We start from the raw sequence: 288,358 nt of genomic DNA on the forward strand, positions 1-288,358 counted from the left end.
TCGGCCCGTGGCTTTGTTCAGTTTTACATTTTGGCCCACTCAGTATTTGAGTTTGACAACCCTGCTCTATCAGGTGACTTTTCAAATAATGCTACTTTTTTTAGCAACGCTTTTGCCCCAGGCTTGACAAATTACGGTGGTCTGTTCGACATATTCCCGCTTGAAGCCAAACCACCGACGGACGATGAACCCCCTGCTGTTTTTCTTGGGAATTAATTCTTCCTTCATTTGTTACCGGATTCACACCTTCTTTCTCTCGTATTACCACTAGCATCACAGCTAACGTTACTCATGCCGCTATCTCTCTGCTCCGCGAGGCCGTATACCAGGGGTGTCAAACTCAAATACAGAGTGGGCTAAAATTTTAAACGGAACAAAGCTGGGGGCCAAGGTTGAACTAATTAACCTTTTAATAGGGACCCAAACAAGTTTTGCATTAAATATTGAACAAGCAAGGCTTATATAACTTAAGTGACATGCAGAATCCAGTTTCAAATAATAATAATGATAATTAAAAGAATATCAATGGTATATCAAATAAAATTTAAATAAAAATGTTATGTCTGATAGACGCGTGCGTGCTAAACATGCTAACTAGCATGGGAATACGTCGGCGGCTACATCCAGCGGCCTGTGAAGCAGGGGAGTATAGTAGCAGCGCGGGCCGTCTACGGAGCAGACGCCAGCGGTGTGATCGGAAACGCGGATGTCGAGCGGGGCTAAAAACAAAGCAGAAGGCTAATCCCCACAGAACACCACTTCCCTCCATCCTGAAGACGGATTTAAATGGAAAATGCGAGACTACTGGTCTGGGTAAGGAGTCTGTTAAATTAGAACAAGTTTTTTCTGCTTTGAGTGTTTCAGAGTTGGACATGTGTTTTACCGAGGTGGCTAACTATGATGCGTGCAGTTTATCAAAGCAACAAACAAACAATCGGAAAATCCCCGTTACTGAGGTGGCTAACCATGATGCGTGCAGTTTATCAAAGCAACAATCAAACAATCGGAAAATTCCTGTCGTATCAATTCCTAGATATGGTCGTAACTATACTAAATGCACTGGGCATAATAAACACAACATTATTAATATTGCTACTACGGATAATTTGATCAAAAACTCCCTAAAACAGCCCACTACCTATAATATAGGTTTTTTAAACATAAGATCATTGTCTCCCAAAACGTTATTAGTTAATGATATTATCAGAGACAAAAATCTTAAAGTCATCGGTTTCAGCGAAACCTGGCTTAAACCAAACGACTTTTTTGCGCTAAATGAGGCATGTCCTCCTAACTTTACACATGCACATATTGCCCGTCCGCTTAAAAGGGGTGGGGGGGTCGCACTAATATACAACGAAAACTTTAACCTTAGTCCTAACATAAATAATAAATATAAATCGTTTGAGGTGCTTACTATGAAGTCTGCCACACCGCTGCCTCTACACCTGGCTGTTATCTACCGCCCCCCAGGGCCCTATTCGGACTTTATCAATGAATTCTCAGAGTTTGTTGCTGATCTAGTGACACACGCCGATAATATAATCATAATGGGGGACTTTAATATCCATATGAATACCCCATCGGACCCACCGTGCGTAGCGCTCCAGACTGTAATTGATAGCTGTGGTCTCACACAAATAATAAATGAACCCACGCATCGCAACGGTAATACGATAGACCTAGTGCTTGTCAGGGGTATCACCGTCTCCAAAGTTACGATACTCCCGTATACTAAAGTATTGTCCGATCATTACCTTATAAAATTCGAGGTTCAGACGCATGTTCGTCAAACTAATAATAATAATAACTGCTATAGCAGCTGCAACATTAATACAGCCACAACGACAACTCTTGCTGACCTACTGCCCTCGGTAATGGCACCATTCCCAAAGTATGTGGGCTCTATTGATAACCTCACTAACACCTTTAACGACACCCTGCGCGAAACCATTGATAACATAGCACCGCTAAAGTTAAAAAAGGCTCCAAAAAAGCGCACCCCGTGGTTTACAGAAGAAACTAGAGCTCAGAAATTATTATGTAGAAAGCTGGAACGCAAATGGCGCACGACTAAACTTGAGGTGCACCATCAAGCATGGAGTGATGGTTTAATAACTTATAAACGCATGCTTACCTTAGCTAAAGCTAAATATTACTCAAATCTCATCCACCGTAATAAAAACAATCCTAAATTTTTGTTTAGTACGGTAGCATCGCTAACCCAACAAGGGACCCCTTCCAGTAGCTCAACCCACTCAGCTGATGAATATATGCAATTCTTTAGTAAGAAAATTGAAGTCATTAGAAAGGAGATTAAAGACAATGCGTCCCAGCTACAACGGAGTTCTATTAACACTGATACGATGGTATATACGGCGGATACTGCCCTCCAAAATAGTTTCTCTCGTTTTGAGGAAATAACATTAGAGGAATTGTTACAACGTGTAAATGGAATAAAACAGACAACATGTTTACTTGACCCTCTTCCTGGGAAACTGATCAAGGAGCTTTTTGTATTATTAGGTCCATCAGTGCTAAATATTATAAACTTATCACTCTCCTCGGGCACTGTTCCCCTTGCATTCAAAAAAGCGGTTATTCAACCTCTTCTTAAAAGACCTAACCTCGATCCTGACCTCATGGTAAGCTACCGACCGGTGTCTCACCTTCCCTTTATTTCAAAAATCCTTGAAAAAATTGTTGCGGAGCAGTTAAATGAACACTTAGCGTCTAACAATCTATGTGAAACCTTTCAATCCGGTTTCAGGGCAAATCACTCCACGGAGACAGCCCTCGCAAAAATGACTAATGATCTATTGCTAACGATGGATTCTGATGCGTCATCTATGTTGCTGCTCCTCGATCTTAGCGCTGCTTTCGATACCGTCGATCATAATATTTTATTAGAAAGTATCAAAACACGAATTGGTATGTCAGACTTAGCCCTGTCTTGGTTTAAGTCTTATCTTACTGATAGGATGCAGTGTGTCTCCCATAACAATGTGACCTCGGACTACGTTAAGGTAACGTGTGGAGTTCCCCAGGGTTCGGTCCTTGGCCCTGCACTCTTCAGCATCGAAATGCTGCCGCTAGGTGACATCATACGCAAATACGGTGTTAGCTTTCACTGTTATGCTGATGACACCCAACTCTACATGCCCCTAAAGCTGACCAACACGCCGGATTGTAGTCAGCTGGAGGCGTGTCTTAATGAAATTAAACAATGGATGTCCGCTAACTTTTTGCAACTCAACGCCAAAAAAACGGAAATGCTGATTATCGGTCCTGCTAGACACCGAACTCTATTTAATAATACAACTCTAACATTTGACAACCAAACAATTAAACAAGGCGACACGGTAAAGAATCTGGGTATTATCTTCGACCCAACTCTCTCCTTTGAGGCACACATTAAAAGCGTTACTAAAACGGCCTTCTTTCATCTCCGTAATATCGCTAAAATTCGCTCCATTCTGTCCACTAAAGACGCTGAGATCATTATCCATGCGTTTGTTACGTCTCGCCTCGACTACTGTAACGTATTATTTTCGGGTCTCCCCATGTCTAGCATTAAAAGATTACAGTTGGTACAAAATGCGGCTGCTAGACTTTTGACAAGAACAAGAAAGTTTGATCACATTACGCCTGTACTGGCTCACCTGCACTGGCTTCCTGTGCACTTAAGATGTGACTTTAAGGTTTTACTACTTACGTATAAAATACTACACGGTCTAGCTCCATCCTATCTTGCCGATTGTATTGTACCATATGTCCCGGCAAGGAATCTGCGTTCAAAGGACTCCGGCTTGTTAGTGATTCCCAAAGCCCAAAAAAAGTCTGCGGGCTATAGAGCGTTTTCCGTTCGGGCTCCAGTACTCTGGAATGCCCTCCCGGTAACAGTTCGAGATGCCACCTCAGTAGAAGCATTTAAGTCTCACCTTAAAACTCATTTGTATACTCTAGCCTTTAAATAGACTCCCTTTTTAGACCAGTTGATCTGCCATTTCTTTTCTTTTTCTTCTATGTCCCACTCTCCCTTGTGGAGGGGGTCCGGTCCGATCCGGTGGCCATGTACTGCTTGCCTGTGTATCGGCTGGGGACATCTCTGCGCTGCTGATCCACCTCCGCTTGGGATGGTTTTCTGCTGGCTCCGCTGTGAACGGGACTCTCGCTGCTGTGTTGGATCCGCTTTGGACTGGACTCTCGCGACTGTGTTGGATCCATTGTGGATTGAACTTTCACAGTATCATGTTAGACCCGCTCGACATCCATTGCTTTCCTCCTCTCTAAGGTTCTCATAGTCATTATTGTCACCGACGTCCCACTGGGTCATTATTGTCACCGACGTCCCACTGGGTGTGAGTTTTCCTTGCCCTTATGTGGGCCTACTGAGGATGTCGTGGTGGTTTGTGCAGCCCTATGAGACACTAGTGATTTAGGGCTATATAAGTAAACATTGATTGATTGATTGATTGATTGATGTCTATTTTTGTATTTCCAATCTTCTGAGGTAAATATCATTTTTTTTCCGCAGGCTAATAATACATTTGAAAATAAAATAACAATAATGAATGAACCAAACATTCAAGCCTTGAAGTAGCAAGAGAAAATGCATGAATAAATCGTTAATTATTGGTCAGTTTGCTGGAAGTTTCCCGAAAGAGTTAGTGCTGCAAGGGATTCAGGGTATTTGTTTTGTTGTGTTACGGTGCGGATGTTCACCCGAAATGTGTTTGTCATTCTTGTTTGATGTGGGTTCACAGTTTGGTGCATATTTGTAACAGTGCTAAAGTTGTTTATACGGCCACCCTCAGTGTGACCTGTATGGCTGTTGACCAAGTATGCCTTGCATTCACTTGTGCGTGTGTGTGTGTGTGTGTTTAAAAGCCACAAATATTATGTGACACGCTGTTAGTATGGAGGAAAAGCGGACGTGACGACACTTTGTAGAGAACGCTAAAGGCAGTGCCTTAAATGCACGCCCCCAATATTGTTGTCCAGGTGGAAATCGGTAGAAATTCGGGAACATGGTTGCCCCGGGAGATTTTCGGGAGGGGCACTGAACTTCGGGAGTCAACCGGGAAAATTAGGAGGGTTGGCAAGTATGAGTATTAGCGGTGAATGCGGTGTTACAGCAGCACCGACGCTGTATAACACCGGCGGGCCAGCTCTAATGCTAAATTGATATTGCCTCAAGGGCCAAATTAAATTACACTGCGGGCCAGATTTGGCCCACGGGCCAGAGTTTGACACCCATGGCGTACACGTATGTGACGTATGTAAGAAGGCGCGCTTGTTTTATCTCTCTGAGAGGAGAGACAAGAAAGAGTCAGAGGAGCCTGTAGTGTAATGCTCGCAGCTAAATGCAACTGCGTGAGAACGTATACTCGAATATTACGATATAGTCATTTTCTATATCGCGATGTATCGAGTATATAGATATATCGCCCAGCCGTAGGTGTGGGTATGAGCTAAGACATATTATCTGGCATTTTGTTTCATAATATAATGCAAAAACAACCTTTCTTCCCATCTGGTACCTGCTGATCTGTATTTGGGATCTGCATAAGTCCTGAAAATTTGAGAACGTCCGCCTTTGTAGTCCGTGGGGACACCGTAGTCCATAAGCTTCTTCTTATTCTCAATCTTCTTGTCCTGGGACATTCATGCTCCGCTATTGCCATTTCTAATGTAAAGTAGTATTATTATGGTGTGTTTAAGGACCACAAAATGGCACCTATTAGCAGACATCTTATCTGGCGTTTTGTTTCAGAATATTATGCTTCCTAGCAGCTCCACTGTGGACATGGCACAGTTTTAATGTGTTTTACAAGATTGTGGAGAGGCGGGGCCGGCAGTTCCGACAGCGAGGCAGGGCAAAGATGGCGGCGAGGGCGGCGAGGAGGCGAGGGCGGCGAGCGAGCGGCGAGGCGGGGCGCGCCGCAAGCAACGCCGCAATCGACGCTGTAATCGTGATCAGGTGCGCGGGGCGCCAAGGTGGGCACAATTAAATAATCCTCCTGCAGTCTCTAAAAGGGCGACAGCCGGAAACATGGGGGAGAGAGGCAGAGACCAGAGACGAAGCCAGAGAAAAGTGGATGTGGAGCAAGCGCGGAAGAGGAAGAGAGCCGGAGGAACACGCAGAAGCGGCCGGATGAAAAGCGAAAGCTGAAAGGTTTTATTGAAAAAATAAAACAAAAGTCCCAAACTGCTCGACGTAATGTCTATCTTTGGTGGTCCATGGAACCCGGACGATGAGAGTCGGTCACAAAAGTATTTTCCGGCATGTTGTGACGTTGCCGTCACTCCCAATCCTCTCTCTCGCTACGCTTCCGACCGCTTACTGTTAAGACAACAGATGATTAGATTAACACGTGCCACATGTGAAATCTAAACACCTGCCTCTGTGTCTCGCCGTCAGCACATGTCCCGCCCCTGCCCGCTGGTGCCCGTTCTCAGTGCCATGGACAGCGGCGGTGACTTTTCCTCCTACAAAACCAACTTTTCCTGCCTTCTGTTACCTGCTGATGTGTATTTGGGATCTGCATAAGTCCTGAAAATGTCCGCGTCTCCGCCATTGTAGTCTGTGTGGGCACCGTAGTCATAAGCTTCTTCGTTTTCTCTATCTTCTTGTTATGGGACGATTTGACAGATTTTTAAGCACCGTGTGTAATGTTCTATATTCTCAATGGAACATTTAAAGTTTTGGTGTTGTTTACTGGCGACATGTTGCAGTTTACACATATATCTTATTTATTACTGTCATCTTCTGGTCACACTTATCATGACAACATGTACCAAATAAAATTGCTTCGAGGTCAGTAAGTACAACCAGAATTATGCTGTACATTAAGTCATAAGGCGCACTGTCTATTTTTGAGAAAATGAAAGGATTTTAAGTGCGTCTTATAATCCAAAAAATATGGTAAGCTCTTAGACGCATCACAACGTTTTCTTTTCCTTCAACAACGATTTTAATTAATTGTGCAGACTTAATCAAAGCCAAAAAAACGACTCCTCCGAGACGAATGAGGATCCAGAACTATTTCTTTTTTAACCTGAAAACATGAAGGTCTAGTTCAAGTTAAACACCATGCATCACGTGGCACTATTTATTGCTAAGTGCTAAACAGTACATGCAAACTACGAAAATGATTGGACAATTACTTACTGTACTGTGTGTGCTCTCACTGGGATGCCGACTGATAGGATGTCTACGTTCAAATGAAGATTTGTTTAGATGAAGAATAATCATAACCCTCATGAAAGATTAAAAAAGGGGCCACAAACAAGCATTTCTTTGTGTCTTTCTCGCCATCTCGGGTCTAATTTGAATGTCAAAGTTGACCAACTACTCGGTTTATGTCTATTTTCTTCTAATAGATAGCTAGATAGTACTTTATTGATTCCTTCAGGAGAGTTCCTTCAGCAAAATTAAAATTCTAGCAGCAGTGTGCTGAGTTGAGATCAATTTAAAAAAGTAAATAATGGGGGTTTAAATGGAAAAAAAATAGAGAATAAATAAATAGGGGTCCAATTATGCAAAAATATATTAGCAAAAATATATTACTCCGGCTTATTAGTGATTCCCAGAGCCCAAAAAATGTCTGCGGGCTATAGAGCGTTTTCTATTCGGGCTCCAGTACTCTGGAATGCCCTCCCGGTAACAGTTAGAGATGCTACCTCAGTAGAAGCATTTAAGTCCCATCTTAAATTTAATTTGTATACTCTAGCCTTTAAATAGACCCCTTTTTAGACCAGTTGATCTGCCGTTTCTTTTCTTTTCTGCTATGCTCCCCTCTCTCTTGTTGAAGGGGGGGCACAGGTCCGGTGACCATGGATGAAGTGCTGGCTGCCCAAAGTCGGGATGATCTACGCTGCTGACCCGCAGATCCACTATGGACTGGACTTTAACAATATTATGTTAGTTGCACTCAACGTCTATTGGATCCGGTCCCCCCTAGAGCAGGGGGGGGGGGGGGGGGGTGTCACCGACATCTGCGGTCCTCTCCGAGGTTTCTCATATTCATTCACATTGACGTCCCACTGGGTTGTGAGTTTTTCCTTGGCCTTATGTGGGATCTGAACCGAGGATGCCGTCGTGGCTTGTGCCGCCCTTTGAGACACTTGTGATTTAGGGCAACATAAATAAACATCGATGATGATGTCCAAAATTTTAACCATTTTTTAAAAATAGAAATAAATACTAATAATAATGATTTCAAAGCAAGTGACCCATCAAATTGTGCAGTGTAAATGTAGCAATACATTCAATAAAATTGTGAAATTTACCATGGTTTTTACAGCATTTTTCTCTAAATGAAAAAGTATTTACTTTTTTTTTTTTTTTTTTTACTGTAATTTGCAGTAATACACCAAAAATTCTACAGTTGTTGATTTGTGGTTAAAAAAGTCCGAGTCCATGGTTCTCGCCCCGAAAAGGGTGGAGTGCCATCTCCGGGTTGGGGAGGAGACCCTGCCCCAAGAGGAGGAGTTCGAGTACCTAGGAGTCTTGTTCACGAGTGAGGTAAGAGTGGAACGTGAGATCGACAGGTGGATCGGTGCGGCGTCTTCAGTAATGCGGACGCTGTATGGATCAGTTTTGGTGAAGAAAGAGCGCCACACTGTGAACCCACACCAAAAAAGAATGACAAACACATTTCGGGAGAACATCCGCACCGTAACACAACGTAAACACAACATAACAAATACCCAGCACCCCATGCAGCACTAAGTCTTCCGGGACGCTACAATATGCATACCCCCCAGCCCCCTCCACCCCGCTACCATCAAACCCTGCCCCCACCACCACACCTCAACCCCGCCCATCTCCTGAATTTGGAGGTCTCAAGGTTGGGAAGTATGGTGTGAATGTTGTCTGTCTATCTGTGTTGGCCCCATGTGATGAGGGAGCGACTTGTCCAGGGTGTACCCAGCCTACCGTCCAAATGCAGCTGGGATAAACTCCAGCGACCCTGAACGGGACAAGCGGTAGAAAATGGATGGATGGATGGGTTGAGTGACCCCATGGTAGGCTTTCTTGGTAGAAGGGTCATTGGGTGTTGTTCTGGCTTCATGAGAATCGTGCTGATTTTGTGTTTGGATTTGTGTGTCTTTGTTTAGATTTGTTGGGTGCTTGGTTGTTTTGCTTTTGGCATCGCACGAGTTTGTTTCCTTTCGGGCGGGGTCTGTGTCCGTCTGTTTTGGCTTGGCGCTGTGGCGTTTCTATAAATGGCTTTGTGCGGGGGCACCGTAGCCTTTTCGTTTGGTGTGGGTCCTGGGTGGTGTGTTTGTTCGTATTTGGATTAGGGAGTGACATTTCTTGGTAGGGGGTGGCTTTGCTGTCTCTGTTTTGCATGTTGGCATTTAAGCTGGATAGCAGACCGGCGCTGGTTGGTCCACAATATTTTTGTTGGAGTGTGGTTGTCGGTCAAAGTTTTTCGGTCGTTTGGTGGTGCTAGCTGTCGGGGTTTTTGCAACGGTTGTCTTTGCTGCCATTTGTTTGTGCCACGTGGCTGTTTAGTCCGGTGTGAGGAAGTGGCCACCGTTGTGGTCCATGGTGGCACATGGGCTGGCAGACTTGTTTTTGTTTGTCATCAGGTTGGTTGGCTTCACGGGTGCTGTGCTCTGAGTGCCGGCTTGTCGGGGATTGACAAGCATGCGGCCATTTGTAGGGGGGTGTATTAGCCGATTCTCAGAGGATGGAGGGTTCCGAGGCTTTTTTTCTTTAAAAATAATTAGATCTATTCATTTGTATTGATTTTGGGGCGTTGCGGACTGGTGTGCTCCTAAGGGTGTTTTTGCCCCACAGGGGTCGGCGCTGCGGCTTGGCTGCACGTGTGAGGCCCCTGGGTCCCGCCGTCCACCCCTTCTGAATACCTGGCCCGGTGGGGTCTTGCTGGTCCTAGTCCTTGCATGCGGTCTCTCATGGCGCCTTGGTGTTCCACGTTGCATGGTGGCCAGCTATTGGGGTAATAACCTTGTTGTTGGTGTGTCTGTGATCTCCTTTCTTTCTTGTTCTTTTTTTTTTATTCCATCTCCATCGTTGGAGTCCCTGTGTGTGTGGGGTGGGTGGTTTTCCTGGCTCCATGCTGGGCGGTCCTGCTGCACCAGATTTAAGTGAGGCTCTCCTGGGTTGGGGTTGTGGAGAGGGGGAGTTGGGCAGATGGGAGACATGGGCAAGAATGTCTTCCCATCCCCCGTGGGGTATGGTTCCCTCGCTGTTTGTCTCCTGCTTCTCCCATGCCTTGTCTACGACCGGGAGTGTGTGTCTTCGACCTGCTGCTTCCTGCCCAGCAGCACGGTGGGCTCGGTTCTGGGGGTTCCTGTCCCTGGCCGGCCTGCTTGCGTGGGGCCAGTGGTCCCTTGTTCCCTGGGCACCGCACCTGTGCTTTTAGGTGGCTGGGGCCATACTTTTCCTCACCCATATACTGCGAGACAAATATGTTGTACATGCAAACATACATACACACATACATAGGTGCATGCACACCCATAAATACACAAATACATACACACACACACACACATTCACTGTACAAACATACATACTCACTGTACATATACAAGCACGTATACATTGTATACACTCATGCAAATAATCATGTCAACAATCACATTTATAATAACATTTAAACTATAAAAATGGGACCAATTACCTTCCTGCTTGGCACTCAGCATCAAAGTTTGGAATTTTGGGTTCAATCACCAACATAATTCCCGAGCGCGGCCACCGCTGCTTCTCACTGCTCCCCTCACCTCCCAGGGGATGGGTCAATTGCAGAGGGTAATTTCACCACACCTAGTGTGCGTGTGTGTGACTATCAGTGGTACTTTAACTTTAACTTTCAATCCAATCCAATCCACTTTAATTATTTAGCCCTGTGGGGGGGCGTGGCCTGCGGAGAAGCGGGGTGTGCCTCGAGATTAGCGACAGGTTAGTAGCTGACACAGCTGTGAGTGTTTGCCTAAATCACCTGTCACTCTGTTAAAGGCAGCAGTCGGGAAGGAGAAAAGGGTTCGTTGATGGTGGTTGGAGAGCAAGATAGAATGAGAATGGAGAAAAAACATTAATTGAAATATAAATCGCTGTTCAGAACCATGAACAAAGCTGTCCTGTCCGTCCTTGGTGGTCTGAAGGACCCGGATGAGCAAGACCTCCACAAGCACATTTAAAAACAACAAAAATGTTTCCAAAGGGCTGTGCAACAATATTAAAAACGATAATCAAATACAGTGGGGCAAAAAAGTATTTAGTCAGCCACTGATTGTACAAGTTCTCCCAAAATCGTCCTGTCCCCTTAGCAGAAAAACAGCCCCAAAGCATGATGCTTTCACCCCCATGCTTCACAGTAGGTGTGGTGTTCTTGGGATGCAACTCAGTATTCTTCTTCCTCCAAACACGACGAGTTGAGTTTATACCAAAATGGATACATGGATGATACAGCAGAGGATTGGGAGAATGTCATGTGGTCAGATGAAACCAAAATAGAACTTTTTGGTATAAACTCAACTCGTCGTGTTTGGAGGAAAAAGAATACTGAGTTGCATCCCAAGAACACCATAACTACTGTGAACCATGGGGGTGGAAACATCATGCTTTGGGGCTGTTTTTCTGCTAAGGGGACAGGACGATTGATCCATGTTAAGGAAAGAATGAATGTGGCCATGTATCATGAGATTTTGAGACAAAACCCCCTTCCATTCTGTCTCTCACAGTTGAAGTGTACCTATGATGAAAATTACAGACCTCTGTCAGCATTTTAAGTGGGAGAACTTGCACAATCGGTGGCTGACTAAATACTTTTTTGCCCCACTGTATTACCCTTAGCTCCACCTATGACTGAATAAAAAAACAAAAAAAATGTATATAAAACCAATATAAAAATACATAAGATAAAAAAAAATATTTTAAAGGGTAAAACCAATTAAAACAACAAAATAGAAATCAAAATTTAAAAACACAGAGGACCACACAACTCACGTAGTGTTAAAAGCCAGAGACCCCTAAGGGAATAAGCGGTAGTAAATGGATGGATGGATGGTTAAGACTAGACTTAAAACAGTCCACTGTGAGAGCAGTTGGAACATGGAGGGGCAGAGTGTTCCAGAGCTTAGGGCCGACCACAGAGAAGGCCCTGTCTCCCTTGGTCTTAAGTCTGGATTTGGGCACCACGAGCTGGAGCAGGCTCTCAGACCTCAGAGCACGCACAGGAGTGTAAATTTGGCTGAGGTCCGAGATATAATGAGGTGCCAGTCCATGCAAAGCTTTAAAAAGCAAACAGCGAGATTTTAAAATCAATTCTAAAATGAACAAGAATTGGGATTATATGCTCGCGTTTTCTGTTAAAAGTCTTTAACTTTAATATTTATGTATATTATGATACAAGGCGCACTAATTTCAAAAAACGTATCAAAACTTTTGCTTTTATTTTTTCTTCATCATTGATTTCTGCTCACTGCAGACTTTATGAGAGCCAACAAACATAATAAAACATCACTTACTGTACAATGTCTGCTGTCATTAGGATGCAGACTGCTGGGATGTTCATATATTCCCATTTACAGTTTGTAGATGAAAAATGTCTCTTAATCCTCACAAAGAAACAGGACAGGGAGGGGAGAGGCCCTTTTCATGTCGTTCTCGACAGTTCCAGGTCTACTCAGTGGCCTAGTGGTTTGAGTGTCCGCCCTGAGATCGGTAGGTTGTGCGTTCAAACCCCGGCCGAGTCATACCAAAGACTATTAAAATGGGACCCATTGCCTCCCTGCTTGGCACTCAGCATCAAGGCTTGACATTTGGGGTTAAATCACCATAAATGATTCCCGGGCGCGGCACTACTGCTGCCCACTGCTCCCCTCACTTCCCAGGGGGAGATCAAAGGGATAAGTCAAATGCAGATGACAAATTTCACCACACCTTGTGTGTGTGTGACAATCATTGGTACCTTAACTTTAACTTAACTTTAACTATATGGCGATCAAAGTGTCCCAATTTGTCAGATTATATTCTCGGCCATCTGCTTTCCAGGTGAGAGACATGATTTATGATCTAAAATAAAATTCCAAGGAGCAAAGAAGCAAGGAAACACCTTTACCAGTCGAGTGTTTACGGCGCCGCTAAAAATAGTTTGTCTGCGTTAGCGCTTATAATAAAAATATCACTAATACTTGGTTAATATTCAATTCACAAAATATAAATTGAGTATTGTTGTCGCTTTTTTGAATGGTTATTTGTTGGATTTTATGGGCGATATATTGGATCTACCATTGGCTCCACTGTAAGCAGAATTTTACTCACATGTATTTGATATTTAGAATGCATTTTAAAAAATCCATCAATCGTCATCTCTTTCATAATGAAAATCCCCAAAATTGCTGTTGCCTTTAAGGTTCAGATTTAACATAAATACTTAGGGGGTTGTGAGGGTTGTTAATATCAGTGAGGGTTGGACTCTGCCAGGGCTGCCCTTCGTCACCGATTCTGTTCATAACTTTTATGAACAGAATTTCTAGGCGCAGTCAGGGCATTGAGGGGATCTGGTTTGGTGGCTGCAGGATTAGGTCTCTGCTTTTTGCAGATAACGTGGTCCTGATGGCTTCATCTGGCCAGGATCTTAAGCGCTCACTGGATCGGTTCGCAGCCGAGTGTGAAGCGACTGGGATGAGGATCAGCATCTCCAAGTCCAAGTCCATGGTTCTCGCCTGGGAAAGGGTGGAGTGCCATCTCTGGGTTGGGGAGGAGATACTGCCCCAAGTGGAGGAGTTCAAGTACCTCCGAGTCTTGTTCACGAGTGAGGAAAGAGTGGATCGTGAGATCGACAGGCGGATCGGTGCGGCGTCTTCAGTAAGGCGAACGCTGTATCGATCCGTTGTTTTGAAGAAGGAGCTGAGCCAGAGCAAAGCTCTCAATTTACCGGTCGATCTATGTTCCCATCCTCACCTATGGTCATGAGCTTTGGGTTATGACCGAAAGAACAAGATCACAGGTACAAGCGGCCGAATTCAGTTTTCTCCGCCGGGTGGCGGGTCTCTCCCTTAGAGATAACGTGAGAACAAGTAAAGCCGCTACTCCTCCACATCGAAAGGAGCCAGATGAGGTGGTTCGGGCATCTGGTCAGGATGCCACTCGAACGACTTCCTAGGGAGGTGTTTAGGGCATGTCCGGCCAGCAGGAGGCCACGGGGAAGACCCAGGACTTGTAGGAAGGACTATGTCTCCCGGCTGGCCTGGGAACATCTCGTGGTCCCCTGGGAGGAGCTGGACGAATTGGCTGGGGATAGGGAAGTCTGGGCTTCTCTGCTTTGGCTGCTGCCCCCGCGACCCGACCTCGGATAAGCGGAAGAAGATGGATGGATGGATGGATCCATCCACTGTCATTTGTTTTATAATGATTGCGAATGATAGGCAAAATTCCCCGAAAAATGCAGTTCTCCTTTAAGTCTGAAATATATTCTCTCGCCCCACATTGCTTGTATTCCCTCTGATGGCGTCTTCATTTGTTGTAGCTGTTTCATGATGGGTGACTTTTAAATTGACTCTTCCAAAACACTAGGAGCAGCTGTCTTTGACTTTTTAGGGCTGTCCAAACTTTTTGACTAGAAGGGTGGCGTTGGGCTAAAAACGTGGGTTAATATCACTCCTACGTTGTTTACTTCTATGACCACCTCTTTAAAGGTGCCACATGTAATAATTTAATGTCGAGTCACCATTACCTGATATGTTAAAAGTCATTAATAAATCATTCCAATACCTCTATAACTGACAACAGTAGTTCAGCCATGATATGCTCATTTCACAATTAGATTTACAACCTCGAAATCATGTTAATGTTTTCATTTCGATACCTACCCCTCCACCGTTTGACCAATTAGAAATTCCGTGAGTATGTCACATCCAGGTTACCAGTTACACACCATAGTTATCTGTGTCTAGCTACTGCCACTGGTAAAGTTACTAAACATTTCAGACCTTAGTCAATCTAAATGGCTTCATTACAATTCTTAACTTATTCATGACAAAATTCCGTGAGTGTGTCACATCCAGGTTACCAGTTACACACCATAGTTATCTGTGTCTAGCTACTGCCACTGGTAAAGTTACTAAACATTTCAGACCTTAGTCAATTTAAAAGGCTTCGTTACAATTCTTAACTTATTCATGACAAAGCCAGGAACCGAACCAGGATATGTATCGGGGATGCCTTTGAAAGATGAAGACAATTGAAGGCGGAGAATATTTTTTCATCTGACGCATAACTTGCTAATTTCCTCCTTGATTGGTAAGTCAGGCATTTACCTTTTCTTATTACTTGTAATAAATGGAAATGGACATGTATCTAAATCATACTTTGATCTTGTCCAACAAAGATGGTATTTTCGTGCAAAGAATGCTTAGCATGCTAGCCCGGTCAATGACAAATCGACACACAGGCTAATGGGGGAACTATATGCCCGTTAGCCTGTATGAGCTAAATATATTTTCGACAAATAAAACTGATGTGGATATAGGTAGTGTCAGTGCCTATTTTGTTCTCAAAATACTGATACACCATACTTGCCAACCCTACTGATTTTCCTGGGAGATTCAGTGTCCCTCCTGAAAATCTCCCGGGGCAACAATTTTCCAGAATTTCTCCTGACAACAATATTGGGGGCATACCTTAAAATCACCATACATATATATATATATGTGTCTTAATTAGACTATCCAGAGAATCCAGAGAATAGTGCTTGATACCGTGGTAAAGCGCAATATATGTATGCGTGGGAAAAAAATCACAAGACTGTTTCATCTCTACAGAACTGTTTCATGAGGTGTTCCCTCATAAATCTGGGGATCAGGAGAAATCTCCTGATGATTGAGGGAACCCCTCATGAAACAGTTCTGTAGAGATGAAATAATCTTGTGATTTTGTCCCACACATACATATATATATATATATTTAAGAAATTGGTGACTTTCAGTGATTTCTAACTATAAATATACTCCTCCCCCCTTAACCCCGCCCCCCGGCCTTAACCCCGCCAACAGCCCCTTAACCCCACCCACCTCACCCCTCCAATCTCCCGAATTCGGAGGTCTCAAGGGTTGGCAAGTATGTCTTAGACCTGTGTCCCGGGAACCAGCATGTGCGAATGCGGCTAATGGATAACGTATGGAGACAAATTACATGATGAAAACATTTCCTCATTCATGTTTGAATATTGTGGACTACATGTACTAAATTATATGGCAATCTGAAATGTTTGAAACAGTAGTCTATAAGCATACCTTGGTAAAATGTCTCCTATTTGGTTTTGGGCGTACATTGGGTTGCTAAGCAGAAAGTAAGCAGTTATAAAGAGGAAATTAACAAAGTAAAAAAGTCTTAGAGCAGCGCCCATTAGTGTGTCGGCATCATCACAGCCAGAAGTACACGACACTTAAGGGGTGGGCGGATGGATCCATAATTTGGTGGTGTCGATATTAAGGGTGATATCAGTAAATGAGCGATACTAGACTCAGCTTAACAATATTTTATTTTCTCAGTATATTTTTTTTCGTTGTTTTTATTCATGTTTACAAATTCTGAGATTAAATCCCTAGACACAGGAAGACTTTGAGGGCGAAAAAGGGACTCAAATGTGCAATAGTTCTTTCCAATTTAGTTTTCCTATGTACATGAGTTTAGTTACTATCTATTCCGTCCTACGTGTCTGTGTCTGTGACGTAAACAAGTTGACAGATAGTTAACATGAAGATTCCAAGGAAATGGAAGAAAGAGTCCAGGCCTTTTATCTTTAAGAAGCTTTAGTGATTTTCCTTTCTGTCACGCCTATGGTTCATGTTTTGTTTTGGTCATGCTATGTTTAGTTTTTTGGACATTTTAGTTCTGTTTTGCATGTCCTTGTTTGTCTTACCGTGCCAACTGATTTAGTTTTCTGTCATGTCTGATCATGAGTTTTGTATGGCCATACTACCCTGAGCATCCCCAATCTCATCTGTTCTCAAAGCTAAGCAGTGTTTGGCCTGGTTAGTACTTGGTTGGGATACTACCTAGGAATACCAGGTGCTTTTGACCCTTTGGACTCTAAATTCCTTTTTTTTTTTCACTCCCTGTTTTTTTACCATGACAACCAATCAGTTCACCTGTCTTGTCTCACACCTGTTTTCACTTATCATGTTCATTATTTAAGCCACAGTTACCAGTTAGTCAGTCTGGCAACATCACCTCCTTCACGCCCTCGATTATCTGCTTCATGCCTTGCAATGCTGTCCATTTTGTACACGTAAGTTTTTGTTATTCATGCCACTGCGCAAGTGTTTTTGTTTCATGTTTATAGTTTATAGCCTTTGTGCCAGTCTTTTGTTTCACAGCCCAAGTTTTGTACCTCCATTGTGAGCGCTTTTTGTTTGTTCCTGTTTTTAGTTTATTAGTGTTAAAATAAAGATGTCTTTACCTTCACGCCGTTTCCACTCCATTCGCTTTGCACCTCGGGAAAACAAACCAAGACCAAGTCCTAATCTGACACTTTCTTCTTGTCTAATTGGTCATTTCTTTCTTTGTTTTCTCTTTTCCTTGTATTGATTTGTTTTGTTTTTGTTTCTTTTTTTGTAAAACTGTATAAAGAGACACAAAATATATGTGAAATAAACACTACTAAGTAACAACATGTCCATACAGTTTTGCTGCGTAACATGTTTTCACACATACACACACAGCCTAACAATAGCATGTAAACAGTGCTCATAAATGTATGTAAATAGTCCTAACACTCAAAGCCAATCATGAATGAGATTTACATGTGGAATGCTCGTAAACAACACAGGATAATATACATTATATACTCAGGAGGAGAGACGCAAACATTGCGCCCTCCTTTAGAGGAGTGAGCTAGCGAGCAAAGAAGCTACATGCTAAGTAGCAACAAGCTAAAACATGAGAACTAGCTATCTTCACACAGTACTATTTTTTACATTTACACGCACACACAACGCTTTCATGTTACTCATAAAACAGACACAAGACTTACGGACAATGTTTCCAAGGCACTTCGTGGGAAGAAACAACAAACTTTGAGCGCTGAAACACGTAAATAGGTCTCGTGTGTAAACAAGTGAGCGTCAGACTGTCACGAGCAGACTACCGGAAACCAGAGGAAGGAGCAACTTCAAAATAAAAGTCCCTTCTTAATACCAAATAATGTTACAACACACTTTCAGTGCTCCTTCCTCTCAGCTTCTCTACTTCCTGTGCACTTATCCCCTGCCTTGTTACTGTACGGATGGTGATTGGGACACTCACCTGCTGCTAGGTCAATGTGCAGCCACCTTCTACTCCTAAGGAAGACAAGTATGGTAATCTAATTGCACACTTTGCTAAACTTCATGGCCTTCGCTGCTAGCCTGCTGACACAGCATCGCCGGCCCACAAGCGCACTCAAATTCACGGGCGTAAACACGTTTTCTACCACACCTGTTCAAGAAGTTGTGTTAATGGTAAGAAGTTATTTATTTATTATTGGTTAGTGTGGGGCTTGCCCTCCTCGGGGTTCTTCAGACCACCAATCACTGACATGAGAGCCTGTTTCAGGGTACAATATTGTTTTATTTTTCAATAAGTCTCTCAGTTGCTTTCCAGCAATTGTATTTTTCTCTTTCGTTCTCGCTCGCGCTCTGGCTCCAGACCCAACCCCGTCTCTCCTCCTGGCTGCTGCTAATAACAGAGTGAATGGTGATTAGATAACAAGGCCCAGGTGGGCCATCTACGCACCTGTCGCTGATTTCGAGGCCGGTCATGGCACACCCCAGTTTGCTGCAGGCCCACAGGCCACACCCCCTCCACAGTTATCTTCAGAATAACAATGTTATTATGAAGAATAAGACACCTATTATACTCTAGAAATGTTGGTCTTACTTAAAAATGCACGTGTTTAGTTGTGTGCAGTGTTAAAAAATATGTTATATGGCTCTTACGGAAATACATTTTAAAATATTTGGCTTTTTGGCTCCCTCAGCCAAAAAGGTTCCCGACCCTTGCTCTAAAGCATAAGTAAGCATGTATCACCATATAGCTCTTGTCTCAAGTCGATGTACTGTCACCACCTGTCACATCACACCCTGATGTATTTTGTATTTTTTGCGGTTTTCCTGTGTGTAGTGTTTTACTTCTTATCTTACGCTCCTATTTTTTGGGCATTTTCCTGCGGCAGTTTAATGTCTTCCTTTGAGTGATATTTCCCGCATCTACTCTGTTTTAGCAATTAATAATATTTCAGTTGTTTTTACCCTGTGATGAGGTGGCGACTTGTCCAGGTTGTACGCCACCTTCCGCCTGATTGTAGCTGAGATAGGCTCCAGCGCCCCCCGTGACCCCGAAGGGAATAACCGGTAAATAAAATGGATAGATTATAATTCTTTGTGGGGTCATTGTTGATTGTCATGTACGGATGTACTTTGTGGACCCGTCTTTGCTCCGCAGTAAGTCTTTGCTGTCGTCCAGCATTCTGGTTTGTTTACTTTGTAGTTCAGTTTTAGCCTTCCCTAAGCTTCAATGCCTTCTCTTAGGGGCACTCACCTTTTGTTCATTGTTTTGTTTAAGCATTAAATACCTTTTTTACCTTCACACTGGCTCCTGCTGTTTCCAACATCTACAAAGCAATTAGCTACCGGCTGCCACCTACTGATATGGGAAATTATTACACGGTTGTTCTAGACAACACCGAGTCTCAACAACAACACATTTGCAGACTACAATTAATGGTTTGCGAAAAAAACATTTTTTACCCCAAATCGGTGAAATTAGATCATCTCCCACGGCACACCAGATCGTATCTCACGGCACAGTAGTGTGCCGCCGCACAGTGGTTGAAAAACACTGCTCTAGCTAAGGCAGCCAAGCCAGCTTCTCTCAAGCCCAGGTACTGGCTCTCCGGCTTCCCACAGCCCAGGTTCCGCCAACACCGGCACCCTCGCTTCCTAAAGCCTGCAACCCATAAACCCCCACTCCCCACCCCCCGCCCCTGTGCCCATGCCTTTGTCATCTCGAGGCTTCACGTCACCTGTTCCTGTTCCAGGCCAACGTTTTATGGTAACTTCACTGGTTGGAGCACCCTCCTCCAAGCCTCCCTCTGCCCATTCCTTGTTTTGCTTAGGCAGCTGCAGCTGACGCCGGCAGTTTAAAGCTTTCTCTGGGAGCCTGGACTCTGAGGGGGGTGGGGGGGTACATCTATTTGTGTTTTTCTGCCTGGAAACCTAACAAAAGAAACCGTCTATCTTCATTCGCCTGTTGCCGCCTGCATCTTGGTATCACTACCGCAAACTATGCCACGACACAATATTTGATAATAGTGTGTACTATTGACTTTGTATTGATCAAAGGCCTGAATGATATCCATTTTTATCAATATATTCAAGTTTTTTTGCTGAAAATATGAACAAATAAAAATAAATTCTCCTCCCGCTCCGGCATACTTTTTGCCCCAGGAGCTTCTGTAGGTTGTGCCATCCCCTTTACTTCTTTAGCTGCACACATAGCAAAACATGGTGTGAGGAGGCGTGGCCTGCGGACCTGCAGAGAGGCAGGGTGCGCCGGGGCAGGGTGCGCCGGGGCCGGCTCCGAGATCGGCGACACCTGGCCCTCCTGTGCACATTTTGCTAATCGCCTGTCACTGTGTAGAAGGGCATCAGCTGAAAAGGACAGGGCTGGAGAAGTTGGTGTTGAGGGGAGAGAGTCATTGGTGGATGACGAGCATGCGCGACCGCCACGACAGGCGAGAGCTGCTGAAAAGCAACCAGAGCAAGCTGAGGTTTATTGAAAAATAAACAGAATCTCAAAACTACCACGCCTGTCATGTCTCACATTGGTGGTCCGAGGAACCCGGAGATGCAGGATCATCATCACATGGCTAATGCTAATGCTAATTGGAGTGAAATGTTTCTTCCAAAGAAAATAAAAAATGTAGTCAGTACTTTGGTTTTGCGGCAACAGGCGTGGAACAAATGACTGCAGAGGCAAAGTCTTTAAAAAAAGGCAGCAGCACAACAAACATATTCCTGCACATGAAACCAGAGCCTCCAGCCGAGTGCAAGAAATGCAACTACTTTGGGAGGCGAACGAGACCGCAACGCCAAACAAACCCTCGCCAAAAAGCAGCCTTGTTAGGATCCTGTACGGTGCGCCACGCAAGATGTAGAAAAGGAGGTCAACGTGCAATTTACAGTCTTTAATCTAGGAAGGGATGGTGGCTAGGGAGGAAGCAAACCATGGTAAAATAGCAAAACAACTTAACTGGTGGTCACACCAGGTAATAGCTGGTCCAATCATACAGGAGTCTAACAGAAGCTTTCTGGCGGCTTACCTGGCTTTCCTAGAAAACGGGGATAAAACTTAGAGAAGAGACGTTGGTCAACGATAAAGAGCCTAACGACCGACGGACGCTCCTCAGGGCCGTACCCCTCCCAGTCGACCAAGAACTGGAAACTCTTGCCCCTTTATTTCACAACCAAGATGGCCTTGACTGTGAATGCAGGGGGGGTGTCGACCAGCCTAGGAGGAGGGGGCGACGCCTCCGGAGTGCTGAGGGGACTAGAGGCTACTGCCTTGATATGAGAGACATGAAAGACCGAGTTTCACTTGAGGAAGTCCAGGAGGCAAAAATTGAGTGTGGCACGGTAAATTATCCCTATGATGAGGTATTGGCTGATGAATCTGGGAGTCAGCTTCCTGAAATCTGTAGCAGCAGGCAGGTCATGGGAAGACAGCCATACTTTTTGACCAACTTGGTAACATGGTGCAGGAATGCGATGTCATTTAGCCTGATGTTGGTTAATTTCTGAGGTCAATGCAGCTCTTGAGTTGCGCCATGCCAGGCGTGCTCGGCGCAGGTGAGCCAACACAAATAGGACCAGGACCTCTAACTCGAGGGAGAGGAATGCCGGTGGCTGGTATCCGTAAGCCGCATGGAAAGGCTACAATCCTGTGGCTGAGCTAATGAGGAAAATTCTGCGTGTACTCAATCCAGGAAGGGTCAGCTGACCAAGTTATGGACTGCTGATGGCAGGTGAATCGGATGGCCGCCTCAAAGTCCTGGTTGGAGCATTCCAATGTCCCCGTTACACTCGGGGTGGTAGACGGAGGACAGACATGGTGATGCACCCAAGAACCTGCAGAATTCCCCCCAGACTAAACAAGAAAACTGAGGGCCTCTATCGGAGATCTCTTCCTTGGGAATGCCATTTAGCCGGAACAGCTTTTCCACCAGCAGCTGTGCTGTCTCCAAAGCCAATGGTAACTTGGGGAGTGCAACAAAATGAGCCATATTAAAGAACCGGTCGACCATGGTCAGGATTGTGGTGTTAACATTGGGGAAAGGCAGTCCGGTAACAAAGTTCAGGATGATGTGTGACCAGGGTCAAGCCGGAATGGATAGAGGAAGGAGAAATCCAGATGGAACTTGATGGGACACTTTGTTTCGGGACCGACTGGACAGGCCGTCACAAATCTCTTTGAACTTACAAATTACGCCGGAATGCAGCACGGGGATGACAAAGAGGCGTCTGGATGGACACCCCTATGGGAACGCAGCAGACTTGAGGGCGTCCATGACCTGTTTGCAATGTCCCATTGCAGGCCCTTAAGGATGTTGGATGATTGACTCCGGTAGAGTCTTATCAGTGGGGCGGGAGAAGATGCGGGACAGCGCATCCGGCTTAGTATTCTGAGAGCCAGGGTTTAAAGTGATGGTAAAGTTGAAACGTGTGATGAATAATGCCTAGCTTGACATAGGTTGAGTCTTTGAGCAGCGCGGAGATAAGCCAGTCTTGTGATCCGTGTGAACGATGAACAGGAGCTCAGCCCCGTCTAGCCAGTGCCTTCACTCCTGAAGGGCCAGGACAACAGCCAGTACTTACTTGTTGCCAATTCCAAGATGGCGGCGCCCGGACGGGCTGCGACTTCGAGGAGCTCTTGCTAAAGATGGAACATTTGGCATAAATACCGGACAATTCTGCAAACTTTATGGCTGGCTCACATCGTGGTCACTCCGTGATCACGTACGACCGCCAGACACTTCTGGATGTGGACAAACCGGGCCGTTTTGGACTGATAGACGCGTGCTTGCTAAACCTGCTAACTAGCATGGGAATAGTTCGGCGGCTACATCCAGCGGCCTGTGAAGCAGCGGAGTATAGTAGCAGCGGGGACCGTCCACGGAGCAGACGCCAGCGGTGTGATCGGAAACGCGGATGCCGAGCGGGGCTAAAAACAAAGCAGAAAGCTAATCCCCACAGAACACCACTTCCCTCCATCCTGAAGACGGATTTAAATGGAAGATGCGAGACTACTGGTCTGGGTAAGGAGTCAGTTAAATTAGAACAAGTTTTTTCTGCTTTGATTGTTTCAGAGTTGGACACGTGTTCTACTGAGGTGGCTAACTATGATGCATGCAGTTTATCAAAGCAACAAACAAACAATCGGAAAATTCCCTTCGTATCAATTCCTAGATATGGTCGTAATCATACTAAATGCACTGGGCATAATAAACACAACATTATTAATATTGCTACTACGGATAATTTGATCAAAAATTCCCTAAAACAGCCCACTACCTATAATATAGGTTTTTTAAACATAAGATCTTTGTCTCCCAAAACATTGTTAGTTAATGATATCATTAGAGACAACAATCTTAACGTCATCGGTCTCAGCGAAACCTGGCTTAAACCAAACAACTTTTTTGCGCTAAATGAGGCATGTCCTCCTAACTTTACACACGCGCACATTGCCCGTCCCTTTAAAAGGGGTGGGGGGGTCGCACTAATATACAACGAAAACTTTAACCTTAGTCCTAACATAAATAATACATATAAATCGTTTGAGATGCTTACTATGAGGTCTGTCACACCGCTGCCTCTACACCTGGCTGTTATCTACCGCCCCCCAGGGCCCTATTTGGACTTTATAAATGAATTCTCAGAGTTCGTTGCTGATCTAGTGACGCACGCCGATAATATAATCATAATGGGGGACTTTAATATCCATATGAATACCCCATCGGACCCACCGTGCGTAGCGCTCCAGACTATAATTGATAGCTGTGGTCTTACACAAATAATAAATGAACCCACGCATTGCAACGGTAATACGATAGACCTAGTGCTTGTCAGGGGTATCACCGTTTCTAAAGTTACGATACTCTCGTATACTAAAGTATTGTCCGATCATTACCTTATAAAATTCGAGGTTCAGACGCATGTTCGTCAAACTAATAATAATAATAACTGCTATAGCAGCCGCACCATTAATACGGCCACAACGACAACTCTTGCTGACCTACTGCCCTCGGTAATGGCACCATTCCCAAAGTATGTGGGCTCTATTGATAACCTCACTAACAACTTTAACAACGCCCTGCGCGAAACCATTGATAACATAGCATCGCTAAAGTTAAAAAAGGTTCCAAAAAAGGGTACCCCGTGGTTTACAGAAGAAACTAGAGCTCAGAAATTATTATGTAGAAAGCTGGAACGCAAATGGCGCACGACTAAACTTGAGGTGCACCATCAAGCATGGAGTGATAGTTTAATAACTTATAAACGCATGCTTACCTTAGCTAAAGCTAAATATTACTCAAATCTCATCTACAGTAATAAAAACGATCCCAAATTTTTGTTTAGTACGGTAGCATCGCTAACCCAACAAGGGACCCCGTCCAGTAGCTCCACCCACTCAGCTGATGACTTTATGCAATTCTTTAACAAGAAAATTGAAGTCATTAGAAAGGAGATTAAAGACAATGCGTCCCAGCTACAACGGGGTTCTATTAACACTGATACGACTGTATATACGGCGGATACTGCCCTCCAAAATAGTTTCTCTCATTTTGAGGAAATAACATTAGAGGATTTGGTACAACGTGTAAATGGAATAAAACAAACAACATATTTACTTGACCCTCTTCCTGGGAAACTGATCAAGGAGCTCTTTGTATTATTAGGTCCATCAGTGCTAAATATTATAAACTTATCACTCTCCTCGGGCACTGTTCCCCTAGCATTCAAAAAAGCGGTTATTCATCCTCTCCTTAAAAGACCTAACCTCGATCCTGACCTCATGGTAAACTACCGACCGATGTCTCACCTTCCATTTATTTCAAAAATCCTCGAAAAAAAATTGTTGCGGAGCAGTTAAATGAACACTTAGCGTCTAACAATTTTTGTGAAATCTTTCAATCCGGTTTCAGGGCAAATCACTCTACGGAGACAGCCCTCGCAAAAATGACTAATGATCTATTGCTAACGATGGATTCTGATGCGTCATCTATGTTGCTGCTCCTCGATCTTAGCGCTGCTTTCGATACCGTCGATCATAATATTTTATTAGAACGTATCAAAACACGAATTGGTATGTCAGACTTAGCCCTGTCTTGGTTTAACTCTAATCTTACTGACAGGATGCAGTGTGTCTCCCATAACAATGTGACCTCGGACTACGTTAAGGTAACATGTGGAGTTCCCCAGGGTTCGGTCCTTGGCCCTGCACTCTTCAGCATCTACATGCTGCCGCTAGGTGACATCATACGCAAATACGGTATTAGCTTTCACTGTTATGCTGATGACACCCAACTCTACATGCCCTTAAAGCTGACCAACACCCCGGATTGTAGTCAGCTGGAGGCGTGTCTCAATGAAATTAAACAACGGATGTCCGCTAACGTTTTGCAACTCAACGCCAAAAAAAACGGAAATGCTGATTATTGGTCCTGCTAGACACCGACCTCTATTTAATAATACAACTCTAACATTTGACAACCAAACAATTAAACAAGGCGACACGGTAAAGAATCTGGGTATTATCTTCGACCCAACTCTCTCCTTTGAGTCACACATTAAAAGCGTTACTAAAACGGCCTTCTTTCATCTCCGTAATATCGCTAAAATTCGCTCCATTCTGTCCACTAAAGACGCTGAGATCATTATCCATGCGTTTGTTACGTCTCGCCTCGACTACTGTAACGTATTATTTTCGGGTCTCCCCATGTCTAGCATTAAAAGATTACAGTTGGTACAAAATGCGGCTGCTAGACTTTTGACAAGAACAAGAAAGTTTGATCACATTACGCCTGTACTGGCTCACCTGCACTGGCTTCCTGTGCACTTAAGATGTGACTTTAAGGTTTTACTACTTACATATAAAATACTACACGGTCTAGCTCCATCCTATCTTGCCGATTTTATTGTACCATATGTCCCGGCAAGAAATCTGCGTTCAAAGGACTCCGGCTTATTAGTGATTCCCAAAGCCCAAAAAAAGTCAGCGGGCTGTAGAGCGCTTTCATTTCGTGCTCCAGTACTCTGGAATGCCCTCCCGGTAACAATGCGAGATGCCACCTCAGTAGAAGCATTTAAGTCTCACCTTAAAACTCATTTGTATACTGTAGCCTTTAAATAGACTCCCTTTTTAGACCAGTTGATCTGCCGTTTCTTTTATTTTCCTCCTATGTCCCACTCTCACTTGTGGAGGGGGTCCGGTCCAATCCGGTGGCCATGTACTGCTTGCCTGTGTATCGGCTGGGGACATCTCTGTGCTGCTGATCCGCCTCCGCTTGGGATGTTTTCCTGCTGGCTCCGCTGTGAACGGGACTCTCGCTGCTGTGTTGGATCCACTTTGGACTGGACTCTCGCGACTGTGTGGATCCATTATGGATTGAACTTTCACAGTGTCATGTTAGACCCGCTCAACATCCATTGCTTTCGTCCTCTCCAAGGTTCTCATAGTCATCATTGTCACCGACGTCCCACTGGGTGTGAGTTTTCCTTGCCCTTATGTGGGCCTACCGAGGATGTCGTAGTGGTTTGTGTTGTGGTTTGTGCAGCCCTTTGAGACATTAGTGATTTTGGGCTATATAAGTGAACATTGATTGATTGATTGAATGTCGTAGTTACGTTCTGCAGCAGCCAGGCGATGAGAGAAGAAGGCACAGGGGTGTAGCCTCTGGTCGACGGCCTAATGCTGGGAGAAGACGGCCCCTAGCCTGTATCGGACGCATTTACCTAAAAAAATAATTAAAGAGACGGGTTAGCATGGATCAGCACAGGTTCAGTGGTAAATAATGACTTGAGTCTACAAAACTTTGCACTTGCAAGTGGACTCCAGACAAACGGTACCTTGGTGGATGTGAGCCTAGTCCAGGGGTTGGCAACCCATGGCTCTAGAGCCTCTTTAGTGCCACCCTAGTGGCTCGCTGGAGCTTTTTCAAAAATGTATGAAAATGAAAAAATATGAGGATAAAATATATTTTTTGTTTTAATATGGTTTCTGTAGGACAAACATGACAAAAAAACCTTCCTAAAAAAAGCCCACTGTTTATTATATTAGTGTAATGAGAGTACTTGGCGAGCGCCGTTGTTGTCTTACTAATTTCAGCGGTCCAGGAACGCACCATAGGTGTTCGGCCTGTGTTTAGATCAGGGGTGCCCATTAGATCGATTGTGAGCTACCGATCGACCGGTGAGGGGGTGCCACTCGATTGTGAGGCATTAAAAAAAAAAGTAGACACAGGTGCACCACTCTGTCTACTGCCACCCAGAGGCAGTGAAGCGTGGTTCATGATGCTTATTTGAAATGTAATAACTCATAAATAATAGCAACACAATTGATAGTTTCAATGGCACAAACAAGCAAAAACATAGCACAACTTAATTAAGTTAATACGGTTTTACTACTTACGTATAAGATACTACACGGTCTAGCTCCATCCTATCTTGCTGATTGTACTATATCACATGTCGTGGTAGGAAATTTGGGTTCTAAGAACTTTTTTTCGCACTGGTGATTCCCAGAGCCTTAAATAAATAAATAAATGGGTTGTACTTGTATAGCGCTTTTCTACCTTCAAGGTACTCAAAGCGCTTTGACACTACTTCCACATTTACCCATTCACACACACAGTCACACACTGATGGAGGGAGTTGCCATGCAAGGCGCCAACCAGCACCCATCAGGAGCAAGGGTGAAGTGTCTTGCTCAGGACACAACGGACGTGACGATGTTGGTTCCAGGTGGGATTTGAACCAGTGACCCTCGGGTTGCGCACGGCCACTCTCCCACTGCGCCATCCTAAAAAAGTCTGCAGGCTCTAGAGCGTTTTCTATTCGGGTTTCAGTACTCTGGGATGTCCTACCAGTAACAGTTAGAGATGATACCTCCGTAGAAGCATTTAAGTCCCTTCTTAAAACTCATTTATACATCCTAGCATTTTTGATCTATTGTCTGTTATGTACCAGGCAGAGGGAAGGAGGCGACACCAAGGCAGATCTGCGGTTTACCAGGTTTATTGAAAACCTTGATGAGTGTGTGACGATGTGTAGAATTAACAATGTAAGTTTTACCAGGGGTTGTTGTCGGTGCGTGTTGTGTGAATCTTTCGTCGAATCCAAGGGGCAAGACGAAGAGGTAGTCAGCAGGGATGCGAGCAGTCGGGGGTTGGAGAGAGGTAACAATGTTCGAGTCCAAGCTGTGGTCGAGGGTAGAGGGAGGCAAGCAGAGATCCGGGTGGAAGTCGTGAGGCAAGGCACGATCACAGGCAACAGGGAAGACACTGCGGAAGACACAAGGGACATCAAACACGGAAACCAGGAGGAGCACAGAGAAGGCGAGCAAGGAACGAGGTAGGGGTGCCAGACGTGATGCTTACTGTGAAAGATTGGCTACGTTCTAGCAAAGGTCTCCTGGTTCCGCTGGCTTTTATGCCGCTCCCTCTCGTCAGGTTCAGGTGTGATGATTTGTAATTGTCTGAAGCTTTGTCGCTGCGTGGGCGTGCTGCGCCCAGCACGAGCAGGGGCGTGTCTGGGCACGCAGCAAGAGGACAAACTGGGAAACTCAGCTCATGCAGAAAAGCTGAGACCATTTCCCCTCCGAGGTTTCTCATTACTCCTAATGGGTTGAGTTTTTTCTTGCCCTGACGTAGGATCTGAGCCGAGGATGACATTGTGGCTTGTACAACCCTTTGAAACATTTTGAATAAAGGCTAAATAAGTACATTTTGATTGACTGATGTTAATAACGTAAATGCCATTAACGTTAATCCCTTAAAAACTGTAATAGCGAGACCAAACATGATTTTCAGCACAGAACTATAAAATAATAATTCACAACTAGGACACAAAAGCAGCACCAACAATCCTTTCAACCGCATAAAGGCAGCACAAACAAATGAGCCTTTTTCAACAATGGATTTGCGGGTTGCGGGTGGCTAACTTCAATGTGGGTGCAGTTCACTTGCTACTCATAAGCCACAAGCTAGTAGAAATGGACAAATAAAAGGCTACTTTATGGAGGTATCAGGCTCAAAGCCGTGGCAAGTTGTTCTCCTGAGAAGAAAGGACTATTTTTTGCCGTGAGACAAGGCGACATCCCTGGCGCAAACTCCTGCTTTGCGCGTCGTTCAGGGGTGGGTGGTGCTTCACTTCCGTGTTCAGGGTTCCATGGTTTGACAATATTATTGCAGTGAAAGTTGCCAAGGTACATGTAACCAACTATTAACATTGCAGTATGTATACTTTTGACCCGGCAGATTTGGTCACATATTCAGTAGACCCCTAATAAATTCATAAAAGAACCAAACTTTATGAATGTTTTTTGTGACCAACAAGTATGTGCTCCAATCACTCTATCCCAGAAAAATAAGAGTTGCAGTAATGATTGAAAACTCAAGATAGCCATGACATTATGTTCTTTACAAGTGTATGTAAACTTTTGACTACGACTGGATATATATATATATATATATATATGTATATATATATATATATATATATATATATATATATATATATATATATATATATATATATATATATATATATATGAATATAATTTTGTATTGGATTTTTTTAAATGGAGTAACAGGTAAAGGTGAAACTTTAAAAAAAGATGGGGGGAAAAGTATATTTTTTGTTTTAATAAAGTTTCTGTCGGAGGACAAATATGACACAAACCTCCCAGATAATTGGAAATATCACTGTTTAACTTGTCAGGCTTGCCCCTGAAAGTTTGTCTATGTTTTAGTTTTTTTCTCTGCATTTGTCTGTTTCCTGTGTTTAGTATTTCCTGTCTTTTAGTTCCTGTCAAGTGCTCTTAATTTGTCAGCTTCCTGTCCTGTTCCCTGAGTGCTGTGTTCCTCCTCAGTGTTAGTATTTCCTGTCCTTAGTTCCTGTCTAGTGCTCTTATTTTGTCAGCTTCCTGTCTTGTTCCCTGAGTGCTGTGTTCCCCTTCAGCTGCGGCTGACTGGCAGCTGCCAATCAGCCGGCTCCTATTCGTACCTCCTTTGTCTTGTGTCAGTTGCTGGATCATTGTATTGTCGTTGCCACATGTCACTCTTGTCGTGCTACCTGTCGTGTAGTTTTGTTGCAGCTACTACCTGTCATGCTACATTTTGTCCTGGTCTTCGTAGCGGCAAGCTGTTTCTGTTAGCATTAGTTATTTCCACTTTTTCTGTTTGCTATCCAGTAGCTTCCATGCTAAAGTTCCTTTTTGTTTTCTATCTTACAGTGCTAGCTCCTTTAGTTTGTTATTCCGCCCACATGCATGCTTTTTGTTTATTCTTGTTTAGTTTTAATTAAATCATGTTTTCATATTCTATACCTGCCTCCGTCTCTGCATCTTGGGGTTCATCAACAAATAAGTCTGACGTAACTCATTCAATTGGCAAGCGCCGTTTCACCCTACTAATTACGGGAGACCTGGAATGCACCGCCGTTTGTTTACGTGTTTAACTTCCTCCGACGCTGCCAGAGAAAAACCTGTTTAATGCCACGCCGTCTTTATATCGTTTTGTCCACCAAACGTTTTATGCTGAGTGTGAATGCACAGAGGTGAGCTTTGTTGATGTAATTGACTTGTTCAGAGTGCTAACCAGGCATATTTGGTCAGTGCATGACTGCAAGCTAATCCATGCTAACATGCTATTTAGGCTAGCTTTACTGTTTGTCGATATTGCACTATTATGCCTCCTTTGTAGGTATATTTGAGCTCATTTAATTTCATTCATTTATGTCCTTGGAGTATTTCATTTATATTTGCATGTCTCATGACATTTCTTATTTGTTTGTAATATTGGCTGTGGTTGTTGTGTGCCAAGTTGTTCCAGACCACAGCAAACATTACCCAGCTTGCAAATATTGTAAGAAAATCCACTCCAAAAAGACAGCCTGTTGTTTCCTTTAACTTGGACACACACATTTATACCTTTGTCATTTCTGAGATGGTAATTTCCAGGAGTTATCGCACCCTCTGAGAAGTTTTACTAATGTTTTCCAATGTTTAAAAAATGTGTAGAATAAATATTACATATCAACATTTATGTCAACAAAGATTTGCGTCAACCTGCGAGACATAATCATTTAGATAGTAGGCTATTACAACTAATAAAGACACTTACATCATGCCTTGCCTTCATTATAACACTAAAATACAACTTTTAAAGTAATTTTGATAGTAGGCTGTTATAGCTGATACAAACACAGCATGTGTTGCTTTCATGATAACACTTATACAAGACTATTAAAGTCATTTTGATAGTTGGCTATTATAGCTAATATAGACACTTACATCATGTGTTGCCTTCATTATAACACTTATATAAGACTTTTAAAGTCATTTTGATAGTAGGCTATTATTGCTAATACGGACACTTACATCATGTGTTGCCTTCATTATAACACTTGTGTAGGATTTAAAAATCATTTTGATAATAGGCTATTATAGCTAATATAAACACATCATGTGTTGCCTTCATCATAACACTTATATAAGACTATTAAAGTAATTTTGATAGGAGGCTATTTTAACTAAAATAGACACTTACATCATGAATTGCCTTCATTATAACAATAATGTACGACTTTTAAGGTCATTTTGATAGTAGGCTATTATAGCTAATATATATATATATACATATAGTAGGCAATATATATATATATATATATATATATATATATATATATATATATATATATATACATATGTTCTCTTCATTATAGCACTTATATACGACTTTTCAAATAATTTTGATAATAGGCTACTTTAACTAATATAGAGCCTTAGGTCATGTGTTGCCTTCATTATAACACTTATATAAGAATTTTAAAGTCATTTTGATAGTAGGCTATTACAACTAATATAAACACTCAGATCATGTGTTGCCTTTATTTTACGACTTATATAAGACTTTTAAAGTCATTTTCATAGTAGGCTATTATAGACACTCACATAAGGTGTTGTCTTCATTATACCACTTATATAATAGTTTTTAAGTCATTTTGATAGTGGGCTGTTACAACTAATAAAGGCACGTACATCATGTAGTGCCTTCATTATAACAATTATATAAGACTTTTAAGGTCATTTTAATAGTAGGCTATTATAGCTAATATAGACACTTACATCATGTGTTGCCTTTATTATAACACATATACAAGACTATTAAAGTCATTTTGATAGTAGGCTATTATAGCTAATATAGACACTTACACCATGTGTTGCCTTCATTATAACACTTATATAAGACTTTTAAAGTCATTTTGATAGTAGGCTACATTAAATAATATAGACACTTACATCATGTGTAGTCTTTATTATAACACTTATATAAGACTTTTAAAGTCATTTTGATAGTAGGCTATTATAGACACTCACATAAGGTGTTGTCTTCATTATAACACTTATATAATAGTTTTTAAGTCATTTTGATAGTAGGCTATTACAGATATTATACACACTTACATCATATGTTGCCTTCATTAAAAGACTTATATAAAACTTTTAAAGTAATTTTGATAGTAGGCTATTACAACTAATATAGACACTTACATCATGTAATGCCTTCACTTTTAACGTCATTTTCATAGTAGTTTATTATAGACACTCACATATGGTGTTGTCTTCATTATAACACTTATATAATAGTTTTTAAGTCATTTTGATAGTAGGCTATTATAGCTAATGTAGACACTTACATCATGTGTTGCCTTCATTATAACACTTACATAAGACTTTTAAGGTCTTTTTGATAGTAGGCTATTATAGCTAATATAGACACATAATTATTGCCTTCATTATAACACTTATATAAGACGTTTAAGGTAATTTTGATAGTAGGCTATTATAGTTAATATAGACACTTATATATATTCTCTTCATTATAACACTTATATTAGACTTTTAAAGTCATTTTGATAGTAGGCTACTTTAACTAATATAGACACTTACATCATGTGTTGCCTTCATTATAACACTTATATAAGACGTTTATAGTCATTTTGATAGTAGGCTATTACAACTAATATAGACACTTACATCATATAATGCCTTCACTTTTAACGTCATTTTCATAGTAGTTTATTATAGACACTCACATATGGTGTTGTCTTCATTATAACACTTATATAATAGTTTTTAAGTCATTTTGATAGTAGGGTGTTATAGCTAATATAGACACTTACATCATGTGTTGCCTTCATTTTAACACTTATATCAGACTTTTAAAGCAAGTTTGATAGTAGTTTGTTATAGACACTCACATAAGGTGTTGTCTTCATTATAACACTTATATAATAGTTTTTAAGTCATTTTGATAGTAGGCTATTACAGATATTATACACACTTACATCATATGTTGCCTTCATTATAAGACTTATATAAGACTTTTAAAGTCATTTTGATAGTAGGCTATTACAACTAATATGGGCACTTACATCTTGTATTGCCTTCATTATAACAATTATATAAGACGTTTAAGGTCATTTTGATAGTAGGCTATTATAGTTAATATAGACACTTACATATGTTCTCTTCATTATAGCACTTATATTAGACTTTTAAAGTCATTTGGATAGTAGGCTATTATAGCTAATATAGACACTTACATCATGTGTTGCCTTCATTATAACACTTACATAAGACTTTTAAGGTCTTTTTGATAGTAGGCTATTATAGCTAATATAGACACTTACATCATTATTGCCTTCGTTATAACACTTACATAAGACTTTTATAGTCATTTTGATAGTAGGCTATTACAACTAATATAGACACTTACATCATGTAATGCCTTCACTTTTAACGTCATTTTCATAGTAGTTTATTATAGACACTCACATAAGGTGTTGTCTTCATTATAACACTTATATAATAGTTTTTAAGTCATTTTGATAGTAGGCTATTATAGCTAATATAGACACTTCCATCATGTGTTGCCTTCATTATAACACTTACATAAGACTTTTAAGGTCTTTTTGATAGTAGGCTATTATAGCTAATGTAGACACTTACATCATGTGTTGCCTTCATTATAACACTTACATAAGACTTTTAAGGTCTTTTTGATAGTAGGCTATTATAGCTAATATAGACACATAATTATTGCCTTCATTATAACACTTATATAAGACGTTTAAGGTAATTTTGATAGTAGGCTATTATAGTTAATATAGACACTTATATATATTCTCTTCATTATAACACTTATATTAGACTTTTAAAGTCATTTTGATAGTAGGCTACTTTAACTAATATAGACACTTACATCATGTGTTGCCTTCATTATAACACTTATATAAGACTTTTATAGTCATTTTGATAGTAGGCTATTACAACTAATATAGACACTTACATCATATAATGCCTTCACTTTTAACGTCATTTTCATAGTAGTTTATTATAGACACTCACATATGGTGTTGTCTTCATTATAACACTTATATAATAGTTTTTAAGTCATTTTGATAGTAGGCTGTTATAGCTAATATAGACACTTACATCATGTGTTGCCTTCATTTTAACACTTATATCAGACTTTTATAGCAAGTTTGATAGTAGTTTGTTATAGACACTCACATAAGGTGTTGTCTTCATTATAACACTTATATAATAGTTTTTAAGTCATTTTGATAGTAGGCTATTACAGATATTATACACACTTACATCATATGTTGCCTTCATTATAAGACTTATATAAGACTTTTAAAGTCATTTTGATAGTAGGCTATTACAACTAATATGGGCACTTACATCTTGTATTGCCTTCATTATAACAATTATATAAGACGTTTAAGGTCATTTTGATAGTAGGCTATTATAGTTAATATAGACACTTACATATGTTCTCTTCATTATAGCACTTATATTAGACTTTTAAAGTCATTTGGATAGTAGGCTATTATAGCTAATATAGACACTTACATCATGTGTTGCCTTCATTATAACACTTACGTAAGACTTTTAAGGTCTTTTTGATAGTAGGCTATTATAGCTAATATAGACACTTACATCATTATTGCCTTCATTATAACACTTACATAAGACTTTTATAGTCATTTTGATAGTAGGCTATTACAACTAATATAGACACTTACATCATGTAATGCCTTCACTTTTAACGTCATTTTCATAGTAGTTTATTATAGACACTCACATAAGGTGTTGTCTTCATTATAACACTTATATAATAGTTTTTAAGTCATTTTGATAGTAGGCTATTATAGCTAATATAGACACTTCCATCATGTGTTGCCTTCATTATAACACTTACATAAGACTTTTAAGGTCTTTTTGATAGTAGGCTATTATAGCTAATATAGACACTTACATCATTATTGCCTTCATTATAACACTTATATAAGACGTTTAAGGTAATTTTGATAGTAGGTTATTATAGTTAATATAGACACTTATATATGTTCTCTTTATTATAACACTTATATTAGACTTTCAAAGTCATTTTGATAGTAGGCTATTACAACTAATATAGACACTTACATCATGTAATGCCTTCACTTTTAACGTCATTTTCATAGTAGTTTATTATAACACTTATATAATAGTTTTTAAGTCATTTTGATAGTAGGCTGTTATAGCTAATATAGACACTTACATCATGTGTTGCCTTCATTTTAACACTTATATCAGACTTTTAAAGCAATTTTGATAGTAGTTTGTTATAGACACTCACATAAGGTGTTGTCTTCATTATAACACTTATATAATAGTTTTTAAGGCATTTTGATAGTAGGCTGTTATAGCTAATGTAGACACTTACATCCTGTGTTGCCTTCATTATAACATCATAACTTTTATTTTTTTGCGGCTCCAGACAGATTTTGTTGTTGTATTTTTGGTCCAACATGGTCTTTCAACATTTTGGGTTGCCAACCCCTGGCTTAATCTTTAACACGCTTTCAGTCCCTCAAGATCTCTTTGAGTGTTTTGCATCTTTGTCCATCCACATAACAAATCTTGAGACATTTGCAAAAGCATTGTTGTCAAATAGCAATCAACTCCATCCCAAACTGTCAGTGAGTGCTTGTACAAATTATATTCATCTGGGATTTGGCTTTGAACAATGCTTTATTTATGTATTTGTTTCTAGAATTAATTGCCGAAAACCAAGAACAAACAGCTTCTTATGCTTCTCTTTCAGTCTCAAACCCCAGCGAGCTTGCGGTATGCGACGAGATGAAAAGTAGAGACCATCCCTTTGAACTTCTCCTTAAATCAAAATTACCATTTTATTTCAACTCCAGCCAGGAAACAGAGAGCAGAGACACTGTTAACTTCTCGAGGCGTTTGGTTATTTGTTGTGTGGAGGAAGATTATTGCCTGGGAAAATGTGTTGTGTGGGTGGGAGGGTGTTGGACGTGAGCACTTGGCACAATCACAAAGGGAGAGATCAGGCTTATTTTCTCCATAGGAGGAACGCATACAAGCACGTATTATGTCCATTATTACAAAAAACAACATGCTGTCTAACAGACAAGGAGTTGCTCGCAGCTCGACAACCGACCGGTTGACCTTACTCGGGTAACTGGATTTTTTTCCTCCCCTCAAGCATTAATTAGTCAATTTTAAGCGTTCAATGGGCTAACTGCTGAACAAAATGCTTTTTCCACTGTGGTCACATTAAAGCATCGTTTTGTTTTATTTACTTGGCTTCATACCGCTTAGCTGCAAAGATTGATATGACAGAATAGGTACTTCCCAAAAACCTGCCACATTTAATTACATATTTAAAGAGGAACATTATCAGCAGACCTATGTAAGCGTCAATATATACCTTGATGTTGCAGAAAAAAGACCATATATTTTTTTAACTGATTTCCGAACTCTAAATGTGAAGTGAAGTGAATTATTTTTCTCAAGTGACTCAAAGTGCTTTACATAGTGAAACCCAATATCTAAGTTATATTTAAACCAGTGTGGGTGGCACTGGGAGCAGGTGGGTAAAGTGTCTTGCCCAAGGACACAACGGCAGTAACTAGGATGGCACAAGCGGGAATCGAACCTGCAACCCTCAAGTTGCTGGCACGGCTACTCTACCAACCGAGCTATGCCGCCCCAAATGGGTGAATTTTGGCGAATTAAACGCCTTTCTGTTTATCGCTCTCTCAGCGGCGACGTCAGAACGTGACGTCACATCGGTCGTCAACGCCATGTTTCCCTACAACATCGAGTCTAATCAGCTCTGTTATTTTCCGTTTTTACGACTGTTAGCCGGTACCTTAGAGACGTCATGCCTCGTCGGTGTGTTGTCGGAGGGTGTAACAACACTATCAGGGACGGATTCAAGTTGATTTACGTAGAATGTGCATCGATTAGCACGGCATGCTAATCGATGCTAACATGCTATTTAGGCTAGCTGTGTGCATTTAGCCTCATTTGTAGCTATATTTACATCCAGCCTTTTCCTCCATCCACATTTAATGCCAAACAAATGCTTACCAATCGACGGAATTAAAGGGGAACATCATCACAATTTCAAAAGGGTTAAAAACAATAAAAATCAGTTCCCAGTGGCTTGTTTTATTTTTCAAAGTGTTTTTCAACATTTTACACCTCCCGAATATCCCTAAAAAAAGCTTTAAAGTGCCTTATTTTCACTATCTTCGAAACCACTATCCATTTCCCTGTGACGTCATACAGGGCTGCCAATACGAACAGCAAGATATAGCGACATTAGCTCGGATTCAGACTCGGATTTCAGCGGCTTAAGCGATTCAACGGATTACACATGTATTGAAACAGATGGTCGCAGTATGGAGGCGGATAGCGAAAACGAAATTGAAGAAGAAATTGAAGCTATTGAGCGAATAGCTATTGACGCTATTCGGCCATAGTATGGGTGTACCTAATGAAGTGGCCCATAACATGGCATCACCGGTAAAATGTGCTAACCAAACGATCAGGACTTTCGCATCTTGTGACACTGGAGCAACTTAAATCCGTCGATTGGTAAGTGTTTGTTTTGCATTAAATGTGGGTATCTAGTTTCAAATGTACATACAGCTAGCGTAAATAGCATGTTAGCATCGATTAGCGTAGCATGTTAGCATTGATTAGCTAGTAGTCATACCGTGACCAAATATGTCTGATTAGCACATAAGTCAACAACATCAACAAAACTCACCTTTGTGATTTCGTTGACTTAGTCGTTGGAAATGCATCTGCAGGTTATCCATACATCTCTGTGCCATGTCTGTCTTAGCATCGCCGGTCAAAGGTGAAGACACTCTGTTACATTCAATGGGGGTCTGGCGGCAGACACTTTCGCATCTTCGGGCCATTGGTGCAACTTGAATCCCTCCCTGTTAGTGTTGTTACACCCTCCGACAACACACCAACTAGGCATGATGTTTCCAAGGTTCCAAAAAATAGTCGAAAAAACGGAAAATAAAAGAGCTGAGACCCGGTGTTTGTAATGTTTTGAAAATGAAAATGGCGGGTGTGTTACCTCGGTGACGTCACGTTCTGACGTCATCGCTAAAAGACCGATAAATAGAAAGGCATTTAATTTGCCATAATTCACCCATTTAGAGTTCGGAAATCGATTAAAAAAATACATGGTCTTTTTTCTGCAACACCAAGCTATATATTGACGCTTGCATAGGTTTGGTGATAATGTTCCCCTTTAAGTTGCTCCAGTTTCAAGAGATGCGAAAGTCCCTCGTTTGGTTTTTACCAGCGATGCTACGACATAGATGGCAAGAATGTCTGGATATCCTGCGACACTCAAAGCAGATGCATTCCCAACGATAAAAGTCAATGAAGTCACAAAGGTGAGTGTTGTTGTTATTGACTTATTGATCCAGTGACAATGCGAAAGTCCTGATCGGTTGTTCTGCACATTTTACCGGCGATGCTAACGCAGAATAGCGTTAGCATGGCAAAATAGTGTCAATAGCTATTCGCTTCAGTTTCTTCTTCAATTTCGGTTTTGCTATCTGCCTCCATACTCCGACCATCTGTTTCAATACATGCGTAATCTGTTGGATCGCTTAAGCCGCTGAAATCCGAGTCTGAATCCGAGCTAATGTCGCTATATCTTGCTGTGCTATTCGCCATTGTTTGTATTGGAATCGCTATGTGACGTCACAGGAAAATGGACAGTGGCCTCGCAAATAATGAAAATCAAGCACTTTAAAGCTTTTTTTAGGGATATTCTGAAATTGTGATAATGTTCTTCTTTAAAGGGGAACATTATCACAATGTCAGAATGGTTGAAGCCAATAAAAATCAGTTCCCAGTGGCTTATCTTATTTTTCGAAGTTTTTTTCTGAATTTTACCCATAAGTCATATGCCAAAAAATGATTATAGCTATCTGTGATGCCAATATGGCGGAGAGCACAGCAAGATATAGCGACATTATCTCGGATTCAGACTCGGATTTCAGCAGTTTAAGCGATTCAACAGATTACGCATGTATTGAAACGGATGGTTGGAGTATGGAGGCACATAGCGAAAACGAAATTGAAGAAGAAACTGAAGCTATTGAGCGAATAGCTATTGACGCTATTCGGCGATTGTCTGCCTTAACATTGCCGGTAAAATGTGCAGACCAAACGATCGGGACTTTGGCATCTTGTGACACTGGAGCAACTTAAATCTGTCGATTGGTGTTTGTTTGGCATTAAATGTGGGTGGAGAGACAGGCTGGATGCAAATATAGCTACACATGTACAAAAAGCTTTTAGCATCGATTAGCTGGCAGTCATGCCGTGACCCAGTATGTCTGATTAGCACATAAGTCAACAACATCAACAAACTTCACCTTTGTGATTTTGTTGACTTTATCGTTAAAAATGCATCTCCAGGATATCCATACATCTCTGTGCCGTGTCTGCCTTAGCATCGCTGGTAAAATGTGCAGACCAAATGATCGGGACTTTCGCATCTTGTGACACTGGAGCAACTTAAATCTGTCGATTGGTAAGTGTTTGTTTGGCATTAAATGTGGGTGGAGGGAAAGGCTGGATGCAAATATAGCTACAAATGTGCATACAGCTAGCCTAAATAGGATTTTAGCATCGATTAGCTGGCAGTCATGCCGTGACCAAATATGTCTGATTAGCACATAAGTCAATAACATCAAAACAACTCACCTTTGTGATTTCGTTGACTTTATCGTTAGAAATGCATCTGCAGGATATCCATACATCTCTGTGCCATGTCTGCCTTAGCATCGCCGGTAAAATGTGCAGACCAAACGATCGGGACTTTCGCATCTTGTGACACTGGAGCAACTTAAATCTGTCGATTGGTAAGTGTTTGTTTGGCATTAAATGTGGGTGGAGGGAAAGGCTGGATGCAAATATAGCTACAAATGTGCATACAGCTAGCCTAAATAGGATTTTAGCATCGATTAGCTGGCAGTCATGCCGTGACCAAATATGTCTGATTAGCACATAAGTCAATAACATCAAAACAACTCACCTTTGTGATTTCGTTGACTTTATCGTTAGAAATGCATCTGCAGGATATCCATACATCTCTGTGCCATGTCTGCCTTAGCATCACCGGTAAAATGTGCAGACCAAACGATCGGGACTTTCGCATCTTGTGACACTGGAGCAACTTAAATCTGTTGATTGGTAAGTGTTTGTTTGGCATTAAATGTGGGTGGAGGGAAAGGTTGGATGCAAATATAGCTAAAAATGTACATACAGCTAGCCTAAATAGCATGTTAGCATCGATTAGCATGCCGTGCTAATCGATGTACACTCCACGTAAATCAACTTGAATCCGTCCCTGATCGTGTTGTCACACCCTCCGACAACACACCGACGAGGCGTGATGTCTCCAAGGTACGGAAAACAGTCGAAAAAACGGAAAATAACAGAGCTGATTAGACTCGATGTTTGTAATGTGTTTGAGAAAATGGCGGGTTGACTACCTGAGAGCGAATAAATAGAAAGGCGTTTAATTAACCAAAATTCACCCATTTAGAGTGTGGAAATCGGTTAAAAAAATATATGCTCTTTTTTCTGCATTATCAAGGTATATATTGACGCTTACATAAGTCTGGTGATAATAAAAACCCAAAACCAGTGAAGTTGTAGCGTTGTGTAAATGGTAAATAAAAACAGAATACAATGATTTGCAAAACCTTCTCAACTTATATTCAATTAAATAGACTGCAAAACACAAGATATTTAATGTTCCAACTGAGAAACTAATTTATTTTTTGCCAATAATCATTAACTTTGAATTTAATGGCAGCAACACATTGCAAAAAAGTTGGCACAGGGGCATTTTTACCACTGTGTTACATGGCCTTTCCTTTTAACAACACTCAGTAAACGTTTGAGAACTGAGAAAAACTATTTCTGAAGCTTTTCAGGTGGAATTCTTTCCCATTCTTGCTTGAAGTACAGCTTAAGATGTTCAACAGTCCGGGGTCTCCTTTGTGGTATTTTAGGGTTCATAATGTAGTCACATATAGAATTGAGAAATGGTATTACGGGATTTCGGGAAAACCGAGAACTTTTCCCGTTTAAAAATCAACTTTGTTTTTTTTTGTCTTTGTGGTGGGTGTGGCCTGCGGACCTGCAGCAAAGCGGGGTATGGCAGAGCAGAACCGGCTTCGAAATTAGCAAGAGGTTATTAGACAAACACTCTCAGCTGTGTCATCTACGCACCTGTCGCTAATCTCGAAGCCGGTTCTGCCACACCCCTTTTTGCTGCAGGTCCGCAGGCCACGCCCGCCACAGTCCTGATTAAGAGGAATGTTTTGACGGGAGAACGGTTGACATGGGTTGAAAAATATTCCCATATAGGCTAACAGTTTGAAGTTGGAACGGTTTGAACCGGGTAAAAAATGTGGACAGTAGAGTGCGGCAAAATCTGAAGAAGGAGAAGAAGTTTACTAAATAGATACATTTTTGTGTAGAAAACCATGCTTTGGAGCATTCACACAATAAACTAATGACTTAGTTAAATGCTAAAACACACCGCTATACAATATCCTACCCGAATACCCTACTGTGCAATATTACCCTTCGAGTGCAATACATCCGACACTGATTGTTATTTAGTACTCCTTTACTCTTGTCTTGTTCTGTATATTGTACAATATTTTGTATTTTGTATCGTGTTTTGTATGTAATTGGAGAGTAGTCTATTTATTTCAATACTTAGTTTTATCTTTATCACCTCTTGTGTGATTTATTTTTATCCCATACTTGTTGCCATTACCGCACCTTAAATTGGCGTCCTTAATCTCATTATATGCAAACATAATGACAATAAAGTCCATTTTATTCTATTCTATTCTAGTCAGTGAAACACAATTGGTTCATCAATTAGCCTCAACCTCTAACAGGTTAACACAAATTATTCAGATAAGCACCGCCATTGATTCTTTTCGTACTGCTATTTACCGATGAAATGCACCACAAGGACTCGCCCGCCCCTCATTAATGAACGTACAATCCGACATATATGAACTCTGATTACAACATGTATTTTAAATTTGACAAAAATAGTTCACCTGATTAGAGCTGAACCAAAAGTCAATGCACAGTCCTTACTCACGCTTTCCTCCATACAGACCGCAGGAGTCAAACCTAATCCGGCCCAACACATTATTTTTTTGTGGCCCGCGAAATCCTGGAAATAATATGAGTTAATAAAATTGTGAGGGGGAGTGTAATCCACGCTGCTTGCAGGAGGAAATGGCACCGCCGCTGTCCATGTAACTGAGGAAGAGCACCATTGTCACCTGCCAGCATGTGCTGACGGCGAGATACGGCTGGCAGGTGTTTAGATTTCACAGGTGGTACGTGGTAATGTAATCATCTGTTGTCTTTAACAGTAAGCAGCCAGGAGCAGAGAGAGGAAGAAGGATTGGTCAGACTGAAAAGTCTTGGAGAAAACTATGCCTAAAAAAACATAACATCATTAAAAAGCCTGTTAACCCTGCACGCTGGACTCCTGTGCCGTGGCTGCCAGTGGGAAGCGACTTTCACATTTTCTTACTAAATATTTTTATTTCCCTTTTGACATTAAAAATCACGTACTGCATGCAATTTTCTAAATAAATATCATCAAAATCTAAGTATTATATTATCTGGAATACCAACAATATTTGTTGTTAAAATAAAGATAAATACTGTTCTTAAATATCTGCTTGATTTATGATTTCAAAACAAATTACCAATCAATTTGTAGATCTAAAATTTGACAATAAGTTTTACTGTTAAATTACGTCGACTGAGTTTTTGTTTTTGTTTTTTTACCGTAGAATCAACTTCGGTACTGTTTTTTTTTCATATACATTAAGACACTAAAATATTAAAAAACTAACAAAATTATTTTACGGTAAAAACAAAAAAATAGCAGCTCTATTGCATGAATTTTACCACATAAAAAGAGTGGTATTGTTTCTCCATTCCTTTTTTTATAAACACTCCTTTTACTGTATTGGGGCAGTATAGCTCGATTGGTAGAGTGGCCGTGCCAGCAACTTGAGGGTTCCAGGTTCGAGCCCTGCTTCCGCCATCCTAGTTACTGCCGTTGTGTCCTTGGGCAGGACACTTTACCCACCTGCTCCCAGTGCCACCCACATTGGTTTAAATGTAAGTTAGATATTGGGTTTCACAATGGAAAGCGCTTTGAGTCACTAGAGAAAAGCGCTATATAAATATAATTTACTTCACTTCACTAAAATTGACTGAGCTGCCAGTTATTAAAGTAAAATGCAACGATTTTTTTCGCAACTTATGTAAAAAATACATATTGTTATGGTATCATATATATAGATTTTTATATATATATATATATATATATATATATATATATATATATATATATATATATATATATATATATATATATATATATAGATGTATTTATATATTAGGGTTGTACTGTTTGAAAAGTACAGGGGGTGACGGTGCGTCATCACGTCGTGACATCGCTGGTTTTACTAGCAAAGGAGCATGTTCGGCAGCCCACAATCAACGAGTACCTACAAGCAGACACAGTGTGTAGTCAGAAAAGGGACAACTAACTTATTTTGGCTTTAAAAACTAACAAAAAAAGTTTACATTATACGACACGAAAACACCCCCAAGAAGAGGTCCTTTAAGACATAACATAATATAAAAATGTGTCACACAATTCCAGTTGTTTCTTTGCAGCAGGTCCGAAAAGGAGTAAGGAGAAGCAGAGCTTATTCAATCCTACCCTTTTTCACACCAGAGCAATGTTATCCAATTTCCTTGTTCTCTGTAACAGAACAGTGAACAAACAAATAATAAATAAATAACATACCATAGTAAGCAAACATATATTAAATAAATAAATCATTTTTTTCTCAAGAAAAAAAGAAAAGAAAAAGGCTTCCAATTTTTTCATCATCATTCTAGTTTGTTGCACACAGTGGCTCACTTTCAAAATTGGAAAAGGGTAAGGATGGAAAGGATAATGCAGGTTTTAAGTAGACTAAAAATGTACCATAGTAGCAATATAACATATATATAATATTGACGTATTATATATATAATACAATAGCGTATTTAGAATAATAAGTGATTATTACATTATAACAGAAGTGTAGATAGAACATGTTTAAACAGAAAGTCAGCAGATATTAACAGTAAATGAACAAGTAGAATAATAATACATTTTACAGCTTGTCCCTCATAATTTTGACAAAATAAAATGATAAATGGCACAATACTGCATATGTCAGCAGACTACTTAGGACCCGTTGTTTGTTTACTTACTACTAAAAGACATGTTGTCATGCATGTTCACTATTTTACAAAGTATTTAAGGACAAACTTGGATTAATAAAAATATGTTTATACCCTCAGATTTTTTGTTAAAATAAAGCCAATAATGCTATTTTTTGCGGTCCCCTTTATTTAGAAAATGTATCAAAATACATTTTGGTACCAATACCAGTACTAAAATATTGGCATCTGGACGTGTACCCCGCCTTCCGCCCGATTGTAGCTGAGATAGGCGCCAGCGCCCCCGCGACCCCAAAAGGGAATAAGCGGTAGAAATTGGATGGATATATATATATATACACAGAGATAGAGAGACAGGGATACAGTAGATAGATAGATAGATAGATAGATAGATAGATAGATAGATAGATAGATAGATAGATAGATAGATAGATAGATAGATAGATAGATAGATAGATAGATAGATAGATAGATAGATAGATGGATAGATGGATGGATAGATAGATAGATAGATAGATAGATAGATAGATAGATAGATAGATAGATAGATAGATAGATAGATAGATAGATAGATAGATAGATAGATAGATAGATAGATAGATAGATAGATAGACAGATGGATAGATCCTTATTGGTTCCTTCAGGAAAATTAAAAATTCCAGCAGCAGTGTACAGAGTTGAGATCAATCAATCAATCAATCAATGTATTTTATTTCGGCAATGTTCACATAAAACAAAGAACAACGACAAGAAAAGAAAAAAAAAACACTCATTTGAGCAATGATTGAGCCGAAAGGGTGTAGGTTGAAGCAACGCTTATATAAACCTACCCCATCACAACAAGAACAAGGTTCAAAATATATAAAATCTAAAACATGCTTCACTTATATTACTTTTTTTTTTTAAACAATATATAAGCAACATATATGTAGCACACGTCTCATATACACAGTTTAACATTTAAATCAAACATATACTTTGTACACTTATATATATATATATATATTATATATACACAATTAATTTAAATTCCATATAAAGTGGTAATATATACATTTTAATATAACCTATATGTATAATATATAATATTACTCATTGTTAAAACGGCCTCTGAGGGTATCCATAACTGCAATGTGGCCCTCAATGCCATCCCTGTCCTCGGCTTGTGACCTTGAAGACACACACCTCAGATTTCCATCTTTAAGTCTTATTCTCTCTCTCACTCTCTCACCCACTCTTCCCCCTTCTGTCTCGCTCCTCCCTTTGTTGTTTTCCACGTCTTAAAAATATCCCACCCTGATTGTGTTCGGCACATTGTGTTACCATGGCGATGGCCACGTCGCGCAAAGGAGGCATTATCACAAAGTTTAACATAAATATATATATATATATATATATAAACTAAAAAGAGAAAGACCATCCAGCCAGTCTGTTTAAGCCCCTTGATGCTTTGTCCTATCTTTCTCAATTCCTTCCCTGACTCTTTTTCATCCTTATCATTAGCCACTAAACAACAATATGACTCTGAGAGGACCACGATTACCACTTTTAGTCACACGTTGGGTGACGGCGTGCGAGCGTTCTTCAAAGACCCTTTTCCAAAGTCCTTTGTTTCCTCGGTTCCTAATTACCACTCCTGGTTGACGGACAAGGATAAGAAACGAATCTAAACATGTGTGGGCTGAAAAATGTGGAGATTAAGATAGCTGAAGATGTTTTCTAATGAAGGTCGCACACACACATACACACACACACACACACACACACACACACACACACACACACACACACACACACACAGTGTGGGGATTTCAGACGGAAGCTGTCTTCTCAGCAACCTGATAAACTTTAGGTCTTTGCTAAATCCAGTTGCCACACCAACACCACTTTCCTTCAGCAACAAATCCCTTCAAACAAACTTTTTTTTTAAATGAAAATACATTGCTGAGTTTGGCAGATTTAGCAGATTTCTTCTTTGCACACTGTGTGAGCTTCTGTAAATCTTTGTGTTTGCGTGCGGGGGTGAGCAGGAACTGTTAGTGGTCCATTTTAGAAATGCTGACACCGGCGCTCTGAACGTTCGTGGATGAGGTATAAAATCGGCAAACAGCTTAAAGAAAAAATTGAGTTAGACAGAAAAAAGGGTATAGGCGAGGCAACAGTAGGACAGAAATGGAGTTTGCATGTTCTCCCTCTGCTTATTTGCTCTGGATTTACTCCTGTTGTCTCAATTAGTCTAAAAACATAAACGTTAAATTAACTGAAGACACTAAATCGCCCATCAATGTACCATATTTTTCGGACCATAGGGCGGATTATAAGGCTCACTGGTCTACCCAGGTTTATTTTCATACAAAAGGCACATTAAAGTGGTGATATTAGGATTTTTTTCTACGTATAAAACACTTCCTTGTGGTCTACATAACATGTCATGGTGTTTCTTTGGTCAAAATGTTGCATATATTATGTGTGGAGGGAGCAAAGGTCACTGCCTCTGTCCATGGTGCTGAGGACAGAGCACCATCAGATGGGGGCGTGGCAGTGCTGACGGCGAGACACAGCTGGCAGGTGATTACATTTCACAGGTGGTACGTGTTAATCGAATCATCTGTTGTCTTAAACAGTAAGCGGCCGGGAGCAGGAGGGGAGAGAGGATACGGACGTGGCGGAAAAGTCGCGTCCTGCTGGAGAGAGAACTTACATATTTTATATAAGAGCGGTATAGCTCGGTTGGTAGAGTGGCCGTTCCAGGAATATGAGGGTTCCAGGTTCGATCCCCGCTTCTGCCATTCTAGTTACTGCCGTTGTGTCCTTGGGCAAGACAATCCACCCACCTGCTCCCAGTGCCACCCACACTGGTTTAAATGTAACTTAGATATTGGGTTTCACAATTTAAAGCGCTTTGAGTCACTAGAGAAAAGCGCTGTATAAATGTAATTCAATCATTCACTTTGTTAAAACATATGGTCGTTAAAACCTTGCTGGGCTCTTGTGCCGTGTCTGAAAGTGGGACTGCAAGGAAGCAACTCCCGCATTATGTTTTACAGATCATCTTCAAGTCGCTTTCTGACAGTCGCTTCAGGATGTGCCGTTTTGTGGGCGGTCTTATTACATGGCTCACCTTCGACAGCGTCTTCTCCCCGTCATCTTTGTTGTAGCGGTGTAGCGTGCAAGGACGGGTGTGGAAGAAATGTCGAATGATGTTTTAATGACACGCAGACTTTACTTCAATCAATAACGGAGCAGCGTCTCCTCATCCGTGGCTCACTAGTGCAACAAAGATGTGTCCGGAACCCTCTAATAACTAAAGTTCCGTGGGTGAATAGTGTAAACCCACTACAGTTTTTAGCTAGTCTACCTACAGGTATAAGTAAGAGTAATTTAAGTAAGTAAGAGTTTCCTGGGCATGACCTTAAAGTACATCCGGTAGTGGAGGCTCCTCTATGGGGACACTAAAAGGTTAACCCCTTTACTACTGTTACCCCAGGTGGCCCTTAGCAAAGGCCTAGTACCTGACTGCCCCCTAGCCAGGGATACGGTGAAGACCTCAACAGCGGAATATGGTAGATTTAAGAACTACCACAATGGCTGCGATGGCAGAGAAGGCTGCAGCAGGAAAGGGTCCCCAGTCGTCTTGGACCCTATGCCACTGGTCCCTGACCCGGATCTGTCAAGGATCATGTGGTTAAACTAAGTCACGCACAGGCATCCTCCATAAAGGGATAACCCCTACCAGGAGGATTGTCATACTCGTTCGAGTGACCGCCGATGATGATGATGATAAGTAAAAACTTTACGCTGATAAATGCCGCATAAGAAGGTAGAGGAAAAGAGGAATCTTATGACTACGGCGTCAGACCTGCACACATTTTCAGGACTTATGCAGATCCCAAATACACATCAGCAGGTACCAGAAGGTAAGAAAAGTTGGTTTTGCATGAAATTGTTACAGCTCAGACTCCTGCCACCGCCGCTCATCCATCTGTGCGCTCCAGTGAGAACACCGTGGGCCGCGCCCACGGGCGTTTCCACTCCGCTGCAAGCACACCTCCGCACACCTCCTGCCTTCATAAGCCTGCACAATTTGCAATGTCGGGCCGGAATATACTGTTATGGTTAGGAGGGAGAGATGACGTCTGTTAATAGGTGCCATTTTGCGGTCCTCATTCAGACACCATAATACTCGTATCTTCTTTGAACAAGGTAATGTTGATGCACGGTTCATTTTGTGCACCAGTAAAAAAACATACATTTGTCTTGAATTAAAAAATAACCCAAGCATTTTATTTTTCACTGAAGAAGGGTTTGGTGAACGCGCATATGAAACTGGCGGGGTTCGGTATCTCAAACAATGTTAAGAACCACTGCTCTAATCAGAGGCAAGTGAAAATAATCAGCACCCATGGCAACTAACATACACAAACCCAGGGGTGCAGAAAACAGATCTAAGGGAGTCAAACTAAAACCATACATGATCCAGCCAACGGATCATCTTTGGATTGTCAATATAACGTTCTCCCAATGTGTTGACAGTGGTCTGAATTCCTCTTTAGCTATTAGCCACAAAAATGTTTGTCTCCTAGGTTTTGACCGGGAAAGGGTGGAGTGCCATCTCCGGGTTGGGGAGGAGACCCTGCCCCAATTAGAGGAGTTCAAGTACTTAAGCGTCTTTTTTTACGAGTCAGGGAAGAGTGGATTGTGAAATTGACAGGTGGATCGGTGCGGCGTCTTCAGTAATGCGGACACTGTATCGATCCGTTGTGGTGAAGAAGGAGCTGAGCCGGAAGGCAAAGCTCTCAATTTACCAGTCCATCTACGTTCCCATCCTCATCTATAGTCATGAGCTTTGGGTTATGACCGAAATGACAAGATGACGGGTACAAGCGGCCGAAATGAGTTCCCTACGCCGGGCGGCGGGGCTCTCCCTTAGAGAGAGGGTGAGAAGCTCTGCCATCCGGGAGGAGCTCAAAGTAAAGCCGCTGCTCCTCCACATCAAGAGGACCCAGATGAGGTGGTTCGGGCATCTGGTCAGGATGCCACCCGAAGTGTTTAGGGCACGGGGAAGACCCAGGACACGTTGGAAAGACCATATCTCCCGGCTGGCTTGGGAACGCCTCGAGATTCCCCGGGAAGAGCTGGACAAAGTGGCTGGGGAGAGGGAAGATGGGCTTCCCTGCATAAGCTGCTACCCCCGCGACCAGACCTCGGATAAGCGGAGGAAGATGGATGGATCCTAGGTTTTGAATCGAACTCAGGGGCCGCCACTTGAACACTGCTCTTTTCTGTTTATTATGCCTGCTCACAAGCTTTGTTTGAAACTGAAGTCACGAGCTTGTTTATGACATCATACAAATCTAACCATGCGTCTCATTACTGAACAATCAGCATCATGTGTCTCACTGTTGACTGTAGTCCACCGTCTACGGTCTCCTCCAGCTGTTCTTTGTCATCCTTCAGTCCTCTTCAAACATTTCTGTTTCCTCAAGGGAGATCGCAGCACCGCCAGCTGGCTTCCCGTGTTGGGCCATCGCCACCTTTCCCGCGACCTGTAACCAACGGGAGAACCACATTACTCCTTAAGGGATACATAATTATTAATGTAGGTGCCAACAATGGCCAGAAATAGGCAAATGTAGTCTAGAATTCACAGCAACAAAAGAATATCAGAAATCCCAGGTGACATCAAAAAGCCAAGGTTCCGGCCCATGAATATGCCGACATTGAAGCAATCCCCAGGTGTGAAGGCGACGGCCCCTTCTCCGCACGCTCCAATGGGATCAGAAAAGGTCCCTTGGCAACATAGGTCAAAGCTTTGATCCAATCAGAGGAAAATCCAGGGACGGGGAGGCTTTTATGTTTGCAGGAAATGGTTGGCTATCATTTTATGTTTCAGAGGAGACACACTGAGCTGACGGCAATGAAGGATTTGAATATTTTTAATGCTAACTAACTACATTGATAGCATACATGTACACTTATAAAAAATAGTATATTGCTCTTCCTATCCTACAAAATCCAAAACCAATGAAGTTGGCATGTTGTGGAAATAGTAAATAAAAACAGAATGGAATGATTTGCAAATCCTTTTCAACCTATATTCAATTGAAGAGACTGAAAAGACAAGATACTTAATGTCCAAACTAGAAAACTTGTGTTATTTTTTGCAAATATGAGCTCATTCGGACTTTGATGCCGTTTCCAAAAAGCTGGCACAAAAAAGACTGAGAAAGTTTGGGAATGCGCACCAAACACTTATTGGAACAAAATTGGGAACAAGTGTGTGCAATGATTGGGTATAAAAACAGCTTCCATAAAATGCTCAGTCAGTCATAAACAAGGACCACCACTTTGTGAACAAATGTCTGAGCAAATTGTCCAACAGTTTAAGAACAACATTTCTCAGCAAGCTATTGCAAGGAATTTAGGGATTTCAGCATCTACGGTCCGTAATATCATCAAGAGGTTCAGAGGATCTGAAGAAATCACTGCACGTAAGCAATGATATTACAGACCTTCAATCCCTCATTAAAAAGCGTCATCGGTGTGTAAAGAATATCACCACATGTGCTCAGGAACACTTTAGAAAACCACTGTCTGTAATTACAGTTCGTCGCTACATCTGTAAGTGCAAGTTAAAACTCTACTATGCAAAGCGAAAGCCATTTATCAAGAACACCCAGAAACGCCACCGGCTTCGCTAGGCCCGAGCTCATCTAAGATGGGCTGATACAAAGTGAAAAAGTGTTTCAAATTGTTTCTGGAAACTGTGGACGTCGGGTCCTCCGGACCAAAGAGGAAAATAATCATGCGGATTGTTATTGGTTCAAAGTTCAAAAGCCAGCATTTGTGATGGTATGGGGGTGTATTAGTGCCCAAGGCATGGGTAACTTACACATCTGTGAAGGCACCATTAATGCTGAAAGGCATATACAGGTTTTGGAGCAACATATGTTGCCATCAGTACATCGTTATCATGGACGCCCCTGCTTATTTCAGCAAGACAACGCCAAGCCTCCTTTTAAATTCTAACTTAATGATTAATTGCCCAAAAAATATTAGGTTTCTCAGTTACAACATTAAATATCTTGTCTTTGCAGTCTACTCAATTGAATATAAGTTCAAAAGGATTTGTAAATCATTGTATTCTGTTTTTATTTACTATTTACTGCGTTTGCGAGCGGCAACAATCATCAAGAAAGAAAGAGCAGTTACCATGGAAACCGGAGTAAAAACATGACATAGACAACCCAACCCTCCTTTGGAAAAGACTAGATCTTGGGAAGAAGGAGATTTTGCGGGTAGCCGGAGTCTCTCTTACCCTACTTGTGCTTTTAAACAATCACACAACAAAATACATTTAAAGATGGCGAATCTAAAAATTGAAAATTTGGTGAGCGATATTAGAGATTAAATGAACACACGTCAGAGAAAAAGTTATTGTGCCTCCAGCAACCAAGTACAACAAAGGCGTCCAAAATACGGCCTGTAGGCCAAGTGTGGCCCGCCGATGTCTTCAAAGTGGCCAGCGAGACACCATGAGTTGGATTATGAATCTTGACCACATTAAGATTGCATTCATTTAAAAAGGGTGCAAATTTTGATGATATTGTGTCGACATTTAGTGTACTTGACTTGGACTTAGACAAACTTAAATTATCCACAAAGAAAACTGTTCCACACAGTAGTTAAGTTACAAAGGATGCAAAGGATCATTCACACAAGGGCACAAAAAGAGGGAGAAAACAAAAGTCGTTTTTCCCAGTCAAAAATCTTTAGTTGAGAACTGCAAAAGTCAACCTCAGATTTTATCTGTATGACCCAATGCAAACAATCTTCTCAAGGTCATGGTACTAAAAAAAAAAAAAAGAAAAAAAAAAGAAATACATTTAAAAAATTCCGATCGACACAAAATGTCAACAGACATGCTCACTGAATGTTGAAAGGTTATGTTATTAGTTAATATATATATATATATATATATATATATATATATATATATATATATATATATATATATATATATATATATATATATATATCCATCCATCCATTTTCTACCGCTTTCTCCCTCACGGGGTCGCGGGGGGCGCTGGCGCCTATATATATATATATATATATATATATATATATATATATATATAAGTAAAAGTATGTAAGGGACAAGCGGTAGAAAATGGATGGATATATATACATGGGACAAGCGGTAGAAAATGGTATATATTATATATGTGTATATATATATATATTCTATATATACGATTGTAGCTGAGATAGGCGCCAGCGCCCCCCGCGACCCCAAAAGGGAATAAGCGGGAGGAAATGGATGGATGGATATATTATATATAATATAAAATAAATACAGACTATTTTACACACACATATATATATATATATGGGTGTGAGTTTTCCTTGCCCTTATGTGGGCCTACCGAGGATGTCGTAGTGGTTTGTGTTGTGGTTTGTGCAGCCCTTTGAGACACTAGTGATTTAGGGCTATATAAATGAACATTGATTGATTGATTGATATATATATATATATATATATATATATATAAAATGGTATATATATAATATAAAATAAATACAGAATATATATATATATATGTATATATATATATATATATATACATATATATACATATATATATATCTAATAATAATAATAATAATGTTCTATATGATATTAATTTAGAAATAATATCAAGGATATTATACTAAACTTTGCCATAAAAAACATCCAAATTAAACCCATTTTCACCCATTACATTTATATATATATATGTATATATATATATATATATATATATATATATATAAATATATATATATATATATATATATATATATATATAATATAAAATTAATACAAACTATATATCTATATAATATAAAATAAATACAGAATATATATATATATATATATATATATATATATATATATAATATAAAATAAATACAGAATATTTATATATATATATATATATATATATATATATATATATATATATATATATATATATAAAATAATAATCTTATATATGATATTGATTTAGAAATAATATCAAAGATGTTATAATAAACTTTGCCATAAAAAACATCCAAATTAAACCCATTTTTCCCATCACAAAGCATGATGGGTAAAATGCTAAACACCCTCCACACAATCCATGTTTGGTGCATTTTAGCTGCTTGATATTGTCAGGATCCACTACTTGGGTCATGGCATGTTTTATGTTTGGTAGTTTTTTTGTGTTAGTCTGTTTCCTGGTTGCACCCTCTTTCCTTGTTTACTTTTGGTTTCCATGGGCACCGATTCTCCTCACCTGTTTTAGTTTTGCAATTAGTGTTCCCACCTGGTGTTTTGGTTAATCACTCTCCTTTATAGTTTCCCGTCACCCGGCAATAGTTCCTGAGTCAATGTTTGCTGTAAGCAACAGTTATGTTCTCCCGGTTTTCCTCCTTGCTGTAGTTGTTTTTGTAAAGTCTAGTTTTCCTCGTTTTTTTACCCTTGGTGACATTTTGGTTTTGTTCAGCTCCACGCTTGCTAGCGTCCTCAGTTTGTATTTTTGATTCTGCCTTAATTTATTAAAATACTTCATCCTACCTTCAAGCTACTCTTGCTTGTCTTCTGTATTGGAAGTAACGCTACCAGCGCAGCCAGCCATGCGCCTCCGAAGACATAACAGATATTTCTGATTGGTTTCAAATCTTTAATGAGATCGTCATGAATTGATTAACGTGGACCGCCACTTAAACAAGTTGAAAAACTTATTGGGGTGTTACCATTTAGTGGTCAATTGTACGGAATATGTACTCTACTGTGCAATCTACTAATAAGATAATAAGATTCAATCAATTCAAACAATCAATCAAAGTCACGAAAGTAAACAAAGCAGAAGTCAAACTTTTACAGTTAAAAAATAACTTCAAATGATTTATTAACTCAACTTCTTCATATCAATATTTCAATTTGAAAATCAATACCAGAACCTAAAGACCTGGTATCGGTGGTTGTCGATATTTTAGTATCGATCCCTGTATATTACATATATGTTATATTTTATATTCAGTGACGTGCGGGTGAGGTTCATGGCTGGTGAGGCACTGACTTCATCATAGTCAGATTTATAACCATATGAACCCTAAATAGTATCTTATTCACCATTTGATTGGCAGCAGTTAACGGGTTATGTTTAAAAGCTCATACCAGCATTCTTCCCTGCTTGGCACTCAGCATCAAGGGTTGGAATTGGGGGTTAAATCACCAAAAATGATTTCCGGCTGCTGCTGCTCACTGCTCCCCTCACTTCCAGGGGGTGAACAAGGGAATGGGTCAAATGCAGAGGACAAATATCACCACACCTAGTGTGTGTGTGACAATCATTGGTACTTTAACTTAATGTAGCAGGTACTTTGGCTAGTATAGTATAGTATAAATAAATTACACTTATTATTATCATTATTAACGATAATACTGCTAACATTAACAATATTAAATAATCACATGTATGTACAAAATAACAAACACGACAGTACACAGTGTTGTCACTATGACAGGTGTAACCGCGCTCCAGCGGCAGTGTTCATTCATTGTCTTTACTGTAACATAAAAGATGCAGATGGCCTTAAAAGGCCTACTGAAATGAGATTTTCTTATTTAAACGGGGATAGCAGGTCCATTCTATGTGTCATACTTGATCATTTTGCGATATTGCCATATTTTTTCTGAAAGGATTTAGTAGAAAACATCCACGATAAATTTTGCAACTTTCGGTGCTAAGAGAAAAGCTCTGCCTCTATTGGAAGTCGCAGACGATGACGTCACATGTTTGATGGCTCCTCACATATTCACATTGTTTTTAATGGGAGCCTCCAACAAAAAGTGCTATTCGGAACGAGAAAACGACAATTTCCCCATTAATTTGAGCGAGGATGAAAGATTTGTGTTTGAGGACATTGATAGCGACGGATAAGAAAAAAAAAAAAAAAGTAAAAAAAAAAAAACGCGATTGCATTGGGACGGATTACGATGTTTTTAGACACATTTACTAGGATAATTCTGGGAAATCCCTTACCTTTCTATTGTGTTGCTAGTGTTTTAGTGAGTTTAATAGTACCTGATAGTCGGAAGGGTGTATCCACGGGTGTCTTGACTCAGGGGTGTCGACGGCAGCTACAGACGGCACAAGCTCAGCTTTTCTCCGGTAAGAAGCGACTTTTTAACCACAATTTTCTCACCGAAACCTGCTGGTTGACATGTGGTCGGGAACCATGTTCTCTTGACCGCGCTCTGATCCATAGGAAAGTTTCACCTCCAGGAATTTTAAACAAGGAATCACCGTGTGTTTGTGTGGCTAGGCTAAAGCTTCCCAACTCCATCTTTCTACTGTGACTCCTCCAATATTAATTGAACAAATTGCAAAAGATTCAGCGACACAGATGTCCAAAAAACTGTATAATTATGCCGTTAAAGCAGACGACATTTAGCTGTGTGCGTGCGCAGCGCTCATACTTCCTTAAAACCCGTGACGTCTTGCGTACACGTCATCATAACACGACATTTCGAAGACAAAACTCCTGGGAAATTTTAAATTTAGTAAACTAAAAAGGCCGTATTGGCATGTGTTGCAATGTTAATATGTCATCATTGATATATAAACTATTAGACTGCGTGGTGTGTAGAAGTGGGTTTCAGTAGGCCCTTAAAACGCCACAATACTCAGTCACCATATTTAAGTACCCAAAATAAAGACTTGACATAAATATAAATTTAATCAGATCAGAAACATTGGATGAAAGGGGATTAAAACCCGATGCTAACTGCCCATTGAAAATACATGGGTACGGCTAGTAGCTACTATTAGCAAACAGATAGACTTACCAACTATGCGTAATATCTCGACATCGACACACTCTTTCGTCGCAACTCGGCCCTGATGGTCGGCACCTATACGTTTACAATTAGTTGTAAAATGTTGGACGGTTGTTTTTACGATATGCAGGCAAACGACAACTTTAAAACATACCGGCTTCGCATGTCCCCAGGCCAAGCCGAGTAGTGCAAGAATGATCTCTGGGATCACTAGCGCCCTCTACCACCAGGAGGCCGGAGAACAGGTGCCTCACATTGTACGTGTTTTGCAGCAGTTTTATGATTGCCGATCACAAGAAATACGTTACACACATACAGTTGTTGACAAAATACACTGTACATTATATACTTCAGCTAACTAAACTATGGAAATGTATAATATAATTCATATAGCAATACGGTCTCACCGCACAGCAGGCCAGCAGTTAGCCGAGTCATTGGGCAATCCATGGGGAGGCTCAACTGGCTGTGACTCACCGCAAGTAATTCTCAGTATTTCAACGGTTAATGTGAAAATTAAGCGATTTTAAATAAAAAAATATTTAAAACTGGTGAAGTTAAATGGAAAATAACTTTATAGGACCGCCCCTGACTGCACGTCACTGTTTATATTGCTACTATGGTACATTTTTAGTCTACTTTATACTTTTTGTTTTTCGTCCTCTTTTTGTGCTCTTGTGTGCATTATCCTTTCCATTCTTACCCTTTCCATCCTTTTTAACTGAGGTATTGTGTGGAACAATTTCCTTAAAGTTTATCTAAGTCTTTTGTGGTGCATTGGTACTGTACCTGGGTCTTCAGTGGGGATGGAACCACCTCTTAACGCCAACACTATCATGTTGTAATTAAATAATGAAATTAAATGAATTATATTTATATAGCGCTTTTTCTCGAGTGACTCAAAGCGCTTTACATAGTGAAACCCAATATCTAAGTTACATTTAAACCAATGTGGGTGGCACTGGGAGCAGGTGGGTAAAGTGCCTTGCCCAAGGACACAACGGCAGTGACTAGGAAGGCGGGAAGCGGGAATCGAACCTGCAACCCTCAATTTGCTGGCAGAGCCACTCTACCAATCGAGCTATGCCGCCCCAGCCACAAAAAGGTAATCACAAGGCAATAGGTATGTTGCATAGTATGAATGGATGAATATCACTATCACCAAAATAGGAACATCTTTAACCATTCCTTCCGTATATATATCGTCTCTAAACCGCTTTAAATATTAACATTGCAAAATCATCATCATACATCAACGTTTGTCACGTACAATACAACGTCTGCATTACTGAAGACGCCGCACCGATCCGCCTGTCGATCTCATGATCCACTCTTCCCTCACTCTCGAACAAGACTCTGAGGTACTCGAACTCCTCCACTTGGGGCAGGGTCTCCTCCCCAACCCGGAGATGGCATTCCACCCTTTTCTGTGTGAGAACCATGACTCGGACTTGGAGGTGCTGATTCTCATCCCAGTCGATTCACACTCGGCTGCGAACTGATCTAGTGAGAGCTGAAGATCCTGGCCAGATGAAGCCATCAGGACCACATCATCTGCAAAAAGCAGAAACCTAATCCTGCAGCCACCAAACCGGATCCCCTCAATGCCTGGACTGCACCTAGAAATTATGTCCATAAAAGTTATGAACAGAATCGGTGACAAAGGACAGCCTTGGCGGAGTCCAACCCTCACTGGAAATGTGTCCGACTTACTGCTAGCAATGCGGACCAAGCTCTGACACTGATCATACAGGGAGCGGACCGGCACAATGAGAAAGTCCAATACCCCATACTCTCTGACCACTCCCCACAAGACTTCCCGAGGGATACGGTCAAATGCCTTCTCCAAGTCCACAAAGCACATGTAGACTGGTCGGGCAAACTACCATGCACCCTGAAGGACCCTGCCGAGAATATAGAGCTGGTCCACAGTTCCACGACCAGGACGAAAACCACACTGTTGCACCTGAATCCGAGGTTCGACTATCCAGCGTAGCCTCCTCTCCAGTACACCTGAATAAACCTTACCGGGAAGGCTGAGGAGTGTGATCCACGATAGTTGGAACCCACCCTCTGTTTCCCCTTCTTAAAGAGAGGAACCACCACCCCGGTCTGCCAATTCAGAGGTACCGCCCCCGATGTCCACGCGATGCTGCAGAGTCTTGTCAACCAAGACAGCCCCACAGCACTCCCGTCCAAAGGCAAAACATAGTAACTCACTCCTAGCTGATTTTGAGAAAACAAAAGAAAACCAATCTATCTTGATTGCTGTCTTACAAATATCTACAAAGTCATCAAACGTATAGATGTTTTCTTGAGCTTTCATTTTCTTGCCGACTGAGCCATGGATTGAATCTGCTCTCATGAACGTGTGCCCTTTTTCCAGATATTTTTTTTCACAATCTCGCGTGGGCCCCATTCTGCATTTGCACATTGGGCAAGAGCCGTGTACAGTGTCCAGTTTTTATTTTGACCTCCACAGTTATCTGCCCAAAAGAGTATGCAAGGGAAAGAATCAAGAACAATACATTTAATGAAGGTGCTTCCACATATCCCCTTGTGCCATAATATCACATAATCAGGTCGACCGTCTGCCCCAATTCGTGCAAATGTCTCATTAAAGACAATGAGGCGACTGACAAAGAAGCTCCGATTGGTCCCTTGAGATACTAGGTTTTTCTGTTGCATCCACGCGGTTATGTGGTAGTTGCTAGGTCCTGCCATGCGCGTAACAGCTTACTTACGGAACAAATTACAATATCGCATACACTAATGTAAAGCATATCACCTAGGAACTCCAAAATTATTATCAGCTCAGTTTGAACCAAAATTGAGTTACTGGGTTTTGCCTTTGGACGGGAGAGCATCCAGAGCCATAAGGATCTCATCCACCCCTGGGGCCTTAACACCGAGGAGCTTTTTAAACTACCTCAGCAACCTCAGCCCCAGAAATAGGAGAGCCCGCCACAGATTCCCCAGGCACTGCTTCCTCATAGGAAACCGTGTTGTTGGGATTGAGGTGGTCTTCGAAGACCTTCCTCATATGAAGAAGTATCATAAAAAGGAAGTGGATGATCAACAATCGCTTTATTGAGAAAAAATGTTTTAAAGTCAAACGGTAAACACACCAAAACAGCATTGGTAATAAAACTGGCTGTTCTTTTAACAAGCAGCTGTCCTTTGCAACTCACACACACACACACACACACTGGTTATCATTTGAAATGGGGACCAAGTTGTTGTTCACGACTTGCGGGGACCACCCTTTCTACAGGTTGTGGAGGCATATAAAAAATAAGGAGACATGGCCACTGCCCAGTTAGCTCATACACGTCTTTAAATCTATGGATTGATAAAGTAATGTGCTGATCAGTCTTATATATATATATATATATATATATATATATATATATATATATATATATATATATATATATATATATATATCCATCCATCCATCCATTTTCTACCGCTTATTCCCTTTCGGGGTCGCGGGGGGCGCTGGCGCCTATCTCAGTTACAATCGGGCGGAAGGCAGGGTACACCCTGGACAAGTCGCCACCTCATCGCAGGGCCAACACAGATAGACAGACAACATTCACACTCACATTCACACACTAGGGCCAATTTAGTGTTGCCAATCAACCTATCCCCAGGTGCATGTCTTTGGAAGTGGGAGGAAGCCGGAGTACCCGGAGGGAACCCACGCATTCACGGGGAGAACATGCAAACTCCACATATATATATATATATATATATATATATATATATATATATATATATATATATATATATATATATATATATATATAAAGTTTTGATTGATTGATTGATTGATTGATTGATTGATACTTTTATTAGTGGATTGCACAGTTCAGTACATATTCCGTACAATTGACCACTAAATGGTAACACCCCAATAAGTTTTTCAACTTGTTTAAGTCGGGGTCCAGGTTAATCAATTCATGGTGAAAGTGGGACTCATCTTTCATTCACACCTGGTGGTGGTAAACTACATCAGTAGCCACAGCTGCCGTGGGGTAGACTGACGGAAGCGTGGCTGCTAGTTTGCGCCTACGGCCCCTCCGACCACCACCTGTCATTCATTCATCATTCATTCACCAGTGTGAGCGGCACCGGGGGCAAAGGGTGAAGTGTCCTGCCCAAGGACACAACGGCAGCGATTTTTGGATGTCAATAGGTGGGAAGCGAACCTGCAACCCTCAGGTTTCTGGCCGGCCGCTCTACCTATAGGCCAGTGGTCCCCAACCACCGGGCAGCGGCGGGCCGTGGCTCCATTGGTACCGGGCCGAGGATTTTTTTTAAATTAATTTAAATTATTTCTTAATAAAAAAAAAAAAATAAAATATTTTTTATTTTTTTTATTAAAACAACATAAAACACACAAGATACACTTACAATTAGTGCACCCACCCAAAAAAAACCAACATTTTTCCTGACAAAAACCTCCCTTTTTCATGACAAAGGGAACCCCCCCCCAAAAAAAAAATAAAATAAAATAAAATAAATCCCCCCCCCCCCCCGCCGGGCCACGGGAAAAATTATCAAGCGTTGACCGGTCCGCAGCTACAAAAAGGTTGGAGACCACTGCACTACGCCATGCCGTCCCCCAAAAAAAGACTTAATATGGTTCCTGGGGAACAAATTTAAATATTTTTGCAAGATTCACACAAATGTGCACGTGACTACTGAGGACCATTTAAAATAAATAAATAAATAAATATGACATGATCCTCAGAATTCAGCACTACAGCTGTCCTCTTATAGGAAGTTTCACCACTTAAATGTTCAAGCAAATCCTGCATCTTCTGTGACATGACTGAAAACTACCATATATAGAAGGATGTAAAAATTCGGAATGTGAATCATACTTTAAAGTAATAATGTTTTATAATCATGCTGTATGAAAATGTCATTCTAAAAAACACTAAACCAGATTTTGTTTTTGGAAAAATATATTACTTTTAACTCAGGATGGATTCCACACAGATCCATCATCTATCATATAAAAAGGTTTCCCTTTAGGGGACCTGTTTTTTTGTCCCCATACTGTCAGAAGTCCCCTAAAGGGGACTGTGTAAACAGAGTGATCTCCCCATTAAGTCAGCATTGCCAGAACACGAACACACACACACACACACACACACGCACACACACACACACACACACACACACACACAATGTTTTCATAGGACCTTTGAAAAACACTTACAAGTTTCACAAAGTGTATAGCAGTTCAAAGTCAAAAGGATAAATACATTAAACAAAATAGAAGACAGAGATGACACAAATCTCATGCTGCAGAGACTTGACAAAAACAACAAAAATAAACACATTACACTTTTAATCATTGCAGTATGTGTACTATATTTTTCCGGACCATAGGGCGCATTATAGGGGTCATGTTTTATTTATTTTTTTCTTGTTTATGCGGCTCACCTTCGACGGCGTCTTCTCCCCGTCATCGTTGTTGCAGCGGTGTAGCGTGCAAGGACGGGAGTGGAAGAATTGTCAAAAGATGGAGCTAACTGTTTTAATGACATTTAAACTTTGCTTCAATCAATACAGGAGCAGCATCTCCTCATCCGTGGCGCGCTCGTGCAACAACAGCACCGGAAATGTGTCCCGTGAAAAACCATCCAACCGTCCATCCATCCATCCATCTCCCGCTTATCCGAGGTCGGGTCGCGGGGGCAGCAGCCTAAGCAGGGAAGCCCAGACTTCCCTATCTCCAGCCACTTCGTCTAGCTCTTCCCGGGGGATCCCGAGGCGTTCCCAGGCCAGCCGGGAGACATAGTCTTCCCAACGTGTCCTGGGTCTTCCCCGTGGCCTCCTACCAGCTGGACGTGCCCTAAACACATCCCTAGGGAGGCGTTCGGGTGGCATCCTGACCAGATGCCCGAACCACTTCATCTGGCTCCTCTCGATGTGGAGGAGCAGCGGCTTTACGTTGAGCTCCTCCCGGATGGCAGAGCTTCTCACCCTATCTCTAAGGGAGAGCCCCGCCACCCGGCGGAGGAAACTCATTTCGGCCGCTTGTACCCGTGATCTTATCCTTTCGGTCATGACCCAAAGCTCATGACCATAGGTGAGGATGGGAACGTAGATCGACCGGTAAATTGAGAGCTTTGCCTTCCGGCTCAGCTCCTTCTTCACCACAACGGATCGATACAACGTCCGCATTACTGAAGACGCCGCACCGATCCGCCTGTCGATCTCACGATCCACTCTTCCCCCACTCGTGAACAAGACTCCTAGGTACTTGAACTCCTCCACTTGGGGCAGGGTCTCCTCCCCAACCCGGAGATGGCACTCCACCCTTTTCCGGGCGAGAACCATGGACTCGGAACTCTTTAATAAGTTAAGTTCCTAGGGTGGATAATGTAAGCTCACTACGCCGGTATGTTTTAGCGCTTTCATAGCGAGTTTACTGACAAATATAAGTAAGAACTTTACACTACTTTATATTAGAAATGGCAACAGCAGAGGATGAATGTCCATTAACAAGAAAATTGATAAAAAGAAGAAGCTTATGACTATGGTGTCGCACGGACTACAATGGTGGATGCGAGCAAATTTTATGCAGATCCCAAATACAGATCAGAAGGTATGAAAAGTAAGTAATATTGTGAAACAAAACGCCAGATAATGTCTGCTAATAGGTGCCATTTTGCGGTCCTTTAACACACAATAATAATACTCGTATGTTTAATGCACCGACAATCCATCAAGCGGTGCGGCTTCATAGCTTAGCGAAGTCATCCTAAAACATTTTGACAGATTTTTGAGCGCCGTGTGTAACGTTGTATGTTCTCAATGGAACATATAACATTCTAGTGTTGTTTACTGCCATCATTTTTCTTATGTATGACTGACATTTTCTGGTCACACTTATCATTACACCATGTACCAAATAAAATAGTTTCGAGGTCGGTAAGCACAACCAGAATAATGCGCACTGTCGATTTTGGAAAAAATTAAAGCTTTTTAAGTGCGCCTTATAGTCCGAAAAATACGGTTTTTACAACCATCTGTATAGGGTTATTAACAGCACATGAATTTAAGTATTTTATTTCAAACCTGCACAGTACAACAACACATTATTTTCTTTTACATTTTGGCAGAGACATTTATGCGAGGCTTGAAAAGGGGTTGGATGAAGCAGATGCTTATAATATCCCAACCCCTCTCACTCATCATAAACACTATAATACAAAAACAATACCATACAAACAAAAACAAGAAAAACTACATGACTTTATTCTAAGAAAGACATGATTGTAGACATGAAATAACTCTTTAGTTATCTTTTACGTTCATGGAATAGACTGCAAAGAAAAGATGTTTAGTGTTAGAACTGAGAAGCTTATTTTTTAGCAAATAATTATAAACTTAGAATTTAATGGCAGCAACACATTGCAAAAAAGTTGGCACAGGGGCATTTTTACCACTGTGTTACATGGCCTTTCCTTTTAACAACACTCAGTCAAAATAAGTGTTTGATGAGCATTCCTCAACTTTCTCAGTCTTTTTTCTTGTGCCAGCTTTTTTGGAAACATGTTGCGGGCATCAAATTCCAAATGAGCTAATATTTGCAAAAAATAACGTTTCTCAGTTCGAAAATTAAATATATTTTCTTTGCAGCCTATTCAATTGACAATTGTCAAAATGTGGACTATGAGGCAGGTTACTGCGTGAATTGTTTTCCGGGGATGCAAAATAACAGGACCGGACATGGGGTGAGGGCTTCACGGTGGCAGAGGGGTTAGTGCGTCTGCCTCACAATACGAAGGTCCTGCAGTCCTGGGTTCAAATCCAGGTTCGGGATCTTTCTGTGTGGAGTTTGCATGTTCTCCCCGTGAATGCGTGGGTTCCCTCCGGGTACTCCGGCTTCCTCCCACCTCCAAAGACATGCACCTGGGGATAGGTTGATTGGCAACACTAAATTGGCCCTAGTGTGTGAATGTGAGTGTGAATGTTGTCTGTCTATCTGTGTTGGCCCTGCGATGAGGTGGCGACTTGTCCAGGGTGTACCCCGCCTTCCGCCCGATTGTAGCTGAGATAGGCACCAGCGCCCCCCGCGACCCCAAAAGGCAATAAGCGGTAGAAAAATGGACATGGGGTGAAGGTAAGTACATGATTTAATTATTACTATAAAGAGTTTAAACAAAAGGCGCGCACAAGGCAAATACAAAAAACTTGGCTAGGGAGCAAAACTTACACTTAACGTAGACCATGGGCAAGAAACAAAAGACTCGCTAAACTTGACATGAATAAACCAAAACTTACTTGGAAGAGCACGGAACGAGCATGGAACTATGGCAGGGAATGAGCATGGAACGAGTGATGACGCCAGGCCGACTACCTGGCAACTACAGGCTTAAATAGTCATGTGATGATTGAAAACAGGTGCAAGAGTCCAACACGTGAGACAGGTGAAACTAATGGTCGTCATGGTGACAAAACAAACGTAAAAACAGGAACTAATGGAGTTTTAACCAAACAAAACATAAGTAAACAAAACGTGATCACAAAACACCACAAATATAGGTTGATAGGGATTTGCAAATTGTTGAATTCTGTTTTTATTTACCATTTATATAACGTGACAACTTCACTGGTTTTGTGTTTTATATGTGGGTTGACAACGAACTAAAAATGATCAATTAAAAAGTTTATGGTAAAACAATTCTACCTCCTGCTTGCAACCTAAATTCAAATTAATGGACTTTAATTGTAAATTTAAATCTGATTGATGAAAGAAATAGTCCCATTGCTTATATTTTTTAGGTCGGTGTTTTTCAACCTCTGTGCCGTGAGATACCTGGGGCATTATGTAATTTCACCTATTTGGGTTAATAATATTTTATGCAAACCAGTACTTTTAATCTGCAAATAAAGTGCCTTTGTTGAGTGCCGGTGCTGTCTAGATTTCGGCAGAGTAACCGTGTAATACTCTTCTATATCAGTAGGTGGCAGCAGGTAGCTAATTGCTTTGGAAACGTCGTATCTAATTCTTGAATCGAGAGTGCCCCTAAAAAAGACTGTCATGTCCTGTGATCATGTTTTGTTTTGTTATGTTATGTTACTTCAAGACTCCATTAGTTCCTGTTTTTTCACTCCCTTGTTTTGTCACCAGGGCGACCAATTAGTTTCACCTGTCTCACGTGTTGGACTCACGCACCTGTTTTTAATCACAGAGACTATTTAAGCCTGTCACTTTCTGTTGGTCGTTCTGGAGTCATCACTCTGGTTATGTATCACTCTGCTTCTGTCAGGGTTATTTGTTGACGAACCCCAAGATGCAGAGATGGGGGCAGGCATGGAGTGAGAAAACATGTTTTAATAAAGATACTAAGACAAAATCTAACAAAAGGGTACTAACACAAAGCGCGCACGAGGTGGATAACAAACTAAGGGTCTTTAGCGTAGAAGCTAGCAAGAAACAAAAAAGGGCCTAGCGTGGAAGCTACCGGGTAGCAAACAGGAAAACAGAAGTCGTTACTTGTAGAGTGAAAACAAAACAGAAGCAGGGAACAAAAGACAGTAAGCTACAAACAAACGAATGTAGCTTACTGTTACGCTGCAATAAAATGACACGACACGATAGCAACGACAAGACAATACAATGATGCAGCAACTGACACAAGACAAAGGAGGTACAAATAGGAGCCGGCTGATTGGTGTGGCCAGATGCCAATCAGCCGCAGCTAAAGGGGAACACAGCACTCAGGGAACAAGACAGGAAGCTGACAAAATAAGGGCACTAGACAGGAACTAAGGACAGGAAATACTAAACACACTAAGGAGGAACACAGCACTCAGGGAACAAGACAGGAAGCTGACAAATTAAGAGCACTTGACAGGAACTAAAAGTTAAGAGCACTTGACAGGAACTAAAAGACAGGAAATACTAAACACAGGAAACAGACAAATGCAGAGGAAAAAACAAAAACATAGACACACTGTCAGGGGCAAGCCTGACAGCTTCATGCCATTTCATAGTTCATGCTGCTCTGCTATTTTCTTTCCAACTAAGTTTTGTTTATGCATGTCACATTTAGCAAGTCTTTTGTTTCATGTCCATAGTTTTGCCTTTGTGCTAGTTTTTGTTTATTCGCCGAGTTTGTTCTCCGCCTTGTGTGCGCCTTTTGTTTGCACTTTTTATAGATAAATCCAAATATGTAGTTACCCTTACGCCATGTCCGGTCCAGTTCTGTTGCATTTCGGGAAAACAATCCATGGAGTTTACTGCACCATAGTCCACAGTTTGACACATTGCCACTTAGGGATGGCCATGGACAACAAAACTAAATGTGAACTGGCTACAAAGTCAACAAAAACAGAATGCTGGATGGGGGCAAAGACTTACAGTGTGGAGCAGACAGCGTCCACAAAGTACATCCGTACATGACATGACATGATGCATGGTTGGTTATGGTTTGAATTCATATCCAACATTTGCAACAAGTACTTTGTACTGTCAATTTACATTTTTAATGTTTTCTGCTGGTGGTGGCATTTTTTTTTAAAAACATCCAACATTCATGGACTGAGAGCAACCAAGAGACATGATAATAAACGTCGGAATAAACTGTTATTATTTCACGGAAAAAATACTAGATTTTAAATTTGCAAATGTAGGTCAGTGCTTCTCCTGGTGGTGTCTAGGCTTAGCTGGACCTGACCTCCTTCCTATAAAACCTTTGCAAAGTCACTTATGTATGCATGCAGACACTGTGAAGCCACAGAGATGGGCCCTCGGGAGCCAGAGTGAAATGAACGCATGTGCAGACCTGTGCGTAAGTAAGTAATCACGACCAATGTTCCCTCTAATTTTTCATGTGTGTGAGCAAACGCGAAAACTCCTCGAGCATTCAGTGGAGCACATGTGAGCAACATCAGACGTGCACATTAAGTAGCACACCTGTCCCAAACCTGACTGAATAACGAGTTAAATTTCTTATTATTCTAATCAAATGACAGCAGTCACTTCCATGTGATCATTTTCTAATATAAGTGTTTAAATAGCCTTTAAATAGACCTCCTTTTTAGACCAGTTGATCTGCCGCTTCTTTTCTTTTTCTCCAATGTCCCCCCCCTCCCTTGTGGAGGGGGTCCGGTCCGATGACCATGGATGAAGTACTGGCTGTCCAGAGTCGAGACCCAGGATGGACTGCTCTTCGGGACCCAGGATGGACCGCTCACTTGTGTATCGGTTGGAGACATCTCTACGCTGCTGATCCGCCTCCGCTTGAGATGGTTTCCTGTGGACGGGACTCTCGCTGCTGTCTTGGATCCGCTTTGAACTGAACTCTCGCGGCTGTGTTGGAGCCACTATGGATTGAACGTTCACAGTATCATGTTAGACCCGCTCGACATCCATTGCTTTCGGTCCCCTAGAGGGTGGGGGGGGGCCCACTTCTGAGGTCCTCTCCGAGGTTTCTCATAGTCAGCATTGTCACTGGCGTCCCACTGGGTGTGAATTCTCCCTGCCCACTGGGTGTGAGTTTTCCTTGCTCTTTTGTGGGTTCATCCGAGGATGTCGTAGTCGTAATGGTTTGTACAGTCCTTTGAGACATTTGTGATTTAGGGCTATATAAATAAACATTGATTGATTGACATTGAGTGTTTTGGCCCACTTATAATGATAATAACAAAAAATATTGTTTTTCAATGAGCTGTGTACTATATTGTGTGTCTGAATGGGGCTCCTGCTTTGGAAATAATGTGTACCCCTTTTCAGATATCGCATTTAGTGCACGTTAAAATATTCACATGTTGCACAATGTGATGTAAGCACTGGATCATGTGAACATTCGTGTAACTTTCCGTTTGTAAAATATATATCTTTTTATTAGTATTTCTTTAAAGGGGAACATTATCACCAGACCTATGTAAGCGTCAATATATACCTTGATGGTGCAGAAAAAAGACCATGTATTTTTTTAACCGATTTCCAAACTCTAGATGGGTGAATTTTGGCGAATTAAACGCCTTTCCGTTTATCGAGCTAGAGGCAATGACGTAAGAATGTGACGTCGCCGAGGTAATACAGCCGCCATTTTCATTTTAAACACATTACAAACACCGGGTCTCAGCTCTGTTATTTTCCGTTTTTTTACCATTTTATGGAACCTTGGAGACATCATGCCTCGTCGGTGTGTTGTCGGAGGGTGTAACAACACTAACAGGGAGGGATTCGAGTTGCACCACTGGCCCGAAGATGCGAAAATGTCTGCCGCCAGACCCCCATTGAATGTGCCAGAGTGTCTCCACATTTTACCGGCGATGCTAAGGCAGACATGGCACAGAGATGTATGGATAACCTGCAGATGCATTTGCAACGATAGTCATCGAAATCACAAAGGCGAGTTTTGTTGATGTTGACTGCCAGCTAATCGATGCTAACATGCTACGCTAATCGATGCTAACCTGCTATTTACCGGCGGTGCTAAAGCAGACATGGCATCTTAGACATGTCTGCCATGGATAACCTGCAGATGCATTTGCAACTATATTACCTTTCCTTCCACCCACATTTAATGCGAAAAAAACACTTACCAATCGACGGATTTAAGTTGCTCCAGTGTCAAAAGATGCGAAAGTCCTGATCGTTTGGTCCGCACATTTTACAGGCGATGCTAACGCAGCTATTTGGCCATGCTATGGCTATGAATAGCGTCAATAGCTATTCGCTCAATAGCTTCAGTTTCTTCTTCAATATTTTCATACTCCAACCATCTGTTTCAATACATGCGTAATCTGTTGAATCGCTTAAGTCGCTGAAATCCGAGTTTGAATCCGAGCTAATGTCGCTATATCTTGCTGTGGTATTCCCATTGTTTGTTTACATTGGCAGCACTGTGTGACGTCACAGGGAAATGGATAGTGGTTTCGAAGATAGTGAAAATAAGGCACTTTAAAGCTTTATTTAGGGATATTCCGAGACCGGTAAAATTAAAAAAAAAACTTCAAAAAATACAACAAGCCACTGGAAACTGATTTTTATTGTTTTTAACCCTTTTGAAATTGTGATAATGTTCCCCTTTAATATAATAACAGCATTTCATGATTTATATTTATAAATTAAGATTGTTAATAAATGACAGTAGAATGAGCACATATATGATTGGTAACTCGGAGTGTAACGACCTGGAATTACACATAATGTGCGGTGTTGGAAATGTCTGACTTTTTGTGTGGCTGTAAACGCATCACTGGTTCTGTGCCATATGTGCATGTGTTGGCAAAAGTGAGAGAGCGATCGCGGCTGCTGTTGATATGACAGATGGCAAAGTTGGTTTTGGTCTGCTTTGTACGGCAGAAAATGACCAGCTTTGCTAGATAGAAATTGTTTAGCAATGTTTTTGGTCATGTGTTTATGAAGAGTTTTGCACAATTTCATGGATAACTTGCTGTGAAATCGTTTAATATTTATTTCTATTTAAGAAAATGGTTTGAATGTTTGATGATATATTTTTGCATGGTTAGATATTTATTCAGGTTAACATAATTTGCGATTACATGGAGTACATATATTTTTTTTCTCCCAAAATAGAAAGAAAGAATACATTTAGTAAGAAAAATGTACTTTATTGATACATATTTGCGCAACACTAAATGGTCCCTAGTGTGTTAATGTGAGCGTGAATGTTGTCTGTCTATCTGTGTTGGCCCTGCAATGAGGTGGCGACTTGTCCAGGGTGTACCCCGCCTTCTGCCCGATTGTAGCTGAGATACTCTCCAATGCCCCTTGCAACCCAGAAGGAAATAGGCGGTAGGAAATGGATGGATGGATGGTGTAGTCAGTGCCGCTTGTAGGAGCAAATGTCACCGCCGCTGTCCGGGGTGCTGAGGACGAGCACCATCGGGCAGGGGCATGTGCTGACGGCGAGACACAGCTGGCAGGTGATTAGATTTCACAGGTGGGACATATTAATCTAATCATCTCTTGTCTTTAACAGCAAGCGGGCGGGAGCAGAGGGTGAGAGATGATACGGACATGACTAAAAAGTTACATTCTGGCAGAAAAATCTGTTGTTGGAAGAAAACATCATTAATAAAACCTTGTTGAACCTGCACGTCTGGCTCTTGTGTCGTGTCTTCGATGGATCTGCTAGGAAGCCACTTCCACAATATTATTTCCAGGTTTTCGAGGGCCAAATAAAGTTAAGTGTCAGGCCACATCTGGCCCCCAGGCCTTGAATTTGATTCCTGTGCTCTACCACAAAGGCATGCATACAATGACACAAAGTCAAGATCCTCTATGGACTGGACTCTCACACTATTATATTCGATCCACTTTGGACTAAACTCTCACACTACTATGTTAGATCCACTATGGACTGGACTCTCACAATATTATGTTAGATCCACTATGGACTGGACTTTCACACTATTATGTTAGATCCACTATGGACTGGACTATTACACTATTATGTTAGATCCACTATGGACTGGACTCTCACACTAATATATTAAATCCACTATGGACTGGACTCTCACACTAATATGTTATATCCACTATGGGCTGGACTCTCACACTATTATGTTAGATCCACTATGCACTGGACTCTCACACTATTATGTTAGATCCACTATGGATTGGACTCTCACAATATTATGTCAGATTCACTATGGACTGTACTCTCACACTATTATGTTAGATCCACTATGGACCGGACTCTCACACTACTATGTTAGATCCACTATGGACTGGACTCACACAATATTGTGCTAGATCCACTATGGACTGGACTCTTACACTATTATTTTAGATCCACTATGGACCGGACTCTCACACTACTATGTTAGATCCACTATGGACTGGACTCACATAATATTGTGCTAGATCCACTATGGACTGGACTGTCACACTACTATGTTAGATCCACTATGGACTGGACTCTCACACTATCATTAAAACCTTGTTGAACCTGCGCTCTTGGCTCTGTTCCGTGTCTTCAGTGGATCTGCTAGGAAGCCACTTCCACAATATTATTTCCAGGCTCTCAAAATAACCACACCATTACCTTGCACACAAACACCCCCAAAAGTTAGACGTAAATAACTACGTGTCATGTGATCTCTTCCCTGCTTTTTCCCCAAAATATTAGTGACAAGACACAAAACACATTTCAACAAAGAATGACTTTAGTGAGGAGGAGATTGGGCAAAAATAATTAATGACGAGCATGCAGCACAAAGATGCTCTCCAAAGACCAGCATTCGGTGCCCCAGGGGACAGAATGGAGCTTCAATTAACTGACAGGCGAATGTATTAGAATTTCGATCATGGTCCTGGGTGGGATAGTGGACCACGATGCTTTGAACAGCTGTGTGGTTTTTCCCATCAAACACGTCCTCCGGGTCCTTTGATGTGTTGGGTGGTATGTGTCCTTGGAGACACATCTCTACTTGCTCAAAGCTCTTTGTCGCCTGCGCCTCGTTTGGCGAGCTCAGTTGTGTTTGAAACAAATAATGGTGTGCGTGCACGAACACGAGTGATAGGATCGTGTAGGAAGTCGACTGTAATACATCCCTCCATCCATTTTCCATACTGTTTATCCTGTTCAGGATCACAGCAAAGCTGGAATGTGTTACTGCTCATGTTGGGAAAGAGTTGATGCACCACCTGGTCTACAGCTGTCAATCACAGGGTTTGCAATCATTCACACTCACCTTCACTCCAGAAAGTGTCAGTCCTGTTTCAACCCTTAGGATCTTGTACATATTCTGCTTCTGTTTTTTGATTGTTGCCACCTTTATAGCTGGGGATATTTCAGCTGATATTTGAGCTAACCACACGATACTGTAGACCTAATATAAAAGGGGGCATAGATTCGGTGACCACATATGAGGCGCTAGCTGTCCAAAGTCGGAAACCAGGGTGGACCACTAATCTGTACATCAGTTGGGGACATCTCTGCGCTGCTGACCTGTCTCCACTCATGATGATCTACTGCTGGCCCCACTATGGACTGGACTCTCACACTATTATGGTAGATCCACTATGGAATGGACTCTCACACTACTATGCTAGATCCACTATGGAATGGACTCTGACACTATTATGTTAGATCCACTATGGACTGGACTCTCACACTATTATGTTAGATCCACTATGGACTAGACTCTAACACTATTATGTTAGATCCACTATGGACTGGACTCTCACACTAATATGTTAGATCCAATATGGACTGGACTCTCAGAATATTATGCTAGATCAACTATGGACTGGACACTCACAATATTATGTTAGATCCACTATGGACTGGACTCTCAGAATATTATGCTAGATCTATTATGGACTGGACTCTCACACTATTATGTTAGATCCACTATGGAATGGACTCTCACACTATTATGTTAGATCTACTATGTACTGGACTCTCTTGATATTATGCTAGATCTACTGTGGACTGGACTCTCACAATATTATGTTAGATCCACTATGGACTGGACTCTCAGAATATTATGCTAGATCTACCATGGACTGGACTCTCACAAAATTATGTTAGATCCACTATGGACTGGACTCTCACACTATTATGTTAGATCCACTATGGACTGGACTCTCACACTATTATGTTAGATCCACTATGGACTGGACTCTCACAATATTATTTAGATCCACTATGAGCTGGACTCTCACACTATTATGCTAGATCCACTATAGACTGGACCCTCACAATATTAAGCTATATCCACTATGGACTGGACTCTCACACTATTGTGTTAGATCCACTCTGGACTGGAATTTCACAATATTATGTTAGATCCACAATGGACTGGACACTCACACTCTTATGTTAAATCCAGTATGGACTGGACTCTCACACTACTATGCTAGATCCACTATGGACTAGACTCTCACTATTGTGTTGGATCTACTGTGTACTGGACTCTAACACTATTATGTTAGATTCACTATGGACTGGACTATCACAATATTATGTTAGATCCACTATGGACTGGACTCTCACACAATTATGTTAGATTCACTATGGACTGGACTATCACAATATTATGTTGGATCCACTATGGACTGGACTCTCACTATTATGTTGGATCTACTGTATACTGGACTCTCACACTATTATCTAAGATTCACTATGGACTGGACTATAACAATATTATGTTAGATCCACTATGGACTGGACTCTCACACTATTATGTTAGATTCACTATGGACAGGACTTTCACAATATTATTTTAGATCCACTATGGACTGGACAATCTCAATATTATGTTAGATCCACTATGGACTGGACTCTCACACTCTTATGTTAAATCCACTATGGACTGGACTCTCACACTATTATGCTAGATCCATTATGGACTGGACATTAACTATTATGTTAGATCTACAATGTACTGGACTCCCACACTATTATGTTAGATTCACTATGGACTGGACTATCTCAATATAATGTTAGATCCACTATGGACTGGACAATCACAATAGTATGTTAGACCCACTATGGACTGGACTCTCACACAATTATGTTCGATGCACTATGGACTGGACTCTCACACTATTATGTTAGATCCACTATGAACTGGACTCTTACACTATTATGTTAGGTCCACTATGGACTGGACTATCACAATATTATGCTAGATCTACTATAGACTGGACTCTCACTCTCTTATATTAGATCCACTATGGACTCTCACACTATTATGTTGGATCCACTATGGACTGGACTGTCACACTATTATGTTGGACCCACTATGGACTAGACTCTCACACTATTATGCTAGATCCACTACAAATTGGACTCTCAGAATATTATGCTAGATCAACCATGGACTGGACTCTCACAGTATTATGTTAGCTCCACTATGAACTGGACTCTCAGAATATTATGCCAGATCAACTATTGACTGGACTCTCACACGATTATGTTAGATCCACTATGAACTGGACTCTCACAATATTGTGTTAGATCCACTATGGACTGAACTCTCACACTATTATGTTAGATATACTATGGACTGGACTCTCAGAATACTATGCTGGATCAACTATGGACTGGACTCTCACACTGTTATGTTAGATCCACTATGGACTGGACTCTCAGAATATTATGTTAGATCCACTATGGACTAGACTCTCACACTATTATGTTAGATCCACTATGGACTGGACTCTCACACTCTTATCACACTATTATGCTAGATCCACTATGGACTGGACTCTCAGAATATTATGTTATATCCACTATGGTCTGGACTCTCAAACTCTTATGTTAGATCCACTGAGGACTGGACTCTCACACTATTATGTTGGATCCACAATGCACTGGACTCTCACACTCTTATGTTAGATCCACTATGGACTGGACTCTCACAATATTATGTTATATCCACTATGGTCTGGACTCTCAAACTCTTATGTTAGATCCACTGAGGACTGGACTCTCACACTATTATGTTGGATCCACAATGGACTGGACTCTCACACTCTTATGTTAAATCCAGTATGGACTGGACTCTCACACTACTATGCTGGATCCACTATGGACTAGACTCTCACTATTTTGTTGGATCTACTGTGTACTGGACTCTAACACTATAGCTCGGGGCGGTATAGCTCGGTTTGTAGAGTGGCCGTGCCAGCAACTTGAGGGTTGCAGGTTCGATTCCGGCTTGTGCCATCCTAGTTATGGCCGTTGTGTCCTTGGGCAAGACACTTTACCCACCTGCTCCCAGTGCCACCCACACTGGTTTAAATGTAACTTAGATATTGGGTTTCACTATGTAAAGCGCTTTGAGTCACTAGAGAAAAGCGCTATATAAATATAATTCACTTCACTTCACTATTATTTTAGATTCACTATGGACTGGACTATCACAATATTATATTAGATCCATTATGGACTGGAGTCTCACACAATTATGTTAGATTCACTATGGACTGGACTATCAAAATATTATGTTGGATCCACTATGGACTGGACTGTCACAATATTATGTTAGATCCTCTATGGACTGGATTCTCACAATATTATGTTAGATCCACTATGGGCTGGACTATCAAAATATTATGTTGGATCCACTATAGACTGGACTCTCACAATATTATACTAGATCCACTATGGACTGGACTCTCACTATTATGTTGGATCTACTATGTACTGGACTCTCACACTATTATCTAAGATTCACTATGGACTGGATTATCACAATATTATGTTAGATCCACTATGGACTGGACTCTCACACCATTATGTTAGATTCACTATGGACAGGACTTTCACAATATTATTTTAGATCCACTATGGACTGGACAATCTCAATAATATGTTAGATCCACTGTGGACTGGACTCTCACATTCTTATGTTAAATCCACTATGGACTGGACTCTCACACTATTATGTTAGATTCACTATGGACTGGACTATCACAATATAATGTGAGATCCACTTTGGACTGGACTATCACAATAGTATGTTATATCCACTATGGACTGGACTCTCACACAATTATGTTCGATCCACTAGGGACTGGACTCTCACACTAATATGTTAGATCCACTATGAACTGGACTCTCACACTATTATGTTAGATCCACTATGGACTGGACTCTCACTATTATATTGGATCTACTGTGTACTGGACTCTCACACTATTATCTAAGATTCACTATGGACTGGACTATCACCATATTATGTTAGATCCACTATGGACTGGACTCACACTATAATGTTAGATTCACTATGGACAGGACTTTCACAATATTATTTTAGATCCACTATGGACTGGACAATCTCAATATTATGTTAGATCCACTATGGACTGGACTCTCACACTCTTATATTAAATCCACTATGGACTGGACTCTCACACTATTATGCTAGATCCATTATGGACTGGACTTTCACTATTATGTTAGGTCTACTATGTACTGGACTCCCACACTATTATGTTAGATTCACTATGGACTGGACTATCACAATATAATGTTAGATCCACTATGGACTGGACTATCACAATAGTATGTTAGATCCACTATGGACTGGACTCTCACACAATTATGTTCGATCCACGATGGACTGGACTCTCACACTAATATGTTAGATCCACTATGAACTGGACTCTCACACTATTATGCTAGATCCACTATAGACTGGACTCTCACTCTCTTATATTAAATCCACAATGGACTGGACTCTCAAACTAGTATGTTAGATCAACCATTGACTGGACTCTCACACTATTATAATAGATCCACTATAGACTGGACTGTCACACTATTATACCAGATCCACTATGGAATGGACTCTCACACTATTATGTTAGATCCACTATGGACTAGACTCTCACACTATTATGCTAGATCCACTACGAATTGGACTCTCAGAATATTATGCTGGATCAACCATGGACTGGACTCTCACACTATTATGTTAGCTCCACTATGGACTGGACTCTCAGAATATTATGTTAGATGCACTATGGACTAGACTCTCACACTATTATGTTAGATCCACTATGGACTGGACTCTCACCATATTATATTAGATCCACTATGGACTGGACTCTCACACGATTATGTTAGATCCACTATGGACTGAACTCTCACACTATTATGTTAGATATACTATGGACTGGACTCTCAGAATATTATGCTAGATCAACTATGGACTGGACTCTCACACTGTTATGTTAGATCCACTATGGACTGGACTCTCAGAATATTATGTTAGATGCACTATGGACTTGACTCTCACACTATTATGTTAGATCCACTATGGACTGGACTCTCACCATATTATTTTAGATCCACTATGGACTGGACTCTCACAATATTATGTTAGATCCACTATGGACTGGACTCTCAGAATATTATGCGAGATCCACTATGGACTGGGCTTTCACACTTTTATGCTAGATCCGCTATGGACTGGACTCTCACACTAATATGTTAGATCCACTATGGAATGGACTCTCACACTATTATGTTAGATCCACTATGGACTAGACTCTCACACTATTATGCTAGATCCACTACGAACTGGACTCTCAGAATATTATGCTAGATCAACCTTGGCATGGACTCTCACACGATTATGTTAGATCCACTATGAACTGGACTCTCCCACTATTATGTTAGCTCCACTATGGACTGGACTCTCAGAATATTATGCTAGATCAACTATGGACTAGACTTTCACACTATTATGTTAGATCCACTATGGACTCGACTCTCAGAGTATTATGCGAGATCCACTATGGACTGGGCTCTCACACTTTTATGCTAGATCCGCTATGGACTGGACTCTCACACTAATATGTTGGATCCACTATGGACTGGACTCTCAGAATATTATGCTAGATCAACTATCGACAGGACTCTCACACTCTTATGTTAGATCCACTATGGACTGAACTCTCCCATTTTTATGTTAGATCCACTATGGACTGGACTCTCACACTATTATGTTAGATCCACTATGGACTCGACTCTCAGAATATTATGCGAGATCCATTATGGACTGGGCTCTCACACTTTTATGCTAGATCCGCTATGGACTGGACTTTCACACTAATATGTTAGATCCACTATGGACTGGACTCTCAGAATATTATGCTAGATCAACTATCGACAGGACTCTCACACGCTTATGTTAGATCCACTATGGACTGGACTCCCCCATTTTTATGTTAGATTCACTATGGACTGGACTATCACAATATTATGTTGGATCCACTATGGATTGGACTATCACAATATTATGTTAGATCCACTATGGACTGGATTCTCACAATATTATGTTAGATCAATATAGACTGGACTCTCACAATATTATACTGTATCCACTATGGGCTGGACTCTCACACTTTTATGCTAGATCCACTATGGACTGGACTCTCACTATTATGTTGGATCTACTGTGTACTGGACTCTCACACTAATATCTAAGATTCACTATGGACTGGACTCTCACACCATTATGTTAGATTCACTATGGACAGGACTTTCACAATATTATTTTAGATCCACTATAGACTGGACAATCTCAATATAATGTTAGATCCACTATGGACTGGACTATCACAATAGTATGTTATATCCACTATGGACTGGACTCTCACACAATTATGTTCGATCCACTATGGACTGGACTCTCACACTAATATGTTAGATCCACTATGAACTGGACTCTCACACTAATATGTTAGATCCACTATGGACTGGACTCTCACTATTATTATGGATCTACTGTGTACTGGAATTCCACACTATTATCTAAGATTCACTATGGACTGGACTATCACAATATTATGTTAGATCCACTATGGACTGGACTCACACTACTATGTTAGATTCACTATGGACAGGACTTTCACAATATTATTTTAGATCCACTATGGACTGGACAATCTCAATATTATGTTAGATCCACTATGGACTGGACTCTCACACTCTTATGTTAAATCCACTATGGTCTGGACTCTCACACTATTATGCTAGATCCATTATGGACTGGACTTTCACTATTATGTTAGATCTACTATGTACTGGACTCCCACACTGTTATGTTAGATTCACTATGGACTGGACTATCACAATATAATGTTAGATCCACTATGGACTGGACTATCACAATAGTATGTTAGATCCACTATGGACTGGACTCTCACACAATTATGTTCGATCCACTATGGACTGGACTTTCACACTAATATGTTATATCCACTATGAACTGGACTCTCACACTATTATGTTAGATCCACTATGGACTGAACTATCACAATATTATGCTAGATCAACTATACACTGGATTCTCACAGTATAATGCTAGATCAACTATAGACTGGACTCTCACTCTCTTATATTAGATCCACAATGGACTGGACTCTCACACTATTATGTTAGATTAACCATTGACTGGACTCTCACACTATTATGCTAGATCGACTATAGACTGGACTGTTACACTATTATACCAGATCCACTATGGAATGGACTCTCACACTATTATGTTAGATCCACTACGAATTGGACTCTCAGAATATTATGCTAGATCAACCATGGACTGGACTCTCACACTATTATGTTAGCTCCACTATGGACTGGACTCTCAGAATATTATGCTGGATCCACTATTGACTGGACTCTCACACTCTTATCACACTATTATGCTAGATCGACTATGGACTGGACTCTCACACGCTTATGTTAGATCCACTATGGACTGGACTCTCACACTATTATGTTAGATCCACTATGGAATGGACTCTCACACTATTTATGCTGGATCCACTATGGACTGGACTCTCACACTCTTATCACACTATTATGCTAGATCGACTATGGACTGGACTCTCACAGTATTATGTTATATCCACTATGGACTGGACTCTCAAACTCTTATGTTAGATCCACTGGGGACTGGACTCTCACACTATTATGTTGGATCCACAATGGACTGGACTCTCAAAATACTATGCTAGATCAACTATGGACTGGACTCTCACACTGTTATGTTAGATCCACTATGGACTGGACTCTCAGAATATTATGTTAGATCCACTATGGACTAGACTCTCACACTATTATGTTAGATCCACTATGGACTGGACTCTCACACTCTTATCACACTATTATGCTAGATCCACTATGGACTGGACTCTCAGAATATTATGTTATATCCACTATGGACTGGACTCTCAAACTCTTATGTTAGATCCACTGAGGACTGGACTCTCACACTATTATGTTGGATCCACAATGCACTGGACTCTCACACTCTTATGTTAGATCCACTATGGACTGGACTCTCACAATATTATGTTAGATCCACAATGGACTGGACTCTCACACTCTTATGTTAAATCCAGTATGGACTGGACTCTCACACTACTATGCTGGATCCACTATGGACTGGACTATCACAATATTATATTAGATCCATTATGGACTGGACTCTCACACAATTATGTTAGATTCACTATGGACTGGACTATCAAAATATTATGTTGGATCCACTATGGACTGGACTGTCACAATATTATGTTAGATCCACTCTGGACTGGATTCTCACAATATTATGTTAGATCCACTATGGGCTGGACTATCAAAACATTATGTTGGATCCACTATAGACTGGACTCTCACAATATTATACTAGATCCACTATGGACTGGACTCTCACTATTATGTTGGATCTACTATGTACTGGACTCTCACACTATTATCTAAGATTCACTATGGACTGGATTATCACAATATTATGTTAGATCCACTATGGACTGGACTCTCACACCATTATGTTAGATTCACTATGGACAGGACTTTCACAATATTATTTTAGATCCACTATGGACTGGACAATCTCAATATTATGTTAGATCCACTATGGACTGGACTCTCACACTCTTATGTTAAATCCACTATGGACTGGACTCTCACACTATTATGTTAGATTCACTATGGACTGGACTATCACAATATAATGTTAGATCCACTATGGACTGGACAATCACACTATTATGTTAGATCCACTATGGACTAGACTCTCACACTATTATGCTAGATCCACTACGAACTGGACTCTCAGAATATTATGCTAGATCAACCTTGGCATGGACTCTCACACGATTATGTTAGATCCACTATGAACTGGACTCTCCCACTATTATGTTAGATCCACTATGGACTGAACTCTCACACTATTATGTTTGATATACTATGGACTGGACTCTCAGAATATTATGCTAGATCAACTATGGACTGGACTCTCACACTATTATGTTAGATCCACTTTGGACTGGACTCTCAGAATATTATGTTAGATCCACTATGGACTAGACTTTCACACTATTATGTTAGATCCACTATGGACTCGACTCTCAGAATATTATGCGAGATCCACTATGGACTGGGCTCTCACACTTTTATGCTAGATCCGCTATGGACTGGACTCTCACACTAATATGTTGGATCCACTATGGACTAAACTCTCAGAATATTATGCTAGATCAACTATCGACAGGACTCTCACACTCTTATGTTAGATCCACTATTGACTGGACTCTCCCATTTTTATGTTAGATCCACTATGGACTGGACTCTCACACTATTATGTTAGATCCACTATGGACTCGACTCTCAGAATATTATGCGAGATCCATTATGGACTGGGCTCTCACACTTTTATGCTAGATCCGCTATGGACTGGACTTTCACACTAATATGTTAGATCCACTATGGACTGGACTCTCAGAATATTATGCTAGATCAACTATCGACAGGACTCTCACACGCTTATGTTAGATCCACTATGGACTGGACTCCCCCATTTTTATGTTAGATTCACTATGGACTGGACTATCACAATATTATGTTGGATCCACTATGGACTGGACTATCACAATATTATGTTAGATCCACTATGGACTGGATTCTCACAATATTATGTTAGATCAATATAGACTGGACTCTCACAATATTATACTAGATCCACTATGGGCTGGACTCTCACACTTTTATGCTAGATCCACTATGGACTGGACTCTCACTATTATGTTGGATCTACTGTGTACTGGACTCTCACACTATTATCTAAGATTCACTATGGACTGGACTCTCACACCATTATGTTAGATTCACTATGGACAGGACTTTCAGAATATTATTTTAGATCCACTATAGACTGGACAATCTCAATATAATGTTATATCCACTATGGACTGGACTCTCACACAATTATGTTCGATCCACTATGGACTGGACTCTCACACTAATATGTTAGATCCACTATGAACTGGACTCTCACACTAATATGTTAGATCCACTATGGACTGGACTCTCACTATTATTATGGATCTACTGTGTACTGGACTCTCACACTATTATCTAAGATTCACTATGGACTGGACTATCACAATATTATGTTAGATCCACTATGGACTGGACTCACACTACTATGTTAGATTCACTATGGACAGGACTTTCACAATATTATTTTAGATCCACTATGGACTGGACTCTCAAACTCTTATGTTAAATCCACTATGGTCTGGACTCTCACACTATTATGCTAGATCCATTATGGACTGGACTTTCACTATTATGTTAGATCTACTATGTACTGGACTCCCACACTATTATGTTAGATTCACTATCGACTGGACTATCACAATATAATGTTAGATCCACTATGGACTGGACTATCACAATAGTATGTTAGATCCACTATGGACTGGACTCTCACACAATTATGTTCGATCCACTATGGACTGGACTTTCACACTAATATGTTAGATCCACTATGAACTGGACTCTCACACTATTATGTTAGATCCACTATGGACCGAACTATCACAATATTATGCTAGATCAACTATAGACTGGATTCTCACAGTATAATGCTAGATCCACTATAGACTGGACTCTCACTCTCTTATATTAGATCCACAATTGACTGGACTCTCACACTATTATGTTAGATCAACCATTGACTGGACTCTCACACTATTATGCTAGATCCACTATAGACTGGACTGTTACACTATTATACCAGATCCACTATGGAATGGACTCTCACACTATTATGTTAGATCCACTACGAATTGGACTCTCAGAATATTATGCTAGATCAACCATGGACTGGACTCTCACACTATTATGTTAGCTCCACTATGGACTGGACTCTCAGAATATTATGCTAGATCAACTATTGACTGGACTCTCACACTCTTATCACACTATTATGCTAGATCGACTATGGACTGGACTCTCACACGCTTATGTTAGATCCACTATGGACTGGACTCTCACACTATTATGTTAGATCCACTATGGAATGGACTCTCACACTATTTATGCTGGATCCACTATGGACTGGACTCTCACACTCTTATCACACTATTATGCTGGATCGACTATGGACTGGACTCTCACAATATTATGTTATATCCACTATGGACTGGACTCTCAAACTCTTATGTTAGATCCACTGAGGACTGGACTCTCACACTATTATGTTGGATCCACAATGGACTGGACTCTCAAAATACTATGCTAGATCAACTATGGACTGGACTCTCACACTGTTATGTTAGATCCACTATGGACTGGACTCTCAGAATATTATGTTAGATCCACTATGGACTAGACTCTCACACTATTATGTTAGATCCACTATGGACTGGACTCTCACACTCTTATCACACTATTATGCTAGATCCACTATGGACTGGACTCTCAGAATATTATGTTATATCCAATATGGACTGGACTCTCAAACTCTTATGTTAGATCCACTGAGGACTGGACTCTCACACTATTATGTTGGATCCACAATGCACTGGACTCTCACACTCTTATGTTAGATCCACTATGGACTGGACTCTCACAATATTATGTTAGATCCACAATGGACTGGACTCTCACACTCTTATGTTAAATCCAGTATAGACTGGACTCTCACACTACAATGCTGGATCCACTATGGACTAGACTCTCACTATTTTGTTGGATCTACTGTGTACTGGACTCTAACACTATTATGTTAGATTCACTATGGACTGGACTATCACAATATTATATTAGATCCATTATGGACTGGACTCTCACACAATTATGTTAGATTCACTATGGACTGGACTATCAAAATATTATGTTGGATCCACTATGGACTGGACTGTCACAATATTATGTTAGATCCACTATGGACTGGATTCTCACAATATTATGTTAGATCCACTATGGGCTGGACTATCAAAATATTATGTTGGATCCACTATAGACTGGACTCTCACAATATTATACTAGATCCACTATGGACTGGACTCTCACTATTATGTTGGATCTACTATGTACTGGACTCTCACACTATTATGTAAGATTCACTATGGACTGGATTATCACAATATTATGTTAGATCCACTATGGACTGGACTCTCACACCATTATGTTAGATTCACTATGGACAGGACTTTCACAATATTATTTTAGATCCACTATGGACTGGACAATCTCAATATAATGTTAGATCCACTATGGACTGGACTATCACAATAGTATGTTATATCCACTATGGACTGGACTCTCACACAATTATGTTCGATCCACTATGGACTGGACTCTCACTATTATGTTGGATCTACTGTGTACTGGACTCTCACACTATTATCTAAGATTCACTATGGACTGGACTCTCACACCATTATGTTAGATTCACTATGGACAGGACTTTCAGAATATTATTTTAGATCCACTATAGACTGGACAATCTCAATATAATGTTAGATCCACTATGGACTGGACTATCACAATAGTATGTTATATCCACTATGGACTGGACTCTCACACAATTATGTTCGATCCACTATGGACTGGACTCTCACACTAATATGTTAGATCCACTATGAACTGGACTCTCACACTAATATGTTAGATCCACTATGGACTGGACTCTCACTATTATTATGGATCTACTGTGTACTGGACTCTCACACTATTATCTAAGATTCACTATGGACTGGACTATCACAATATTATGTTAGATCCACTATGGACTGGACTCACACTACTATGTTAGATTCACTATGGACAGGACTTTCACAATATTATTTTAGATCCACTATGGACTGGACTCTCACACTCTTATGTTAAATCCACTATGGTCTGGACTCTCACACTATTATGCTAGATCCATTATGGACTGGACTTTCACTATTATGTTAGATCTACTATGTACTGGACTCCCACACTATTATGTTAGATTCACTATGGACTGGACTATCACAATATAATGTTAGATCCACTATGGACTGGACTATCACAATAGTATGTTAGATCCACTATGGACTGGACTCTCACACAATTATGTTCGATCCACTATGGACTGGACTTTCACACTAATATGTTAGATCCACTATGAACTGGATTCTCACAATATTATGTTAGATCAATATAGACTGGACTCTCACAATATTATACTAGATCCACTATGGGCTGGACTCTCACACTTTTATGCTAGATCCACTATGGACTGGACTCTCACTATTATGTTGGATCTACTGTGTACTGGACTCTCACACTATTATCTAAGATTCACTATGGACTGGACTCTCACACCATTATGTTAGATTCACTATGGACAGGACTTTCAGAATATTATTTTAGATCCACTATAGACTGGACAATCTCAATATAATGTTATATCCACTATGGACTGGACTCTCACACAATTATGTTCGATCCACTATGGACTGGACTCTCACACTAATATGTTAGATCCACTATGAACTGGACTCTCACACTAATATGTTAGATCCACTATGGACTGGACTCTCACTATTATTATGGATCTACTGTGTACTGGACTCTCACACTATTATCTAAGATTCACTATGGACTGGACTATCACAATATTATGTTAGATCCACTATGGACTGGACTCACACTACTATGTTAGATTCACTATGGACAGGACTTTCACAATATTATTTTAGATCCACTATGGACTGGACTCTCAAACTCTTATGTTAAATCCACTAGGGTCTGGACTCTCACACTATTATGCTAGATCCATTATGGACTGGACTTTCACTATTATGTTAGATCTACTATGTACTGGACTCCCACACTATTATGTTAGATTCACTATCGACTGGACTATCACAATATAATGTTAGATCCACTATGGACTGGACTATCACAATAGTATGTTAGATCCACTATGGACTGGACTCTCACACAATTATGTTCGATCCACTATGGACTGGACTTTCACACTAATATGTTAGATCCACTATGAACTGGACTCTCACACTATTATGTTAGATCCACTATGGACCGAACTATCACAATATTATGCTAGATCAACTATAGACTGGATTCTCACAGTATAATGCTAGATCCACTATAGACTGGACTCTCACTCTCTTATATTAGATCCACAATTGACTGGACTCTCACACTATTATGTTAGATCAACCATTGACTGGACTCTCACACTATTATGCTAGATCCACTATAGACTGGACTGTTACACTATTATACCAGATCCACTATGGAATGGACTCTCACACTATTATGTTAGATCCACTACGAATTGGACTCTCAGAATATTATGCTAGATCAACCATGGACTGGACTCTCACACTATTATGTTAGCTCCACTATGGACTGGACTCTCAGAATATTATGCTAGATCAACTATTGACTGGACTCTCACACTCTTATCACACTATTATGCTAGATCGACTATGGACTGGACTCTCACACGCTTATGTTAGATCCACTATGGACTGGACTCTCACACTATTATGTTAGATCCACTATGGAATGGACTCTCACACTATTTATGCTGGATCCACTATGGACTGGACTCTCACACTCTTATCACACTATTATGCTGGATCGACTATGGACTGGACTCTCACAATATTATGTTATATCCACTATGGACTGGACTCTCAAACTCTTATGTTAGATCCACTGAGGACTGGACTCTCACACTATTATGTTGGATCCACAATGGACTGGACTCTCAAAATACTATGCTAGATCAACTATGGACTGGACTCTCACACTGTTATGTTAGATCCACTATGGACTGGACTCTCAGAATATTATGTTAGATCCACTATGGACTAGACTCTCACACTATTATGTTAGATCCACTATGGACTGGACTCTCACACTCTTATCACACTATTATGCTAGATCCACTATGGACTGGACTCTCAGAATATTATGTTATATCCAATATGGACTGGACTCTCAAACTCTTATGTTAGATCCACTGAGGACTGGACTCTCACACTATTATGTTGGATCCACAATGCACTGGACTCTCACACTCTTATGTTAGATCCACTATGGACTGGACTCTCACAATATTATGTTAGATCCACAATGGACTGGACTCTCACACTCTTATGTTAAATCCAGTATAGACTGGACTCTCACACTACAATGCTGGATCCACTATGGACTAGACTCTCACTATTTTGTTGGATCTACTGTGTACTGGACTCTAACACTATTATGTTAGATTCACTATGGACTGGACTATCACAATATTATATTAGATCCATTATGGACTGGACTCTCACACAATTATGTTAGATTCACTATGGACTGGACTATCAAAATATTATGTTGGATCCACTATGGACTGGACTGTCACAATATTATGTTAGATCCACTATGGACTGGATTCTCACAATATTATGTTAGATCCACTATGGGCTGGACTATCAAAATATTATGTTGGATCCACTATAGACTGGACTCTCACAATATTATACTAGATCCACTATGGACTGGACTCTCACTATTATGTTGGATCTACTATGTACTGGACTCTCACACTATTATGTAAGATTCACTATGGACTGGATTATCACAATATTATGTTAGATCCACTATGGACTGGACTCTCACACCATTATGTTAGATTCACTATGGACAGGACTTTCACAATATTATTTTAGATCCACTATGGACTGGACAATCTCAATATAATGTTAGATCCACTATGGACTGGACTATCACAATAGTATGTTATATCCACTATGGACTGGACTCTCACACAATTATGTTCGATCCACTATGGACTGGACTCTCACTATTATGTTGGATCTACTGTGTACTGGACTCTCACACTATTATCTAAGATTCACTATGGACTGGACTCTCACACCATTATGTTAGATTCACTATGGACAGGACTTTCAGAATATTATTTTAGATCCACTATAGACTGGACAATCTCAATATAATGTTAGATCCACTATGGACTGGACTATCACAATAGTATGTTATATCCACTATGGACTGGACTCTCACACAATTATGTTCGATCCACTATGGACTGGACTCTCACACTAATATGTTAGATCCACTATGAACTGGACTCTCACACTAATATGTTAGATCCACTATGGACTGGACTCTCACTATTATTATGGATCTACTGTGTACTGGACTCTCACACTATTATCTAAGATTCACTATGGACTGGACTATCACAATATTATGTTAGATCCACTATGGACTGGACTCACACTACTATGTTAGATTCACTATGGACAGGACTTTCACAATATTATTTTAGATCCACTATGGACTGGACTCTCACACTCTTATGTTAAATCCACTATGGTCTGGACTCTCACACTATTATGCTAGATCCATTATGGACTGGACTTTCACTATTATGTTAGATCTACTATGTACTGGACTCCCACACTATTATGTTAGATTCACTATGGACTGGACTATCACAATATAATGTTAGATCCACTATGGACTGGACTATCACAATAGTATGTTAGATCCACTATGGACTGGACTCTCACACAATTATGTTCGATCCACTATGGACTGGACTTTCACACTAATATGTTAGATCCACTATGAACTGGACTCTCACACTATTATGTTAGATCCACTATGGACTGAACTATCACAATATTATGCTAGATCAACTATAGACTGGATTCTCACAGTATAATGCTAGATCCACTATAGACTGGACTCTCACTCTCTTATATTAGATCCACAATTGACTGGACTCTCACACTATTATGTTAGATCAACCATTGACTGGACTCTCACACTATTATGCTAGATCCACTATAGACTGGACTGTTACACTATTATACCAGATCCACTATGGAATGGACTCTCACACTATTATGTTAGATCCACTACGAATTGGACTCTCAGAATATTATGCTAGATCAACCATGGACTGGACTCTCACACTATTATGTTAGCTCCACTATGGACTGGACTCTCAGAATATTATGCTAGATCAACTATTGACTGGACTCTCACACTCTTATCACACTATTATGCTAGATCGACTATGGACTGGACTCTCACACGCTTATGTTAGATCCACTATGGACTGGACTCTCACACTATTATGTTAGATCCACTATGGAATGGACTCTCACACTATTTATGCTGGATCCACTATGGACTGGACTCTCACACTCTTATCACACTATTATGCTGGATCGACTATGGACTGGACTCTCACAATATTATGTTATATCCACTATGGACTGGACTCTCAAACTCTTATGTTAGATCCACTGAGGACTGGACTCTCACACTATTATGTTGGATCCACAATGGACTGGACTCTCAAAATACTATGCTAGATCAACTATGGACTGGACTCTCACACTGTTATGTTAGATCCACTATGGACTGGACTCTCAGAATATTATGTTAGATCCACTATGGACTAGACTCTCACACTATTATGTTAGATCCACTATGGACTGGACTCTCACACTCTTATCACACTATTATGCTAGATCCACTATGGACTGGACTCTCAGAATATTATGTTATATCCACTATGGACTGGACTCTCAAACTCTTATGTTAGATCCACTGAGGACTGGACTCTCACACTATTATGTTGGATCCACAATGCACTGGACTCTCACACTCTTATGTTAGATCCACTATGGACTGGACTCTCACAATATTATGTTAGATCCACAATGGACTGGACTCTCACACTCTTATGTTAAATCCAGTATGGACTGGACTCTCACACTACTATGCTGGATCCACTATGGACTAGACTCTCACTATTTTGTTGGATCTACTGTGTACTGGACTCTAACACTATTATGTTAGATTCACTATGGACTGGACTATCACAATATTATATTAGATCCATTATGGACTGGACTCTCACACAATTATGTTAGATTCACTATGGACTGGACTATCAAAATATTATGTTGGATCCACTATGGACTGGACTGTCACAATATTATGTTAGATCCACTATGGACTGGATTCTCACAATATTATGTTAGATCCACTATGGGCTGGACTATCAAAATATTATGTTGGATCCACTATAGACTGGACTCTCACAATATTATACTAGATCCACTATGGACTGGACTCTCACTATTATGTTGGATCTACTATGTACTGGACTCTCACACTATTATCTAAGATTCACTATGGACTGGATTATCACAATATTATGTTAGATCCACTATGGACTGGACTCTCACACCATTATGTTAGATTCACTATGGACAGGACTTTCACAATATTATTTTAGATCCACTATGGACTGGACAATCTCAATATTATGTTAGATCCACTATGGACTGGACTCTCACACTCTTATGTTAAATCCACTATGGACTGGACTCTCACACTATTATGTTAGATTCACTATGGACTGGACTCTCACTATTATGTTGGATCTACTGTGTACTGGACTCTCACACTATTATCTAAGATTCACTATGGACTGGACTCTCACACCATTATGTTAGATTCACTATGGACAGGACTTTCAGAATATTATTTTAGATCCACTATAGACTGGACAATCTCAATATAATGTTAGATCCACTATGGACTGGACTATCACAATAGTATGTTATATCCACTATGGACTGGACTGTCACACAATTATGTTCGATCCACTATGGACTGGACTCTCACTATTATGTTGGATCTACTGTGTACTGGACTCTCACACTATTATCTAAGATTCACTATGGACTGGACTCTCACACCATTATGTTAGATTCACTATGGACAGGACTTTCAGAATATTATTTTAGATCCACTATAGACTGGACAATCTCAATATAATGTTAGATCCACTATGGACTGGACTATCACAATAGTATGTTATATCCACTATGGACTGGACTCTCACACAATTATGTTCGATCCACTATGGACTGGACTCTCACACTAATATGTTAGATCCACTATGAACTGGACTCTCACACTAATATGTTAGATCCACTATGGACTGGACTCTCACTATTATTATGGATCTACTGTGTACTGGACTCTCACACTATTATCTAAGATTCACTATGGACTGGACTATCACAATATTATGTTAGATCCACTATGGACTGGACTCACACTACTATGTTAGATTCACTATGGACAGGACTTTCACAATATTATTTTAGATCCACTATGGACTGGACTCTCACACTCTTATGTTAAATCCACTATGGTCTGGACTCTCACACTATTATGCTAGATCCATTATGGACTGGACTTTCACTATTATGTTAGATCTACTATGTACTGGACTCCCACACTATTATGTTAGATTCACTATGGACTGGACTATCACAATATAATGTTAGATCCACTATGGACTGGACTATCACAATAGTATGTTAGATCCACTATGGACTGGACTCTCACACAATTATGTTCGATCCACTATGGACTGGACTTTCACACTAATATGTTAGATCCACTATGAACTGGACTCTCACACTATTATGTTAGATCCACTATGGACCGAACTATCACAATATTATGCTAGATCAACTATAGACTGGATTCTCACAGTATAATGCTAGATCCACTATAGACTGGACTCTCACTCTCTTATATTAGATCCACAATTGACTGGACTCTCACACTATTATGTTAGATCAACCATTGACTGGACTCTCACACTATTATGCTAGATCCACTATAGACTGGACTGTTACACTATTATACCAGATCCACTATGGAATGGACTCTCACACTATTATGTTAGATCCACTACGAATTGGACTCTCAGAATATTATGCTAGATCAACCATGGACTGGACTCTCACACTATTATGTTAGCTCCACTATGGACTGGACTCTCAGAATATTATGCTAGATCAACTATTGACTGGACTCTCACACTCTTATCACACTATTATGCTAGATCGACTATGAACTGGACTCTCACACGCTTATGTTAGATCCACTATGGACTGGACTCTCACACTATTATGTTAGATCCACTATGGAATGGACTCTCACACTATTTATGCTGGATCCACTATGGACTGGACTCTCACACTCTTATCACACTATTATGCTGGATCGACTATGGACTGGACTCTCACAATATTATGTTATATCCACTATGGACTGGACTCTCAAACTCTTATGTTAGATCCACTGAGGACTGGACTCTCACACTATTATGTTGGATCCACAATGGACTGGACTCTCAAAATACTATGCTAGATCAACTATGGACTGGACTCTCACACTGTTATGTTAGATCCACTATGGACTGGACTCTCAGAATATTATGTTAGATCCACTATGGACTAGACTCTCACACTATTATGTTAGATCCACTATGGACTGGACTCTCACACTCTTATCACACTATTATGCTAGATCCACTATGGACTGGACTCTCAGAATATTATGTTATATCCAATATGGACTGGACTCTCAAACTCTTATGTTAGATCCACTGAGGACTGGACTCTCACACTATTATGTTGGATCCACAATGCACTGGACTCTCACACTCTTATGTTAGATCCACTATGGACTGGACTCTCACAATATTATGTTAGATCCACAATGGACTGGACTCTCACACTCTTATGTTAAATCCAGTATAGACTGGACTCTCACACTACAATGCTGGATCCACTATGGACTAGACTCTCACTATTTTGTTGGATCTACTGTGTACTGGACTCTAACACTATTATGTTAGATTCACTATGGACTGGACTATCACAATATTATATTAGATCCATTATGGACTGGACTCTCACACAATTATGTTAGATTCACTATGGACTGGACTATCAAAATATTATGTTGGATCCACTATGGACTGGACTGTCACAATATTATGTTAGATCCACTATGGACTGGATTCTCACAATATTATGTTAGATCCACTATGGGCTGGACTATCAAAATATTATGTTGGATCCACTATAGACTGGACTCTCACAATATTATACTAGATCCACTATGGACTGGACTCTCACTATTATGTTGGATCTACTATGTACTGGACTCTCACACTATTATCTAAGATTCACTATGGACTGGATTATCACAATATTATGTTAGATCCACTATGGACTGGACTCTCACACCATTATGTTAGATTCACTATGGACAGGACTTTCACAATATTATTTTAGATCCACTATGGACTGGACAATCTCAATATAATGTTAGATCCACTATGGACTGGACTATCACAATAGTATGTTATATCCACTATGGACTGGACTCTCACACAATTATGTTCGATCCACTATGGACTGGACTCTCACTATTATGTTGGATCTACTGTGTACTGGACTCTCACACTATTATCTAAGATTCACTATGGACTGGACTCTCACACCATTATGTTAGATTCACTATGGACAGGACTTTCAGAATATTATTTTAGATCCACTATAGACTGGACAATCTCAATATAATGTTAGATCCACTATGGACTGGACTATCACAATAGTATGTTATATCCACTATGGACTGGACTCTCACACAATTATGTTCGATCCACTATGGACTGGACTCTCACACTAATATGTTAGATCCACTATGAACTGGACTCTCACACTAATATGTTAGATCCACTATGGACTGGACTCTCACTATTATTATGGATCTACTGTGTACTGGACTCTCACACTATTATCTAAGATTCACTATGGACTGGACTATCACAATATTATGTTAGATCCACTATGGACTGGACTCACACTACTATGTTAGATTCACTATGGACAGGACTTTCACAATATTATTTTAGATCCACTATGGACTGGACTCTCACACTCTTATGTTAAATCCACTATGGTCTGGACTCTCACACTATTATGCTAGATCCATTATGGACTGGACTTTCACTATTATGTTAGATCTACTATGTACTGGACTCCCACACTATTATGTTAGATTCACTATGGACTGGACTATCACAATATAATGTTAGATCCACTATGGACTGGACTATCACAATAGTATGTTAGATCCACTATGGACTGGACTCTCACACAATTATGTTCGATCCACTATGGACTGGACTTTCACACTAATATGTTAGATCCACTATGAACTGGACTCTCACACTATTATGTTAGATCCACTATGGACTGAACTATCACAATATTATGCTAGATCAACTATAGACTGGATTCTCACAGTATAATGCTAGATCCACTATAGACTGGACTCTCACTCTCTTATATTAGATCCACAATTGACTGGACTCTCACACTATTATGTTAGATCAACCATTGACTGGACTCTCACACTATTATGCTAGATCCACTACGAATTGGACTCTCAGAATATTATGCTAGATCAACCATGGACTGGACTCTCACACTATTATGTTAGCTCCACTATGGACTGGACTCTCAGAATATTATGCTAGATCAACTATTGACTGGACTCTCACACTCTTATCACACTATTATGCTAGATCGACTATGGACTGGACTCTCACACGCTTATGTTAGATCCACTATGGACTGGACTCTCACACTATTATGTTAGATCCACTATGGAATGGACTCTCACACTATTTATGCTGGATCCACTATGGACTGGACTCTCACACTCTTATCACACTATTATGCTGGATCGACTATGGACTGGACTCTCACAATATTATGTTATATCCACTATGGACTGGACTCTCAAACTCTTATGTTAGATCCACTGAGGACTGGACTCTCACACTATTATGTTGGATCCACAATGGACTGGACTCTCAAAATACTATGCTAGATCAACTATGGACTGGACTCTCACACTGTTATGTTAGATCCACTATGGACTGGACTCTCAGAATATTATGTTAGATCCACTATGGACTAGACTCTCACACTATTATGTTAGATCCACTATGGACTGGACTCTCACACTCTTATCACACTATTATGCTAGATCCACTATGGACTGGACTCTCAGAATATTATGTTATATCCACTATGGACTGGACTCTCAAACTCTTATGTTAGATCCACTGAGGACTGGACTCTCACACTATTATGTTGGATCCACAATGCACTGGACTCTCACACTCTTATGTTAGATCCACTATGGACTGGACTCTCACAATATTATGTTAGATCCACAATGGACTGGACTCTCACACTCTTATGTTAAATCCAGTATGGACTGGACTCTCACACTACTATGCTGGATCCACTATGGACTAGACTCTCACTATTTTGTTGGATCTACTGTGTACTGGACTCTAACACTATTATGTTAGATTCACTATGGACTGGACTATCACAATATTATATTAGATCCATTATGGACTGGACTCTCACACAATTATGTTAGATTCACTATGGACTGGACTATCAAAATATTATGTTGGATCCACTATGGACTGGACTGTCACAATATTATGTTAGATCCACTATGGACTGGATTCTCACAATATTATGTTAGATCCACTATGGGCTGGACTATCAAAATATTATGTTGGATCCACTATAGACTGGACTCTCACAATATTATACTAGATCCACTATGGACTGGACTCTCACTATTATGTTGGATCTACTATGTACTGGACTCTCACACTATTATCTAAGATTCACTATGGACTGGATTATCACAATATTATGTTAGATCCACTATGGACTGGACTCTCACACCATTATGTTAGATTCACTATGGACAGGACTTTCACAATATTATTTTAGATCCACTATGGACTGGACAATCTCAATATTATGTTAGATCCACTATGGACTGGACTCTCACACTCTTATGTTAAATCCACTATGGACTGGACTCTCACACTATTATGTTAGATTCACTATGGACTGGACTCTCACTATTATGTTGGATCTACTGTGTACTGGACTCTCACACTATTATCTAAGATTCACTATGGACTGGACTCTCACACCATTATGTTAGATTCACTATGGACAGGACTTTCAGAATATTATTTTAGATCCACTATAGACTGGACAATCTCAATATAATGTTAGATCCACTATGGACTGGACTATCACAATAGTATGTTATATCCACTATGGACTGGACTCTCACACAATTATGTTCGATCCACTATGGACTGGACTCTCACACTAATATGTTAGATCCACTATGAACTGGACTCTCACACTAATATGTTAGATCCACTATGGACTGGACTCCCACTATTATTATGGATCTACTGTGTACTGGACTCTCACACTATTATCTAAGATTCACTATGGACTGGACTATCACAATATTATGTTAGATCCACTATGGACTGGACTCACACTACTATGTTAGATTCACTATGGACAGGACTTTCACAATATTATTTTAGATCCACTATGGACTGGACTCTCACACTCTTATGTTAAATCCACTATGGTCTGGACTCTCACACTATTATGCTAGATCCATTATGGACTGGACTTTCACTATTATGTTAGATCTACTATGTACTGGACTCCCACACTATTATGTTAGATTCACTATGGACTGGACTATCACAATATAATGTTAGATCCACTATGGACTGGACTATCACAATAGTATGTTAGATCCACTATGGACTGGACTCTCACACAATTATGTTCGATCCACTATGGACTGGACTTTCACACTAATATGTTAGATCCACTATGAACTGGACTCTCACACTATTATGTTAGATCCACTATGGACCGAACTATCACAATATTATGCTAGATCAACTATAGACTGGATTCTCACAGTATAATGCTAGATCCACTATAGACTGGACTCTCACTCTCTTATATTAGATCCACAATTGACTGGACTCTCACACTATTATGTTAGATCAACCATTGACTGGACTCTCACACTATTATGCTAGATCCACTATAGACTGGACTGTTACACTATTATACCAGATCCACTATGGAATGGACTCTCACACTATTATGTTAGATCCACTACGAATTGGACTCTCAGAATATTATGCTAGATCAACCATGGACTGGACTCTCACACTATTATGTTAGCTCCACTATGGACTGGACTCTCAGAATATTATGCTAGATCAACTATTGACTGGACTCTCACACTCTTATCACACTATTATGCTAGATCGACTATGAACTGGACTCTCACACGCTTATGTTAGATCCACTATGGACTGGACTCTCACACTATTATGTTAGATCCACTATGGAATGGACTCTCACACTATTTATGCTGGATCCACTATGGACTGGACTCTCACACTCTTATCACACTATTATGCTGGATCGACTATGGACTGGACTCTCACAATATTATGTTATATCCACTATGGACTGGACTCTCAAACTCTTATGTTAGATCCACTGAGGACTGGACTCTCACACTATTATGTTGGATCCACAATGGACTGGACTCTCAAAATACTATGCTAGATCAACTATGGACTGGACTCTCACACTGTTATGTTAGATCCACTATGGACTGGACTCTCAGAATATTATGTTAGATCCACTATGGACTAGACTCTCACACTATTATGTTAGATCCACTATGGACTGGACTCTCACACTCTTATCACACTATTATGCTAGATCCACTATGGACTGGACTCTCAGAATATTATGTTATATCCAATATGGACTGGACTCTCAAACTCTTATGTTAGATCCACTGAGGACTGGACTCTCACACTATTATGTTGGATCCACAATGCACTGGACTCTCACACTCTTATGTTAGATCCACTATGGACTGGACTCTCACAATATTATGTTAGATCCACAATGGACTGGACTCTCACACTCTTATGTTAAATCCAGTATAGACTGGACTCTCACACTACAATGCTGGATCCACTATGGACTAGACTCTCACTATTTTGTTGGATCTACTGTGTACTGGACTCTAACACTATTATGTTAGATTCACTATGGACTGGACTATCACAATATTATATTAGATCCATTATGGACTGGACTCTCACACAATTATGTTAGATTCACTATGGACTGGACTATCAAAATATTATGTTGGATCCACTATGGACTGGACTGTCACAATATTATGTTAGATCCACTATGGACTGGATTCTCACAATATTATGTTAGATCCACTATGGGCTGGACTATCAAAATATTATGTTGGATCCACTATAGACTGGACTCTCACAATATTATACTAGATCCACTATGGACTGGACTCTCACTATTATGTTGGATCTACTATGTACTGGACTCTCACACTATTATCTAAGATTCACTATGGACTGGATTATCACAATATTATGTTAGATCCACTATGGACTGGACTCTCACACCATTATGTTAGATTCACTATGGACAGGACTTTCACAATATTATTTTAGATCCACTATGGACTGGACAATCTCAATATAATGTTAGATCCACTATGGACTGGACTATCACAATAGTATGTTATATCCACTATGGACTGGACTCTCACACAATTATGTTCGATCCACTATGGACTGGACTCTCACTATTATGTTGGATCTACTGTGTACTGGACTCTCACACTATTATCTAAGATTCACTATGGACTGGACTCTCACACCATTATGTTAGATTCACTATGGACAGGACTTTCAGAATATTATTTTAGATCCACTATAGACTGGACAATCTCAATATAATGTTAGATCCACTATGGACTGGACTATCACAATAGTATGTTATATCCACTATGGACTGGACTCTCACACAATTATGTTCGATCCACTATGGACTGGACTCTCACACTAATATGTTAGATCCACTATGAACTGGACTCTCACACTAATATGTTAGATCCACTATGGACTGGACTCTCACTATTATTATGGATCTACTGTGTACTGGACTCTCACACTATTATCTAAGATTCACTATGGACTGGACTATCACAATATTATGTTAGATCCACTATGGACTGGACTCACACTACTATGTTAGATTCACTATGGACAGGACTTTCACAATATTATTTTAGATCCACTATGGACTGGACTCTCACACTCTTATGTTAAATCCACTATGGTCTGGACTCTCACACTATTATGCTAGATCCATTATGGACTGGACTTTCACTATTATGTTAGATCTACTATGTACTGGACTCCCACACTATTATGTTAGATTCACTATGGACTGGACTATCACAATATAATGTTAGATCCACTATGGACTGGACTATCACAATAGTATGTTAGATCCACTATGGACTGGACTCTCACACAATTATGTTCGATCCACTATGGACTGGACTTTCACACTAATATGTTAGATCCACTATGAACTGGACTCTCACACTATTATGTTAGATCCACTATGGACTGAACTATCACAATATTATGCTAGATCAACTATAGACTGGATTCTCACAGTATAATGCTAGATCCACTATAGACTGGACTCTCACTCTCTTATATTAGATCCACAATTGACTGGACTCTCACACTATTATGTTAGATCAACCATTGACTGGACTCTCACACTATTATGCTAGATCCACTATAGACTGGACTGTTACACTATTATACCAGATCCACTATGGAATGGACTCTCACACTATTATGTTAGATCCACTACGAATTGGACTCTCAGAATATTATGCTAGATCAACCATGGACTGGACTCTCACACTATTATGTTAGCTCCACTATGGACTGGACTCTCAGAATATTATGCTAGATCAACTATTGACTGGACTCTCACACTCTTATCACACTATTATGCTAGATCGACTATGGACTGGACTCTCACACGCTTATGTTAGATCCACTATGGACTGGACTCTCACACTATTATGTTAGATCCACTATGGGATGGACTCTCACACTATTTATGCTGGATCCACTATGGACTGGACTCTCACACTCTTATCACACTATTATGCTGGATCGACTATGGACTGGACTCTCACAATATTATGTTATATCCACTATGGACTGGACTCTCAAACTCTTATGTTAGATCCACTGAGGACTGGACTCTCACACTATTATGTTGGATCCACAATGGACTGGACTCTCAAAATACTATGCTAGATCAACTATGGACTGGACTCTCACACTGTTATGTTAGATCCACTATGGACTGGACTCTCAGAATATTATGTTAGATCCACTATGGACTAGACTCTCACACTATTATGTTAGATCCACTATGGACTGGACTCTCACACTCTTATCACACTATTATGCTAGATCCACTATGGACTGGACTCTCAGAATATTATGTTATATCCACTATGGACTGGACTCTCAAACTCTTATGTTAGATCCACTGAGGACTGGACTCTCACACTATTATGTTGGATCCACAATGCACTGGACTCTCACACTCTTATGTTAGATCCACTATGGACTGGACTCTCACAATATTATGTTAGATCCACAATGGACTGGACTCTCACACTCTTATGTTAAATCCAGTATGGACTGGACTCTCACACTACTATGCTGGATCCACTATGGACTAGACTCTCACTATTTTGTTGGATCTACTGTGTACTGGACTCTAACACTATTATGTTAGATTCACTATGGACTGGACTATCACAATATTATATTAGATCCATTATGGACTGGACTCTCACACAATTATGTTAGATTCACTATGGACTGGACTATCAAAATATTATGTTGGATCCACTATGGACTGGACTGTCACAATATTATGTTAGATCCACTATGGACTGGATTCTCACAATATTATGTTAGATCCACTATGGGCTGGACTATCAAAATATTATGTTGGATCCACTATAGACTGGACTCTCACAATATTATACTAGATCCACTATGGACTGGACTCTCACTATTATGTTGGATCTACTATGTACTGGACTCTCACACTATTATCTAAGATTCACTATGGACTGGATTATCACAATATTATGTTAGATCCACTATGGACTGGACTCTCACACCATTATGTTAGATTCACTATGGACAGGACTTTCACAATATTATTTTAGATCCACTATGGACTGGACAATCTCAATATTATGTTAGATCCACTATGGACTGGACTCTCACACTCTTATGTTAAATCCACTATGGACTGGACTCTCACACTATTATGTTAGATTCACTATGGACTGGACTCTCACTATTATGTTGGATCTACTGTGTACTGGACTCTCACACTATTATCTAAGATTCACTATGGACTGGACTCTCACACCATTATGTTAGATTCACTATGGACAGGACTTTCAGAATATTATTTTAGATCCACTATAGACTGGACAATCTCAATATAATGTTAGATCCACTATGGACTGGACTATCACAATAGTATGTTATATCCACTATGGACTGGACTGTCACACAATTATGTTCGATCCACTATGGACTGGACTCTCACTATTATGTTGGATCTACTGTGTACTGGACTCTCACACTATTATCTAAGATTCACTATGGACTGGACTCTCACACCATTATGTTAGATTCACTATGGACAGGACTTTCAGAATATTATTTTAGATCCACTATAGACTGGACAATCTCAATATAATGTTAGATCCACTATGGACTGGACTATCACAATAGTATGTTATATCCACTATGGACTGGACTCTCACACAATTATGTTCGATCCACTATGGACTGGACTCTCACACTAATATGTTAGATCCACTATGAACTGGACTCTCACACTAATATGTTAGATCCACTATGGACTGGACTCTCACTATTATTATGGATCTACTGTGTACTGGACTCTCACACTATTATCTAAGATTCACTATGGACTGGACTATCACAATATTATGTTAGATCCACTATGGACTGGACTCACACTACTATGTTAGATTCACTATGGACAGGACTTTCACAATATTATTTTAGATCCACTATGGACTGGACTCTCACACTCTTATGTTAAATCCACTATGGTCTGGACTCTCACACTATTATGCTAGATCCATTATGGACTGGACTTTCACTATTATGTTAGATCTACTATGTACTGGACTCCCACACTATTATGTTAGATTCACTATGGACTGGACTATCACAATATAATGTTAGATCCACTATGGACTGGACTATCACAATAGTATGTTAGATCCACTATGGACTGGACTCTCACACAATTATGTTCGATCCACTATGGACTGGACTTTCACACTAATATGTTAGATCCACTATGAACTGGACTCTCACACTATTATGTTAGATCCACTATGGACTGAACAATCACAATATTATGCTAGATCAACTATAGACTGGATTCTCACAGTATAATGCTAGATCCACTATAGACTGGACTCTCACTCTCTTATATTAGATCCACAATTGACTGGACTCTCACACTATTATGCTAGATCCACTATAGACTGGACTGTTACACTATTATACCAGATCCACTATGGAATGGACTCTCACACTATTATGTTAGATCCACTACGAATTGGACTCTCAGAATATTATGCTAGATCAACCATGGACTGGACTCTCACACTATTATGTTAGCTCCACTATGGACTGGACTCTCAGAATATTATGTTAGATCAACTATTGACTGGACTCTCACACTCTTATCACACTATTATGCTAGATCGACTATGGACTGGACTCTCACACGCTTATGTTAGATCCACTATGGACTGGACTCTCACACTATTATGTTAGATCCACTATGGAATGGACTCTCACACTATTTATGCTGGATCCACTATGGACTGGACTCTCACACTCTTATCACACTATTATGCTGGATCGACTATGGACTGGACTCTCACAATATTATGTTATATCCACTATGGACTGGACTCTCAAACTCTTATGTTAGATCCACTGAGGACTGGACTCTCACACTATTATGTTGGATACACAATGGACTGGACTCTCAAAATACTATGCTAGATCAACTATGGACTGGACTCTCACACTGTTATGTTAGATCCACTATGGACTGGACTCTCAGAATATTATGTTAGATCCACTATGGACTAGACTCTCACACTATTATGTTAGATCCACTATGGACTAGACTCTCACACTATTATGTTAGATCCACTATGGACTGGACTCTCACACTCTTATCACACTATTATGCTAGATCCACTATGGACTGGACTCTCAGAATATTATGTTATATCCACTATGGACTGGACTCTCAAACTCTTATGTTAGATCCACTGAGGACTGGACTCTCACACTATTATGTTGGATCCACAATGCACTGGACTCTCACACTCTTATGTTAGATCCACTATGGACTGGACTCTCACAATATTATGTTAGATCCACAAAGGACTGGACTCTCACACTCTTATGTTAAATCCAGTATGGACTGGACTCTCACACTACTATGCTGGATCCACTATGGACTAGACTCTCACTATTTTGTTGGATCTACTGTGTACTGGACTCTAACACTATTATGTTAGATTCACTATGGACTGGACTATCACAATATTATATTAGATCCATTATGGACTGGACTCTCACACAATTATGTTAGATTCACTATGGACTGGACTATCAAAATGTTGGATCCACTATGGACTGGACTGTCACAATATTATGTTAGATCCACTATGGACTGGATTCTCACAATATTATGTTAGATCCACTATGGGCTGGACTATCAAAATATTATGTTGGATCCACTATAGACTGGACTCTCACAATATTATACTAGATCCACTATGGACTGGACTCTCACTATTATGTTGGATCTACTATGTACTGGAATCTCACACTATTATCTAAGATTCACTATGGACTGGATTATCACAATATTATGTTAGATCCACTATGGACTGGACTCTCACACCATTATGTTAGATTCACTATGGACAGGACTTTCACAATATTATTTTAGATCCACTATGGACTGGACAATCTCAATATTATGTTAGATCCACTATGGACTGGACTCTCACACTCTTATGTTAAATCCACTATGGACTGGACTCTCACACTATTATGTTAGATTCACTATGGACTGGACTATCACAATATAATGTTAGATCCACTATGGACTGGACTATCACAATAGTATGTTAGATCCACTATGGACTGGACTCTCACACAATTATGTTCGATCCACGATGGACTGGACTCTCACACTAATATGTTAGATCCACTATGAACTGGACTCTCACACTATTATGCTAGATCCACTATAGACTGGACTCTCACTCTCTTATATTAAATCCACAATGGACTGGACTCTCAAACTAGTATGTTAGATCAACCATTGACTGGACTCTCACACTATTATAATAGATCCACTATAGACTGGACTGTCACACTATTATACCAGATCCACTATGGAATGGACTCTCACATTATTATGTTAGATCCACTATGGACTAGACTCTCACACTATTATGCTAGATCCACTATGAATTGGACTCTCAGAATATTATGCTAGATCAACCATGGACTGGACTCTCACACTATTATGTTAGATCCACTATGGACTGGACTCTCACACTTTTATGTTAGATCCACTATGGACTGGACTCTCAGAATATTATGCTAGATCAACTATTGACTGAACTCTCACACTCTTATGTTAGATCCACTATGGACTGGACTCTCACACTTTTATGTTAGATCCACTATGGACTGGACTCTCACACTTTTATGCTAGATACGCTATGGACTAGACTCTCACACGATTATGTTAGTTCCAGTATGGACTGGACTCTCACACTATTATGTTAGATCCGCTATGGACTGGACTCTCACACTATTATGTTGGATCCGCTATGGACTGGACTCTCACACTAATATGTTAGATCCACTATGAACTGGACTCTCACACTATTATGTTAGACCCACTATGGACTGGACTATCAAAATATTATGCTAGATCCACTATAGACTGGACTCTCACTCTCTTATATTAAATCCACAATGGACTGGACTCTCAGAATATTATGCTAGATCAACTATTGACTGGACTCTCACACGATTATGTTAGATCCACTATGGACTGAACTCTCACACTATTATGTTTGATATACTATGGACTGGACTCTCAGAATATTATGCTAGATCAACTATGGACTGGACTCTCACACTGTTATGTTAGATCCACTAGGGACTGGACTCTCAGAATATTATGTTAGATGCACTATGGACTAGACTCTCACACTATTATGTTAGATCCACTATGGACTGGACTCTCACACTATTATGTTAGATCCACTATGGACTGGACTCTCACAATATTATGTTAGATCCACTATGGACTGGACTTTCAGAATATTATGCGAGATCCACTATGGACTGGGCTTTCACAATTTTATGCTAGATCCGCTATGGACTGGAGTCTCACACTAATATGTTAGGTCCACTATGGAATGGACTCTCACACTATTATGTTAGATCCACTATGGACTAGACTCTCACACTATTATGCTAGATCCACTACGAACTGGACTCTCAGAATATAATGCTAGATCAACCTTGGCATGGACTCTCACACTATTATGTTAGCTCCACTATGGACTGAACTCTCAGAATATTATGCTAGATCAACTATTGACTGGACTCTCACACGATTATGTTAGATCCACTATGAACTGGACTCTCACACTATTATGTTAGATCCACTATGGACTGAACTCTCACACTATTATGTTTGATATACTATGGACTGGACTCTCAGAATATTATGCTAGATCAACTATGGACTGGGCTCTCACACTATTATGTTAGATCCACTATGGATTGGACTCTCAGAATATTATGTTAGATCCACTATGGACTAGACTTTCACACTATTATGTTAGATCCACTATGGACTGGACTCTCAGAATATTATGCGAGATCCACTATGGACTGGACTCTCAGAATATTATGCTAGATCAACTATCGACAGGACTCTCACACGCTTATGTTAGATCCACTATGGACTGGACTCTCCCATTTTTGTGTTAGATCCACTATGGAATGGACTCTCACACTATTTATACTAGATCCACTATGGACTGGACTCTCACACTCTTATCACACTATTATGCTAGATCGACTATGGACTGGACTCTCACAATATTATGTTATATCCACTATGGACTGGACTCTCATACTCTTATGTTAGATCCAATGAGGACTGGACTCTCACAATATTATGTTAGATCCACAATGGACTGGACTCTCACACTCTTATGTTAGATCCACTATGGACTGGACTCTCACACTTTTATGCTAGATACGCTATGGACTAGACTCTCACACGATTATGTTAGTTCCAATATGGACTGGACTCTCACACTATTATGTTAGATCCGCTATGGACTGGACTCTCACACTATTATGTTGGATCCACTATGGACTGGACTCTCACAATATTAAGCTAGATCCACTATGGACTGGACTCTCATACTCTTATGTTAAATCCAGTATGGACTGGACTCTCCCACTACTATGTTAGATCCACTATGCACTAGACTCTCACTATTATGTTGGATCTACTGTGTACTGGACTCTCACACTATTATGTTAGATCCACTATGGACTGGACAAACACAATATTATGTTAGATCCACTATGGACTGGACTCTCACACAATTATATTAGATTCACTATGGACTGGACTATCACAATATTATGTTAGATCCACAATGGACTGGACTATCACGATATTATTTTAGATCCACTATGGACTGGATTCTCACAATATTATGTTAGATCCACAATGGACTGGACTCTCACTATTATGTTGGATCTACTGTGTACTGGACTCTCAAACTATTATGTTAGATTCACTATGGACAGGACTATCACAATATTATGTTAGATCCACTATGGACAGGACTATCACAATATTATGTTAGATCCACTATGGACTGGACTCTCACACTATTATGCTAGATCCACTATGGACTGGACTTTCACTATTATGTTAGATCTACTATGTACTGGACTCCCATACTATTATGTTAGATTCACTATGGACTGGACTATCACAATATAATGTTAGATCCAATATGGACTGGACTATCACAATAGTATGTTAGATCCACTATGGACTGGACTCTCACACAATTATGTTGGATCCACTATGGACTGGACTCTCACAATATTATGTTAGATCCACTATGGACTGGACTCTCACACTATTATGTTAGATCTACTATGGACTAGACTCTCACACAATTATGTTGGATCCACTATGGACTGGACTCTCACACTATTATGTTAGATCCACTATGGACTGGACTCTCAGAATATTATGTTAGATCGACTATGGACTGGACTCTCACACTAATATGTTAGATCCACTATGGACTGGACTCTCAGAATATTATGTTAGATCCACTATGGACTGGACTCTCAGAATATTATGCTAGATCAACTATAGACTGGACTCTCACAGTATTATGCTAGATGCACTATAGACTGGACTTTCACTCTCTTATATTAGATCCACTATGGACTGGACTCTCACACTATTATGTTAGATCAACCATGGACTGGACTCTCACACTATTATGCTAGATCCACTATAGACTGGACTCTCACACTATTATACCAGATCCACTATGGAATGGACTCTCACACTATTATGTTAGATCCACTATGGACTAGACTCTCACACTATTATGTTAGATCCACTATGGACTGGACTCTCAGAATATTATGTTAGATCCACTATGGACTGGACTCTCACACTAATATGTTAGATCCACTATGGACTGGACTCTCAGAATGTTATGTTAGATCCACTATGGACTGGACTCTCAGAATATTATGCTAGATCAACTATAGACTGGACTCTCACAGTATTATGCTAGAATCACTATAGACTGGACTTTCACTCTCTTATATTAGATCCACTATGGACTGGACTCTCACACTATTATGTTAGATCAACCATGGACTGGACTCTCACACTATTATGCTAGATCCACTATAGACTGGACTCTCACACTATTATACCAGATCCACTATGGAATGGACTCTCACACTATTATGTTAGATCCACTATGGACTAGACTCTCACACTATTATGTTAGCTCCACTATGGACTGGACTCTCAGAATATTATGCTAGATCAACTATTGACTGGACTCTCACACTATTATGTTAGATCCACTATGGACTGGACTCTCAGAATATTATGCTAGATCAACTATTGACTGGACACTCACACAATTATGTTAGATCCACTATGGACTGGACTCTCACACTATTATATTAGATCCACTATGGACTGGACTCTCACAATATTATGTTAAATCCACAATGGACTGAACTCTCAGAATATTATGCGAGATCCACTATGGACTGGACTCTCACACGATTATGTTAAATCCACTATGGACTGGACTCTCAAACTATTATGTTAGATCCGCTATGGACTGGACTCTCACAATATTATGTTAGATCCACTTTGGACTGGACTCTCACAATATTAGTTCGATCCACTATGGACTGGAATCTCACACTATTATGTTGGATCCACCATGGACTGGACTCTCACAATATTAAGCTAGATCCACTATGGACTGGACTCTCACACGATTATGTTAGATCCACTATGGACTGGACTCTCACACTATTAAGCTAGATCCACTATGGACTGGACTCTCACACGATTATGTTAGATCCACTATGGACTGGACTCTCACACTAATAATCTAGATCCACTATGGACTGGACTCTCACACGATTATGTTGGATCCACTTTGAACTGGACTCTCACACTATTAAGCTAGATCCACTATGGACTGGACTCTCACACGATTATGTTAGATCCACTATGGACTGGACTCTCACACTAATAAGCTAGATCCACTATGGACTGGACTCTCACACGATTATGTTGGATCCACTATGGACTGGACTCTCACACGATTATGTTGGATCCACTATGGACTGGACTCTCACACTATTAAGCTAGATCCACTATGGACTGGACTCTCACACGATTATGTTGGATCCACTATGGACAGGACTCTCACACAATTAACTGTATCCACTCAGCATACATTGCACCGGTCACCCAGATGAGAGTTCCCCCGGGACCCTCAATCCTGCAATCCCTTCCAAAGTTTCTCCTTGGGTTGAGTTTTTTCATGCCTTGATTCAGAATCAGAGCTGAGGATGTCGTTGTGGCTCGTGCAGCCGTTTGAGACATTTGTGATTAGGGGCTATATAATTAAACTGTGATTGATTGATGATTTATTGACTCTTTGACCAAAACATTGCATCCATCTATCCATTTTCTACCGCTTATCCGGGGATGCTGGAGCCTATCTACATTTGGGTGGAAGGCGGAATACACCCTGGACAAGTCAACACCTCATCACAGGGGCATAGACAGACAACATTCACATACCAGGGCCCATTTAGTGTTGCCAATCAACCTATCCCCAGGTGCATGTTTTTGGAGGTGGGAGGAAGCCGGAGTACCCGGAGAGAACCCACGCAGTCACTGGCAGAACATGCAAACTCTACACAGAAAAATCATGAGCCAGGATCTTCTTACTGTGAGGCACATGCACTAACCCCAGCCTAAGTAGGGAAGCCCAGACTCCCCTCTCCCCAGCCACTTCATCCAGCTCCTCCCGTGAAATCCCAAGGCGTTCCCAGGCAAGCCGGGAGACATAGTCTTCCCAATGTGTCCTGGGTCTTCCCTGTGACCTGTTGAACGTGCCCACAACTCCTCCCCTGGAAGGTGTTTGGGTGGCATCCTGATCAGATGCCCGAACCACCTCATCTGGCTCTTCTCGATGAGGAGGAGCAGCGGCTTTACTTTGAGTTCCTCCCGGATGGCAGAGCTTCTCACCCTATCTCTAAGGGAGAGCCCCGCCACCCGGAGGAGGAAACTCATTCCGGCCGCCTGTATCCGTGATCTTGTCCTTTCGGTCATAACCCAAAGCTCATGACCATAGGTGAGGATGGGAACGTAGATCGACCGGTAAATTGAGAGCTTTGCCTTCCGGCTCAGCTCCTTCTTCACCACAACGGATAGATAAATTGTCCGCATTACTGAAGACGCCGCACCGATCCGGATGTCGATCTCACGATCCACTCTTCCCTCACTCGTGAACAAGACTCCCAAGTACTTGAACTCCTCCACTTGGGTCAAAATCTTCTCCCCAACTTGGAGATGGCCCTCCACCCTTTCCCGGGCGAGAACCGTGGACTCGGACTTAGAGATCCTTATTCCCATCCCAGTCGCTTCACACTCGGCTGCGAACCGATCCAGTGAGAGCTGAAGATCCTGGCCCGATGAAGCCATCAGGACCACATCATCTGCAAAAAGCCGAAACCTAATCCTGCAGCCCCCCAACCGGATCCCCTCAACACCCTGTGCCACCGTGCTGCCTCAAAACACTGCATTTTTTTTCTATCTAGATTTGGAATGGCTTCACCCTGTTTTGATTCACATCAATAATCCGAATCAATCAATCAATCAATCAATGTTTATTTATATAGCCCCAAATCACAAATGTCTCAAAGGACTGCACAAATCATTACGACTACGACATCCTCGGAAGAACCCACAAAAGGGCAAGGAAAACTCACACCCAGTGGGCAGGGAGAATTCACATCCAGTGGGACGCCAGTCACAATGCTGACTATGACAAACCTTGGAGAGGACCCCTCTAGGGGACCGAAAGCAATGGATGTCGAGCGGGTCTAACATGATACTGTGAAAGTTCAATCCATAGTGGCTCCAACACAGCCGCGAGAGTTCAGTTCAAAGCGGATCCAAGACAGCAGCGAGAGTCCCGTCCACAGGAAACCATCCCAAGCGGAGGCGGATCAGCAGCGTAGAGATGTCCCCAACCGATACACAGGCGAGCGGTCCATCCTGGTTCTCGACTCTGGACAGCCAGTACTTCATCCATGGTCATCGGACCGGACCCCCTCCACAAGGCAGGGGAGGACATAGGAGAAAAAAGAAAAGAAGCGGCAGATCAACTGGTCTAAAGAGGAGGTCTATTTAAAGGCCAGAGTATACAGATTAATTTTAAGGTGAGACTTAAATGCTTCTACTGAGGCAACATCTCGAACTGTTACCGGGAGGGCCTTCCAAAGTACTGGAGCCCGAACGGAAAACGCTCTGTAGTCTGCAGACTTTTTTTGGGCTCTAGAAATCACTAATAAGCCGGAGTCTTTTGAACGCAGATTTCTTGCCGGGACATATGGTACAATACAATCGGCAAGATAGGATGGAGCTAGACCGTGTAGTATTTCATACTGGGTCAAGTAAACATGTTGTTTGTTTTATTCCATTTACACGTTGTAACAATTCTTCTAATGTTATTTCATCAAAACGAGAGAAACTACTTTGGATATTTGCAGTATCCGCCGTATATACAGTCGTATCTGTGTTACTATAACCCAGTTGTAGCCGGGACGCATTGTCTTTAATCTCCTTTCTAATAAGTTCAATTTTCTTATTAAAGAACTTCATAAAGTATGAAAACAACACCCCAGTAAATTAGATCCAGTGAAAACAAAAATGCTGTGTGAGTCACTCACACGACTGAAAGCATACGTTGTGCCATTTATTTTTTATTGCATGCCACACTTTATGTAAATTCCCATCCAGTCTCTGACATGTTCCGCAAGCGTGATGTAAGTATCAGAGAGGAATCCTCTGCTCCCTTGGGGATCACAGGAGGAATCAGGCAATAAGGAGAACATGCTCCTGATTATTATGTTTGAAAACAATTACAGTAAGAGACACAGGAGATTTGCAAGAGAAGGGCACACATATATAAGATATATACCGTATTCTCCAGACTATAAGGGGCACTTAAAAAAAATATTTTTTTTCCTCAAAACTCGACAGAGCGCCTTATAAACGCTAATGTACGTAATAATTCTGGTTTTGCTTACTGACCTCGAAGCTATTTTATTTGGTACATGGTGTAATGAGAAGTGTGACCTTCAAATATAAGAGATACGTGTAGACTGCACTAAGATAGCAATATGGCTCAAGTAAACAACAGCAACATTTTATACCGTCGATCATAATATTTTATTAGAACTTATCAAAACACGAATTGGTATGTCAGACTTAGCCCTGTCTTGGTTTAACTCTTATCTTACTGATAGGATGCAGTGTGTCTCCCATAACAATATGACCTCGGACTACGTTAAGGTAACGTGTGGAGTTCCCCAGGGTTCGGTCCTTGGCCCTGCACTCTTCAGCATCTACATGCTGCCGCTAGGTGACATTATACGCAAATACGGTGTTAGTTTTCACTGTTATGCTGATGACACCCAACTCTACATGCCCCTAAAGCTGACCAACTCGCCGGACTGTAGTCAGCTGAAGGTGTGTCTTAGCTCGGTTGGTAGAGTGGCCGTGCCAGCAACTTGAGGGCTGCAGGTTCGATTCCCGCTTCTGCCATCCTAGTCACTGCCGTTGTGTCCTTGGGCAAGACACTTTACCCACCTTCTTCCAGTGCCACCCACACTGGTTTGAATGTAACTTAGGTATTGGGTTTCACTATGTAAAGCGCTTTGAGTCACTAGAGAAAAGCGCTATATAAATATAATTCACTTCACTTAATGAAATTAAACAATGGATGTCCGCTAATTTTTTGATAAGCTTATTTTTTTTCTCTATATTCTTGTTATGGGATATTCATCCTCCACTGTTTCCATTTGTAATATAAAGTAGTGTAAAGTTCTTACCTATATCTGTCAGTGAACTCCCCATGAAAGCGCTAAAACATACCGGTGTAGTGAGTTTACATTAATCACCGAAGGAACTTTAGTTATTAGAGAGTTCCGGTTGGATGGTTATTAACGGGACACATTTCCGGCCTTGTTGTTGTTTCGGGATGAGAAGATGCTGCTCCATTACTGATTGAAGTAAAGTCTGAATGTCATTAAAGTTAAAACGTTTAGAGTTAAAGTACAACTGATAGTCACACACACACTAGGTGTGGTGAATATAACCTATGCATTTGACCCATCCCTTTGATCAAACCCCCTGGGAGGTGCGGGGAGCAGTGAGCAGCAGCGGTGGCTGCACTCGGAAATCATTTTGGGGATTTAACCTCCAATTCCAACCTTTGATGCTAACAGTTAGCTCCATCTTTTGACACTTCTTCCACTCCTGTCCTTGCACGCTACACCGCTACAACAAAGATGACGGAGAGAAGACACTGTCGAAGGTGAGCCACGTAAATAAGACCGCCGACAAAACGGCACATCAGAAAACTCATCCTTCACTGTTGCCATTTGTACAGACCCAGTTTCCATGTGTTGGGAAATTGTGTTAGATGTAAATATAAACAGAATTAAATGATTTGCAAATTCTTTTCAACCCATATTCAATTGAATGCACTACAAAGACAAGATATTTGATGTTCAAACTCATAAACTTTATTTTTTTTTGCAAATATTAATTAACTTAGAATTTCATGGCTGCAACATGTGCCAAAGTAGTTGGGAAAGGGCATGTTCACCACTGTGTTACATCAGCTTTTCTTTTAACAACACTCAATAAACGTTTGGGAACTGAGGAAACTATATGTTGAAGCTTTGAAAGTGGAATTCTTTCCCATTCTTGTTTTATGTAGAGCTTCAGTCGTTCAACAGTCCGGGGTCTCCGCTGTGGTATTTTACGTTTCATAATGCGCCACACATTTTCAATGGGAGAAAGGTCTGGACTGCAGGCGGGCCAGGAAAGTACCCGCACTCTTTTTTTATGAAGCCACGCTGTTGGAACACGTGCTGAATGTGGCTTGGCATTGTCTTGCTGAAATAAGCAGGGGCGTCCATGAAAAAGACGGCGCTTAGATGGCAGCATATGTTGTTCCAAAACCTGTATGTACCTTTCAGCATTAATGGTGCCTTCACAGATGTGTAAGTTACCCATGCCTTGGGCACTAATGCACCCCCATACCATCACAGATGCTGGCTTTTGAACTTTGCGTCGATAACAGTCTGGATGGTTCGCTTGTCGAATATTTTCAAAAACAATTTGAAATGTAGACTTGTCAAACCACAGAACACTTTTGCACTTTACATCAGTCCATCTTAGATGATCTCGGGCCCAGAGAAGCCGGCGACGTTTCTGGATGTTTTTGATAGATGTCTAATAACGATAATGATAACAATAATAATAACAATATGAACAATAGCAATAGCAATGACAATAAATGATGACAATAATACATATAAAATAATGTAGATGATGATGATGATGATGATAATAACAACAATAATATTAATAATAATAATAATCATTATTAGCCATCCATGTTCACATCCATATACATTGCCCATACACTTTTTTTTAGGTTACCCATGCCTTGGGCACTAATACACCCCCATACCATCACAGATGCTGGCTTTTGAACTTTGCGCCTATAACAGTCTGGATGGTTTGCTTCCCCTTTGGTCCGGATGACACGATGTCGAATATTTCCAAAAACAATTTCAAATGTGGACTCGTCAGACCACAGAACACTTTTCCACTTTGCATCAGTCCATCTTAGATTACCTTGGGCCCAGAGAAGTGGGCGGCGTTTCTGGATGTTGTTGATAAATGCCTTTCGCTTTGCATAGAAGAGTTTTAACTTGCACTTACAGATGTAGCGACAAACTGTATTTAGTGACAGTGGTTTTCTGAAGTGTTCCTGAGCCCATGTGGTGATATCCTTTAGACATTGATTGATACAGTGCCGTCTAAGGTCACATTCATTCAATGTTGGTTTCTGGCCATGCCGCGTACGTGGAGTGATTTCTCCAGATTATCTGAACCTTTTGATGATATTATGGAGCGTAGATGTTGAAATCCCTAAAATTCTTGCAATTGCATTTTGAGAAACGTTGTTCTTAAACTGTTTGACTATTTGCTCACATAGTTGTGGACCAAGGGGTGCACCTCGCCCCATCCTTTCTTGTGAAAGACTGAGCATTTTTTGGGAAGTCTAAAAGAGACTGGGATGTTTCAAATAAGTGTTTGATGAGCATTCCTCAACTTTATCAGTATTTATTGCCACCTTTCCCAACTTCTTTGTCACATGTTGCTGGCATCAAATTCTAAATGTAATGATTATTTGAAAAAAAAAATGTGTTTATCAGTTTGAACATCAAATATGTGGTCTTTGTAGCAAATTCAACTGGATATGGGTAGAAAAATGTTTGCAAATCATTGTATTCTGTTTATATTCACATCTAACACAATTTTTCTAACTCATATGGAAACGGGGTTTGTAATATAAAGTAGTGTAAAGTTCTTACTTATATCTGTCAGTGAACTTGTCATGAAACCGCAAAAACATACCAGTGTAGTGACTTTACATTATCCTCTCAAGGATAATTAGTTTCGGTTGAATGTTTTTTCACGGGAAACATTTCCGGCCTTTTTGTTTCGGAATGAGGAGATGCTACTCTGTTATTGATTAAAGTAAAGTTTGAATGTAATTAAAACAGTCAGCTCCGTCTTTTGACACTTCTTCCACACCGTCCTTGCACGATACACTGCTAAAACAAAGATGGCGGGGAGAAAACACTTTCGAAAGTGAGCCACGTAAATAAGGCCGCCCACAAATCGCCGCATCCTGCAGCGACTGTCAGAAAGCGACTTGAAGATGATCTGTAAAACATAATCCATGCAAAAATGTTTTACCAAAGAACCACCATCACGTTACGTAAACCACAAGGAAGTGTTTTACTTTTAGAAAAAAACAAAAACAATATGACTCTGTGAAAGTTGCCCTTCAGGGGGTTCTTTGGACCACCAAGCACTGACATGACAGCTCGGCTCCGGCTAACAGTATTTTTTCAATAAAGTCCGTCTCTTGCTTTCCAGCAATTGTTTTTGTGTCCGTCTCAGGCTCGTTCTCGCTCTTACTCCAGCTCCAACACCTCTCTCCCCAGAACGTCAGGTGATTAGATAACCAGGCCCAGGTGGGCCATCTCTGCACCTGGCGCTGATTTTGAAGCCGGTCCTGGCAAATTCTGTTTTGCTGCAGGCCCGCGGGCCACGCCCCCCTCCACATACTCCTTTAATGTTTGAATGTAATTAAAACAGTTAACTCCGTCTTTTGACACTTCTTCCACAGCATCCTTGCACGCTACACCACTACAACAAAGACGGCGGGGAGAAGACGTTGTCGAAGGTGAGCCACGTAAATAAGACCGCCCACAAAACGTCGCAATCTGCAGCGACTGTCAGAAAGCGACTTGAAGATTATCTGTAAAACATAATCCATGCAACATTTTGACTAAAGAATCACCATCACGTTACGTCGTAGACCACAAGGAAGTGTTTTACTTTTAGAAAAATAAAAAAAATTAGATGACTCTGTGGAAGTTGCCCTTCAGGGGGTTCTTCGGACCACCAAGCACTGACATGACAGCCCGGTTCCGGTTCACAATACAGTTTTATTTTTCAATAAAGTCCGTCTCTTGCTTTCCGGCAATTGTTTTTGTGTCCGTCTCAGGCTCGTTCTTGCTCTTACTCCAGCTCCAACACCTCTCTCCCCAGAGCGACAGGTGATTAGATAACCAGGCCCAGGTGGGCCATCTACGCACCTGTCGCTGATTTCGAAGCCGGTCCTGGCACACCCCGCTTTGCTGCAGGCCCGTGGGCCACGCCCCCCTCCACAGACTCCTTGAATGTTTGACTGTAATTAAAACAGTTAGCTCCGTCTTTTGACACTTCTTCCACAGCATCCTTGCACGCTACACCACTACAACAAAGATGGCGGGGAGAAGGTGTTGTCGAAGGTGAGCCACGTAAATAAGACCGCCCACAAAACGCCCCATCCTGCAGCGACTGTCAGAAAGCGACTTGAAGATGATCTGTAAAACATAATCTATGCAACATTCTGACTAAAGAACCACCATCACGTTACGTAGACCACAAGGAAGTGTTTTACTTTTAGAAAAAAACAAAAACAATATGACTCTGTGAAAATTGCCCTTCAGGGGGTTCTTCGGACCACCAAGCACTGACATGACAGCTCGGTTCCGGTTCACAATACAGTTTTATTTTTCAATTGAGTCTGTCTCTTGCTTTCCAGCAATTGTTTTTGTGTCTTAGGCTTGTTCTCGCTCTTACCCCAGCTCCAACACCTCTCTCCCCAGAGCGACAGGTGATTAGATAACCAGGCCCAGGTGGGCCATCTCCGCACCTGTCGCTGATTTCGAAGCCGGTCCTGGCACATCCCTCTTTGCTATAGGCCCGCGGGCCACGCCCCCCTCCACAGACTCCTTTAATGTTTGAATGTAATTAAAACAGTCAGCTCCGTCTTTTGACACTTCTTCCACAGCATCCTTGCACGCTACACCACTACAACAAAGATGGCGGGGAGAAGGTGTTGTCGAAGGTGAGCCACGTAAATAAGACCGCCCACAAAACGCGCATCCTGCCGCGACTGTCAGAAAGCGACTTGAAGATTATCCGTAAAACATAATCTATGCAACATGTTGACCGAAGAACCACCATCATGTTACGTAGACGACAAGGAAGTGTTTTACTTTTAGAAAAAAACAAACACAAAATGACTCTGTGGAAGTTGCTCTTCGTGGGGTTCTTCGGACCACCAAGCACTGACATGACAGCCCGGTTCCGGTTCACAATATTTTTTCAATAAAGTCCGTCTTTTGCTTTCCAGCAATTGTTTTTGTGTCCGTCTCAGGCTCGTTCTCGCTCTTACCCCAGCTCCAAAACCTCTCCAAATAATCAATGCAACGTTACGTATACCACAAGGAAGTGTTTTTTCTTTTAGAAATGTTTCTGTGGAAGTTGCCCTTCAGGGGGTTCTTCGGACCACCAAGCGCTGATATGACAGCTCGGTTCCGGTTCACAATACAGTTTTATTTTTCAATAAAGTCCGTCTCTTGCTTTCCAGCAATTGTTTTTGTGTCCGTCTCAGGCTCGTTCTCGCTCTTCCTCCAGCTCCAACACCTCTCTCCCCAGAGCGACAGGTGATTACATAACCAGGCCCAGGTGGGCCATCTCCGCACCTGGCGCTGATTTTGAAGCTGGTCCTGGCACACGCCGCTTTGCTGCAGGCCTGCGGGCCACACTCCCCTCCACAGACTCCTTTAATGTTTGAATATAATTAAAACAGTCAGCTCCGTCTTTTGACACTTCTTCCACACCATTCTTGCACGCGACACCACTACAACAAAGATGGCGGGGAGAAGACGCTGTCGAAGGTGAGCCGCGTAAATAAGACCGCCCACAAAATGTCGCAATCTGCAGCGACTGTCAGAAAGCGACTTGAAGATGATCCGTAAAACATAATCCATGCAACATTTTGACCCAAGAACCACCAGCACGTTACGTCGTAGACCACAAGGAAGTGTTCTACTTTTAGAAAAAAACAAAAATTACATGACTCTGTGGAAGTTTCCCTTCGGGGGGTTCTTAGGACCACCAAGCACTGACATGACAGCCCGATTCCGGTTCATTTGCTTTCCTGCAACTGTTTTTGTGTCCGTCTCAGGCTCGTTTTCGTTCTTACTCCAGCTCCAACACCTCTCTCCCCAGAGCGACAGGTGGTTAGATAACCAAGCGAGGTGGGCCATCTCCGCACCTGCCGCTAATTTTGAAGCCGGTGTTGGCACATCCCGCTTTGCTGCAGGCCCGCGGGCCACGCCCCCCTCCACAGACTCCTTTAAAGTTTGAATGTAATTAAAACAGTTAGCTCCGTCTTTTGGCACTCCTTCCACAGCATCCTTGCACGCTACACCACTACAACAAAGTTGTCGAAGGTGAGCCACGTAAATAAGACCGCCCACAAAACATCCCAATCTGCAGCGACTGTCAGAAAGCGACTTGAAGATGATCTGTAAAACATCATCTATGCAACATTTTGACCCAAGAACCACCATCACGTTACGTCGTAGACCACAAGGAAGTGTTTTACTTTCATAAAAAAACAAAAATTAGATGACTCTGTGGAAGTTGCCCTTCAGGGGGTTCTTTGGACCACCAAGCACTAACATGACAGCCCGGTTCCGGTTCAATTGCTTTCCAGCAACTGTTTTTGTGTCCGTCTCAGGCTCGTTCTCGCTCTTACTCCAGCTCCAACACCTCTCTCCCCAGAGCGACAGGTGATTAGATAACCAGGCCCAGGTGGGCCATCTCCGCACCTGTCGCTGATTTCGAAGCCGGTCCTGGCACATCCCGCCTTGCTGCAGGCCCGCGGGCCACGCCCCCCTCCACAGACTCCTTTTATGTGCCTTATAATCCATTGCGCCTTATATATGAAATAATATAAAAAAATAGACCATTCATCGGCAGTGCGCCTCATAATTTGGTGCGCCCTATGGTCCCAAAAATAGGGTACATTAAATAACCATCAGAGACATGGTATTTGCCAGCTCCAGTGCAGAACTCATTTCCAATGCGGCTCGATCAGAAAGGCCCTGGTGGATACAAAGAGATCTCTCGGCTGGCTGTCAATTTTAGCTAATGCCACATTTGCAAGTCTTCAAGTGTAAGGCGGGCAGCGGGGTTGGGTGAGGAGGTTGTGGGATACAGAAACGAAGCAGAAAGAAGCATGTCGGAAGGGGGTGGATAAAGATAGAAAAGTAGCAAAAACCGGCAAATAGAGAACGGTGTTGAAATCCGGTTGTGTTTTGGAGTCTGGAAAAGGAAAAAAACAAACAAGAAATAAAGCTGTGAATGGCTTTGTGGGGCACGAGTGATGGAAGTGAAGCTTGGATGGGGATTATGCTCTTTTCATCATAAAGCCCCATCTGGCATACTAGCAGGACCACGTCTGTCCAGGGCGCTCGCCCTTTAAAGTGCCGGCTCGGGTTACACATCAATCCAGTCCCTTTGCAGCTGTGGGGGGAAGTAAAACACAGCAATCCTGCAAATCCCCATAAAAGTGTGAGCTGATGCGTGCGGACATATACACGCAGTACGGTGCTCGTCTTTTGCACAACGTTTTGAAGTGTGTCGGATTGTGAGTTGAAAGAGCCTACTATAATTAAAAGCAATGGGCGGACATGCGAGATTAATAAGGAGCAATGTTGCTCATATTTTAACTCCGCTGATGGACGGATGTTCTTTTCAATTAGAGTGTATGTAGGATGGAATCAAGTACACTTTTACAAACCCCGTTTCCATGAGTTGGGAAATTGTGTTAGATATAAATATAAACGGAATACAATGATTTGCAAATCATTTTCAACCCATATTCAGTTGAACATGCTACAAAGACAACATATTTGATGTTCAAACCGATAAACATTTTTTTTTCTGCAAATAATCATTAACTTTAGAATTTGATGCCAGCAAAACGTGACAAAGGAGTTGGGAAAGGTGGCATTAAATACTGATAAAGTTGAGGAATGCTCATCAAACACTTATTTGGAACATCCCACAGGTGTGCAGGCTAATTGGGAACAGGTGTGTATAAAAACAGTTTACCAAAAAATGCTCAGTCTTTCACAAGAAAGGATGGGGCGAGGTACACCCCTTTGTCCACAACTGCGTGAGCAAATAGTCAAACAGTTTAACAACAACGTTTCTCAAAGTGCAATTGTAAAAAAATTAGGGATTTCAACATCTACGGTCCATAATATCATCAAAAGGTTCAGAGAATCTGGAGAAATTACTCCACGTAAGCGGCATGGCCGGAAACACACATTGAATGACCGTGACCTTTGATCCCTCGGACGGCACTGTATAAAAAAATGACATCAATCTCCAAAGGATATCACCACATGGGCTCAGGAACACTTCAGAAAACTACTGTCACTAAATACAGTTCTTCGCTGCATCTGTAAATGCAAGTTAAAACTCTACTATGCAAAATGAAAGCCATTTATCAACAACATCCACAAACGCCGCCAGCTTCTCTGGGCCCGAGATCATCTAATATCGACTGATGCAAAGTGGAAAAGTGTTCTATGGTCTGACGAGTCCACATTTCAAATTTTTGGGGGAAATATTCGACATTGTTTCATCCGGACCAAAGGGGAAGCAAACCATCCAGACTCTTATCGACGCAAAGTACAAAAGCCAGCATCTGTGATGGTATGGGGGTGCATTAGTGCCCAAGGCATGGGTAACTTACACATCTGTGAAGGCACCATTAATTCTGAAAGGTTTTGGAACAACATATGCTGCCATCTAAGTGCCGTCTTTTTTATGGACGCCCCTGCTTATTTCAGCAAAACAATGCCAAGCCACATTCAGCATGTGCTACAACGGCGTGGCTTCATAAAAAAAGAGTGCGGGTACTTTTCTATCCCGCCTGCAGTCCAGACCTGTCTTCCGGCTATCAACGAAGATTTGTGTCAGCCTTTCAGTCTGCGACACATAGTCTTTTTGATAGTAGGCTATTTTAGCTAATATAGACACTTACATCATATGCTGTCTTCATTATAACACTTATATTAGACTTTTAACGTCATTTTGTAGTAGGCTATTATAGCTAATATAGGCACTTACATCCTGTGTTGTCTTCATTAAAAGACTTATATTCGGCTTTTAATTTTTTTGCGGCTCCAAACAGATTTTTGTGTTGTATTTTTTGTCCAATATGGCTCTTTCAACATGTTGGGTCGCCGACCCCTGGTGTGGGTGGTAAACCATTATCATTTGAAAAAAGAGTATGGTTAAACTAGGGCTGGACGATATGTTCTTTTATTAATATCCCGATATTTTTTAAGCCTTGTCACGATACACGATATTTATCTCCATATTTTGTCTTAGCCTTGAATGCACTGATGCATATAATCACAGCAGTATGATGATTATGTGTCTACATTAAAACATTCTTCTTCATACTGCATTAATATATACTCATTTTAAACTTTCATGCAGAGAAGGAAACCTCAATTAAGTCAATTTAACAAAATTGTATTTATTAAACAGTTATTAAGCAGTGGCACAAACATTCATGCCATTTCCAAAAAAGAAAGTGCAAGATTGTCAGAGACATTTTAAAACAAGCTATGAGTGCACTTTTGTGCATGATGTCACTAAGATGACATATCAAAACAACACTAAATTAAAGTGCACTTTTTGTACATAACGCCACTACAATAGTTAAAAATAAAAAAAGTTCACTTTTGTGCATGATGTCACTAAGATGACTTATCAAAACAACACTAAATTAAAGTGCACTTTTTGTACATAACGCCACTACAATAGTTAAAAATAAAAAAAGTTCACTTTTGTGCATGATGTCACTAAGATGACTTATCAAAACAACACTAAATTAAAGTGCACTTTTTGTACAGAATGCCACCACAATAGTTTAAAACAAACAAAGTGCACTTTTGTGCATGATGTCACTAAGATGATTTATCAAAACAACACTAAATTAAAGTGCACTTTTTGTACAGAATGCCACCACAATAGTTTAAAACAAGGGTCGGGAACCTTTTGGGTGAGAGAGCCATGAAAGCCAAATATTTCAAAATGTATTTCCGTGAGAGCCATATAATATTTTTTAACACTGAATACAACTAGATGTGTGCATTTTTAAGACCAACATTTTTAGAGTACCGTATTTTTCGGCGTATAAGTCGCTCCGGAGTATAAATCGCACCAGCCGAAAATACATAATAAAGAAGGAAAAAAACATATATAAGTCGCACTGGAGTATAAGTCACATTTTTTGGGGACATTTATTTGATAAAACCCAACACCAAGAATAGACATTTGAAAGGCAATTTAAAATACATAAAGAATAGTGAACAACAGGCTGAATATGAGGCATAAATAACCAACTGAGAAGGTGCCTGCTATGTTAACCTAACATATTATCGTAAGAGTCATTCAAATAACTATAACATATAGAACATGCTATAAGTTTACCAAACACTCTGTCACTCCTAATCCATAAATCCCATGAAATCGTATAGGTCTAGTCTCTTACGTGAATGAGCTAAATAATATTATTTGATATTTTACGGTAATGTGTTAATAATTTCACACATAAATTGCTCCTGAGTATAAGTCGCACCCCCCGGCCAAACTATAAAAAAAAAAACTGTGACTTATAGTCCAAAAAATACAGTATAATAAGTATCTTATTCTTTTTAATAACATTGTTATTAAAGCTAACCAATAATAAATATATATCACTTCTTACCAATAATGCGACTTCTTGAACAGGTGCGAAAGAAAATAGATGGTTGGATTAAAATGCATGAGAATGTTTTGAAATTTGAACGTTATTTTTAACACTGTGATTACCAGCGGAACTATTTATTACTTATCGTGTTAAGCAATGTCAGCTAAGATTAATCTGAGAGCCAGATGCAGTCATCAAAAGAGCCGGATCTAACTCTAGAGCCATAGGTTCCCTACCCCTGGTTTGAAACAAATAAAGTGCACTTTTGTGCATGATGTCACACAATATATTTCAATAAGTGTCAAATAAAAATGAGCTGCATAATAGGAGATGAAATAGTGTATGTCTGTTGAGATCTGCCGCTCGGATCTTACATTATTAGGTTTTAAGTCATTTGTGTTTATTTTCTTGATTCATGGACGCTTCCGAGTCTTGGTTTGTGCACTTCCTGGTTTGTTTTTGTCACCATGGCAACACCTGCCTTTGTTTGCACACCCGGTTTTGATTAGTGACTCTATATTAACCGACCTGTTTCATTTACTCGTGCTGGTCTCGTCAAGTTTGCTACACGCCTTTCCATGTCTTCGTGACTCCTGACTTCGGTAATAATCTGTTTTGTACTCGCTAGTTTTCACGCCTAGCCTCTTTGTTTTCTACAAGTTTACTTGCTAATGCTTCCGCGCTTAACCACCTTCCGTTTCCCTAGCTCACCCGCTAGTAGAGATTTGTTTGCCTTTTTCCTTAGCACTAGTGTTTTTGTTATTAGCCTGTTTTTTAGGTAAATAAATCTGTTTTCTTACCTGTACGCTGTGTCAGTGTCCCGACTGCATCTCGGAAGAAGCACCCCTTGCGCACGATGCCACCAAGACGTCACATATGTCCTTCGCTATGTGGTAGGTTCCTGCGGATGTTATCTCCTTCAGTTGTTGACTAATTTTTTCACATGGTGTTGATCTGGAAACGGTTGTTTCGGCATTTTGTGGGTGTGGCACCGAACGGAGATGTTGACATGCAGAGTTTCAAGCACTCTTCATTCTCTAGCACAGGGGCCGGGAACCTTTTTGGCTGAGAGAGCCAAGAAGCCAAATATTTTAAAATGTATTTCCCTAAGAGCCATATAATGTTTTTCTTAACAGTGAACACAACTAAACACGTGTATTTTTAAGTAAAACCGACATTTCCAGAGTACAATAGGTCTTTTATTCTTTGTATTAATATTGTTATTCTGAAGTTAACTGTGGAGGGGGCGTGGCCTGCGGGCCTGCAGCAAAGCGGGATGTTGCCAGGACCGGCCTCGAAATCAGCGACAGGTGCGTAAATGGCCCACCTGGGCCTTGTTATCTAATCACCTGTCGCTCTGTCATAAGCAGCAGCCAGGAGGAGGGACGGGGTCGGGGCTGGAGCCAGAGCGCGAGTGAGGACGAAAGAAAAAAAGACACTTGCTGGAAAGCAATTGAGAGAAAAATAAAATAAAACAATATTGTAACCCTAAAACAGGCTCTTGGTGGTTTGAAGAACCCCCAGGAGGGCAAGCCCCACACTAACCAATAATAAATAGATTACTTCTTACCATTAACGCAACTTCTTGAACATAAAAAAGCATGAGAATTTTTTATATTTTGAACGTTATTTTTAACACTGTGATTACAAGTGGAATTATTCATTACTTATCGTGTTAAGCAATGTCAGCTCAGATATATCTGAGAGTCAAATGCAGTCATCAAAAGAGCCACATCTGGCTCTAGAGCCATAGGTTCCCTACCCCTGCTCTAGCACATGGGTGTCAAACTCTGGCCCGCGGCCCTTGAGGCAATATCAAATTAACATTAGAGCTGGCCCACCGGTACTATAAAGGCACTGCTTTTAGTGTTGTCTACAATATGTTGTCACGTCCGCTTTTACTCCATACAAACAGCGTGCCGGCCAAGTCACATGATATAAGCGACTTGTACACACACTTAAGTGAATGAATGCCAGGCATACTTGCTCAACAGCCATACAGGTCAGACTGAGGGTAGCCGTATAAACAACTTTAACACTGTTGGAATTATGCGCCACATTGTGAACCCACACCATACAAAATTGACTAACACATTTCGGGAGAACATCTGCACCGTAACACAACACAAACACAACAGAACAAATACCCAGAACCCCTTGCAGCACTGACTACCACCAAAACCCACCCCCCACCACCAACCCCACCCATCTCATTATTATTTTATTTTAAGATTTATTAGCCAGTGGAAAAATGTAATGTTGATATTTACCTCAGAAGGCTGCAAATAGAAAAGAGGCATTAAATGTTTTATTCAAATTGCATTTATTTGACCTTTTTTTATTTCGTTTGTTTTTTGAACGTGAATTTTGTACAATTAAGTTATATAATTATTGCTTGTTCCATATTCATTGTTCAAGCAAATCAGTGTAGCAAACTGAGCAATAGTTAATAATTTATTCATGCACTTTTTCTTGCTACTTCAAAGCTCTAATGTTTGATTAATTCATTATTGTTATTTTATTTTCAAATGTATTATTAGCCTGCTGACCAAATTTATTTTAATATTTACCTCAGAAGGCTGCAAATAGAAAAGAGGCACTCAATTTTTATTAAAATTTTATTTTAAATGCCATTGATGTTTTTTAATTATTATTATTAATTATTTGAAACTCGATTTTGTATGTCACTATAAAGTTATATAAGCCTTGCTTGTTCAATATTCAATGCAAAACTTGTTTGGGTCCCTATTAAAAATGTTCATTTGTTCAACCCTTGGTCTGCGGCTTTGTTCAGTTTAAAATGTTGGCCCACTCTGTATTTGAGTTTGACACCCCTGCTCTAGCAGGTGACTTTTCAAATGATGCTACAAATTAGCAGAAGGTGCTACTTTTTGTAGCAACGCTTTTGCCGCATAATTGTTCCGACATCTTCCCGCTTGAAGCCAAACCACCTGTGCTGTTTTTCTTGGGAATTACTTCTTCCTTCATTTGCTACCAAATTCGCACCTTCTCTCTCTCTCTCGTACTACCACTCGCACCACTCCGCTAGCATCACAGCTAACGTTACCCATGCCGCTACCTCTCTGCTCGGCGAGGGCGTGTTAGTATGTGACGTATGGAAGAAGGTGCGCTTGTTTTAAGTCTCTGTGAGAAGGAGAGACAAGAAAGGGTAGGAAGAGCCTGTGGTATAAATCAACTGCATGAGAAGTGTTGCGTTCTGACCCGTTCTTCCTTCGGTCAACGCCCCCAGATTGTTTGATGACACATAAGCTGGTTTTATATCAATCAGAGACAGAGGCTGCTCATTTTTCTATTTTATTACCAAAGCACTTAGGGAGATCAATCTAGATACAACATTTCAAAGGCACGGTCCAAATTGATCTAATCCTAAAATGGCAGTTTCTCCCGCCTCACTCACTCTCACCCGCCCCTCTTCTTCTCCTCCCTACCTTGGACAGTTGAGATAACAGATTGTTATGTCTTCATTCCAACATTCCAAATTCAAGGTCTATGTAAAAGGCTCACACTTTAGCTGTTCTAAAATCTGACTAGGAAATAAAAAGACAACCAAATCCAACAGAAGGTATACTAGAAAATCACGATAGTCATTTTCTATATCGCACAGAGACAAACCCGCGATAAATCAAGTATCTCGATATATCCCCCAGCCCTAGGTCAAACTCTTGAGTATCACTCATTCTCAATATATCATTAATATAACTTTTTTTCATAGCAAAAAGTGATGCGGTCAAACCTCTCCTGCAGATGTATGTTACCTTTCATTGAAAGAAGTGCCTTTCAGCCACAAATCATATTTGATGTCCTGTATTAACTTCAAGGACATCGTTCACTTTGCTGCTATGCACTTATTAATTATCCAGTCTAAATTAGCCGGGAAGGATGCTTCTTCATCTTCTGGTGTTAGACTCACTCTGGGCCTCATCATAGGAATAATCATCATCAGCCTAGAATTTGCTCCAAGACCAGTAAGGTAAGAACAAAAGAGGATAATACTGCAGTGTCAAAGTAGCCGATCTCAATAGATTAGATTGAATATATTGAATCCCATTTCTTGTTTTGTTAGCAACCTTTTGCTAGCGTTAATTTTAGATGTTAGAATGCTTTAAAAAAATAAATTATAAGGCTAATTTAAAATCCTTTACATTTCTCAAAACATTACAGTGCGCCTAATGTGTGTAATCATTTTGGTTGTGCTTACCGACCTCAAATTGTTTTTATTTGCTACATGGTGAAATGATAAGTGTGACCAGTCACAGATAAGAGATACGTGTAGACTGCAATATGACTCAAGTAAACAACACCAACATGTTATATGTTCCACTGGCGCTCAAAAATCTATCAACATGTTTTAGTACGACTTTGGTAAGCTATAAAGCCGCACCGCTTGATGGGTTGTACTGTGCTTCAACATACGAGTATTATTATGGTGTGTGTATAAGGTAAGACATATTATCTGGTGTTTTGTTTCGCAATATTATGCAAAAGCAACTTTTTTTTTTACGTTTTTGTACCAGCTGATTTGTATTTGGGATCTAAATAAATCTTGAAAAATTGCGCGCTTCCAACTTTACAGTCCGTGGGGACAACATAGTTGATAAATTTCTTCTCTTTCACCAATCTTTTTGTTATGGGACATTCATCCTCTCCCGTTGCCATTTCCGATATAAAAAAGCATAAAGATCTTACTGATATCCGTCAGTAAACTCACCATGAAAGCACTAAAACATACCGGTGTAGTGAGTTTACATTATTCACCCAAGGAACTTTAGTTATTAGAGAGTTCCGGTGGACACATTTCCGGCGGATGAGGAGATGCTGCCCCTTTATTGATTTAAGTAAAAATCACTCTGGGCCTCATCAAGACCAATAAAAACACAAGAAAAGAGGATAACACTGCAGTGTCAAAGTAGCCAATCTCAGTAGATTAACAACAACCTTTGAAAATTTAAAACATGTAAATTATATTTGAAAACTTACAAACCCTGTTTCCATATGAGTGGGAAAATTGTGTTAGATGTAAATATAAACGGAATACAATGATTTGCAAATCATTTTCAACCCATATTCAGTTGAATATGCTACAAAGACAACATATTTGATGTTCAAACTTGTTTTTGTGCAAATAATCATTAACTTTAGAATTTGATGCCAGCAACACGTGACAAAGAAGTTGGGAAAGGTGGCAATAAATACTGATAAAGTTGAGGAATGCTCATCAAACACCTATTTGGAACATCCCACAGGTGTGCAGGATAATTGGGAACAGGTGGGTGCCATGATTGGGTATAAAAACAGCTTCCCTAAAAATGCTGAGTCTTTCACAAGAAAGGATGGGGCGAGGTACACCCCTTTGTCCACAACTGCGTGAGCAAATAGTCAAACAGTTTAAGAACAACGTTTCTCAAAGTGCAATTGCAAGAAATTTAGGGATTTCAACATCTACGGTCCATAATATTATCAAAAGGTTCAGAGAATCTGGAAAAAAAACTTCCACGTAAGCGGCATGGCTGGAAACCAACATTGAATGACCGTGACATCAATTTCTAAAGGATTTACTTAGGGCTATATAAGTAAACATTGATTGATTGATTGATATCACCACATGGGCTCAGGAACACTTCATAAAACCACTGTCACTAAATACAGTTTGTCGCTACATCTGAAAGTGCAAGTTAAAGCTCTACTATGCAAAGCGAAAGGCATTTATCAACAACATCCAGAAACGCCGCCGACTTCTCTGGGCCCAAGGTAATCTAAGATGGACTGATGCAAAGTGGAAAAGTGTTCTGTGGTCTGACGAGTCCACATTTGAAATTGTGTTTGGAAATATTCGACATCGAACCATCCAGACTGTTATAGGCGCAAAGTTCAAAAGCCAGCATCTGTGATGGTATGGGGGTGTATTAGTGCCCAAGGCATGGGTAACTTAAAAAAAATTGTATGGGCAATGTATATGGATGTGAACATGGATGGCTAATAATGATTATTATTATTATTAATATTATTGTTGTTATTATCATCATCATCATCATCATCATCATCTTCATTATTTTATATGTATTATTGTCATCATTTATTGTCATTGCTATTGCTATTGTTCATATTGTTATTATTATTGTTATCATTATCGTCATTATTATTGTTTAGTCATTGTTGATACTATCATTATTATTATTATTACTTCTATGACATCACCCAACTAGTTAAACTATATGAATTAGTATCAATAAGAGAAATACATTGAATTGTGTGTGTGTGTGTGTGTGTGTGTGTGTGTGTGTGTGTGTGTGTGTGTACAAACAAACCTATATGCAATTTGAGTTATACTAATATTCTGCAAATGTAAAAACAAATATGAATTCTGACTAAAGAATTGGTTCCGATGGAAACTAAGAAAAGGGATTTGGGTACACTATCTGGAGTACAGGGCAGGCGAGTGGGGGATCTTATGTTCGTGGATAACTCCTCTGGCAGGGGGCTCCCCTCGTCTCTTTTAATGCACAGCATAGGACACATAGCAAGAGTGGTCCTCAAGACCTGTTGCTCAGGAGCATCAGCTTCATAGCCATTGATCCACTTTTAACCACTAGTATCACAGTTAAAATGAAAGCTTGTTCCCATAGGCACCAACAACTGTTAATAATGTTTAGACAAAAGTGTATATTATATTTACTATATATATAGTATTTATATAGGTGTGTGTGTGTGTATATGATGGACATATGTGTATTTTGGGTATATGCATGTGTGTATGTATGTGATTATGTGTGTATATGTATGTATTGTATGTATGTATATATATATATATATATATATATATATATATAAGTATATATAAGTATATATATAAATTGTATATATGTGTGTGTATATAAATGTGTGTGTACATATGTATATATGTAAGTGTATGTGAATTTAAATGTATTATATATAGATAATATATAGCATCTACGCAGCAACCACTGAATCGAAATATATTATATATATTATTGTATTATATATTGTATATATATATTGTATATGTATAGGAGTGGGACCTAATAAGTTTACTTCTTCCCACTCCCTTTTGAGCCAATCTTGACATCTACAAAAGATTAGTCACATGTAATGTTTTCAATGTAGGTGTAAAAATAATGTATTTATATATTTCTTTTGTATTTTATGTCATTCTCTTGTTTTGTTTGCATGGCTCAAAATAAACCATTCATTCAACTTACACATCTGTGAAGGCACCATTAATGTTGAAAGGTACATACAGGTTTTGGAACAACATATGCTGCCATCTAAGTGCAGTCTTTTTCATGGATGCCCCTGCTTATTTCAGCAAGACAATGCCAAGCCACATTCAGCACGTGTCACAACAGCGTGGCTTCGTAAAAAAAAGAGTGCCGGTATTTTCCTGGCCCGCCTGCAGTCCAGACCTGGCTCCCATCGAAAATGTGAAGCGTAAAATACGACAGCGGAGACCCCGGACTGTTGAACGACTGAAGCTCAACATAAAACAAGAATGGGCAAGAATTCCTCTTTTAAAGCTTCAACAATTAGTTTCCTCAGTTCCCAAACGTTTATTGAGTGTTGTTAAAAGAAAAGGTGATGTAACACAGTGGTGACCATGCCCTTTCCCAACTACTTTGGCACGTGTTGCAGCCATGAACTTTTAAGTTAATTATTATTTATTTGAACATCAAACATCTTGAATATGGTTGAAAATTATTTGCAAATCATTGCATTCCGTTTATATTTACATCTAACACAATTTCCCAACTCATATGGAAACAGAGTTTGTATTTTTATTTGTTTGAAATTAAATCCACAAAAGATTCCCAAAAACTAGTGGTGTTTAGTAAGTTATACGCAAAGAGATAAATATAGATGGGAATAGAAACAGTGCTGGGTGGGTCTCAGCTGTTTTCCAAGTCTTTAGCCTGTGGGTGCATTTGTCTGCTTCTTTATTGTGTTACTTCTGTCAATGCTGGACCTTGGCTGGTATCAGACAGCTCAAATGACAACGCTGCCGGCAACAGACAAGGTAGTTGATAAAAAAAAATACCGGATCGTTGTTTCCAACCTTTTCCTCCCCCACCAGCAACTCTGGACAGCCTTAGTGGGATCAGACCCGTTTGTAAGGCAGATCCCCCACTTGATGTCGGTGTTTACAACTCTGTGTGTGCTCCGCGTCGCTCTTCATTAAAATCAGACGGACCTTGAAACGCATCCATTGTCCTTTGGCTGACAGCGGCTCAGACAAAAGTAGTTTTTTGACGGTGCGGCGTTATGCACCTCCTTGCCAATTAACGGTGCCGACAATAACCCCTATCACGGTATCTGAGGCTTTTCCTGCCTTGAGTGGACATTTCTTCTAATGAAAGGCAACCTCCACATGACATTTGGAACTTGTCCGCTCGGAAATATTTAAAGGAGACCTGCACTGTTCTTGGAATTGCCATTATCAATCATTATGTGGGACAAGAACACATACACTATATTGCCAAAAGTTTCTTACCACCTGCCTTGACTCACATATGAACTTGAAATGCCATCCCATTCCTAACCCATAGGGTTCAATATCACGTCCGTCCACATTTTGCAGCTTTTACAGCTTCAACTCTTCTGGGAAGGCTGTCCACAAGGTTGCGGAGTGTGTTTATAGGAATTTTCCACCATTCTTCCAAAAGCGCATTGGTGAGGTCACGGTCGAGAAGGCCTGGCTCTCAGTCGCCGTTCTAATTCATCCCAAAGGTGTTCTATCGGGCTCAGATCAGGACTCTGTACAGGCCAGTCAAGTTCATCCACACCAGACTCTGTCATCCATGTCTTTATGGACCTTGCTTTGTGCACTGGTGGGAGCATGGAATTGTCTAAAATGTTTTTGTATCCTGGAGCATTCAAAGTTCCTTTCACTGGGACTAAGGGGCCAAGACCATCTCCTGAAAAACAACCCCACATCATAATTCCTCCTCCACCAAATTTCAGTCGGCACAATGCAGTCCGAAATGTAGCGTTCTCCTGGCAAACCCTAAACCCAAACTGTTCCATCAGATTTCCAGATGGAAAAGCGTGATTCGTCATTTCAGAGAACGCGTCTCCACTGAAGCCGTTCTAATTAATCCTAAAGGTGTTTTATCGGGTTCAGGTCAGGACTCTGTGCATAACTCTGTGCATAAGCAAGGTCCATAGTCTTTATGGACCTTGCTTTGTGCACTGGTGCACAGTCATGTTGGGAGCATGGAATTTTCCAAAATGTTTTGGTATCCTGGATCATTCAAAGTTCCTTTCACTGGGACTAAGGGGGCCAAGACCATCTCCTGAAAAACAACTGTTGGATTTTGTTGTCTTTTTATTTCCTCGTCAGATTATAGACCAGCTAAAGTGTGAGCCTTTTACATAGACCTTGAATTTGGAATGTTGGAATGAAGACATAACAATCTGTTATCTCAACTGTCCGAGGTAGGGAGGAGAAGAAGAGGGGCGGGTGAGAGTGAGTGAGGAGGGAGAAACTGCCATTTTAGGATTAGATCAATTTGGACCGTGCCTTTGAAATGTTGTATCTAGATTGATCTCCCAAGGCGCTTTGGTTATGAAATATCAAAATGAGCAACCTCTGTCTTTGATTGATTTAAAACCAGCTTATGTGTCATAAAAGAACCTGGGGGCGTTGACCGAAGGAAGAACGGGTCAGAACGCAACAATTTGGGGGCTCCACCAAATTTCACACTTGGCACAATGCAGTCCGAAATGTAGCGTTCTCCTGGCAACCCCTAAACCCAGGCTGGTCCATCAGATTGCCAGATGGAAACGCGTGACTCATCATTTCAGAGAATGCGTCTCCACTGAAGCCGTTCTAATTCATCCCAGAGATGTTTTTTTGGGTCCAGGTCAGGACTCTGTGCAGGCCAGTCAAGTTCATCCACACTAGACTTTATCATCCATATGTTTATGGACCTAGCTTTGTGCACTGGTGCACGGTGAAGCGAAGTGAAGTGAATAATATTTTATATAGCGCTTTTTCTCTAGTGACTCAAAGCCTTTTACATAGTAATACCCAATATCTAAGTTACATTTAAACCAGTGTGGGTGGCACTGGGAGCAGGGGGGTAAAGTGTCTTGCCCAAGGACACAACGACAGAGACTAGGATGGCGGATGGCGTAAGCGGGGATCGAACCTGCAACCCTCAAGTTGCTGGCACAGCCACTCTACCAACCGAACTATGCCGCCCCATGTTGGGAGAGGAAGGCGCCCGCTCCGAACTGTTCCCACAAGGTTGGGAGCATGGAATTGTCCAACATGTTTGGTATCCTGGATCATTCAAAGTTCCTTTCACTGGGACTAAGGGGCCAAGACCATCTCCTGAAAAACATTCCCACACCATAATTCCTCCTCCATCAAATTTCACACTCGGCACAATGCAGTCCAAAATTTAGCGTTCGCCTGGCAACCCTTAAACCCAGACTGGTCCATCAGATTACAAGATGGAAAAGCGTGATTCATCATTTCAGAGAACGCGTCTCCACTGAAGCCGTTCTAATTAATCCCAAAGGTGTTCTATCGGGTCCAGGTCAGGACTCTGTGCAGGCCAGTCAAGTTCATCCACACCAGACTTTATCATCCATATGTTTATGGACCTAGCTTTGTGCACTGGTGCACGGTGAATTGAAGTGAATAATATTTTATATAGCGCTTTTTCTCTAGTGACTCAAAGCGCTTTACATGGTAATACCCAATATTTAAGTTACATTTAAACCAGTGTGGGTGGCACTGGGAGCAGGGGGGTAAAGTGTCTTGCCCAAGGAAACAACGGCAGAGACTAGGATGGCGGAAGCGGGGATCGAACCTGCAACCCTCAAGTTGCTGGCACAGCCACTCTACCAACCGAGCTATACCGCCCCATGTTGGGAGAGGAAGGGGCCCACTCCAAACGGTTCCCACAAGGTTAGGACCATGGAATTGTTCAAAATGTTTTGGTATACTGGAGCATTCAAAGTTCCTTTCACTGGGACTAAGGGGCCAAGACCATCTGCTGAAAAACATTCCCACACCATAATTCCTCCTCCATCAAATTTCACACTTGGCACAATGCAGTCCGAAATGTAGCGTTCTCCTGGCAACCCCTAAACCCAGACTGGTCCATCAGATTGCCAGATGGAAAAGCCTGATTCATCATTTCAGAGAATGCGTCTCCACTGAAGCCGTTCTAATTAATCCCAAAGGTGTTTTATCGGGTTCAGGTCAGGACTCTGTGCAGGCCAGTCAAGTTTATCAGCACCAGGCTCTGTCATCCATATATTTATGGACCTTGCTTTGTGAACTGGTCATATTGGAAGCGGAAGGGGCTCGCTCCAAACTGTTCCCACAAGGAGCATGAAATTGTCCTACGCTTGTAGAAACAGTCTCTATGACTAAATGCTTGATTTTATACACCTGTGAACAGCCCAAGTGATTAGCACACCAGCTTCTGATTATTTCGACGGGTGGCCAAATACTTTTGCAATATACTGTATATTTTTCCTTTTTTATGCATTCTAACTCATAAATAAACATTAGCAAAAGTCAGCTAACAATGGATGCAATGGGATCTGCTCTATTCTGCCAAAAAGAGCTTTAAAAATCAAAAAACCTCAAAAGGTTTATGTACACACTGTAAGTATACAGTATATGTAGTGTAGTAACAACCACATTAATAATAATATGTAATATTTACATATTTTGGTCATTTGGTCATTGTTTACATTTCATCAGTGTCCGACCTGAGATCGGTTATTAGAGGGATCCGGTCGGACGTTTTTTCACGGGACACATTTCCGGCGTTATTGTTGCACTAGTGAGCAACGGATGAGGAGATGCTGCTCCGTTCTTGAATGAAGTAAAGTCTGAATGTCATTAAAACAGTTAGCGCCATCTTTTGACACTTCTTCCACTCCCGTCCTTGCACGCTACACCACTACAACAAAGATGACGGGGAGAAGACGCTGTCGAAGGTGAGCCATGTAAATAAGACCGCCCACAAAACAGTGCGTCCTGAAGCGACTGTCAGAAAGCGGCTTGGAGATGATCAGACAAAACTTTTCATTTCTTTGGTTTGTTTCGGAACTTCGGCCATGATGGCAGTAATTGTTCTTGTTGTTGTTGCACTAGTGTGCCAGTAAAGTCTGAGGGTCATTAAATTAGTTAGCGCCATCTTTTGACACTTCTTCCACTACCATCGTTGCACGCTACACCGCTACAACAAAGATGACTGGGAGAAGATGCTGTCGAAAGTAAGCCACGTATAAAAGACCTCAAAGCTATTTTATTAGGTACATGATGTAATGATAAGCATGACAAGTAGATGGCGGTCACTTATAAGAGATACGTGTAGACTGCACTATGCTGGCAATATGACTCAAGTAAACAACACCAACATTTTATATCTTCCATTGAAAATTTAGAACATTACACAAATAAATAAGACCCGCCCACAAAACGGCGCATCCTGAAGCGACTGTCAGAAAGCGGCTTGCAGATGATCTGTATAACATCATCCATACAACATTTTGACCAAAGAACTACCATCACATGTTATGTAGACCACAAGGAAGTGTTTTACATCTAGAAAAAATGTTATAATATGACCCCTTTAATGCGCCTTTTGTATGAGAATAGACCTGAACAGACCCACTCATCGGCAGTGCGCCTTATAATCCAATGCGTCCTATGGTCCGAAAAATACGATGTATGTGAAATAGTTAGTCCAAATAACCTGAATAAGCAAATTTTCTGCTGCATTGGTTTGAACAGTTTGGAAAATGTGACACATTTGGGGAAAAAAATCTTGCAAAATATTCGGAAATCTAAAAATTACAGGTGTCCGATAATGGCTTTTTTGCCTATATCCGATATTCCGATATTGTCCAACTCTTAATTAACGATTCCGATATCAACCGATACCGAATGGAATTAAACATTTTTATGCCTAATTTTGTTGTGATGCCCCGCTGGATGCATTAAACATTGGAATAAGATTTTCCAAAATAAATCAACTCAAGTTATGGAAAAAAATGCCAACATGGCACTGCCGTATTTATTATTGAAGTCGCAAAGTGCTTTTTTTTTTTTTTAACACACCTCAAAACAGCAATTTGGAATTTGGGACATGCCCATCCCTGAGAGAGTATGAGGAGGTTTAGGTGGGGGTTTATATTGTAGCATCTTAGAAGAGTTAGTGCTGCATGGGATCTGGGTATTTGTTCTGTTGTGTTTATCCTGTGTTACGGTGTGGATGTTCTGCCGAAATGTGTTTGGCATTCATGTTTGGTGTGGGTTCACGGTGTGGCGCATATTTGTAACAGTGTTAAAGTTTTTTATACGGCCACCCTCAGTGTGACATGTATGACTGTTGACCAAGTATGCTTTGCATTCACTTGTGTGTGAGTGAAAAGCCGTAGATATTATGTGATTGGGGCGGCACATAAAGACAGTGCCTTTAAGGTTTTTTGGCGCTCTGTACTTCTCCCTACGTCCGTGTACCACTCCGTACAACGGCGTTTTAAAAAGTCATAAATTTTACTTTTTTAAAACCGATACCGATAATTTCCAATATTACATTTTAAAGCATTTATTGGACGATAATATCGACAGTCCGAAAAAAAATGATCCATTCATTTCTTATAGTCATGTTGTTGCAAAATATTCGGAAATCCAAAAACCTTGTATTATGGAAAATGTGAGAATTGAGCATCAATAAAAAGAAAATTTTTTAAATCAGTGAATAAAAATATTTCATAGAAACATTAAGATACTGAATAGCATAGCAGTATACGTGTATGTGAACGGGGGTCCGGGGTTGTAAATTTCCAGTACAATTGTGGATAAAGTCATGACAGGGGTTTTTTTCTCCCGGGATGCATACGGACTACACTTGTGAAGGTAAGGAAATTATTTAATTATTCCAACTCAATGTACTACAAAAAGCGCTCAAGGCGAAGGCACAGCTGCAGGAAACAAAAGCTAAGACTCTGGACATGAAACATAAAACATGGAAACAAAAAAATCACTAATTTGTGCTTTGAAACAAATAGCAAGAACTATGGACATGAAACAAAAAAACTTCCTGGACACGGCATGAATCGAACAGCATGATCCATGGAAAGAAAAGTCAAAACAGGGCAATGTCGCCAGCCGACCAACTGGCAAAACAGACTTAAATAATAGTCTCTGATAAGAGCAGGTGCGTGATCCTAACACATAAGACGGGTGAAACTAATCAGTCGTCACGGGAACTCAAACAAACAAGGGAACGCTAACAGGAACAAATGGAGTCCAATAAATAACAAAACATAATCCAGACCACAGAACATGACCGATATCCTGTCTAAATATAAATGGTCCCAGTTTGTTGATACCAAACAGAACAAACCACAGTGTCTATTTAGATATCAAAGTAAATGTTGTTAGCCAGTGGTTTACTAATTACAATTGTCCTTCCATACTGACAACATACATTTAATAGTGAACTTTGAAGACTTGAACACAATCACTGTTGAGCCTCTCAAGTGGTTTCCCCGCAGAGCAGAAGCCAAGATACGGGTCGGGAGGGTTTAAAAGAGGAAGCATGTTTTGCTCTGGAAAAGGTAAAAACTACTTGAAAACAACAATAAATTGCAGGATTCTCGTATTTTACGATACAACGTTAACTATAAATACGTCACATTGAAGGGATCGTGGTAACGAGCTTAAGAAGACGACAACCGTAACGGATACCTGCGGTGCATTGACTTAGAAAATGAATGCGGCACCGACCGAGTCCTCCAGTTTTCTCACAGCGAGCAAGGGCTTCTCCATTGGTCAGCTAGTGGGGACTGAAAGGAAAAATACTCCCTGCCGTGTGGGATTAAAGGCATGACTCAAACTAACACCCAGATAGTTTTATGCTCAATTGACTACCTGCGGTTTCGTAAATATAAGCCTTTCTTACTCCGACTTCCTGTCCCGCATTGGAATGAATACCAAATGACACGACCCTGAGAGCTTCATGACACCTCCAAAACCTTTCTTAAGACATAGTTTTCGCTTTTCACAGTTTTTTTTTACCATTTTAGAGAAGTGTTACTTGGTACGTTAACACCATTGAAAGCATGTACGGTCTCACAATAAAGGAAATAAGTATTGAACTATTGAACAGTAAGGTAAGAAAGACGATTTATCAGCATAATAATTGAGACCCCCTACCTGGAATCCCCCGGATCACAGACCCTCGCTGATTGTGAACCATGGCATCCCGTTGACAACATCCCATAGATTGCCAGTTTTTTTTTCGCCGTCGGTCTCGGGTTTTACTTTTCCTTTCTCGGAATAGGTGCGTCCCGCCCTGCAATGGTCGTTCCTCGGTCTGATTGGACGGTTCTAAGCGAGAATTTGTCAGCCTGGCTCTTGTCGTCATGACAACTTGCCAATAACCCAACAGGGGTGTGTTTGTGGAAGGCTGGACCAGCGAGCAACGATCGCAGTCTTGCTTACGACAGAACACCGCATCGTTTTGCATCACACGACTTCCACCCCCGAGCAGGCTACGCTAATCTTTTCAGTTGGCTACCGTAGGGATGTATGGACTACCATCCGAGTCTACGAGCAGCTGTCCCATCAAGGTTTAATAGCTCAGCGTCTTGCTCCGCAGGATGCCAAAATCCGCTTAAAACTATTCAGCAAGGTGACAGACTTCCAAAGAAAAAGTTCAAAGACTGATTTTTGAAGACCTTGGCTAACCGATTTTAGATAGTTTACTAATTCCGAAATGGAATTCGTCATCTTGCACCTTCGTATCCGTCACAGGAATATCTCACGTTAGACTAGAAAGTCAATCAAAAATATGCCTCACAGGCTGGAACAGAGCAAAATAATTACCAAGAGACAAAACACTCGAAGGAGAAATTGAGTGACATGAAAGAATATTCATATTTTCAGCCACACTAACCAAAGTGCATCGCAAAAAGATTAATGTTTGTTGGGTTTCTACTGAGTAGCAGAGCCTAGATGGCGAGTTCTCAGGGTTCTTGCCAGTTACCTCCCGCAGAGCAGGAGATGATGACCTTGACCAGTTGAGACAGAGGACCGTAGCATCTAGACTCCTTTGATTACTAATCCCCCTTAACAATGTGCGCCACTCGGTTCCTACCTGGCCTTCTAGCTGAAGGCGGCTTGATGGTGGCCATTGAAAGCAGGCGATGAATGGAGCGTAGCTGCTGGAAGCCAGACTCCCCGGGTAGCAGCTGAGCTCTGTTGGGCCCCAAAGCCGCATGCAGTCCAGCTTTCATGGAGTTTCTTTAATCGGTTTTGGTGTGTTCTGGTAGAAGAACATCTGCCTGGTTTAAGTCATTTGCATTTGTGTTTTTGTAATTGTAGAGGCTAAATGTGTGCGGTAGTGCCATGATAAAAGCACCACACACCAAATAACTTCAAAGAGTATTGGAACGTTTCAGTAATTGCCGATTCAAAGAAGCTAACATTTAATCTATCTATCAATGTTTATTTATATAGCCCCAAATCACAAATGTCTCAAAGGACTGCACAAACCATTACGACTACAACATCCTCGGAAGAAACCACAAAAGGGCAAGGAAAACTCACACCCAGTGGATAGGGAGAATTCACATCCAGTGGGACGCCAGTTACAATGCTGACTATGAGAAACCTTGGAGAGGACCTCATAAGTGGGCAACCCCCCCCCCCCTCCCCCCAGGGGACCGAAAGCAATGGATGTCGAGCGGGTCTAACATGATACTGTGAAAGTTCAATCCATAGTAGCTCCAACACAGCCGCGAGAGTTCAGTTCAAAGCGGATCCAACACAGCAGCCAGAGTCCCGTCCACAGGAAACCATCCCAAGCGGAGGCGGATCAGCAGCGTAGAGATGTCCCCAACCGATACACAGGCGAGCGGTCCATCCTGGGTCCCGACGTGCGGTCCATCCTGGGTCTCGACTCTGGACAGCCAGTACTTCATCCATGGTCATCGGACCGGACCCCCTCCACAAGGGAGGGGGGGACATAGGAGAAAAAAGAAAAGAGGTGGCAGATCAACTGGTCTAAAAAGGAGGTCTATTTAAAGGCTAGAGTATACAGATGAGTTTTAATGTGAGACTTAAATGCTTCTACTGAAGTAGCATCTCGAACTGGTAACTGAACATTGAAAAAAAATGTGATAAAATCTGCATCTGCTGTGTTTTTTGAGACATTTGTGTGAAAATTCTGCTTGGGTTTTTTGTAGTAAAACATGTCTTTGGTAGAGAAAGAAAATTCTGCCAATGGACATTGAGACTGAGGTAGGGTTGTTCGGTATACTGGTATTAGTATAGTACCACGATACTTATTACTCATATTCAGTACTTTACCGCCTCTGCAAAAAACCGGTCCTCGTCACATTGTGTCATTTCTAGTTTACGAGCAGAGGAGCATGTTCGGCAGCGCACAATCACTGAGTACTTACACAGTGTGTAGACGCATTTTGGCTTAAAAACGGACAATAAATGTGAAGTTATAACACTGGTGCTTTAAGACATAGCTAGCTGGCTAGCAGCTAAAGACCATTTTTGATTGATTGATTGAAACTTTTATTAGTATATTGGACAGTACATACATATTCCGTACAATTGACCACAAAATGGCAACACCCGAATAAGTTTTTCAACTTGTTTAAGCCGGGGTCCACGTTAATCAATTCACCAGCCGCAGTCGGCAGTGTTTTAGCTACTTCTAAATCACTAATCCTCGTCTCCATGGCGACAAATAAAGTATGTTTCTTACAAGTATCAAACCGTAGCTCACCGGCTTCACAATGTAAACAAACGCCATTGGTGGATCTACACCTGACATCCACTGTAATGATACCAAGTACAGGAGCGTAACTAGTTGATACTACTATGATTGCGTCGATATTTGGCATCACAAAATCTGCTTTCGGACTTTGAATATGAACAATCTATGATCTTATAACTACTTGGTATCGGATTGATACCCAAATTAGTGGTATCGTCCAAAAGTATCCAAACAACAGAAGAATAAGTGATTAATACATTTTAACAGAAGTGTAGATAGAACATGTTAAAAGAGACAGTTACCAGATATTAACAGTAAATGAACAAGAAGATTAATAATTAATTTTCTACCAATTGTCCTTAATAATGTTGAGAAAATAATAGAATGAGAAATGACACAATGTCAATCAATCAATTTATCAATCGATTTTTTATTTATATGGCCCTAAATCACAAGTGTCTTAAAGGGCTGCACGAGCCACACCGACATCCTCATTTCAGATCCCACATAAGGCCAGGGAAAAACTCACAACCCAGTGGGATATCAATGTGAACTTCTTTGAGAAACCTAGGAGAGGACCGCAGATGTGGGTGACCCCCCGACCCCAATTCTAGGGGAGACCGGATGCAATGGACGTCGAGTGGGCCTAGCATAATAGTGTGAAAGTCCAGTCCATAGTGGATCTAACACAATAGTGAGAGTCCAGTCCATCGTGGATCTAACATAATAGTGTGAGAGTCAAGTCCATTGTGGATCTAACATAATAACGAGAGTCCAGTCCATAGTGGATCCAACATAATAGTGTGAGAGTCCAGTCCATAGTGGATTTAAGAAAATATTGAAAGTCCAGTCCATATTGGATCTAACATAATAGTGAGAGTCCAGTCCATAGTGGATCTAACATAATAGTGTGAAAGTCCAGTCAATAGTGGGGCTAACACAATAGTGTGAGGGTCCAGTCCATAGTGGATCTAACATAATAGTGAGAGTCCAGGCCATAGTGGATCTAACATAATAGTGTGGAAGTCCAGTCCATAGTGGGTCTAACACAATAGTGTGAGAGTCCAGTCCATAGTGGATATAACATACCAGTGAGAGTCAAGGCCATAGTGGATCTAACATAATAGTGTGAAAAACCAGTCCATAGTGGGTCTAACACAATAGTGTGAGAGTCCAGTCCATAGTGAATTTAACATAATAGTGAGAGTCCAGTCCATATTGGATCTAACATGATAGTGAGAGTCCAGTCCATAGTGGATCCAACATAATAGTGAGAGTCCAGTCCATAGTGGATCTAACATAATAGTGTGAGAGTCCAGTCCATAGTGGATCTAACAAAATAGTGTGAGAGTCCAGTCCATAGTGGATTTAACATAATAATGTGAGAGTCCAGTCCATAGTGGATCCAACATAATAGTGACAGTCCAGTCCATAGTGGATTAAACATAATAGTGAGAGTCCAGTCCATAGTGGATCTAACATAATAGTGTGAGAGTCCAGTCCATAGTGGATCTAACATAATAGTGTGAATGTCCAGTCCATAGTGTTTTTAACATAATAGTGAGAGTCCAGTCCATAGTGGAACTAACATAATTGTGATAGTCCAGTCCATAGTGGATCTGACATAATAGTGTGAGCGTCCATTCCATAGTGGATTTAACATAATAGTGAGAGTCCAGTCCATAGTGGATCTAACATAATAGTGTGAGAGTTCAGTCCATAGTGGATCTAACATAATAGTGTGAGAGTCCAGTCCATAGTGGATCTAACATAAAAGTGTGAAAGTTCAGTCCATAGTGGGTCTAACATAATAGTGAGAGTCCAGTCCATAGTGGATTTAACATAATAGTGAGAGTCCAGTCCATATTGGATCCAACATGATAGTGAGAGTCCAGTCCATAGTGGATCCAAAATAATAGTGAGAGTCCAGTCCATAGTGGATCTAATATAATAGTGTTAGAGTCCAGTCCATAGTGGATCTAACATAATAGTGTGACAGTCCAGTCCATAGTGGATCCAAAATAATAGTGAGAGTCCAGTCCATAGTGGATCTAACATAATAGTGTGAGAGTCCAGTCCATAGTGGATCTAACATAATAGTGTGAGAGTCCAGTCCATAGTGGATTTAACATAATAGTGAGAGTCCAGTCCATAGTGGATCTAACATAATAGTGTGAGAGTCCAGTCCATATTGGATCTAACATAATAGTGTGAGAGTTCAGTCCATAGTGGATCTAATATAATAGTGTGAAAGTCCAGTCCATAGTGGGTCTAACATAAAAGTGAGAGTCCAGTCCATAGTGGATCTAACATAATAGTGAGAGTCCAGTCCATAGTGGATCTAACATTATAGTGTGATAGTCCAGTCCATAGGGGATCCAACATTTTAGTGAGAGTCCAGTCCATTGTGGATTCAACCTAATAGTGAGAGTCAAGTCCATAGTTGATCTAACATAATAGTGTGAGAGTCCGATCCATACTGGATCTAACATAATAGTGTGAGATTCCAGTCCATAGTGGCTCTAACATAATAATGTGACAGTCCAGTCCATAGTGGATTTAATATAAAAGTGAGAGTCCAGTCCATAGTGGATCCAACATAATAGTGAGAGTCCACTCCATAGTGGATCTGACATAATAGTGTGAGAGTCCAGTCCATAGTGGATCTAACACAATAGTGAGAGACCAGTCCATAGTGGATCTAACATAATAGTGTGAAAGTCCAGTCCATAGTGGATCTAACATGATAGTGCGAAAGTCCAATCCATAGTGGGTCTAACCTAATAGTGAGAGTCCAGTCTATAGTGGGTCTAACATAATAGTGTGAGAGTCCAGTCCATAGTGGATCTAACATAATAGTGTGAGAGTCCAGTCCATAGTGGATCTAACATAAAAGTGTGAAAGTTCAGTCCATAGTGGGTCTAACATAATAGTGAGAGTCCAGTCCATAGTGGATTTAACATAATAGTGAGAGTCCAGTCCATATTGGATCCAACATGATAGTGAGAGTCCAGTCCATAGTGGATCCAAAATAATAGTGAGAGTCCAGTCCATAGTGGATCTAATATAATAGTGTTAGAGTCCAGTCCATAGTGGATCTAACATAATAGTGTGACAGTCCAGTCCATAGTGGATCCAAAATAATAGTGAGAGTCCAGTCCATAGTGGATCTAACATAATAGTGTGAGAGTCCAGTCCATAGTGGATCTAACATAATAGTGTGAGAGTCCAGTCCATAGTGGATTTAACATAATAGTGAGAGTCCAGTCCATAGTGGATCTAACATAATAGTGTGAGAGTCCAGTCCATATTGGATCTAACATAATAGTGTGAGAGTTCAGTCCATAGTGGATCTAATATAATAGTGTGAAAGTCCAGTCCATAGTGGGTCTAACATAAAAGTGAGAGTCCAGTCCATAGTGGATCTAACATAATAGTGAGAGTCCAGTCCATAGTGGATCTAACATTATAGTGTGATAGTCCAGTCCATAGGGGATCCAACATTTTAGTGAGAGTCCAGTCCATTGTGGATTCAACCTAATAGTGAGAGTCAAGTCCATAGTTGATCTAACATAATAGTGTGAGAGTCCGATCCATACTGGATCTAACATAATAGTGTGAGATTCCAGTCCATAGTGGCTCTAACATAATAATGTGACAGTCCAGTCCATAGTGGATTTAATATAAAAGTGAGAGTCCAGTCCATAGTGGATCCAACATAATAGTGAGAGTCCACTCCATAGTGGATCTGACATAATAGTGTGAGAGTCCAGTCCATAGTGGATCTAACACAATAGTGAGAGACCAGTCCATAGTGGATCTAACATAATAGTGTGAAAGTCCAGTCCATAGTGGATCTAACATGATAGTGCGAAAGTCCAATCCATAGTGGGTCTAACCTAATAGTGAGAGTCCAGTCTATAGTGGGTCTAACATAATAGTGTGAGAGTCCAGTCCATAGTGGATCCAACATAATTGTGATAGTCCAGTCCATAGTGGATCTGACATAATAGTGTGAGCATCCATTCCATAGTGGATTTAACATAATAGTGAGAGTCCAGTCCATAGTGGATCTAACATAATAGTGTGAGAGTCCAGTCCATAGTGGATCTAACATAATAGCGTGAGAGTCCAGTCCATAGTGGATCTAACATAATAGTGTGAAAGTTCAGTCCATAGTGGGTCTAACATAATAGTGAGAGTCCAGTCCATAGTGGATTTAACATAATAGTGAGAGTCCAGTCCATAGTGGATCCAACATGATAGTGAGAGTCCAGTCCATAGTGGATCCAACATAATAGTGAGAGTCCAGTCCATAGTGGATCTAACATAATAGTGAGAGTCCAGTCCATAGTGGATCTAACATAATAGTGAGAGTCCAGTTCATAGTGGATCTAACATAATAGTGTGAGAGTCCAGTCCATAGTGGATCTAAAATAGTAGTGTGAGAGTCCAGTCCATAGTGAATCTAACATAACAGTGTGAAAGTCCAGTCCATAGTGGGTCTAACATAATAGTCAGAGTCCAGTCCATAGTGGATTTAACATAATAGTGTGAGTCCAGTCCATAGTTGGTCTAACATAAAAGTGAGAGTCCAGTCCATAGTGGATCTAACAGAATAGTGAGAGTCCAGTCCATACTGGATCTAACATAATAGTGTGAGATTCCAGTCCATAGTGGATCTAACATAATAATGTGACAGTCCAGTCCATAGTGGATTTAATATAATAGTGAGAGTCCAGTCCATAGTAGATCCAACATAATAGAGAGAGTCCACTCCATAGTGGATCTAACATAATAGTGTGAATGTCCAGTCCATAGTGTTTTTAACATAATAGTGAGAGTCCAGTCCATAGTGGATCCAACATAATAGTGAGAGTCCAGTCCATACTAGATCCAACATAATAATGTGAGAGCCCAGTCCATAGTGGATTTAACATATTAGTGAGAGTCCAGTCCATATTGGATCTAACATAATAGTGAGAGTCCAGTCCATAGTGGATCTAACATAATAGTGTGAGAGTCCAGTCCATAGTGGATCTAACATAATAGTGTGAGAGTCCAGTCCATAGTGGATCTAATATAATAGTGTGAAAGTCCAGTCCATAGTGGGTCTAACATAAAAGTGAGAGTCCAGTCCATAGTGGATCTAACATAATAGTGAGAGTCCAGTCCATACTGGATCCAACATAATAATGTGAGAGTCCAGTCCATAGTGGATCTAACATAATAGTAAGAGTCCAGTCCATAGTTGATCTAACATAATAGTGTGAGAGTCCGGTCCATACTGGATCTAACATAATAGTGTGAGAGTCCAGTCCATAGTGGATCTAACATAATAATGTGACAGTCCAGTCCATAGTGGATTTAATATAGTAGTGAGAGTCCAGTCCATAGTGGATCCAACATAATAGTGAGAGTCCACTCCATAGTGGATCCAACATAATAGTGTGAGAGTCCAGTCCATAGTGGATCTAACATAATAGTGAGAGTCCCGCTCATAGTGGATCTAACATAATAGTGTGAAAGTCCAGTCCATAGTGGATCTAACATGATAATGCGAAAGTCCAGTCCATAGTGGGTCTAACCTAATAGTGAGAGTCCAGTCTATAGTGGGTCTAACATAATAGTTTGAGAGTCCAGTCAATAGTGGATCCAACATAATTGTGATAGTCCAGTCCATAGTGGATCTGACATAATAGTGTGAGCGTCCATTCCATAGTGGATTTAACATAATAGTGAGAGTCCAGTCCATAGTGGATCTAACATAATAGTGTGAGAGTCCAGTCCATAGTGGATCTAACATAATAGTGTGAGAGTCCAGTCCATAGTGGATCTAACATAATAGTGTGAAAGTTCAGTCCATAGTGGGTCTAACATAATAGTGAGAGTCCAGTCCATAGTGGATTTAACATAATAGTGAGAATCCAGTCCATAGTGGATCCAACATGATAGTGAGAGTCCAGTCCATAGTGGATCTAACATACTAGTGAGAGTCCAGTCCATAGTGGATCTAACATAATAGTGAAAGTCTAGTCCATAGTGGATCTAACATAATAGTGAGAGTCCAGTTCATAGTGGATCTAACATAATAGTGTGAGGGTCCAGTCCATAGTGGATCTAACATAATAGTGAGAGTCCAGGCCATAGTGGATCTAACATAATAGTGTGGAAGTCCAGTCCATAGTGGGTCTAACACAATAGTGTGAGAGTCCAGTCCATAGTGGATCTAACATATTAGTGAGAGTCAAGGCCATAGTGGATCTAACATAATAGTGTGAAAAACCAGTCCATAGTGGGTCTAACACAATAATGTGAGAGTCCAGTCCATAGTGAATTTAACATAATAGTGAGAGTCCAGTCCATATTGGATCCAACATAATAGTGAGAGTCCAGTCCATAGTGGATCCAACATAATAGTGAGAGTCCAGTCCATAGTGGATGTAACATAATAGTGTGAGAGTCCAGTCCATAGTGGATCTAACAAAATAGTGTGAGAGTCCAGACCATAGTGGATTTAACATAATAGTGTGAGAGTCCAGTCCATAGTGGATCCAACATAATAGTGAGAGTCCAGTCCATAGTGGATTAAACATAATAGTGAAAGTCCAGTCCATAGTGGATTTAACATAATAGTGTGACAGTCCAGTCCATAGTGGATCTAACATAATAGTGTGAGAGTCCAGTCCATAGTGGATCTAACATAATAGTGAGAGTCCAGTCCATAGTGGAACTAACATAATTGTGATAGTCCAGTCCATAGTGGATCTGACATAATAGTGTGAGCGTCCATTCCATAGTGGATTTAACATAATAGTGAGAGTCCAGTCCATAGTGGATCTAACATAATAGTGTGAGAGTCCAGTCCATAGTGGATCTAACATAATAGTGTAAGAGTCCAGTCCATAGTGGATCTAACATAAAAGTGTGAAAGTTCAGTCCAGAGTGGGTCTAACATAATAGTGAGAGTCCAGTCCATAGTGGATTTAACATAATAGTGAGAGTCCAGTCCATATTGGATCCAACATGATAGTGAGAGTCCAGTCCATAGTGGATCCAAAATAATAGTGAGAGTCCAGTCCATAGTGGATCTAACATAATAGTGTGAGAGTCCAGTCCATAGTGGATCTAACATAATAGTGTGAGAGTCCAGTCCATAGTGGATCTAACATAATAGTGTGAGAGTCCAGTCCATAGTGGATCCAAAATAATAGTGAGAGTCCAGTCCATAGTGGATCTAACATAATAGTGTGAGAGTCCAGTTCATAGTGGATCTAACATAATAGTGTGAGAGTCCAGTCCATAGTGGATTTAACATAATAGTGAGAGTCCAGTCCATAGTGGATCTAACATAATAGTGTGAGAGTCCAGTCCATATTGGATCTAACATAATAGTGTGAGAGTCCAGTCCATAGTGGATCTAACATAATAGTGTGAGAGTCCAGTCCATAGTGGATCTAACATAATAGTGTGAGAGTCCAGTCCATAGTGGATTTAACATAATAGTGAGAGTCCAGTCCATAGTGGATCTAATATAATAGTGTGAAAGTCCAGTCCATAGTGGGTCTAACATAAAAGTGAGAGTCCAGTCCATAGTGGATCTAACATAATAGTGAGAGTCCAGTCCATAGTGGATCTAACATTATAGTGTGATAGTCCAGTCCATAGGGGATCCAACATTTTAGTGAGAGTCCAGTCCATTGTGGATTCAACCTAATAGTGAGAGTCCAGTCCATAGTGGATCCAACATAATAGTGAGAGTCAAGTCCATAGTTGATCTAACATAATAGTGTGAGAGTCCGATCCATACTGGATCTAACATAATAGTGTGAGATTCCAGTCCATAGTGGCTCTAACATAGTAGTGTGAGAGTCCAGTCCATAGTGGATCTAACATAATAATGTGACAGTCCAGTCCATAGTGGATTTAATATAAAAGTGAGAGTCCAGTCCATAGTGGATCCAACATAATAGTGAGAGTCCACTCCATAGTGGATCTAACATAATAGTGTGAGAGTCCAGTCCATAGTGGATCTAACACAATAGTGAGAGTCCAGTCCATAGTGGATCCAACATAATAGTGTGAAAGTCCAGTCCATAGTGGATCTAACATGATAGTGCGAAAGTCCAGTCCATAGTGGGTATAACCTAATAGTGGGAGTCCAGTCTATAGTGGGTCTAACATAATAGTGTGAGAGTCCAGTCCATAGTGGATCCAACATAATTGTGATAGTCCAGTCCATAGTGGATCTGACATAATAGTGTGAGCGTCCATTCCATAGTGGATTTAACATAATAGTGAGAGTCCAGTCCATAGTGGATCTAACATAATAGTGTGAGAGTCCAGTCCATAGTGGATCTAACATAATAGCGTGAGAGTCCAGTCCATAGTGGATCTAACATAATAGTGTGAAAGTTCAGTCCATAGTGGGTCTAACATAATAGTGAGAGTCCAGTCCATAGTGGATTTAACATAATAGTGAGAGTCCAGTCCATAGTGGATCCAACATGATAGGGAGAGTCCAGTCCATAGTGGATCTAACATAATAGTGAGAGTCCAGTCCATAGTGGATCTAACATAATAGTGAGAGTCCAGTCCATAGTGGATCTAACATAATAGTGAGAGTCCAGTCCATAGTGGATCTAACATAATAGCGTGAGAGTCCAGTCCATAGTGGATCTAACATAATAGTGTGAAAGTTCAGTCCATAGTGGGTCTAACATAATAGTGAGAGTCCAGTCCATAGTGGATTTAACATAATAGTGAGAGTCCAGTCCATAGTGGATCCAACATGATAGGGAGAGTCCAGTCCATAGTGGATCTAACATAATAGTGAGAGTCCAGTCCATAGTGGATCTAACATAATAGTGAGAGTCCAGTCCATAGTGGATCTAACATAATAGTGAGAGTCCAGTTCATAGTGGATCTAACATAATAGTGTGAGAGTCCAGTCCATAGTGGATCTAAAATAGTAGTGTGAGAGTCCAGTCCATAGTGAATCTAACATAATAGTGTGAAAGTCCAGTCCATAGTGGGTCTAACATAATAGTCAGAGTCCAGTCCATAGTTGGTCTAACATAAAAGTGAGAGTCCAGTCCATAGTGGATCTAACAGAATAGTGAGAGTCCAGTCCATACTGGATCTAACATAATAGTGTGAGATTCCAGTCCATAGTGGATCTAACATAATAATGTGACAGTCCAGTCCATAGTGGATTTAATATAATAGTGAGAGTCCAGTCCATAGTAGATCCAACATAATAGAGAGAGTCCACTCCATAGTGGATCTAACATAATAGTGTGAATGTCCAGTCCATAGTGTTTTTAACATAATAGTGAGAGTCCAGTCCATAGTGGATCCAACATAATAGTGAAAGTCCAGTCCATACTAGATCCAACATAATAATGTGAGAGCCCAGTCCATAGTGGATCCAACATAATAGTGAGAGTCCAGTCCATAGTGGATCTAACATAATAGTGTGAGAGTCCAGTCCATAGTGGATCTAACATAATATTGTGAGAGTCCAGTCCATAGTGGATCTAACATAATAGTGTGAGAGTCCAGTCCATAGTGGATCTAACATAATAGTGTGAGAGTCCAGTCCATAGTGGATTTAACATAATAGTGAGAGTCCAGTCCATAGTGGATCTAACATAATAGTGTGAGAGTCCAGTCCATAGTGGATCTAACATAATAGTGTGAGAGTCCAGTCCATAGTGGATCTAATATAATAGTGTGAAAGTCCAGTCCATAGTGGGTCTAACATAAAAGTGAGAGTCCAGTCCATAGTGGATCTAACATAATAGTGAGAGTCCAGTCCATACTGGATCTAACATAATAGTGTGAGAGTCCAGTCCATAGTGGATCCAACATAATAGTGAGAGTCCAGTCCATAGTTGATCTAACATAATAGTGTGAGAGTCCGGTCCATACTGGATCTAACATAATAGTGTGAGAGTCCAGTCCATAGTGGATTTAACATAATAATGTGACAGTCCAGTCCAGAGTGGATTTAATATAGTAGTGAGAGTCCAGTCCATAGTGGATCCAACATAATAGTGAGAGTCCACTCCATAGTGGATCCAACATAATAGTGTGAGAGTCCAGTCCATAGTGGGTCTAACACAATAGTGTGAGAGTCCAGTCCATAGTGGATCTAACATACTAGTGAGAGTCAAGGCCATAGTGGATCTAACATAATAGTGTGAAAAACCAGTCCATAGTGGGTCTAACACAATAATGTGAGAGTCCAGTCCATAGTGAATTTAACATAATAGTGAGAGTCCAGTCCATATTGGATCCAACATAATAGTGAGAGTCCAGTCCATAGTGGATCCAACATAATAGTGAGAGTCCAGTCCATAGTGGATCTAACATAATAGTGTGAGAGTCCAGTCCATAGTGGATCTAACAAAATAGTGTGAGAGTCCAGACCATAGTGGATTTAACATAATAGTGTGAGAGTCCAGTCCATAGTGGATCCAACATAATAGTGAGAGTCCAGTCCATAGTGGATTAAACATAATAGTGAAAGTCCAGTCCATAGTGGATTTAACATAATAGTGTGACAGTCCAGTCCATAGTGGATCTAACATAATAGTGTGAGAGTCCAGTCCATAGTGGATCTAACATAATAGTGTGAATGTCCAGTCCATAGTGTTTTTAACATAATAGTGAGAGTCCAGTCCATAGTGGAACTAACATAATTGTGATAGTCCAGTCCATAGTGGATCTGACATAATAGTGTGAGCGTCCATTCCATAGTGGATTTAACATAATAGTGAGAGTCCAGTCCATAGTGGATCTAACATAATAGTGTGAGAGTCCAGTCCATAGTGGATCTAACATAATAGTGTAAGAGTCCAGTCCATAGTGGATCTAACATAAAAGTGTGAAAGTTCAGTCCATAGTGGGTCTAACATAATAGTGAGAGTCCAGTCCATAGTGGATTTAACATAATAGTGAGAGTCCAGTCCATATTGGATCCAACATGATAGTGAGAGTCCAGTCCATAGTGGATCCAAAACAATAGTGAGAGTCCAGTCCATAGTGGATCTAACATAATAGTGTGAGAGTCCAGTCCATAGTGGATCTAACATAATAGTGTGAGAGTCCAGTCCATAGTGGATCTAACATAATAGTGTGAGAGTCCAGTCCATAGTGGATCCAAAATAATAGTGAGAGTCCAGTCCATAGTGGATCTAACATAATAGTGTGAGAGTCCAGTTCATAGTGGATCTAACATAATAGTGTGAGAGTCCAGTCCATAGTGGATTTAACATAATAGTGAGAGTCCAGTCCATAGTGGATCTAACATAATAGTGTGAGAGTCCAGTCCATATTGGATCTAACATAATAGTGTGAGAGTCCAGTCCATAGTGGATCTAACATAATAGTGTGAGAGTCCAGTCCATAGTGGATCTAACATAATAGTGTGAGAGTCCAGTCCATAGTGGATTTAACATAATAGTGAGAGTCCAGTCCATAGTGGATCTAATATAATAGTGTGAAAGTCCAGTCCATAGTGGGTCTAACATAAAAGTGAGAGTCCAGTCCATAGTGGATCTAACATAATAGTGAGAGTCCAGTCCATAGTGGATCTAACATTATAGTGTGATAGTCCAGTCCATAGGGGATCCAACATTTTAGTGAGAGTCCAGTCCATTGTGGATTCAACCTAATAGTGAGAGTCCAGTCCATAGTGGATCCAACATAATAGTGAGAGTCAAGTCCATAGTTGATCTAACATAATAGTGTGAGAGTCCGATCCATACTGGATCTAACATAATAGTGTGAGATTCCAGTCCATAGTGGCTCTAACATAGTAGTGTGAGAGTCCAGTCCATAGTGGATCTAACATAATAATGTGACAGTCCAGTCCATAGTGGATTTAATATAAAAGTGAGAGTCCAGTCCATAGTGGATCCAACATAATAGTGAGAGTCCACTCCATAGTGGATCTAACATAATAGTGTGAGAGTCCAGTCCATAGTGGATCTAACACAATAGTGAGAGTCCAGTCCATAGTGGATCTAACATAATAGTGTGAAAGTCCAGTCCATAGTGGATCTAACATGATAGTGCGAAAGTCCAGTCCATAGTGGGTATAACCTAATAGTGAGAGTCCAGTCTATAGTGGGTCTAACATAATAGTGTGAGAGTCCAGTCCATAGTGGATCCAACATAATTGTGATAGTCCAGTCCATAGTTGATCTGACATAATAGTGTGAGCGTCCATTCCATAGTGGATTTAACATAATAGTGAGAGTCCAGTCCATAGTGGATCTAACATAATAGTGTGAGAGTCCAGTCCATAGTGGATCTAACATAATAGCGTGAGAGTCCAGTCCATAGTGGATCTAACATAATAGTGTGAAAGTTCAGTCCATAGTGGGTCTAACATAATAGTGAGAGTCCAGTCCATAGTGGATTTAACATAATAGTGAGAGTCCAGTCCATAGTGGATCCAACATGATAGGGAGAGTCCAGTCCATAGTGGATCTAACATAATAGTGAGAGTCCAGTCCATAGTGGATCTAACATAATAGTGAGAGTCCAGTCCATAGTGGATCTAACATAATAGTGAGAGTCCAGTTCATAGTGGATCTAACATAATAGTGTGAGAGTCCAATCCATAGTGGATCTAAAATAGTAGTGTGAGAGTCCAGTCCATAGTGAATATAACATAATAGTGTGAAAGTCCAGTCCATAGTGGGTCTAACATAATAGTCAGAGTCCAGTCCATAGTTGGTCTAACATAAAAGTGAGAGTCCAGTCCATAGTGGATCTAACAGAATAGTGAGAGTCCAGTCCATACTGGATCTAACATAATAGTGTGAGATTCCAGTCCATAGTGGATCTAACATAATAATGTGACAGTCCAGTCCATAGTGGATTTAATATAATAGTGAGAGTCCAGTCCATAGTAGATCCAACATAATAGAGAGAGTCCACTCCATAGTGGATCTAACATAATAGTGTGAATGTCCAGTCCATAGTGTTTTTAACATAATAGTGAGAGTCCAGTCCATAGTGGATCCAACATAATAGTGAAAGTCCAGTCCATACTAGATCCAACATAATAATGTGAGAGCCCAGTCCATAGTGGATTTAACATATTAGTGAGAGTCCAGTCCATATTGGATCTAACATAATAGTGAGAGTCCAGTCCATAGTGGATCCAAAATAATAGTTAGAGTCCAGTCCATAGTGGATCTAACATAATAGTGTGAGAGTCCAGTCCATAGTGGATCTAACATAATATTGTGAGAGTCCAGTCCATAATGGATCTAACATAATAGTGTGAGAGTCCAGTCCATAGTGGATCTAACATAATAGTGTGAGAGTCCAGTCCATAGTGGATTTAACATAATAGTGAGAGTCCAGTCCATAGTGGATCTAACATAATAGTGTGAGAGTCCAGTCCATAGTGGATCTAACATAATAGTGTGAGAGTCCAGTCCATAGTGGATCTAATATAATAGTGTGAAAGTCCAGTCCATAGTGGGTCTAACATAAAAGTGAGAGTCCAGTCCATAGTGGATCTAACATAATAGTGAGAGTCCAGTCCATACTGGATCTAACATAATAGTGTGAGAGTCCAGTCCATAGTGGATCTAACATAATAGTGAGAGTCCAGTCCATAGTTGATCTAACATAATAGTGTGAGAGTCCGGTCCATACTGGATCTAACATAATAGTGTGAGAGTCCAGTCCATAGTGGATTTAACATAATAATGTGACAGTCCAGTCCATAGTGGATTTAATATAGTAGTGAGAGTCCAGTCCATAGTGGATCCAACATAATAGTGAGAGTCCACTCCATAGTGGATCCAACATAATAGTGTGAGGGTCCAGTCCATAGTGGATCTAACATAATAGTGAGAGTCCCGTTCATAGTGGATCTAACATAATAGTGCGAAAGTCCAGTCCATAGTGGGTCTAACCTAATAGTGAGAGTCCAGTCTATAGTGGGTCTAACATAATAGTGTGAGATTCCAGTCAATAGTGGATCTGACATAATAGTGTGAGCGTCCATTCCATAGTGGATTTAACATAATAGTGAGAGTCCAGTCCATAGTGGATCTAACATAATAGTGTGAGAGTCCAGTCCATAGTGGATCTAACATAATAGTGTGAGAGTCCAGTCCATAGTGGATCTAACATAATAGTGTGAAAGTTCAGTCCATAGTGGGTCTAACATAATAGTGAGAGTCCAATCCATAGTGGATTTAACATAATAGTGAGAATCCAGTCCATAGTGGATCCAACATGATAGTGAGAGTCCAGTCCATAGTGGATCCAACATAATAGTGAAAGTCCAGCCCATAGTGGATCTAACATAATAGTGAGAGTCCAGTCCATAGTGGATCTAACATAATAGTGAAAGTCCAGTCCATAGTGGATCTAACATAATAGTGAGAGTCCAGTTCATAGTGGATCTAACATAATAGTGTGAGAGTCCAGTCCATAGTGGATCTAAAATAGTAGTGTGAGATCCAGTCCATAGTGAATCTAACATAATAGTGTGAAAGTCCAGTCCATAGTGGGTCTAACATAATAGTGAGAGTCCAGTCCATAGTGGATTTAACATAATAGTGAGAGTCCAGTCCATAGTGGATCCAACATAATAGTGAGAGTCCAGTCCATAGTGGATCTAACATAATAGTGTGAGAGTCCAGTCCATAGTGGATTTAACATAATAGTGAGAGTCCAGTCCATATTGGATTTAACATAATAGTGAGAGTCCAGTTCATAGTGGATCTAACATAATAGTGTGAGAGTCCAGTCCATAGTGGATCTAAAATAGTAGTGTGAGAGTCCAGTCCATAGTGAATCTAACATAATAGTGTGAAAGTCCAGTCCATAGTGGGTCTAACATAATAGTCAGAGTCCAGTCCATAGTGGATTTAACATAATAGTGTGAGTCCAGTCCATAGTTGGTCTAACATAACAGTGAGAGTCCAGTCCATAGTGGATATAACATAATAGTGAGAGTCCAGTCCATAGTGGATCTAACATAATAGTGTGAGAGTCCAGTCCATAGTGGATCTAACATAATAGTGTGAGAGTCCAGTCCATAGTGGATCTAATATAATAGTGTGAAAGTCCAGTCCATAGTGGGTCTAACATAAAAGTGAGAGTCCAGTCCATAGTGGATCTAACATAATAGTGAGAGTCCAGTCCATACTGGATCTAACATAATAGTGTGAGAGTCCAGTCCATAGTGGATCCAACATAATAGTGGGAGTCCAGTCCATAGTTGATCTAACATAATAGTGTGAGAGTCCGGTCCATACTGGATCTAACATAATAGTGTGAGAGTCCAGTCCATAGTGGATTTAACATAATAATGTGACAGTCCAGTCCAGAGTGGATTTAATATAGTAGTGAGAGTCCAGTCCATAGTGGATCCAACATAATAGTGAGAGTCCACTCCATAGTGGATCCAACATAATAGTGTGAGAGTCCAGTCCATAGTGGGTCTAACACAATAGTGTGAGAGTCCAGTCCATAGTGGATCTAACATACTAGTGAGAGTCAAGGCCATAGTGGATCTAACATAATAGTGTGAAAAACCAGTCCATAGTGGGTCTAACACAATAATGTGAGAGTCCAGTCCATAGTGAATTTAACATAATAGTGAGAGTCCAGTCCATATTGGATCCAACATAATAGTGAGAGTCCAGTCCATAGTGGATCCAACATAATAGTGAGAGTCCAGTCCATAGTGGATCTAACATAATAGTGTGAGAGTCCAGTCCATAGTGGATCTAACAAAATAGTGTGAGAGTCCAGACCATAGTGGATTTAACATAATAGTGTGAGAGTCCAGTCCATAGTGGATCCAACATAATAGTGAGAGTCCAGTCCATAGTGGATTAAACATAATAGTGAAAGTCCAGTCCATAGTGGATTTAACATAATAGTGTGACAGTCCAGTCCATAGTGGATCTAACATAATAGTGTGAGAGTCCAGTCCATAGTGGATCTAACATAATAGTGTGAATGTCCAGTCCATAGTGTTTTTAACATAATAGTGAGAGTCCAGTCCATAGAGGAACTAACATAATTGTGATAGTCCAGTCCATAGTGGATCTGACATAATAGTGTGAGCGTCCATTCCATAGTGGATTTAACATAATAGTGAGAGTCCAGTCCATAGTGGATCTAACATAATAGTGTGAGAGTCCAGTCCATAGTGGATCTAACATAATAGTGTAAGAGTCCAGTCCATAGTGGATCTAACATAAAAGTGTGAAAGTTCAGTCCATAGTGGGTCTAACATAATAGTGAGAGTCCAGTCCATAGTGGATTTAACATAATAGTGAGAGTCCAGTCCATATTGGATCCAACATGATAGTGAGAGTCCAGTCCATAGTGGATCCAAAATAATAGTGAGAGTCCAGTCCATAGTGGATCTAACATAATAGTGTGAGAGTCCAGTCCATAGTGGATCTAACATAATAGTGTGAGAGTCCAGTCCATAGTGGATCTAACATAATAGTGTGAGAGTCCAGTCCATAGTGGATCCAAAATAATAGTGAGAGTCCAGTCCATAGTGGATCTAACATAATAGTGTGAGAGTCCAGTTCATAGTGGATCTAACATAATAGTGTGAGAGTCCAGTCCATAGTGGATTTAACATAATAGTGAGAGTCCAGTCCATAGTGGATCTAACATAATAGTGTGAGAGTCCAGTCCATATTGGATCTAACATAATAGTGTGAGAGTCCAGTCCATAGTGGATCTAACATAATAGTGTGAGAGTCCAGTCCATAGTGGATCTAACATAATAGTGTGAGAGTCCAGTCCATAGTGGATTTAACATAATAGTGAGAGTCCAGTCCATAGTGGATCTAATATAATAGTGTGAAAGTCCAGTCCATAGTGGGTCTAACATAAAAGTGAGAGTCCAGTCCATAGTGGATCTAACATAATAGTGAGAGTCCAGTCCATAGTGGATCTAACATTATAGTGTGATAATCCAGTCCATAGGGGATCCAACATTTTAGTGAGAGTCCAGTCCATTGTGGATTCAACCTAATAGTGAGAGTCCAGTCCATAGTGGATCCAACATAATAGTGAGAGTCAAGTCCATAGTTGATCTAACATAATAGTGTGAGAGTCCGATCCATACTGGATCTAACATAATAGTGTGAGATTCCAGTCCATAGTGGCTCTAACATAGTAGTGTGAGAGTCCAGTCCATAGTGGATCTAACATAATAATGTGACAGTCCAGTCCATAGTGGATTTAATATAAAAGTGAGAGTCCAGTCCATAGTGGATCCAACATAATAGTGAGAGTCCACTCCATAGTGGATCTAACATAATAGTGTGAGAGTCCAGTCCATAGTGGATCTAACACAATAGTGAGAGTCCAGTCCATAGTGGATCTAACATAATAGTGTGAAAGTCCAGTCCATAGTGGATCTAACATGATAGTGCGAAAGTCCAGTCCATAGTGGGTATAACCTAATAGTGAGAGTCCAGTCTATAGTGGGTCTAACATAATAGTGTGAGAGTCCAGTCCATAGTGGATCCAACATAATTGTGATAGTCCAGTCCAGAGTGGATCTGACATAATAGTGTGAGCGTCCATTCCATAGTGGATTTAACATAATAGTGAGAGTCCAGTCCATAGTGGATCTAACATAATAGTGTGAGAGTCCAGTCCATAGTGGATCTAACATAATAGCGTGAGAGTCCAGTCCATAGTGGATCTAACATAATAGTGTGAAAGTTCAGTCCATAGTGGGTCTAACATAATAGTGAGAGTCCAGTCCATAGTGGATTTAACATAATAGTGAGAGTCCAGTCCATAGTGGATCCAACATGATAGGGAGAGTCCAGTCCATAGTGGATCTAACATAATAGTGAGAGTCCAGTCCATAGTGGATCTAACATAATAGTGAGAGTCCAGTTCATAGTGGATCTAACATAATAGTGTGAGAGTCCAATCCATAGTGGATCTAAAATAGTAGTGTGAGAGTCCAGTCCATAGTGAATCTAACATAATAGTGTGAAAGTCCAGTCCATAGTGGGTCTAACATAATAGTCAGAGTCCAGTCCATAGTTGGTCTAACATAAAAGTGAGAGTCCAGTCCATAGTGGATCTAACAGAATAGTGAGAGTCCAGTCCATACTGGATCTAACATAATAGTGTGAGATTCCAGTCCATAGTGGATCTAACATAATAATGTGACAGTCCAGTCCATAGTGGATTTAATATAATAGTGAGAGTCCAGTCCATAGTAGATCCAACATAATAGAGAGAGTCCACTCCATAGTGGATCTAACATAATAGTGTGAATGTCCAGTCCATAGTGTTTTTAACATAATAGTGAGAGTCCAGTCCATAGTGGATCCAACATAATAGTGAAAGTCCAGTCCATACTAGATCCAACATAATAATGTGAGAGCCCAGTCCATAGTGGATTTAACATATTAGTGAGAGTCCAGTCCATATTGGATCTAACATAATAGTGAGAGTCCAGTCCATAGTGGATCCAAAATAATAGTTAGAGTCCAGTCCATAGTGGATCTAACATAATAGTGTGAGAGTCCAGTCCATAGTGGATCTAACATAATATTGTGAGAGTCCAGTCCATAGTGGATCTAACATAATAGTGTGAGAGTCCAGTCCATAGTGGATCTAACATAATAGTGTGAGAGTCCAGTCCATAGTGGATTTAACATAATAGTGAGAGTCCAGTCCATAGTGGATCTAACATAATAGTGTGAGAGTCCAGTCCATAGTGGATCTAACATAATAGTGTGAGAGTCCAGTCCATAGTGGATCTAATATAATAGTGTGAAAGTCCAGTCCATAGTGGGTCTAACATAAAAGTGAGAGTCCAGTCCATAGTGGATCTAACATAATAGTGAGAGTCCAGTCCATACTGGATCTAACATAATAGTGTGAGAGTCCAGTCCATAGTGGATCTAACATAATAGTGAGAGTCCAGTCCATAGTTGATCTAACATAATAGTGTGAGAGTCCGGTCCATACTGGATCTAACATAATAGTGTGAGAGTCCAGTCCATAGTGGATTTAACATAATAATGTGACAGTCCAGTCCATAGTTGATTTAATATAGTAGTGAGAGTCCAGTCCATAGTGGATCCAACATAATAGTGAGAGTCCACTCCATAGTGGATCCAACATAATAGTGTGAGGGTCCAGTCCATAGTGGATCTAACATAATAGTGAGAGTCCCGTTCATAGTGGATCTAACATAATAGTGTGAAAGTCCAGTCCATAGTGGATCTAACATGATAGTGCGAAAGTCCAGTCCATAGTGGGTCTAACCTAATAGTGAGAGTCCAGTCTATAGTGGGTCTAACATAATAGTGTGAGATTCCAGTCAATAGTGGATCTGACATAATAGTGTGAGCGTCCATTCCATAGTGGATTTAACATAATAGTGAGAGTCCAGTCCATAGTGGATCTAACATAATAGTGTGAGAGTCCAGTCCATAGTGGATCTAACATAATAGTGTGAGAGTCCAGTCCATAGTGGATCTAACATAATAGTGTGAAAGTTCAGTCCATAGTGGGTCTAACATAATAGTGAGAGTCCAATCCATAGTGGATTTAACATAATAGTGAGAATCCAGTCCATAGTGGATCCAACATGATAGTGAGAGTCCAGTCCATAGTGGATCCAACATAATAGTGAAAGTCCAGCCCATAGTGGATCTAACATAATAGTGAGAGTCCAGTCCATAGTGGATCTAACATAATAGTGAAAGTCCAGTCCATAGTGGATCTAACATAATAGTGAGAGTCCAGTTCATAGTGGATCTAACATAATAGTGTGAGAGTCCAGTCCATAGTGGATCTAAAATAGTAGTGTGAGATCCAGTCCACAGTGAATCTAACATAATAGTGTGAAAGTCCAGTCCATAGTGGGTCTAACATAATAGTGAGAGTCCAGTCCATAGTGGATTTAACATAATAGTGAGAGTCCAGTCCATAGTGGATCCAACATAATAGTGAGAGTCCAGTCCATAGTGGATCTAACATAATAGTGTGAGAGTCCAGTCCATAGTGGATTTAACATAATAGTGAGAGTCCAGTCCATATTGGATTTAACATAATAGTGAGAGTCCAGTTCATAGTGGATCTAACATAATAGTGTGAGAGTCCAGTCCATAGTGGATCTAAAATAGTAGTGTGAGAGTCCAGTCCATAGTGAATCTAACATAATAGTGTGAAAGTCCAGTCCATAGTGGGTCTAACATAATAGTCAGAGTCCAGTCCATAGTGGATTTAACATAATAGTGTGAGTCCAGTCCATAGTTGGTCTAACATAACAGTGAGAGTCCAGTCCATAGTGGATATAACATAATAGTGAGAGTCCAGTCCATAGTGGATCTAACATAATAGTGTGAGAGTCCAGTCCATAGTGGATTTAACATAATTGTGGGAGTCCAGTCCATAGTGGATCCAACATAATAGTGAGAGTCCAGTCCATAGTGGATCTAACATAATAATAGTGTGAGAGTCTAGTCCATAGTGGATCTAACATAGTAGTGCGAGAGTCCAGTCCATACTGGATTTAACATAATAGTGAGAGTCCAGTCCATAGTGGATCTAACATAATAGTGTGAGAGTCTAGTCCATAGTGGATCTAACATAATAGTGGGAGAGTCCAGTCCATACTGGATTTAACATAATAGTGAGAGTCCGGTCCATAGTGAATATAACATAATAGTGAGAGTCCAGTCCATAGTGGATCTAACATAATAGTATGAGAGTCCATTCATAGTGGATCTAACATAATTGTGTGATAGTACAGTCCATAGTGGATCCAACATTTTAGTGAGAGTCCAGTCCATAGTGGATTTAACCTAATAGTGAGAGTCCAGTCCATAGTGGATCTAACATAATAGTGTGAGAGTCCAGTCCATAGTGGATCTAACATAATAATGTAAGAGTCCAGTCCATAGTGGATCTAACATAATAGTGTGAGTCCAGTCCATAGTGGGTCTAACATAATAGTGAGAGTCTAGTCCATAGTGGAGTTAACATAATAGTGTGAGATTCCAGTCCATAGTGGATTTAATACAATATTGAGAGTCCAGTCCATAGTGGATTTAACATAATAGTGAGAGTCCAGTCCATAGTAGATCTTACATAATATTGTGAGAGTCCAGTCCATAGTGGATTTAACATAATAGTGAGAGTCCAGTCCATAGTGGATCTAACATAATAGTGAGATTCTAGTCCATAGTGGATCTAACATAATAGTGAGATTCTAGTACATAGTGGATCTAACATAATAGTGTGAAAGTCCAGTCCATAGTGGATCTAACATAATAATGTGAGAGTCCAGTCCATAGTTGATCTAACAAAATAGTGAGAGTTCAGTCCATAGTGGATCTAACATAATAATGTGAGAGTCCAGTCCATAGTGGATTTAACATAATATTGTGAGAGTCCAGTCCATAGTGGATCTAACCTTATAGTGAGATTCCAGTCCAGTCAAAGGATATGTTTTATATGTTTTTTTTGGACCAAAAGGCATATTGAAAACCCTTTCATTTTTCTCAAAAATCGACAGTCCGCCTATAACCCGATGCGCCTAATATATGGAATAATTCTGGTTGAGCCTACCAACCTCAAAGCAATTTTATTTGGTACATGATGGTAGTCACGCACAAAAGATATGTGTAGACCTCAATATGACGCCAGTAAACAACACCAAAACTTTAAATCTTCCATTGAAAAAAAAGATCATTACACACGGCACTCAAAAATCCGTCAAAATATTTTAGTATGACTTTGAAGCTTAACCGCTCGATGGATTGTTGACCCATTACGGCTACCGTAGTCAGAGATACAAGTATTACTATGGTGGTTGTATAAGGACTTAAAAATGGCACCCATTGGCAGACATATTATCCGGTGTTTTGTTTCACAATATTATGCTGTGGGGGCGGGGGCGTGGTCTGCGGACCTGCAGCGAAGCAGGGTGTGCCAGGACCGGCTTTGAGATCAGCGACAGGTACGTAAATGGCCTACCCGGGCCTGCTTATCTAATCACTTGTCGCTCTGTTAAACGGCAGCAGCCAGGGAGGAGAGGAGAGTTGGAGGTGGAGCACGAGTGAGAGCGAGAGCAAGAGCAAGAGTTAGACGGACGAACCAAAAAGACATTTGCTGAAAAGCACCAAAAAAAAAATAAAACAGTGTTCAATTCTGAAAAGGAGCTGCCAAGTCCGAAGAACCCGGAGGAGAGATACCTTCACATATGCAAAACCAACTTTTCTTTTATTCTGGTACCTGCTGATCTGTATTTGGGATCTGCATAAGTCCTGAAATTTTGAGCAGGTCCACCTTTGTAGTCCTTACCATCGCCGTAGTCCATAAGTTTCTTCTTTTTCTTTGTGTTATGGGACATTCATCCTCTGCTGTTGCCATTTCTAATATAAAGTAGCATAAAGTTGTAACGTATATCTCGCTATGAAAGCGTTTCTCTGGGCCCGAGCTCACCTAAGATGGACTGATGCAAATTGGAAAAGTGTTCTGTGTTCTGACGAGTCCACATTTCAAATTATATTTGGAAACTGTGAACGTGGTGTCCTCCGGAACAAAGAGGAAAATAACCATCGGGATTGTTTTGGCCGCAAAGTTCAAAAGCCAGCATCTGTGATGGTATGGGGGTGTATTAGTGCCCAAGGCATGGGTAACTTACACATCTGTGAAGGCACCATTAATGCTGAAAGGTCCATACAGGTTTTGGAGCAACATATGTTGTCATCCAAGCAACGTTATCATGGACGCCCCTGCTTATTTCAGCAAGACAATGCGGAGCCACATGTTACAACAGCGTGGTTGCGTAGTAAAAGAGTGCGGGTACTTTCCTGGCCCGCCTGCAGTCCAGACCTGTCTCCCATCGAAAATTTGTGGCGCATTACGAAGCGTAAAATACGACAGCGGAGACCCCGACTGTTGAACAACTGAAGCTCTACATAAAACAAGAATGAAAAAGAATGGCACTTTCAAAGCTTCAAAAATTTGTTTCCTCAGTTCCCAAACGTTTATTGAGTGTTGTTAAAAGAAAAGGTGATGTAACACAGCAGTGAACATGCCCTTTCCCAACTACTTTGGCATGTGTTGCAGCCATGAAATTCAAAATATTATTTGCAAAAAAAAAATTAAGTTTATGAGTTTGAACATCAAATATGTTGTCTTAGTAGTGCATTCAATTGAATATTGGTTGAAAAGGATTTTCAAATCATGTATTCCGTTTATATTTACATCTAACACAATTTCCCAACTCATAAGGAAACGGGGTTTGTAAATCAAACGACAGGCTGTCTTCTTCTAATTTATTTAGTATAATCTTTGGCAAGCTAGGTAATGTTTGCTGTGGTCTGGATCATCATTGCACACAAACAACTGTCATGAGACATTCAAAATTAAGTTATATAAAAAGAGAATAAAAGTAAAGGATATTTTATGAGCTCAAACATACCTACAAACGAGGCATAATAATGCAACATGGACATACAGCTAGCCAAAATAGCATGTTAGCATTGATTAGCTTGCAGTCATGCACTGACCAAATAAGCCCGGTTAGCAATCCAACAAGTCAATAACATCAACAAAGCGCACATTTGTGCATTCACGCACAGTATAAAAGGTTCGGTAGACAAAATGAGACAAAGACAGAGTGGAGGATTTTACATGTAAACAAACTGTTGCCTCACAGTCCACACTACGGTGAGTTCAAGAACCGCCAAAATTTGTTGGACAGATATGCCTGATTAGCGCTGCAACAAGTCAATAACATCAATAAAGCACACATTTGTGCATTCACGCACAGTGTAAAAGGTTTGATAGACAAAATGAGACAAAAAAGGAGTGGAAGATTTTACATGTAAACAAACTGTTGCCTCACAGTCCACACTACGGTGAGTTCAAGAACCGCCAAAATTTGTTGGACAAATATGCCTGATTAGCGCTCCAAGAAGTCGATAACATAGACAAAGTGGACCTTTCTGTATTCACGCACAGTATAAAAGATTTGGTAGACAAAATGATACAAAAAAGGAGTGGAAGATTTTACATGTAAACAAACTGTTGTCGGAATTAGTAGGACAAAACGATGTTGACCAAATAGTCTCATAAGTGAAGCGTACCCACAAACATATTAATCAGTGGTAGTTCTAACAATTGGGAAAGTTTGTGTCATGTTTGTCCTCAAACAAAAAAACATACTAAAACAAAAATCTTATTGTATCCTCATCCTTTTCCATTTTTTAATCCCTTTTTAAAAATTTTCCAGGGAGGCCACTAGGGCGGCACTAAAGAGCCAAGGGTTGCTGACCCACGGTTTAAGTAATAGAGATACAACGTAATTATAGATTATAATTATTATTACACACCGATGAGAAACTAGAGTAATCAAACAAAATACATTCTAAATAGACATACGATTCAAAGTAGACAACTTTGTGCAGGAATCAATTTATGCATGATAATACCTGTCAGGTTCATACACTGATGACATTTATTAAACAGACAAGAAGCAAGGAATCATGCAGCGACAGAGTTCAATTTGGCTCAACTAGAAGACACGTGTTTTGGGCTGTAGTCTAGTTACAGATTTAAACTACCTTCTAAAGGTCCAGCCGGCGTGCTTCCTCTATTTATTTGGGAGGTCCCTGTTTACATCACTTAAACTGTCGTTGAGGGAAGGGGGTAATCTCGACAACTCGAGTTAGACACAATATATTATTGTACAAAAATGCAAATGTGTTGACGCTGATGATATCGCCTTGTCTCTGCTTAATCTGCGTCACGGCGGTCAGTCAGTAGGCTGTTCCTGGACATAAACACTGATACCAGACTAGCTTGCAATCTTTTGGATTGCCGGCTTTGCACAGACAAAGAAAAATACCACTTCTGCACAATTGACAATAATTATAAAAGTACACATAATTATTTTAACATACCTAAGATAAATGAGAATAAATATTAATAGACGTACAACTGAAATAATTGCTTACACATTTATTTATTTTTTAAGAAAATTGAACATGGGTTTTTAATTGAATTAGGCATTATAAAATAAGATACACCTTTCCACGGGTGAATAGAACAAAAGCTGTGACTATTACATCAAATAGTCACAGATGTGTCGAGTGTTGCAGTAAGAAAATAACCTTTCCAAACCCTGCATGCCTGCATGTGACATATATAATCATCATGTTCCATGTTCCTACAAATAGTATTGCCATCGGCAATACTATTTGTCCATCCATCCATCCATTTTCTACCGCTTATTCCCTTTCGGGGTCGCGGGGGGCGCTGGCGCCTATCTCAGCTACAATCGGGCGGAAGGCGGGGTACACCCTGGACAAGTCGCCACCTCATCGCAGGGCCAACACAGATAGACAGACAACATTAACACTCACATTCACACACTAGGGCCAATTTAGTGTTGTGTATTGTTCATATTTTTGTTACTCAGCCAGCGTTTGTGGGTCTGATGGACCCGTTGCATGTTGTGCCTTTTAATGTCTCACAATCACACACTTTTATGTCAAAACACTGAACAGATATTTATTGGGGTAAAGGTAAACATCTGTTCAGTATTTTAGCATCAAAGTGTTTGATTGTGAGGCACTAAAAGCCACAACATGCAGCGGGTCCATCAAACCCACAAACGCTGGCTGAGTAACAACAATATGAACGTTTCCCGTAAAATTTGTCTGCCGGTTTCTGCATCCCACAGGGATTCTTCTTTGGTGTCTCCGCACCTGCGGTTCCCACACAAGGTTGCAACATTGTTTGTCAACACTGTCTACTCTCATTTTCTCGCACACTTTTGACACTCTGATGTTCTGTGTACCTACACTCTAGCCTCCTCCTGTCTAGGCCTGCTGTGTGTGTGTGTGTGTGTGTGTGTGTGTGTGTGTGTGTGTGTGTGTGTGTGTGTGTGCGTGCGTGCGTGTGTGTGTGTGTGTGTGTGTGTGTGTGGCGAACCCAAAAAAGGGACAAGCGGTAGAAAATGGATGGATGGATTAATAATTCAAAAACATCAATGACCCGAGATTTAAGGCCTATATGTTTTTTCATTCAATTTCCTCCGAGACAGAAGCAAAACTATTATTTGATCTGCTTCATGGACGCTCCCCCCCCACTTCCCTCCCTCCGTCTTGCCTTCAGTGCGAAGACGTTGGCTCAAGGCTGAAATCGACAGAATCCCTGCCGACTATTGATTTTGCAACATGAGAATAACAATGTCTTTTTCAACGGCATCCCCTTTTAGATTCATTCTCGCCTTTTCTTCTTAACTTGAAACGCTTAAAATGTCTACAGTGACACAAAACGGCGCCCTAAAATGAACGACATTGAAAATAAGTACAGTAGTTCTACTTCAAAGTGCATGATTTAAAAAAAAAATTAGCAGTTTGCTATTCATGATACTGAACCCATGAAGGTGGATTCATGCAAAATGCAGTTGAGTTACGTTCATATCGAAACGGGCGGAAGATACATTTCTACTTTGACCACCAAAGAACAAGAGCAGGCACGACTCTTTTGGGGATATGAGGGCAGATTCCTCCAAATTGCACCAAGCAAACACTCACCACCCTCCACCCCTTCTTCTTTGCGCAGCCCCCCTGCAGGCGGAAGGGGTAAAATAAGACTTCAAAGCGTCTCCGAAATAGTCCTGACACCGACTCATTTCCTCACGTTACATGTTACATGCGCCAGACAGCCCCAAATCTAGTGGGTTTCAAGCCAATGCTCTGCGCTACCTCACTGCAAACGGCGGTGGGAGAGCAATTTCTGTCCGTACTGTACATTCTGACACTTTTAAAGAAGCAAATACCGTACTTTTAGCAAAATAAGGCACACTTAAAATCTTTTCATTTTCTGGTGAAATTATAAGTATCATCAGTAGATGGCAGTCACACATAAGAGATACACGCATACTTGCCAACCCTCACTTTTTTCCAGGGAGACTCCCGAATTTCTGTACCCCTCCCGTAAATCTACCAGGGCAACCATTCTCCCGAATGTCTCCCGATTTCCACCCGGACCACTAATAATGGGGCGTGCCTTAAAGGCACTGCCTTCAGCGTCCTCTCTCACCTGAAAAGGAGACTATTATATATGTCTCCGTTATCCATAGGTTTATTTATAACCCATAAATTAGGCAGGCACGGAGCTATTTCTCAGCATATGTTTATTCCAGCCGGCACGTTAGTACATTGACACACAACATCCGGATTCCCAGCACGCATTGCTTCAAAACTACGGCAAGTACTAATGTCAAAAAACAGAACAGAGACGAAGCAGAAGAACGAAGAAGTTAAATGACGACGACGAGTAAGAAAAAGAAATATGCTTGCAAGATCCGAAATGATTGGAAAAAAATCATTTCTGTTCATCCAGGACAGCTCGAAGGGGAAGGGGATGAGGTGGCGACTTGTCCAGGGTGTACACCGCCTTCCGCCCGATTGTAGCTGAGATAGGTGACTGCGCCCCCCGTCACCCCAAAAGGAAATAAGCGGGAGAAAATGGATCGATGTGTGTATATATATATATATATATATATATATATATATATATATATATATATATATATATGTCTTGATTGGATTATCCAGAGAATAGTGCTCGATACCGTGCTAGAGCCCAATATGTATGTGTGGGAAAAATCACAAGACTACTTCATCTCTACGTAGGATTAACCGAAGGAGCGTTTAAAACCAGATGGAATAATCACAGGGCCTCCTTTAGAAACCAGATTCTGCGGAATTCTACAGAACTCAGCAAGCACATTTGGAACATCAAAGACAATAATGTTGACTATTCAATAACATGGCAAATTCTTGCATCCAGCACACTTTAAAACAGTGGTAATAAAAGATGCAACCTATGCTTAAAGGAAAAACTGTTTATCATCAGGAGATTTTTAAAAATCATCAGGAGATTTTTAAAAATCTCCTGATGATTGAGGGAACCCCTCATGAAACAGTTCTATAGAGATGAAGTTGTTACGTCTGTTCGGCATTGTGATGCCGGTTTTGATTCCCTCGAGGATGCGTCAAGTGAACACAGCAAAGGTAAGAATATAAACAATTTATTTAACGAAAATGATCTATGAAACAAAACACTGGTGCTAATAAAAAGGCAAACCAAAGACGCTAGCATAAAAGCTAGGATATACAAAAATGAGAACTAAACTGGCACATAGACACATTAAAGAGAAAAACAAAACATACAGCATGAGAGCTGGAATAAACAAATGGCTGAGCGTGAAAAGCTAGCGAGAATATACATACAATGTAGAGTGCAGGCGTAACTTGTTGCGTGAAAGCAAATTATGAACCCAGGCTGAACAAACAAAAGAGGACGGCTTATAAAGTGACGGTGATTATCTGTAGCAGGTGTGCGGGGCGTGAGCAGCAGGTGAACTGATGTGTAACCATAGTGATGGACAAAAACAGGAAATAAACGGGTCAGACTGAGAATGAAAAAACAAACATGTGAAGATCTGAGCAGCAGATTGCAACAGAAGTAGTCTTGTGATTTTTCCCACACATACACACACACACATATATATATATATATATATATATATATATATATATATATATATATATATATATTTTTTTTTTTTTCAAATATTTCTTATATATATATATATATATATATATATATATATGTATATATATATATATATATATATATATTTATATATATATATATATAAATATATAAGGAATATTTGAAAATATATACATCCCCGCAACCCTCCCAACTCCCGAATTAGGAGGTAGAAATATAGACTGCAATATGACACCAGTAAACGACACCAACACTTTAAATGTTCCATTGAAAATATAGAATATTACACACGGCGCTCAAAAACCTGTTAAAATTTTTAGTACAACTTTGGTAAGCTATGAAGCCGCACCGCTTGATGGACTGTCGGTGCATTACGGCTACCGTACTCGGACATACAATTATTATGATGGTGTGTGCATAAGGACCGCAAAATGGCACCCAATAGCAGACATACCGTTATTAAAAAATAGTAGACATATTAAGAAAACAGCAGCTTGGCATTTGGGACATGCTCTTCCTGAGAGAGCAAGAGGAAGTTGAGTTGGGGGTGGGGGGTAAGGGGTAGTGGGGGTGTATATTATAGCGTCCTGGAAGAGTTAGTGCTGCAAAGGGTTCTGGGTATTTGTCCTGTTGTGTTTATGTTGTGTTACGGTGCGGATGTTCTCCCGAAATGTGTTTGTCATTCTTGTTTGGTGTGGGTTCACAGTGTGGCGCATATTTGTAACAGTGTTAAAGTTGTTTATACGGCCACCCTCAGTGTGACCTGTATGCCTGTTGACCAAGTATGCCTACGTCCGTGTACCACTCCGTACAGCGGCGTTTTAAAAAGTAATACATTTTTTAAATAGATACCGATAATTTCTGATATTACATTTTAAAACATTAATCAGCCAATAATATCGGCAGTCCGATATTATCGGACATCTCTACTAATAACTAAAATGCCATGGGTAAATAATGTAAACTCACTATACCGGTATGTTTTAGCGCTTCGATAGCTAGTCTACTGACAGATATAAGTAAGAACTTTATACTACTTTATATTAGAAATGGCAACATTGGAAGATGATTGTCCAAAAAGGAAGAAGCTTATGACTACGGTGTTGGCACATATTCAGAACTTGTGCAGATCACAAATACGCATCAGCAGGTACCAGAAGTTAAGAAAAGTTGGTTTTCGATAATATTAAAGCAAAATTCCTAACGATAATCACACACATACTCGGTGTGGTGAAATGATCCTCTGTATTCGACCCATCCCCCACATTCACACCCTGGCGGCTGAGGGGAGCAGTGAGCAGCAGCGGTGGCAACGCTCGGGAATCATTTGGTGATTTAACCCCCAATTCCTATTTGCGAAACAAATGCCAGTTAATGTCTGCTAATAGGTGGCACTTTCGGGTCTTTATACACACACCATAATAACACTCGTAAGTTTAATGCGCCGACAATCCATCAAGCGTTGTGGCTTCATAGCTTACCGAAGTCGTACTAAAAACATTTTGAGAAATTTTTGAGCACCGTGTGAAATGTTCTATATATGCTTTCAATGGAACATATATATTTCTGGTGTTGTTTACTGTCATCATATTGCAGTCTACATCTAACTCTTATGTATGACTGCCATCTACTGGTCAAATGTTATGTACCAAATAAAATTGCTTGAAGCCCAGTAAACACAACCAGAATTATGTCGTTCATTAGGCGCATCGGATCATAAGGCGCAATGTCGGTTTTTGAGAAAATTAGAGGATTTTAAGTGCGCCTAATTGTCCGAAAAATACGGTACATGTTAATATGATAATTTGAAATTCCAGTATTTTGGGTTAATAGCTCTGTGACAGAACCAAATAAATTAATGTACCACAATACTATTTTTTTTGACATGTTCATTGTTTTTGACACTTTTATATGTTTTTTTTTATTTTATTTTGCCTTCAACTATCTCAGAGGACAATAGACATCTTCGACACTGTCTTTACATTAAAGGGGAACATTATCACAATTTCAAAAGGGTTAAAAACAATAAATATCACTTCCCAGTGGCTTGTTGTATTTTTTGAAGTTTTTTTCAAAATTTTACCGGTCTCGGAATATCCCTAAATAAAGCTTTAAAGTGCCTTATTTTCGCTCTCTGCGAAGACACTGGCCATTTCCCTGTGACGTCATACAGTGCTGCCAATGTAAACAAACAATGGCAGATACCACAGCAAGATATAGTGACATTAGCTCGGATTCAAACTCGGATTTCAGCGATTTAAGCGATTCAACAGATTACGCATGTATTGAAACGGATGGTTGGAGTATGAAAGTATTGAAGAAGAAACTGAAGCTATTGAGCGAATAGCTATTGACGCTATTCATAGCCATAGCATGGCCGAATAGCTGCGTTAGCATCGCCGGTAAAATGTGCGGACCAAACGATCAGGACTTTCGCATCTTGTGACACTGGAGCAACTTAAATCCGTCGATTGGTAAGTGTTTTTTTCGCATTAAATGTGGGTGGAAGGAAACGTAATATAGTTGCAAATTCATCTGCAGGTTATCCATACATCTCTGTGCCATGTCTGCTTTAGCACCGCCGGTAAATAGCATGTTAGCATCGATTAGCTGGCATTCAACATCAACAAAACTCACCTTTGTGATTTCGTTGACTATCGTTGCAAATGCATCTGCAGGTTATCAATACATCTTTCCTTGCCCTTTTGTGGGTTCTTCCGAGGATGTCGTAGTCGTAATGGTTTGTACAGTCCTTTGAGACATTTGTGATTTAGGGCTATATAAATAAACATTGATTGATTGATTGATCTCTGTGCCATGTCTGTCATCGCCGGTAAAATGTGGAGACACTCAAGCACATTCAATGGGGGGCTGGCGGCAGACACTTTCGCATTTTCGGGCCAGTGGTGCAACTTGAATCCCTCCCTGTTAGTGTTGTTACAACCTCCGACAACACACCGACGAGGCATGATGTCTCCAAGGTTCCAAAAAATAGTCAAAAAAACGGAAAATAACAGAGCTGAGACCCGGTGTTTGTAATGTGTTGAAAATGAATATGGCGGGTGTGTTACCTCGGTGACGTCACGTTCTGACGTCATCGCTAAAAGACAAATAAACAGAAAGGTGTTTAATTTGCCAAAATTCACCCATTTAGAGTTCGGAAATCAGTTAAAAAATTACATGCTTTTTTTTCTGCAACATCAAGGTATATATTGACGCTTGCATAGGTTTGGTGATAATGTTCCCCTGTAAAAGATAAAAATGGTTTAGCCTTTACTAAAAAACGAAGGTGATAAAAACACAATTTTAAAACGCCATTGACTTGTTTGTCGAGTTTAAAATGGCTGTCTATAGTGACGCCAAGGCTGGTGACTTTGGGACGCACATAATTTTGCAATGGTCCCAAGTCAGTGAGGGCCGGACCAAATAATACAACGGTGCAAAGTAATACAAAGTCCTGGCTTGTAACACGGCAGTAAAAGTGCAGTCCCGTGGCCGTTTACGTTATCTAAATAACAAATATGAAAAGTCAGTCATTAATCAGTCATCATCTTCCTCCTTTTTTTTCCCCAAGATGGCGCTGCTGTAGTGGCTGCTGTTGGCAGGAGCTCTGTGCTCTTGTGTCATCCTTTTGTGTTTCCCTCTTGTTTTCATCCATCCATTCATTTTTCTACCGCTTATTCCCTTGTTTTCATGTGTTATTATATTTTCTTGCCTTTTGGTCCGGGACCCTTTGGGACTGTGTGACAAGGGGTGGCACTTTTGTGACCTCTGTGGTGCTTTTTTTGTGGACTTCTGGATCTGCCTCCCGGGAGCCTTTTGGCCATGGAGACCAGCTGATGGGTGTCTGCCACACCGGAGTCGGTTTGGAGGGACTGGAGGAGATGTGGATGAGGGGACAGGGCTGCAGAGCTAGCACTGAGCGCTGGGACGGAGAGGCTTCGCGGTGTCTGGGCTGGGTGAGCAGGTGTCGGACACCTCAGTCACCTTGGACGTATCCTCGCTCATCCATGCGGACTGGACACTGGCCGAGAGTGGAGTCGGCTGTCTTGGTTGCTTTGTTGGGTCTGCTCCTGTCTCTGGCCAAGCTCCCTCCACCCCAGCGGACGATGGCGTGGAACACCGCAGAGGCCACCACAGTGTACTTTTACTTTTTATCCATAGCTGTATGTAGAAGTGGCCGGTTGTATCCGCTGCTTTAATGTCTTTATGTCCTCTGTGTTCTTTGATGTTCCCCTCTTACACACATGTAAGAGGGATGTGTACTATGGCTATGAGTTGTTTTTTTTCCCCTTGGCCTCAGTCTGCACCCCCTCTCCAGGGCCCAGGCTAAGACCGATTTTTTTATTTTATTTTAATCTTCTAATTCCCCCCCCCCCCCCCACCCCGTTTACCTGTATCTCATCTTTTTTGTAAGGGGCGCCGGAAGCCGGCAGACCCGTCAGCGATCCTGTTCTGTCTCCCCGTAATGTTTGTCTGATCTTGAATGGTATTGTGCTGAACATTTTAATTTTCCTGAAGGAACTCTCCTGACGGAATAAATAAAGTACTATCTAATCTAATCTACTAAAACCACCGAAATCCTCTTCGTCGGTGTCGAGGAAGAACAGGTCCAAAATGGCGTCGTCAGCCACTCCCTCTCCTTTGTTCTCGCTCTCAAAACCTTCCTCTTCGTCAGTGGAATCAACGACTCCGGCTTCGTCAGCCGTTACGCCGTCCTCTGCATCATCACCACGCAGCAGTCCAGCTTTTCGAAAGCCCTTGATGACGCTCTCCTACTCTTTGTTTTGCTCTTGTTACCTGGCGGTGACACGCCAAATTTCTTCCCCCCTACAAAAACCTTCCCCCCTCCATTTACTTCCGGGGTCATGATTAATACAGACCTTTTGTTAACGCTATATTATAAAAATATAACGCTATATTATAAAAATATAACGCTATATTATAAAAATAAAGACGTTTTGTTAATGCTATATTATGAAAATATAACATTATATTATACAAATACAGACGTTTTGTTAACGGTATATTATAAAAATATAACACTATATTATAAAAATACAGACGTTTTGTTAACGCTATATTATAAAAATATAACGCTATATTATAAAAATATAACGCTATATTATAAAAAATACAAATGTTTTGTTAACGCTATAGTATAAAAATATAACGCTATATTACAAAAATACAGAAGTTTTGTTAACGCTATATTATAAAAATATAACACTATATTATAAAAAAATACAACTGTTTTGTTAACGCTATATTATAAAAATATAACGCTATATCATAAAAATACAGAAGTTTTGTTAACGTTATATTATAAAAATATAACGCTATACTATAAAAATACAGACGTTTTTTTAACGCTATATTATAAAAATATAACACTATATTATAAAAATATAACGCTATATTATAAAAATACAGACGTTTTGTTAACGCTATATTATAAAAATATAACGCTGTATTATAAAAATACAGACGTTTTGTTAACGCTATATTATAAAAATATAACGCTATATTATAAAAATATAACGTTATACTATAAAAATACAGACGTTTTGTTAACGCTATATTATGAAAATATAACGCTATATTATAAAAGTACGGACGTTTTGTCAACGCTATATTATAAAAGTACAGACGTTTTGTTAACGCTATATTATAAAAATACAACGCTATATTATAAAAATATAACGCTATATTATAAAAATATAACGCTATATTATAAAAATACAGACGTTTTGTTAACGCTATATTATAAAAATACAGACGTTTTGTTAAGGCTATATTATAAAAATATAACGCTATATTATAAAAATACAAACGTTTTGTTAACGCTATATTATAAAAATATAACGCTATATTATAAAAATACAGACGTTTTGTTAACACTATCTTATAAAAATATAAAGCTATATTATAAAAATATAAAGCTATATTATAAAAATATAAAGCTATATTATAAAAATATAAAGCTATATTATAAAAATACAGACGTTTTGTTAACGCTATATTATAAAAAATAAAAAATTAATTAAAAAAACAATTTACAAACACAAGCTATGGGATGACGCATTTTCTTCCGGGGTCACGTTTCCTCACGTTTCCTCTTATGTCATCCCACAGCTTGTGTTTGTAAATTGTTTTTTTAAAATGTTCTTTTATTTTTTATAAAATAGCGTATGTGTCACATGTGGGTCGCATTTTGACTGTGGGATCGTTCCTCCGGTGCAAACATGGACACTCCGGACAACAACGTAAAGGTAAAACGATTTAATAACAAAAACACTGGTACAAAAACAGACGAAATACACAAAAGAAACGCGTGCGGAACGCACGGAAGCTAATGCTAACACTAGCACAGGTTCAGGAAACAAGAACAGCATACGTGATTGTTGCTTACCGCAAACAAGGGACCAAGATCGACTTACGGGACGAGGCAGGCTTAAATAGGAAAGTAATTAACCAAAACAGGTGTGCGTCCGGAACCCGCAACAGGTGAAATTAATACGTTACCATGGTGACCAAACTAACTCACAAGGTGCACAAACAACAAAGGGAGTCCAAACTAACAGAAAAACACTAAACTAAACATGATCCAGACCACGGATCATGACAGTCTGTATTAATCATGACCACGGAAGTAAATAGGGGGGAAGGTGTCAGGCTTGGACTTGTTTTCCTGAGGTGCGAAGCGAATAGAGTGGAAACGACATGAAGGTAGGTACATATTTAATTTATTTACTCAAATACTAAAAACAGGAACAAACAAAAAGCGCTCACAATGGAGGTACAAAACTTGGGCTATGAAACAAAAGACTAGCACAGAGGCTATAAACTATAAACATGAAACAAAACACTTGTGCTATGGCATGAATGACAAAAACTTACGTGGACAAAATGAACAGCATAGCAAGGCATGAAGCAGATAATCGAGGTTGTGAAGGAGGTAAGGTTACCTGGTAACTGTGGCTTAAAGGGGAACATCATCACCAAACCTATGCAAGCGTCAATATATACCTTGATGTTGCGGAAAAAAGACCATGTATTTTTTTAATCGATTTCCGAACTCTAAATGGGTGAATTTTGGCAAATTAAATGCCTTTCTGTTTATCGGTCTTTTAGCGATGACGTCAGAACGTGACGTCACCGAGGTAAAACACCCGCCATTTTCATTTTCACATTACAAACACCGGGTCTCAGCTCTGTTATTTTCCGTTTTTTCGACTATTTTTTGGAACCTTGGAGACATCATGCCTCGTCGGTGTGTTGTCGGAGGGTGTAACAACACTAACAAGGAGGGATTCAAGTTGCACCACTGGCAAGAAATCTGCCGCCAGACCCCCATTGAATGTACCAGAGTGTCTCCACATTTTACCGGTGATGCTAAGGCAGACATGGCACAGAGATGTATGGATAACCTGCAGATGCATTTGCAACAATAAAGTCAACGAAATCACAAAGGTGAGTTTTGTTGATGTTGTTGACTTATGTGCTAATCGGACATATTTGTTCACGGCATGACTGCCAGCTAATCGATGCTAAAATGCTATGCTAATCGATGCTAACATGCTTTTTATGCTAGCTGTATGTACATTTGAAACTAGATACCCACATTTAATGCGAAACAAACACTTACCAATCGACGGATTTAAGTTGCTCCAGTGTCACAAGATGCGAAAGTCCTGATCGTTTAGTCCGCACATTTTACCGGCGATGCTAATAAGGCAGCCATGCTATGGGCCACTTCATTAGGTACACCCATGCTATGGCCGTATAGCGTCAGTAGCGATTAGCTCAATAGCTTCAATTTCTTCTTCAATTTCGTTTTCGCTATCTGCCTCCATACTCCGAACATCCGTTTCATTACATGCGTAATCTGTTGAATCGCTTAAGCCGCTGAAATCCGAGTCTGAATCCGAGCTAATGTCGCTATATCTTGCTGTGGTAACCGCCATGTTGTTTGTTTTGGCAGCACTGTATGACGTCACAGGGAAATGGACAGTCGCATCGCAAATAGCGAAAATCAAGAACTTTAAAGCTTTTTTTAGGGATATTTTTTTTAGGTGTAAAATTTTGAAAAAAATTTCGAAAAATAAAACAAGCCACTGGGAACTGATTTTTATTTTTTTTAACCCTTATGAAATTCTGATAATGTTCCCCTTTAAATAATGAACATGATAAGTGAAAACAGGTGTGAGACAAGACAGGTGAACTGATTAGTCGTGATGGTAACAAAACAGGGAGTGAACAAAAAAAAGGAACTTAGAGTCCAAAGGACCTGGTATTCCTAGGCAGTCTCTCATCCAAGTACTAACCAGGCCAGACACTCCTTAGCTTTGAGAACAGATGAGATTGGGGATGCTCAGGGTAGTATGGCCATACAAAACTCAGGATCAGACATGACAGATGAAAACTAAATCAGTTGGCATGGTAACAAGACAAACAAGGAAATGCAAAACAGAACTAAATGTCCAAAAAACTAAACATAGCTTGGCCAAAACAAAACATGCACCATAGGCGTGACAGAAGGTTTTTGTAGGGGGGGAAGACATTTGGCGTGACAGTGCCAGATGTCTGCCTTGGTCTCGCGCATCCTGGGTAGTGCGCGACCCTGGTTACCGAAAGCCGCACCGTTTTATAAGCCGCAGGGACCCGAACGAGGGAAAAAAGTAGCGGCTTATAGTCCGGAAATTACGGTCTAAAACAGGGGTGTCAAACTCAAATACAGAGTGGGCCAAAATTTAAAACTGAACAAAGCCGCGGGCCAAGGTTGAACAAATTAACCTTTTAATAGGGACCCAAACAAGTTTTGCATTAAATATTGAACAAGCAAGGCTTATAAAACTTTAGTGACATGCAAAATCCAGTTTCAAATAATAATAATAATAATAATAAAAATATCAATGGCATATCAAATAAAATTTAAATAAAAACGTAATGCCTTTTTTTTCTATTCGCAATCTTCTGAGGTAAATATCGAATTTTTTCCACAGGTTAATGATACATTTGAAAATAAAATAACAATAATGAATGAACCAAACATTCAAGCCTTGAAGTAGCAAGAGAAAATGCATGAATAAAACGTTAATTGTTGGTCAGTTTGCTGGAAGTTTCCCGGAAGAGTTAGTGCTGCAAGCGATACTGGGTATTTGTTCTGTTGTGTTACGGTGCGGATGTTCACCCGAGATGTGTTTGGAATGCTTGTTTGGTGTGGGTTAACAGTGTGGCGCATAGTTGTAACAGTGCTAAAGTTGTTTATACGGCCACCCTCAGTGTGACCTGTATGGCTGTTGACCAAGTATGCCTTGCATTCACTTGTGTGTGTGTGTAAAAGCCACAAATATTATGTGACACACTGTTAGTATGGAGGAAAAGCGGACGTGACCACAGGTTGTAGAGAACGCTAAAGGCAGTGCCTTAAATGCACGCCCCCAATATAGTTGTCCAGGTGGAAATTGGTAGAAATTCGTGAGAATGGTTGCCCCGGGAGATTTTTGGGAGGGGCACTGAACTTCGGGAGTCTACCGGGAAAATTAGGAGGCTTGGCAAGTATGAGTATTAGCGGTGAATGCGGTGTTACAGCGGCACCGACGCTTTATAATACCGGCGGGCCAGCTCTAATGCTAAATTGATATTGCCTCAAGGGCCAAATTAAATTATACGGCGGGCCGGATTTGGCCCGCGGGCCAGAGTTTGACACCCATGCTCTAAAACCTACACATTACCAACACCATGCGACCACAGATATGGTGTGCGTATGTGCAGACATACGGCTTGTAAACTGCACAGACTTAGTCGGCTCTGAACTGGAACTGGCTAACATTCAATCAAGATTGGACTTACTCATTATCAAGATTATGAACTGGCCTGCGATCTGAGGTTTCATTTGGAAGTGGTCAACGGTGCCTGGATGCTTTCCCATTTAGGAATGTGTGATTTATTAATTTCAACGCGACCCAATAATTTGTATATTTAAACAGGTCTGGTAGATTGTGAGGAACTGAAGGCAAATCATCTTTATTTGATGAGTAGGAAGCAATTACTCACAATATACTAAATGCACCGTTCAGCCAAGCTCTACGTGGTTGCTTGGGGATCCACACTTCTGCAGCATACCTGAAGTGAAGTGAATTATATTTATATAGCGCATTTCTCTAGTGACTCAAAGCGCTTTACATAGTGAAACCCAATATCTAACTTAAAATAAAACCAGTGTGGGTGGCACTGGGAGCAGGTGGGTAAAGTGCCTTGCCCAAGGACACAACGGCAGTGACTGGGATGGGGGAAGCGGGAATCGAACCTGCAACCCTCAAGTTGCTCGCACGGCCACTCTACCAACCGAGCTATAGCGCCCCAACCTGATTGCATTGCAAAAACTGAAATCTAAGTGAAATGAAATATCTCAAATAAGGATGATATTTGCTTATTTTCTGTCTGATAAGATCTTTCTTCAAATAAAGCAGATTTTATGTTAGAGTGTTTTACTTGTTTTAAGGGTTTTGGTCCTAAATGATCTCAGTAAGATATTACAGCTTGATGCTGAGATTTGATGACCTATATTGAGTAAAACATGCTTGAAACTAGAATATCAACTGTTGCAAAGCTGTGTGATCAACACAAACAAGTATAAAACTACTTTTTTGAAGTAATAATTTCTTATTTCATGACTTTGACACAATTGTGCCTCATAATTAAAACAGATGACAGCCAAATGGACTTTTCTGTTATATTTTCAATGGAACAATAGAAAATACGTACTCGTATAGTAGGACACTTATTTGTCAAAACGTGGACTATGGTGTGGTTTTTATTTTCCCGGAATGCAAAGGAAATTGACGGGACATGGCTTGAAGGTAAAGACATATTTCAATTTATCTATATAAAAAAATTGCAAACTAAAGGCGCGCACAAGGCGAAGTACAAACTTGGCTAAAAAACAAAAACTACCACAAAGGCAAAAATATGGGTATGAAACATAAGACTCGCTAAACGTGACATAAATAAACGAAACTTACTTGGCAGGAAATCAATCAATCAATCGATGCTTACTTATATAGCCCTAAATCACTAATGTCTCAAAGGGCTGCACAAACCACAACACAAAACACTAAGACATCCTCGGGAGACCCACATAAGAGCAAGGAAAACTCACACCCAGTGGGACGTCGGTGACAATGATGACTATGAGACCCTTGGAAAGGAGGAAAGCAATGGATGTCGAGCGAGTCTAACATGATACTGTGAAAGTTCAATCCATAATGGATCCAACACAGTCGCGAGAGTCCAGTCCAAAGCGGATCCAACACAGCAGCGAGAGTCCCGTTCACAGCAGAGCCAGCAGGAAAACATCCCAAGCGGAGGCGGATCAGCAGCACAGAGATGTCCCCAGCCGATACACAGGCAAGCAGTACATGGCAACCGGATCGGACCGGACCCCCTCCACAAGGGAGAGTGGGACATAGGAGAAAAAGAAAAGAAATGGCAGATCAACTGGTCTAAAAAGGGAGTCTATTTAAAGGCTAGAGTATACAAATGAGTTTTAAGGTGAGACTTAAATGCTTCTACTGAGGTGGCATCTCGAACTGTTACTGGGAGGGCATTCCAGAGTACTGGAGCCCGAAATGAAAACGCTCTATAGCCCGCAGACTTTTTTTGGGCTTTGGGAATCACTAATAAGCCGGAGTCCGATACATAAGAGTGAACAGAGCATGGAGCAACAACAATGACGCCAGCCCGACTGCCTGGCAACTACAAGCTTAAATAATAGTAGCATGATTAACACAGGTGCGGGAGTCCAAATGAGTACAGGTGAACTAACCGGTTGTCATGGTGACAAAACAATGGAGCGTAAACCGGAACTTTGTGGGACGGCATGGCGTAGTGGGTAGAGCGGCCATGTCAGAAACCTGCGGGTTGCAGGTTCACTTCCCACCTATTGACATCAAAGTCGCTGCCGTTGTGTCTTTGGGCAAGACACTTCACCCTTTGGCCCCGGTGCCGCTCACACTGGTGAATGAATGATGAATGAATGATTGGTGGTGGTCGGAGGGACCGTAGGCGCAAACTGGCAGCCGCGCTTCCGTCAGTCTACCCCAGGACAGCTGTGGCTACAGATGTAGCTTACCACCACCAGGTGTGTATGAATGATGGGTTCCCACTACTCTGTGAGCGCTGTGAGTATATAACAATAGAAAAGCGCGATATAAATCTAATCCGTTATTATTATTATTATTAACTAAAGAGAGTCTTAAACCATCAGAACATAACGAAACAAAACGTGACCACAGAACATGACATTATTAGTGAGAATGTATGTATTTTAAGGTATTTTGGGGTTCATTGAAGTTACCTAATTTGACTTGTTTTGGAAATTCTTGACAAGCCAAATTTTCTTGTTCGATTGGCAGATAATTTTGCCTAGTTCAAATAAAATACCCCCTCGTTCTTGTTTATGGACACTGACTTTTTGCAGTGTGGTTCATGCAGTTTATTCTAAAGAAGGGACCGATTGTATCAACGTTCGCCCGCATCGACACTGAAATTGGTCTTCACGTAACATTTTAATAGGAAAACCTTCCTATAGAAGAAACCGTTTACCGCCGCACAATATAAATGTTTTTGCATATGTTATAGGGTCATTGGGATGATCTAGTTCAATCACACTGTGAAATGAGGTAAGACTGTTCATCAAGATAGAGGACAGTAATGGCAGATCAGTCCAGGATTCAGAATCCATTCTGACACAATGAAATTGATATTCACAGCACCACCTCTACCTCTAAATACATCAGGAACCCAGGTTGTGTTGAGAAGCAAAGTTAAGAAAATGTCATTTTAACACAAGGGTATTGTTGTGCATACAAGATGTAAAATCTCCCACCATTGGACTAATGGCTTTTTTCTGAGGGCACGTCATGATTTGCAAGATTTCAGGGCTCCAATTTAATCACGCCAATTGCAGCAAAAGCCGCGACCGTCCTGTCATTTGCTGTAATGCCGTAAAGAAATTGACCAACATCTGCGGCAAGAACATGCAATGACCGCCGTTGACTTTTTGCCTAAACGGTATAATTAAGATTAATGCATTTTAGGCAACACAAAGTCAGCACTGGCGTCGTTTGGCTTGATAATCATGGCGGACTGACGACGCGGACTTTGCTCTGAATATGTTGCATAGGAGGAAGAGACCATCCCCCAAGTGGATGAGTTCAAGTTCATAGGAGTTTTGTTCACGAGTGAGGGAAGAGTGGATCGTGAGATCGACAGGCAGATCGGTGCGGCGTCTTCAGTAATGCGGACGCTGTATCGATCCGTTGCCGTGAAGAAGGAGCTGAGCCTAGAAGAAAAGTACTCAATTTACCGGTCGATCTATGTTCCCATCCTCACCTATGGTCATGAGCTTTGGGTTATGACCGAAAGAACAAGATCACGGGTACAAGCGGCCGAAATGAGTTTCCTCCGCCAGGTGGCGGGGCTCTCCCTTAGAGATAGGGTGCTGCTCGCTGACTGCTTTTGTTTCAAAAAGCTAAGTATCGTTCTGTGTGCTTGTTACTGTTTTGCTGCTTTCTTTACAACTTCTCAAACATATTTAAATGTTCCATTTAACTTGCAAATCACCCGATCTTTGTCTCACCACTCTGCCCTCAGCTAGCTAGCTGCTAAGCTAACAAAGTTAGCGGAGAAAGGCAGCGCCGGTCTGAAGGAAGCTACACCCCCGCCACCGTGACCACCGCTTCCCGAAGACAGCTGGCACTCCATCCGGCGACAGAAAGTTCTGTGAGTATGGCTTCCTGCGGTTCGTTCACTTTACACACACACATACATACTGGTTATCATTTGGAATGGGGACCAAGTTTTTGATCACGACTTGTGGGGACCACCCTTTCTACAGGTTGTGGAGACATAAACCAATGAGGTAAAATGACCACTGCCCAGTTAGCTCATACACGTCTTTAAATCTCTGGATTGATGAAGTAATGTGCTGATCATTCTTATTGGGAACTCTGGGGAAAAAGAGTTCATATGGTTCATGGGGACCAAATTGAATTTATTTTGCATAACTCACACAAATTTGTTTGTGACTACTGAGGACCATTTAAAAAAAAGCAGCCAGTGCGGTACCAGCTACAGCCCGATGAGGGGGCTGCAGTGCAAAATGTCTTACACTCAACATAACCAGTAAACATATGGATCTGACTATTATATAAAAAGGTTACCCTTTAGGGGACCCGTTTTCTTGGTCCGCATACTGTCGGAAATCCCCTAAAGCTGACTGTAAACAGAGAAATGTCCCCATTAAGTGAGCATTGCCAGAACACACACACACACACACACACACAGACACACACACACACACACACACACACACACAGACACACACACACACACACACACACACACACACACACACACACACACACAAACCTTTTCCTCAACCTGCAGAAGGTGTGCAGAAGAGATAAGGCTGCCTTAAATGTGCAATGAGGTATTGATTTCCATGCAAACCAATCTCACCCAATCAAAAAAGGGCACACTGTGTCGAATCAAAAAGAAGCCTCTTTGTTTTGGAATTGCATACTGGGTGGCCTTCAGGCAGAGAGACTCGGTTTGAAGCGCAGCGGTTTCATCTGCCTAACCATAGCTGCAGACAAGATTGGAAAACAACGTTGATACATGACCAATGTAATGGTGCATTTGCTGCTGTGGGAAAAGGCAATTTCTGCCCGCCTTTTGAGAAGTCGCCTTCATGTGTTCTTCAGCGCAAAATTGGCCAAAGTACACTAATTATATACTGGGTTTTTTTTTCAAATTCAATAAGCCTTTGTCCATCTCAGACATGACAAACAAGGCAACGATTCTGGTATCTGCTATATGCAGTCCTTCCCGTGTGATGCCATTCAAGATGTGACGCGTTGGTCTTGGTCTGAGTCTTACAGGGATTAATGAGCTGATGCTTTATTTATTGGCCTTCAACGCTCTTTTAATGCAGGAGTGGAATCCATAGCCCTTGTCACTCCACCTCAGCACACAATCACCACAACAGTTGAAGGCAAATACTCATTTGCATCAAAAGTGGGGAACTGCGTTATTCTCCCGAGATCCACTGATGGATCGTGGAGGATTGTGCACCTACAGCATGTTTGATTTTTTTTAATACAGTGTGGGCCTGGTAAACCGTGTTTTGCGGACTTAAAATCTTTTAATTTTCTCATAACTCGACAGTGCGCTTAATAACCCGGGGCGCCTAATGTACAGAATTGTTTTGGTTGTGCTTACTAGCCTAAAAAAGCTATTGTATTACCGTATTTTTTGGACTATGTCATGGTCCACATCTTGGACCATGTCACATTCTGGTTTTGTTTCTGTTTTATTATCATCCTGTATTGCATTCAACGTCTTTGGTTCCCGGTGGCACTTCCTGTTTGGTTTTCTGTTGTCAGGGTAACTCATTCAGTGTCACCTGATTCCGGTTTGTCATCACGCAGCTGACTTGATTAGTTATCTCCTTATTTAAGACCGCCCTTGTTTTACATTCGGTCTCGGACTATCGTTTGCCTCACGCAACAGATGACGTCGCATTCCCGCATTGTGGTAAAGTACTTTTGTTATTCGATTAGCTTCCAGGCTATTTTGTTTATTTTCTTGTCCCTTGTTTACATACTAGCGTTTTATGTTCTTTTTAGCTCCTATGCTAAATTCTGTTGGTTTGTCTATAGTGCTTTGTGCAAGTGTTTTTGTTATTAGTTTGTTTTTGTAGTCAGAAATAAATCATCATTCCTACCTTTACACTGTGTTCCATCTCCGCTGCACCACGAGAACGCAAACACACGCCACAATGCGACCTAGACGTCACAGACTATAGACTTAGATAAACTTTGATGATCCACCAGGGAAATTGTTCATCAGGCTCACTTGAAATCATGTCATTTTCCCAAAACTCGACCCGGTGTGCCTAGTATAATATCGCTAAAATTCGCTCCATTCTGTCCACTAAAGACGCTGAGATCATTATCCATGCGTTTGTTACGTCTCGCCTCGACTACTGTAACGTATTATTTTCGGGTCTCCCCATGTCTAGCATTAAAAGATTACAGCTGGTACAAAATGCGGCTGCTAGACTTTTGACAAGAACAAGAAAGTTTGATCACATTACGCCTGTACTGGCTCACCTGCACTGGCTTCCTGTGCACTTAAGATGTGACTTTAAGGTTTTACTACTTACGTATAAAATACTACACGGTCTAGCTCCATCCTATCTTGCCGATTGTATTGTACCATATGTCCCGGCAAGAAATCTGCGTTCAAAGGACTCCGGCTTGTTAGTGATTCCCAAAGCCCAAAAAAAGTCTGCGGGCTATAGAGCGTTTTCCGTTCGGGCTCCAGTACTCTGGAATGCCCTCCCGGTAACAGTTCGAGATGCCACCTCAGTAGAAGCATTTAAGTCTCACCTTAAAACTCATTTGTATACTGTAGCCTTTAAATAGACTCCCTTTTTAGACCAGTTGATCTGCTGTTTCTTTTCTTTTTCTTCTATGTCCCACTCTCCCCTGTGGAGGGGGTCCGGTCCGATCCGGTGGCCATGTACTGCTTGCCTGTGTATCGGCTGGGGACATCTCTGCGCTGCTGATCCGCCTCGACATCTCTGCGCTGCTGAGCCGCCTCCGCTTGGGATGGTTTCCTGCTGGCTCCGCTGTGAACGGGACTCTCGCTGCTGAGTTGGACCCGCTTTGGACTGAACTCTCGCGACTGTGTTGGATCCATTGTGGATTGAACTTTCACAGTATCATGTTAGACCCGCTCGACATCCATTGCTTTCCTCCTCTCTAAGGTTCTCATAATCATTATTGTCACAGACGTCCCACTGGATCATTATTGTCACCGATGTCCCACTGGGTGTGAGTTTTCCTTGCCCTTATGTGGGCCTACCGAGGATGTCGTGGTGGTTTGTGCAGCCCTTTGAGACACTAGTGATTTAGGGCTATATAAGTAAACATTGATTGATTGATTGATAGTATACAGAATAATTTTGGTTGTGCTTACCGACCTCAAAGTTGTATTATTACCGTATTTTTCGGACTATAAGGCTCACTTAAAATCCTTTCATTTTCTCAAGACTCGACCCGGTGTGCCTAATATACAGGATAATTTTGGTTGTGCTTACCGACTTCAAAGCTATTTTATGTGGTACATGGTGAAATGATAAGTGTGACCAGTAGATGGCGATCACATATAAGAGATACATGTAGACCGCAATATGACTCAAGTAAACAACACCAATATTTTATTTGTTCCATCCATCCATCCATCTTTCTACTGCTTGTCCCTTTTGGTGTGGCGGGGGGTGCTGGAGACTATATCAGCTGCATTCGGGTGGAAGGCAGCGTACACCCTGTACAAGTCACAGGCCAACCATAGATAGACAGACAACGTTCACACTCACATTCACACACTAGGGCCAATTTAGTGTTTCCAATCAACTTATCCCCAGGTGCATGTCTTTGGCGTTGGGAGGAAGCCAGAGTACCCAGACTGAACGCACGCAGTCATGGGGAGAACATGCAAACTCCACACAGAAAGATCCCTGGACTACTCAGGACCTTCGTATTGTGAGTTCTATTAAAATATAAACCATTACACACGGCACTCAAAAATCTATCAAAATGTTTTAGTACGACTTTGGTAAGCTATGAAGTCGCACTGCTTGATGGATTGTACTGTGCTTCAACATACGGGTATTATTATGGTGTGTGTATGTGGAAGTCAACTTCCGCTGGGTCCTCCAAACCACCAAGCATTTCCATGCAAGCACGTTTCATTCTTGCAAGACAGTTTTATTTTTTTCAAACAAGTCTTTTAGTGCTTTTCAGCAATCGTCTGTTTGTGAATGTTCGTGGTGCTCTCGCTCTCCCCCAGCTCCAACAACCTCTCTCCTCTCGGTTTGCTGCTCATACAGAGTGAGAGGCGATTAGGTAACAAGGCCCAGGTGGGCCTTCTACGCACTTGTCGCTGACTTCAAAGCCGGTCCTGGCACACCCCGCTTCGTTGCAGGCCCGCCTCCACAGTGTATAAGGTAAGACATATTTTCTGGCGTTTTGTTTCGCGATATTATTCAGAAGCCACTTTTCTTACTTTCTGGTACCTGCTGATCTGTATTTAGGATCTGCATAAGTCCTGAAAAGTCTGTCTTTGCAGTCCATGGCAACACCATAGTCATAAGCTTCTTATTTGTCTCTATCTTCTTGTTATGGTACGTTCATCCTCCACTGTTGCCATTTCTAATATAAAGTAATGTAAAGTTCGTACTTATATCAGTCAGTAAACTCGTCATGAAAGCGGTAAAACATACCGGTGTAGTGAGTTTACATTATTCACCCAAGGAAATTTAGTTATTTGAGAGTTCCGGTCGGACCGTTTTTCACGGGACACATTTAGCTCGGTTGGTAGAGCGGCCGTGCCAGTAACTTGGGGGTTGCAGGTTCGATTCCCGCTTCCGCCATCCTAGTCACTGCCGTTGTGTCCTTGGGCAAGACACTTTACCCACCTGCCCCCAGTGCCACCCACACTGGTTTGAATGTAACTTAGGTATTGGGTTTCACTATGTAAAGCGCTTTGAGTCACTAGAGAAAAAGCGCTATATAAATATAATTCACTTCACATTTACGGCGTAGATGTTTCACTAGTGAGCCACGGATGAGGAGATGCTGCTCCGTTATAGATTGAAATAAAGTGAATGTCATTAAAACAGTTATCTCCATCTTTTGATATCTTTTGACACTTCTTCCACTCCCGTCCTTGCAAGCTACACCGCTACAACAAAGATGACGTGGAGAAGACGCTGTTTAAGGTGAGCCATGTAAATAAGACCGCCCACAAAACGATACATCCTGAAGCGACTGTCAGAAAGCGGCTCGAAGCCACTTTTCTTACTTTCTGGTACCTGCTGATCTGTATTTAGGATCTGCATAAGTCCTGAAAAGTCTGTCTTTTTAGTCCGTGGCAACACCATAGTCATAAGCTTCTTCTTTTTCTCTATTTTCTTGTTATGGTACATTCATCCTCCACTGTTGCCATTTCTAATATAAAGTAATGTAAAGTTTGTACTTATATCTGTCAGTAAAACCGCCATGAAAGCAGTAAGACATACCGGTGTAGTGAGTTTACATTATTCACCCAAGGACCTTTCGTTATTTGAGAGTTCCGGTCGGACCGTTTTTCACGGGACACATTTACGGCGTAGATGTTTCACTAGTGAGCCACGGATGAGGAGGTGATGCTCCGTTATAGATTGAAGTAAAGTCTGAATGTCATTAAAACATTTAGCTCCATCTTTTGACACTTCTTCCACTCCCGTCCTTGCACGCTACACCGCTACAACAACGATGATTTGAAGAAGACGCTGTCGAAGGTGAGCCATGTAAATAAGAACGCCCACAAAACGAAGCATCCTGAAGCGACTGTCAGAAAGCGGCTTGAAGCCACTTTTCTTACTTTCTGGTACCTGCTGATCTGTATTTAGGATCTGCATAAGTCCTGAAAAGTCTGTCTTTTTAGTCCGTGGCAACACCATAGTCATAAGCTTCTTCTTTTTCTCTATTTTCTTGTTATGGTACATTCATCCTCCACTGTTGCCATTTCTAATTTAAAGTAATGTAAAGTTTGTACTTATATCTGTCAGTAAACTCGCCATGAAAGAGGTAAAACCTACCGGTGTGGTGAGTTTACATTATTCACCCAAGGACCTTTCGTTATTTGAGAGTTCCGGTCGGACCGTTTTTCACGGGACACATTTACGGCCTAGATGTTTCACTAGTGAGTCACGGATAAAGAGATGCTGCTCCGTTATAGATTGAGGTAAAGTCTGAATGTCATTAAAACAGTTAGCTCCATCTTTTGACACTTCTTCCACTCCCGTCCTTGCACGCTACACCGCTACAACAAAGATGACGGGGAGAAGACGCTGTCTAGGGTGAGCCATGTAAATAAGACCGCCCACAAAACGATGCATCCTGAAGCGACTGTCAGAAAGCGGCTTGAAGATGATCTGTAAAACATCATCTATGCAACATTTTGACCAAAGGACAATCATTACATGTTATGTATACCAACCCCGGCCGAGTCACACCAAAGACTATAAAAATTGCACCCATTATCTGCCTGCTTGGCATTCAGTATCAAGGGTTGGAATTGTGGGTTAACTCAGCAAAAATTAATCACGGGTGTAGCCACCGCTGCTGCTCACTGCTCGCCTCACCTCCCAAGGAGGTGATCAAGAATGATGGGTCAAATGCAGAGAATAATTTGGGTGTGTGACAATCAATGGTACTTTAACTTGAACTTTAACAAGGAAGTCTCATATTGCAATCTACACGTATCTCTTATGTGTGACTGCCATCTACTGGTCACACTTATCATTACAACATGTACCAAATACAATTGCTTCAAAGTTGGTAAACACAACCAGAATTAGTCCGTATATGAGGCACACCGGGTTATAAGGCGCACTGTCGAGTTTTGAGAAAATCATAGGATTTTAAGTGCGCCTTATAGTCCGAAAAATACACTGAGTGGGATCTCCCCAACAGCACATATATTTGGCATGTATACAATATATTGCCCCAAAACATTGGCCACTCATCCAAATGATCAGAATCAGGTGTCCTAATCACTTGGACACAGGTGTATAAAATCAAGCACTTAGGCATGGAGACTGTTTCTACAAACATTTGTAAAAGAATGGGACGCTCTCAGTGGTTTCCAGCGTGGAACTGTCATAGGATGCCACCTGTGCAACAAATCCAGTCTTGAAATTTCCTCGCTCCTAAATATTCCAAAGTCAACTGTCGGCTTTATTATGAGAAAATGGAGGAGTTTGGGAACAACAGCAACTCAGCCACCAAATGGTGGGTCACGTAAACTGACAGATTTTAGGTCAGCGGATGCTGAAGTGCATAGTGCAAAGACTTTCTGCACAATCAGTTGGTACACAGCTCCAAACTTAATGTAACTTTATAATTAGCCCACGTATAGTACACAGAGAGCTTCATGGAATGGGTTTCCATGGCCGAGCAGCTGCATCTAAGCCATATATCACTAAGTCCAATGCAAAGCTGGACTCTAGAGCAGTGGAGACGTGTTCCCTAGAGTGATGAATCAAGCTTTTCCATCTAGCAATCTGATGGATGAGTGTGGGTTTGGAGGTTGCCAGGAGAACGCTACATTTCGGACTATATTGTGCCGAGTGTGAAATTTGGTGGAGGAGGAATTATGGTGTGTTTTTTTTTTTTTTTTCCCAAAATTGGGCTTGTCCCCTTAGTGTCCGTGAAATGAACTTTGAATGCTCCAGGATACCAAAACATTTTGGGCAATTCCATTCTCCCAACCTTGTGGGAACAGTTTGCAGCAAGCCCCTTCTTCTTCCAACATGACTGTGCAGCAGTGCACAAAGCAAGGTCCATAAAGACATGGATGACAGAGTCTGGTATGGAAGAAATTGACTGGCCTGCACAGAGTCCTGACCTGAACCTTATAGAACACATTTGGTATGAAAATTGGACCTGAGACTGAAAGCCTTCTTGACCAACATCAGTGTGTGACCTTTTGGAAGAATGGTGGAAAATTCCTATAAACACACTCCGCAACCTTGTGGACAGCCTTCCCAGAAGAGTTGAATCTGTAATAGATGCACAAGGTGGACCCACATAATATTGGACCCTATGGGTTAGGAATGGGATGGCACTTATTATGTTTGTATTTCCCGAAATAGATGAAAAAAAAAAGTATGAAGTGAATTAGCTTTATTCAGTCCTTTAAGTCATCCTGCGGCTGTGAAATGATATTGCTGAATGGACGATATGTCTAATATCTTTATTTCTGACAATCCCAAAAAAACGATCCTCTGTCCATAGTCTTTGCAGCATGAGCACCTCCTTTCTCACAGCCCTTTATGCAGAACTGTCAGTTTGCACTTAAGTGCTAAATACATATGCAAAAAAGCTGCCGCAAAACAATTCCAGGCTTAATAAATCACATTCAAGCGACGAATGCAATCCTATTGTGGTAAACTGTATTTTTCATGTTTTTCTGTGTTGTTTTGCACATCATGTTTTACTCTCACTCTCGCCCACAGTCTGGAGTGCAGCTGACGCTGGGCGATCATGCACACCTGAAAGCTGATTAGGTGGTCTATTTAGTTTGGGTGCTGACGGCCTGTCAGGGCCGGAACTTTGTATCCACTGCAAGTACTCTCGCACGTGTCTTGGCATCCTACAAACTTACAGTCTTTCAAGTCTGTTTTTGTGCTCCTCTCAGGTTTGCTTATTTTATATCCTAGCTTCGTCTAGCGTTTTCTGTTCAATTTTGGATTGTTTGATATAGTTATTTATTCATGGTGTGTTTTGTATTTCCACCATCGCTTTTTGTTTTTGTTTGGCTACGTTCCACTTCCACCTAAATAAAGGAAGAATTTACTATATCTTACTACGTCTCTGCATCCTTGGGATCCACTCTCCAAGTTTCGTAACAGAAAAGTTCCGGCCAAATATATGGAACCCGCAGAGACCGATCCCTGGAAAAGGGCTTTTCAAGGCCAGGCCCAACGCATCAGTCAGCAGGGGGACCAGCTAGACCACCTGGGCCGGGGCCTACAGAGTCTGTCGGAGCGGCAAGACGCCATGTTGGAGCGTATGAACGAACTACTAGCCGCCGTCGTTCCCACTTCGACCACTGGACAAGACCCGGCACCCGCTCAGCCCATGCCACCCGCTACAACCACCAATATGCGGCTATCCCGTCCTGAACGTTTTTCCGGAGATGGGGATGACGTAAGACATTTCCTGACACAATGCGAACTACACTTTGAGCTTAACTCTTCCGCTTTCACTTCTGAGCGAGCTAAAGTTGCTTTTGTCATCACTCACCTGTCTGGCCGGGCAGGCACCTGGGCTACTGCTGAGTGGAACCGTCAGACCACCACCATTTCCTCATATGCAAGCTTCTCCAAAACTTTGAAACAAATATTCCAACAACGGCTCCCAGGCAGAGAAGCAGCGAGATCCCTCTTCCGGCTGCAGCAGGGGTCACGACGGGTCGCGGAGTACGCGATCGAGTTCCGAACCTTGGCCGCCGATTGTGACTGGGGTCCTTCGGCGCTGTTAGACGCTTTCTTCATGGGGCTTGCGGACGAAATTCGGCATTTATTAATCCCGATGTCACTGCCGACGGACTTGGACTCTCTCATCGAGCTGGCTGTGCAGATCGACTTCCGCCTACGGGAAGAGAGAAGGGACCGACGAGGGAGACAAGCCCTGCCTAACAGCCACTCAGCGCCTGCCAGACCAAACGTCTACAAGACGGAGCAATTCATCCCCGAGGACACCTTCCCCCCGTGGCAGAGAGACGAACCGATGCAATTGGGTGGTCGCCGACTCTCCACCGCCGAAAGGGAGCGCCGTCTTCGGCTTCATCTCTGCCTATACTGCGGGGATCCTGGTCATCAAATCTCCCGCTGCAAGGTACTACCTCATCCTACCACACGGCCACGATTGCGCACGCAATCACCCGATGAAACGTCCACCAGAGGTCGCCGTTCTCCTCCATTGGCCGCAGGCAGAATGCAACTAAAAGGTACTTTGTATTGGTCTAACCAACAAATAGACATTTCTGCTCTTATTGACTCTGGGGCAGATGACAATTTTTTGGACTTTGAATTTATGAAACGTCATTTGATTCCTGTTATAAAATTGCATGAACCCAAAGAGGTGTATTCTCTCGATGGGCGCTTGTTAGCCAGTATTACCCACCAGACCCACCCACTCAACTTGCACTTGTCTGGTAATCATAGTGAAAAAATAATTTTTTATATTATGCCTTCACGGTCCGCGCCCGTCATTTTGGGAATAACCTGGCTACAGAAACACAATCCGCACATAGACTGGTCTCGTGCTGCTATTATTAATTGGAGTGTTACTTGCCACACACATTGCCTCCGTTCTGCCACAGGTTCTCACACACCGCCACCTATCGCTATCATAGAGAACATAGACCTGACAAACGTGCCTAAGAACTATCATGACTTGAGAGCGGTGTTTAGCAAGGATAGTGCACTTTCACTTCCTCCCCACCGACCATACGATTGTGGCATCGATTTGCTAGCCGGTGCGGCGTTACCATCAACCCGCTTATACCAAGTATCGAACACTGAACGTAAAGCGTTGGAGGAGTACATCAATACGTCTATTGCCGCGGGTCTCATTCGTCCTTCGACCTCACCTGTTGCCGCGGGGTTTTTCTTTGTCGAAAAGAAGGATAAGTCCCTACGGCCGTGTATTGACTACCGCGCCCTTAATCAGATTACAATCAAGAATAAATACCCTCTTCCACTTCTTGATTCGGCCTTTACTCCCTTACAGACTGCTAGATTTTTTACTAAACTCGATCTCCGTAACGCTTACCATCTCGTTCGCATCCGAGAGGGGGATGAATGGAAGACCGCATTCAACACTCCACTCGGACATTTTGAGTATCTTGTCATGCCTTTTGGACTCACTAATGCTCCCGGCGTGTTTCAGGGTCTTATTAATGACATTTTTCGGGACATGACAGGTCAGTTTCTTTTCGTTTACCTGGACGATATATTAATTTATTCATCTACTTTTGACGAACATGTGCAGCAGGTGCGGTTGGTTCTTCAAAGATTACTTGAGAATAAATTGTTCGTCAAAGCGGAAAAATGCGAGTTCCACTCTTCCTCCATTCCCTTCCTAGGGTTTATCATTGAGGAGGGTAGACTCAAACCTGATCCCTCTAAAATAAGTGCAGTTGTAGACTGGCCCATTCCGGTGTCCAGGAAGCATCTTCAGAGATTTTTAGGATTTTCAAATTTTTATCGGCGATTTATTCGAAACTTTAGTCGCGTCGCGGACCCACTTACGAGGCTTACGTCTACTAAGGTCCCATTTGAGTGGACACCCGAAGCCAATTCCGCGTTCTTGAGGTTAAAGGGATTGTTTACCTCGGCTCCTGTTCTCTGTTACCCTGACCGTTCTCTCCAGTTTTTTGTTGAAGTAGACGCTTCTGATTCAGGTGTAGGGGCCGTACTCTCCCAGCAATCCGTCCTCGACCAGAAGTTGCATCCCTGTGCTTTCTTTTCTCGTCGCCTATCCCCTGCTGAGAGGAACTATGACATTGGCAACAGGGAGCTTCTGGCAGTCATCCTGGCTCTTCAAGAGTGGAGACACTGGCTGGAGGGGGCGGAGCTTCCATTCATGATCTACACGGACCACAAGAACTTGGCCTACTTAAGGACCGCACAAAGACTGAACCCACGCCAAGCCAGGTGGTCGCTATTCCTGAACCGTTTTAATTTTGTCATCACTTTCCGACCTGGTTCTCAGAATGGGAAACCTGACGCCTTGTCCCGTCTATACTCTTCGTCATCTGAGAACTCCTCACCTCAACCTATCATCCCACAAAGACACATCATCGGGGGACTTCAGTGGAACATCGAGCAGCAAGTCCTAGAGGCCCTAAGGTCGGACACATCACCTCGGAGCTGTCCACAAGGTCGGCTATTTGTGGTTCCTCGGCTCCGCCCCAGCGTTCTGGATTGGGCACATGGGTCCAAGATTGCTTGCCACCCAGGTATTCGTCGCACTGGCTTCGTCCTCTCCCAGCGCTTTTGGTGGCCATCCATTTTGGCGGACACTAAGGCTTTTGTGGCAGCATGTCGGATCTGCGCCCGGAACAAAGCATCCCACCAGGTCCCGGCAGGACTATTACATCCATTACCCATCCCTTCCCGCCCATGGTCTCACATTGCTGTGGACTTTGTCACAGGACTGCCTCCCTCTGAAGGTAACGACACCATTTTGACCATTGTGGACCGGTTCTCAAAGATGGCCCATTTTGTGGGTCTCCCCAAACTACCCTCAGCCCTCGAAACAGCCCAACTATTAGTACTTCATGCTTTCCGGCTGCACGGCATCCCCTCTGATGTGGTATCTGACAGAGGGCCACAGTTTTCCTCGGCCGTCTGGAAGGCATTCTGCGAATCACTGGGGGCCTCTCCTAGCCTATCCTCCGGCTACCACCCACAGAGCAATGGTCAGACTGAACGGACCAACCAAGACCTGGAGGCGGCAATTCGGTGTACTTGTCATCAACAACCCTCAACTTGGTCTGAGACCCTTCCATGGATCGAATACGCTCACAATTCCCTCATCAGTTCTGCCACAGGCTTGTCGCCATTTCACGTCACCTACGGTTTCCAACCACCTCTTTTTCCTTCTAACCAGTCTAAGGCCGACGTTCCATCCGTTACGGCACACCTGCGTCGAGCTCACCAGGCTTGGCGCAACACCAGGGCAGCACTACTGAAGACATCAGCCAGGAACCAACTTTTAGCCAACCGACATCGCACTCCAGCCCCAAACTACCAGCTGGGACAGGAGGTCTGGCTATCATCTCGGGACTTACCACTTGCCACCGACTCTAGGAAACTGGCTCCCAGGTTCGTTGGACCATATCAAATCGTCAAGATTATTAACCGTGTTGCAGTCAAGCTCCGCCTCCCAAGGTCTCTCAAGTGCCATCCAGTGTTTCACGTTTCCCGCATCAAGCCTGTCTCATCCAGCCCGCTCAGTCCTTCCGAGGTACCACCCCCTCCACCCAGGTTGATCGAGGGTCACCCAGCTTTCACAGTTAACACAATCTTGGATGTGAAAAGAAGAGGTAGAGGTTTCCAATACCTGGTAGACTGGGAGGGGTACGGTCCAGAGGAACGGTCATGGGTTTCAAAGTCTCTTATTTTAGATAAAGATTTGATTAAGGATTTTTATATTCGATTTCCAGACAAGCCAGGTAGGCCGCCAGGTGGCGTCCGTTGAGGGGAGGGGTACTGTGGTAAACTGTATTTTTCATGTTTTTCTGTGTTGTTTTGCACATCATGTTTTACTCTCACTCTCGCCCACAGTCTGGAGTGCAGCTGACGCTGGGCGATCATGCACACCTGAAAGCTGATTAGGTGGTCTATTTAGTTTGGGTGCTGACGGCCTGTCAGGGCCGGAACTTTGTATCCACTGCAAGTACTCTCGCACGTGTCTTGGCATCCTACAAACTTACAGTCTTTCAAGTCTGTTTTTGTGCTCCTCTCAGGTTTGCTTATTTTATATCCTAGCTTCGTCTAGCGTTTTCTGTTCAATTTTGGATTGTTTGATATAGTTATTTATTCATGGTGTGTTTTGTATTTCCACCATCGCTTTTTGTTTTTGTTTGGCTACGTTCCACTTCCACCTAAATAAAGGAAGAATTTACTATATCTTACTACGTCTCTGCATCCTTGGGATCCACTCTCCAAGTTTCGTAACACCTATACTGCAAAGGGGCATCATAGATCAGCATTGCGTCAGTTATCGAGTTTGCACGTCTATTTCATGGCTCAGGACAAATTACAGCTTCAAGACGTTCCTCCATCGTCATTAAAGAGGAACATCATCACAATTTCAAAAGGGTTAAAAACAATAAAAATCTGTTCGCAGTGGCTTATTGTATTTTTTTTATTTTTTTTCAAAATTTTACCGGTCCCGGAATATCCCTAAAAAAAGCTTTAAAGTTCTTGATTTTCGCTATTTGCGATGCGACTGTCCATTTCCCTGTGACGTCATACAGTGCTGCCAATACAAACAACATGGCGGTTACCACAGCAAGATATAGCGACATCAGCTCGGATTCAGACTCGGATTTCAGCGGCTTAAGCGATTCAACAGATTACGCATGTATTGAAACAGATGGTCGGAGTATGGAGGCAGATAGCGAAAACAAAATTGAAGAAGAAATTGAAGCTATTGAGCGAATAGCTATTGACGCTATTCGGCCATAGCGTGGGTGTACCTAATGAAGTGGCCCATAGCATGGCTGCCTTATTAGCATCGCCGGTAAAATGTGCGGAACAAACGATCAGGACTTTCGCATCTTGTGACACTGGAGGAACTTAAAGCCGTCGATTGGTAAGTGTTTGTTTCGCAATAAATGCGGGTATCTAGTTTCAAATGTACATACAGCTAGCGTAAATAGCATGTTAGCATCGATTAGCGTAGCATGTTTGCATCGATTAGCTGGCAGTCATGCCTTGACCAAATGTGTCTGATTAGCACATAAGTGAACAACATCCACAAAACTCACCTTTGTGATTTTGTTGACTTAATCGTTGCAAATGCATCTGCAGGTTATCCATACATCTCTGTGCCATGTCTGCCTTAGCATCGCCGGTAAAATGTGGGGACACTCTGGCACATTCAATGGGGGTCTGGCGGCAGATTTCTTGCCAGTGGTGCAACTTGAATCCCTCGCTGTGAGTGTTGTTACACCCTCCGACAACACACCGACGAGGCATGATGTCTCTAAGGTTCCAAAAAATTGTGGAAAAAATGGAAAATAACAGAGCTGAGACCCGGTGTTTGTAATGTGAAAATGAAAATGGCGGGTGTGTTACCTCGATGACGTCACGTTCTGACGTCATCGCTAAAAGACCGATAAACAGAAAGGCGTTTAATATGCCAAAATTCACCCATTTAGAGTTCGGAAATCGGTTAAAAAAATTCATGGTCTTTTTTCTGCAACATCAAGGTATATATTGACGCTTGCATAGGTCTGGTGATAATGTTCCCCTTTAAATTCTACTGTTTGGAAAATGTTCCTTCCAGGCAAAATAAGTAAACTTCCAAATGCAATTTCCTAAAAAAAAACATTCACATGTCAAAATGTTATACTGTTGCACTGGTATGCATTGTCACACTTTTCTAGAATGAAAAGTAAATGTTTTATTATTTATTATGATTACTTTTCATCAAAGCGGTAGAAATTGGATGGATGAATTGATGTATCCGATTACTTTTGCCCTGAGATCGGTAGGTTGTGAGTTCAAACCCCAAGTCATACTAAAGACTATAAAAATGGGACCCATTACCTCCCTGCTTGGCACTCAGCATCAAGGGTTGGAATTGGGGGTTAAATCAACATAAAGTATTCCCGGGCGCTGCCACCGCTGCTGCTCACTGCTCCCCTCACCACCCAGGGTGATGGGTCAAATGCAGAAAATAATTTCTCCACGCCTTGTGTGTGTGTGTGTGTGACAATCATTGGTACTTAACTTAATTTTAAAAATCATTCAAGCTGCTAATAAACAATTTGTTCTCACTCTGAAGCAAAAATGAACTCCAACTAAAAGCTGAGGTAAATCAAATCAAATCAATTTTATTTATATAGGTAAGCATACAAATAGTGGATAATATTGTGATAAGAGTGGACTGTCACACACATACAATACAAAACCCAAAAACAGTGAAGTTGGCACGTTGTGTGAACGGTAAATAAAAACAGAATACAATGATTTGCAAATCCTTTTCAACTTATATTCAATTGAATAGACTGCAAAGACAAGATATTTCATGTTCACACTGAAAAACTGTGTTAGAGTTGCAAATATTAGCTCATTTGGAATGTGATGCCTGTAACATGTTTCAAAAAAGCTGGCACGGGTGGAAAAAAGGACTCAGAAAATTTGAGGAATGCTCATCAAACACTTATTTGGAACATCCCACAGGTGAACGGGCTAATTGGGAACAGGTGGGTGCCATGATTGGGGATATAAACAGCGTCCCTGAAATGCTCAGTCATTCACAAACAAGGATGGGGCGAGGGTCACCACTTTGTAGACAAATGCGTGAGCAAATCGTCCAACAGTTTAAGAACCACATTTCTCAACGAGCTATTGCAAGAAATTTAGGGATTTCACAATCTACGGTTTGTAATATCATCAAAAGGTTCAGAGAATCTGGAGAAATCACTCCACATAAGCAATGATATTATGGACCTTCAATCCTTCGCACGGTACTGCATCAAAAAGCCATATCAGTGTGTAAAGGATATCACCACATGGGCTCAGGAACACTTCAGAAAACCAATTTCAGTAACTACAGTAGGTTGCTACATCTATAAGTGCAAATTAAAACTCTGCTATGCAAAACAAAAGCCATTTATCAACATCACCCAGAAACTAAACCGGCTTCGCTGGGCCGGAGCTCATCTCAGATGGACTGATGCGAAGTGGAGAAGTGTTCTGTGGTCTGACGAGTCCACATTTCGAATTGTTTTTGGAAACTTTTGTGTCCTCCTGAACAAAGAAGAAAAGAATCATTCGGATTGTTATATGCGCAAAGTTCAAAAGCCAGCATCTGTGATGGTATGGGGGTGTATTAGTGCCCAAGGCAGGGTTAACTTACACATCTGTGAAGGCACCATTATCGCTGAAAGGTACATACAGTTTTTGGAGCAACATATGTTACCATCCAAGCAAGGTTATCATGGACGCCCCTGCTTATTTCAGCAAGACAATGCCAAGCCACGTTTACTGAGTGAGGTTGAAAGGAAAGGCCATGTGTTGAAACCCATCCATCCATTTTCTACCACTTATCCCCTTTGGGATCACGGGGGGAGCTGGTGCCTATTTCAGCTACAATCGGGCGGAAGGTAGGGTACACCCTGGACAAGTCGCCACCTCATCGCAGGGCAATCTTGTCTTTGCAGTCTTTTCATCAATCAATGTTTATTTATATAGCCCTAAATCACAAGTGTCTCAAAGGGTTGCACAAACCACAACGACATCCTCGGTAGAGCCCACATAAAGGCAAGGAAAAACTCATCCCAATGGTACGTCGGTGACGGTGACAATGATGACTATGAGAAACCTTAGGGGACCGAAAACTTAGGGGACCCCCCTAGGGAACCGAAAGCAATGGATGTCGAGCGGGTCAGACATGAGATATTGTGAAAGTCCAATCCATAGTGGATCTAACATAACGGTGAGAGTCCAGTCCAAAGTGGATCCAATATAGTAGTAGTGAGAGTCCTGTCCATAGTGGAGCCAGCAGGAAACCATCCAAAGCGGAGGCGGATCAGCAACGCACAGATGTCCCCAACCGATACACAGGCGAGCGGTTCATCCTGGGTCTCGACTCCAGACAGCCAGTACTTCAGCCATGGCCATCGGACCGGACCCCCTCCACAAGGGAGGGGGGGACAGAGTAGAAAAAGAAAAGAAGCGGCAGATCAACTGGTCTAAAAAGGAGGTCTATTTAAAGACTACAGTATACAAATGAGTTTTAAGATGAGACTTAAATGCTTCTACTGCGATAGCATCTCGAACTGTTACCGGGAGGGCATTCCAGAGTACTGGAGCCCGAACTTAAAATGCTCTATAGCCCGCAGACTTGTTTTGGGCTTTAGGAATCACTAATAAGACGGAGTCTTTTGAACGCAGATTTCTTGCCGGGACATATGGTACAATACAACCGTGTAGTATTTTATATGTAAGTAGTAAAACCTTAAGAGGGCCAAGGACCGAACCCTGGGGAACTCCACACGTTACCTTAACATAGTCCGAGGTCACATTGTCATGGGAGACACACTGCATCCTGTCAGTGAGATAAGAGTTAAACCAAGACAGGGCTAAGTCTGAAATACCAACTTGTGTTTTGATACGCTGTAATAAAATATTATGATCGACGGTATCGAAAGCAGGGCTAAGATCGAGGATCAGCAACATAGATGACGCATCAGATCATTAGTCATTCAATTGAATATAAGTTGAAAAGGATTTGCAAATCATTGTATTCTGTATATTGTGTTCTTTATATACAAATGTCACAAAGTGCCAACTTTACTGGTTTTGCACATACTGTATATGCAGTGTTGTTGGATAAAACAAGGTAGAAGTGTATTGTTTGTGTAGATAACTGCAAGGAAAAGTGCAAAGGAAACAATATAAATTATTATTATTTTTTTAATGTCAATTGCCAAGTTCAACCCCCCCCCCCCCCCCGAACTCCTCATTTTTCTTCGTGCAGCCAGCATGGTCTTCCAAGTGCACAATTGCTTTCCCGGCATGCTAATTTCATGTGTTCATCAGAGGACCACGGGGATAAAAGTGCTACGCTTGAGGCACTTTGTAGTTTTTTTTTCCTGTTGTTGCCATGGTAACATAAAACTGGAGGCCAAGTCGATGTGGCTTCTCGCATTTGCATCAGGACATGCAAACCCTTTAACGTAGACGGAAAGGACAGAAAAAGAGGAGTGGGGAGAAACATTGGGCGGAGAGGGTAAATTATTACTGTCCACACTACCATGCCTCCCTCCATTCTTTTCCGCTTATCCGAGGTCGGGTCGCGGGGGCAGCAGCCTAAGCAGAGAGACCCAGTGTTTGATGATAATTTATTCAACTTTATCAGTATGTATTGCCACCTTTCCCAGCTTCTTTGTCACGTGTTGCTAGCATCAAATTCTAAAGTTAATGATTATTTTGCAATAAAAAAAATGTTTATCAATTTGAACATCAAATATATTGTCTTTGTAGCATATTCAACTGAATATGGGTTGAAAATTATTCGCAAATCATTGCATTCTGTTTATATTTACATCTAACACAATTTCCCAACTTATATGGAAACGGGGTATGTACATTTCCGAGTAGCTCCACTCGCATACAAAACTTGCATTCTTTCCCTGGCTTCGAGACTCTGGATACGCTCCTGTTGTTGTTGACTTTGGACTAGAGACCGCACGGCATCAAGACCGCAGAATAGAGACACGTGGCAGGCTTAAACACACACATGCATCCACAAAAATAATACGCCACACACACATACCCCACCCCCCATCCAACGCCCTTGACGTGAATACCTTAGTGGTGTTGGACGGATGGGCAGCACCTGAGAGCTGCAGCCTGCCACCGTGGCCCCCCCACTCGCTCCCATCTGTTGAAAGTCTTGTGGTTTGCAATGGAGGGTTTTTTTCCCACTCCAGACTGGGCCCCCTTAAGACCCCAGTCCGGATTGTATTTTTTTACTCATCATTCCCCAGCGTTGAGCTTTTTCCCCTCTTTTACGGGGGCGCCTTGTGGCAACCCATCAGCGTTCCTGTTCTGTAACCCTGTACACTGTTTGTTTGTCTAATGTAGCGGTTAGCTAAGATACATGCTACACAAGAAGAGGAAGAGAGAACTGGACTAGTGAAACTCCACGGGCAGGGGACAACAAATACGGGAAACATCAATGAGGATCGGTTGGTTTATGTACAGGAAAATCCATGTTTGGTTGGTTGGTTTACTATGATGAGTCAATATTGGTTAAGATAAGAGATGTCCGATAATGGCTTTTTTGCCGAAATCTGATTTTCCGAAATTGTCCAACTCTTAATTACCGATTCTGATACGAACCGATGTTGAATTATACAGTCGTGGAATTAACACATTAATATGCGTACTTTTGTTGTGATGCCCCGCTGGATCCATCAAAAAAAGTAACAAGGTTTTCCAAAATAACTCAACTCAAGTAATGGAAAAAAATGCCAACATTACACCATATTTATTATTGAAGTTACATAGTGCATTTTTTTTTTTAACATGCCTCAAAACCGCAGCTTGGAATTCGGGACATGCTCTCCCTGAGAAAGCATGAGGAAGTTGAGGTGCGAGGCTGGTAACGATGGTTGTATATTGTAGTGTCCCGGAAGAGTAAGTGCTGCAGGGGGTTCTGGGTATTTGACCTGTTGTGTTTATGTTGTGTTACGGTGCGGATGTTCTCCCGAAATGTGTTTGTCATTCTTGTTTGTGTGATGACTGGTGGGCATCGTGGTGCCGGGTTCGATTCCCTCGAGGATGCGTTGACGTGAACACAACAAAGGTAAGATCTTAAAATATTTATTTAACAAAAAGAGAACTCTGAACAGAAATACTGGAGCTAATAAAAATGCAAACCAAAAACGCTAGTATGAAAACTAGGACATACAAACAGAAAACTAGACTTGGCATGAAAGCACAAAAATGTAAAAACAAAAAACAATTAGCATGTGAGCTAAGAAAAGGCATGTGGCTTAGCATATGAGCTAGCGAGAATAAACGTAGAAAAGTAGCAGTCGTCACCTGTTGCATGTGAGCAAATTATGGACCCAGACTGAACAAGGAAAAGATGAAGGTTTATATAGGGAGTAATCAAGTAGAACCAGGTGTGTGTAGAAAACGAGGAGCAGGTGAAATCAATGTGTAACCATGGTAGCGGACTAAACAGGAAGTAAGTGGGTCAGAAAGAGAATGAAACAGAGATGGAAAAATAAACATGTGAAGATCCGAGTCACAGATCGCAACAGTTTGGTGTGGGTTCACAGTGTGGCGCATATTTGTAACAGTGCTAAAGTTGTTTATAAGGCCACACTCAGTGTGACCTGTATGGCTGTTGACCAAGTATGCATTGCATTTACTTAGAACAAAACAGTAGCTGACATTTGGTTCATTATTTCTACTCTTTATATTTTGACATTGAATAGTTGAATTACTTTGAAACATAAACAACATGACTGCAAGATATTTGTTATTTCATCCTATAAATACAATAGCTACTCAGATAAATGAAGTTAGCTAATATAATAAACAGTGTTTGTACTCTTTAGGATTTTTGTATTTGGAGCAGTTAGAGGTGGAGAGGGAGTCGCAGAAACAGACATTGGATCTAAAATCCAAGGCGAAATCCACTAAAGCAGAAACAAAATGCCAGAGCCATCAAAGCAAATATGCTAAAGTAATGTGTGAATGAACCAAATGTATAAATAATGTCAATAACTATATGAACTATGAACACTAGCAAGGTGTAAATACTATATACAGTAGGCTAACCCAAGTGGTTCCTGTGGATACGAACACAAGTTGTAATTACTGTATTGACTAAATAACATAGTGACTGAAACATACATTGTGAATCATTTGGATGGATGGGGTAGGTATTTATCTCAACTCTTTTGATAGTTTTTCAATTTGTTAAACACTAAAACCTCTGACGAGGTGGCCACTTGTCCAGGGTGTACACTGCCTTCCGCCCAGATGCAGCTGAGATAGGCTCCAGCACCCCTTTCCACCCCAAAAAGGACAAGCAGTAGAAAATGGATTGATGGATAAACACTAAAACATCTTTAAATAGTGTTTTTTTTTGCAAATTTTTGCATGTTCATTTGCAGAAAAAACAGGAGCTTCAGGGGCGTGGTTGCCTCTCTTTTGGAAGAGATATTCCTTTCGGACGCAGACAAGCAGAAAATCTTCCTGGGACTTGTCGCAGACGCCCAGCCATTGGCGTACGAGGAAGAAGATGAAGAGGAGTTAGCGGATGAGGATCTGCCTCCCGCCGCGATGATGGCGTGGGGCCAACTGTTGGCGAAAATGACGGATGCAGAGGACCGCTTCCGCCCCCACTCGCATGACACCCGGATGTCCTTCTCAGCGCCCTGCCCATCGCGCGGTGACGACACTCCGCCTGGGACGCGAGCGCCTCGGCTTCGACCAAGAGTGACACACGAGCTCGCGCAGAAGAAAGGCAGGACTTTCCGCTCAACATTGACTGCCAGGCTTTTCCTGTGCGGTTTTTCCTCCTCATCGCCTACTGGCAATTGTCCGGAAGGACGCAAACGGCGTACACGCACAAGGCCAGCTCCCAGGCTTCCGATAGACAACCCGCCCCTCAGGACTCAAGCCCCCCACCCAAGCCACAAGATTTTTTTTTTTCAAATAATCAAACCAAGACAATAAAAAAAACCCAATTGGGACAAATTAAAGGGGAAGATTCTGCCCTCCTCTTCACCTCCCTCCGCCCACCCCAAAATAATTTTCCAGATCTCGGTGAGAGTGTCTGGGAGGCACTCCTTGAGGGGGTGGGGGGGGGTTGTTCGGTTGGTTCTGCCCAGTGCAATGCCAAGCCACAGCCTCCAGCACGTCCGCCCTCACCAGTCTTTTGGCCTGCTAAGCCGCAGCTTCCAGCGAGGTCACCTCCACCTGCACCAAGGCTAGCACCAAGTCAATACCCAGCACCAAGTCCAAGTCAAAGCCCAGCTCCAAGTCAAAGTCCAGCACCAAGACCTGCTACAAGTCAAAGTCCAAGTCCAAGTCCAGCACCAAGTCCGATGCTAGCACCAAGTCAAAGTCCAAGTCCAGCTCCAAGTCCAAGGCTATCACCACGACCTGCTCCACAGCTAGCACCACGACCCGCTCCACGGCTAGCGCCAAGTCCAAGTCCGATGATAGCGCCAAGTCCAAGTCCACGCCTATACCAAATCCAAGAAAAAGTCCAAATCTAAGATCAAGTCCAAGTCCAGCACCAAGTCCAAGACCAAGTCCAATGCTAGCACCAAGTCCAAGTCCAAGGCTAGCACCACGACCTGCTTCACGGCCAGCACCACGACCGGCTCCACGCCAAGCCCCAACGCCTACATCCAGTGCTTGCACCGCGCTGAGCTCCAGTGCCTGCACCACGTCGAGCTCCAGTGCCTGCACTACGGCGAGGTCCGGCGCCGCCAGTAGCAGCACCACGCCAAGCTTCAACGTCTGCCACGTTGACGACGCATCCGCCGCCTTGTCAGCCACGGATGTGGCTACTACGTGGTCGTCCACCGGATGTGCCTACTACGTGGTCGTTGCCATGCCAAGGGCGCCGACCTCCTCCCCGGCCACAGATGTGGCCACTACGTGGTCGCCCGCCACGGCAAGGGCGTCGACCTTCCCGTCGGCCAAGGATATGGCCCTTCTCGGGTCGCCCACCTCGTCATATACAGCGGGGCTCTACACGTCGCCGCCACCTGACTCTGCCCCGGTGGATAGGGGACACGTGGTCTGGCGACCCACCGCCATGTCCCCCTCCCGCCCTCCCATGACTCTTGATCAGTGTTTTCCTTTTTAGACAGCCGGAATATGTCCTTAATGGGGGGCATTGTCATGCCTGTTAATCTGGGTTTATGTTTGATCATGTTATGTTTTGTTTTTGGACTCTTGTTTCCCGTTTTGCACTTCCTGGTTTTGTTTGTCTCCATAGTTACGCATCAGTTTCTACCTGGTCTCCAAGTCATGCCCTGCCCTCAGTCTCGCACCTGTTTTTTATCACCATAGCCACTATTTAAATCATTTGTTTTCTGTTCATCGTTCTGGAAACTTTGCTTGCATAAAACTTGCTACTGCTTGCCTACTTGCTAATTACCTCAAGACGACGCACCTACCTGTCCTTGCCACGTTGATGATTGTTTTGACCACACCACGTAAGATTTTGTTTCGTTTGTATATAGCCATGCCATCATGCTGTTTTAGTTTATAGTTCATTGTTATTAATGCCATCGAGCAAGTGTTTTTGTTTCACGTTTATAGTTATATTCTCGGGTCTAGTCTTTGCTTTCGTAACCAAGTTTTCCGCCCTCGAGCGAGCCATTTGTTTACCTTTTTGTATTTAGTGTATGAATAAAATTAATCATGTACTCACATCCACGCCTGACTCATTCCAAATTCTCTCTGCATCGAAGAAGCAAAACTAATCCATGTCCCTACTTGACACAAACCATATGTTTCTTACTGCAAGTTTGTCCTTAAATAAAATAGTGAACACACAAGACAAATTGTCTATTAGTAGTAAGTAAACAAACAAATACTCCTAATTAGTCTGCTGACATATGCAGGAACTTATTGTGTTATTTTTCATTCTATTATTTTGTCAAAATTATTGTGGACAAGTCGAAGAAAATGTATTATTAATCTACTTGTTCATTTATTGTTCATTTCTGCTTACTTTCTCTTCCACTTCCACTTCTGTTAAAATGTAATAATCACTTGTTTTTCTCTTGTTTGGATATTTTACATTAGTTTTGGATGATACCACAAATTTAGGTATCAATCCGATACCAAGTAGCTACAGGATCATACATTGGTCATATTCAAAGTCCTCATGTGTCCAGGGATGTATTTCCTGAGTTTATCAACATAATATATATTTAAAAAAAAAACAAAAGATGTTGTGATGCCAAAAAATTACGACGTAGTCGTAGTAGTATTGACTCGATACGCTCCTGTACTTGGTATCATTACAGTGGATTACAGGTGTAGATCCTCCAATGGCATTCGTTTACATTTTGATGCTGGTGAGCTACAGTGTTTAGTGAAGCGTGTTTAGGTATTCCTCATCCTGCAGAGATGATACTTGTAGGAAACGTACTTTATTTTTCACCATGGAGGCGAGAATTAGTGATTTAGAAGAAGCTAAAACACTGCCGACTGCGGCTGGACTTTATCCGCAAGTACCTCTTCCTGAGGGCGTTTCAGTGTTATAAATTCACCTTTATCAAACATTTTTAGTCCAAAATGCGTCTGTTCTTCCTTTTCTGTCTACACACTGTGTCCGCTTGTAAGTACTCTGTGATTGTGCGCTGCCGAACATGCTCCTAAAACCAATATCGACACAACGTGACGATGGCGGGGGAGCGGGGGTTTGGGGGACCGGTACTTTTTATAGGCGGTACTATACTGTAGAGGTCACTTCCTAGCGGTACCACTGACATACACGTCACAGTAGCCAGGCGTGCGAAGTTGAACAAAGTTTTAATGTACGAGGATATCATTTCAGTCACGTCCGTATCCTCGCTTCCCTCCTGCTCCTGGCCGCTTCCTGTTAAATACAACAAATGATTAGATTAAGATGTACCACCTGTGAAATCTAATCACCTGCTAGCTGTGTCTCGCCGTCAGCACTGCCACGCTCCCGTCTGATGGTGCTCCGCCCTCAGCACCATGGACAGAGGCGGCGACCTTTGCTCCTGCAGGCAGCATTGGCCATATCTCCCCCCCATATATACCGATACCGGTATACCGTAAAACCCTATGCCTGATACAGTTTAAGAACAGGAGATAAATACCAAGGAAGCCACAACGCCGCATGGAAGCGAGAGCACGTAAAGGACATGTCTATAGCACAAGGTGAAAGAATAATCTTGTTGTTTCTTACTCTTGCCACAGAGCTGAAGAAGTGATCTAATTAGTAGGTGGAATCAGCTTTGTCTTGCAGCACTTACCACCACAGGAAGTGAGGGAGAGTAAGGGGGAAACTACACACATTCGTAGAGGGAAAAGAAAATAGACATACAAGTTTAAATGGTTTTGTGAGAGGGCTGGTAACCCACAGAACTGGTATGTTGCATCAACATTGCCCATGGAAATTAATAACAATTCCCTAAATCTGTTCTGGGGCCCCCACAACCACCACCATTTTAACATGTAACACCATTTTAGTAAGAAAACTTTCCCGACGGGGGTTCGCAGGTTAGTTCTCCCGGGATGCAAACGGACGACTCCGGATTAAAGCGTGCAGGTAGGAACATAATTTATTCTTCAAAAATCAAACACGTACTAAAAACAGACTACAAGCAAAAGGAAAGTGTGCCGAACTGTGTCGCACGGGAAGCTAAGGCGAGACTTAGCGCAGTAATCAAGAAGCATAGGAGACAAGAAATTTACCCAACGTAACTGTTGCATTAGCAAATAATGAAGCCAGCACGAGTGTGGCGAGAGGGGGGAATAAATAGCTCTCTGATTAGTGGTCAACAACTGGTGAGCGTACCGACCACTAACCAGGTGAACCCAATTAATCCCCCATGGAAACTAAAACAAATCCAGATGTGCACAAACAGGAAATAAAGAAGTCCAAAACTAACAGAAAATGACAAAACATGATCCAGGCCACGGATCATGACAAAAACATGAACTTCTAGAAAATGGATATCGTATCAAAAATAGATAATGAATAGACGTCTAATATGTTTTATTTATGACAGTCCAAATATGTTGAGACACACGGAGGATGAAGGATTGTCTGCCCATGGTCTGACTTTGCAGCACAATCCTCCCTTTCCCCATCATGTGTGTAACCGTGTCAGTGTGCACATAAGTAGATTTACAACATGCCAAATATGGACATAAAAACAACGGCTGCAATACAGTTTCAGTCTTGATAAATCATACCAAAGACTATAAAAATGTGACCCATTACCTCCCTGTTTGGCACTCAGCATTAAGGTTGGAATTGTGTTATGACCTGATCAGGGAGGTGACCCCAGGATGCAGAGACGGGAGGCAAGGTATAATTACAAAAAGGGGAAAATTGAATAAGTCCAAAGATTGTAGCAAAAGGCGATGGGGCAGAAGTGCACACCATGAACAAACAAACAAACACAGGTTCCTCAGTGGTCGGCAGGGGAAAAGGCCAGGGCGCACTGAGCACAGCAAAAAGTCCAACACAGGGAGGCTAGGAAACAAACACAAAGAGATGAGGGATTACAGGAATAAGGAGAGACAACATACCACACCGACAAAGTGAAGCAGGCGCTTGCACGTGGGAGGTGCAGGAGACAATAACTGGCAGGACCCAGCTGTCAGTGACGAGCATAAATACTCCAGGGTAAAAATTTGTTGCAGGTGTGCCTCGCTGGGGACTAATGAACTGAAGAAAACAGACATCACCGTTAAAAAGAAGGCAGGGAAATAACAAAACACAACAAATTGGGGGTTAAATTACCAAAAGTGATTCCTGAGCGCGGCCACCGCTGCGCCCACTGCTCCCCTCACCTCCCAGGGGGTGATCAAGGGTAATGCAGAGAATAATTTTTCCATACCTTAAGTGTGTGTGTGACAATCATTGGTACTTTAATATGTTTAATGTTGCATGTGCCAAAGCGGGGGGTCAGCAACCTGCGGCTCTTTAGCGCCGCCCTAGTGGCTCCCTGGAGCATTTTTAAAAAAGGATCGAAAATGGTAAAAGATGGGGAAAAAAATGATTGTTTTGTTTTAGTATGATTTTTGTTTGTGGACAAACATGGCACAAACCTTCCCAATTGTTAGAACTACCACTGTTTAATATGTTTATGGGTATGCTTCACTGATGACACTATTTAGTGAACATCGTTTTGTCCTACTAATTTCGGCAGTTCTCGAACCCACCAGCGTGTGGACTGTGAAGCAACAGTGTGTTTACATGTACAATCTTCCCCTCCTTCTTTGTCTGATTTTGTCCACCAAACGTTTTATACTGTGCGTTAATGCAAAAAGGTCAGTGCATGCCTGCATGCTAACATGCTAATTAAGTATATCTGAGCTCATTTAAAATCATTTACTTTTATCCTCTTTGTATATAATTTAGTTTTGCATGTCTCATGACACATTATCAGTATGTAATATTGGCTGCATTTCTGATAGTTGTTTGTGTGCCATGTTGTTCCAGACCACAGCAAATATCACCTAGCTTGCCAAAGATTGTAATATATTTATTAAAAGAAGACAGCTTGACATTTGGGGCGGTTTAGCTCGGTTGGTAGAGCGGCCGTGCCAGCAACTTGAGGGTTGCAGGTTCGATTCCCGCATCCGCCATCCTAGTCACTGCCGTTGTGTCCTTGGGCAAGACACTTTACCCACCTGCTCCCAGTGCCACCCACACTGGTTTGAATGTAACTTAGATATTGGGTTTCACTATGTAAAGCGCTTTGAGTCACTAGAGAAAAGGCGCTATATAAATATAATTCACTTCACACTTCACTTCACATTTCCTTTAACTTGAACACACACATCTATACCTTTGACCATTAAAATCCAGCAATTTCCAGGAGTTATCTCACCTTCTAAGTAGCCTCTGATTGACTAATGGTTTCTAATGTTGTAAAAATGTGTAGAATAAATATACACTTTTAACATTTTTGTCAAAGAAGATTTGTTTCAGCCTGCGACACATAGTCATTTTGATAGTAGGCTAATATAGCTAATACAGACACTTACATAATGTGTTGTCTTAATTCCATCCATCCATCCATTTCCTACCGCATATTCCCTTTTGGGGTCGCGGGGGGCGCTGGCGCCTATCTCAGCTACAATCGGGCGTAAGGCGGGGTACACCCTGGACAAGTCGCCTTAATTATAACATTTAAATTTTTTGCGGTTCCAGAAAGATTGTTTTTTGTATTATTTGGTCCAATATGACTCTTTCCACGTTTTGGGTTGCCGACCCCTGTGCTAAAGGAAACTGCATCTCTTCCTCCCAGGATTTTAGGCGGGTTCCAATGGTCAGCATGTTGTCACTATTGGGTATTACTGCGTGGATTGTTCTCCTAAAATGCGGACGGAACCCCAGAGGCAAGGTGCAGGTAAGGAAATAAATTATTTTCCATAAATCAAAAAAAAGCTGGTCTGTAGCACTAGAAGCTAACGGAATAGCTAACAAGGTAAACTAAGCATATGAACAAGAAAACAAAAAGCAAAGCTTAGAACAGGAATCATTAATAATGAACAAACGGTCCATCCAACGAAGCAAATAAGGAAGCCGGACAGAGTGTGGTTAACAACAGGAGTAAGTAGCTCTCTGATTAGTGCCCAGGAGGAGGTGAGCGCTCCGAACACTAATCAGAGGCAGGTGAAAACAGTCTGCAGTCATGGCAAGTAAAACACAAACCTTGGGGTGCTCAAAAACAGGAACTGAGGGAGTCCAAAACTAAACAAAACATGATCCGGGCAACAGATCATGACACATATATTTTAAATTTAATTAAAGACAACATGCTCAATAGATCCATCTATCTTTTTCTGCAGCAGCCTAAGCAGGGAAGCCAAATGTTTCCTCCCCCCAGCCACTTCGTCCAGCTCTTCCCGGGGGATCCCGAGGCGCTCCCAGGCCAGCCGGAGACATAGTCTACCCAACGTGTCCTGGGTCTTCCCCGTGACCTCCTGCTGGTCGGACGTGCCCTAAACACCTCCCTAGGGAAGCGTTCAGGTGGCATCCTGACCAGATGCCCGAACCACCTCACCTGGCTCCTCTCGATGTGGAGGAGCAGCGGCTTTACTTAGAGTTCCTCCCGGATGGCAGAGCTTCTCACCCTATCTCTAAGGGAGAGCCCCGCCACCCGGCTGAGGAAACTAATTTTGGCCACTTGTACCCGTGATCTTGTCCTTTTGGTCATAACCCAAAGCTCATAAACATAGATGAGGATGGGAACGTAGATTGTCCGGTAAACTGAGAGCTTTGCCTTCTGGCTGAGCTCCTTCTTCACCACAACAGATCAATACAGCGTCCGCATAACTGAAGACCGATCCGCCTGTCGATCTCACGATCCACTCTTCTCTCACTTGTGAACAAGACTCAGAGGGACTTGAACTCCTCAACTTGGGGAGGTGTCTCATCCCCAACCCGGAGATGGCACTCCACCTATTTCCAGGCGAGAACCATGCACTCGGACATGAAGGTGCTGGTTCTTATCCCAGTCGCTTCAGACTCGGCTGATAGCCGATCCAGGGAGAGCTGAAGATCCTGGCCAGATGAAGCCATCAGGACCACATCATCTGCAAAGAGCAGAGACCTAATCCTGCAGCCACCAAACCAGATCCCCTCAACGCCTTGACTGCGCCTAGAAATTCTGTCCATAAAAGTTACAAACAGAATCGGAGACCAAGGTGCAGCGGGGAGCGGACCACCACAATCAGACAGTCCGATTCCCCATACTCTCTGAGCACTCCCCACAGGACATCCCGAGGGACACGGTCGAATGCCTTCTCCAAGTCCACAAAGCACATGTAGACTGCTTCAGCAAACTCCCATGCAACCTCAAGGACCCTGCCAAGAGTATCGAGCTGGTCCACAGTTCTACCACCAGGACGAAAACCACACTGTTCCTCCTGAATCCGAGGTCCAGTACACCTGAATAGACCTTACCGGGAAGGCTGAGGAGTGTGATCCCACGATAGTTGGAACACACCCTTCGGTTTCACTTTCTATTTTTTTAATTTAAAAAGGGAATTCCATCAGTCACAATCCGTATGTGAGACATAAGGATTGCGCCTCCGGGTTCTTCAGACCACCCAGCAAGGACATGACAGCCTTGTTCATTGTTGTGAACAGTGACTTATTTATCAATAACTGGTTCATTTTCTGCTTTACCGCCAAAGTGTAAAAGTGTTCTGTGGTATGATGAGTCCACATTTTAAATTGTTTTTGGAAACTGTGGATGTCGTGTCCTCCGGACCAAAGGGGGAAAGAACCATCCGGATTGTTATAGGCGCAAAAGTTGAAAAACCAGCATCTGTGATGGTATGGGGGTGTATTAGTGCCCAAGCTATGGGTGACTTCCATATCTGTGAAGGCACCATTAATGCTGAAAGGTACATACAGTTTTTGGAGCAACATATGTTGTCATCTAATCAACGTTATCATGGACGCCCCTGCTTATTTCAGCAAGACAATGCCAAGCCATGTGTTACAATAGCGTGGCTTCATAGTAATAAAGTGTGGGTACTAGACTGGCCTGCCTGTAGTCCAGACCTGTCTTCCATTGAAAATGTGTGGCACATTATGAAGCCTAAAATACCACAACTTAAGCTGTACATCAAGCAAGAATGGGAAAGAATTCAACCTGAAAAGCTTCAAAAATTGGTCTCCTCAGTTCCCGAATGTTTACTGAGTGTTGTTAAAAGGAAAGGCCATGTAACACAGTGGTAAAAATGCCCCTGTGCCAACTTTTTTGCAATGTGTCGCTGCAATTGAATTGTAATTTAATGATAATTTGCAATTATAAATTTGAGTATTAAATATCTTGTCTTGGCAGCCTATTCAATTGAATATACGTTGAAAAGGATTTGCAAATCATTGTATTTTGTTTTTATTTACCATTTACGCAACGTACCAACTTCACTTGTGTTGTCTTTTTGTACAATGTCAATGTCACAATATATACACAACCACAACACAACATTATTCACAGCTTTGTGAAAATAAAAATTAATAAAAATATGTTTGGATTCTAGAAAATATAAAAGTAAACAAGAGTCGTGGCTGCTCCCAGTCCGTGGAACGTTCTCCCTGACCACCTGAGGGCACCTCAGACTAAAAAGGCTTAAAAACCCATCTTTTCAAAAAAGCCTTTTTATAGATATGCATGCTAGTTCTAGCTATTGGGCTGTTTCTAGTTGTATATTTTATTTATTTTTATTATCCTTTTATTATTATAACTACTATTTTTTACACTGTGGCACTTTGAGGTTGTTTGCTCAACTTAAAGTGCTATTTTACAAATAAAATGTATTATTGTTATTATTATTATTACTGTGGTCATGCAACAGTACTGAGAATTAGCTGCTGCGCCATTTCAGTTTGGTTAAATATATGTCAGAAGTGGACCTTTTATCAGTCAGCAGAAAGCCATTTATGAGCGCATCAAATGAGGGCCAGAGCTGCAGATTATTAAATAATTAATCACGGTGCAGTTCAAGGCGCGCAGTTTGATGAAAGCGCCGTCTGTCAGCCGAAATGTTGCACTTCAATCGCCGTATTATTATTGGCTGGGGCTGATCTATCTTTCCATTCATCAGTACCCCCTCCCTGTCCTCCATCCGAGTCGGGTCGCCTCTCTCTTCTTATCGTGAGTTGGAGGTTGTCGCGTGTCAATTAACGTGAGCTGCTGCATGTCGTTTCATCACATGGGACCTTTGATGTCTTGATAGAAGTGTTTGAAATCTGTTTATTTTGCCTTGCCGTTGCTCTTTGTGCAGCATTCTTTATGGGCAAAGCTCTGGCTTCTTGCTTTATCTTATGTGTCTGCGAATTAAAGTTGGGAGGATGACACAAAGCTATCTATGAGTACTAATGACGTCACATAAGAATGATGGAGATGGCATAAAGCTCTACATGGCATGCAGACAAAATAAAAGTATGCACCTGGTTGCATTTGTTTGGTTGTCAAAGTTAACGCAACAATTATCTGTTAACGACAAACCCAAAACCAGTGAAGTTGGCACGTTGTGTAAATGGTAAATAAAAACAGATTACAATGATTTGAGAATCCTTTTCAACTTATATTCAATTGACTAGACCGCAAATACAAGATATTTAACTGGAAAATGTTAATTTTTGCAAAAATTTGCTTATTTGGAATTTGCTGCCTGCAACAAGCTGGCACAAATGGCAAAAAAGACTGAGAAAGTTGAGGAACGCTCGTCAAAACACTTATTTGGAACGTCCCACAGGTGACCAGGCTCATTGGGAACTGGTACAAAAATGCCTGGACATGGATTATTTTTTGCTTCTTCGATGCAAGGAGAATACGAGACGAGCCAGACGTGACTGTGAGTACATGGTTGATTATTTATGAATAGTAAGTACAAAAATAAACAAACTAAGGGCGCTCACAAAGCGGTACAAAACTTGGCTACAAAAATACAAACAGGAAAACAAAACAACTGCTCGATGGCATGAAAGACAATTAACTAATCTTAAACTTGCACTGTGGCAGAACTATGACTAACTAACACAAAACACTTACTGTGGATAGCAAAGTAATCAAGGGTGCGTGAAGGCATGAGGCAGAATGCAAAAATCCCAGACTAATGGACAGAAAGTAAAATCCTTAAATACTGGCTGTGGTAAATAGTAAACAGATGCGGGACTAGGAGGGCAAGGTGAAAATCAATGAGTTGTCATGGTAACAAAAAAAAAACAGGAAGTGAAAAAACGGAACAAGAGACCAGAAAACAAAACAAAACATGATCAGACATAAAACCAGATTTACAGACGTGACAGCTTCCATGAAACGCTCAGTTATTCACAAACAAGAACGGGGCGAGGGTCACCACTTTGTGAACAAATGCGTGAGCAAATTGTCCAACAGTTTAAGAACAACATTTCCCGGCGAGATTTTGGAAGGAATTTGGGTATTTAACCATCTACAATACGTAATATCGTCAAAAGGTTCAGAGAATCTGGAGAAATCACTGCACGTAAGCGGCTAAGCCCCTGACCTACGATCCCTTAGGCAGTATTGCATCAAAAAGAGACATCAGTATGTTAAGGATATAACCACATGGGCTCAGGTAGACTTCAGAAAACCACTGGCAGTAACTACAGTTGGTCACCACATCTGTAAGTGCAAGTTAAAACTCTACTATGCAAAGCGAAAGCCATTTATCAACAACACCCATAAATGTTGCCGACTTCGCTAGGCCCCGAGTTCATCTAAGATGGACTGACGCAAAGTGGAAAAGTGTTCTGTGGTCTGCCGAATCCACATTTCAAGTTGTTTTTGGAAACTGTGGACGTTGTGTCCTCCGGAACAAAGAGTATCCATTCGGGTTTTTCCAGGTGAAAATTGTCCAAGAGTTTAAGAAAAATATTTCTCAATAAGCTATTACAAGGAATTTTGAGATTTTACAATCTTAATGTTTAGAGAATCTGGAGAAATCACTGCACGTAAGCGATGATATCACGGACCTTCAATCTTTCAGGCGGTACTGCATCAAAAACTGACATCAGTGTGGAAAGGATATCACCACATGGGCTCAGAAACACTTCAGAAAACCACTGTCAGTAACTACAGTCGGTCGCTAAAACTGTAAGTGCAAGTTACAACTCTACTATGCAAAGTGAAAGGCATTCATCAACAACACCCAGAAACGTTGCCGACTTCGCTGGGCCCGAGCTCATCTAGGATGAACTGACGCAAAGTGGAAGAGTGTTCTGTAGTCTGACGAGTCCACATTTCAAATTGTTTTTGGAAATTGTGGACGGTGTGTCCTCCGGAACAAAGAGTATCCCTTCGGATTTTTCCAGGTGCAAATTGTTCAACAGTTTATGAACAATATTTCTCAACAAGCTATTACAGGGAATTTTGAGATTTTACCATATTAATGTTCAGAGAATCTGGAGAAATCACTGCACGTAAGCAATGATATCACGGACCTTCGATCCTTCAGGCGGTACTGCATCAAAAACTGACATCAGTGTGTGAAGGATATCACCACGTGGGCTCAGGAGCACTTCAGAAAACCAAGGTCAGTAACTACAGTTGGTCTCTACATCTTTAACTACAAGTTAAAACTCTACTATGCAAAGCATAAGCCATTTATCAGCAACACCCAGAAACGTTGAAATTGTCCAACAGTTTAAGAACAATATTTCTCAACAAGCTATTACAAGGAATTTAGAGATTTCACCATCTTAATGTTCAGAAAATCTGGAGAAATCACTGCACATAAGCGATGATATTATGGACCTTCGACCTGCATCAAAAACTAACATCAGTGTGTAAAGGATATCACCACGTGGGCTCAGGAACACTTCGGAAAACCACTGTCAGTAACTATAGTTGGTCGCTACATCTTTAACTGCAAGTTAAAACTCTACTATACAAAGCGAAAGCCATTTATCAGCAACACCCAGAAACGTTGAAATTGTCCAACAGTTTGAGAACAATATTTCTCAACAAGCTTTTACAAGGAATTCAGAGATTTCACCATCTTAATTTTCAGAAAATCTGGAGAAATCACTGCACATAAGCGATGTGCAGTGATTTCTCCAGGCCTGAAGGACCATCGATCCTTCAGGCGGCACTGCATCAAAAACTGACATAAGTGTGTAAAGGATATCACCACGTGGGCTCAGGAACACTTCAGAAAACCACTGTCAGTAACTGCAGTTGGTCGCTACACCTTTAACTGCAAGTTAAAACTGTACTATGGAAAGCGAAAACCATTTATCAGCAACACCCAGAAAAGTTGAAATCGTTCAACAGTTTAAGAACAACATTTCTCAACGAGTTATTACAAGGAATTTAGAGATTTTACCATCTTAATGTTCAGAAAATCTGGAGAAATCACTGCACATAAGCGATGATATTATGGACCTTCGATCCTACAGGCGGCACTGCATCGAAAACTGACATCAGTGTGTAAAGGATATCACCACATGGGCTCAGGAACACTTCAGAAAACCACTGTCAGTAATTACAGTTGGTCGCTACATCTTTAACTGCACGTTAAAACTCTACTATGCAAAGCGAAAGCCATTTATCAGCAACACCCAGAATTGTTGAAATTTTCCAACATTTTAAGAAAAATATTTCTCAATGAGCTATTACAAGGAATTTTGAGATTTTAACATCTTAATGTTCAGAAAATCTGGAGAAATCACTGCACATAAGCGATGATATTATGGACCTTCGATCCTACAGGCGGCACTGCATCAAAAAATGACATCACTGTGTAAAGGATATCACCACATGGGCTCAGGAACACTTCAGAAAACCATTCTCAGTAACTACAGTTGGTCGCTAGCCACATCTGTAACTGCAAGTTAAAACTCAACAACTCCCAGAAACGTTGCCGACTTTGCTGAGCCTGAGATCATCTTAGATGTCCGCAAAGTGGAAAAGTGTTCTGTGGTCTGACGAGTCCACATTTCAAGTTGTTTTTGGAAACTGTGGACGTTGTGTCGTCCGGAACAAAGAGTATCCATTCGGATTTTTCCAGGTGCAAATTGTCCAACAGTTTAAGAACAATATTTTTCAACAAGCTATTACAAGGAATTTAGAGATTCCACCATCTTAATGTTCAGAAAATATGGACAAATCACTGCACATAAGCGATGATATTATGGACCTTCGATCCTACAGGCGGCACTGCATCAAAAAATGACATCACTGTGTAAAGGATATCACCACATGGGCTCAGGAACACTTCAGAAAACCACTGTCAGTAACTACAGTTGGTCGCTAAATCTGTAAGTGCAAGTTAAAACTCTACTATACAAAGCGAAAGGCATTCATTAACAACACCCAAAAACGTGGCCAACTTCGCTGGGCCGGAGCTCATCTAAGATGGACTGATGCAAAGTGGAAAAGTTTTCTGTGGTCTAACGAGTCCACATTTCAAGTTGTTTTTGGAAACTGTGGACGTTGTGTTCTCCGGAACAAAGAGTATCCTTTTGGATTTTTCCAGGTGCAAATCGTCCAACAGTTTAAGAACAATATTTTTCAACGAGCTATTACAAGGAATTTAGAGATTTCACCATCTTAATGTTCAGAAAATCTGGAGAAATCACTGCACATAAGCGATGATATTATGGACCTTCGATTCGGCACTGCATCAAAAACTGACATCAGTGTGTAAAGGATATCACCACATGGGCTCAGGAACACTTCAGTAACTACAGTTGGTCGCTACATCTTTAACTGCAAGTTTAAACTCTACTATACAAAGCGAAAGCCATTTATCAGCAACACCCAGAAACGTTGAAATTGTCCAATAGTTTAAGAACAATATTTCTCAACGAGCTATTACCAGGAATTTAGAGATTTCACCATCTTAATGTTCAGAAAATCTGGAGAAATCACTGCATGTAAGCAATGATATTACGGACATTCGATCTTTCAGGCGGTACTGCATCAAAAACTGACATCAGTGTGTAAAGGATATCCCCGCGTGGGCTCAGGAACACTTCAGAAAACCACTGTCAGTAACTACAGTTGGTCACTATATCTTTAAATGCAAGTTAAAACTCTACTATACAAAGCGAAAGCCATTTATCAGCAACACCCAGAAACGTTGAAATTGTCCAACAGTTTAAGAACATTATTTCTCAACAAGCTACAACAAGGAATATTAGAGATTTCCCCATCTTAATGTTCAGAAAATCTGGAGAAATCACTGCATGTAAGCAATGATATTACGGACATTGAATCTTTCAGGCGGTACTGCATCAAAAACTGACATCAGTGTGTAAAGGATATCACCACGTGGGCTCAGGAACACTTCAGAAAACCACTGTCAGTAACTACAGTTGGTCGCTAGCTACATCTATAACTGCAAGTTAAAACTCTACTATGCAAAGCGAAAGCCATTTATCAACAACACCCAGAAACGTTGCCGACTTTACTAGGCCCGAGCTCATCTAAGATATCAGCAAAGTAGAAAAGTGTTTTGTGGTCTGAGGAGTCCACATTTCAAGTTTTTTTTTTGGAAACTGTGGACGTTGTATCCTCTGGAACAAAGAGTATTCTTTCAGATTTTTCCAGGTGCAAATTGTCCAACAGTTTAAGCACAATATTTCTCAAGAAGCTATTACACGGAATTTAGAGATTTCACCATCTTAATGTTCAGAAAATCTGGAGAAATCACTGCATGTAAGCAATGATATTACGGACATTCGATCTTTCAGGCGGTACTGCATCAAAAACTGACTTCGGTGTGTAAAGGATATCACCACGTGGGCTCAGGAACACTTCAGAAAACCACTGTCAGTAACTACAGTTGGTCGCTAGCTACATCTGTAACTGCAAGTTAAAACTCTACAATGCAAAGCGAAAAAAATGTATCAACTACACCCAGAAACGTTGCCGACTTCGCTGGGACTGAGATCATATTAGATGTCCGCAAAGTGGAAAAGTATTCTGTGGTCTGACGAGTCCACATTTCAAATTGTTTTTGGAAACTGTGGACGTTGTGTCCTCCGGAACAAAGAGTATCTCTTCGGATTTTTCCAGGTGCAAATTGTCCAACAGTTTATGAACAATATTTCTCAACAAGCTATTACACGGAATTTTGGGATTTTACCATCTTAATGTTCAGAAAATCTGGAGAAATCACTGCACATAAGCAATGATATTACGGACCTTCGATCCTTCAGGCGGCAATGCATCAAAAACTGACATCGGTGTGTAAAGGATATCACAACGTGGGCTCAGGAACACTTCAGAAAACCACTGTCAGTAACTATAGTTGGTCGCTACATCTTTAACTGCAAGTTAAAACTCTACTATACAAAGCGAAAGCCATTTATCAGCAACACCCAGAAACGTTGAAATTGTCCAACAGTTTAAGAAAACTATTTCTCAATGAGCTACTACAAGGAGTTTAGAAATTTTACCATCTTAATGTTCAGAAAATCTGGAGAAATCACTGCACAGAAGCGATGATATTATGGACCTTCGAACCTTCAGGCGGCACTGCATCAAAAACTGACATCAGTGTGTAAAGGATATCACCACTTGGGCCACGAACACTTCAGAAAACCATTCTCAGTAACTACAGTTGGTCGCTAGCCACATCTGTAACTGCAAGTTATAACTCAACAACTCCCAGAAACGTTGCCGACTTTGCTGAGCCTGAGATCATCTTAGATGTCCGCAAAGTGGAAAAGTGTTCTGTGGTCTGACGAGTCCACATTTCAAGTTGTTTTTGGAAACTGTGGACGTTGTGTCCTCCGGAACAAAGAGTATCCATTCGGATTTTTCCAGGTGCAAATTGTCCAACAGTTTAAGAACAATATTTTTCAACAAGCTATTAAAAGGAATTTAGAGATTCCACCATCTTAATGTTCAGAAAATATGGACAAATCACTGCACATAAGCGATGATATTATGGACCGTCGATCCTTCGGGTGGTACTGCATCAAAAACTGACATCAGTGTGTAAAGGATATCACCACATGGGTTCAGGAACACTTCAGAAAACCACTGTCAGTAACTACAGTTGGTCGCTAAATCTGTAAGTGTAAGTTAAAACTCTACAATACAAAGCGAAAGGCATTCATTAACAACACCCAAAAACGTGGCCAACTTCGCTGGGCCGGAGCTCATCTAAGATGGACTGATGCAAAGTGGAAAAGTTTTCTGTGGTCTGACGAGTCCACATTTCAAGTTGTTTTTGGAAACTGTGGACGTTGTGTCCTCCGGAACAAAGAGTATCCATTCGGATTTTTCCAGGTGCAAATTGTCCAACAGTTTAAGAACAATATTTTTCAACGAGCTATTACAAGGAATTTAGAGATTTCACCATCTTAATGTTCAGAAAATCTGGAGAAATCACTGCACATAAGCGATGATATTATGGACCTTCGATTCGGCACTGCATCAAAAACTGACATCAGTGTGTAAAGGATATCACCACATGGGCTCAGGAACACTTCAGAAAACCACTGTCAGTAACTACAGTTGGTCGCTACATCTTTAACTGCAAGTTTAAACTCTACTATACAAAGCGAAAGCCATTTATCAGCAACACCCAGAAACGTTGAAATTGTCCAACAGTTTAAGAACAATATTTCTCAACGAGCTATTACCAGGAATTTAGAGATTTCACCATCTTAATGTTCAGAAAATCTGGAGAAATCACTGCATGTAAGCAATGATATTACGGACATTCGATCTTTCAGGCGGTACTGCATCAAAAACTGACATCAGTGTGTAAAGGATATCCCCGCGTGGGCTCAGGAACACTTCAGAAAACCACTGTCAGTAACTACAGTTGGTCACTATATCTTTAAATGCAAGTTAAAACTCTACTATACAAAGCGAAAGCCATTTATCAGCAACACCCAGAAACGTTGAAATTGTCCAACAGTTTAAGAACATTATTTCTCAACAAGCTATAACAAGGAATATTAGAGATTTCTCCATCTTAATGTTCAGAAAATCTGGAGAAATCACTGCATGTAAGCAATGATATTACGGACATTGAATCTTTCAGGCGGTACTGCATCAAAAACTGACATCAGTGTGTAAAGGATATCACCACGTGGGCTCAGGAACACTTCAGAAAACCACTGTCAGTAACTACAGTTGGTCGCTAGCTACATCTGTAACTGCAAGTTAAAACTCTACTATGCAAAGCGAAAGCCATTTATCAACAACACCCAGAAACGTTGCCGACTTTACTAGGCCCGAGCTCATCTAAGATATCAGCAAAGTAGAAAAGTGTTTTGTGGTCTGAGGAGTCCAAATTTCAAGTTTTTTTTTTTGGAAACTGTGGACGTTGTATCCTCTGGAACAAAGAGCATCCTTTCAGATTTTTCCAGGTGCAAATTGTCCAACAGTTTAAGCACAATATTTCTCAAGAAGCTATTACACGGAATTTAGAGATTTCACCATCTTAATTTTAAAAAAACCTGGAGAAATCACTGCACATAAGCGATGTGCAGTGATTTCTCCAGGCCTGAAGGACCATCGATCCTTCAGGCGGCACTGCATCAAAAACTGACATAAGTGTGTAAAGGATATCACCACGTGGGCTCAGGAACACTTCAGAAAACCACTGTCAGTAACTGCAGTTGGTCGCTACACCTTTAACTGCAAGTTAAAACTGTACTATGGAAAGCGAAAACCATTTATCAGCAACACCCAGAAAAGTTGAAATTGTTCAACAGTTTAAGAACAAAATTTCTCAACGAGCTATTACAAGGAATTTAGAGATTTTACCATCTTAATGTTCAGAAAATCTGGAGAAATCACTGCACATAAGCGATGATATTATGGACCTTCGATGCGGCACTGCATCAAAAACTGACATCAGTGTGTAAAGGATATCACCACATGGGCTCAGGAACACTTCAGAAAACCACTGTCAGTAACTACAGTTGGTCGCTACATCTTTAACTGCACGTTAAAACTCTACTATGCAAAGCGAAAGCCATTTATCAGCAACACCCAGAAATGTTGAAATTTTCCAACAGTTTAAGAAAAATATTTCTCAATGAGCTATTACAAGGAATTTTGAGATTTTACCATCTTAATGTTCAGAAAATCTGGAGAAATCACTGCACATAAGCGATGATATTATGGACCTTCGATCCTACAGGCGGCACTGCATCAAAAAATGACATCACTGTGTAAAGGATATCACCACATGGGCTCAGGAACACTTCAGAAAACCATTCTCAGTAACTACAGTTGGTCGCTAGCCACATCTGTAACTGCAAGTTAAAACTCAACAACTCCCAGAAACGTTGCCGACTTTGCTGAGCCTGACATCATCTTAGATGTCCGCAAAGTGGAAAAGTGTTCTGTGGTCTGACGTGTCCACATTTCAAGTTGTTTTTGGAAACTGTGGACGTTGTGTCCTCCGGGACAAAGAGTATCCATTCGGATTTTTCCAGGTGCAAATTGTCCAATAGTTTAAGAACAATATTTTTCAACAAGCTATTACAAGGAATTTAGAGATTCCACCATCTTAATGTTCAGAAAATATGGACAAATCACTGCACATAAGCGATGATATTATGGACCGTCGATCCTTCAGGTGGTACTGCATCAAAAACTGACATCAGTGTGTAAAGGATATCACCACATGGGTTCAGGAACACTTCAGAAAACCACTGTCAGTAACTACAGTTGCTCGCTAAATCTGTAAGTGCAAGTTAAAACTCTACTATACAAAGCGAAAGGCATTCATTAACAACACCCAAAAACGTGGCCAACTTCGCTGGGCCGGAGCTCATCTAAGATGGACTGATGCAAAGTGGAAATGTTTTCTGTGGTCTGACGAGTCCACATTTCAAGTTGTTTTTGGAAACTGTGGACGTTGTGTCCTCCGGAACAAAGAGTATCCATTCGGATTTTTCCAGGTGCAAATTGTCCAACAGTTTAAGAACAATATTTTTCAACGAGCTATTACAAGGAATTTAGAGATTTCACCATCTTAATGTTCAGAAAATCTGGAGAAATCACTGCACATAAGCGATGATATTATGGACCTTCGATTCGGCACTGCATCAAAAACTGACATCAGTGTGTAAAGGATATCACCACATGGGCTCATGAACACTTCAGAAAACCACTGTCAGTAACTACAGTTGGTCGCTACATCTTTAACTGCAAGTTTAAACTCTACTATACAAAGCGAAAGCCATTTATCAGCAACACCCGGAAACGTTGAAATTGTCCAACAGTTTAAGAACAATATTTCTTAACGAGCTATTACCAGGAATTTAGAGATTTCACCATCTTAATGTTCAGAAAATCTGGAGAAATCACTGCATGTAAGCAATGATATTACGGACATTCGATCTTTCAGGCGGTACTGCATCAAAAACTGACATCAGTGTGTAAAGGATATCCCCGCGTGGGCTCAGGAACACTTCAGAAAACCACTGTCAGTAACTACAGTTGGTCACTATATCTTTAAATGCAAGTTAAAACTCTACTATACAAAGCGAAAGCCATTTATCAGCAACACCCAGAAACGTTGAAATTGTCCAACAGTTTAAGAACATTATTTCTCAACAAGCTATAACAAGGAATATTAGAGATTTCCCCATCTTAATGTTCAGAAAATCTGGAGAAATCACTGCATGTAAGCAATGATATTACGGACATTGAATCTTTCAGGCGGTACTGCATCAAAAACTGACATCAGTGTGTAAAGGATATCACCACGTGGGCTCAGGAACACTTCAGAAAATCACTGTCAGTAACTACAGTTGGTCGCTAGCTACATCTGTAACTGCAAGTTAAAACTCTACTATGCAAAGCGAAAGCCATTTATCAACAACACCCAGAAACGTTGCCGACTTTACTAGGCCCGAGCTCATCTAAGATATCAGCAAAGTAGAAAAGTGTTTTGTGGTCTGAGGAGTCCACATTTCAAGTTTTTTTTTTTTGAAACTGTGGACGTTGTATCCTCTGGAACAAAGAGTATCCTTTCAGATTTTTCCAGGTGCAAATTGTCCAACAGTTTAAGCACAATATTTCTCAAGAAGCTATTACACGGAATTTAGAGATTTCACCATCTTAATGTTCAGAAAATCTGGAGAAATCACTGCATGTAAGCAATGATATTACGGACATTCGATCTTTCAGGCGGTACTGCATCAAAAACTGACTTCAGTGTGTAAAGGATATCACCACGTGGGCTCAGGAACACTTCAGAAAACCACTGTCAGTAACTACAGTTGGTCGCTAGCTACATCTGTAACTGCAAGTTAAAACTCTACAATGCAAAGCGAAAAAAATGTATCAACTACACCCAGAAACGTTGCCGACTTCGCTGGGACTGAGATCATATTAGATGTCCGCAAAGTGGAAAAGTATTCTGTGGTCTGACGAGTCCACATTTCAAATTGTTTTTGGAAACTGTGGACGTTGTGTCCTCCGGAACAAAGAGTATCTCTTCGGATTTTTCCAGGTGCAAATTGTCCAACAGTTTATGAACAATATTTCTCAACAAGCTATTACAAGGAATTTTGGGATTTTACCATCTTAATGTTCAGAAAATCTGGAGAAATCACTGCACATAAGCGATGATATTACGGACCTTCGATCCTTCAGGCGGCACTGCATCAAAAACTGACATCAGTGTGTAAAGGATATCACAACGTGGGCTCAGGAACACTTCAGAAAACCACTGTCAGTAACTATAGTTGGTCGCTACATCTTTAACTGCAAGTTAAAACTCTACTATACAAAGCGAAAGCCATTTATCAGCAACACCCAGAAACGTTGAAATTGTCCAACAGTTTAAGAAAACTATTTCTCAATGAGCTACTACAAGGAGTTTAGAGATTTCACCATCTTAATGTTCAGAAAATCTGGAGAAATCACTGCACAGAAGCGATGATATTATGGACCTTCGAACCTTCAGGCGGCACTGCATCAAAAACTGACATCAGTGTGTAAAGGATATCACCACGTGGGCTCACGAACACTTCAGAAAACCACTGTCAGTAACTACAGTTTGTTGCTAAATCTGTAAGTGCTAGTTTAAACTCTACTATACAAAGCGAAAGCCATTTATCAACAACACCCAGAAACGTTGCCGACTTCGCTGGGCCCGAGCTCATCTAAGATGGACTGATGCAAAGTGGAAAAGTGTTCTGTGGTCTAACGAGTCCACATTTCAAGTTGTTTTTGGAAACTGTGGACGTTGTGTCCTCCGGAACAAAGAGTATCCATTCGGATTTTTCCAGGTGCAAATTGTCCAACAGTTTAAGAACAATATTTTTCAACGAGGTATTACAAGGAATTTTGAGATTCCACCATCTTAATGTTCAGAAAATCTGGAGAAATCACCGCATGTAAGCGATGATATTATGGACCGTCGATACTTCAGGTGGTACTGCATCAAAAACTGACATCAGTGTGTAAAGGATATCACCACATGGGCTCAGGAACACTTCAGAAAACCACTGTCAGTAACTACAGTTGGTCGCTACATCTGTAACTGTGAGTTAAAACTCTACTATACAAAGCGAAAGGCATTTATCAACAACACCCAGAAACGTGGCCAACTTCGCTGGGCCCGAGCTCATCTAAGATGGACTGATGCAAAGTGGAAAAGTTTTCTGTGGTCTGACGAGTCCACATTTCAAGTTGTTTTTGGAAACTGTGGACGTTGTGTCCAACGGAACAAAGAGTATCCATTCGGATATTTCCAGGTGCAAATTGGTCCATACAGGTTTTGGAGAAACATATGTTGTCATCCAAGCAACGCTTTCATGGACGAGCCTGATTATTTCAGCAAGACAAGTGTTACAACAACGTGGCTTTGTAAAAAAAGAGTGCGGGTACTTTCCTGGCCCGCCTGCAGTCCAGACCTGTCTCCCATCAAAAATGTGTGGCACATTATGAAGCGTAAAATACGACAGCGTAGACCCCGGACTGTTGAACGACTGAAGCTCTAAATAAAACAAGAATGAGAAAGAATTCCTCTTTTAAAGATTCAACAATTAGAATCCTCAGTTCCCAAACGTTTATTGAGTGTTGGCAAAAGAAAATGTGATGTAACACAGTGGTGAACATGCCCTTTCCCAACTACTTTGGTACGTGTTGCAGCCATGAAATTCTAAGTTAATTATTATTTTGAAAAAAAAAATTAACTTTATAAGTTTGAACATCAAATATCTTGTCTTTGTAGTGCATTCAATTGAATATGGGTTGAATAGGTTTTGAAAATGAATGTATTCCGTTTATATTTTCATCTAACACAATTTCCCAACTCATTTAGAAACAGGGTTTGTACATTGTGGACGCCGTCTTTGCTCCACAGTAAGTTTTTGCTGTCGTCCACCATTCTGTTTTTGTTTACTTTGAAGCCCGTTTCTATTTTAGTTTTGTTCGTGATAGCCTTGCCTAAGCTTCAATGCCTTTACTTAAGGGCACTCACCTTTTGTTTATTTTTGGTTTATTTATTAGACACCTTTTTACCAGCGTTTACCAAGCAATTATCTATCGGCTGCCACCTAGTGATATGGAAGAGTATTTCTCTAGACCAGGGGTCGGGAACCTTTTTGGCTGAAAGAGCCATGAAATCCAAATATTTCAAAATGTATTTCCGTAAGAGCCATATAACATTTTTCAACACTGAATACAACTAAATTTGTGCATTTTTAAGTATGACCAACATTTGTAGAGTATAATAAGTCTCTTATTCTTTTTAACAACATTGTTATTCTAAAAGTTAACCAATAATAAATATAATACTTCTTACCATTAATGCGACATCATGAACAGGTGCGTTAGAAAACTGATGGTTGGATTAAAATGCATGAGAAGTTTTATGATTGGAACGTTATTTTTGAAACTCTGATTACCAGCGGAATTATTCATTATTTATCGTGTTAAGCAATGTCAGCTAAGATTTATCTGAGAGCCAGGTGCAGTCATCTGGCTCTAGTCCCATAGGTTCCCTACCCCTGGTTTAAGCATTAGACACCTTTTTACCTGCACACTGCCTCCCGCTGTTTCCCACATCTACAAAGCAATTAGCTACCGACTGCCACCAATGATATGGAAGAGTATTACACGGTTACTCGGCATAGCTCGGTTAGGAGAGTGGCCGTGCTAGCAACCGGAGGGTTCCAGGTTCGATTCCCGCTTCCGCCATTCTAGTCACTGCCTTTGTGTCCTTGGGCAAGACACTTTACACACCTTCCCCCAGTGCCACCCACACTGGTTTAAATGTAACTTAGATTTTGGGTGTCACTTTGTAAAGCGTTTTGAGTCACTAGAGAAAAGCGCTATATAAATATATTTATCTGAGAGCCATATGTAGTCATCAAAAGAGCCACATCTGGCTCTAGAGCCATAGGTTCCCTACCCCTGCTCTAGACAGAACCGTCACTGGAGCTAACTGTTTTAATGACATTCAGACTTTACTTCGATCAACAACGGAGCAGCATCTCCTCATCCGTAACTCAATAATGTGTCCCGTGAAAAAAACGTCCGATCAGAACCCTCAAATAACTAAAGTTCCTTGGGTGATATATCTAAACCCACTTCAGTTTTTAACGCTTTGATAGCTAGTTTACTGACAGGTAAGAACTTAACACTAATTTATATTAGAAATGGCAACAGCGGAAGATGAATGTCACATAAGAAGAAAGAGAAAAATAAGAAGCTTATGACTTCGGTGTCAGCACGGACTACAATTGCGGACTAGCGCACATTTTCAGGACTTATGCAGATCCCAAATACACATCAGCAGGTACCAGAAGGTAAGAAAAGTTGGTTTTCGCTAGTAATGCTAAACAAAACACCAGATAATAAGTCCAGGGTTTCCCGCAGCGCTTTTAAAGGGGAACATTATCACCAGACCTATGTAAGCGTCAATATATAAAGACCAAATGTTTTTTTAACCGATTTCCGAACTCTAAAAGGGTGAATTTGGCGATTTAAACGCCTTTCAATTGTTCGCCTGTCGGAGCAATGACCTTTCATTCGTGACGTCACAACGTGAAGCGACACACCATTTTCTCAAACACATTACACACACCAAGTAAAATCTGCCATGTAATTTTCCATTTTTTTGACTGTTTTCCATACCTTGGAGACAACGTGCCTTGTCGGTGTGTTGTCGGAGAGTGTAACAACACTAACATAGACGGAATCAAGTTGCAACAGTGGTCAAAAGATGCGAAAGTCCCTCATTTGTTCTGCACACTTTAACGACGACAGCCATGCTATGACAGAGACGGCAAGAGAGTGTGGAAATCCTGCGACACTCAAAGCAGATGCATTTCCAACCATAAAGTCAACGAAATCACAAAGGTGAGTTTTATTGATGTTATTGACTTATGTGGAGTGTGCTAATCAGACATGACTGCAAGCTAATCGATGCTAACATGCTATTTAGGCAAGCTGGATGTACATATTGCATCATTATGCTTCACTTGTAGCTATATTTGCATCCAGCCTTTCCCTCCACCCACATTTAATGCCAAACAAACACATACCGATCGTTGGTTAGAAGGCGATCGCTGAATTCGTCCTAGCTTCCTCCCGTGCCGCTGTCTGTCGTGATATGGCTCAAAAGCTTCTGTTTCTTCTTTAATCCTGTTTTCGGTACCTGCTTCCACACTCCAACCATCCGTTTCAATACATGCGTAATCTGTTGAATCGCTTACGCCGCTGAAATCCGAGTCTGAATCTGAGCTACTATGCTATACCTTTCTGTGTTATCCGCCATGTTTGTTTCTGGTGGCTTCACGCAGTGACATCACAGGATAATGGACGGGTGAATATAGCGATGGTGTAAATCAGGCACTTTGAAGCCGTTTTTCGGGATATTGCGTGATGGGTAAAATTTGGAGAAAAACTTCTAAAAATAAAATAAGCCACTGGGAACTGAAGCAGTAAAAATGAAATTATGTTAAATAAAGAGTATATGTCTCATAAAGACGACATGAACTCCATGGTGTTCAGGGATGAATAGTCTCTCCTATTGCTAGTATACTATTTTTTCTGCTATAGTTACATTAATCATTAGTAATGTAGCAGCCTAGTATTGAATGGCAGGGTCCCTGCTATCACAGGTTGATAAAAATATAACATTTACATAATAAAAATCAACTACAGGCTTCCCAAATGCTGTAATAAATTAAGCATGATGAGTTGAGCATATGTTAGCATGTGGCATAATAATGACATACTTGTTTTTTTAGGTAATTTAGGACTGTTTTGTTTTTACTTCATGGAAAAAAATATCGAGATATATATCGTATATTGCCATTCAGCATATGGAGCTGAAAACAATAGCAAAAATTGTAGGCTTCTTCACGCGACGAAGCCGGCTACTTCACCACAGCCTGTAGTCTACTGCCCCGCAGGCTGTGGTGGCAGCGACAAGGTGGAGACGTGATGGCGACAGGCCGAGTTACACCGATCCTTACACCCACCCAACCCCTTCCCAGGTAGTTAACCACCCTAACTAACACAATTTCTGGGGGAAACACTGATTTCTGCTAAGGGGTGCTATTTTGTGGTCCTTATACACACACCATAATAATACTCGTATGTTTAATGCGCCAACAATCCATCAAGCGGTGCGGCTTCATAGTTTACCTAAGTCGCACGGAAAACATTTTGACAGTTTTTTGAGCGCTGTGTGTAATGTTCTATAGTCCAAATGGAACATTTAAAATTTTGGTTTTGTTTACTGGTGTCATAGCTGGTAAGGAAGGCCAGTAAAGTGGGTATGTTATTCACATGTGAATAATGCTGTATAATAGACTGTATTTGTTATTCACATGTGAATAATGCTGTATAATGGACTTTATTTATGTTATTCACATGTGAATAATGCTGTATAGTAGACTGTATTTATGTTACTCACATGTGAACAATGCTGTATAATGGACTTTATTTAATTTATTCACATGCGAATAATGCTTTATAATAGACTGTATTTATGTTATTCACAATTGAATAATGCTGTATAATAGACTATTTATATTATTCACGTGTGAATAACGCTGTATAATAGACTGTATTCATGTTGTTTACATGTGAATAATGCTGTAAAGTAGACTGTATTTATGTTTTTCACATGTGAATAATGCTGTATAATAGACTATTTGTTATTCACATGTGAATAATGCTGTATACTAGACTGTAGTTATGTTATTCACATGTGAATAATGCTGTATAATAGAATGTATTTATGTTTTTCACGTGTGAATAATGCTGTATAATAGACGATTTATGTTATTCACATGTGAATAATGCTGTATACTAGACTGTATTTGTTATTCACATGTGAATAATGCTGTATAATAGACTGTATTCTTGTTGTTCACATGTGAATAATGCTGTTTAATAGACTGTATATATGTTTTTCACATGTGAATAATCCTGTATAATAGACTGTGTTTATGTTATTCACATGTGAATAATGCTGTATAATAGACTATTTATTTTATTCGCCTGTGATCAATGCTGTATAATGGACTGTATTTATGTTATTCACATGTAAAGAATGCTTTATAATAGACTGTATTTATGTTATTCACAATTGAATAAAGCTGTATAATATACTATTTATATTATGCACGTGTGAATAACGCTGTATAATAGACTGTATTCATGTTGTTCACATGTGAATAATGCTGTATACTAGACTGTATTTATGTTATTCACATGTGAATAAGGCTGAATAGTAGACTGTATTTATGTTATTCACATGTGAATAATGCTGTATAATGGACTTTATTCATGTTATTCACATGTGAATAATGCTGTTTTATAGATTGTATTTATGTTATTTACATGTGAATAATGCTGTATAGTACACTGTATTTATTTTATTCACATGTGAATAATGCTGTATATTAGACTATATTTATGTTATTTACATGTGAATAATGCTGTATAATAGACTGTATTTATGTTATTCACACGTGAATAATGATGTATAATAGACTGTATTCATGTTGTTCACATGTGAATAATGCTGTATACTAGACGGTATTTATGTTATTCACATGTTAATAAGGCTGTATAATAGACTGCATTTATGTTATTCACATGTGAATAATTGCTGTATATTAGACTGTATTTATGTTATTCACATGTCAATAATGCTGTATACTAGACTGTATTTGTTATTCACATGTAAATAATGCTTTATAATGGACTGTATTGATGTTATTCACATGTGAATAATGCTGTATACTAGACGGTATTTATGTTATTCACATGTGAATAATGCTGTATAATAGAGTGTATGTATGTTATTCACATGTGGATAATACTGTATTTTAGACTGTAGTTATGTTATTTACATGTCAATAATGCTGTATAATAGACTGTATTTATGTTATTCACATGTAAATAATGATGTATAATAGACTATTTATGTTATTCACATGTGAATAATGCTGTATACTAGACTGTATTTGTTATTCACATGTGAATATTGCTGTATAATAGACTGTATTCATGTTGTTCACATGTGAATAATGCTGTTTAATAGACTGTATATATGTTTTTTACATGTGAATTATGCTTTATAATAGACTGTGTTTATGTTATTCACATGTGAATAATGCTGTATAATAGACTATTTATGTTATTCACCTGTGATCAATGCTGTATAATGGACTGTATTTATGTTATTCACATGTGAATAATGCTGTATACTGGACTGTATTCATGTTATTCACATGTGAATAAGGCTGAATAGTAGACTGTATTTACGTTATTCACATGTGAATAATGCTGTATAATGGACTTTATTTATGTAATTCACATGTGAATAATGCTGTTTTATAGATTGTATTTATGTTATTTACATGTGAATAATGCTGTATAGTACACTGTATTTATGTTATTCACACGTGAATAATGCTGTATATTAGACTATATTCATGTTATTTACATGTGAATAATGCTGTATAATAGACTGTATTTATGTTATTCACATGTGTATAATGATGTAGAATAGACTGTATTCATGTTGTTCACATGTGAATAATGCTGTATACTGGACGGTATTTATGTTATTCACACGTTAATAATGCTGTATAATAGACTGTATTTGTTATTCACATGTAAATAATGCTTTATAATGGACTGTATTGATGTTATTCACATGTGAATAATGCTGTATACTTGACTGTATTTATGTTATTCACATGTGAATAATGCTGTATAATGGACTGTATTTATGTTATTCACATGTGGATAATGCTGTATTTTAGACTGTATTTATATTATTTATATGTGAATAATGCTGTATAATAGACTGCATTTCTGTTATTCACATGTGAATAATGCTGTATGATAGACTGTATTTATGTTATTCATATGTGAATAAGGCTGTATAATAGACTGTATTTATGTTATTCACATGTGGATAATGCTGTATTTTAGACTGTATTTATGTTATTTACATGTGAATAATGCTGTATAATAGACCGTATTTATGTTTTTTACATGTGAATAATGCTCTATAGTAGACTGTAATTATGTTATTCGCATGTGATTAATGCTGTATAACGGACTTTATTTATGTTATTCACATGTGAATAATGCTGTTTAATAGACTGTATTTGTGTTATTCACATGTGAATAATGCTGTATAATAGACTGTATTTGTGTTATTCACATGTGAATAATGCTGTATAGTAGACTGTATTTATGTTATTCACCTTTGATCAATGCTGTATAATGGACTTTATTTATGTTATTCACATGTGGATAATGCTGTATACTAGACTGTATTTATGTTATTCACATGTGAATAATGCTGTACAATAGACTGTATTTATGTTATTCACATGTGGATAATGCTGTATTTTAGACTGTATTTATGTCATTTACATGTGAATAATACTGTATAATAGACTGTATTTATGTTATTTACATGTGAATAAAACCTAAGTGTTTATTGTCTATTTAATGAACTGTGGTGCTGAATTTCCCCCAGGGATCAACAAAGTACTTTCTATTCTATTCTATCTATATTGCAGTTTACGCGTATCTCTCATGTATTACTGCCATCTACTAATCACACTTATCATTACACCACGTACCGAATAAAATTGCTTCGCGCCCGGTATGCACAACCACAATTACGTCGTACATTCGGCACACTGGGCTATACGGTAAACTTCCGATTTTTGAGAAAATGAAAGGATTTTAAGTGTGCCTTATAGTCCAAAAAAATCCGGCACATCAATTTAAACAACATTGAATGTGTTTCAATAACAATCAGTAAATATACAGGCCGATTGCGATATTTCCAAAAGCTGCAGCAGTGGACGCGTGTGTGTGATACACACATTGTACACAACATCGATCCATCCATTTTCCTACCGCTTGTCTCAACATATGATCGAAAATAGGCCCGACATGTCAAATTCTGACTCACACTTCTTAAGCAGCTAAACATAATGCAGTGTCACGCCATAAAAGACTGCAACCACAAGCATCAACATCATCTTAAAGTAATACCTTTTTTTTATTTATTTTTCTCATCACCGTCCAAACATAAAAATGAAATACATCTTTTTTTTTTCTCCGGTCCCTTCAGAGTGCGCTTGTGCACGCCAAGATTCAGCCTGAGATGAAACAGCCGAGGCTCCGCTGGAGCTGCTGCCCTCGTACTTTGTTTAGAGGAGCCACAGGCAGACCTACACGGATGCAACTGAAGTGAGTCAAGACTATCTGGGATCAAACACACCCCATGTGGGTGTTTCTTCTTCCAACATCCAAGAATCTTCAAACGCGCTTTGGAAAAAAAGTTTCTTGGTAAAAGGCGAACTTGTGAGCACAGCTGCCGAGTAACACACACACTCTTCCTCCTTCACCTTCATGAAAATGGTCTTCTTTCTTCCTCCTCCTCCTCCTCCTTTTCTTGTGTGAGTGTAATCCTGCAACAAAATGATCCTACCGTTGTACAAACCCCGTTTCCATATGAGTTGGGAAATTGTATTACATGTAAATATAAACAGAATACAATGATTTGTAAATCATTTTCAACCCATATTCAGTTGAATATGCTACAAAGGCAACATATTTGATGTTAAAACTGATAAAAAAAATGTTTTCTGCAAATGATCATTAACTTTAGAATTTGATGCCTCCAACACGTGACAATGAAGTTGGGAAAGGTGGCAATAAATACCGATAAAGTTGAGGAATGCTCATCAAACACTTATTTGGAACATCCCACTGGTCTGCAGGTTAATTGGGAACAGTTGGGTGCCATGATTGGGTATAAAAGCAGCTTCCATGAAATGCTAAGTCATTCACAAACAAGTCTGGACGAGGGTCACCAATTTGTAAGTAAATTGTCGACCAGTTTTAGAACAACATTTCTCAACGAGCTATTGCAATGAATTTAGTGTTTTTATCATCTACGGTCCGTAAAATCATCAAAAAGTTCAGAGAATCTGGAGAAATAACTGCACGTAAGCGATGATATTATGGACCTTTGATCCTTTAGGCGGTATCGCATCAAAAACCGACATCAGTGTGTAAAGGATATCACCACATGGGCTCAGGAACACTTTGTAAAACCACTGTCAGTAACTGCAGTTGGTCGCTACATCTGTAAGTGCAAGTTAAAACTCTACTATGCAAAGCCAAAGCCATTTATCATCAACACCCAGGAACGCCGCCGGCTTCGCTGGGCCCGAGCGCACCTAAAATGGACTGATGCAAAATGGAAAAGTGTTCTGTGGTCTGACGAGTCCATATTTCAAATTATATTTGGATACTGTGGACGTGGTGTCCTCCGGAACAAAGAGGAAAATAACCATCCAGGTTGTTATAGGCGCAAAGTTGAAAAGCCAGCATCTGTGATGGTATGGGGGGGTATTAATGCCCAAGGCATGGGTAACTTACACATCTGTGAAGGCACCATTAATGCTGAATGGTCCATACTGGGGTTTTTTCAACATATGTTGTCATCCAAGCAACGTTATCATGGACGCCCCTGCTTATTTCAGCAAGACAATGCCAAGCCATGTGTTACAACAGCGTGGCTTCGTAGTAAAAGAGTGCGGGTACTTTCCCGGCCCGCCTGCAGTCCAGACCTGTCTCCCACCGAAAATGTGTGGCGCATTATGAAGCGTAAAATACGACAACAAGACCCCGGACTGTTGAACAACTTAAGCTGTACATCAAGCAAGAATGGGAAATAATTCCACTTGCAAAGCTTCAACAAATAGTTTCCTCAGTTCCCAAACGTTTATTGAGTGTTATTAAAAGAAAATGTGATGTAATACAGTGCTGAACATGCCCATTCCCAACTACTCTGGTACGTGAAATTCTAAGTTAATCATTATTTCCAAAAAAATATATAAAGTTTATGAGTTTGAACATCAAATATCTTGACTTTGTAGTGCATTCAACTGAATATGGGTTGAAAATGATTTGCAAATCATTGTATTCCGTTTATATTTACATCCAACCCAATTTCCCAACTCATATGGAAACGGGGTTTGTACCTTAGGTAAGTAAGTTGAATGCAAATCCCTCACTCTGAACAGAATACAAAGATTTGCTAATCCTTTTCAACTTATATTCAATTGAATGAACTGCAAAGACAAGATATTTAATGTTTGCAAATAATCATTAACTTAGAATTTAATGGCAGCAACACATTGCAAGAATGTATTCATGTTACTCACATGTGAATAATGTTGTATAATAGACTGTATTTATGTTATTCACATGTGAATAATGCTATATAATGGACTTTATTTATGTTGTTCACGTGTGAATAATGCTGTATAATAGACTTTATTTATGTTATACACGTGTGAATAATGCTGTTTAATAGACTGTATTTATGTTATTCACCTGTGAATAATGTTGTATGATAGACTATATTTATGTAATTAATATGTGAATAATGCTGTATAATAGACTGTATTCATGTTATTCACGTGTGAATAATGCTGTATAATACACTGTATTTATGTTTTTCACTAGTGAACAATGCTGTATAATAGACTGTATTTATGTTGTTCACATGTGAATAATGCTGTATAATACATTGTTTTTATGTTATTCACATGTGAATAATGCAGTATACTAGACTGTATGTTATTCACATGTGAATAATGCTGTATAATAGACTGTATTTGTTATTCACATGCGAATAATGCTGTGTAATAGACTATATAATCTTACTAGCCTTTCCTTTTAACAACACTCAGTAAAGGTTTGGGAACTGAGAGCAATGTTTGAAGCTTTTCAGTTAATTTAAGTTAAAGTTAAAGTACCAATGATTGTCACACTTACACAAGGTGTGGTGAAATTTTTCCTCTGCATTCGACCCATCCCCTTGTTCACCACCTGAGATGTGAGGGGAGCAGTGGGCAGCAGAGGTGCCGCGCCCGGGAATCCTTTTTGGTGATTTAACCACTAATTCCAACCCTTGATGCTGAGTGCCAAGCAGCGAGGTAATGGCTCCCATTTTTATAGTCTTTGGTATGACTCGGTTTGAACTCACAACCTACAGATCTCAGGGCTGACACTCTAACCACTAGGCCACTGAGAAATAATAAATCAGAGTCAAACCTGCTATCATGCGTTTTGCATCGATCGGCACTGCACCCCACACGAGGATGGCTGGAAACCTGTCACATCAAGAAATGCTGACACGTTGTATGATCACAATGTGAACCCACACCAAACAAGAATGACAAACACATTTCGGAAGAACATCCACACCGTAACACAACATAAACACAACAGCACAAATACCCAGAACCTTTTGGAGCACTATCTCTACTGGGACGCTACAATACTGTTACCCCCTACTCCCACCTAAACCTCGCCCACCTCAACCTCCTCATGCTCTCTCAGGGAGAGCATGTCCAAAATTCCAAGATGCTGTTTTGAGGCACGTTAAAAAAAAAATAATGCACTTTTTGACTTTAATAATGAATATGGCAGTGCCATGTTGGCATTTTTTTCCATAACTTGAGTTGATTTATTTTGGAAAACCTTGTTACATTGTTTAATGCATCCAGCGGGGCATCACAACAAAATTCGGCATAAAAATGTGTTAATTTCACGACTGTATATATCGGTATCGGTTGATATCCGAATCGGTAATTAAGAGTTGAACAATGACGGAATATCGGACATCTCTAGTTATTGTACTTGGTGGAATTACACAAGGAAAAAGGGACTGAAAGCAACGATCGCTATCTTGTGAGATGTGAAATTTAAAATGAAAAAGATTGATCCCTCACCTTCTAAAAACTATTCGTCTGCATAAAAGAGACATTTACTAATTCTAAAGACGATGAAATCAATTGACCTATCCTCCATACATGCTTACTTACGCAGGGGGACCTCAGAAAATACGTAACTCGCCTTCCTTCAACAGAGGGGTTAGGGGTTAATATTGGACGATTCGATTGCAAAGTCCTACGGGTGGAATCTTTTGACTATTTGAGGAGAGCTCTAGTAATCAATGCAATAAAATTACATCTGTAATATTGTTGTTTAAAGCCCCACTTGTCACGCTTACGGCGCACTTGCTGCACGGAGTTGCCACTTCGTGGATGCACACGACCAGTCAGGCAGGAGTGCAGGTATGAAACAGATTTTTAATATAATAAAACAAAAGAACACTGATACAAAAGGACAAAATAAAGCGCGTGCCTACGCACGGAAGCTAACGCTAAACTTAGCAGGAGACAAAAGTACAAAAATGCGACGTGCCGACCGCACGCGAAGCTAAGGCGGAACTTAGCACATGGAAAACATAAGACTGAATACATACGTGACGTGTTGCAAAAGCAAACAATGCACCGAGGACGAACTAAGGAATCAGGTGGGCTTAAATACACAAATAATTATCAGACACAGGTGTGTGACAGGAACCCGTGAGGAGGAGCACATTACGTTGCCATGGTGACTAAAACAAACAAGGAAGTGCTCAAACAAGGATCGGCACAGTCCAGAAACAAACATGATGAAAAACATATCAAAAGGCAAAACCATAAACGATCCGAGTTGCGGATCGTGACACTACCCCCCCCCCCCCCTTAAGGGGCGGATCCCAGCTGCCCCCAAAACCCCAAAGTACAAAGAACCCCCCCCACAACAAGACAGTCCAAAAGAGAAGGGAGGGCGGAGGGAGGACCTGGTGGAGGGTTGGCAAGTCCCGTGTCCCCGAATCCAACGAGGACACCATAGGTGGCGGTGGCGGGTGGGACGCCGCTGCCACAATAGTCTAGGCGGGCGGGCCTGCAGAGGCCACATCCGTGGCTGACGAGGACCAGGGCGCGTCCTGCGAAGAGGACGCCCCGGGTAGGGCCACCACTATGGCCGGCGTGGGGGTGGACGCACCCGCTGAGGAGGACGCCCGGGATACGGCCACACCCGTGGAGGTGGAAGCGCCCTGCGAGAAGGACGACCTGGGAATGGCCACACCCACAGCCGACGCGGAGGGAGATGCGCCCGGCGTGGTTTTGGACCTGACGCTCGGCGTGGACTCGGGCGTCGGCGTGGACTCGGGCGTCGACTTGGACTCGGGCGTCGACTTGGGCGTTGACTTGGGCGTCAACGTCGACTTGGACGTCGACTTGGACTCGGTCATCGATTTGGACTCTGGCGTCGACTTGGACTCGGGCGTCGTCTTGGACGGCGACTTGGACTCGGGCGTCGTCTTGGACTCGGGCGTCGTCTTGGCCTCGGGCGTCGTCTTGGCCTCGGGCGTCGTCTTGGACTTAGGCTTGGAGGCCGGCTTGAACTTGGGCTTGGGCTTGGACTTGGATGTCGACTTGCGCTTGGACTTGGATGTCGACTTGCGCTTGGACTTGGATGTTGACTTGCGCTTGGACTTGGATGTCGAGTTGCGCTTGGACTTGGATATCGACTTGCACTTGGATGTCGACTTGCATTTGGACTTGGATGTCGACTTGCACTTGGACTTGGATGTCGACTTGCACTTGGACTTGAATGTCGACTTGCACTTAGACTTGGATGTCGACTTGCACTTGGACTTGGATGTCGACTTGCACTTGGACTTGGACTCGGACGTCAACTTACACTAGGACGTCGACTTACACTTGGACGTCGACTTGCCCCTGGACTTGGACTCAAACGTCGACTTGCACCTGGACTTGGACTCAAATGTCAACTTGCACCTGGACTTGGACTCAAACGTCGACTTGCACGTCGACTTGCACGTCGACTTGGAGGTCGACTTGGACTTGGACTCGGAGGTCGACTTGGACTGGGACTCGGAGGTCGACTTAGACATGGCGGTCGAGCTCGGCGTGGTGCAGGCGTTGGAGGTGGGCGTGGTGCAGGCGTTGGAGTTGGAGGTCTCTCTGGTGCAGGTGGCTCGTCTGTTGGTCCGGGTGGAGCCAGTGGCAAGGCAGGCGGCAACCTCGATGGGAGGAGGTCTGCCTGTCCCACTGACACGCCATCACCCTTGCCCCCCCCCCCTCAGGAAGCAGATTCCAGATGCCTGAAGGAACGGGTGGGGGGGGCATTTGTGCGAGCTTGGAGTCTGTCGTGGGCATGGGAGAGTGGGCGCTTGAAATCCTGGGAGCTGGCCTTGTGCGTGTGCGCAGCACGCGTCCCTCAGGCAGATTGTCAGCAGGTGCCGGGGAGGAAAAAACGCATGGAAAGCGCCTGGCAGTCGCTACTGGGGGAAAAGTCCTGCACTCTTTCTGCGCACGCACCTGCGCGGCGCCTGGTCGCCGCTGGAGCCCTCGCCTCACGGGTGGTGCGACGTACCCGCGCGGCTGGCTACTCACTGAGGAGAACGTCGGGGTGGCTTGTGAGTGGGGGCGGAAGCGGTCCTCCGCGTCCGCTATCCTCGCCATCAGTAGCCCCACGCCACCCCAGCTTCGGCCGGCAGATCCTCCTCCGGCAGCTCTATCTCGTCCTCGCTCTCCCCTGGACGAGAGTCTGGTCGGAGCTCCCGGAAGATCTCCATTTTTTCTTCCTCGGAGAGAAACACCTGTTCTTGCTGGGGCTGGATTCGTGCTTTTGGCTCGGTCCATTCTGTCACGCGTTGCGGCGCACTTGCTGCGCCGAGTTGCCACTTCGTGGATGCACACGACCAGTCAGGCAGGAGTGCAGGTAAGAAACTGATTTTTAATATAATAAAATATAAGAACACTGATACAAAAGGACAAAATAAAGCACGTGCCTACGCACGGAAGCTAATGCTAAACTTAGCAGGAGACAAAAGTACAAAAATGCGACGTGCCGACCGCACGCGAAGCTAAGGCGGAACTTAGCACATGGAAAACATAAGACTGAATACATACGTGACTTTGTTGCAAAAGCAAACTATGGACGGAGGACGAACTAAAGAATCAGGTGGGCTTAAATACACAAATAATAATCAGACACAGGTGTGTGACAGGAGCCCGTGAGGAGGAGCACAATACGTTGCCACGGTGACTAAAACAAACAAGGAAGTGCTCAAACAAGGATCGGCAGAGTCCAGAAACAAACATGATGAAAAACATATGAAAAGGGCAAAACCATAAACGATCCGAGTCGCGGATCGTGGCACCACTTAAGAAATAACATTGTTGGTTTACTGTCTACCAAAGCTTTTGCCAGAAGAAGACCATCAATTAATCAATCAATGTTTATTTATATAACCCTAAATCACGAGTGTCTCAAAGGGCTGCACAAGCCACAACGACATCTGCGGTAGAAAGCTCACATACGGGCAAGAAAAAACTCACCCCAGTGGGAAGTCGATGTGAATGACTATGAGAAACCTCTAGGGGAGACCGAAAGCAATGGACATAGAGTGGGTCTAGTATAATATTGAGAAAGTCCAGTCCATAGTGGATCTAACATAATAGTGAGAGTCCAGTCCATAGTGGGGCCAGCAGGAGACCGACCCGAGCGAAGACGGGTCAGCAGCGCAGAGATGTCCCCAACCGATGCACAGGGGAGCGGTCCACCCCAGGTCCCGACTCTGGACAGCCAGCACTTCATCCATGACCACCGGGGCAGAGGAGAAAAGAAAAGAAAGGGCAGATCAACTGGTCTAAAAAGGGACAAGCGGTATAGGAAATGGATGGATGGAAGTCACTTACTAGTCCAGCAGGAACACAGCCAAGGCAGCATCTGTCTGATATTCGTCGTCTTTCAGCTCAGGAGAGCGAGTGAAAGGCAGGGCAATGTATATCACCTTCACCATTGCTTGATTCCCCGTAAGGGCAATGGGTGGATGGGTAGTGCTTAGACGGCTGCAGCCCTCCCCTGTATCTCCCACTCCCTCCCCTATTTAGCAAGTTTTGTTGATTCTATGTAACTTGTATGGCTATGAAGTTTTATTTACTTGGCCTCAGTCTGGACCCTCTCCCTGGAGTCCAGCCTTTGACTGAATATTTTTTTACTCCCTCCCCCCAGCATATACCTGTTTCTTACCTTTTTTTTGTAAGGGGCGCTGGAGTTGGCAGACCCGTCAGCAATCCTATTTCTGTCTCCCTGTAATGTTTGTCTGATCTTGAATGGGATTGTGCTGAAAATCTCAATTTCCCCTCAGGGATTATAAAGTACTTCTGATTCTGATCTTGACTGTCCTTTTGTCCAGGTAAACTCTGTTTTTTCTTCGAAGACAAAACTTTTCTTATTTTTAGCTTGTCTTGGAGCTTTGGCCATGATAGCAGAAATTGGCGTTTTTCTTCTTCTTCTCCTTGTCTTTGTCTTCTGGCGGCATGTAAACTTATTAACGAATGGGAAAAGGGAGAATAGCTTACACCGTTAAACAAGTCAGCACATTTGTATAAACCCTGTTTCCATATGAGTTGTAAAATTGTGTTAGATGTAAATATAAACAGAATACAACCATTTGCAAATAATTTTCAACCCATATTCAGTTGAATATGCTACAAAGACAACATATTTGATGTTCAAACTGATAAACATTTTTTCTTTTGCAAATAATCATTAACTTTTGTACTTGTTGCCAGCAACACGTGACAAAGAAGTTGGGAAAGGTGGCAATAAATACTGATAAAGTTGAGGAATGCTCATCAAACCCTTATTTGGAACATCCCACAGGTGTGCAGGCTAATTGGGAACAGGTGGGTGCCATGAATGGGTATAAAAGCAGCTTCCCAAAAAATGCTCAGTCTTTCACAAGAAAGGATGGGGCGAGGTATACCCCTTTGTCCACAACTGCGTGAGCAAATAATCAAACAGTTTAAGAACAACGTTTCTCAAAGTGCAATTGCAAGAAATTTAGGGATTTCAACATCTATGGTCCATAATATCATCAAAATATTCAGAGAATCTGGAGAAATCACCCCACGTAAGCGGCATGGCCAGAAACCAACATTGAATGAATGTGACCTTCGATCCCTCAGACAGCACTGTATCAAACACCGACATCAATCTTTAAAGGATATCACCACATGGGCTCAGGAACACTTCAGAAAACCACTGTCACTAAATACAGTTTGTCGCTACATCTGTAAGTGCAAGTTAAAGCTCTACTATGCAAAGCGAAAGCCATTTATCAACAACATCCAGAAACACCGGCGGCTTCTCTGAGCCCGAGATCATCTAAGAGGGACTGATGCAAAGTGGAAAAGTGTTCTGTGGTCTGGTGAGTCCACAATTCAATTTTTTTTGGAAATATTTGACATAGTGTCATCCGGACCAAACGGGAAGCGAACCATCCAGACAGTTATCGACGCAAAGTTCAAAAGCCAGTATCTGTGATGGTATGGGGGTGTATTAGTGCCCAAGGCATGGGTAACGTACACATCTGTGAAGGCACCATTAATGCAGAAAGGTACATACAGGTTTTGGAACAACATATGCTGCCATCTAAGCGCCGTCTTTTTTATGCTTATTTCAACAAGACAATGCCAACCCACATTTAGCACGTTTTACAACAGCGTGGCTTCGTAGAAAAAAGAGTGAGGGTACTTTCCTGGTCCGCCTGCAGTCCAAACATGTCTCCCATGGAAAATGTGTGGCGCATAAAGAAGCGTAAAATAGGACAGCGGAGACCCCGGACTGTTGAACGAGAGAAGCTTGACATAAAACAAGAATGGGAACGAATTCCACTTTCAAAGCTTCAACAATTAGTTTCCTCAGTTCCCAAATGTTTATTGAGTCTTGTTAAAAGAAAAAGTGATGTAACACAGTGGTGAACAAGCCCTTTCCCAACTACTTTGGCACGTGTTGCAGTCATTAAACTCTAAGTTTATTATTATTTGCAAAAGAAAATAAAAACTTATGAGTTTGAACATCAAATATCTTGTCTTTGTTGTGTATTCAATTGAATTTGGGTTGAAAACGATTTGCAAATCATTGCATTCAGTTTATATTTACATCTAACACAATTCCTCAACTTAAATGGAAACGGGTTTCGTAGTTTACGTTAAAGTATTAGTATTGTTTCCTGCGCCAAGTTTGTGTCAGCGCCTTTTGTTTGTACTTTTATAGTCAAGATTAAATCATGTTTTTACCTTCAAGCCATGGCCGGTCTAGTCCGTTTGCATCCCGGAAGAACAAACACAACAGAAACTTGCCAAGGGACATGAAAGCAAATATTAACATTGCTGTATGTTTACTTTTGCCCCAGCAGATTTGCTCACATTTTCAGTAGACCCATAACAAATTCATAAAAGAACCAAACTTCACGAATGTTTTTTTGAGTATGTGCTCCAATCACCCTATCACAACAAAATAAGAGTTGTAGAAATGATTGGAAACTCAAGACATTGTATTGACCACGACTGTAGGTGCATACATGCACTCATAGACATTCACAAGCAATTCTAGGGCTCTTAGACTTGTTTATTTTAGTAGCATTCAACCAAACACAAAGCTGCAGGAAGACTTTCTCATTATCCCACCTCAATCACGTCGTGTCCTGCCCTTGACAATGAAGGACGAGCCTGGCAGCAGCCCACGACCAGAAGGTCTGAGCAACAGACTTCAAAGTCCAGCCCCGTTGCAGTGTAGCTTAAAGACACCCACACATACGCAAACAGCAGCTGACATATTTCCAGTGGCCTCCTCTGAAGTTAATTACTACAGTCACCCAGCAGTAATCTCTTTGACAACATGCATGCACATCAACAGCTCATAAACAGTTACTCATCAATACAAGCTTTATGTCCTTTTTATGCCCATCAGTCGGTGACTATTAATTTGAGGATTTGAAAAATGTTTCAAACAGTGAGTTGAATAATTAGCTTTCAAACTTATTTTTTTACAACTTGAGGTGGAACAAAACAGCAAGAATCATCAGTGGATGGATTAATGGACTTCTCCCACTTTCTCTGATGTTTAACTGCAGACTTACAAGGAATACGCCTCGCTTTAGTCATCTTCTACACTTCAACTCTTAAACCCTGGACTATTTGCAGCCAAAATGACGTTTTTCTATTCGTCTTGAAGGCCTACGTAGATGATCTTGGTATCAAAGTAAAGTATTGTTGGTTACACCAGTGTTTTTCAACTACTGTGCCCTGAGATACAGTCTGGTGTGCCGTGGGAGATGATGTCATTTCACCTATTTGGGTTAAAAAAGATTTATTGCAAACCAGCATACTTGCCAACCCTCCCGGATTTTCCAGGAGACTCCCGAAATTCAGCGCCTCTCCCGAAAACCAAATGTTCTCAAGAAAATCTCCCGAAATTCAGGCGGAGCTGGAGGCCACGCCCCCTCCAGCTCTATGAGGACCTGAGTGACGTGTCTGAGACCCCCACTTAAACAAGTTGAAAAAATTATTCGGGTTTTACCATTTAGTGGTCAATTGTACGGAATATGTACTGAACTGTGCAATCTACTAATAATAAAAGTATCAATCAGAGTGTCTGCCCAATGACGTTATAACTGTAGAATGGTCTAGGGCGAGTTATTGGTTTCTTATGTGGGTTTATTGTTAGGTAGTTTCATTAAGTCCTCCCGGCGCAGTAACAACACACAACAACAGCAGACACGTTTACGTCTACCACTCTACCGTAAGGCAGTTCGTCTGCCGTAAACAGCATGTGACACTCTTAAACATGACAATACTGCCATCTACTGTACATGCACCACAACACCTCCAGGCAACTTCAACCCTTTACTAATCCTCCTCCAATCACAACCCATCTCCCCGGATTGTAAATAACCTAATGTAAATAATCTAATGTATATAGGTGTTCTTATGCTATCTGAACTCACTATGTTCTCTGCTTGCTGTACATATCCTGCTAAGTAAGACCTACACTGTTTCAATGTCCATTTCTCTGTTGATACAATTGTTGATGACTGAAGTACTGATATCAACCAAATCTCCTCATCCCACCGCCCGGGTTGTAAATAATTCAATGTATATACTATGATGATTAACTTGTGTGATGACTGTATTATACTGATAGTATATATTTGTACCACGAATTGATTAACGTGGACCCCAACGTAACCAAGTTTAAAATCTTATTGCAGTGTTACCATTTAGTGGTCAATTGTACGGAATATGTACTGAACTGTGCAATCTACTAATAAAAGTTACAATCAATCAATCTACTTTAGAAAGTGCAATGCAAAACTGTGCGCACAACAGCTGTAAATATACTCCTCCCCTCTTAACCACGGCCCGCCCCCAACCAGGAGTCTTGCTCCAAGTGGAGGAGTTCAAGTACCTCGGAGTCTTGTTCACGAGTGAAAGAAGAGTGGATCGTGAGATCAACAGGCGGATCGGTGCACCATCTTCAGTAATGCGGATGCTGTTTCGATCCTTTGTGGTGAAGAAGGAGCTGAGCCGCAAGGCAACGCTCTCAATTTACCGGTCGATCTACGTTCCCATCCTCACCTATGGTCATGAGCTTTGGGTCATGACCGAAAGGACAAAATGACAGGTGGCAGGGCTTTCCCTTGGAGATAGGGTGAGAAGCTCTGCCATCCGGGAGGAGCTCAAAGTAAAGCCGCTGCTCTTTCACATCGAGAGGAGTCAGATGAGGTGGTTCGGGCATTTGGTCAGGATGCCACACGAGCCCCTCCCTAGGGAGGTTTTTCAGGTACGTCCGACAGGTAGGCGGCCACGGGGAAGAACCAGGCCACGTTGGGAAGACTGTCTCCCGGCTGGCCTGGGAACGCCCCGGGACCCCCCCAGCAAGAGCTAGACAAAGTGGGTGGGGAGAGGAAAGTCTGGGCTTCCCTGCTCAGGCTGCTACCCCCGCGACCTGAGCTCGGATAAGCGGAAGAAGATGGATGGATAGATGGATGGATGGTAGTCATAATCCACAAGTGTGCCGTTGTTGAGTGCCTGTGCTGTCTAGAGTTCGCCAGAGTAATTGTGTAATACGTATCAGTAAGTTGCAGCAAGAAAAAACAGAAGGGTCAGGTTCAAACACAAAACTATCTACTACACAAGACAAGAAGAAGGAATCACGCAGAGACAGCGTTGGATTTTACTCATGAGGAGAGACATATTGGGCTGTACACTCAGTTACAATTTCCCCCTACGTCCTAAGGTACAGTCCCACGTTTTCCTCTATTTATTTGGGAGGTCCCAAGTTAACATCAATGAGATGCCCTCAGTAGACAATACATGATTACTCAGAATGGGAATATGCTGACACTCGTGATGTCACCCTGTCTCATTCCTGTCCATGCCGAGGTACTCGATGTCCGTCTTTGGCTGGAACCAATTTGCTGACAAGAGAGAACTTCGCAAAGCGAGACCACAAGTTGTGTCTTTGCACGGATAGAAAAGTACGACTTCAGCACAATTGATAATAACTACAGCAACACCCTTTAAGTATAAGAGTTGTGTGACAACTTATACATAATTGTTTTAACAAGGAGACAAGTGAACGCGACGGGGGAGAAAACACAGGGAGATATATTCGGCTCACTCTACATGACAGGTCGCTACTTTGTGGCACAGGATGCAGGTTCGCACTGGCTTATGAAGGCAGATCCGCTCATCAGCGACAGGTGTGTTGATTACTGATGCTTGATTGAATGCAGCTGCTTGCTGCAGCCGGAGTGACTATGAAACAATAGACAAATTGCTTTATAGATGTCATGATCACAAAATGCAGATGACAGTGTGCAGGTTAAACGGCATCTAATGCTTAAGCCAAAAACAGGCGAATGCCGCCAAGAAAAGGAATTGAAGCTTAGGGAAGGCTGTGCAAAAACTTAACTGGTTAATAAGTAAACCAAAACAGAATGCTGGACGACAGCAAAGACTTACAGTGTGTGGAGCAGAAAGTGTCCACAAAGTACATCCAAACACAGCATGAAAATCAACAATGTCCCCACAGAGGATAGCCCATCCATCCATGTCCTACCGCTTATTCCCTTTGGGGTCGCGGGGGGCGCTGGTGCCTATCTCAGCTACAATTAGGCGGAAGGCAGGTTACACCCTGGACAAGTCGCCACCTCATCGCAGGGCACAGAGGATAGCGACAATTTAAATAGTCTTGATTGCTAAAACAAAACAGTTAAAGGGGAATAGCGTTCTTGGAAGACATGAAACTCCGATATGAAAATACCAACAAACGCAAAAAGCCACCAAAATAGGAGCGCAAGACACGAACTAAAACAATACACACAGGAAGACACCAAAAAACTCCAAAAAAGTCAGGGCGTGATGTGACAGTACTTTGAGACAAGAGCTATTGTCATACACGGGTGGTTATGGTTTGAATTCTTATCCAACACCTGCGAGAACAACTTTTTACTGTCCAAAACATCCCACTGTGTTACATCACCTTTTCTTTTAACAACACTAAATAAAAGTTTGGAAATTGAGGAAACTAATTGTTGAAGCTTTGAAAGTGGAATTCTTTCCCATTCTTGTTTTATGTAGAGCCTAAGTCGTTCAACAGTCCGGGGTCTCCGCTGTCGTATTTTACGTTTCGTAATGCGCCACACATTTTCCATGGGAGACAGGTCTGGACTGCAGGCGGAGTCCTGGAAAGTACTGGAAAGTACCCGCACTCTTTTTTTACGAAGCCACGCTGTTGTAACACTTGTCTTGCTGAAATAAGCAGGGGCGTCCATGATAACGTTGCTTGGATGACAACATATGTTGTTCCAAAACCTGTATGGACCATTCAGCATTAATGGTGCCTTCACAGATGTGTAAGTTACCCCTGCCTTAGGCACTAATACACCCCCATACCATCACAGATGCTGGCTTTTGAACTTTGCGCCTATAACAATCCGAATGGTTATTCCCCTCTTTGTTCTGGAGGACACCACGTCCTCTATTTCCAAATGTAATTTGAAATGTGGACTCGTCAGACAACAGAACACCTTTCCACTTTGCATCAGTCCATCTTAGGTGAGCTCGGGCCCAGCCAAGCCAGCAGCATTTCAAGATATTGTTGATAAATGGGTTTTGCTTCGGTTAGCAGAGTTTTAACTTGCACTTACAGATGTAGCGACCTACTGTAGTTACTGACAGTGGTTTTATGAAGTGTTCTTGAGCCCATGTGGTGATATCCTTTACACACTAATGTCGGTTATTGATGCAGTACCGCCTGAGGGATCAAAAGTCCGTAATATCATCGCTTACGTGCAGTAATTTCTCCAGATTCTCTGAACTTTTTGATGATTTTATGGACCTTAGATGGTAAAATACCTAAATTCCTTGTAATAGCTCGTTGAGGAATGTTGTTCTAAAACTGTTCGACAATTTGCTTAGAAAGTGGTGACCCTTGCCCCATCCTTGTTTGTGAATTACTTAGCATTTCATGGAAGCTGCTTTTATACCCATTCATGGCACCCAACTGTTCCCAATCAGCCTGCACACCTGTGGGATGTTCCATATAAGTGTTTGATGAGCACTTCTCAACTTTATCAGTATGTTTTGCCACTTTTCCCAACTTCTTTGTCACGTGTTGCTGGTATCAAAGTTAATGATTATTTGCAAAAACAAAAAATGTTAATCAGTTTGAACATCAAATATGTTGTCTTTGTAGCATATTCAACTGAATATGGGTTGAAAGTGATTTGCAAATAATTTTATTCCGTTTATATTGATATCAATCACAATTTCTCAACTCATATGGAAACGGGGTTTGTATGTACCACTTTTTCTAGTAGCTCAAAGCGCCTTATAGTGCTAACTAGAGATGTCCGATAATATTGTAGGGAGAAATACAGAGCGCCGATAAACCTTAAAGAAGTTGCTTTTTTGTGCCGGTCCAGTCAAATTAGATCTACGGTTTTTCACACACACAAGTGAATGCAAGGCATATTTGGTCAACAGCCTTACAGGTCACACTGAGGGTGGCCGTATAAACAACATTAACACTGTTACAAATATGTGCCACACTGTGAACCCACACCAAACAAGAATGGCAAACACATTTCTGTGAAGACTGTTCGGCATCGAGGTGCCGGGTTCGATTCCTTCGACGATGCGTTGACGTGAACACAACAAAGGTAAGATCTTAAAAGATGTATTTAACAAAAAGGGAGCTCTGAACAGAAATACTGGATCTAATAAAAAGCAAACCAAAAACGCTAGTATGAGAACTAGGATATACAAACAGAAAACTAGACTTGGCACGATGGCACAAAATGTAAAAACAAAAACAATTAGCATGAGAGCTAAGAAAAGGCAGGTGGCTTAGCATATGAACTAGCGAGCATACACGTACCAAAAGAAGCAGTCGTCACTAGTTGCATGTGAGCAAATTTTATGGACCCAGACTGAACAACGAAAAGAGGAAGGCTTATATAGGGAGTAATCAAGTAGAACCAGGTGTGTGTAGAAAACGAGGAGCAGGTGAAATCAATGTTTAACCATGGTAACGGACTAAACAGGAAGTAAGTGGGTCAGAAAGAGAATGAAACAAAGACGGAAAAATAAACGTGAAGATCCGAGTTACAGATCGCAACAATTTCGGGAGAACATCCGCACCGTAAAACAACATAAACACAACAGGACAAATACCCAGAACACCTTGCAGCACTAACTTTTCCGGGACTCTGCAATGTACACCCCCCAAACCCTGCACATCTCAACCTCCTCATGCTCTCTCAGGGAGAGCATGTCCCAAATTGCAAGCTGCTGTTTTGAAGCATGTTAAAAAGAATAATGATGGCAATTTTTTCCATAACTTGAGTTGATTTATTTTGGAAAACCTTGTTACATTGTTTAATGCATCCAGCGGGGCATCAAAACAAAATTAAGCGTAATAATGTGTTAATTCCACCACTGTATATATCGGTATCGGTTAATATCGGAATCGGTAATTAAGAGTTGGACAAGATCGGAATATCAAATATCGGCAAAAAAGACATTATCAGACATCTGTAGTGATAACTTATCATTCATGCACACTAGTAAGCTATATTTATCGCCACAGCTGCCCTGGAACAGACTGACGGGCCCTAAATGCACACAACTTGCTGTCATCACAGAGTCTTTGTGCAGCATGTTGCAGAAAGTGAAATGAAGTGAATTACATTTATACAGCGCTTTTCTCTAGTTACTCAAAACGCTTTTATATAGTGAACCCCAATATCTAAGTTACATTTAAACCAGTGTGGATGGCACTGGGAGCAGGTGGGTAAGGTGTTTTGCCCAAGGACACAACGGCAGTGACTAGGATGGCGGCCACTCTACCAATCAATGGCATATCAAATAAAAATTGAATACCTATTTTCTATTTACAGCCTTCCGAGGTAAATATCAAAATAAACCTTTTGCCCAGGCTAATAATACATTTGAAAATAAAATAACAATAATGAATTAATCAAACATTAAAGCCTTGGAGTAGCAAGAGAAAGTGCATGAATAAAACATTAATTATTGCTCAATTTGCTGCACTGATTTGCTTTAATGGGGAACATTATCACAATTTCAAAAGGGTTAAAAACAATAAAAATCAGTTCCTAGTGGCTTGTTTTATTTTTCGAAGTTTTTTTCAAAATTTTACACCTCCCGGAATATCCCTAAAAAAAGCTTTAAAATTCTTGATTTTCGCTATTTGCGATGCGACTGTCCATTTCCCTGTGACGTCATACAATGCTGCCAAAACAAACAACATGGCGGTTACCACAGCAAGATATAGCGACATTAGCTCGAATTCAGACTCAGATTTCAGCGGCTTAAGCGATTCAAAAGATTACGCATGTATTGAAACAGATGGTCGGAGTATGGAGGCAGATAGCGAAAACGAAATTGAAGAAGAAACTGAAGCTATTGAGCGAATAGCTATTGACGCTATTCGGCCATAGCATGGGTGTACCTAATGAAGTGGCCCATAGCATGGCTGCCTTATTAGCATCGTCGGTAAAATGTGCGGACCAAACGATCAGGACTTTCGCATCTTGTGACACTGGAGCAATATAAATCCGTCGATTGGTAAGTGTTTGTTTTGCATTAAGTGTGGGTATCTAGTTTCAAATGTAAATACAGCTAGCATAAATAGCATGTTAGCATCAATTAGCATAGCATGATAGCATCGATTAGCTGGCAGTCATACTGCTACCAAATGTCTGATTAGCACATAAGTCAACAACATCAACAAAACTCACCTTTGTGATTTCGTTGACTTAATCGTTGCAAATGCATCTGCAGGTTATCCATACATCTCTGTGCCATGTCTGTCTTAGCATCGCCGGTCAAATGAGGAGACACTCTGGTACATTCAATGGGGGTCTGGCGGCAGATTTCTTGCCAGTGGTGCAACTTGAATCCCTCCCTGTTAGTGTTGTTACACCCTCCGACAACACACCGACGAGGCATGATGTCTCCAAGGTTCCAAAAAATAGTCGAAAAAACAGAAAATAACAGAGCTGAGTCCCGGTGTTTGTAATGTATTGAAAATGAAAATGGCGGGTGGGTTACCTCGGTGACGTCACGTTCTGACGTCATTCCTCCGAGACCGATAAACAGAAAGGCGTTTAATTCGCCAAAATTCAGCCATTTAGAGTTCGGAAATCGGTTTAAAAAAATACATGGTCTTTTTTCTGCAACATCAAGGTATATATTGACGCTTGCATAGGTTTGGTGATAATGTTTCCCTTTAACACTGAATATGGAACAAGAAATGCTTATATAACCTAAAAGTGCAAAATCAACTTTCAAAAAACAAACGAAAAAACATCAATGGTATATAAAATAAGATTAGAATAAACACTAAATTGGCCCTAGTGTTTGAATGTGAGTGTGAATGTTGTCTGTCTATCTGTGTTGGCCCTGCAATGAGGTGGCGACTTGTCCAGGGTTTACCCAGCCTTCCGCCCGATTGTAGCTGAGATAGGCACCAGAGCCCCCCGCGACCCCAAAAGGGAATAAGCGGTAGAAAATAGATGGATGGATAGAATAAAAAATGGAATACTGCTTTTCTATTTGCAGCCTTCTGAGGTAAATATCAACATGAAGTTTTTCCACAGGCTAAAAAAATTTAAAATAAAAAAAACAATGAGGTAGGCAGGGTTGGAGGGGGTATAGTTTGGTTGTAGAATGGAGTGTATATTGTAGCGTCCCGGAAGAGTTAGTGCTGCAAAGGGATTCTGGGTATTTGCTCTGTTTTGTTTATGTTGTGTTACGGTGCAGATGTTCTCCCGAAATGTGTTTGTCATTCTTGTTTGGTGTGGGTTCACTGGGTGGCGCATATTTGTAACAGTGTTGAAGTTGTTTATACGGCCACCCTCAGTGTGACTTGTGTGGCTGTTGACCAAGTATGCTTTGCATTCACTTATGTATGTGTACAAGCTGCATATACTATGTGACTTGGCCGGCACGCTGTGTGTATGGAGGAAAAGCAGACATGACGACTGGCTGTATAAAACGCTAAATGCAGTGCCTTTAAGGCACGGCCCAAATATTGTTGACCGGGTGGAAATCATGAGAATGGTTTCCTCGGGAGATATTCGGGAGGGACAGCAAACTTTGGGAGTCTTCCGGGAAAATCGGGAGGCTTGGCAAGTATGAGTCTTAGCTGTTAATTTGATATTGTCTCAAGGGCCAAATGAAATTACACGGCGGGCCAAATTTGGCCTGCGGGCCAGAGTTTGACACCCATGCTATGTGGTAATAACAGCGTGACTAAGAGAGGAGGTCACTGAGACATCAATAGAAGACGGAAACATGAGGAATTTCACATTAAAAGTCAAAATGAATCCTAAGTTGCCTGTGGCGCAGTTCCTCGCAAAGCTCGATCTGGATAAAACCCGACGCTGACCTCCAACATCTGTCAGGAACACAGCTGTGGTGGTTTATCAGTACAGAGAAACAGATGTTTAGCCAGCATTCCTGTATCTATTGTTGACGGGAGACAAGTCATCTCCCCTCATGTTGAAAACATTACATGATGTCACGGTGGGAGGATTTCACACCAGAACCTGCATGTGTGAGGATTGATTAAGCAGACTCCTGCAGATGGCTCTCTGATATGACCAAAAGAGATACTGTACTATCCAAACTGTGCAAGGAATCAGGTGCCCACTGTGGCTGTGTACAGTAACTGAAGCAAGAAGAACAAAAACTAAATGTTACGGCTCAGACTCCTGCCACCACCGCTCATCCATCTGTGCAATCCAGTGCTGCGGGCACACCTCCGTACGGCTGCAGGAGATCTGCAATCAGCGCACCTGCCATCGATTGAACGAGCTGCCTTCATAAGCCCGCACAACCTGCCATGTCGTGCCGGAATAGTCTTCTGTTGGCGTACCGTAAGCGATCATCTGATGCTAGATGCAACCTTGCTCTCTGTTTTCAGTGTGCATTTTCTCGTGCCATCCCCACAGAACCCTCTGTCGTCTTAAAAGTGAGCTGTGCGTCTCACTTTTCCCCGGTTCTCCCTCTGGACTTTTCCCTGCCTCCCTGGCGCATCCTGATTCTCGACTCCTCGCTTGCCCCCGGACTCTGACGCTTCTCCCCTGCCCTGGATCATCTGCCTGCTCCACGGACTTCCGTGTTCCTTCGCTCTCAACATTTGGTAATACACACCTCACCTAACTACACACATAGCCTCACACCACATACACTTTTGGATCCATCCATTTTCTACCGCTTATTCCTTTTGGGGTCGCGGGGGGCGCTGGTGCTTATCTCAGCTACAATCGGAAGGAAGGCAGCGTACACCCTGGACAAGTCGACACCTCATCACAGAGCCACCATAGATAGACGGACAACATTCACACTCACATTCACACACTAGGGTCGATTTAGTGTTGCCAATCAACCTATCCCCAGGTGCATGTCTTTGGAGGTGGAAGGAAGCCGGAGAACCCGGAGGGAACCCATGCAGTGACGAGGAGGACATGCAAACACCACACAGAAAGATCCCGAGCCCGGGATTGAACCCAGGACTACTCATGACCTTCGTACTGTGAGGCAGACGCCCTAACCCCTCCTCCACCGTGCCTCCCCCTTTGGGATCTATTTCACACTTAATTTCCTCAGTTTAGTTTGTATTGTTTTGTATTATTGTTATTATTACCAGTATTATTATTATTAATATTATTATTATTATATACAGCTATATATGTATATATATATATATATATATATATATATATATATATATATATATATACATCATAAATACTCTTAGAGCTATACCCCTGCTGGTGTCTGTGGCCGTCATCTCCCCTCAGTAACCATAACACTAAGTCTGCCTTAGCTCGAGTGAATTCAGCATAGGGATTGTTTTGATTTTTTGGAATTTTGGCTCAGGGGTGAGAACTACATTACTAATCAGTCATTAACTGAGGCCCTATCTACATTAAGCTGAATAACCCCTTAAACAAATAACTATTTAGCCTCAGCCGCGTTTCAGCCACACTAAACCTGCGTTTAAGGTTCCCTTCCTCGGAATTTTTTTTACACGGCTAAGTGCATCGTGTATTTCTTGAATCTCCGGCTCTTAGCTTTGTATGTACTCATCGATTGTTTACAAATTGATGTTCGGAGAGGAAATGACGCCAGAAAGACTGCAACCCCACATAGGAAGTCACGTCAGAATGTGCCACAGGCAGCTTCATGACGGAAGCTTGTGGAAATTACACATGAATACCTTAAGAAAAGGAAACGGGCGATTGCAATTGACGTCAAGTGGGTCTAGCATAATATTGTGAGAGTCCTGTCCATAGTGGATCTAACATAATAGTGAGAGTCTGGTCCATAGTGGGGCCAGCAGGGGACCATCCCGAGCAGAGACGGGTCAGCAGTGCAGAGATGTCCCCAACCGATGCACAGGCGAGCGGTCCACCCCGGGTCCCGACTCTGGACAGCCAGCACTTCATCCATGGCCACCGGACCTGTGCCCCCCCTTTCCAAAAAGGAGAGGGGGCAGAGTAGAAAACAAATGAAATGGCAGATCAACTTGTCTAAAAAGGGGGTCTATTTAAAAGGCTATAGAGTATACAAATGAGTTTTAAGATGGGACTTAAATGCTTCTACTGAGGTAGCATCTCTAACTGTTACTTGGAGGGCATTCCAGAGTATTGGAGCCGGAATAGAAAATGCTCTATAGGCCGCAGACTTTTTTTGGACTTTGGGAATCACTAATAAGCCGGAGTTCTTTGACCGCAAATTTGTTGCCGGGACATATGGTACAATACAATCGGCAAGATAGGCTGGAGCTAGACAGTGTAGTATTTTATACGTAAGTAGTAAAACCTTAAAGTCACATCTTAAGTCAATCAATCAATCAATGTTTACTTATATAGCCCTAAATCACTAGTGTCTCAAAGGGCTGCACAAACCACAACACAAACCACTACGACATCCCCGGTAGGCCCACATAAGGGCAAGGAAAACTCACACCCAGTGGGACGTAGGTGACAATGATGACTATGAAAACCTTGGAGAGGACAAAAGCAATGGATGTTGAGCGGGTCAAACATGATACTGTGAAAGTTCAATCCATAATGGATCCAACACAGTCGTGAGAGTCCAGTCCAAAGCGGATCCAACACAGCAGCGAGAGTCCCGCTCACAGCGGAGCCAGCAGGAAAACATCCCAAGCGGAGGCGGATCAGCAGCGCAGAGATGTCCCCAGCCGATACACAGGCAAGCAGTACATGGCCACCAGATCGGACCGGACCCCCTCCACAAGGGAGAGTGGGACATAGGAGAAAAAGAAAAGAAACGGCAGATCAACTGGTCTAAAAAGGGAGTCTATTTAAAGGCTAGAGTATACAAATGAGTTTTAAGGTGACACTTAAATACTTCTACTGAGGTGGCATCTCGAACTGTTACTGGGAGGGCATTCCAGAGTACTGGAGCCCGAAATGAAAACGCTCTATAGCCCGCAGACTTTTTTGGGCTTTAGGAATCACTAATAAGCCGGAGTCTTTTGAACGCAGATTTCTTGCCGGGACATATGGTACAATACAATCGGCAAGATAGGATGGAACTAGACCGTGTAGTATTTTATACGTAAGTAGTAAAACCTTAAAGTTACATCTTAAGTGCAAAGGAAGCCAGTGCAGGTGAGCCAGTATATGTATATATATAGGTATATATGTATATAAAGGTATATACAGTATAGGTGTAATATGATCAAACTTTCTTGTTCTTGTCAAAAGTCTAGCAGCCGCATTTTGTACCAACTGTAATCTTTTTATGCTAGACATGCGGAGACCCGAAAATAATATGTTACAGTAATCGAGACGAGACGTAACAAACGCATGGATAATGATCTCAGCGTCGCTAGTGGACCAAATGGAACACATTTTAGCAATATTACGGAGATGAAAGAAGGCCATTTTAGTAACACTCTTAATGTGTAACTCAAAGGAGAGAGTTGGGTGGAAGATAATACCCAGATTATTTACCGAGTCACCTTGTGTAATTGTTTGGTTGACCAATGTTAAAGTTGTATTATTAAATAGAGGTCGGTGTCTAGCAGGACCGATAATCAGCATTTCCGTTTTCTTGGCATATAACAGTGAAAGCTAACACCGTATTTGCTGAAGAGTGCAGGGCCAATAACCGAACCCTGGGGAACTCCACACGTTACCTTAACGTAGTCCAAGGTCACATTGTTTTGGGAGACACACTGCATCCTATCAGTAAGATAAAAGTTAAACCAAGACAGGGCTAAGTCTGACATACCATTATGTGTTTTGAAACGCTCTAATAAAATATTATGATAAACGGTATCAAAAGCAGCGCTAAGATCAAGAACCAGAAACATAGATGACGCATCAGAATCCATCGTTAACAATAGATCATTAGTCATTTTTGCGAGGGCTGTCTCCGTAGTGATTTACCCTGAAACCAGACTGATAGGGTTCACAGAGATTGTTAGACGCAAAGTGTTCATTTAGCTGCTGTGCAACAATTTTTTCGAGGATTTTCGAAATAAACGGAAGGTGGGACACCGGCCAGTAGTCTACCACGAAAACAACAAATCAAAGTGCTTAACGGGGAACTATACATTTTTTTAGAATTTTGACCATCATTCACAATCTTTATAAGAGACAAGAACACGCGTATTTTAGGATTCTAAAGATCAAAAAATAAAAAAACGCTTGCAAGATATGGCTAATGGGAGTCCCCCAAGTTTGCCTTTAAAGCCCTTGTTGTTGAGATCCGCTTTTTGGATCCTCCACACATTATTGTTTATTGTTCCATTTTTATTTTCACTCTCCGTCTGATCCTATTTCCTGTTTAGTCGGTCACCATGGTAGCTTATCAGTTTCACCTGTTACTCACGGCCCTGCACACCTGTCCTCACTAATCACCTGCCTTATATAAGCCTGCATCTTTTATTGTTCAGTCTGGGATCCAAATTTGTTCATACACAACGGTACGTCTGCTTTGCGCTTTTGCTTACATGCAATTTTTTGTATTATTCTCGCGAGCTCTCACACTGCACAATTTTATTCAATCTTAGCTCTCATGCTAAATGTTTTGTTTTCCCCTTTGTGTGCCTATGTGCCAGTTTAGTTTACTATTTGTTTATCCTAGCTTTCATGCTAGCGTCTTTTGTTTGCCTTTTCTTAGCTCCAGTATTTTTGTTCTCTAGCACCTTTTGTTAAATAAATCATTAGTTCATACCTTTTGCTGTGCTCAATTTTCGACGCATCCTCGAGGGAATCCAACCCGGCATCACAATGCCGAACATGCGTAACCCTTGTGGTGTCTTCTTCACTCTTAAATTACCAAAATTGCTACAGATTATTTATTAGACAGGTTATGGAATATGTCACGATTGGGGGTGACAGGGGGTCGTTCTCCCAGGAAGGCAGACAGACTACTCGGGACATGGCGTTTAGATAAAAACATGATTTAACTTTAACTAAAAAAAAAAACGTGCAAACTAAAAGCGCTCACAGCAGAGGCACAACTTGGCTAAGGAACGAAACTAACACATAAATAGACTATGAAAATAAATCACACAACACTTACTATGGCTTGACAAGAGTAGCATGGACTTTGGCATGAAAAAACTGGCATGGACAGAGCATGAAAAGAACACAATGACGTCAGACCGACTGACCGGCAATGGCAGGCTTAAATAATGCCTCTGATTAGTGCTTGGGTAGCAGGTGAGCGGCCGAACACTAATGTTAGACAGGTGAACGTAATTTGCCACCATGGCAACAAAACAAGGCAGTGAAAAAAAACAGGAACTTAAAGAGTCCAAAGGTCAACAGAACATAGCCAAACAAGACATGATCAAAAGGTATGACAGAAGATAAATTAAGTACTGGTGGCGGTTTTTGAATGCATTTTAGGGGGTTTAGAGCCAATATGGAGTGATCCCATTAGATGCATTTTAGGGGAACATTATCACCAGACCTACGTAAGCGTCAATATATACCTTGATGTTGCAGGAAAAAAAAACATATATTTTTTTAACCGATTTCCGAACTCTAAATAGGTGAATTTTGGCGAAATAAACGCCTTTCTATTTATCGCTCTCGGAGCGATGACGTCAGAACATGACGTCACCCAGGAAGTCAATCGGCCATTTTGTCAAACACATTATACACATCGAGTCAAATCAGCTATGTTATTTTCCATTTTTCCGACTGTTTTCCGTACCTTAGAGACATCATGCCTCGTTTGTGTTTTGTCGGGAGGTGTAACAACACGATCAGGGACGGATTGAAGTTGATTTACATAGAATGTGCATCAATTAGCACGGCATAATAATCGATGCTAACATGCTAATTACCGGCGATGCTATGGCAGACATGGCACAGAGATGTATGGATAACCTGCAGATGCATTTGCAACGATAAAGTCAAAGAAATCACAAAGGTGAGTTTTGTCGATGTTGTTGACTTACCGGCGATGCTAAAGCAAACATGGTCGAATAGCGTCCATAGCTATTTTCTCAATAGCTTCATTTTCTTCTTCAATTTCGTTTTTGCTATCTGCCGCCACACTCCAACCATCCGTTTCAATATGTGCGTTTTCCGTACCTTGGAGACATCATGCCTCGTCGGTGTGCTGTCGGAGGGTGTAACAACACGATCAGTGACGGATTCATGTTAGCATCGATTAGCACGGGATGCTAAACAATGCTAACATGCTATTTACCGGCGATGCTAAGGCAGACATGGCACAGAGATGTATGGACAACCTACGGATGCATTTCCAACGATAAAGTCAAAGAAATCACAAAGGTGAGTTTTGTCGATGTTGTTGACTTATGTGCTAATCAGACATATTTGGTCGCGGCATGACTGCCAGCTAATCGATGCTAACATGCTATTTAGGCTAGCTGTATGTACATTTGAAACTATATTTACATCCAGCGTTTCTTTCCACCCACATTTAATGCCAAACAAACACTTACCGATCGACGGATTTAAGTTGATCCAGTTTCACAAGATGCGAAACTTCCGATCGTTGGTCTGCACATTTTACTGGCGATGCTACGGCAAACATGGTCAAAAAGCGTCAATAGCTATTCGCTCAATAGCTTAATTTTCTTCTTCAATTTCGTTTTCGCTATCTGCCGCCACACTCCAACCATCCGTTTCAATACATGCGTTTTCCGTACATTGGAGAAATCATGCCTCGTCGGTGTGCTGTCGGAGGGTGTAACAACACGATCAGTGACGGATTCATGTTAGCATCGATTAGCACGGCATGCTAATCGATGCTAACATGCTATTTACCGGCGATGCTAAGGCAGACATGGCACAGAGATGTATGGATAACCTGCAGATGCATTTCCAACGATAAAGTCAAAGAAATCACAAAGGTGAGTTTTGTTGATGTTGTTGACTTATGTGCTAATCAGACATATTTGGTCACGGCATGACTGCCAGCTAATCGATGCTAACATGCTATTTAGGCTAGCCGTATGTACATTTGAAACTATATTTACATCCAGCGTTTCCTTCCACCCACATTTAATGCCAAACAAACACTTACCAATCGACGGATTTATGTCGATCCAGTGTCACAAGATGCGAAACTTCCGATCGTCGGTCTGCACATTTTACCGGCGATGCTAAGGCAAACATGGTCGAATAGCGTCAATAGCTTCAGTTTCTTCTTCAATTTCGTTTTCGCTATCCGCCGCCACACTCCAACCATCCGTTTCAATACATGCGTAATCTGTTGAATCGCTTAAGCCGCTGAAATCCGAGTCTGAATCCGAGCTAATGTCGCTATATCTTGCTGTGGTAACCGCCACGTTGTTTGTATGTGACCTCACAGGAAAATGGACAGTGTCTTCACAGATAGCGAAAATCGGGCACTTTAAAACTTGTTTTAGGGATATTCCGGGACAGGTAAAATTTTGAAAAAAAATTCAAAAAATAAAATAAGCCACTGGGAACTTTTTTTTATTGGTTTTAACCCTTTTGAAATTGTGATAATGTTCCCATTTAAAGCCACCTAGAGGTTGTTTTTGTTTTTTTTACAAATTACAATGCAAATAGAAAGAAAAACCTGTGTTCTTGTCTCTCATAAGATTGCGAACGTTTGGCAAAATTCCAAAAAGACACAAAACAAGTTTAGTTCCCATTAAATAGCGTTAAAGGCCATATGTTTCTCTATCAAAAGACAGACTGTCATTGTCATATTTGGCCAGAGGTTGTATTTGGTCTAATTTCTTTCTTCTGGCATTTAGGGTCGGTGTCAGTGAATCCGACGTGACAAACATGAGTGAAACAAATGAAGAGCTGCACCGAGACTCACACTGGCCATCTGGTAGTTTTGGCACACAATAGAATATTCCTTCTGAGTACAATGTAGACCAGCTGTGTCCACAGTACGGCCCGCGAGTAATTTTTTAACGGCCCCAAGGCACATTTAAAAAATACGATTAAAACATTTTGAAAACGTAAAAATTAGGAGCAAACGGGTGAGATGTAACAAGAAGAATAGAATAGAATAGAATAGAATAGAATGGAATAGAATAAAATAGAATAGAATGAACTTTATTGTCATTATATTTGCATATAACGAGATTAAAGACTCCAACTTAAGGTGCGGTAGTGGGAACAAATATGGGGTGAAATAAATGAAATAAGAGGTAAAAAGGAAAAACTAACAATTGAAATAAACAGACTACTATCCAATAAAAATAATAAGCAATCCTGTACAATATACAAAACACTATAGAAGTACAAAATACAAAATACTGTACAATATACAGAGCAAGACAGGAGTACCGAAGTAATAAATAACAATCAGTGTCGGACGTATTGCACTCGAAGGGTAGTATTGCACAGTAGGGTATTAGGGTAGGATATTGTATAGGGGTGAATTATTAATATTTTAAGTTAGAGTTCAACATGGTGACAGCTTTGGGAAAGAAGCTGTCTCTGAGCCTGTTTGTTCTGGCTCTGATGCACCTGTAGCGCCTGCCTGATGATAGCAAGACGAACAGGTGGAAGCCAGGGTGTGTGCTGTCCTTGGTAATGTTTTTTGCTCTGTTGAGGCAACGGGAGTTGTGTAAGTCCTTCAGGGGACAGCCGATGATTTTTTGTGCAGACTTTATGACCCTCTGAATCGCCTGTTTGTCTGCTTCAGTGCAGCCGGCGTACCACACTGTTATGCAGTAACGTCAGCAGGCTCTCGACAGCCGAGCGATAGAAGGTCACCATCAGCTGCCTCTCCAGTCTGTTCTTCCTCAGCACCCTCAGGAAAGGGAGTCTCCGCTGGGCCTTCCGGATGACCGCAGTTGTATTTTGGGTCCAGGACAGGTCAGCAGATATGAGGGTGCCGAGGAACTTGAAGGAGCTGACTCTCTCCACCTCCTCGCCGTTGATGTAGAGGGGGGTTGGGTCTGCAGTGTTCTTCCTGAAGTCAAAGATGAGTTCCTTGGTTTTTGTGGTGTTCAGAAGAAACAAGAAACAAGAAAATGTTGCAATGTTTACTCTAATAACGCAAAGATGCTATGCAGGCTGTTTCTTTCTTTAAAAAATAATAATGAATCAAAATCAATGTCATTATGAATGATTGGCCTATTCAAAGCTCCAATTACGCCAAATTAAATTTTCCACTTTGAGTTATTTTTGGGGGAAAATGTTGCATATTTTTTGTGTTTGCCATATAAAAAACTGAGCTGTTTTTTTTTAAAGAAGGGCCTAAAATGAACAAACAAAAAACTTAAACAACAATAAAACTTATAATTGACAAATAGATCTGAAGTTGATTTTGAGATTACTGTGTTAAAATGTATTTTTTAACACTTTATGTAACGCCGGTTCGGCATCGTGGTACCGGGTTCGATTCCCTCATGGATGCGTCAAACGAAGAACACAACAAAGGTAGGATCTAACAAATGTATTAACAAAAGGTGAGCTCTGAACAAAAACACTGGAGCTAATATAAAGGACAAAAGACGCTAGCGTGAAAGCTAGGAAATATAAAGAACTAAGACTTGGCATGAAGGCATAAAAAGTAAAAACAAAGATGATTAGCATGTGAGCTAAAGATGACTAGGTAGCTGAGCTAATGAGCTAGCGAGAAAAACATACCTGACGTTACTTGTTGCATGAAAGCAAACTAGAGTCCCAGAAAGAATAAACAGAAGAGGCTGGCTTATAAAGGGAAGGTGATTAGCAGAGAACAGGTGTGCAGGAAACGGGCGTAACAGCTGAAACTAATAAGTAACCATGGTGATGGACTAAACGGGAAATAAACGGATCAAACGGAGAATGGGAACAAAGATGGAAAAATAAACAATAATATGTGAATATCCGAGTCACGGATCGCAACACATTAATGAGTAGGACCCTTTTGGATCCCCAATAATTTTAGTGTGATTTGTTTTTAAGTGTCATTGCTCGAAAAATAATAATGAATTAAAATCAATGGTGTTATGAGTTATTGACATTTTTAATGCTCCAAGTATTATATAATCTCAAATATTCCACTTAAAAAAAATACTAGGTGATAATATTGCATATTTTTTGTTTTGTTTTTTCCATAAAAAAGGCAAATTTCCTCCTGTCATGTATTTGTGTATGTTTTCTCTATGTTGCATGACAGAGCTGTATGCGAGTGCGAGTGCTTCAAAATAAGGGTAAGTCCAGAGCAGGACCCGTTGCTCGTCGAGAAGACCGTAGTGACTAATTTCACAATCTGAAAAAGTCCAAAAAGATTTGCTTGTTTCCCTCTAGGTCTAATTATTCACTAAAATGAATATATCAGCAATCTGCACACCTGGTTCTGATGAGCGGACATGCCTTTAAAAGCCTGCACAACCTGCCATCCCTCGCTGGAATATAGTCTTCTGTACCATAAGCCGATAACCCAGCTTCATGCTCTCTCTCTCGCTATCGGCGTTTTCCCCTCCGTGTTTTTGATTGTTCTTCCTTGTCATCCTCCCCAGAAGAAGAAAAAAAAAAAACATGCTTTTCTTCTACAAAAAGAGCATACAACTTAAATCTTTAAAAGCATTATATTGACGGATGTTGATCTGGAGATTTAAAACTTGAATAATAATAAAACAAAATAATACTGAATAATGACACTTTTTTTTAAATATTTTTTGGACCAAAACCCTTTGGGGTCCCTGGGATCAAGCCTGAGTGGTTATACATTTATTTTATTGGTTTTAAAATTAAAATAAATGTCAAAATGGCCACAGCTTGCTTAGATTTTTCAGTCTGCGGCCCTAAGTGGAAAAAGTTTGGACACCCCTGATGTAGACCATGATGGTGAGCCATTGTAAAATCCATCCATCCATTTTCTACGGCTTATTCCCTTTTGGGGTCGCTGGCGCCTACCTCAGCTACAATCGGGTGGAAGGCGGGGTACACCCTGGACAAGTCGCCACCTCATCGCAAACCATTGTAAAATGAGTCATATATTGTAAGCATCAATAATAATGCATTCGCCAGACATGTCCAAGAAAAAAACAAAAGTTACAAAATAGATCTCACCTGCAAACAAGCACAAACACACGTACACACATTCTTGTATTTCTGACCTTCTAGAGACCTCCGAAAAATACCTACATCTTTAGGACCACCCTTTCTTGATATATAAACATTTTTATTTGCAACATTAATAATATATACAGTGGGGCAAAAAAGTATTTAGTAGGGAAGTCTTGTCTTGGTTTTTCTGTCTTGTGATTTACGTGTTTTATTTTGAAAAGCTACCCTCTTGTTTTAGACCCCGGGCCCTTCCTCTTGTGTCACCAGTCTGACGTCATCCCTGATTCCTGATTGTTTCCACCTGTTCCCCATCACTCCCACGTCCTATTTAAGCTCACCTCTCCGTTTGTCCTTTGCCAGATCGTCCCGTCTATCGTGCCTTTCTAGCGTCCATGTCCATGTCCTTGATTAGCTCCTTGTCTTGCTCCTGTTTTCTTAGTTACCCTAGTTTTTGCTGTAATTTTGAGTTTACTTTTTCCTCTTGCGAGCGTCCTTGGTTATCCTTCGTCTTCCTAATTGGTGAGTTTTTGTTTTTCCAAATTTCGAATTTATTGCCTCATTGATTGGGTAATTTTTTTGTTATTTATAGTTAGTTATTATATATAGGTCGTTTTGATGTTTTTTCCTCCTGCTGGAGTGCTTTTCGTTTTTTCTTATTTATATTTTTTTTTTTGTTAGAATTTCCTTAGATTAGTATTCCTCCTTATTTTTGTGGAGTGATTGTTTATCCCCGGAATTATTTTTCCGCACGTTGATTATTCTTGTTAGAAACTTTTTGCATTGGAGGTAAAATGTTGTTTCAAAATAAAAGCTTTATTTTTTTTTAACTTCTTCTCTACATCTGGGTCCTCTCCTTACTCCGAGTCGTAACATTTAGTCAGCCACCGATTATGCAAGTTCTCCCACTTAAAATGAGGACAGAGGTCTGTAATTTTCATCATAGGTACACTTCAACTATGAGAGACAGAATATGAAAAAAAAATTCACATTATAGGAATTTTAAAGAATGTATTTGTAAATTATGGTGGAAAATAAGTACTTGGTCAACCATTCAAAGCTCTCACTGATGGAAGGAGGTTTTGGCTCAAAATCTCACGATACATGGCCCCATTCATTCTTTCCTTAACACGGATAAAGCAGAAAAACAGCCCCAAAGCATGATGTTTCCAACCCCATGCTTCACAGTAGGTCTGGTGTTCTTGGGATGCAACTCAGTATTCTTCTTCCTCCAAACACGACGAGTTGAGTTTATACCAAAATAGATACATGGATGATACAGCAGAGGATTGGGAGAATGTCATGTGGTCAGATGAAACCAAAATAGAACTTTTTAGTATAAACTGAACTTGTCATGTTTGGAGGAAGAAGAATGCTGAGTTGCGTCCCAAGAACACCATACCTACTGTGAAGCATGGGGGTGGAAACATCATGCTTTGGGGCTGTTTTTCTGCTAAGGGGACAGGACGATTGATCCGTGTTAAGGAAAGAATGAATCGTGAGATTTTGAGCCAAAACCCCCTTCCATCAGTGAGAGCTTTGAATGGTTGACCAAATACTTATTTTCGATACATAATTTACAAATAAATTCTTAAAAATTCCTACAATGTGAATTCCTAGATTTTTTTTCTCACATTCTGTCTCTCACAGTTGAAGTGTACCTATGGTGAAAATTACAGACAACTGTCATCATTTTAAGTGGGAGAACTTGCATAATCGGTGGCTGACTAAGTACTTTTCTGCCCCACTGTACATACTAGGTAAGCTTTTATTGTTTTTACAATTAAAACAAATTATTAATTTTTGGGATCACCCTAATTTTGATAGATTTCACCACAAAGAGGTGCAAATGAGACATTCTCTATTAGATGCAGTGACGTGCGGTCAGGGGAGGCAGGTGCAAAAATATTGTTTAATTTGTGAGGCTTGTGTGGCATATTGTTGCCGGATTCGGTCTTCCGTGGATGCGTCAGCAAGAACACAGCAAAAGGTAGGAACTAAGAGATTTATTACACTCCAAAACGGCCTACAACAAAAACACTGGTGCTAATAGAAACAGGTAAACAAATGGCGCTAGCATGGAGGCTAGGAATAAGAACAGAAACACGATACTTGGCACATAAAGGGGAAGACAAAACAACTAGCATGAAAGCTAGGAATAAAATAAAGCTTAGCGTGAAAGCCAGCGAGATAGAGCATGAAAGACAAGTCATCAGCAGTTGCGTGAAAGCAAACTAAGATCCGACAATGAACTGACAAAAGGGGTGAGCTTAAATAAGGAAGGTGATTAGTAAAGACAGGTGTGCAGGAACCAAGAGTAGCAGCTGAAACTAATAAGAATCCATGAAAACAGACTAAACAGGAACTAAGCAGGTGGAACAACGGGGAGTGATATTAAAATGGAACAGTAAACAATAATATGTAGAGATCCGAGCAGCGGATCACAACATAATTTCTTGGAATGAAATTGAATTAAATGAATGTGTGTTCTGCTGACCTCGACTGCGGATGTTGTGGATAGGTGGAAGGAATACTTCGAAGACCTCCTCAATCCCACCAACACGTCTTCCTATGAGGAAGCAGTGCCTGGGGAATCTGTGGTGGACTCTCCTATTTCTGGGGCTGAGGTCGCTGAGGTAGTTAAAAAGCCCCTCGGTGGCAAGGCCCCAGGGGTGGACGAGATCCGCCCGGAGTTCCTTAAGGCTCTGGATGCTGTGGGGCTGTCTTGGTTGACAAGACTTTGCAGCATCGCGTGGACATCGGGGGCAGTACCTCTGGATTGGCAGACCGGGGTGGTGGTTCCTCTCTTTAAGAAGGGGGACCGGAGGGTGTGTTCCAACTATCGTGGGATCACACTCCTCAGCCTTCCCGGTAAGGTTTATTCAGGTGTACTGGAGAGGAGGCTACGTCGGATAGTCGAACCTCGGATTCAGGAGGAACAGTGTGGTTTTCGTCCTGGTCGTGGAACTGTGGACCAGCTCTATACTCTCGGCAGGGTTCTTGAGGGTGCATGGGAGTTTGCCCAACCAGTCTACATGTGCTTTGTAGACTTGGAGAAGGCATTCGACCGTGTCCCTCGGGAAGTCCTGTGGGGAGTGGTCAGAGAGTATGGGGTATCGGACTGTCTTATTGTGGCGGTCCGTTCCCTGTACGATCAGTGCCAGAGCTTGGTCCGCATTGCCGGCAGTAAGTCGAACACATTTCCAGTGAGGGTTGGATTTCGTCAAGGCTGTCCTTTGTCACCCATTCTGTTCATAACTTTTATGGACAGAATTTCTAGGCGCAGTCAAGGCGTTGAGGGGTTCCGGTTTGGTAACAACAGGATTAGGTCTCTGCTTTTTGCAGATGATGTGGTCCTGATGGCTTCATCTGACCGGGATCTTCAGCTCTCGCTGGATTGGTTCGCAGCCGAGTGTGAAGCGACCGGAATGAGAATCAGCACCTCCAAGTCCGAGTCCATGGTTCTCGCCCGGAAAAGGGTGGAGTGCCATCTCCGGATTGGGGAGGAGACCCTGCCCCAAGTGGAGGAGTTCAAGTACCTAGGAGTCTTGTTCAAGAGTGAGGGAAGAGTGGATCGTGAGATCGACAGGCGGATCGGTGCGGCATCTTCAGTAATGCGGACGTTGTACCGGTCCGTTGTGGTGAAGAAGGAGCTGAGCCGGAGGGCAAAGCTCTCAATTTACCGGTCGATCTACGTTCCCATCCTCACCTATGGTCATGAGTTTTGGGTCATGACCGAAAGGATAAAATCCCGGGTACAAGCGGCCGAAATGAGTTTCCTCCGCCGTGTGGCGGGGCTCTCCCTTAGAGATAGGGTGAGAAGCTCTGCCATCCGGGAGGAAACTCAAAGTAAAGCCGCTGCTCCTTCACATCGAGAGGAGCCAGATGAGGTGGTTCGGGCATCTGGTCAGGATGCCACCCGAACGCCTCCCTAGGGAGGTGTTTAGGGCACGTCGAACCGGTAGGAGGCCACGGGGAAGACCCAGGACACGTTGGGAAGACTATGTCTCCCGGCTGGCCTGGGAACGACTCGGGATCCCCCGGGAAGAGCTGGGGAGAGGGAAGTCTGGGTTTCCCTGCTTAGGCTGTTGCCCCCGCGACCCGACCTCGGATAAGCGGAAGATGATGGATGGATGGATGGATGAATGTGTCTGCCAACATGGAGGATAATATACTGTATCCAAGATGAAATACTTCTCTAAACTGGACTTTAAGATAGGCTGACCATATTCTGAAATCCCAAAAAGAGGACACATATATGCACGCCAAGGCCGGGAGTAGGTGAAAATTTGCCAATGATACTCGAACTTGTTTTGTAAATAATAAATGTATGAAAATAAAGCATTTTTCTCCTCTGTTGACGCTAGGGATTTCTAAAATGGGGTCCCAGGTACCCCATCAAGTCATAAAAATGGAGTCCCACAGTAAATTTTTGGGGTCCCACTTTTTTGTAAGCGTTTTGAAAACAAATGATAAACATATTCATTATGCTGTTGTATCTCACATTCCATTTCATGTTTTGGAAAAAGGTTGTCATAAACGTTACTTAATTCATTAAAAAAATTATTAAAAAAAGAAAACAAATGTGTATACAAATGTATATGGATTCAGTTATAAACATTCATTCACTTTCTTCGTTCCTTTATGGATCTAAAATTTACCGCTGCTGGTAGTTTTTTCTATGTTTTTATTTAATAAGTTGCAGGTGTATTTATTTCAGTATAAAAGTGTTTTGCTTGGGTCATGAAATGATGACAATAGTGTGCCAGGGTACACATACATTTTATATTTAATGCTTAAATCCCTGGAGTCTATGTTGTTTTTTTGTTTGTTTGTTTTCCGCCCTTTTTTGTCCAACAGAACTATTTTTTTTTTAATGGCAAACACACAAAATATGCAAAATCTTCCACCAGAAATATTTGTTCTTAGTGGAATATTTGATGTGAAGTAATGGGAACCTTGGATAGGTCAATAATTCATAATAACATTGATTTTGATTCAATATTATGTTTTGAGCAATGACAGTTCGAAAGAAAAAAAAACAGCTTTGTTTTATTAGTCAACATTGCAACTTTTTCTAAGTTACATTTCACCTTTAAGCTTTTTTATTTCACTTTTGTTATGTTTTTGTTTATTTTAATAGTATTTTTAGAATGTGCCGTGGGCTTTTAAAACATTAGCTGTGGGCCGCAAATGGCCTCTTTGGCACAATTTTGACACCCCTGCCAAAGATAATAAAACATTTAATCTGATAAATCTATCGGGTTTATCATAACACACAGTCAGCATCTCTGCTTCAGTAAACAATGACGGTGATGACGTCACTTTCAGCGATGCTAATTTTGTCAGGAACTTCTTTAAAAGACTCCTTTTGAACAATCCTCGCACATTAACACTTCAAAGGGCAAACAACTGCCCCGTTTTTTGACCTGCAAAGTATGTTTTTGAGGTGGAGGACTCTTCTCGAGTGCTGGTTAGCTTGAAGCTAACAGCTAGCCTGTCTCCATCCTCGAACGATGTGGATCCAGCGGGAGATGAAATTAAACTTTCCATGGACTCACAAATACTAAAAAATCTCATTTACTGGAGTTAAAAAATTTTGACTTTATACTCACCTTAGTGTTTACCAAGAAGTTTTTTTCCTTTTCCCGGCAAAACTCGAACCAACACTTCCTGTCAGTAGCGTCACTTCCCTAACTTCCACGGAAGTCCCGCCCCCCCCCAGCCAAAGCCATTGGTTAACACCCCGTAGCCAGCCGCTACAATATTTACAGCTAGAATTCACCAACTCAAGTATTTCACATATATTTATGTATTTATTAGGGGTGTGGGAAAAAATTGATTCGAATACGAATCGAATCATTTAAGTTGTGCGATTCAGAATCGATTCTCATTTTGAAAAAAATCGATTTTATTTATTTTTTAATTAATTATTATTATTTTTTTTTTAATCAATTCAACAAAACACTACACAGCAATACCATAACAATGCAATCCAATTCCAAAACCGAACCTGACCCAGCAACACTCAGAACTGCAATAAACAGAGCAATTGAGAGGAGACAGAAACACGACACAGAACAAACCAAAAGTAGTGAAACAAAAATGAATATTATTGACAACAGTATCAATATAGTTTTAATTTCAGCATAGCAGTGATTAAAAATCCCTCACTGACATTATCATTAGACATTTATAAAAATAATAAAAAAGAACAATAGTGTCACAGTGGCTTACACTTGCATCGCATCTCATAAGCTTGACAACACACTGTGTCCAATGTTTTTACAAAGATAAATTAAGTCATATTTTTGTTTTGTTTAATACTTAATTTTTTTTTACATTATTGCAATCAGTTGATAAAACATTGTCCATTACAATTATAAAAGCTTTTTTTTTTTTTTTTTAAATCTACTACTCTGCTAGCACGTGAGCAGACTGGGGTAGATCCTGCTGACATCCTATGTATTGAATGAATACAGAATCGTTTTTAATCGTAAAAATATCGTTTTTGAATCGAGAATCGAAAAAAAAATGATATATTATGGAATTGTGACCCCAAGAATCGATATTTAATCGAATCGTGGGACACCCAAAGATTCACAGCCCTAATATATATATATATATATATATATATATATATATATAAATATAATATATATATATATATATATATATATATATATATATATATATATATATATATATATATATATATATATATATATATATATATACGGTAACTTAACCCTGGACCTACATTGAAAATACACGGAACCCTAATTCAGAATGCCGGACATTTGACGCATTTATAAAAACCCGCCCGGACAACGCCACAAAAGAGGACATGTCCGGGGAAAAGAGGACGTATGGTCAGCCTACTTTAGGACAAAATGAATGCGATCATACAAAGTATGTTTTCATGGAGGACAGCTATTGCTGCTTCAGATACAAACACAGAAAGGTAATATACACTCACAATACTTGATTTATTTTGTTAAAAGCAAATGGGACCAAAAAGTATTTAATAACAACTTTATCAAATAGTTTTTGGACCCATTTATCATATCATATCATTATGATAATGTTTTTATGAAAGCGAATAACTCACTTTTTTTCCTGTAACTCTATTGTGCAACCTAAATCAACAATGGTCCGGTTGTGCTGTCCTGACATAGCACACACCCATCCATCCATCCATTTTCTACCGCTTGTCTCTTTTGGGGTTGCGGGGGGCTGTTTAAATAAACATCAATTGATTGATTGATTGATTACCACGTTTCCCACAAAGTACGGAGTGAATCTTCCATCTATCCATCCATCCATCCATTTCCTACCGCTTGTCCCTTTTGATGTCACGGGGGGAAGGCTGGGTACACCCTGGACTAGTCGCAACCTCATCACCCAGACAGAGAAATAAAAGACTGGTGGTTTGGCTTCTCCAGAAATGAGTCCTTCGTTTTTTTGACCTAGGTTCCTCCAGGTACTGCAGACCTGTTTAAGGACACTCGCCTGTAATAAAGCAACTTTTGGTTCAGAGCTGCACATAGGAATTTAAGTAAAAAAAAGAAGAAAAAAAAGTATGCTTGCCTCACCTGGTGTTTAATTCACCGCACGTCACTGATTAGATGCAATGGTTTTCCATACTGGGACCATGATTTATGTCCTAACTTGTTCACCGATCCTCATATGGATGGTACTTTTTCCTTACTGTATAACACATACAGGCGTTGTATTATACAGTAAATTTCCTTTATATAGAATCCTTATTTGAAACAACAACACAAGTATTTCTTTATTCTGTGAATTCTCAATATTAAAAATCTGCTTGTACGAGGCAGGTAATGAGATTTATCTAAACTGCCGACAAGAAAACAAAAAACTTTACAAACAGTACAGGCCAAAAGTTTGGACTCACCGTTTCATTCAATGTGTTTTCTTTATTTTCATGACTATTTAAATTGTAGATTGTCACTGAAGGCATCACAACTACGAATGAACACATGTGGACTTAACAAAAATGGGTCCAAGTTTCTAGTTTCTTCAAAATAGCCGGCCTTTGCCCTGATTACGGCTTTGCAAACTCCCGGCATTCTCTCGATGAGCTTCAAGAGGTAGTCGTCTTGTGACAATTCTTCTTCGGCATTGTTGCCGGTGTTGTTCTTCCGAGGATGCGTCGAAAGTGATGAACACAACAAAGGTAAGGTATGAAGATTTATTTAACAAAAAGGGGAGCTCTGAACAAAAACACTGGAGCTAAGTAAGGTAAACACAAGACGCTAGCATGTGAGCTAGGAAGTACAAATAAACTAAACTGGGCACGAAGGCACACAAATGTAAAAACAAAGGCGATTAGCATGTGAGCTAACAGTGAAGAGTGGCATAGCATAAGAGCTAGCGGGAGAGTCGTCACTGGATCCGAGAGTGAACAAAGAAAAGAGGAAGGCTTATATAGTGAAGGTGATTATAAGTAGCAGGTGTGCGGGACCATGAGTAGCAAGTGAACTAATGAGTAACCATAGTAACAGACTAACACAGGAAATAACAGGGTCAAACGGAGAATAAAAACAAAGACGGAAAAATAAACAATGAATGAAAGAATGGTTTATTTTGAGCCATGCAAACAAAACAAAAGAATGACATAAAATACAAAAGAAATATATATATATATATATATATATATATATATATATATATATATATATATATATATATATGTATACATTATTTTTACACCTACATTGAAAACATTACATGTGACTAATCTTTTGTAGATGTCAAGATTGGCTCAAAAGGGAGTGGGAAGAAGTAAACTTATTAGGTCCCACCCCTATACATATACAATATTTAATACAATAATACATATAATATTATTCAATTCAGTGGTTGCTGCATAGATGCTATATATTATCTATATATAATACATTTAAATTCACACACACCGACATATATACATATGCACACACACATATATACACAACACACACATATATGTACACACATATACACAATCTATATACATATATATATATATACATACATATACATACATACATATACACATGGATATACCCAAAATACACACACACGCACACACACCTATATAAATACTATATATATAATAGTATATATAATATACACTTTTGTCTAAATGTTATTAACAATAACTTGTGAAGATTCGAGTAATGGATCTTAACACATCTGAAATGGTTTTCCCTACATCGATGTTGTTGTTTGTCTATCGTATGTGCACAATATGTATTATGTGTTGCTCATTTCTGGGTCTTTGTTTTTTTTTTACTTTTGTAGTTGTATGTAAAAAGGGCACAGCTGAAGTGGCAGCCGGTTGCATCAGCTCTACGCTCTTCTAATGTGTTTTTTATTTTCTTTGATGTTTCCTTCAGGGTTTTTTACCTTATCTTTTCTTGACTTTTTGTATCTGCACTGCAACCAGATAAGTTTCCATTGAGGGGTAAATAAAGTCTTTCATATCTTTAACAATCAGCATGATTTTATAACATATATGCTGATGTTTAGCAATTTTACACAATTTGTCACATGTGGGGGGTCGGGTTGAGGTTTGTTCTCCCGGGATGCAGAACGGACATCTCCGGACGACAGCATGAGATGATTTATTAATCATAAATCATACAGGTACCAAAAAGACAGAAACAAACAAAAGAAAAACTTGCCGATCGCACGGGAAGCTAAAGAACAACTTAACATCGTAATCAAGAACAGGAATACACCAACTTACATACCGCAAACAATGAAGCCACCCCAACTGAGGCGAGCAACGTGAATAAATAGCTGTCTGATTAGTGCTCAACAGCAAGTGAACGTGGCGAGCACTAATCAGAGGCAGGTGAAACCAATAAATACCCTTGGTAACCAAAACAAACACCCAAAATGCACAAAACAGGAACTAAAGGAGTCCAAAACTAACAGAACATAATTAAACAAAACATAATCCGGATCATGACACAATTTTAAAATCATTATAACATCCATTAAAAAAAAATGCTACATCCTCAACAGGGATTTAAACTCAGGACTTCCTGTTTTGCAAAACCAGTACTCATGACTCATGCCACGAGAGTCGCCATAAATACTGTGGGGGAATCTGTTTTCAATTTGAAGTGTATTTCTGGTCTTCGTCCGGACATAAAGATGACGTTTGAGACGCCTTACTGAACCAAAAGTTGATTTATTACAGGCGAACCTCATTAAACAGGTCTGCAGTACCTGGAGGAACCTAGGTCAAAAAAACGAAGGACTCCTGACTGGAGAAGCCAAACCACCAGTCTTTTATTTCTCTGTCTGGGTGATGAGGTGGCGACTAGTCCAGGGTGTACCCAGCCTTCCGCCTGAATGGGGCTGAGATAGGCTCCAGCAACCCCCCACAACCCTAAAAGGGACAAGCGGTAGACAATGGATGGATGGATGGGTGCGTGCTATGTCAGGACAGCGCAACCTGACCCTGTAAGGAAATGTCTGTTTGTAGTGACTGGAAAACAATTGCTTTAAGTAATAACTTAAATGTTGACGTTGAGCTAGACAAATAGTCTTTTCTCAAGGATATGGTTATCCCTTTTGCATTCCGAAGTCCCAATTAGGGCCTAATAGTAGCAGGGGTTGTACATATTTTCAAGTATTTCTTTTATATATATATATATATATATATATATATATATATATATATATATATATATATATATATATATATATATATATATATATATATATATATATATATATACATATATATATATATATATATATATATATATATATATATATATATATATATATATATATATATATATATATATAAAATAACTAAAATATTTTTTTCCAATCATTTTGGAACTTGCAAACGTACTTCTTCTAACTCATCTTGGCCATGTCTCTTCTTCGTTCCTCTGCTTCGTCTCTGTTAGGTTTTTGGACATTACTACTTGCCGTAGTTTCGAAGCGATGCGTGATGGGAACCTGGATGTTCTGTGTCAGTGTGTTAACATGCCGGCTGCAATAAACACACTCTAAGAAATAGCTCCTCGCCTGCCTACTTTATGGGTTATAGATAAACCTATGGATAACAGAGACATATATAATAGTCTCCTTTTCAGGTGAGAGAGGACGCTAAAGGCAGTGCCTTAAATGCACGCCCCCAATATTGTTGGCCGGGTGGAAATAGGGAGAAATTTGGGAGAATGGTTGCCCCGGGAGATTTTCGGGAGGGGCACTAAAATTCGGAAGTCTCCCGGGAAATACGGGAGGGTTGGCAAGTATGCATATTAGACTTTGTAGTTGCAATTCAGATGTTAGATGCTAGCAGCTATATAGGCCACGGTGTATTGCCTAATACAGGAAATAGTCTTTGCCATTGAGATGCATGCAACCGTCTTTTGTAGAGCCCCATAAATTGTTTATGCTGCACTTATTACACACTAGCAGTCGGATTGTATCGTGCGATTTAGTTATAGCTTTGATGAAATGTAACATTTTCATGTCTATGGCTTATCCAAAGCAAATTAGCTTTGGAGCTTTTTAAAAGTAGATCCTTGCTATTACTCCAAGCCCCTTCTTACTTTGTTGGCATGAAAATGGTAACATTACCTCGAGGCAGTCCAGCTGAGTTTGATATGCGTGCTTGACTGCTTGTTTCCCCGCCAAGTGTTTCAGCTTGTGCCAAGTCTGCAACCGCACGTGACAACAATGTGCAACAAAGGTGTTGAAAATATGGTACTGCTTGATTAACAGGAATCAGTAATAAGGTAAAAACAGATGGAATTCGGTCCGTACCTATAAAAGTACCGTATTTGGTACCCTCTTTGGACAAGCACCACTTATATTACGTTATGCACTCAAAATCTCATTTCTCAATTTCATAAGCCAGATATTTCAAAGCTTTTGAAAATAATTCAATTCAATTACTAGTCGCTTTCCCAAACAAGTAACTACAAACCCCGTTTCCATATGAGTTGGGAAATTGTGTTAGATGTAAATATAACAGAATACAACGATTTGCAAATCATTTTCAACCCATATTCAGTTGAATATGCTACAAAAAAGTTGGGAAAGGTGGCAATAAATACTGATAAAGTTGAGGAATACTCATCAAACACTTATTTGGAACATCCCACAGGTGTGTAGACTAATTGGGAACAGGTCAGTACAAAAACAGCTTCCCAAAAAATGCTCAGTCTTTCACAAGAAAGGATGGGGCGAGATACACCCCTTTGTCCACAACTGCGTGAGCAAATAGTCAAACAGTTTAAAAACAACGTTTCTCAAAGTGCAATTGCAAGAAATTTAGGGATTTCAACATCTAGGGTCCATAATATCATCAAAAGGTTCAGAGAATCTGGAGAAATCTCAGACGGCACTGTATCAAAAACCGACATCAACCTCTAAAGGATATCACCACATGGGCTCAGGAACACTTCAGAAAACCATTTTCACTAAATACAGTTCTCGCTACATCTGTAAGTGCAAGTTAAAGCTCTACTATGCAAAGCGAAAGCCATTTATCAACAACATCCAGAAACGCCGCCGGCTTCTCTGGGCCCAAGATCATCTAAGTTTGACTGATGCAAAGTGGAAAAGTGTTCTGTGGTCTGACGAGTCCACATTTCAAATTATACTGCCATCTGGTGGTGTCAGAAGAGTATAACATACAATGGAATTTGGGGGGAAAAAAGTGAAAAAATAAGAGTTAGCATGTCACTCAACACGAAGTACACGATATTGTTTTTTCTGTCTTGGGAATTACATATTTTAGTTTGAAAAGTAACTCCTCTTGTTTCAGGTCACTTGCCTTTCCTTTTGTGTCTTCGGTCTGACGTCATCCCTGATTGTTTCCACCTGTTCCCCATTACCCTCATGTGTCTTATAAACCCACGCCTTCCTTTACGGAAGTTTTTTTTTAGAGAATAAATGATGAAAAAAACACTTAATTGAACGGTTTAAAAGAGATTATCTTGTTAATCTGGCATCTCTAGCATCCTGCCTTGCCTCGTCTCATGTTTGAATACCTTGATCCTGAATTCCTTTGTTGATATTTGAGTTTTCTTTTTCTCCTCCTCAGCAGAGTGATTTTGTGTTATTTAGTTTTACAACCAGTTCAGTTTTTTCTGACAGTTCTTCCTTTTCCTCAATTTTTTTCGTTATTGTTTTTTAGTTTTTCTCCTTTCGGATTGATTTTCGGTTGTTCCCTTTTGTGGAATCTTTTTCGCCGACTAGTTTAGTTTTAGCCTATATTGAATTGCCCTGACTCTGGAGGTGAAAGGAAACTTTCAAAATAAAAGCCTGCCTAATTAATCCCTACTCTGCATCTGAGTCCTATCTTTTGACCAAGCCTGACACTATTTTACTGAATATGTCAGCAGCTACATTAGGAGCCTTTGTTTGTTTACTTCTACTAAAAGTGTCAAGAGCCCTCATCCTTGCACTCTGCTTGTCTCACCCCGGACACGCCAATGCCAGCACACATCCAGGGATGCACCGTGTGCGTCACCCCCCTGGGGCCGCTACCAGCTAAAACTATTCACTGGAACTCAGCACACCTGCCTGTAATGAAGGAGCTGCCTTCATAAGCCAGCTCAACCAGCCATCAGGCACCGGAAGATAGTCTTCCGTACAGTAAGCGATCATTGGATGCTTTATGCAATCTTGCTCTCTTTCTGTCTTTCCTTTCGTGTTTATTGTCGTATCATGTCGATCCCACTGCGGACCTCCGTTCACGTGTTTGAAGTTGATGTGTGTCTCGTCATTCCTCGTCGTCGTTCCCCTGTTTCCCGGACTGCCTCTTCAACCTCGACCTCCCATTTGGACCCGGATCTCTAGACGTTGCTCTCTCGTCCTGGATCATCTGTCTTCCTTATGGACTGTCTTCCTGCCTTGTCCCTCCACTCACCCAACACAACACTAGGTAACACAGACTACAGTTAATCACACACATAGTCACACACCATATACACTTTTGGACCTACAAACCCCGTTTCCATATGAGTTGGGAAATTGTGTTAGATGTAAATATAAACGGAATACAATGATTTGAAAATCATTTTCAACCCATATTTAGTTGAATATGCTACGAAGAAGTTGGGAAAGGTGGCAATAAATACTGATAAAGTTGAGGAATGCTCATCAAACACTTATATGAAACATCCCACAGGTGTGCAGGCGAATTGGGAACAGTTGGGTGCCATTATTGGGTATAAAAGCAGCTTCAATTAAATGCTATGTAATTCACAAACAAAGATGGGACAAGGGTCACGGCTTTGTAAGCAAATTGTCGAACAGTTTTAGAACAACATTTCTCAACGAGCTATTGCAAGAATGTAGGGATTTTACCATCTACGGTCCGCAAAATCATCAAAAAGTTCAGAGAATCTGGAGAAATCACTGTACGTAAGCGATGATATTATTTTGATCCCTCAGGCGGTACTGCATCAAAAACCGACATCCGTGTGTAAAGGATATCACCACATGGGCTCACTTCATAAAACCACTGTCAGTAACTACAGTTGGTCGCTACATCTGTAAGTGCAAGTCAAAGCTCTACTAAGCAAAGCCAAACCCATTTATCAACAATACCCTGAAACGCCGCCGGCTTAGCTGGGCCCGAGCTCACCTAAGATGGACTGATGCAAAGTGGAAAGGTGTTCTGTGGTCTGACGAGTCCACATATCAAATTATATTTGGAAACAGAGGATGTGGTGTCCTCCAGAACAAAGAGGAAAATAACCATTCTGATTGTTATAGGCGCAAAGTTCAAAAGCCAGCATCTGTGATGGTATGGGGGTGTATCTGGTCCGATCCGGTGGCCATGTACTGCTTGCTTGTGTATCGGCTGGGACATCTCTGCGCTGCTGATCCGCCTCCGCTTGGGATGTTTTCCTGCTGGCTCCGCTGTGAACGGGACTCCCGCTGCTGTGTTGGATCCGCTTTGGACTGGACTCTCGCGGCTGTGTTGGATCCATTATGGATTGAACTTTCACGGTATCATGTTAGACCCGCTCGACATCCATTGCTTTCGTCCTCTCCAAGGTTGTCATAGTCATCATCGTCACCGACGTCCCACTGTGTGTGAGTTTTCCTTGCGCTTATGTGGGCCTATCGAGGATGTCGTAGTTGTTTGTGTCGTGGTTTGTGCAGCCCTTTGAGACATTAGTGATTTAGGGCTATATAAGTAAACATTGATTGATTGATTGATATTAGTGCCCAAAGCATGGGTAACTTACACATCTGTGAAGGCACCATTAATGCTAAAAGGTCCATACAGGTTTTGGAGCAACATATGTTGTCATCCAAGGCTTTTCTGTTAGCACCGAAAGTTGCGAACTTTATCGTGGATGTTCTCTACTAAATTCTTTCAGCAAAAATATGGCAATCTCGCGAAATAATCAAGTATGACACATAGAATGGACCTGCCATCCCCGTTTAAATAAGAACATTTCATTTCAGTAGGCTTTTAAGCGTTAAAAGTAAAAAGATATATAAATATACATTTGGCTTATTTTCAGCACTTATTATTTTTTTTATTGTTATGAATTATTGACCTATTTAGGGTTCCAATTACTGCACGTCCAATATTCCACTTTGAAATGTTTTGGTGCTTAATGTTGCATAGTTTGTGTGTTTGCCATATAAATAAGGGTTTTGACATAAAGGCCATAAACATAAAAAACTAAATAAAAAACAATGTTATAACGACAGACAGACCTGAAGTTGATCTTGAGATTCAAGCGTTAAATGAAAAAATAAATAATTTATGACTTATTTCTAACACTTTTATGACTGAGACCCTTCCGGAGACCGGGGACCTAACTTGAGGAAAGCCATAAAGTTAAAAAAAAAAAAAAAAAACTATTGTATTGCTTTTAAAAAAGAAAAATATCAAAATGATCCCCGCATACTTTGATTTTTCAGTCTGCGGCCCCCGGTGGAAAAAGTTTGGACACCCCTGCCCTAGTGTGTGAATGTTGTCTATCTGTGTTGGCCCTGTGATTAGGTGACGACTTGACCAGGGTGTACGACGCCTTCCGCCCAATTGCAGCTGAGATAGTCTCCAGCACCTCCCTCCCCCTGTGACACCAAAAGGGACAAGCGGTAGGAAATGGATGGATGGATGGATGGAAGATTCACTCCGTACTTGGTGGTAAACGTGGTAATCAATCAATCAATCAATGAATGTTTATTTATAAAGCCCTAAATCACATGGGTCTCAAAGGGCTGCACAAGCCACAACGACATCTTCGGGTCAGGGCCCACATAAGGGCAAGGAAAAACTCACAACCCAGTGGGAAGCCAATGGGAATGACTATGAGAAACCTTGGAGAAGACTGCAGATGTGGCTGACAACCCCCGCCCCTATGGGAGACCGGTGCAATGGACGTTGAGTGGGTCTAACATAATATTGTGAAAGTCCAGTCTATAGTGGATCTAATATAATAGTGAGAGTCCAGTCCATAGTGGGGCCAGCAGGAGACCATCCCGAGCGGAGACGGGTCAGCAGCGCAGATATGTCCCCAACTGATGCACAGGCGAGCGGTCCACCCCCGGGTCTTGACTCTGTACAGCCAGCACTTCATCCATGACCACCGGACCTGTGCCCTCCCCCTCCACAAGTGAGAGGGGGGCAGAGGAGAAAAGAAAAGAAACGGCAGATCAACTGGTCAAAAAAGGGGTCTATTTCAATCAATCAATGTTTATTTATACAGCCCTAAATCACAAATGTCTCAAAGGACTGTACAAACCACTACGACTACGACATCCTCGGAAGAACCCAGAGAAGTCCCCTCTAGGGGACCAAAAGCAATGGATGTCGAGCGGGTCTAACATGATACTGTGAAAGTTCAATCCATAGTGGCTCCAACACAGCCGCGAGAGTTCAGTTCAAAGCGGATCCAAGACAGCAGCGAGAGTCCCGTCCACAGGAAACCATCCCAAGCGGAGTCGGATCAGCATCGAAGAGATGTCCCCAACCGATACACAGGTGAGGGGTCCGTCCTGGGTCCCGACGAGCGGTCCATCCTGGGTCCCGACTCTGGACAGCCAGTACTTCATCCATGGTCATCGGACCGGACCCCCTCCACAAGGAGAAAAAGAAAAGAAACGGCAGATCAACTTGTCAAAAAAGGAGTCTATTTAAAGACTAGAGTATACTAATGAGTTTTAAGATGGGATTTAAATGCTGCTACTCAGGTAGCATCCCTAATTGTTACCGGAAGGGCATTCCAGAGTAATGGAGCTCCAATAGAAAACGCTCTATAGCCCGCAGACTTTTTTGGGGCTCTGGGAATCATTAATAAGCCGAAGTTCTTTAAACTCAATGGTAGCTACAGCTGTTCTTGGGTTAGATTGACTGTCATATAGATGCCACCCCTGCAAACTAGGTGCCATCCTTGGGAAAAAAAAGTCCGGACAGGCCACTGCCTGAACCTTGCCGCCGAAATGTAAGCTTCTCTTTTTCCTCAGGTTTTTTATGTGTCCCTCCTGAGGCTTGTGTCTTACTATGATCCTAACCATCCACCAATGCCTCCTCCTCTGTTGGCGTATGGTTTTCCCGCTTTGACTGTGAAGGCTGTACTAAATGCCAGGAGGCGGGGCAGAGGTCCACAGTAGCTTATCGATTGAACAGGCTACTTGTTCCAAGGACAGCTCTCGGGTTTCTCCTTCGTTTGTTCTCCATCCCTCTCTCCTCCGTGTCATCGGGTGAAGCTCCAGTCGAGGAGGATTTTTGTCCTATTTGTGCATTCAAGAGGTGACTCACTAGGCTAACCCTCGATTTGCAAATCCCTTGGCGGACTGGGCATAAAAAGTCCCTGGTGGAAGAAAGGAGTTGGTTCTGAATTCACGTTTTTTTTTCCCTTTCTTCTCCTGATGGCGTCCTGGCATAGTGTTTCTTGGTAATGGTGGGTGCCTACAACAGCAACCATGTGTTTCTAAGCCGTCTAAATCAGCACAGCCCATAGTTTGTCTTCAGGTCTTTTACATTATATCAATTAGAGTTGTCCCGACACAAATATGTTGGTACCGGTACCGGTAACAAAATGTATTTTGATATTTTTCTAAAAACAGGTGACCAAAAAAAATAGAATTATTGGCTTTATTTTAACAAAATATCTTAGAGTACATTAAATATCTGTTTCTCATTACAAGTTTGTCCTCAAATAAAATAGTGAACATACAAGACAACTTGTCTTTCTGTCATGGTTTAACAAAGGGGAGATGACGGCTCAGACACCAGGGGGCGGTAATGTTCAAGGTATTTATTATATATATTAACCATCCATCCAACCCATTTCTACCGCTTATTCCCTTTTGGGATCGCGGGGAGCGCTGGGGCATATCTCAGCTACAATCGGGCGGAAGGCGGGGTACACCCTGGACAAGTCGCCATCTCATCGCAAGGCCAACACAGATAGACAGATAACATTCACACTCACATTCACACCTATCCCCATATACATAATAATCAAATAATAATACAAACAAAGGAAATGGAGTGTGAACTACAAACCCCATTTCTGAATGAGTTGGGAAATTGTGTTAGATGTAAATAAAAACGGAATACTATGATTTGCAAATAATTTTCAACCCATATTCAATTGAATGCACTACAAAGAGAAGATATTTGATGTTCAAACTCATAAACTTACTTTAACTTAGAATTTCATGGCTGCAACATGTGCCAAAGTAGTTGGGAAAGGACATGTTCACCACTGTATTACATCACCTTTTCTTTTAAAAACACTCAATAAACGTTTGGAAACTGAGGAAACTAATTGTTGAAGCTTTGAAAGTGGAATTCTTTCCCATTTTTGTTTTATGTAGAGCTTCAGTCGTTCAACAGTCCGGGGTCTCCGCTGTCGTATTTTACGCTTCATAATGCGTCCCAAATTTTCGATGGGAGACAGATCTGGACTGCAGGTGGGCCAGGAAAGTACCTGCACTCTTTTACTACAAAACCACGCTGTTGTAACACGTGGCTTGGCATTGTCTTGCTGAAATAATCAGGGGCGTCCATGAAAGCGTTGCTTGGATGACAACATATGTTGCTCCAAAACCTGTATGGACCATTCAGCATTAATGGTGCCTTCACAGATGTGTAAGTTACCCACGCCTTGGGCACTAATGCACCCCCATACCATCACAGATGCTGGCTTTTGAAATGTGCGCCTATATTAATCCGGATGGTTATTTTCCTCTTTGTTCTGGAGGACACCACGTCCACAGCTTCCAAATATAATTTGAAATGTGGACTCGTCAGACCACAGAACACTTTTCCACTTGGCATCAGTCCATACTAGATGAGCGGCGTTCTTGGTGTTGTTGATAAATGGGTTTTGCTTTGCATAGCAGAGTTTTAAATTGCACTTATATTTGTAGCGACCAACTGTAGTTACTGACAGTGGTTTTATGAAGTTTTTCTGAGCCCATTTGGTGATATCCTTTACACACTGATGTCTGTTTTTGATGCAGTACCGCCTGAGGGATCAAAGGTCCGCAATATCATCGCTTAAGTGCAGGGATTTCTCCAGATTCTTTGAACTTTTTGATGAGCTTACGGACCGTGGATGGTAAAATCCCTAAATTCCTTGCAATAGCTCGTTGAGAAATGTTCTAAAACTGTTCGACACTTTGCTTACAAAGTGGTGACCCTCGCCCCATCCTTGTTTGTGAAATACTTAGCATTTCATGGAAGCTGCTTTTATACCCATTCATGGCACCCACCTGTTCCCAATTAGCCTGCACATATGTGGGATGTTCCATATAAGTGTTTGATGAGCATTCCTAAACTTTCTCAGTATTTATTGCCACCTTTCCCAATGTCTTTGTCACGTGTTGCTGGCATCAAATTCTAAAGTTAATGATGATTTGCAAAAATAAAAATGTTTATCAGTTTGAACATCGAATATGTTGTCTTTGTAGCATATTCAACTGAATATGGGTTGAAAATGATTTACAAATCATTGTATTCCGTTTTAGGCTTCACGGTGGCAGATGGGTTAGTGCGTCTGCCTCACAATACGAAGTCCCTGCAGTCCTGGGTTCAAATCCAGGCTCGGGATCTTTCTGTGTGGAGTTTGCATGTTCTCCCCGTGAATGCGTGGGTTCCCTCCGGGTACTCCGGCTTCCTCCCACTTCCAAAGACATGCACCTGGGGATAGGTTGATTGGCAACACTAAATTGGCCCTAGTGTGTGAATGTGAGTGTGAATGTTGTCTGTCCATCTGTGTTGGCCCTGCGATGAGGTGGCGACTTGTCCAGGGTGTACCCTGCCTTCCGCCCGATTGTAGCTGAGATAGGCGCCAGCGCCCCCCGCGACCCCGAAAGGGAATAAGCGGTAGAAAATGGATGGATGGATGGATGGATGTATTCCGTTTATATTTACATGTAACACAATTTCCCAACTCATATGGAAACGGGGGTTTGTACAAGACAACTTGTATCGACTAGATAAGCTCCTGTACTTGGTATCATTACAGTGGATGTTAGGTGTGGATCCACCAATGGTGTTTGCTTTTATTTTAGCGTCACGGAAGAGTTGGTGCTGCATGGAATTCTGGGAATTTGTTCTGTAGTGTTTATGTTGAGGTGCAAATATTCTCCCGAAATGTGTTTGTCATTGTTCTTTAGTACGGTTTCAGGATAGAGCACATGTTTATGACAGTGTTAGCGTTGTACATGCGGCCACCCTTAGTGTGACATGTATGGCTGTTGACTAAGAATGGACTTAATGCATTTTAGTGTAGTGCAGTGGTTCTCAAATGGGGGTACGCGTACCCCTGAGGGTACTTGAAGGTATGCCAAGGGGTACGTGAGATTTGTTTAAAATATTCTAAAAGATAGCAACAATTCAAAAATCATTTTTAAATATATGTATTGAATATTACTTCAAGAAAATATGAATGAAAGTTCATAAACTGTGAAAAGAAATGCAACAATGCAATATTCAGTGTTGACTGCTAGATTTGTTGTGGACATGTTCCATAAATATTGATGTTAAAGATGTATTTTTTTGTGAACAAATGTTTAGAATGAAGTTGATGAATCCAGATGGATCTCTATTACAATCCCCAAAGAGGGCACTTTAAGTTGATGATTACTTCAATGTGTAAAAATCTTTATTTATAATTGAATCACTTGTTTATTTTTCAACAAGTTTTTAGTTATTTTTATATCTTTTTTTCTAAATAGTTCAAGAAAGACCACCACAAATGAGCAATATTTTGCACTGTTATACAGTTTAATAAATCAGAAACTGATGACATAGTGCTATATTTTACTTCTTTATCTCTTTCTTTCAACTAAAAATGCTTTGCTCTGATTAGGGGGTACTTGAATTAAAAAAATGTTCACAGGGGGTACATCACTGAAAAAAGGTTGAGAACCACTGGTGTAATGTGTTCAAAGTCTTGATTGTCAATGATCGGACAGAGTGAAAACTTGTCTTCCATCCATCGATCTTCTTCCGCTTATCCGAGGTTGAGTCGCGGGGGCAGCAGCCTAAGCAGGGAAACCCAGACTTCCCTCTCCCCAGCCAATTCGTCTAGCTCTTCCTGGGGGATCTCGAGGCGTTCCCAGGCCAGCCGGGAGACATAGTCTTCCCAACGTGTCCTGGGTCTTCCCCGTGGCCTCCTACCGGTTGGACGTGCCCTAAACACCTCCCTAGGGAGGCGTTCGGGTGGCATCCTGACCAGATGCCCGAACCACCTCATCTGGCTCCTCTCAATGTGGAGGAGCAGCGGCTTTACTTTGAGTTCCTCCCGGATGACAGAGCTTCTCACCCTATCTCTAAAGGAGAGCCCCGCCACACGGCGGAGGAAAGTCGTTTCGGCCGCTTGT

The 288,358-nt window shown here is 41.1% G+C and overlaps 1 long non-coding RNA gene across 1 annotated transcript; it reads right to left on the reverse strand.

Annotated features, from left to right (window-relative positions):
* Nucleotides 1–25,932: 25,932 nt before the first annotated feature.
* On the reverse strand, nucleotides 25,933–139,096 carry LOC133538591 (uncharacterized). The gene is made up of 4 exons (XR_009803047.1): nucleotides 138,882–139,096; nucleotides 50,414–50,559; nucleotides 28,375–28,583; nucleotides 25,933–27,036 (listed from the first exon to the last, which is right to left on the reverse strand). It is a non-coding gene; the product is annotated as an uncharacterized LOC133538591 (long non-coding RNA).
* Between the last annotated feature and the right edge of the window lie 149,262 nt (nucleotides 139,097–288,358).

This window comes from Nerophis ophidion, linkage group LG20, assembly GCF_033978795.1.
Source record: "Nerophis ophidion isolate RoL-2023_Sa linkage group LG20, RoL_Noph_v1.0, whole genome shotgun sequence".
Taxonomy (NCBI): Eukaryota; Metazoa; Chordata; class Actinopteri; order Syngnathiformes; family Syngnathidae; genus Nerophis; species Nerophis ophidion.